Raw genomic sequence first — 241,738 nt, forward strand, 5'->3', positions numbered from 1 at the left:
TGTCTGTTCTGCTTTTCTGCCCTTACTGTAAACCATCTCATTGCCTGAGCAAAGCTTTGAGAGACCTCCAAGTCTTGCTTTAACAAAGTACAGTAAATTCACGAATACAAGCCGCACTGAGTATAAGCCGCATCTCTGGGTGTTGGCAAATATTTCAGTTTTTGTCCATAAATAAGCCACACCTGAATATAAGCCGCTCTGTCGTTCGCAGCGAGGACCCGCATGCAACAAAGTTGCCAAATACTAACAGAACCGCGGCATGGTGGGGGGTTTACTGGCTCAACTAAGGCTGTGCAGGCTCGGCCCGCTAGGGGCTGCTGACGGGGCCAGGTGGCCCAGCCCGGTGCTGCCACTCGGGGCTGGCCGCCGCCTCTGGGTTCGCTCGCCCTGGCTCCGCTCCCGCCGCGGCGCCGGTCGGGCATGGAGAGAGCGCCCCGATCGCGCCACGGTGCTGGCCGGGCACAGAGAGAGTGTCCTGCTCACGCCGTGGCGCTGGCCGGGCATGGAGCACCCCCTGCTCCCGCCACGGTGGCGGAGGGCGGGGGCAGAGCACCCCCCCTCCACCCCGGGCCGCGGCAATGGCGGCGCAGGGCCCCCGTTGGCTCCCCGAGCCACAGCAATGGCAGCGCCCCCCCCCCCCCATCCTCCCCGGGCCGCGACAATGACGGCGCAGGGCCCCCGTCCTCCCGAGGCCACGGCAATGGCGGCGCGGCCCCGCCCCCCTCCGAGCCACGGCAATGGCGGCGCGGGGCCCCCCCATCTCTCCCCTGGGCTGCGGTAGAGGAGGAAAGAGAGCTCTCTCGCCTCTCTCCCCGCCCCCCATGCTGCCTGCAGGGAGCCAGGGCAACACAGTAACACTGTAACAATTGCGAAATGCCGGCTTTTACTGGCAGGTGCTTGGCTCGGCACCCTGGCTGGCACGTCTGGGGTTGTAAATGTCAGAAAATTATTCACATATTAGCCGCCCCCGACTATTAGCCGCACTTCCGGGTTTCCACCAAAATTTTTGTCAAATTGCTGCGGCTTGTATTCGTGAAATTACTGTATTCTCCTAATCAAAAGCTTCTGACCTTTGGTCAGGGTCACCAAGAATGGAAAAAGCCAGGAGACCCCATAGAACAAAGTCAATATCCCAGATGTGAGGAACCAGAGAGACAAGGATCGCTTTGTTCTACAGCCTCCCTGACTCTCTCCGTACCTTCACTGTGTGACAGTCACATGCAGGAGCGCCTGTAGAACCTTCCAGGTTTCATTCAAAAGACATTTCCACCACCATGAACCCCCATATCTCAGGACAGAGAGCTGAGTTTGAAGGTGGTTGATCCAAACCTGCCCCCCTGGCAATACATACCTGGTTGAAGGGGTTTAGGAGAGACAAGGCCTCCCTCAGGCACTCCTCAGACAGGATCTGGCATCCCCAGGAGCAGCTACAATGCACAGTACTACCTCAGCTGGGGCAGCAAGGCCCTGTGCAAACCACATTGGAATGGAGTCCAGTATGGACTGTGTTTCCCCAGGAGCAGGGCTCCTCCAGCCCTGGACACCGTGCACTGACAGCAGTGACAGCAGTGGGAACTGGAAGGTGTTTATCAGAGAGCTCTGGGGCTGCAGGTGACACTCTCAGATGACTCAAGTGACCTGCTCAAATATGTTAAGGTAGCTCCACCCTGAGTCTTTGATGATGTCCTGGCTGAAAGGGTGAAGAGAGAGGGAGAACCAAGACATGGACACAACAGTTCTTGCTGGGAGAACCACACAGCAAAATTGCCCAGTGCAGTCTTCTGCAGGTGGAAGAAATCTGCAACTTCTGCTCAGGAGGCAGAGATGGATCTCAGGATCAGGCTAACCCAGCTGTCAGAAATCAGCTCAGTGTTTGAGTCAGGATAATCAAACCCATTGCTGGCTTGTGTACTTGGGTCCTGTCCTAGGCCTCATTAATAGCCTTGCTTAAAGCAATTGTTAATAGTCCACCATGGCTCCATTTCAAGCAGATGGACTCAGTTAATCTGCTCACTTTGCTCATTTGATTGTTGAACTCCTGGGTGCCTCAGATCTCTTTGATGTCCCTGCACCCACATTTCTCAGTTCAGGGCTCTTTAACAGAAGTGGGATGGCACTCTTTCCCCTTCCAAGGACATTGGTTTTAAGGACAGGTACTAGGGTGACCAGGGGTGTTGAAGATGCCTGTGGGTGCTGTGATAACACCATTACAAATTAGACTCTGTTTGTATTGCCTTTGCTTGCAGTTTGGTGGGGGTACTTGGTGAATGTGAGGGATCTCAGTGCTCTGTGAGGTTGAGCAAGAATCCCACTGCCTGTAGGATATGTGCAGGGGGCTCCAGGTTTTCCAGGCAGGTGCACTGTGATTGCAGGTCAGCTTCCAGAAGGGCTGCCAGCATTGGAAGGTGAAAAGGCAGGACCCAAGGATCCCTATTTTGCATTGTGCCAGGTGCTCCAGTGATGACCCAGAGATGTCCAAATGCTCAGGGAGCAGGGACTGCCCAGCAGCTTGGCCTGATGAGCACTGGTACAAGCACCCTGCAGGCTGTGCAGCCAGCCCTGCTGAGGCAAAAGGACAGGCTATGCTCAGGTCCACACCCTATGCTTTCAAAAGATTGATTTAAAAATTGCAAATGTCCATAGGAAAGCTCAGGTCAATTTTGAAGTACTGGGAAACTAAAACTAGAGCAGCTGAGCACACTGAGCTTGTCAAGTAAAATGTGGAGGTACTTCTGAGAGCAAAGGGCTCTTCAGTTTGGAACACACACACATGTGTGACCCTGGAATCAGCCCAGGCCAACAGAAGTTTGATATCGTTTTGGCTGCAGATTAATTAGCTATCAGGCCAACAGGCCAGAGAGTGTTCAGGACTCTCCAGTGCTCACAGCCTTCACAAAACCCTTCTAACAGCTCTGTGACTGCCCACCTTGCACCCAGATTGAACTCATAACAAGAAGGCAGGAGAACCTGTGTGACAAAGGACTTCAAAGCAGGAGAGCATCATGGGACAGCACCAGCACCAGCATGGGGCCAACAGCCCCATCATCAGCACATCCTGCCCACACTGTGGCCCAGGGCAGGGGAAGGGCTGCAGTGTGTGGGAGAGAACAGAGTCAGACTGACCCCCCAGCTGAGCTGCAGAGGCACACAGGGTCCTCTGACCATACAAAGTGAAATAGAACTTGCAGGGACAGCTGGGACACCAGAACTGTACAAAAAATGTTGCCACAAAAGCCACAGCTATATTCATGTTCACATTCAGGCAGCCTGGGGGACGCTGCAGGAGAAAAGATGAGGCAGAAGAACACTCAGGGAAACACTGAGGGGAAGCCCTCAGCAGACAGATGCATCCCAGAGCATCTCAGAGCTGGATTGCAGGGTGATGGGAAGGACAAGTGCTTTATTTTTGAAATTTATTTATTTATTTATTTATTTTATTTCCAGAATAGATTTAATGACAACACAATCAAGTTATGTTTTTTCAGGATGGAAAATATCAGTCTGGTGGGAATAGTAAAGAGCAATAATGGGACAGTTGGATGTTGGGGTCAATGTGAGTCCCTATGGGCTGGCACCATGGGATCCAGGCTCCCAGCCTGACAGGCCAACACCATCCCAGAACAGCCAAGAGCCCAGGAAATACTGGAGAGCTGAACAGAAATACCCCTGAGTGCACAGGGCCATGTCGCCTGTTTTCATTCATTTTCTAGGCCTGAATCCATAACCAAATTTCCTACTAATGTGTGTTCTGCTAGGGGTCACATGGAGCCGCATTTGGGCTTTACAGACACTGGGCCCAGGTAAGAGCACCTGCACTGCACACCCAGCAGACACAGCTTCCCAGGTTTTGTGCATTTATGGAGCCAAAATCACAGCCTCACTGTGGTCCTTGGTCTTCCTGGCTTTTACTCCAAGAATGTCATCCCAGTTGTGTTTCCTGATAGGAGTAAACACCTTTACTAAAAAAAACTCCAAACATTTCAGTGCTCCTTGATTTGGCTGGAATGTAATTTATGAAATGTCACCTTGAATGGAGACGTAATATTTCATATCAGGTCCAACAAATCCATTCATTTTCCATCAAAATCAAGCCTGCCAGTGCTGGAGAGAACTCAGTGGGTACAGCAGACACAAGGTTGAATATTAAGGCAACAGTGAGGTCTAATTGCGAAAAAGATAAACCCTCAACTGGTGCACTACAGGAGGAGCATGGACCGAAGGCTGAGGGAAGCTACTTTGCAAGTGTTCAAAAAACATGTGGATGTGGCACTGGGGGACATGAGTTAGTGGTGGCTTTGGCAGTGCTGGGGGAATGGTTGGAATTGATGATCTCAGAGGATTTTTCCAACCTTAAAGGTGCTATGGGTCTATGATTCCACCCTCTCCTCAGAAGTCAGATCCTTGGTCCTAAAGGAGTTTGGATAAACCTGAAAAGCTGTGGCTGCCATGGTGGTCAGAGACACAAGTCTTGAGGAGAGGGTTGAAGGAACCAGGCTTGTCTAACGAGGGAAAAAGGTGGATCCATGGAGAAGTAAGAGGAACCTGCAGCTCCTAGAAGTCTTGAAGATCATAGAGCCAAACTTCACAGGCACAACAGCCAATACAACAAGGGGCAATGAGGAAATGGGGCAACACCCACAAGTTACAGCTTGAGAAGTTCAAATTCTACACAAGGAAACAAAATGGGTGCTTGGATGATGGTGCAGCCTGGGAACAGGTCACAAAGAAGTGGAAGTTCTGCATCCTTGGAGCTTTTCCATGCTTGGCTGTTGAAAGGCACAGCTGGCTTGTCCTAGTTCTGGTGACAGTCCTGCCACAGCAGATGTTGGACTGGAGCCTTCCAGAGGTGCCTCACCACCCACCACCTCTCACACTGCACCTGATTCCAGCTCCAGAACAGGACTTCATCTTTGAAGAACCAAATCTGTGTCCTGAGTCAGTTTGATGCACTGAATTTGTCACTTTTTCTTCATGAGGAGTTATTTAGGACAACTCAGGACACAGAAACTGTCGCCAAAGGAATGAATGATGCTATTCTATAAACACCTCTTCTGTTTTTATAATGTAGCCAGGCAGGATTGTGCCAAAACCATCACCAGGGTCTCAAAGCAGGAGCTGGATGTCTTCTAAAGATGAGAACAAAATTTGAATCTGTTCACTAAGGACTGGATTATCAACATTTAAATTGCTGCAAGTCAGAAATTGACCCAATGACCTCCACACTGGGCTTACTGAGGCAAGCAAAAAGCAACCTTGTATTGTATCTTCAGCCCCTGAAAACCAGCACCTACTTCCAGTGTTTCTCCTTTGGCAGAGCAGCTGAAAGATCACCAGCTATTAAAGGTTCCTGGCCAAACAGATTTTGGATTCAAACTTGGCCCAGGAAAAAGAACTTCTTCTGTCCAAGGACACAAAGCAGCTGAATGATTTCAGAGCATTCCTATGCCAAGTCTGACCTGAGTCCAAGTCAGGAGAAACCAACTGAAGACTCCAGGAAACCTCTTTTTAAGGTAGAAATGGGTTTAAGTACTTACTTATGTTCCTATTTTAAAGGTCTCAGACCTGTGGCTCCACATCTGACCTGGGCAGTTCAGCTAAGATGCCTCAACTTTTAACAGGTATTGGGCACACCAGGACAGAAGGCACCCAACAGTTTGCCAGCTCTCCTGGAGCTCTCTCCTACTCCTCTATTAAGCTGCATTTTGGCATGAAACATAATTTCTAATGGTTGCTCACTATCCACGTTTCTTTGAAGCTGGCATAAAATGTCTCTAGCCCTCCTCTTGGACCTCACAGTCTTAACTGACCCTTACACATCTCTTAGCATGTTTTCAATATCACTTCAGGGATACCAGCCCAGGTGCCTTCCAAACAAGTTTTATCATGGACTGAGGAACCCAATCAAACACATAATATATAAATAAAATTATGCTGTACCAATACCCTGAACTGCAATCCAAGGAGCTGCTGCTCTGCTCATTCAGGTGAGATCAGCCCATGTTTCCTGTGAGCCTGCAGACCCCTGATCTCTGTGTGACTGACACATACGAGGCCGCAGCCTGCCAGCCTTCACCTTAACAGCACCCACCACCAGTGCCTGCACCAGGCTGAAACACAGCCAAAAAATGATGTGGGAAAAGAGAATAGTGCCATAGGAGTTAATTACCCTGGCAGGAAATCCATTCCCAAATGACAAGTGACAAGAGGTGAGGTTATCAAAACAAAAGGGAAGGAAGGGAATGCAGTTCAGAGAGGAGCCCACGGTGCAGTTCGGATTTTGCCTGCTTCCTTCCCAAATTTCCCCCCCTTCACGGGAAAGCTCAAACAGAGTTTCCCCCGCTGCACCCAGGGACACCTTGGGGGTGTCCTACAGCAGTTGCATCTCCCCAGATCTCTATCGCTTGTTTGCAGGGCAAAACATCTTCCTTTAAGAGCAAACAATTCTGATGCAGAGGAAAAGGAGAAGAAAGAAAACCATTGAGGCTGCTTTGGGAGCTCTTCAGGGTTTAAGAATGAAGTGAATGGGAGTGAGGACACGTGAGTGTGGAGCATGGAGAGTGGCAGCACAATCACTCTGGAACTGAAACAGTACTCCCAGCACATGCCAGGCTGGCGAGGAGCAGAAAGGGCACAGGGAAAAAAGCTCCAGAAATACCTTCAAAGCTGGAGATGACAAAGGGAATTGTGGCCCGGCGGGACCGTGACAGCAAATAACAGATGACATAGATGAGGCTGAAGCATTGAGCACATCCTTCAACGCTCAGAATAAAGAAATAATTGCAGCAAGCTGTGTAAAGGCAACGTTCTACAAAGAGATGAGACAGGCCAGGTGTGAGAAAGGATGAGTTAGAGATGGCTAAACCAGAACAACGTACTCCGATCCCAGCACCTGTAGACACCCCCAGAGTACTCACGGATTTAGTGAAGTTGCTTCTGAACTGTTCGCATCACTTTGAGGGAGCTGTAGGGATATAGGAGGGTGAGAAGGGGCTGAGGCAGGAGTATGATATCTGTTTTTCAGAAGAGGAAGGAAGGGGGGGTGGAAATTACAGTAATCTCCAAATTATAGCTTAAACCCAGAGTACGGAGGTTTTTCAGGAAAATAATATTAAGCAATTAGGTTACGGCCACCAGAGGTAAGGTAAAAAAAATGCCAGATGTGGATTTCTGAGGAAGAAATCATCTCAGGCTCATTCCTTTGCTGTGGCAGCTGACATCCTGAAAGGGGAGAAGTACTAAATGTGACATCTACTTTGGAAAGGATTTGTGATTTTTCTTGTAACGCATTGGGGTTTGATACAGGTGGACAGCTGAGAGCCCAGAACATTCCCACAGCTGAAACCCTGATGGGTACAGAGAATCATGAGTCTTTCCCACTCAAAGTGTCTTTTATTTGGAAATTTTTCACTCCTCTCCCAGGAATGGCTCTAGGTCTGCCAGCTCAGCCCTTGCCTCTCAGTTGAGAGCAACGTGATAATTCAGTCTTCACCTCACATTCACTCACTCCCCCAAAGTGGATTTTCAGCTCTGGATTTATCCCAAGTTCTCTCTTTCCCTTTGTGTACTCTATTTAAAAACATATCATTCACACATTACATTTTTAGGCCATCTCAGATGTCCTTGCTGCTGTTTCATGGTCAGCTGCTCCTACTCCCTGAGCTAATGGGGAGCAATTAAAAGCCAGGATGACTCTTGCTGAGGGAACAGGAGCTGCTGACTCACCCCTTCTTTGCAAACACCCCCCTGCTTGCAGGGCCAGGGTGAAGCCCTGCTCAAGCCTTCCCTGCTGGCTGCTCAAGCTCCCTGAGATCCAGCCCTGAAGGGGATCAGAAAACTTTCCCTTCCCCAGTTTTCCTTGGTTTGCTTTCCTTTGGTACAATATGTTGCTCAGAAATTTCTTAGAGGCAGATTGTTTTATCTTTAATTTTACTCTATTTTACAAACCAGGTAAAGATTTGCTGTGGACAAAAGGCTGGATTTCCCTGTGCTGGGCATGCAGAATGAAGCAGCCTGGATGCAGCCTCATGTCCCACAGCAGGAGGGGCAGGTGGGTGACAAACAGGACGTAAGGGCTCTCTCTGTCTCCATCACACCTCTTACAGCCTCTCCTGGCACATACAGGGGTAAAACCTGAAAGCTGCTGATCCTTCAGGAGGCCTGAAGCTGGACCTGCCCAGGAAGAAGCAATTCAGCAGAGCTGTGTTTGTCCCTCGCCCTGAGCTCTGGCTCAAATTCACTGGCTTTGATCCACTTTGAGCCAAGAGGCTCTTCTGAGATTGTGACAGGGGTTCTTCCCTCCCCAGTCACCTTCTCTTTTCAGAGCTGTAGTTTCTGACCCTTGTGTTGAGGTTTAACCCCAGCCAGCTACCAAGACCCAGGAAGCCATCAGTAACACGTGGCAGAAAACTGGAAGGGTAAAAGTTGGAAAACTCACAGCTTCAAGTAAAAACATTTTAATAGGGAAAGCAAAAGCCACGCAAGAAATACAAAGTAAGACAAGGAATTCATTCCCTGCTTCCCACAGGTAGGCAGGTGCTCAGGCACCTCTGGGAAAGGAGGATTTCATCACGTGCAATGGTTCCTTAGAAAGACAAATGTTCTGCATGTCCCTACCTTCCTGCTTTTTCCTCATACTCTAATACTGAGCATGGTGGCACATGGTCTGGAATATCCCTGTGGTCAGTTGGGGTCACCTACCCTTGTGACCCTTCTCAACTTCCCACAGGTGTAGCCCTCCTCAAGCTTTCCTTGCTGTCTGCCCTTCCCCAGTGTGGCTGTAGGAAAAGCAGAAAAGGCCTCAGCTCTGGGTACACTCAGTAATAACAAAAACATCTCTATATGACCAACCCTGTGTTCAGCACAAACCCAAAACACAATCCCATTCCAGCCACTGGGAAGAAAATCAGCTGTACCACTGCCCAAACCAGAACACCGATTTCAGGAGGAAAACAAGATGCTGTGAGAGTAACTGTCCTGCTCTGCTCTGCAGTAGCAGAAGAACATGAAGCCGTTAGAAAGTGTCCAAAGGAGGGACATGAGAATGGCCAAGGGCTTTGAGAGGAACCATATGAGGAGCAGCTGAGTGCACCTGGACCGTCTGGCTGAGGTCAGACCTCACCAGAGGCTGCAACTTCCTTGTGTAGGGAAGGGGAAGAGCAGCTCTGAGCTCTGCTCCCTGGGACAGGGACAGGACCAGGGAACAGCTGGAGCTGGGCCAGGGCAGGCTCAGGCTGGAGCTCAGGGAAAGGTTCTTCCCTCCCCCAGAGGGTGCTGGCACTGCCCAGGCTCAGGCTGGAGCTCAGGGAAAGGTTCTTCCCTCCCCCAGAGGGTGCTGGCACTGCCCAGGCTCAGGCTGGAGCTCAGGGGAAGGTTCTTCCCTCCCCCAGAGGGTGCTGGCACTGCCCAGGCTCAGGCTGGAGCTCAGGGAAAGGTTCTTCCCTCCCCCAGAAGGTGCTGCCACTGCCCAGGCTCCCCAGGGAATGGGCACGGCCCCGAGGCTGCCAGAGCTCCAGGAGCGTTTGGACAGCGCTGCCAGGGATGGGCAGGGTGGGATTGTTGGGGGGTCTGGGCAGGGCAAAGCTGGGCTGGATCCAGGACCCCTGGGGGTCCCTCCAGCTCAGTACCTACTGTGATTCTGTAACACTGGCCTTCAAGCAGGTCCTGCCTTGGAGGTAGAAGCCTCTTCCAGGATAAGCTTATCCTGGGTCAGAGCAGTCCTTCAACATCAAGCACCTGGTGAGTCCTTCCCTCATCACTGGAGCCAGCTAAAGGATGAGTCTATCCACTGAGGCTACCTGAATTTTAAGGTTTCATCCTAAAAGAGAATTTTAGGTTGAAAGAGACTCTTCCTTGTAACTGGCAAAACCCAAAGAGGGCTGGCCAGTGTAAGCAACCCTCTGATTGCCTCAGCAACCCTGAGAGCTGAGAAGAAGCACTCTGAGGTGGCACAGAGCCCCAAAATGATGTGTTGCAGTCCTCAGCATTTCCAACACTTCAGGCTCCTGGGAAATTTAGTTCCTGAGCCAGTCTGACAATTTTTGGAAAATTTGCCCTCTTTATGTGTATTATAGGTTGCATTTAATCATGCTGAGCTGGTGAGTAATAGCTATAAAATACTCTAGCAATTTCATACAATTTTTTTGAACTGTTCAAAGGAAAAAGGGAAAAGGGATACTAGAGAGGATGAGTCAGGCCCTGAGAAACAGGTTCCATGGACTCATTCTTTGGTTTGCAAATTGTCTGTGAGCAGATTCTGATTTCTTTATCTGGGTCATTTCCTAAAAGGGTTTCTGACTGGTTTTCATGAGTCATTCAGAAGAGTTCAGCTGGTTGCCCACTGCACTTCACAATGGGATTCAGAATGTACATGTTATCATTTAACTTACAGAGTTTTGTTCCTTCATCCCTCCCAAAGGACTCAGTGATGGCTGGAAGGAAAAACAGGGATGAACAGAGAGATGAACACAGAAATGAACACAGGGATGAACACAGGGTGACTTTAGTTTAGATGCTGAGAGTGGGTCATTTTAGCATGTCTGCTCAGCAGGCTCTCTTCTTCAGAGGGAGAAGGAATCTGATGCAGGAGCTGAGCAAACTTAGCCAGCAAAGCATTTTGGGGGGCTGACTGAGGTGCCCGGTCAGATTATGAATTACGACCCAGACCTTGTGCTGAGGCTCACCCTCACTGGGAGGGAGGGATATGGGTGAGCTGGGGCATGGCCTCCCAACCTGCAGGTCCTGAGATCACTTTCCACCTTGGGAAGTGCTTTCAGTCCTGCTCTTCTTCCAATAAACAATTCCTGCAGGGCAAAATATTTCCCTGAGTGACACACACTTGTGTCATTTTTCCCTCTGCACTTGCCCCAGGACTAGAGATGAGATACTCAAACACAGGAGTTTCAAACCACCACTCAGCCCAAGCTTCCAGACAATTAACTCCCAGGAGATAATTACTTTTAGAATGAGCTCCAAGCTGTAAAGTTGAGTTCTCTTGCTGCTCAAACTATGATGTCTCTTGCAGCCACCTCTCCGTGATTTTTGTTTAATCCACGCCTGAAACGTAATCTGTCCTTCATTCCCCCTTGCTCTTGGTGAAGAGCAGGGACTTTAAATCCTTCACAGAGCAGAGCAGAGGGGTGACCCAACACAAAGAGTTTGTGTCTCATTTCCTGCTTTCTGAGACTGCAACCCTAGTGCACACAGCTCTGGTGTTTACATAGCCTGCTGCACACTGGGAGATGCCAACACTTGTTCATTAGCAGCCAAACCTTCACAAAATGTCAGGCTGTGCCAGCCCAGGGGCAGGAACTCCTGGTGAGGTGAGTGGGCAGGAGATATGGGGTGTGTGGAGAGGGGCTGTGCTTCACACTCAGAAATTGCCACACCAGATTTTCCTCTTCTCCGAAGATGCAGGACAGAGCTGAGGGAGCTGCACAGACCATGAGTCTCAGGGAAGGAACAGGATTTGTCTGACAGGATTAAATGCCAGGCTGTGGTGGAATGACATCAATAGAAGGCAAGGATGCAGTCTGGCTTTGAAGCAGAGCTTTGTGCTGAGACCACAATGAGAGAGGATGGGAGGCTCTCTGAGCGTCATCCACTGCACCATCTCCAGACAGTCAGGCAGGGCAGTACTGCATTCACAACCACTAATTAGGCAGAGAGAGGCTCAATTTCCCCTGGATAAACCTGAGCTGATGGGATGCTTTGGCAGGATGGAAGCACCACAGCTTTAGAGTTGTTCAATGCCAAGGGAGTTTTGAATTAAAGAGGAACATGGGTTACAGTCAGTGCTTTGTGTTGGAAATGCAGTGTCAGCCTGTTCAGCCTCCACCTGTGTGACACTCGTGAGCTGTGGGATCAGACCTTGTGCTGCAGAGGACAGGGCTTTGCTGGAAGAGTAGATGGGACTCTCAGGATTGGGGCCAGGAAGTGTTTCATGTTCATAGATAAATTTTGCTGCGTATTTTTTATTACATCCATGCCAGAAGTCAGAGTCAGAGGAGCTGTAGGAGATGGCTACACTTGGGGTAAGGGTGACTCAGAGCAGAAAATCCCTTCTGTCTGTAAGCTCCCAGCTCTGCTTCCTTGTCAGTCCAGTTGCCACACTGGAACACTGGCACATCTGAGAAATGGAGGCCACAGGAACCATGTCTCCAAGACAAATCCAGAGACTCACATGGCACAAGCACTCCCTGGAGGCAGTGCTCCCACAAATCTGCTGGATTACCAGGTTTGCCAGGGCTTTATTTGCTCTCTGGGATATGCTCTGTGTCTATGTCTGCTCTCATTCTTGAGAGCACTGAGCACCCCAGGACTGCATCATCCCTGGCCACAGGTAAAGGCACCCTCCCTTTGATACATTAATGTGCCAGGCACAGCCCGGGGTGGAGTGAAGAAACTAGGCTTCTCCTCACCACACCCCTGTTGTCTCATCTTGACACCTTTCTCCCAAGGATCCTGTTCCCCAACAGTGATTGCCATCACCTCCTGACAGGGAACCAGGACAGGGAACCCCACAGTGGATCCATGGACATGAGTGCCACTTGCTATTGACTACCAGCCTCACAGGGAGTGAATTGAAAGCTCTGTGCTCATCCCCTTACTTTTAATCCAATATGGAGCAGAAACATAAGTGAGAGGCTTCTTTAGCAGATATGCAACTTTTTTGCATGAGCAATTGCTGTTTTGGGTCCATGGCTTGCAGAATCCAGGAATTTTCTAATTGCCTAGGATCACAGAGATGCACAAGGACCATGGGGCCAGCACACACACAAGAGGTTAAGTCTGCTCCAACCATGCGTGGGCAGTAGCAAACTTCGGATTGCAGTGATTGTAACCTCTGGCAGGACAGGGGCTGCTCGTGTTTCTGCTGGAGTCAAACCCTTGGCTGATGTCACCCAGGGCAGAGGAGCCCCTTCCCCAGGAGCAGCAGCACCCCAAGGCAGCCATCCCGTGCCTAGTATGCCGGCTGTATTTCCTGGATTCTCTGGGAGATGAGCTGCCTGTCACCATAAAACAGAGCCTGAGTACTGACAGTGACCAGAGCTGGCTTTAATTCACTCCCCACCAGCTCCAGCTGTCTCCCACGCTTGCACTTGGTTTAACCAAGTGAACTCTGGTGGAATTTACAATCTCCCTGTTTCTTTGATTTATTAGTTGCAGCCTCTGGGTCTGATGATTAGATGGCCTGAGCCCAGCTCTATCCCTTTTTTGGAGTATACTGCAGGTTATTTGTTTATTACAAAGACTGATGATAAAAAATACTCTGCCACACTTATTCCCAATTGCATCACCATGGCAACAATGATCAAAGTTCTCGAGTTTTTCCTCAAAAGAGTTTGCTGGGTTAGGTTGTTTATAGAGATCTCCATGTGTGCCAGGTAGGAGGTTTCTAGTGATTTATCTGGCACATGCTTTGTCAGTTATCTATGTTTGTTTGTGCAGCTCAGCTGCTCTCTTCAGCATCTCTGCCCATTTCTCTTGACCACTGTCTTTCTCAGCTCTCTGTGTGGCTCCCTGGACAGGTCACTTCTTCTCCTGTGTCCCCCCAGCCCCTGATGTCAGGTCGGCACTTCCCTTCCTGCCCCTCTGCCAGGGTACAGGGGCAGCCACCTTTATCAGAGCCAGCTGCAGTGGCAGCACAGGCCTGTCCCCAGTGTCACAGAGAGCTCTGGGATGTGTCTGCGGCTGCACAAACCCAGCGTGGGGCTGGGCACTGCAGGCACTGCAGGGTGCTGGAGAGGGCAGGGTGGGTCAGGGTGGGGTGCAACAGAGGCTGATTTGGGGTTTGACCCATCTGAGGTGCTGCCAGTGTCTGCAAAGGGTAAGATCCCTGTGTCCTGGCTGCCTGTGTCCTGGCTGCCCTCCCTGCAGTGCTGGGGTGACAGCGAGGATGCTGCACTGCCAGGGCAGCCCTGGGTGAGATGGGCCTGACCCTGAGGCCCCACAGGCAGCAGGAGGTTCTCAGATCACACCAAGGGTTTCCAGCCAAAGGAGTTCTAAAAACCAGGCATCACAGAGGGACCTGTGAGATGACTTTCCTTGAAATTTGATGCTCTTTCAGTAACAGCTTCCTCCTGCTGTCTCACACTTCACCCTTGGAAGGAAACAGCCACAAGGGAGGGCCTGGCCCCACCTGGAGATGTTCCCATCCCAGAGGCTGGTGACCCTGGACCACTCCAGTCAGTTTTACACCTGCTGGCTTCAGACCCTCAGCATCCTAGTCTTTGCATGATTCTGCCCAAATGTATCCAAGCCTGATTCCCAGCCCACTCATTGGCTGACAGACATGGTTTCCCAGACATGGAACACTTCACAGAGTGCACAGAGAACTTCTCCTTGCTTATCCCTTCCCAAAAGTTCCCTGTTCACCAGTGCCTTGCTGCCCTGTGGTGCCCAGGACCGGTGCCCAGGACCAGTCCCAGGCTCTAGAGAAGGTGCAGGAAGGTGCCTCAGGTGTAGGTGGGCTCCAGAAGCAAGTTCCAAGAGGGCCTGACCTGTCCCAGGCCAGGCAGAGGGATTGCACTCCTCCTCCTAGTGTCCCTGCAACTGAATGCCAGTAGCAGAGGGGTACCAGCAATGTCTCTGCCCTTTCCCACCTATTATGGGAGCTGCTCATGCTGCTGAAAAGCTCTGCAGAGCCTTTTCCTTGCTCTCTCCCCCTCAGATTCATCCTGCACTGCACCAGCAGGAGTGTCTTCCCAAGCTGAAATCCCCTCTCTTATACCCCACCCCATTACCACCTCATGCCCTTGATCTCTCCAGTATGATCCCAATCCTGCCAGCTAAATGCAGTTGAGGTTCACTCTTCTGCACATCTAAGAGGGATTAGATTGAGCCAAGCAGCCATCCTGAGGCCCAGCTGTGTCCAGGGGTATTGGCCATTGCCTTCAGTAAGATCCACAGACCACAGCAACTCTTCAGGCACAGTTTAGGCAGTAAGATTTTGGGAGTCTCAACCTTGATTTGTTTAATTTCCTCTTTATTATCATCATTCACTTTACACTGGTGCTTTATCTTATGAATATTGATTCTTTTGCCTCACTGGTTAGTGATTGTTTATTCCACACTAACGTTTTCTGTTCCTACATTTCTGCACACCCAGGTGATTTATAAAGGTAGTAAAACAAAGAGCGCTTGTTGCAGTGAACTCAAAAAGTTTTGCTATGCTAAAGGGATCTGGAAATAATAAATCAAATCTAACCTTGAGTCAGAGTGTCATCTCTACTGCAGTCACCCTCAGACGGAGTCATCCAGCACCACATCCAGAGCCACACCATCTACCAGACAGCTCTGCCTGCCCAAAGCTGGTGCAGGGAGATTCCCCTCTCCATGTGTGCCATTCATCTCTGGGCACTGCCCAGGCTCCCCAGGGAATGGGCACGGCCCCGAGGCTGCCAGAGCTCCAGGAGTGTTTGGACAGCGCTGCCAGGGATGGGCAGGGTGGGATTGTTGGGGGGTCTGGGCAGGGACAGGGGCTGGATCCATGATCCTGTGGGTCCTTTCCAGCTCAGGATATTCTGTGATTCTCTGATTCTATGAAAGCAGGGTGTGGCTAGACTCCTGGAGAGTGGCCTCAGAAACTCCCCTCTCCACCTTCACCCCATGTGAAAAGGTCCTGCCAGGTCTAACAGACATGTCCTTGCAGCACACTTGTCACCCAGGGCCTGGTGACCAAAGGCTGCTGGAATAGCTGTGCACCTCCGGGTGAAATCCTGTCCTGCTCAGAGCTGGAGCTGCTGTCCATGCACCCACAGCGGGCTCCCGAGGCTCTCTGCTCCCTAGGCAGCCCCACAAGCTGCTTTGGAGTGTGTGCAGATAGCTCCATTCACACACATTCCCCAGCCAGGAACCCTGCTGTGACTGCTGAGGAACAGGAAAATAAATGCAGTTGCTGAAGACACAACCCCGACTGCCTGTCACTGCCACACTGTGTCCTTAAGATCACCAGACCTTTGCTTGCTGGCTCTGAGCTCCTCCATGCTCAGAAACCTTAATCCCTCTGTCTTTTGCAGGTCAGTGGAGCTCTTTACCTCTGTCAATCCATCAGCTCTGGCAATCTCTGTCAGCACAGAAGGGAGCTGTTCTCTTCATCTGAAGGCTGTGTACTAATGTGGGGATCCCCAAGCAGGGCTCTGGTCAAAGGGCAGGGACACATCCCTGTCCATTTCCAGGGCAGCTGGGTTAAATGAGTTTCCAGGGGCTGACCCTCTCTGGACCAGTGGTGCAAAGAGAGCCTGCAGGAAGGTGCCTCCCTCCTGGGTCCAACTGGAACAAGCCACTGCTACCCTGTGGTGCTGCTGGGCCCCTCCCCACAAAGGCTGCAGGAGGAGTGTTACAGTACCTGGTGGCCATGGGGTACAGGAGGTCACACAGCCACACCAGGAGTGTTCCTAAAGCCAAAGGACAGCGAAAGGGAGGAGGGGGAGCTGAAGCGCTTCCTCCAGCTGATGCAGAACAAAGCAAACCCCAGCAGCACAGTCACCTCCCAAGGAGATGACAGACGGGGTGAAAACAGGCTTTCCACATTCCTGCTGGGCCAGCAGGAAGATAAATCCCTCTATTTCCTTCATCTTTGAGAGTGCTGACCTGAAGGACCAACCAGCCAGCCTTTAGCCCTCAGGTCCCCATGTCTGGGTGCCAATGGTGGAGGATTTAACACAGTGATCAAGAGTAGAAAAGAGCAAACCTGCCTGGAGATCAGTGCAGCTGTGCTGGACAGCACAGTATGGCTCTCGTCCCAAATCTGCACTCACCCAGTCACACACGTGTAAAGCAGTGCTGACTCTGTCAGTGAGGGCTGGCTGTCAAAGCTGCCATCCCAGCTGGGACCAGCTGGTGTCTCTGATAAATTAAAGGTAATTCAGGCTGTGCTATCAAAACTTTTTCTCAGTGAAACAAACTTAGATTTTTGCAAGAAAAATAACTAGAAGAAAGAAACCTACAGTTTCCTTGAAATGCTGTCACTGCAAAGAGAAAACTCAAGAAAATAGCAAGTTGAGTGGTTTCTGAAAGTTTTTGGGTGATTTTTTATCTCACGGTCAGAGAATTAGGGAACTCCTACTGTGGACAAAATTTGTAATTTCAAAAATTCATCTCATTGTCCCACTGATCACAGAGGAAGCAGAGGATATTTGTCCCACTGGGCTCTCTCAAGGGTTAGGTGCCAAGGCAGCAATGTTGCTTTTAAAGAGGGATATCGCTCCCAATTTTCACAGCTGGGAATGACCCCTCTCTAGTTTTTTGGAGGACCATCCAGGAGACTCATCCTCATTTCTCCTCTCTTTGTTGAGCAGGGCGAGCTCTGTCTCCAGAGTCTGACATGGAAAGTGTCCCAGTGCCCGCAGTTGCTGAGCACATCCACTGCCAGGCTGCAAAGTTCTTCCTCATTTCCTTTCACGGCAGAAACAGAAACAAAATGAAGGAGTAATGCCAGAGAGGACAAAAATTGGGGTTATAAATAAAGCTCATAAAGCTTTGGCATTTCGCTGGCCATATTGAACCACACCAGCACCTGAAGCAGTGTCTTTCCACAGCAGCCCCAGGTTCCCCTCCTCATGCAAACACAGCCCAGGGGTTCTGTTTCTATTTGATGCAAACCAATTTCCCAGTCTTTGGAGCTGCCATTAAACAAAGTCATAGATTTCTTTGCTAAGAAACCCACCAGAAGAGAGAGAAGGAGGTTGCCCAGCCCTGCCTGTTCATGCCCCTCACTGCAGAGCCCAAAGGGCCTGCAGTACCACAGCAGGTGGAGGTGATGCTACCCTAGGACTGAGCAGCACCCTCTGCACCCACTGATCCCACACTGCCCCTGCACAGCCCATCTCCGGCTCCAGGTGAACAAGCCAGATTGGCTCTGGTGTGTCCGTGGTGGGCACACACTGGCACCCCTGAAACAGGGGGTCTCAGTTACTGTCACATCATCTCCCTGTGACAGTCATTCTCAGCACATCCCCTGTCCTGCTAAATGCCCCATAGTCTCCTTGCCTATCTGAGCTCCCAGATTGTAGCTCCTGGCAGCCTTGCAAAGGAGGCAAGCCCTGGAGGAAACAGGATGAATATTCATGGCCACTGTGTCTGGAAGGAGAGAGGAGGCTCTCAGCCTGCACATCTGCAGGTGAGCAAGACGTTCGTCAGAAAATTCACATTCAGGGTATTACTCCTCTTATAGCATTAAATATTTAACAACAGAAACTTTCAAGTGTCTTCACAATGTAGTTACAGTGCTAGGAGGATCAGCTCCAATTGCTAAGTCCAGCTCACTGCTGAGATCAGCACTGCCAGCCAGTCCCACCTGGGCTTCCTAAGCACCTACAAAGACAAGTGCCAAAGCGAAAAAAGAAACCAAGGGTGTGAATGCTGTAATATGGAGAGAGGCTGCAGGGGCAGCACAGATGTCCAGGAAGATGAAAATGGAAGAAAAAATCCCTATTGGACTAATATAACAAAATCCGTGGTGATAGGAAGATGGGGAATCTGTAAAGAGGAAATGTACCATTTCTCAAGGGCAGCTGTTTGGGGAGGGATGCAGGTAGGGAAGTGGTGAAGGAGCTGGACCCAGAGAAGTGCAGGCAGTCCCACCCTTCCAGCTGGGCACACTCCTGCCTTGAGGGCAAGATGAGGAGAGAGGCAGCTTCTTATGGCTTAGAACACCATCCACAGCTGAACACAAACACACACATAGTGTGTGTCTCTAACATTCCTTGAGGAAAGCTGAGATCCATCATTCAAGGGAGATACATTTCCAGAAACATTGGTTAACACCCCAGCAAGAACATGAGAGCAGTTACATTCTTGGATACTGACAAAAAGCAGGGAAATGGGTCAAATTCAATATGTCACGGGGTAACTGAAGAAAAATATGGGGTTTCTTAGTGTAAATTAATGTGTCAAGGCTGAATTTGCAGGGTAACATTCTCCAGCGATATCAGTCTTTGGCAGAGAAGCAGCAAAGCTGATTCAGAATTGAATTAATAAAGAATTAAAGGATAGGAATATTATCAAGGCCAGTCAGAATGATGTTATGGCACTCAGCCCCTGCCCAGCAAATCCATTCTCATTTGCAGGGGTGAGCACCCATGTGGCTGATAGGATGGAGAGCCCAGGTACAATCAGGCTTTACAGATTTGGATTAAAACCAGGTCCAGCCAATGCTGGTAAAGCCCACTTGTAAATATGCCGAGTGCTGGACAGAAATAGCAGATCACCAAACAGGCAGGGAATTCTCATTAAATAAGAGAGTGATGGAGGGAATTTTGTGAAGAACAGCTCTAAACGCTGGAACTGTGGCAAGGAAGATGATGAGAGAGAGCTAGAGATGGACACGGACATGAGATGGAGATGGAGAGGATGGAGGTGATGGAGATGGACGTTGGTTGGAGGAGAGTAGTTTGCCTGTTAGACAAAATTTGCAAGGTGCCAAGTAAGGCCAAGTGTGAAGCAGTAAGAGAAGAGGTCCAACTCTGAGCCAGCTGGGTCGGTGTGAAAAACCCATACTTTGATGTAGTCAGGGCGTAAGACCCAGGATGAGGACAATGAGCAGCAATTGCAGCAAATTCCCAGTGGTGCAGCCTCCCAGCCCAGTTGCAGCAATCCATCCTCTGCCTAGCAGCCTGCAGAAAACCCTGGACAGGCAGGAGCTTTTCTGCCTGGGTTTCCCAATAGTTTGCTGCTCATGGTCTTCATGTTTCTCTCTCAGGGCTCAGCAGGTGAGGTGGAGCTATTGATTGTGTGAGCACATGGCCTGGCTTTGCTCTTTGTTAACCATCCTGCTGAAATCCATGAAAAAAAGGCTGCTGAAAGAGAAAATCCTTCTCTCTCACCCAGACTCACCTCCTGGCAGCAGCTGCCTTGTTTTGCTCTAGTCTCACCCTTTGACAGCCCTGGTTGCATATTATTGCTTAATTATCGTCTCATTACACAGCCCTGGCACATTTTGCATGGCCTGTGCTCTGCCCACATCACTAGAGGAGCAGAAAACAAATGGCTCTGCATGTCTCACTAATCAGACTAAACCCAGGATCACCATTCTGGTAAGAACCCTGCAGATGAATAGGCATGAACTGCAGCTCCTGGGGATCCCAGATGTTTTTCTCTCCCCCTCCTGGTGCTCTGGGCACAGCTAGGCTGTTTCAGGAGGACAACAAGGCATACTTGACATGGAGCAGCCTCTGGGGCACTCAGCAGAATTCACTCTTGACAGGCCATCCATGCGTGGGGAAACCTGGGCCATCCTTGGAGGAGGGCCATGAGCAGACACAGAGAATCTGGATGTCTGTCTTGTATCAAGTCCACAGAACATGCACCAGAACAATTTTAGGGCACATAAAATGCAAGCAACCAATACTGAAAATAGTAACAATGGTCGAGAAGGAGAGGAAGAAGAAGAAGTTCAACAGAAGCAGTCCCTCACTTCCCACTTTTTCACCCTTTCTCCTACCCCATTGTTGCTCTCCTCTTCCTGACTGAGGAGCTTTGCAGTGTGGGAGTTGATTCCAGCCACATGCTTGCCCCTGCAGAATCATGCCAAGTTCATCCTCCTCACAGTAGTTTATGACTTCACCACACTGAAGTGGATAGACTACAGGAATAAAGCTTTACAAATGCTTTTACTGAGAAAGTGATCCACATAAAAAAACCATCTAACTATTGATAGTTCTACAGGAAAAAGCAAGGCTTCTATTGAAAAATGTAAGTGATGTGATTTCTAAGACCAGGCAATGTAAGCAGAAAATGAAATTTTGCATAAATGTATATAAAACTTGTATTCATTGATGTGATTGATATTAAACAATAGCAATGTGTTTGACAGAGAGATGTCATGATAAAATACCATGCATATGACAGCTCACAGCAGAATTTTATGTTGCAGTTCAATTTTAAACCCCCATCTGTCTCTGCAGAAAAGACTTCCACATTGCCTCAGGGTCTCTGAAAACTGGCCAAGAGCATCCTTGCCAGGGATCAGTTTTCTCAGCCCTGGCATGAAGCAGAGGCACAGGAAACATGAGCCTGTCCATGTCCATAAAACACACAACAGGGTCTATGACATGAGGCTGAAGGATCTGAGCTCCCCTGCTGCATGTGCCACTCCACACAGCTCTTCAGCCTGTGCTTAATCCCAGAGAAGTGCTCAGATCTCATTGACACAAAACACCAGGGATGACAGGGAGCTCTGGGAATGGAATGTTATCTTGGGATGCCCATGGAAGTGTTGATGTGGCTGCTCATGATTACTGCTGCTCCTCTGGTTTTTGCACAGCAGTGAAAGCAGATTATTTTTCTAATTCAATTTTCATCCCACAGTTCATCATGCAGGGTCAGCTTCCGTATAAATGTAGTTGTCTGTCTCCACACAGGCAGCAACTTGGTGCTGGAGATGTTAATTCTACAGCTGAGTTTGCTCATATGCTGTGAAATTGCAGTCAAATGAATGGTCATGGGATCCAAGTGACAAAGAGCAGCCTGTGGGAGTAACACCAACTCCACTAGGCATTAGTGCAGATCCTGTTATACAGAGGAGCCAAGGAGACAAGTCTTCACCTGGCTCTACTGGAGTGGACTTGGACTCTGAGAACCCTGTTGGTCCCTTCCAGCTCAGGTTATTCTTTGATGAAGGATCTCAAGGTGAAGCCATAGGAGGAACAGCTGAAGAGTGCTTGGTTTGCCCAGCTGGAGAAGAGGGGATTGAGGTCAGACCACACAGGCATCTGTAGCTTGTCCTGAGGGACAGCTCCGATCTCAGCTCCCTGGGACAGGGACAGGACCAGGGAACAGCTGGAGCTGGGCCAGGGCAGGCTCAGGCTGGAGCTCAGGGAAAGGTTCTTCCCTCCCCCAGAGGGTGCTGGCACTGCCCAGGCTCAGGCTGGAGCTCAGGGAAAGGTTCTTCCCTCCCCCAGAGGGTGCTGGCACTGCCCAGGCTCAGGCTGGAGCTCAGGGAAAGGTTCTTCCCTCCCCCAGAGGATGCTGGCACTGCCCAGGCTCCCCAGGGAATGGGCACGGCCTCGAGGCTGCCAGAGCTCCAGGAGCGTTTGGACAGCGCTGCCAGGGATGGGCAGGGTGGGATTGTTGGGGGGTCTGGGCAGGGACAGGGGCTGGATCCAGGATCCCTGTGGGTCCCTTCCAGCTCAGGACATTCTGTGATTCCACCACTCTAAAGGGCTAAAACCCCTCTCTCACCCACACAGAGCTGAGTAGGGGATGCTCTGGAGTGGCAGTTCCAGCCTCTTCAGCTCTACAACTTGATTTGATCCACCTTGTCCCTCAATACCTTCTGCCACTCGCTGTGTAGGGCCCCATACGTCAGCTTTCCATGTTCAATGTATCCCTGCAATAAGGCACTGAAGAGAACACATTGCTTTTCATTTTCAGGGAGCTGATTATATGAGTGGGGCCTCCTCAGCACGTCACCTTCTCCTCCTCCTCTTCTGATGACAGTCTGAAATTTTTACCTTAGGGTCAGTTTGTGATGATTCCCAAGATCCCAGGGCAATTGGGGTTTCCTATCTGAGCCCGCTGTGTGATCAGACCAAACCACTTACTCCAGGTAACATCAGTGGCATTGATGTACGGCAGAGACTTTCTCTTTGAACACCCAGCCCAACACTGATAGTTGGGGTGCCAGAAGGAGCTGTGCTTCCATGCTAATCACTTCTAAGTGTCCTCAATGTTATCATGTCATCAACCAATATCCCACAGTGCACCAACAGGGTGCTCCTGACCCCTTCCCTGCTCTCAAAAGGAGCACTGTGATGGGCACAGAGAGCATATATGAAAATACAGATAGGGTGAAGTAACACGCCCACATCAACAGACCAAGCAACATTGTGGCCAGTTGCTCTGTACCTAATACAACATATGCTTAGATCAAATTTTGTTTCCTACTCATTCTGGCCAGATCTGTTGTTATCTCAAGCCCCCCAGTGTCCCACACTGGCCACCAAAGAGGGCTGCTGTGGTTTAGGACTGGTATTCTCCAATTCACAGTTCCCACTGAAACACTCTAAACCACACACTGATTGTTCACTGCCCCCTCCCATTTCCCTCCCCCTTCCCTCTGCAGGGGAATGGAGATGAAAATTGGAGGCACAAAAGGCAAAGATCACAGGCTAAGATAACAATTTACTGGAAACAGCAATGAGATAAGAAAACAAACAGTAACAGCAACAATATTGACAAAAAAGAGTGTACAAAAGAAACAGTGAATCACGTGCCAAAATTCTCACCGAGGACCCTGAGACAATGAACAAGGGCCAAAGGCTTCCTCCTGTCAGCCTGAGCGGGGGTCATGATGGTTCATTGGATCCCAGAGGTGCAAAAGACAAACGAGAAGAGACTAAAGTTATATTCAGCAACAAGCAGTAATGCAGTTTATTAAGTGCCAACAACTCAGTTTTCGATAGAGGGGAGAGAGAGAGAGATAAAGGAAACAAAGAAAAGGGTGGGGGGAGAGAGAGAGAGAGAATAGGGGGAATAGCTACCAACAGATGGGACGTCGTCCTGGGGAGAAAGAGAGCTCAAAAAGACTCTTCAGAAAGTAATAATTTTATAGTCCGTTTCCAAGGTGAGTGGCCTCTGGCAAAAGGTGGGGAGATTTATGGACTATTGTGTTCAAGAGCCCGTGGCTTCAATAATCAGGTGCAAGACAGAACACTACAACCAGCACTCTGCTTGAGAGCAGTGTACCGTGGAGGCAGCACTGACAAGCACACCTGTACAGTCCCTTGGCAAGCATCCACCGTGGCCAGGGCAGAAAAACTCCTGTCCAAAGCAGGACGTGGGGTCCTAGGGTCTCAAGGGTCTCAGGGTCTCTGATGATGTTCGTGAGGCAGATCAGGGAATCTTTGGACCGACCCTTACATCGCCCTCTCAGTTTTTTGACTGAAAGCCACTTTCTTCTTCTCAGAAGCCCAAAAGAGCCCTTTGCTCCACCCTGGCAATGACCTGAGGTGGTATCAAACAATAGGAGGGTCCTGACTAAAACTAGGACAGTTTTCAATAAATTTCAGCCCTACCCCAGCTAAAGATTCAGAGATAGAGAGATAGGCAAAAACTGGAAGCAGAAGTCACTACTGAATGACTCCTGCAGTGTCACTTACAGAGTCATGTCCATCCCTCTGTGGTGAGTCTTGGTCTGAGTGCTCAGCAGGAGCTCTGCTCTGCTCCACAGAAAATCCCTGAGGATCCCTGAGTCCCTCTGAGCTCCCAAAGATCCCAATGACCTTGTCCCCTCTCCCTGCCTGGAAGGTGGTTGAAAGTAGTTAATTTCAGTCCATCTCTGTGACTGACAAGCAAGCAAGGAGAACAGTTCCCCCATTAGCATTCTGCCAGATGCCTTCAGGACAGCTTAATTTACATCTGTATTATTTTTATGATTTAGGAGATTCGCAAGGAACTGCCTAAGATTCAGATGTGTCTGGAATGGGAGCTCCAAACCCTGGTTTATTTGAAGATCTCTTTGTCAAATCATAAAATACTTTGGGTTGGAAGGGACATTTAAAGGACAGTTGGGCCACCCCCCTTGCAATGAGAAAGGATATCTTCAGCTATACCGGGTTACTCAGAGCCCATCTGACCTGGTCTTGGAGGTTTCCAGGGAAGCTTTTGAAAGCTACAAACATGGAAAGTAACAATCTAAGGGGAAAAAATGGTTATGGCCAACTCACACAGCATAGTCTTCTCAGAGGTTTCTGGACACCCTCCTGCCTTCTGGACAGGGGGTTGCTGTCTGGAAAGTTTAAACATGATTTTATGAGCAATTTGCACCCTATGGACTGCTGCAGACTGTTCTCAGTTCTCCTTGAATGCTTACATGGGGAGGACAAGTCCAGCACTCCTTTTTCCTCCTCTCTATCTTGACCTCAGGAGGAAGTGTAGAATATATGTAGGTGTCATGGAATCATAGAATGGTTTGGCTTGGAAGGGACGTTCCAGCTCCCTGCCATGGGCAGGGATGACTGCCCTTGAAGTAACCAGCCCCATCCCAGCTGGCCTTGAACACTTTCAGGGCTGGGGCAGCCATGGCTTCTCTTGGCAACCTCTGCCAGAGCTCAACCACTCTCCTAGTGAAAAATTTCCTCCTAATACCAAAAGTAAATCTCCCCTCTGTCAGTGTGAAGCCATTCCCCCTTGTACTATATGTATGTAGATATGGAGACATATGTATGTAGAAACTGTGGAATATTCTACAATAAATAGAAATGTATGAAGTTTATGGGACTTCAGGGCTTTCTTCTCGAACATCCTTTAGTCTCATGGCCCTGTGAATTGTTGCAGTTCTGGCCTGGAGTGTCCTGTATTATTTGTATGTGAGAGTGGAATCCTTTAGGCAGTTGTGTCTCACCTTCTTACTGTACCAGAGCACTGGCTCTCTCCCAGCAACCAGAGATGAAGGAGAAAATTCTTATCCCAGCCTGGTCAGGCAAGCCTGCAAGTGCCATCTCCTGCCATGGGAAGCATCAAAACCTAGACACACAGGGGATGAGCCAGAATGGATTTGATCCAGGATGGATTGGATCCAGAATGTGGAGGCTTCCCGAAGAGTGCAGAATTTCAATGACAGCAGGATTTCATTGGTCTTCCTCACCACCACAGCAAGGATCAGCATCTGGTCCCTCCTGTGGTTCCTATTAGAAAACCCAGGTAAAAATATTTTGGGGATTTTTTCACAGGTGTCAATGTGCAGGTGCATCTTATCCAGGGGTACCAGGGCAGATCATGAGCCCTTTGTTCAGGCAGTTCCCTGGGAGCAGAGGCAGGAGTGTGGATGCACATCTCCTTCTCTGTGATGTGTCACACAGCTGGGCTGCTCTCTCCTCCTGCGATTCCCTGCCCTGCACAAAGCTAGTGTGCTCCTGCTCTGGAAGAAGGAAAGAAAAAGAGAGAATGGAGCTCTTCATTCATTTGTGATGGCTGCAAGGAGAACAAAAACCTTGGCTCAAACTTAGAAAGTTCTCAATTCCAAGAGGAGCTGATCTCTGGCATGGCAGAGGCTTTGGAGCCAGCCATAGCTGGAGAAAGGGAGTCAGAATAATGCCTTGGATGAAGGGGAGGAAGGGGCCACCTGGTAGCACATGGGTCGAGCTGAAGAACTGCCAGCTGCTTTTCCCTGGCCCTGCAGGGACTGTGTGATCGATGGCATTTGGCGTCTTTCAGCTGCAGCCACTCAATGCTGATTCCAGCCAGGCTCAGCAGAGCTCCCCTCTGCCAGCCCAGCAGATATATCTGCTAAGAGAAGTGACTCACTAGGGTCTGCTAAAGAAAATCCATTTTACACTGAAGCCCAGAGAGCCTGCAAGGAGGCTGTCTTTGGCAGATGAGCTCAGGGAAGAGTTAAAGCATAGCACCAAGCTTTCAGCAAAGACAAAAAGTTGTTCTCCTGCCTTTCTTTTCACTTTTTTCCCTCGCTCTTAAAAAAAAATGCCTCGTTTTCACTTCAGTGAAGCTGGAGAGACAGGAAATAATACAAAGGCTCTTTACAAAGCCCGGCTTCTTTCTTCTATGGCATCTGTGCTGAAGTATCTGTGATGGTAACAGCCTCTGCTTTCTCTTCACAGGACTCAGCTTCATCAAATATTCCCTCTCTTGAGGCTGTGCGATGGTGGGATTCCCTCTGCCAGCTCCATTGCTTTTCCAGTCACACTCTAAGCTGCTTACAGAGCTCAGGCAGAGAAAAAGGAAAACATATTCTGTTTGCTGCTCCCAGTGAGAAGAAGGGGCTGTGGCCCCCCCCAGCCTTCCCAGCCCCAAGGAGGCTCCCCCATGAGCCAGCCAGAGGCAGGGGGCTTGGTGACAGCACTGTCACCCCCCCAGATACACTTGTCAAATCACCATTTTCCGGGCATATTTTAATCTCCTTGGGATTGCTCTAATCTAAATAATTAATCAGCGCTGAGTCCTTCTCTCTTCACTTGACAGGAGTGGTGGGAGCTGGTTGTGCTCCCTGTGCAGCACCTGCCCCCGCCAGCCCTAACACAGACACAGCATCGCTGCCACAGCCCCTGTTCCCTGTGTTCCCTCTGCTCCCTCAGGGCCCCCCAGGCCCAACTGGTCGCAGGATGCCAGCAGATCACTGTGCCTCATTTTGTGGGTTCATCCCAGCAAGCATGGGCTGGCAGAGGTGAGGGCTCCCCACTTTTCCCCATCATTCTCAGGACTCCCCACTCCTCAGCTGGTCATCAGCTCTGCTGCAGCTCAGTGACATCTGCTTGTATGGCAGGTGACAGTGACCTATTGGGCAGCTCAGAGAGGAGCCACCCCACTGTCCCCAGCCTCTCCAGGCAGCCATGGACCCTGAGGGCATTGCAATTCGTCAGCACAGCTCATGCCACTGTCTCTGTTGTTACCCATCCCCCAAGGAGAGCCTGAGGACAGCCAGCCTGCTGGACACATGTGGGCACAGGGCCATTCTGCTCCTGTCCTGCAGCTCCTGCCCCTCTGCAGGACCTGGAGCTCATCCCTCTGGCCAGTGTGCCTTGAGCACCTCTATCAGGGCCCAGACAGGGCCTGGGGATGAGAGGGGATGGTGTCTGTCCCAAAGCGACCATGTCTCTAACAGAGTGGATGCAGCACAAGAGTGGGAGCTGTCACATCCCGGGCACAGGGGACCAGGGAGCATGCACCCTGGTCAGAGTGGGGAGGCAGCCCCAGGGTACCCCCAAGTCCTGCAGGCAGCAGAGGCCACAGCAGCAAGGGCATGAGGTGACCTCAACAGCATCTGCAGGACCTACAGCAGAGCAGGCAGTGCCACTATGTCCTCTAACTGCCTGCAACATGTGTGAACACAGCACACCTGTAGGAGAATGGTTTGTAAGGACAGTGCAGAAGGCAATTTTCCTCAATGAATTACAGATTTACTGATTACCGAGGTGTAGAAACAGCCTTGCCTGGCCAATGAGGATGGGTGTTATAAAAGAGTGGGTTAGCTGGCCATCAGCTAGTTGGAGATGGAGTCCACTGGCTGTGCTGGGAGGAAGTAAGGGACATGCAGTCATGCAAGGGACAGACAGGGCTAGGCAGCTGGGTAAGGAACAGCTCAGGGTTAGCTGATCATGCAGAAGGAAGAAGGAGACTTAAGGAGGGAAGGAGTCAGTGCTGCATGGAGCTGCTTGAGAGAAGTCTCCTGAGAGAAGGCACAAGAGGTTTCTAGTAAAAGACTGGTGATGGTGCCACTCGTGTCCATCTGAACAGCTGCAACATGCACCCTGTAAGACACTGGCTCTGCTTGGGAGTGCAGGAGCTCCCTGACCACTGATCTGGGAGCTGCCAAGTCCCAGCATGGGCTCTGGGTGCACCCTGTGTGGCTCCTACCCCAGGGGGATGCTCTCACTCAGGTGTGGCCCAGCTCAGCCCTGGAGGTTGGGCAGTGTTCACAGTACAATGCTGGTGTTGCTGGGCAGGCTGATGCTGCTGGGGGTCTCTTAATCCCTCCTTTCCCCTCTGGCCCATCACTACTCTGGGAAGTCTCTCAGCACTCTCACATTGACCCCAAACACTCCAGGATATTTCACTCCTGCTGTTTTTCTTCCAGAAGCACTGTTTCCATAAATGAAAGCGTTACTGTTTTCACTTCTCCCTGGTGCAGACACACTTTGTTCTCCTTCATGTTATAATTCTGAAGTTCCTTTCCAGTATTTCCACTCTAAAAATTGACTCAGAACAGCACACTTCACCTCCTCCCACGGGTCCACACAAGGCCAGTTTCCCTGTCCAGGTGGTGGAGAAGGAGATCCCATGAATCACTGGCCAGGCTTCCCACTGCTTTCCAGCAGACCTGGAGCATTGCTCCTGTTCCCAGGCAAGGAGAAGACAAGACTGGAGCATCCTGCCCCAAGGGACCCTGCATCTGTGTCTGGAGACCAACTGCTCCACGCAGGGAGAACTAGGGATGGATCAGTGAAGTGATGGATGGCTCAGGAGCCACGTGAATGGGGTCCTCCCTTGGGTGTTGGCAGAAGGGACTCATTGGGGGTCAGTACGTCCAGTCCTGTCTGTAGCTCCTCCCTGACCCTCAGCAGCTGCAGGTGCTGCATTACCCCATGAAAGTACCAGCTGGAGCCACAGAAAACACGCATGATGTCCAGGCTCAGCATTCAACACCTGCATTCCTGCCTGTGACCACTTGGGCTTGGAGGGCCAAAGTAGCTCTGGCACAGCATGAGCAGGGAGGCTTTCAGGGTCAGACTCAGGTGGGAAAAAATGGTGGAAACTGGAGCTTTTGAATCTGCTCCACCTGCTTCCTCACTTACCATTCTGCCTGATTTTGAAGTGGATAAAGATTAGAAAACAATTAGGAAAACAAATAAGCGAGAAGCTAAACCAAAATAATTTTTTCCTAAGGAAAAATATCTTAATTTTTGCTGATGTGAAAATATTTGGATTTGTGCTCACAGCTTTCCTTTGGACTGAGTGGGTCTCCTCTCAATGAGGGCAATTGGCCCCAAGGCCAGGCTGACTGGGGAAGGAGCAAGAACTGTTTCTTCAGAGGATTTCATCTCACAAAAACAGCAGGGACGGACCCAGTGACTCCCAGCCCATGAGGAATCCCTGGGAAGATTCCCACACGAGGCAGCACAGCTCTACCGTCTAGGTGGCACAGAAAGATCCCCAGCTGGGTGGGAAAAGTGGCTGCAAAGGGTGCAGCACCTGAGAAGGTGTTTCAGGTGTCCTCCAAGGATGGGAGCCCGCACACTGGGGAACAAATGTGAGAATTAGGCAGCCCTAGCCATGTGTCCAAAAAGACACAAAATCTCAGAGTACTCCACTCTTGGTTCATCTGTACCACAAACCGTGTCCTCCTGCAATTCTCCAATGCAGCAAAAGCACAAGTTATTTACATATTTATGGAGTATTTACCCCAAACCTTATAATACTACAAAAAACTTGATCATACAGCTGGTAATTTAAATGAAAAATTGTTATTCATACGTTTTCATTGTAATGTCACATGTCACAAAATATTACAGGTTCATGAGGCAGCCAGGGCTCTGCTAATAATTAGAATACATTACCACTTTGATGAGGCATATACACAAAACTGCAGAACCATTTTAGAGCTGCTAAGATGTTCCCAGCACCTCAATTTAAAAAAATGTCAGGGGCTTTTATCTACTGTACTGATTGTGCAGCATAAATCCCACCTTTTGCCTCATTTCAGACACTTGGCACACAGCAGGACATAGGTGTTGTCACCCACTGGTGCCCCTCAGGAGCCTTGGGCTGCAGGTGCTTTGGGCTCAGAACAACCAGTGCCCCTGTGGCACCAGGTGTGAACAAGTCTCGGTGCTTGGAGGGGCTGTGGGGACAAGAGCCATGGCAGAACCTGTGAGGGACCTTTCTTTGGGAGGTGCAGCAGGTCTGGGTGGATCCAGGGTGGGAGCTCTGCAGGGCAGAGATGCCGCAGGGGATGGATGGCAGTGGGCACAATGTCTGTGGAGGGCAGTACCCTCAGGGTTAGTCAGGGCCACACCTACCCTCTCACCTCAGTCCCTCCTGCACAGCCCTCCTGCCCCTTCCATCCCATTTCTCAGCCCCCACCCTCTGCTCCAAGTGCTCAACTTCCTCCTAGCTCACCTTCGACGGCCCAGCCCATCCTGCTGGTCCCTTCACATAAACATTTCACCATCTATTCCACCTTCTGATCCACAGTCAGTCCCTCAGCCTCATTCCAGGTGAATGTCCCCCAACCCTTGGTCACTCCTGCTCATCGGGCCCCAGGGCCCCACCAGCAGAGAGCTGAGGCTGCTCTGCTCCCAGATACCAGCAAGGGCATCAGGGACAGCCTCATCCTGCTCCCAGCTGCTGCAGTGCCCTCTGAGCCTTGTCTGAGCGCCTGTGTGCAAAGTGGAGATCCAGGAAGGAGGATCCAGTCCTGCCTGAGCCCCTCAGTGATGGCAGGGAATGCAGTGGGACTTTCCCTGGGGAGCTGAGGGTGACCCATGACACCTCAGCTCTCTGCTGACCAGGCACAGCTACCCCACCACAGCAAAGGTGTAGTACCGCCTTCTCTGCCAGCAAACAGGCCTGGCACATCTGTAACATCTGGAGGTTTTGCTAGAAGAGGAAATACACCTTCCAGTCACCTGCTCACTCATCCCAAGGGCTGAGGGAAGCTATCTCTGCACAGGCTGAGGCTGAACCCAGCTTTTGGGTCAGCTCAGTCACCCACATTCTGCACCCCAACCCCCAAGCAGCCACCCCAGATTTTCCCAAAAAGGCAGGTGGCCACCCAGCAGTGGCACCACACAGGGAACTGAGAACCTTAAGGGAGAAATAGATGGAAGTGTTGTCACATCTGGAAGGAGCAATTATCTTGGCAGGCATGGCAGCACTGACCTGTGAAGTTATGACAAATGCCCCACAGCACTCTCCAACAAACAACCAGAAGTTGAGAACACAGCAGGCAAGTCCCAGATAAGCAGGAAAACCCACCCTTGTCTCTGGAATCTTTCATGCCATTGGGTTCATTAGGGTGTTGGCTTTTCCAGATCCCATGGGAAGCCAAGGCGGGGCCCTTGGGGGCAGCACACACCTTGTGCCAGGCTCACTCTCACAAACACTTGGAGGCCTGGGCAGAACAGAGCTGGGGTGCACACAGAAAGGGATGAACTGCAGGTAATTAAAGCAGGTGGAAATAACCAACCAGGGCAGGACAGAGTTCAAGGGCCACAGAATTGTGGAATCCCAGAATGGTTTGGGTGGAAAAGGACTTAAAGCCCATCCAGTCCCATCCCCTGCCATGGACAGGGACACCTTCCACCATCCCAGGCTGCTCCAAGCCCCAGTGTCCAACCTGGTCTTGGACACTGCCAGGTATCCAGGGGCAACCACAGCTTCTCTGGGCACCCTCTCCCCACCCTCACAGGGAACAATTCCAATATCCCACCTAGCCCTGCCCTCTGGCAGGGTGAAGCCATTCCCCTTGCCCTGTCAAGGATGTCCAAGGCTGAAAGTCCAAGAGCTAGTCTCAGCTCAGCTGGTGGTTTCACATTGCTGTTAGTGACATCTGATGTGTTGCTGCTTGCTGGCAGCAGGAACAGTCTGCCAGGAGTGGTGGGAAGAAGAGGATTCTTCAGCTTCTGTGGAAATGGGCTGAGAGTCTAAAACTCACCTGTGGCAGCTCGGACGGTCAGTGGTGAGCAGCACACCCTGTGCAGCTGCACTTGAAGGGAAGGGGTGGTGCTGGAGGGGACTAGGGGGACAGATGAGGACACAGAAAAGCACAGTTTTGGGGGGCTCTGGCAGCAGGAGTGGGGCCCTCCCCACCCACCAGTGCCAGCATGTGGAATAGTCCTTGACCCCTGCCCTGCACAGCTGTCTTTGGCCCAGACCTCAAGCCTGGCAGGGTTTGGGGACAGTGCTAAAGGTCCAGCACCCCTTTGTTCCTCCCATGTCAGGAGCGGGGTGATGCAGCAGCTCTTGGAGGGCTCTCTGTCCTCCCCCTGTACCCAGCCAGGGCTCAGCTCTGCTCCTGTCCCTCCTCCTGGCTGACGCTCTTCATCCTTTGCCCTTTGTGCCATGGTCTGAAAGCAGACCATGGAGCATTGTCACTTAGAGTTGTGCCCTCTGCAGAATTTGTTACCCGTCTTTAATTGCACACTGTGGAAGTACACACAGGGCTAATCATATCACAAGGAATTTTGGGTCAGAAAGAAACAATTACACAATTTGCCTCTTAAAAGCAAGATGCCTCTCAAACACCTGAGTAGCACTATAGCAAGAGAAAAAGCTTTCCCAATCATTCAGGTGTAGAAAAGCCCATCTATAGGAAGAGAGAAGTGCTTTATTTGAATTAAAAAGGATGACCCCAGGGATCCTTACCAGAAGCTGTAAAATACATCATAAAAGTGAAATAACTTTTACCCAGCTTCACAAAATAAAAAAAAAAAAAAAAGAAAAAAAAAAAAGAAAAAGCCTTCCATTCAAGAATATTCTGTGCAGCTTAGAAATTACTCTTATTAAAATGAATCAATTTCATAAGCATGCTAACATCTTTAGTCCTCAAATGTTAAGTAGAACATTTAAAACTGGAGAATGTATTTCTGAACACCTTCCTTACATCTAAATTCATGTTTCTGCATAAAGGTCAAACCTTTTCTGGGTATTTTTTCCTTGATGAGCTCCTTCAGAGGTGTTTATTTACAAATGATCTGCTTCCACATGTAAGCCTCATAAAAACTCCTGTTGCTTTTGTTCTGATGTGGGAGATGGAGGTGTACAAGTGTAGCAAGGCCATTTGATGTCATAATTGCATCTCAAAGCAGGCACTGTCTGAGTAGAGAAGGGAGCAGAACTGGGCCCAGCCTGATCAAAGCAGAGCTGTGGATGCCTCACCTGGCACACAGACCTGTGGTACCTGGGCTGCCTCCTTTGTGTAGCAAAAGCCCCTCAGCCACCTGTGACCTTCCCCTGCTGGTCACAGGTTCTCTCAGGAGGGACAGTGATGCTGCCCAGTACAAACACACCAGGAGAGAACTCACTCCCAAGGAGTTACATCAAAAAGACAATCATAGAATAAATTGGGCTGGAAAAGACCTTTGAGATTGAGTCCAACCTGTGACCAACACCACCATGTCAACCAGACCATGGCACTGAGTGCCACATCCAGTTTCCTGAAACATCCCCAGGAATGGTGACTCCACCACCTCCCAGAGGAGCCCCTTCCAATGCCTGCCCAGCCTTTCTGTGAAGAACTGCTTCCTAACATCCAAATGATGTCTGCAATGAGTGAAGATCATTCTGTTACAAAACTCTCTCTAAAATTTCAGTTTCTCAAAAACAGTAGTCGTGCTGAAGAGTCATAGAAGTGAGATTTGTCCATGGGTAAAGCAAAGTGTCAACTACTTTAAATTCCTGATGATCTCAAGGGACATTTGAGAGAGTGGACCAAAGCAGGGAGGCGAACACTGCAGACGCTCTGAGACTCTCCCAGCACAGCAGCAGAAGCTATCAGGGTGATGTTGCACATGCAGGAAGGGTCCATGGCCATGAGCAGGCCAAAGAATCCAGCCAGGGAAAGGATGATGGAAATCACAGTTTCCTTTGAGCTCACACAGTTAAATTTTTTTGGGTAAGCAGTAGCTAGAGAGCTAAAGCAGGGAGTGGAGAACATGGAGAGGAGTCATGACACCCCCGGGTTTTAATGGCACACAGCACATTTATTTCCTCAGTGCTGAGAGCAATAGGAGGCTGTCAGAGTTCTGGCAAGGAATCAGAGTTAATGTATTCTCATAATGAATTTAATGGGATAATGAAATGCTGTTGTAATTGAAGGTATTAACATCTTCTCCTGTTAAATACCAACTTGCTTAGACCATGTGTTCCTTGAGAAAAGACATGTGCTAATCTTGGTAAACACAGAGAAATAGTGGGATTTAATTCAGGTTTAGGTCTCTCTGTAACCAGACATTTGGTGGGTTTCAATTCTACTCCTTTGAGTGACTTCTTTTAAATTACTTATTTAAATGCTTTCTCTGGTTGCATTGGATTTAACTGAGATTAATCAGCTTTTCTTATGCAGATACTATTTAGATTATGTGAGATATGTAAAGAGGATTCTCCAGCCTCTGAATTTGGCTATCGTGCCTATCTCCAAGCTCCTTTAATTGTCTAAAGTGGGTAAGGGGGAGCTCACCAGCAACTCAAGAAAGGATGTGCTTTGTCCCTGGCTGGCAGAGGACAGAGACCCTCCAGGCACACATGCTCTTGTCCCACACATCTCAATTATCAGCTTTCAGCAGAGCTAATGGCTGCAGCCACTGTTTACCATTCCTGTTCTGTCTCCTTTCCTCAATAGTTAAAAAGTCATGTTTACTAACTGTGATTCCTGTATCTGCCTCAGCTGTGGTGAATAACAGACCAACTCAATGTCTTGGGATCAGCAGGCAGTGAGGAACACTCAGGTGCCCCTTGGCTAAATTTTGGCCTTTTATTTAAAGGGAATTATTGCCAGCCAGTGAGGAGATCTCCACGAGAGCTCGAGAGCTTGGCTAAGGGCAATCACCCCAAGAACATCTCCCCATGGGATGGAGGGGAAGCCTTCAGAGTCTGACTTCATTCATCACATCTACAGCCACACAGACCTTTGGAGTGTGGGAGTGACGCTGTGGGAAGATTTCCACCAGTTCTGGGTAGTGCCTTCCTGTGTGTTTCACCTGCACCCCTCAGAGCTGCCGAGGAGGTCCATGGACTGCAGGTACTACCCAGACCTCAGCAGCAGCATGAGGAGAACAGGAGATACAGGAGTCCCTCCAGCAGCAGATTCAGTTTGAATATTGGCTTTGATGCCTGGGTCAGAAGGGACAGTTATTGATGCACCTGGAAAATGACAATAAAAATGCATTTTTGTAAAAGAATATAAAAATCCAGACCTGTATTTGTCCAGATCTCACAAGGACATGCTGGCTCCTCATGGGGAGTTTCCAGCAGAGAGAGATCACAGCAGAATCCCAGGCCAGCATCTCCTCCATTCCTCCACCTGAGAGGAGAGAGGAGGGTTCCTCATGCCAGCATGGATATTGTTCCCTCGGTCTCCCTTGGCCCCGTCCTGCTCAACCATTCACCTGGCAGCCAGGAGCTGCTGGAGGAGCCCAGGGATAAAGGAGATGCCCACACCTCATTTACAGCTCTGTAATTTTTTTTTTGGGTAGCAGGAGTACAGTACATTCTCTAGAGCCTGGGATTGGCCTGCTCCCCACTCTTCAGTTCAACACCATGTTCTGCCAAATTGCAATATTTCTGTAGGTCTCTGTTTAAATAAATTGTAAAAAATAGTTGGAGGAATAGAGAGGTGCAGGGAAAAAGCTGCAAAGTTGATTTAAAGGCCAGGAAGAACACTTCCCATGCAGAGATTGAAACGCTCCAAGCTGGTTAGCTTTTAAAGAAGAAGACTGAGAGGTGACTTCATCATCACATCTAAACTCCTTCAGGAGGAGAAAATATCTTGCAATAAAGACTCTGTGACTGCAATGCAAAAGGCAAAACAAGAGCTGGGAGCTGAAGCCAGCAACATTTGAATTATAAATTAGACACTTTTTTGGAAGGAAAACATTTATTCACCACTGAAAGTAGCCTGAAGAGATCCTCCTGAAAGATGTGTTTCAGTCAAACCCAAGTCACTGGATGCACTGTATGATGAACGTGGTGAAATGTAATGGCCTGTGATTTACAGGAAATCAAGTGTGATGATCTAATGCATCTCTCTGGCTTTAGTCTCTGTGAATCTATTAAATAAAACCATCACACAAGCTGCAAGCCGGCAACAAATTCCTTGTCCTTGCCACACACCTGAAGATGAGGAGATGGCTGGAGCTCCACCAGAGGCGCATCCCACTCTGGAGAGAGACAGACAGATCCCTGAAAGACAGAGGGGAGGCTGGGGGAAAAAACTCTTTTCTACCTTGTGTCAGCTTAATACAGTTTGAGATGGATGAATAAATGGCTGAGATCGAAGACCCAGAGCAGCTGTGGCTGCCCCTGGATCTTTGGAAGTGTCCAAGGCCAGGCTGGATGGGACTTGGAGCAACCTGGGATAGTGGAAGGTGCCCCTGCTCATGGCAGGGGGTGGGACTGGATGAGCTTTAAGGTCCCTTCCAGCCACACCAGTCTGGGATTCTGTGATCCTCAGGTTTTGGAAGATTCATACCCCTGGTGCAGGGGAAGGCACTGATGAGCTGGGGATGGGCAGCAGCTCAGCAGTGCTGCAACCCCACTTGGGAGCCTTCCTGTGGGCAGAGACAACACAGGGACTGTGATAAGGCACTCAGTAATGCTCTCAGCTCAGGGCTGATCCCTTTCAGGGGTGGAAACTCCGGGGATGGCGGAGCACAAGTGGGGGTGCACAGCCCCAGCTCCCAAACGGAGGAAACCCCAGGGTCACTGCACTGCCACAAACACGACCCACAGCAGTGGCACAGTCTCCTGCTAACTCCAGGGCAGGTCCAGAGCCTGGCAAAGACTGAATCCTCCCTCCTCTCTACACCCCATTAGGAGCACTGAAGAAGACAAGCTAAGCCATCAAGCCCTTGCCTGGCTGGGTGGCAGAGGATGTCCCTGTTATCCCATCCACTGGAAACCACAGCTGTGCTTAGTATTCACAGCATAGCCCAGTTATTTATAACAGTTATTTTTCATTTTGAGTTTCAAGGTATAATAAGGTGGTTATAAAACTGATTTAGGGATAGAAAAGTTTGATTATAAAGGGAAATTATTCGAAGGTTTCAATGGTAGGAATAAGTTGTATGAAATAATGGTGCTCTTGGAGGGGAGAGATGCACAGAATCCAAATCCTTTTAACTGTTCCTTTGCCCCAAGCATGGCCATCCCATCAGCCCTCATGTTCCAAGAGGAGGGCTCAGGTTTCCCATGGAAGAAACTCACATTCCCACTGTCTCTGAGCCTATCACAGAGCATGGAGGGCCGGAGGAAATACTCCCAGCAAGGATCTGCACTGCAGGTTAGCAGGTGGGACAACTGTAGGAACCTTGTGATACAACACTTCACCTCAGAAACTGATATAAAAATGATGGAGTGGAAGCAGACTGAGGAGCAGACAGAGGGCTCAGTGTCCCAACACACACGATGGGAAGGAAGGGACTGAAAAGGGTTGAAAGACAGAAAACCCCTGATTTTTCACTGTGATGGGACTGTTTTTTCACACCTTAGTAGCAGCACCTCCTGAAGAGTAGAGGGAGCTATTCCCACTCCCCCTCAAACTGAGGGCCCTCTGCTCATACAAAGCTCGGAGCACTGGGTGATATGGACTGTCCTAGTCCAGTCCAGGGGATCACTGCTCTTCCCTGCCCAGCTCCCAGCCTACGGTCCCCCAGAGCTCATTCCAGCTGCACCAGTGCTGCTGCAAAGTACTTGGAACGGGACAGACCAGGTTTGGTTTACTTTGTAAATCAAAGCTTAAATATTTGTCATTAAATAAACTTCCATTTTAACAAAAAAAAATTGTTGTTTGCTGGCACTGTGGGAGGAATTAACATGTTGTTTTGCAGTGGTTTCATCCTTCCTGACATGGACAAATTCTTGCAGAGAGGACACCTCTGCCCTGCTACTGGGAGAAGCTCTGCAGTACCCAAAGCCTTCATCTGTAGCACATTCATAAAATCATGGAATCATGAAATGGTTCGGGTTGAAAAGCACCTTAAAGCTCATCTCATTCCACCCCAGGCACAGGCAGGGACGTGTTCCACCAGAGCAGGCTGTCCATGTCCATCAGACATTCATCCTGCAAGGCTACAGTGGGAATGTGCAGTTGTATTCCTGCCTTCTCAGCCTGTGGAGAGACAGATGCTGTGTGAATGCAGCCAACAATGCCAAGGTGCTCTGCGAGGTTGGGCACAGAGCTGGAGCTGGGGACAAACATGGGGATGCAGCACTACTCAGGATCCCCAGGGCCCAGCAACTTCTCCTTAGCCAGGGCATTTGCCAGGGACAAAAGCAGCTTGGTTCAGCTCTGCTCCTGACAAGTCCACTTGATCCTGCCCCTCTACTCCTTGGTCTGTGCAGGGCACCCAGGGTGAGATGTGGCCCTCAGGCCGAGATTGGCTCAGCAGTCTGGGCTGCAGCTTCCGCAGGCACAACAACCTTCCCAAGTGCCAGAGTGACACTGAGCAGTGACAAGAGCTGGGGGATGGGAGGCCACAGTAGTGCAGGAAGAGATGGGGAGCTTGAAGCTGGGGCAGGGCAGACTCAGGCTGGAACTCAGGGAAAGGTTCTTCCCTCCCCCAGAGGGTGCTGGCACTGCCCAGGCTCAGGCTGGAGCTCAGGGAAAGGTTCTTCCCTCCCCCAGAGGGTGCTGGCACTGCCCAGGCTCAGGCTGGAGCTCAGGGAAAGGTTCTTCCCTCCCCCAGAGGGTGCTGGCACTGCCCAGGCTCCCCAGGGAATGGGCACGGCCCCGAGGCTGCCAGAGCTCCAGGAGCGTTTGGACAGCGTTGCCAGGGATGGACAGGGTGGGATTGTTGGGGGGTCTGGGCAGGGCAAAGCTGGGCTGGATCCAGGATCCCTGTGGGTCCCTTCCAACCCAGGATATGCCATAATTTTATGAGCAAGACAGTGAGCAGGACTGCAAAGTTCCAGCCCATCTACAGCCACCTGTACTCTCAAAACACTCCAGGAGCAAGCTCCAGAGAGTGGGGCAGGAACAGGCACAGGGCTTGAATACAGACTGGGAAGCACCACTACCAGCACTGCTCCAGCTCTCTGGGATGCAGATAATCACAGCCAGCAACTTCCTACTGGGAAAGGAGACAGAGGATTCATCAAAGAATACAAGTCAGCAGGACTGTTATTAGACAGAGATGATAAAATTGCTAATAATGAGGCAGGGAAGACAGGACTAGAAATATTTATGTGCTGTGTGGAGGGGAGCCTGAGGATGTGCTGGGGAGAGATGGGCAGAGTTTCCCTCGCTGTGGCGGAGGGTTAAGTGCAGCCTCTCACTGGGAAGCACTTCCAAACTAATCACAGCATACAAGGTTCCCCAGCACCCTGTGAGCTATCAAGGAGATATCTGGCCTTTATTAATTTTGACTCCATCAGAGACAACAGGGAGATGGGGAGAACACTGATGTTTTACTTTGCTGTGCCCCATGAATAAAGTAGGTCTCTCATCTGAAATCAATCACAGAAAATAACAGGAAAAGCGACACAAGTTTCAGCTGACAAATAATAGAATGAACACCAACCAGTGTAATTGCAGGCAGGCAACTTGTTCCTGGTGGGCTGCACGGGAAAGGACCAGACCTGTGCCATTGCTTTGAGACAAAATTGAGGAGCAGCACCAGGTGCCAGCACAAGGACTCTGCTTTTAGGAAAACAGTGGGGTGAGCCTTGGCTCAGTGAGATCTGACCTGTCCTGCACTAGCAGCTCTGGGGGTGCTTCACACAAACCCTGGAGCAGCTCCTCACCTTGCCCATGCTGGAGTCGTCCAAGTGAGAGTGCTGGCTAGGACTGGACAGACAAACATTAAAAATGCCTCTTCATAGTAGAGGGAAATTAAGGATAAATCCACTTTTTAAAACAATCAGATCTCCTATTTCCACTATTAGACTGGATGGGGGAAACAAGGACACGGAATAATGTGACAGAGCAACCATTTTGGGGAAATGAAAACATTTATTTCAACTGTGCTGACAGACAAAATTCACTTTAAATTACATAACATGGCAATATGTCTTCACCATCCATTACCTGGGAGTGTGTAAGTGAAAAACTGTCACCAGAGAGGCAGCCTACACTTGTCTTAAGGTTCAGGGAATCTGGCTGGTTGGTGCTGCAGACAGGAACGTGCTTTGGGAGGCTGCCCAGTGTCACAGCACAGTGCTGCTCCAGGCAAAGCTCCAGGCAAAGCCCCCACAGAAGGTGGGCAGCCCTCTGCTCTCCTCCTGCCCCACCATCTCTGCTGAGCCATCTCCCACACCCACTGCATCCAGGGCATCCTTATTTGAGCTTTGCAAGAGCTACAGCTCTGGTGGAGCCAGCCAGCCACTGTCCCAATCTTGAAAAGCTCAGGTGAGCCCCTATGACCAGGAGCTGGTGACATCAGGCACTTCTCCAAATAGTCACTCTATTGAGAAATTAAATTCAGAAGGGTTTTCTTCCACTGTGTGAGTCCCGTCTGACAGTATCTAGACTTTCTTTTTTTCATCCAATGACCAAATTCTCTCACCATAGAGACCTTCTTAACTTGGAAATTGTGACTGTTTTGCCAAGAGTTACAGCTGGGTCTTCCCCCACATAATTTCTCACTGCTTGTCTCTGTATTTCCTCTGTCTCAGATCTCAGTCGCAGCCCTGTCTTTTATCAGAGACTCAGCAAGCCCCCAAAATTGCAAGATTGACTCTTCTCTCTAGATCAATCACCAGTAATCCTATGATTTTGCTTTCTTTGTGTGCCCTCTGCTCAAAAGCCTCTCGCTCGTGGCGTTTATTTTCTACATGGGCTGTGCACCTCCCAATTTTCTGTGCCACAGCTGGGTGCACTTAGCTTCTTCTGCTTGACTTGTCTAAAAAATGTGAAACTCTTCAGGAGCTTCAGAGCAAGCAATTGTCAAGAAAAACTGCCTTCAAACTTTTTTTTTTTTCCTGGTAGCTGTTTCTTGAGGCAGAACGAGCAGGGAAAATGTTTAAGCATGCTCTGGTTTGAATTTGTTCATAGGTTCAGCATTTGGGATGCTCTTAATGTACGTAATTTCTGCATTGGCTTGAAATGAAAGATGATGAGCGCAAAAAAAAAAGAAGTTCAAAAAAGGCTTGAGCCTGAAGTCTAGCAAAGGTTAAAAGTTGTTTGGTGTTGGAAAAACTTTCTTATAATCTGCAGAGCACAGCACAGGTGGTCAGAGAAATCCTCCTAACCAGAGGTTTGTTAATGGTCTGTTAGGTGAGCATTCATTGATGTGATGCACTTTGGAAGGGAGATGGACAGATGGGCTCATTTATTCTTTATCCTGGCTTTCAGTATTCTATTTCATCTGGCAACAGAAGTTTATAGGATCCCTGCCAGATATGTGTACTCGAAGGAGGGGGAGACAGGGAGATGCTTCAGCTTCACATCAATTTTCACTGAACAAGTTGAAGAACCAAGAGTACTAAAGCAAGTCCAAGATCCATGTTCCATGTCATGTCCTGTGGCTCGTTCATTTGTGTGATGGGGATGGAGGGTGGTGACATCACTCACTGTGTCAGAACTGGGCCTGGGGGTATTCACAGATCCATGGAATGGTTTGAGTTGGAAGGGATGTCACAGATCATCTCATTCCATCTCCCTGCCATGAACTGGGACACCTGCCACTGTCCCAGGCTGCTCCAAGCCCCAGTATCCAACCTGGCCTTGGGCACTGCCAGGGATCCAGGGACAGCCACAGCTTCTCTGGGCACCCTGTGCCAGGGCCTGCCCACCCTCCCAGGGAACAATTCCTTCCCAATATCCCATCCATCCCTGCCCTCTGGCAGTGGAAGCCATTCCCTGTGTCCTGTCCCTCCATCCCTTGTCCCCAGTCCCTCTGCAGCTCTCCTGGAACCTCTTTAGGCCCTGGCAGGGGCTCTGAGCTCTCCCTGGAGCCTTCTCTTCTCCAGGTGAACACCTCTTCCAGCCTGGCTCCAGAGTGGAGGGGCTCCAGCCTTTTTGAACATCTCCGTGGCCTCCTCTGGGCTCCTCCAGCAGTGAATGAACACAGTGGCTGCTTCCCACTGTGGGAGCTGCCTGAGCAGTCCAGTACTCACAGGTTGTATCCCGGGCCCAAACAGCATCTCCCCCTGTACCTGAAATTTGCAGACATCATTTTGCTCCCACACTTTATTTCAGATATGAAGTAATTAGCGAATTCATCCTCAGAATGTTCCATAATCTAAACTTTCATTGCAAATAAAAGTTTATAGCATTGATGTTGCTGGAGAAACCTGCAGATGTGAATCAGAGGCAGCAATCTCTTCCCCACACCTGAAGGCAGCCTGAAATAACAGTTTCAAAAAAGCTCTCAACTGCCTATTAAAGGGACAAGGCAATAATTTTGAAATCAAATAACATTAATCATTTCCCAGCTGATTTATTGATCATAAATATTCAGACTGTGCTATCTCAGAACACACAGAGACAAACACAGACCATGAAAACATCAAGGGCTTCCTTGTTGCCTTGTGCTCCCAAAAGAAAATTCTGTGATGCTTCCTGCAAAGGACCAAAAAACCCCTTTTCACTAAGTTGCCTTCCTGCTTCTTTTAATGTATTGCAGCAAATATTTCCCAAGTCTATGCCTTTAACAGCCCTCATTCCCAGAGTCTATAAACGATATTATCTTTGCTCTCTCAGAGACTTTGAGAATTTTCCTTCTTGCATAACTTTTTAATTGCAATAACTTCATTTGCACACATAAAACTAGTATTTCCACCATTCTGAGATGATTCTAATTGGACAAGCAGACATTTTACCTTAACTTTAAAGATTCAGCTTCACCACAGCCCCACTAGAGAACTAATAAAAAATTATTCTGAAGTTCAGTACACCCAACTTCCAATGGCTGGGGACTTAGAGACATCCTGATGTGTTTGAAATTAAATGCAGACACCTATTGGAGCGTAATGCTTTCAGGTGCCAGCAATAAATACTCTTTCATCATGCTGGTTGTGAAGCCATACCTGCAAGAAATGCAGAATCAAAAAATAAATAGAAAGAAAGTGGCTCATTGCCTGCATCAGATTAACCAGTGACCTACCTGAGGAAAACCAGGCCAAAAGGGATGTACTGATTTACTAAAATGCATTGACAGAGCTTTTACAAAATCACTCTGGTTCCCCCTGGACCACGATTCAAGATCTGAGCTTGGCTCCTTCCCTCTCCAGGCTGGATTTGTTTACTGAACACTTGGGGGGTACCAGCTTTAATGAGAAAGGCCTGATCTCTGATTTCCAGCACTTCAGGCTCAGCACCATGTGTCAATGTCCCTGTCCATGCTCTCACAAAACCCAGGGACCTGGGGGTGCCTTTAAAGTGCCTTTTGATGCCACCTCTCTGAAGTCCAAATGCTGCTTTATCTTGACACTCTTCCTCTTCCAGATCCCACCAGCCAGGACAGAGACAAAACTGCATCACATTATTTGGGCTCCCAGGGATGCTCAGTCTTTACTAAATTCCTACTAAATTCCAAGTAACAAGGTCACAGAATCACAGGATCATAAAATGGCTTGGTTTGAAAGGGACCTTATAGATCATCCAGTGCCACCCCTGCCATGGCAGGGACTCCTGCCACTGTCCCAGGCTGCTCCAAGCCCTGTCCAGACTGGCCCTGGACACTTCCAGGGATCCAGGGGCAGCCACAGCTTCTCTGGGCACCCTGTGCCGGGGCATCACCACCTCCACAGAGAAGAATTTATTCCTAATCTCTAATCTCTAATATAAATATAATCTCTAATTTCTTCTAATCTCTAATATGAATCTAATCTCTAATTTCTAATCTAATTTTTTTTCAGTTGGAAGCTATTGCCTCTTGTTCTTTCATGGCATAACCCAGCACTGCCAAGGCCATGCCACTATGTGGCTTTGCCTGGAACCAGAGCCCTTGTACTGGTCCATAATGGTTGTGTCCTCACCAGCCTTGGACAGGCAGCTACCCTTCCCTAGACATTGACTACTGCCTCTGATGGCTCTTTTCTGCCTCCTCTCGTGGCAGCCCCACCAGTTCTGTACTCCCAGAGATACATTTTAGTCCCCCCCACTGAGATCCTTTGGAATGCTGTGTTTTTCAGACACTGAGTCCTTCTTCCCTGTTCCATGGTTTGGGGGTCCCAGGTGCTTGTCCCCCGCATCTGAAAAGACAGAGAGGAAGATTGTTTGGAAATATCCAGGTCCAATCTGCCTGGTTGCTTTTGGCCAAGACAGGCTGAGAAATTGTGCTGAGCTGAAAAAAATGCTAGGAGTGTTTTTCCTGAGATATTTCAGTCTCTCAGCACCCTCAGCTTTGTTTGCAGCAGCCAAGAATATAAAATCACCTGTTAGAATCATCATGGTTGAAAGGTCCAGCCCTTAACCCAGCACCATTGTGTTCATCACAGTTCCAATGCCTTACCATTCTTTCTGGGAAGAAATTTTTCCCAATAATTAATCTAAACCTCCCATCTATATTTTTAGCTTGAGATCTCCTTCCCCTCTTCAGATCAGCCTGAGTGTGGACAAATGTCCCTGGTCACCATATCCCTTTGTCTTAGGCTCTCCTAAGCCCCCTCCCATGGCACATGAACAAGATACCAAGGGCTGCTCTCAGACAGTTCCCATAGAACCCAAATTCACGAGCTTTTGGAGATATTGTCTCTACCCAGCTGGACTTTTGGGCATCAGCTGCATCCCTGAATCTACCTACCAAACATGGATGGTCCTTGGCTGCCTCTTAGGAGCCCATCCAAAACCAGCCCTGCAGCTTGGCAGGGATTTACCTGGTACCTGATGCCCCACCTTGAGCGGTCATGCAGCACAAATAAACTCTGAAGTGGAGCCAAGGAAGGAACAGAAATATAGGGCTGGTTTAGCAGGAGAGTGGAGGCTATGCAGGGATGCAGGAAGGAAAATGTTCCCTGGAAGAGGCAGGAGCAATGCTATGGGCTGGCAGGAACAGGGTGAAAAGAGACAGAGGGAATCCCTGGGGAAAACTGCCTATGAAATGCATTGCTGATGAATGACAGGCAGCAGAATAAAGAACTTTTAAAAATGTAATATATGTATCACTGTCAGATCTGCTGTGGGGATTATCCAGCTCAGTCCTTGAGTCATGTTTTGCCCTTTATTGTATTCATTGGGTGGATGCAAGTGGGCCAGCAAATGAATGAATTTACACATGTGGGAGGCCACAAGCGTGTGTTTGACATGAAGGGGAACAACTCTGAAGGAGCAGAAATGCTTTGCCATGAGCTCTGTGATCCCATCAGAGCTGGGAATAAAGGAATTGGCTGCATCTGGCAGACTTTGTTCCATGTGCAGCCACCTCCTTCCTGTCCTGGGTTTCATTATGATAATGGGATATTAACATGATAGTAATGCCTGTATCCATTTGGAGCCTTGGGTCTGTCTGGTGCTTTGTCCCCAAAGGGGACGGTGCCTGAGCAGTGCAACATGACAAGGAGACGTTGGTGTTGGTGGCTCTCCTGCTCGCAGGAGTGTGGCAGTGCCCAGAGTCATGCAGGGGCAGGAACAAAGGCAGTCCCTTTGAGAAAGACCCATGAAACCCACAAAGGACTGGGATGGAGTGCTCCAAGAACACCCCATGGCACAATGGTGCCGTGCAGCAAATTTCGCCACGGCAGGGGCAGGTGTGACAGGCACCGAGGAGGACAGGGGCAGCAAAGAGCCCCAGCCAAAGTGACAGAGAAGTGGGGTCACTTGTAATAGGAGGTCTGCTTCCCACTTCACCAGGCACTTTGGAATGCAGCAAAACCATACAGTAACTTAAGCTGCTCAAGGTCTATAGGACCACCCCAACAATTTATCCCACAACTCAGGTGCATGAAGCAAAGCCAAAGTTCTTCTTGGGAAAGCTAAAGAGGCACAGTACCCATTGCAATCACTCATCAGAGAGAAAACAGGCTCAACTCCTTACTGCTACTCTAATCCTTCACGAGATAGCAATAAATCCCAGGATTTGGCTTGTCATGTTAGTTTGCGGCATTTTTTCCCTCCTTTTTTTTTTTTTTTTTGTCTTAGTGAGCATCAATGCCAGACATTTGGGATAAACAGCCTTGCCAGTTTCCCAGTTCTAGAATGTCCATTTTGTCCCATGTCCCATTCCAAGTGTAGCCTGGACCACTAAAAACTCAGACATAGAAAGGTTCTCAGACAGAGGAAGTTTGTTGGAGACACTGCAGGTGCTGCATGAGCTGCATTTCTGTCCCCTGTTATGGGCACCACAGTTTTGGACACATCCACACCCCACCATCTCTGTTGGCTGGTGCTGCTGGGGTTCAGAGCAGACCTGGCCCCCTCCCTGGCTCAAGTCCCTGAGGCTCAGGCAAGACCAGATGAAATCTCCCACGTGAGCTCCTTTTAGCAAAGGAAGCAGACCCAGAGAGCAGCCCAGAGCCCCTGGGCACAGCCCAGAGGTGCTGTGGTAAATGCACCTGGAGCTGCCTGGGCACATCTGCACCACCAGCAGGTGAGTGTGGCTGCTAGAGGCTTTCTCCAGAATCATCTGAAGAAATAGCAGCAGGTGCTGAAGATCAGGAGGGATCAAACAGTGGCACAAGGGACCAGCACAATCCCCCTCATGAGCAGAGACTTTGTCCCTATCACTTTTTGTGGTGTATCAGATCAGGAAGGATTTTGTTGCCCTGTGTTTGAAGGTCACTCAAACATCACTAGCAGAAACCAACACAAACTCTTACAAAATGCAGCAATCCTGAGCCAAAAAGCTGGGGTTTTTTCTGAAAAAGGGCACTCAGACACCAAGGGTGACCCTGCACTGAGCACACTGCAACAATGGAAGGACTCGAGGAAAAGCCCTTAAAGCAGTAAGGGAAACAGGTACTCTGCTCTGCAAACCCCAAAATATTCAGCATTGCAGACTTCACTGAAGGCAAGCCACAGCTGCCTCTGTAACTCTGCTTTAGTTACTTTTAACCGCACCTGTCCCCTCATTTCAACCCACACTCTCTGCCTTGGGGTATATGTATTTTTTAGAGTAACAGAACCATGTTTTAAGCCGCCTAGGAGACGAGATTAGGAATAATTTAGCTGCTGTCTTTCAGATCTCTTTGAACAATGGTAATGTCAGATGCCCCAAGTATGAACCTGAAATTTAATACAGTGGTAGATCATCTGTAAGGGAAAGGAAGTTTTCCTTCAGTTGTTTTATTTTTTTCCCTTATTTAGTGTCTCAGTCAACATCTAAAGGAATTTCCCATAAATCAAAACCTTAAAAGAAATAGGAGGCCATATAAAATGAGTGAGATGTGAAAAACCAGCCATGTCTGTGGCTAGAGGGTATTTCATAACTCAGAAGCTCCAATGACGGTGAATTCTTGTTACCCGTGCAGTCCTAATTCCAATATCCCCGGACTTTGGAGGGCTTGACTCTTCAGTCAGGACCAGCACTTGTAGCTCAAATTCTGAACAGAGGACTTCACCACGGAACATCAACTCTCCACAGAGCATCAACCCTCCACAGGAAGAAGCAGGAGGGCTGAGCAATTGGCTTTGCACCTCAATCCTCTGGAAGCCAAGGGGTCTGGCTTACAGGGCCCATGAAATGTACCTGATTTATTTCAAATTCATTTATAGTTCACATAAAGCTTTAAGATGGGATCAAGTTTAATATTTTGGTTTTATTCCATTTTATCATGTCTGTTCACTGTAAATGTAAATGTTTGGCCTGAGCTCAGCAGGTAAAAATCATGGGAGCCCCTTGGAAGCGAGTGGTGCTCCATTGACTTCCACCCACCAAGGATTTAGCCAGTTCTCTCCTAATATATGTTCTGAAGGGCACATTTTTATTTGTGGTTGTATTAACAGAGGTCTGCCAGGCTGCCAAATAAAGAACTGCTATCCAGGGGACAGCAAAACGCTGCTCTTGGCAAGGTTGTTGCCTATCCTCAAAACGACCTCGCTGGCTATAAGCAAACTAGAGCATGGACTGGGAGAGGAAGGATGGGAAGGGAGGGTGAAAGAGGGAAATAATAGGGGAAAGATAGAGGGATGTGGCAGAGCCCAAGACAACAGTGTGAAGGAGAAGCCAGGCAGGGCTCAGGTTCACCATGCCCATCTCCTCCTGCCCAGCACAGAGGGTCCAAAGCACTGGGTCTGGGGTAAGGCTGAAGAGAACAGGGGCACTGTGAAAGACAATGGAGTGTGGGGGCTGCAAAGAGGGGTGGGAGGGCTTCGGACTTAAAAACAAGTCAGAAACATCAAGAAGTGCTTTAAAAGGGGGTCCCATTACACCAATCAGACCTTGTCCTCCCTGGGCCACAGACACCCCTTTTCCAACCCTCTCTGCTGAACTTGGGTGCCTCAGCCAGGAAAGGTCCCTGCCAGGCTCCAGGGAGGGAGCCGGCCCAGGGCAGCAAGGACAGTTTTTTCCTGAGAGAGCTTCAAAGTAGCAAAGGGCAGGTTGAGATGACACATTAGGAAGTAATTGTTCTCTGGGAGGGTGGGCAGGCCCTGGTACAGGGTGCCCAGAGAAGCTGTGCCTGCCCCTGGATCCCTGGAAGTGTCCAAGGCCAGGTTGGACATTGGGCCTTGGAGCTATCTGGAATAGTGGCAGGTGTCCCTGCTCATGGCAGGGGTGGCACTGGATGAGCTTTAAGGTCTCTTCCCTCTCAAACCATTCTGAGATTAAATGATCAGGTCTTCCTGAAATGAGTCACCAAACTAAAATCTTCTTTGCTTTGCTTGGCTCTCTAGTGACTCAAAGGCTAGTGGAGCACCTGGAAGGTGTCCCCCACAGCCCTGTATAACCATTCCCTAGATGCAGGGATATGCATATTTATAGATTAATATATATGCAGGTATAAAGATACAGGCAGATTTTTAAACTTTTATGTACATATATTGTGGATATTGGTGAAAGCCAGGGAAGATGCTGCTTGGATTTTCTCAAGCTGTTCAAAGAAAACATAAGAGAAAGAATTTTAATAACAAATGATAAGCACCTGCAGGGTGCATGAGAGACATGACAAAGGGTGTTACCTTCCTTGCACCAATGAAATCAAGTCTATCCTCAGTTCCACAATCTAGTCTATAAAAGTGTGGTTTTATCATTTAATAAAGGCTTTTGCTTCTCTTCTGCCTCAGAAGAAAGTTGTGTTGCTACATTCTTTTCACCACTTCTTAGCCCGGTAGCAAAAATATATAAACCTTATGTCCTTTGCAACCAGGGACACATGTAAGGTGTGGCCTACCCAGCAGAGCTCCAGAGCAGAGAGAAAGGTGAGCCCTGTCAGGGAAAGGACAGTGAGGCACACCATGAGCAGTGGCTCAGTCCATGTGTCTTGGCAGGGTCCCACATGTAAGCACTGAGAGCCTGCAAAGAGACACAGAGGCCGAGAAGTGAGATTTGTTCACCTCCCAGATCTTGGGTGGGATGTGGATGCCTCAGATTCCCTATTGTCTGTAGGACTTGGTTCTCTGACCAGGCTCTCAAACAGCTGCAGATGTTTCTGCCATACTGAGCCTTTTGAGCATTCAGGTCTTGGAGGCCACAGGAAAATCCAGCCCACCTGATGCACTGGAAAATTTCATCAGTAAACATCTCCTATTCACTTGTTCAGGGAAAGCTGTGGACCTTGACTTGGCTGAAATTTGGTATGACTTGAAAGACTGATGCAGAAGGAAAAGGTCTCACATGGGCAGCAGATCCAGCAGAATCCCCACAGATGGGGTTTTTGGACATGACTGTGCTGCTGATAAATTCTGTAGGCAGCAGCAGAACATGACCAGAACACCAAATGCAGCGAGGTGAGCTGGTGTCACAGCACTGCCTGTGCCAGGACAGAGGTTTCTCTTCTTAGCTCTGACACTGCACCATATCCAAGTATTTGGCTGAATAGAAGCTGCTGTCCTTCAATCAAAAGCTAAAGCAGAAACCCTGGCTCCTCGTGGACATCAAAGCAATCAGTATGGTAATGTCTAATCTCAACCTCCTCTCTTTCAGTTTGAAGCCATTCAGCCTTGTTTTATAACTCCAGATCCTTGTAATCAGTGTCTCTCCACCTTTCTTGAAGGCTTCCTTGTGGTCCTGGATGACCAGCAGTAGGTAACCCCAAGCTGGGGAAAGAAGGAACTCGATAAAACCACTGACTTGCTCAGGTGTGACCTGAAGCTGTACATCCCATGATCCAGGAATATTCCAACCCAACAAGCTCAGCAGCACATCCCTTGCTGTGGCTGATGGACGCTTCTGCTGGGCTGGGCTTTGCAGAGGAGCTCAAAGGACCCAGGGCCATAAAACTCACTGCAGCATCAAGCAAACAAACCCAAACGTGGACTCATGCCTGTCAATTCCTGCACCTGTTTTCTAAGATTCCTCTCTAACTGAGATCAATCCTCAAACATATTTCCTTTTCTATATGTTGATTTTCTGATCTCTACATACTGTTATTCCCAAACTACAAACATTCTCCTGCCATTTTCCTTTCTCAGCCTGGATAGCAGGAGGCTCAATTGTACCGTCAGAAAGATAAGGCAAATATGAAGGGTAGGAATATTGGCATGGAACCTGTAGTGCAATCCTGAATGTAGAGCGGCATGACTCTTCCTGAGCAATGCTCTGAGGCGCACTGAGGTTCCTCGCTGGTATGCTGCTCTCACCTTGTACTTCTGAAGGAGTCTCAGCAAGTCCCAAGGATGCAGGATCGTGGTGCCACAATGCTCAAACTCCATTTTGCCTGTGCCAAGGCCCTGTGTGACAGGTTGGTGCTCACTTTTCATGCTGCCAGGCTCGCAGGGGGGTTGGAAAATTTGCCAGTACCTCCCTTCAGCAGGAAATATTCTCCTGTAAAATAGTGGTTGCAAGAGGCAGCACATCCTAGCTGGCTGAGATAAAGCCCTCCTGCTCAATAAACTAGGCACGCTGCACACCCCAGTGCTGTGCTGGGAGATTCTCAGGCAGCTGAATCCACTGCAGCCTCTCACCCCACCAGTGTGGTCAGGAGATGTTGGACCAACACCTCACAGAGCACAAGGTGCTGCAGGGCTGGTGTGGGCAGCCCTGGCTCGGGGGTGATGGATACCCATGTGCAGATGTTTGCAGGTGTGTGCAGGTGTTTGCAGGTGTGTGCAGGAGGGGACAGAGACAGAACGTGTGTAAATCCCCCATCTGGGTGTGTTTGCAGGTTCCAGGCAGAGTAGAGAACAAGCTGAGCATTATAAATGCTAGAAGGAGTTCACACAATTAATGTTTTTCATGAGATGTAATTTATAGACCTCTCCCTTGATGTTTTAGGAGTGTGTAAATATAGGAAAGCAACCTATAACTTAAAGGCAAGAATGTGCTAATTAAGTGTGCCAAAGGAATGCTAATTAGGAGACATGGTCTAATCCCAGGAAGCCTCCCTGAGTCCCTCCATCCTGCCTTGGGGATGTGGTTGCTGTCTGGGGCAAATAATCCACCAGGGCTCCAAGGCCACTCTACTGTAGGGCTGCTCTCATCCTGCTGGGGGGCAGTCGGGAGGGGATGGAGTGCAAGGCACTGCCATAAGCCTGGTCAGTCAGGTCAGCACAGAGAACACTTCTCCCCAGGATTAATAACAGACAACCCAAAGATTCCCTCACCAGACAAGCTCAAAGCTAAATCCGTCACTAGTTCGGCTATTTCCATAGCAGCCCCATTTCTTAAACACATCACCACATCCAGGTTTTGGATAACCCAAAGCTTTAGGGAAAGGGAGCAAGGAAGATCTGAGCTGTGTGCAGCATTTGGAAAGAGCTCAGGTTTGTTGGGGTTGTGCTTATCCATAACTGTCCTGAGAAATGAGTTGTTCTTCTAAAGCCTCATAAGGATGTGCCAGCTTTCTCCTGACCAGCTGCAGATGGACCTCAGCAGGGATCTCTGGGAGCTTTGAGGAAGAGGAATTTCCAACCTGAAATACTGAGGAATCTCCACTCTAGAGTAAGACTTTCTGCTGCAAGACACCTGCCCTTGCATCATCACAGAATCATGGAATGGTTTGGGTCGAAAGGGACCCTAAATCTCATACCATTCCAGTGCCCTGCCATGAGAAGGACACCTTCCACTAGACCAGGCATCTCAGACCCACACCCAGCCTGGCCTTGAACACCTCCAGAGGTGGGCATGCTGTCACCCCTGTCACCCAGCTGGCTCATGAGGAATACAGAAGGCTTCAGGTCCCCCTGTTGCCACCCCAGGTACCAGACCCCTCTCCAACCACAGCAAAGTCCTCACTAAACATGGTCACAGCAGCAGAGGAGGTGACATCAGCTGCATTCTGTACTTGGTACTGGGGCTTTTCCTTCGCTGTCTGCTGAGAGTTTGTCCCTCTGGAAGGGAATTGCTGGCTGCTCATCCCCAGAGCAGCACAAGAAGGAGGTGACACAGCCCTGGCCGGGGGAGAGCTGTGAGACCAGAGCAGGTACTGCTCCAGCCCATTGACTGCTGGAATCGATGGAACCGCTGAGCTGCGGGAGCACCTGGCCGGGCAGACAGCACTGGCTCCTGGCTGCTGACTAATTACTAAATGAGGCTGCTGACTGATTACCAAAATGAGGCTACTGACTAATTATCAAATGAGGCTGCTGACTAATTACCAAATAAGTCTGGTGATGGCAAGGCGTCACACGCAGAGCTGCCAGAGCTGGTTGCAGCCCGACTCCGTGAACACAAAGGAAATCAATGACAAAGGGAGCTGCAATTTCCCAGGATTTCAGAAGTGCTATTTTTCCTTCTATTACAACATATGAACAATGGTCAAGTGTGTTACTTCTCCATCCACAGGCCTCCCAAAAAAAAGGGATTACAACTGTATCATTAATATCACAGTGACCTGGCAGCAAGTCGACAGATTTAATCTGGTGACAAGATGAGTGGCACTGGAATTCTCGCATCTCCCCAGAAAATGAAAAATGGGTTCTGCCTGCTACTAGTAAATATTGCTGCTAAGTGAATAAAAATTCAAAAGGGAAAAAGCAATTTTCCTTCTGTTCATATTGTGCTTAGTTCTCAATACACTTCATGCAAGAGGCTCCCCTGGCTGATGGATTCCTCCTAGATTGTATCATGCCTTTGAATTTATATGCCCCAGCTCTTTAAAAGACTGTTTGCCAAGGCCTTTGCATTCTGTGTTAGTCTGGTTACTGCTGACATTTGAAAGATGCTGTTGAAGAAAAATCCAAAAGGTTTTTTAAGTAAGAAAAGGAGATAGACATAGCACATAGAGGGAGATTAAAGATTTAGTCAACAGCTGAAATCAAAGTTTTCATGAAGTGGTAATGTCAGAAAAAGTTTACAAGGCCTAATAGAGGGCTTGTGTGTCATGAAAGCCCAAATTAAGCTTGGGGCTTTTTCCGTCTAGCACTCCACATGAATTTTTCAAGGCTCTGGCTTCTTTGAAACAGCAGAGTAGCAACCCAAACACAGCCCGGTGAGAGCTGGCAGAGGCAGAGGCTCTTCTGGGAGCTGGTGGTGAGGAAGACTGAGTTCCAACCCACAGCCCTCCAAGGAACAAACAGAAGTCCCAATGTGGCCACTGGATTTGTATTAAGTATCTGCCAGAAAGGCTGTTGTCTGCCACCAAACTCCAGAAAAATGCAGCAAGTTGTCAGGGCTTCTCCTGCTCTGAGTGACCATTTGTAGCCCAAAGCATCGCTTCAATCCCACAAAGCATGGCTGGTGTGGGCTCCAGTGCTGATATCACGTTATGCTTCACCTGGTTTTATGCTGAGTGATGGAGGTAGCAGAGCAGAGCTCTACGCCACCTCCACCAGTGACACCTTTTTCAGACTCTCTGACTGCACATCGCCCTCCCTCCACACTGCTGAAACCTCAGCACTCCTGAATTCCTCCTTTTCAACCCTGGTGGGGCTGGGGTCGGTTTCCACCATGTGCTCCTGTTCTACCTGGAATGAGGGGTCCCCTGGGCTTGGCAAGTGCTTGGCCAAGGGATCCTTCCTGCAGAATGCTAAGGGCAGGGGGAGCTGCCTTGTTTTCCGCACTTCTGACACTGCGACATTGCCTTGGATGTCCCACCTGTTTTCTGCTTAGGGCTCTGCTTCTGTCCCTCTCCCAGGCATACCCTGCACCTTTTCCCAGCAGTAGAGGCCAATCTCTTCTGTAGGACCAGTTATCTCTGATGTTAACACATGAGCAGTTGCCACCCCATTCTTTCACAGTTTTTGTCTCACATGGGACCAGGCCTCCAAGCACCATCCTCGGTTGTTCAACCCTGCCATGGTCCTGACACTGGGGCAAAACTGCTGTGAGTATGTCAGCAAGAGCAATCACTCCTGGCTTGGATTTGCTTCAAGAGCTGGATCTGTTCAAGTGTCTCCCAGACCAGGGACTGGGCTGGCTCACTCTCACTCATCCCAGCAGTGGGGATATTTATCTGGAGATCAAAGACAGGGGTTCCTCTGCATCTGGAGTTCCCCAAGGTGCTTAGGTAAGAGGCCGCTGGAGCCCTTTGCTGGCATCACCACATCTGCCATATCAGCATTGCCACTGATTGAAATAACACACACTGAGAGTAAGAAAATGATATCTAGAAACCAAGGATTCAAGGGGCTGGGAGGCTGGTGATAAATAAACATCCATGGCTTGAAGTGAGTCACTGCATTTCCTTGAACATCCCTGAGCACAGGGGCACTAATGCCAGGAGTCAAGGAAGGTGAGGAGAGGAAACTACTCATGCTAAAGCCTCACCAAAACTTCCCTGTCCTTCAGATAATTGAGGAAGACAAGTGTTGAGTAGGCAGAAGCCCTCAATGGGCATAATTCAAGCCTGGAAGTGTTTCTAGTGTCAACTCTTTGAACATAATAGGGAATTACATGGATAGGCTGGCTGAGTTCTTAAAGTAATAGCTTTGTTAAAGGCAGTTAGGATCAGGCACTGCTCGTCAGTGCCGTGGCTGCCTCGTGCCCATGGCACTCACGGCTTTGCTGTCCTGCTCTGGCCAAGTAACACAATCTTTTCCCTTCTGAAGTAAATAGCAATAAATGAATACAGATATCAAGAGCAATTCCCAGCACCTGTTGTGTAGGAGCACTCTGAGTGTCTAAAGCCTTCCTGCAGAGCATGGGCAACACTGATGTCCCACTCTGGCAATGAACTGTTCTCATGATCTTCTGTACTTTAATAAAGACCCAGGGTGGTGATAACTGCTCTGGGTGTGAATTCGTTATCCCAAGGTGCTGGAAGGTGGGAGGGAATCTGTGACTGCACTGAGGAGACAGGCATCAGGGGCTGCACACTGTGGTGCAGTGCCTCTGTTGTCCCCCCGCCCCAGGGGAGAGCTCAGCACACATCAGAGGCAATACCACATCCACCATGGGCATGTGTTCCCCCTGGAGAAGGGAATGCCCAGTGGGATGTGTAGGATTCATGCCTGGAGGTCAAATGGGACCTGATTTTGCAAGGATCAGACCCTCTTGGCTGGGCAGTCAGACCCAGTAGTAGGTAAACACCTCTTTAGGATATTCTCTCCCTCCAGTTTTCCCCATGACAGTGTAGTACCCCAGGTCATAGAACACAATGCAACATCAGTGTCACATCCTCTCACCTTAAGTGCTAAAGAGGTTTCCATGGAGATCCTATTTTTAGCATTTCACCCAGCTGCAGAGTTCCAAGTACTCATAAGCGTGTTCTGGAAGCTAATAAGACGTTTCTTGCAAAGTTTGACTAAAGTTGGCCAACTTGTCATAAGATCCAGGTTAGGAGACATTACTAAGAATTGAACTTGCTCTTTGAATAGTGGTTTTTGAAGCAGATCCATTTATCTTAAGTAGAAAAGCTTTTCACATCTTCCACGGGACAGCCCAGGCCAAGGCAGGAGACCAACAATAGTTAAGCACAGCTGCTAATGAGTTAGAAGTGCACCTTTTGGTGGCAATTTTAAGTGTAGAGGTTACAGATGTGAAAATCTGATTTGCTTTTGATATATTTTTGTTGAAAAATTGGGAGGTGCAGACACAGAGCTGAGTTCCTCTCCCATGGCAGACCCAAGACACAGCACAGCCTGGTGTTGATCAGGGACTCTCACCCCTCTGTGTTCCCTCTTGCTGTGTGGACAGAAAGAGGGATGGGGTGGGGGAGGGATAGACCAGGAAGGGAAGGAGGTGTTGGAAAAGGAAGAGATTCGCTGCAGAAGTGAGGAATGGGCCCAAGTTTGGGTCTCTTGGCCATGGTTGGTTAGATTGGTGAAAACCATGGTCTATGGGTTAAGGAGATGGGTGAAATGCTGGTGTTTCCAAGGAAAGGGGACACGTGGGGAGATGGTGTGTGCAGGAGATGAGGCAGAGCTCTCTCTTGGTGCTGGTGGTGGGGCTGATCCATGGCAGGGGGATGTAGGAGGGTGTAGGAGGGTCAATGTAGGCTGGACATCACCCACTCTTGGGAACAGGCACTGCAGGACATCACCCATCCTGCAGCTGAATGTCCAGGGGGACACCTCAGTGCCAGTGTCACTGCCTCCCCTGAGGGCAGTGCCCAGCTCCCCTGGGCAGCCCTGGGGATGGTGGCTATCCCTTCCTGTCCTCACCAGCTGGGCCACCCCCTTGGCCCACCCAGACCTGTGTGTGCTCTGACCCAGCAGTTCTACCTTGTCTTTGGTCTGTGCCATTGTCCCAATTGCAAGGTCATGCCGGCTGTGCCTGGGGGATGTCCTCCACCCCTTGGTGACAGGGCCAGCATGTCTTCTCTGCTCTCCACCTTCTCAGCCCCACGGCATGGTGCAGGCTGGGGCTGGTGGCAGTGGTGGAGGTGGTGCAGAGCCCTGCTCTGCTGCCTCCATCCTTCAACATAAAACCACTTGAGGTGAAGCATAACATGATGTCAGCACTGGAGCCCACATCAGCCTTAGCCACCACAAAAGGTGGTTTGTGGGACTGAAGTAATGCCTTGGGCTACAAATGATCACTCAGAGCAGGAGAAGCCCTGACAATTTGCAGGGGTGAAAAGGAGGAATTCAGGAGTGCTGAGGTTCAGCAGTGTGGAGGGAGGATGATGTGCAGCCAGAGGGTCTCCTGCTGCTGCCCACAGTCCCTGAACCTCTTCACTGTCCCCAGGAATGAACCATGCTGTTCCTGTCACCCCAAGACTGTTGTGCAGCTGAGTGTGACCAAGGCTGTGTTGGGCAAACTACTGGCAAGAGATTTCTGGTGCTGGCTGATCATTTCTCTGACAGTGACCCCAACCCTCCTCCTTCCTGGTCCTTTTGGGCTGGAGAATTGGAGTTGTCCCACTGCCATTTCTTTCCTTCTGCAGCTGGGTAATTGCCAGCGACACCTTTTAAATCACTTTGGGGAGGTTTGATGAAACAAACTAGATGGAAATCAAATTTCAAGTAACTGGTAGGAAATTGAAAAGAAAAATGTTTATGGAGCAATTTTCTTTGCTTCCTCAAATGGTGGAAATTGTTACTGTCACTCATAAATTATTAATTTCAATTTGCCCTGTTCTCTTTTCAGGTTGCAGCTTTACAGAGCTTGGGCTGTCACTGAAGGTGCCCCAGAAGTGCTCAGGTGATGGAGGTAGGCAGCCCCTCCCCCATACAGCAGGACAGGGTGTCCCTGCCTTTTGGAGGGTGTCAGTCCCTTCAAATCAGTCCCAAGGGGGCTTTTGTTTGGTCACCCTGATAGAACCAGTCCTGTGAGAAGCAGGCAAAAACATGCACAAAGCTGGGAACAGGTTGGGGTTTGGACCTGTAGTGAATGGAAATCCACCTCTGGAGTGGTTAACTTGGCTGGGAGGTGTTGAGCTGGAAGGTGGGAGGGAAAGTAATTACCAGAGTGAAAGTGGCTCAAGGACTCCTGTAATTATTGTATTTGTACAATTACTGGAATGGGAGCCAGGAGGGACTCTGGAGAAGCAGATAGAGTCACATCCACTTGGAGTGCCTTGGCAGACAGAGGGACCCACCACCAGAAGTGACTCACCTGGTGTGACAGGAGAACATCCCCAGTAGGCAGGTGATTTGAGAGCAAAACTAATTGGAAAGGACACAACATTGACAGAAAAATAGCAGTGGAAACAGGTAATTTTTCTTCGAGGGCAAGAGCCATAATTCCATAATCAAGTAAGAGGATGTCTTTGGCCAGATGCCCATCCTCCTTAGTGATGAAGCAGAGGCAGACGGTAGAAATCAAGAAAAAAAAAAACAGTATATAGCAAAATGGAGTGTAGGGGGGAAATAAATAACCATTGATTTTGAATTGGAAGTTATGAAGTTCAGAAAATTGCTATGAGAAGCTACATTCATCAGTTAAAAATGCATGACTTAGGGAACGAATGGCAGAAGGAAGCAACTGAAATACTCTGTGAACAACAACCAAAAAAAGTAGTGCCAATGCTTTGTTTATAGAGATGGCCAAACTCTTGATAGGGCAGAAATGCAATTGGTGTTTCTGGGCTGCCTTAGCATCTGTATCACAAGAGGATGCTGAAAAACTCACCAGCATTTTTTAGATCTAGGCAGGTGTTAAACAGCACCGAGTGGGATGAGTGACACAACAGTTGGACCTGGAGAGGGCTGTGTAGGAGCATCCCCACTATATCTCAGACCACTGGGGAAGCTGGAGCATCCCAAAGGAAATGCCAGGGTGGGTGAGGCTCCTTCTGAGCACCAGGCAGAGGCAAAGACAAAGGAAAGGGATCCAGGAGGCAGCTGAAAGGAAGTTGCAAGATCTGTGCCAATACATTTTTTTTATGGAAAAGAGGTCTTGACAGCCTTCATTTCACTCACACAGGAGATTCCCTTTGTGGCTGCTGGAAGTGGCTGAACAGATGTGATGTACTCCAGCCTTTGGAATATGCCTGACTCAGAGCTACAAGGCTGATTGGGAATGAGCACTCAGCTGCATCTGGGAGACACACGTGAGACAGGGAATTGGTAAGGAGACCAGGCAGAAGCCCCTGATGGGGAGCTGTCATTAAATCTCTGTTTCTCATAGTGTTTTGGAGCAGGAGGCTCAGACTAGTCAATATTTTCATCAGTGATTCAAACAGACATATTAAAAACTCATTCATAGAAAATCTGTGGCTGACACAAAGCATGGAGAGATTGATAAATCCCATGGAGCTCTCAGCAGGGCTGTGGACAGGCTGGGATCTCCCAGGAGACTGAACCCTCTCCCACGCATTGTGTCACAGCCCAGTGCTTCATCAAGGAGTCCTGAAGGGCTGGGCATGGGCTCTGTGGTTCATTGGGAGCGCATGGACTGGGATGGAGGGAGGAGGGCAGTAATGTCACCTTTGTAGGTGCTGAGCTCAGCCTGGCTGTGCAGAGCCACGGCATTCAGGGGTGAGAGGGATGGGAAATGAGGGACTCAAAAGAGCTCCACCTGTCTGTCTTGATAAGTAGAAGGTCTGCAGGCTCGTTCAGTCATGCCACACAAACACCTTCCTGTGGAGGAGACGCTTCGTGCTGGAAGGAGCTTTAACTATCGGGGAAATGTCTCAGTGAGTGGGAAAGGGAAGCAGGAGCTTCCTCAAGTCTCCACCTCTCCTGGGGAGAGACGCTGTCCTGGGGATGCTTGAACTGAAAACAAGTGACACAACTCTGTAGGAGGCCTAAGTGGGTGAAATGCAATAGGCTGTGACTTGCTGGAGAACCAGGAAGCCACAAGATCCTCACTTTAACTTATGTATCACTTGTTTTTACTCCCCTGCTGGGAGCACTTTGCTTAAAAGGATTCTTGCCCAGAAAAGCCTCACCACTTGTCCAGGGCAAACTCCTTGGGGAAACCCACACATCCCTTAATGAAATGACTGTTCAACACAGCTTAGAGGCCAAAGTCCCATTCATAATTGCATTTTTCTCCAGGAAAATAAGGCATCTTGTGCAGATGCACTCAGGCAAGCCTACCAGCAAGCAGATGGGCAGTCTCCTCAGGTACTTGCTGAGGACAGTGGCAGCTAAGCAGAAGCCTTGTCACCCCAAACTCTCCCCAGGGATGGGCTGCCCCTGCACTCAGAGCATCTACAGGTGGGGCCAGGTCTCCAGAGCCTACTGCACCCCAGCTGTCAGCAGAAACCTCAACCAATTGAATTAATTTGTCATAGGACAGCAAAGCTTAATGTTGCCATCTCTGGATTTGGCATGAATGAGAAACTCCCTCTGGAGCCAGGCTGCATCCCAGAGTGAGAGCCTGGGTCAAGGATCCACTAGGTCAAAAGCAGAGGGAGAGGTCTGGAGAGCCTGAGAGCAGCAGGACTTCTGGGACCAGTCCAACTCTCTGTCCTGCAGGCCATCACATGAGACACCAGCTGGACTAACAGGAGAGAAGGAGAAGCAGCCTGAGAAAGGTGAGGGGCAGCAGGATGTGTAGCTCTGGGAGCAGCTCTCCTCACAGCCAGGATGATGCTGAAGAAGAGCTATTTGAGCAAATATTAAGCAAGGGCTAGAATAGATCTAAGGGGTCTCATAATGGCACACAATGGCACACAAACCCCTGTCCACATGCTCTGCATGTCTGGCCCTACCCTGGACTCCCTTCTGGACCAGCCTGGCTTTACATCACAGCAAAGGGACAGTAATAGATATCCCTGTCACCAGAAAGACCACTAGAATAGTCCATCAGGAACTGCTGCATGCCAGCTCCTGGCCAGGAGGGTACAACAAGCTTCCCTTTCTTGTGATTGGAACTTACCATCTGCTGGGTCAGCTCCAGGCTGGGTCAAGACCAAAATAGATGTGAGCTGAGGCCATGAGATTGAGATTGAAACAGCTCCAGATGGAACCAGAATTCCCTTGACAACCTGGAAAACAATCTCTCCATTACAGACAGAGCACACTGGTGGTCTCTGTTCACAGGGAGTCAAATGCACTCATCAAATATTTGCAGAAAGCTCAGCTATCAGAGCACTTTCTGTGTTTTTAGCTCCCTGTAGCCTTATCTCCCACAGCACACAGTGAGCATTCAGCAAAATCCCTCTGCTGCGGCCTCCTTCAGGGAGCAGTGCTGATGCGCCTTAGGTGTCCCTGCTCTCCAAGGGCCCGGCTTTCTCAGCAAGGGTGGCAGGCTGCTCCCCACCTCCCTGTGGAGCAGCACCTCCAGCAACATCCACAGTGGAGCTTTGCCTGTAGTCAAGTCTTGGTTTTGCTCAGCAAATCTCTTGCTCCTCCCAGCAGCATCACCCCATGACAAACCTGGTGCTGCCCATAAGCAGCAGCCTCTCCAGGTGTCCTGGCCTGGCCAAGGAGCTCGAGCTTCCCTGAGGATGTTCCAGCCATGCGAACTGAGCATGATGGTGCACTGATGGGGTGGAAGGGGTGCATGGCCCCGAGACAGCCCTACCCAGAAAACAGGAGTCCAAGGGCACTTGCCATGAAGGAATTTGCATGTGATGCCCCTCCATGGTCTGAGAGTAAATGCAGATGGTTGAAATCTCAGTTTGTGCTGATGATGTGGCTAAACCAGGAAAATGAGCTACTGGAAGAAAATGGCCACTGGAGCCGCTGGAGAATGTCAGGCAGAGCCTGGGGCCTGGAGCAGCTCATCTGTGAAGAGAGGTCAGACAGCCTGTGAGTGTTTTTTGGAGAAGGCACAGGCCAGAGGGGCCCAATGATGTGATAAATGATCTAGAAAAGAGCAAGTCACAGCATCTGTTCCTCTCCCTCAAAATCCAAGGACACCCAGTGAATCTAGAAAGCAGCAGCTCCCATGGGGAGAGGCAACATCTCACAGAAGGTGCCTATGGGCCTCCCAGTACCTGAAGACGCTAGTCTCAGAATTTAGCAAGACAAAAGCACATCTTGTACGCTTACACTGGTAACAAGATTATTCACATGCTGCTGAGCCCAGCAGTGGGTCTGGCAGAGACTCTGCCTGGTACCTTGGGAGGAAGCCAGTCTCCAGCTCTCAGAACCCAGAATTATGCCTCATATGAAAGCCCTGGTGCTACACCTTCTCCTGCAGCATCTGGCCATGTCCCCTTCATCCTGGAGGGAAGGGGGTCCAGCAGGACCATGCTCTGAGGGGTGCAGTGACCAGTATCCAACAGATTGACCCTTCATGTACAGCACCTACAGAGTCACTGGGGCAAGAAGGGTTCTGAGTGCCATGGACACACCCAACCTGCTGCTTGGGCCAGGCTGACGCTGGATTTTGGGTCACAGGCTCCATCCAGCTGGAGGTTTGGAGAGCAGAGACTTGAAGCAAATTAGGACAAAGCCTTGTGGCACAAGGGATGAGCCCTTGGCAGATTCTTCTGCATTACTTCTGACAGCCAAGCCCAGCAGCTCCAGCAGAACTACAGAGCGTTATGGGCTGGAAGGGACCTTTAAAGAGCTAGTCTGATTGCCCTGCCATGGGCAGGGACACCTTCCACTATCCCAGGTTGCTCCAAGCCCCATCCAACCTGGCCTGGGACACCTCCAGGAATGGGGCAGCCACAGCTGTGGGCAAATTGTGCCAGGGCCTCCTCACCCTCCCAGCAAACCTACAGCAGGAGATCCCTTCAGCCCTGCAGCAGGAGCACGTCTCCCACCTTGATGGAGTGTCCCTTTCTGCTCTTTGATGGGAGATGTCCATCCCCACAACAGGACTGCTCCTGTCCTGGGAAGGTCCATTTTGTGAAGCACTCCCTAGCTGAATGCTGCTCACTGCTCCCTCCATCACTCAGAAAACACTGCTGAGATACAAAACTGCTTTTAGACATCAGAGCTCTGCCTGCAAGTGTCACTTATTAATTAGTGACCACTTGGCTGCCTTCCTCACATGCCTGCAGAGGACATTGTCAGCCAGCTCCTCCCAGAGACACAGACTGGCAGTGAGGGTGGTGTGGGTGGCAGTCCCCAGTCTCCTCACAGGCTCTGGAGCTCTGAAGTTTGCCCCAGGCTGGCCAGGAGGAGCAGGTCAGCAGCACCTCCCGAGCTCTGGATCCTGATCACCGCAGGGATTCATCCCGGACTATGACAAACAAATCAATAAATCCAAATTAAATGAAAAAGCCATGACATACAGCAGGGTCAGGCAGGGCCAGCGTCTCCTCCCACAGGCACGGGGCAGGTTAATGGAGGCTCCCATTCCTGTACCCTGCGGCAAGGAAACTGCCTCCAACTGGCAACGCCCTTCAAAAGGGAGGGAAGAGCCAAATCCAGTGCAGAGAGACTGGGGGCATTTGTAGGAGGGGGGTGCTCAACTCACAGAGCTGGAGAGTGATCGCCTTCTTTCCCATTCCATCTCATTCACAGGAACCATGCAGATTCTTAAAAAACTTCTTCAATGAGAAAATGACACTTCATTGCTTCATCTACTCTATCTTTACCATAAGGATTTGATTTTCTTGTCACTTCTATCCAAAAATGTTAGTTCTCAGGCATGATTGAACCCCCAGCAGCACTGGCCAGATAGATAATGATGATGTCTAACTTCCCATTCTGCTCTGTGCCCAAGGTTATATTTGCTGCTGCTGATTTCCAGTTTGAGGAGATCCTGAGCCTTTCAGGACCACTGGGAAGCAGCTGACCTTGTCTGCACAATTCCAGCTCAAGGACAGTTTCCCAGCCAGGCAGAACCATGATCATCCAGAAGCCTCTAGCCCTGTGGGTGACCCCTTTGTGGGGCAGTCTGGACCACTGTTGTGCCCAATCCCATGAAAAGAGAAGTGTCCATTTGAAAAATCTGCTGCCTGTGGCTATAGGTCCCAGGGCCAGGTTTACTGAACAAAAACCTTGGGCCTTCCACCTCCCCTACATATTCCCCCCACTCCTTCCTTGCCTCCCGCCCAGCTTCGCGTCAACCTCCAGCATCCCTGTCAACTGTCAGTCCCATTTGTGTCCTCCTGCACTGTCCCTGCTCCAGTCTCTCATGCAGTTCTGGAATTGCCTTTAGACAATTCCATGTCCACAATTATCCTGGCCAGGCAGGTCAAAGATGCACCACCAGCAGTATCACGACCTGTGGAGACTATGGCACACCCATTTGCTCTCATACAACCTGCTGTCCCAGGTGGTTGCTCAGCCACTCGAGCTGGGGGCAGGGTTTTTCCTAAAGCACATTATCCATTCTCCCCCGGGTGTAACCTCCCTGCTGACTGCAGTCATTTGTGTGTGCACACACAGGCATCTCACAGCCTGAACTTGCCCCTGCCAGCCCAGCATTTCACTTGCTTCTCCCTGTTTCAAGAACAAGGACAGGAATTTGTTTCTAGACCCGGGCACAGTGCAGGCTACACCCCACCTGAAACTGCAAAGCCCAAGCTGTGGCTGCATCACCCCTTTGTACCGCAGGCCTCCTGCACCTCCTCGGCACCCTGTGAATAATTCATCACATGCCCCAGCCCTCCTCTCTTTCTGTTCTCAAATTAGCCATAAGCAGATTGTGGCTTTCTTGAAAGAGTTTGTTACTTGGAGTCGTTCCTGTGAACATTTCCAAGGTTGTGGCTCATTTGCAAGCAGTAAATAGCTACAACACGGGTGTTCTTCAGCGGCCCACCGGGCTCCAGCACTGTGGAGGGACTTCTTACCTTCCCACCCATAGGATGCTGTCACAGGAAGCTGCTCCTGCTCCTGCCCCTTGGGCTCAGGGCTGTGTGGGGACTCACCAACACTGGGCTTTCGACTGGAGGAGCATGAGCAGCACACCACCACTGATGAGCCTCTGAACACCACACCAGCTCCATGAGCTTCTCAGCTAATTCCAGGCAGGCACATTGAAGGAAAGAGTGCATGGGCAAGTAACAAGGTGCCAGTGGATCCTTGAGGATACAGAGCTGTGGGAGACAGTGTCCAGAGTTGCTGAAGTCTTGCCTGGGATGTGCCTAAACCCAGCAGATGTTTGAAGAGATCTTGAGTGGCTGGGGATGCGGGGCTTTGCTTTTCCTTCTCTATGTATCAGCTGCATCCTTTGCAAAAATTTGGAGGAAGGGAATATCCACTGGTTCATGTTGCTCATGTGTGAGAGTGGAATGGAGCTGGGGGAAGGGCTGGAGCCCCAGGAGAAGCTGAGGGAGCTGGAAAGGGGCTCAGCCTGGAGAAAAGGAGGCTCAGGGGGGACCTTGTGGCTCTGCACCACTCCCTGACAGGAGGGGACAGCCGGGGGGGTCAGGCTTTGCTCCCAGGGAACAGGGACAGGAGGAGAGGGAATGGCCTCAGGCTGGGCCAGGGATTAGATTGTGTTGAACTGGATATTCGGAAAATCTCACCGCTAAAAGTGTGGTCAGGCACTGGCACAGCTGCTCAGGGCAGTGGTGGAGTGCCCATCCTAGGAGGAATCACAAGACATGCAGATGTGTCACATGTACACAGTGGTGCTAGATTAATGGTTAGACTCAATGGTTGATCTTAAAGGGCTTTTCTAATCCTAAGGATTGTATAATTCCATGACTCCACATCTCTTCTCAAGCCTTGCTGCCCACCTTTGGGGCCCTTGCAGTGGTATTCACCAGGCCTGCAGGGGAGCTCTTGGAGGCTCCCAGTTGTGCAGGCTGGGTCAGGACTCCCTGAGTGGTTACAGCCCTTCTGCTCCACCACTGAGAGATAAAATTAATCTTCTCTTAATACAACATGTTTTCATGACAACTCACTAAAGGGACAAAAACTGCTGTCATAATAAATGTACTAACCTCTATATTTGCTTCCGATATCTGACCTATACGGGAACTGCTGAATTACTTCTCTAATTAGTTTTCCCATTTGTGAGGGATATGACCTTCCCCTCAGAGAGAAAAGTATAAATGAGAAGTCATTTCTTGAAGGTAATACCATGAAAGCAGCAGTCATATCAAGGATAAACAAGGATGCAAAAATCTGCTATTATAGCACATTTTCCTTCAAGACTTAACAATTTTTCTCCATTTCCAAAATGGGGGGAAAAATAAAAAGGAATATGAATATAGTCTGCTCTCACTCCCAGTCTGGGCTGTGTGGGCTGTGTATCAGTTTTAAGAGGGAGTATCTGACTCCAATTTCTTTTATGAATGTGGTCATTAACTCCAAAGAAATTCCCCAATCAAAGTCCCACTACTGCTTGCCTTTGGGGTCAGAAGTGTCACAGATACCTGCTGGCACCAGCATTTGTTCCCAGCACTCCAGCTGCTCCTGGCCTTGCCACTGGTCCTGTTGCTGTGAGTAACCTCCAGGGATGACCAGGAAAGCCTCCCCAGCTCAGACTCACCAAGGGTGCTTTTCCCTTCCTCAGCAGCTGAGAATCCCCACCTCATGTCACCAGAGCTTCCACACCGCAAACAGGCTGAAGCACCTCTTGTGCATGAGGGACCCCTGGATGGGATTATTCTCTGGGCCCTGCACTGGCAGAGGTCACTGCCAGTAATCAGAGTCACTGCAGGTGACATGGGAGCAGTTCTTTCCCTCCTTCTCTTGAGCCATTCTCATAGGAGACATCATTCTGTGCAGGATGGCAAAGCACTGTGGTGGGAAAGGCCATCCAGGAGGATGGAGACCAGGGCACCACACCTGCACCCTGGGAATATTTAAATATTTGCTACCTTTGGCACAGGTTTATCAAGGAGATTCTGAACAAGATCATCCTTGCCCATGCTGTTCTGTGGCACGGAGCACCCTTGACCCTGGGGCAGGGAGGAATTGCCCAGCTGCTCTCTGGGTCCTGCTCACAACCCCAGGAGCTCAGGGACTAGATGGTTGTAGATGTGCAAAAAGCCTCTGCTCCCACCTGAGGACATGGGGAAGGCTGAGCTGGCACCAGCATAGGCTGCTGGGAATGAAGAGTGTCCACTCCCTTCTTCACACTGGAAATGATCCCTTTTCTGAGAAGAGAAAATCACTCTCGCAACAGATTGTCCCCTCACTGCTCCCAGCAAAGCCACCTGCATCACCCATGGCCACCAGCAGCAAAAGGCAACCGCTGCCAGCTCAAGGCACAGCCAGCACCAGGGTGGGAGTGGATTTATGTTCTATGGGGGGTTGGACACCACAGAAAAAACATCTCTAGGGTAGAGGCAGGAAAAGACTCTTACCAGCAAGAGCAACCTCATTACCAAGGCCAAAGGGAGCCAGAGGGAGGGCACTCAGTGGCTGGGGGCTTTAGTCTCCTGCCCCAGACTGAGGGTTTCATCCTTGAATGGCAGAGGGGGTTCTCAGTGCTGTGCCTCTTCCAGGAAAGTCTCCATGGGACCACAGTGGGTGCTGACACCTGTGTCTGTCCATTTGGCTTTGAACCATTTCTGCCAGCCAGGGAATTTCTTAGAAAGTGAACAGTGTCTTGCTTGACCTTGCAAAGAACCAAAAAGCAAATTTTCCCTGGTGCTTCTCTGGATTAAACTGGAACCAGCAGCAATGACAGTACAGCAAGAGAAGCCAGCCCCTCTCTCTACTGTCAGCTGCGTCCCAACTGCCCCATTGGCTCCCAGCTGACACCCTCTGACTGCTCCAGCAGATGTGAGTCACCAGCAAATCCACAGCTTCAGCACAGCCCCAGAGCAGGGCAGGCTGAATGGGCTGAAAGGACATGGTCACCTGCCTTTGCCTCTCTTGTGCCTGCCCAGTCCCATCCCGTGTGGCATTTTGTTCACAATGTTTAGATTCCCCTTTCCAAGGGTCTGCAGGGATGAGAAGGGCCACTTGGGTGGAAGGATGTTCCCCAGAGAGAGCTCTGCACTCAGCGTAGTTGAAGAAATTTGTGCCTGCTCTCATGTCCTGTCCACCCACATGCCCACATGTCTGGTGCATGTCATGTCATGTCATGTCATGTCATGTCATGTCATGTCATCCATTTGTCTCCCACATCAGGAGCAAAGGCACTGAGTATTTGTCCCTGGGGCAGTCTACAGGTGTGTCAGGAGATAAGAACCATCTCCTACCTGGAGCCATCAGATCAATGATCCCAAGGCCCCCCTGAGCTTCCCAGACTCTCCTACTCCCCCTGGCAGCCCAGGACCACCCAGCTCAGCACGTCTCTTCACCCCTTCCCAGTGAACTCTGGAACCAGGACAGGACTCTGCTGAAGGAATAGGACCCCACACATGAGACCAAGACTCAGAGAGTTGCTGTGTTCCCACTGCTCCTCCTGCCCAGAAACCTGAGAACCTCAAGGGCAGGGCCGGAACAGGAGCATGGAGGGATTCTCCACCCAACTCTCCAGAGACCAAAACACTGGCTGTGGGCTGAGTGTAGAGGGCATAGCCCAGGAATCTGAAGCTTAACTGGGAGCAGCAGGATGAGCAGATTAGCAGCAGCAAGGTGGGAGTGGCTGTGCAACAGAAGAGCAGAGGGGATGGTCCAGCCCAGCTTGTACAGATCATGGAGCTCTCATCACTCCTGGAGAGCTTTTTATTAAGATGGAAATAAAACCATCCCTGCAGCCTGGAGACGCAGCCATTTGAATGGCATCTTTGGACCTTTCTCAGTGACATGGCCTGGCAGCCCCTGCTCCTATTGAGAAGGTACCGTACAGACTGGAACATGTTCCAAGCACTGTAATTGCCCAATAAAACCATGTTTCTTCACTATACAGTTGAATTAGTGCCTGCAATATGTTTGAAAGCTTTATAGCCCAGTTAATTGTGAGGCAGTAACAGGAAGGGGCATAATGGCTTCAGGAACACAAGTTGCATCTGTATTTAATGATAGTAAACCGTAAGAAGCCTCCATTTGAATAAAGCTATGGCTGCTGTAGTGCCTATAAAAGCAAAGATGGCCATGTTCAGCAGAGATGCAGCACGAGCAGGGACACAGTGCCTGGGGCAAGGACAATGCCCAGCTCCTGTGACCATCCCTGGGGCAAGAACATTACCTAGCTCCTCCAACCATTCTGGTCCACAGGGCCAAGAGCAGCCACCCCCGCACTCCAGGACCTCTCCATGTGCCTGCTCTGCACACAGTCTGTTATCCCACAGTTCCCCAGCCAACAGTGTTCCCTGTGCCTTTGAAGGGAAAGGCCACCACCCCCATTCTGGCCACTGGACATCTCACACCTCCCCTGAAGGCTCCCACCATCACCCTGCCCATCCAGAAAACTGGGGCTGGGGACCTGCCCATGCTTCTTCTCACAGCTGGTGTGGATGGACAAGCTTCTGTGGGAGTGGGAACCAGAGCATGAGTGTTCCTAAGTGAGACACACTCTTTGTTTTCATTAGGAGAACATGGATTTGGGGCTGGGGAGGGTCCAGGGCAGCAGAGCACTGAAAAGAGCCCATGGTGATGCTCATGGTCTCAGCAAGGTTCTTGCTTGGCACCTGCAAATGGTTCTTCTTTAGAACCTCTCCTTTCTCCAATCACAGGAACATCTGGAGTAGCCTGTGGATGGATTAAGGATGAAGAAGCTGTTGGTGATTGTTCTTCAGCCCATCTTCTGGATCCAGCAGTAGGATGGTATTGAGGGGCGGGGACTGCACAGCATCTCTCACACCTCAAAGGCTTTTAGGAGAAATATATTGGCTCATTCTTGTGCTGGTAGGAGGGAATTTCAGTTGTGTCATGGATCGTCCCATATCTTACCTCAGAGAGTCCAGTTCACCAGGCAGGGCCACTGATCCAGCACAGCTCCTGGTGACAAGGACAACCCTAGTCCTCATCTGCCCTGGTCAGGAGCAGATAGCATAGAAGGACCAAGAGGGGCAGCAGTGATTGTGACTGATGGCAGAGGAGCTGGAGTCATTTCACTGGGTCTTCACAGCCCATCCCACCCTTCTGTGCAGCCTGGGGTGTGCGCCCCCCTGTACAGGTGCTGTGCACTCCGGTGTTTGGACACATGGGAGTACCACCAGGGCAGCAGGGCCTGAAAGAGTTCAAGTCTGGCCATGGCCAGAGAGAAACAGCCCCATTGTACAGCCCAGGTAAAGCACAGAAGAGAAATCCAGGGACGCAAAGAAGATCCTGGCCAGCGGCACTTCTTACTTCCTTTAGGGGCTCAGCCATCCCTGGAGCAATTATGGGGCTGTGTGCACCATCTCTGAGACACCCTCACTTACTGAGGGGGACTGTTTGTGATCAACCTGGCATGTCTGGCATGACTCACAAGCCTCAACAGGATCTCAGCGAGCAGAGGACCAAGAGCCAAGAGGCAAGGTCAGGCCAAGAGTCCTGACTGGATGGAAACCCCCAAGAGCATCCTTCCCTTCAGAGCAAAAGCCTTGGCCCTATTCTTTGGGTGCAAAGGGTGGGCATTCAGCACCTGCAGGAGTGGGTGACAGGCAGGTGACAAGCCTGTGATTCCTTCCATATTGTGTTTTCAACTGTATCAAGTGTTGACATTAATTCAACTTGCATCAGGGAAGTGAGTTGCCAGTGAGTTCATTTAGAATTAGATATGCAATCAAAAGAAAATTAATACAATTAAGTTTCAAATTGTCATTTAATAAAACACCTTCCTGCAAGTGGAATATTAAGTGGGACATAAACACTGTGATGCTGCTGGAATGTGCTACTCCCAGCAAGGGAGTTTTGCCCAGGAATTGTGCACACACACTCCTCTCCACACTATAACTCTAGTTAGACAGACTATTAGACAGACTCTAATTATATATTTACAGTTTACAGAAGTTTCAGCTAATTGCAGAATGCCTCTCAGAAGCTGCTTCAAGATCCTGCTGCTGTTGTGGGGTGTTGGTTGTTACTGACATAACCCATAGCTGAGAGTGCTCAGCAGATTTGCTGAGGAGCACAAGCCTCAAATCTCCCTGTCTGACACATTAACTGCATGCAGGGACATTTCCATTGATAGTTCAGCCAGAAAAGGAATAGAAAATATCCCAACTGTTGGTTTCTCTCATGGATTTGGAGAGAGATTGCCCCGATTTTCCAAAGTGATGTGAACAGGCCAAACCAGGAGCCCATCTGTGGGAGGACAGTGATGGGTCACCACAGGCCGCTCCCTAAACTGCTACAAGACCATTCCCAGAGAGTTTTCTAGGTGTGAACACCGGTTTTTTGGGTGAGCAGGCACCACAAGGAATGTGGAGGAGGAACTGGAGGTGCACAGGGGAGTGTGATTTCAAGGGAATGAGGACATGGGCCGAGCCAAAGGAAGGAGATATGGAGGAAGGATCACAGCCCCAGCGGCCCTCACACACCTCAAACCTGCAGGATTTAGTTCCCACCATCCCTCAGGCCCACTCTCCACTTACCTCAAAGCACAGTGGGGCAGACTCCCAAGGGCACCCTGACAGCTCCCTGGGAGGAGATCATCAGCAACACCAAATCTGATAGATCCTTAATCAAGCTGTTCATGCACATCTTTTATTTCTGCTCTGGCTCATCCTAGTGACTGTTTGTACCACGGGGTCTTCTCTGTGTGCTGCCCTCACCCAAGTTCCTGTCTGTCCCCAGCACCAATCTCCCAAACAAGGGCTCCTGCTCTGCAGGCAGCTCACTGGGGCACCCACCCCTCACTGCTCAGGCCAAGGCAGCTTTTCCAGCCACTCTGCCTCTCCTGCTGCTCTCTTCTCTTCATCTCCCACTTCATCAACACCCCTGACAGAGTGGGGATGCCGTCCTCAGCCAGAGGATCCAGTCACTCATTTAGAGCTGGGAATGGCACCACAGGGGCTTGACACAAAACTGGACAGCTGCAGTGAGCAAGGGAAGGTAATTAACAGCAATTGCTTGTTTGAAGGATGCACTATTGAATTTCACTTGCACAGCCTGTGCAGGAGCCTGAGCTAGCAGGGAGCTCCTCAGAGTGTGTGAGTGTGAGAATAAACCCATGCAGGTCCTGCTGAACAGAGATCAGCACCGTAATGCATTCAGCATTTCTGGGAGCAGGAACTCAGAGCCCTCTCAGACCCTGTCTGTGATCACACAGCCCAGCCTGGTGTGTGCTGGGGGACCACACAGCATCAGGACCCCACCCTCAGCCTCCTGCAGAACAGCAATAAAAATACAAACTGAGACTCAGAGAAGCTTCACTGCTGTGGGTTTATTACATGAATCCCAGAAAGAGTTGCAGCTAAACATGTTATTAGGTTAAATAAGAATAAGATGCACTCTAGAAAATGTTTTGAAATTCATCATGTAATTAAGCTATTAATTAAATGGTCTTTCTTACCTGGATTGGAAATTTACACGGGTCCTCAGCTCACTCCCATTATTGAAAAGTGCGCTCACCATGCACAGTCATGACGCATTTTCAGAAACATGTGTTGAACAATAACTGTGAGAAACATAAAGTATTGGTTTTGTCCTTCGACTGAAATGGCCATATGGAGACGAGCTGTGTCTTCAAGTCAGCAGTTGTAGCACATCCTCATTAATAACAGCACTTTCTATTTTTACTGTTTACAGTACAAATGCAGCCCTTTAACAGGGGGAATAAGGGTTTAATCTGTAAGACCTTTGCAGTGATTTGTAAGAGAGCTGCCATGCCCACATTCCTCTGTGATTCAGGGTGAGCTATAATTACTCAGTATTCTGGACAGCTCTCCTACAAGATGTGAATTTATGTGTAAGCAGAGCAAGGTGGTGGCTGGGGACAACTCAGGTCTCTCCCCTGCATGCACACACACACACACACACATAGTTTCCTTAGCTTTGCAAAGAAAATATTTTCCCAGGTGATGGAGTGAGGTCCTGCCCTGGAAGCAGGGCTGCTGAATGAGCACATCGACTTTATAGTGGCCAAGGTCTCCTTGCCACACATCACTGGCTTCCACAGGCACCTCGTTCTACTTGTGCTCACCAGGCTGGGGATTGAATATTCCCTTGACTTCCCCACACTTCTGGCTCTGCTCCTGGCTCTGTGGCTGACAGGGAAAGGGTCAAGGTGCTGCACTCAGAAGAGGAGGCTTGGCCCAGGTGGGTGATAACCACCATATGCAAGGTTTGTGCACACACAGAGCGCTCTGGCACAGCTGCCAGCAGCAGGGAAGGTGGCTGGCTCTGGTCTCTGCTGCCAACAGGCTCAGCTCAGGTTTGCACCAGGTTGAGCAGACCCCACAGACATATCCAGCACCAGAGGCTGGATGAGATTGCTCCAGCTCCTCCACTCTCTGCTGCAGCTCCCACTGCCACAGGAGGTCCCAGCTGTGCCCAAAGACAGGACTCAGGACACTAGTGCTGCCTACAACACCTCCCCTTGGGCTGAATTTTACCACAAGTCTGGAGCGCAGGGCCAGGAGCCTTCCCCAGTGAGTTCCTGTGGCAGCAGTGCCTCCACCCGCTATATGCAGAAATGCTTGTCATCTGAAAAGAGACACCTCAGACCACGGCCATCCCCCAAAAGTGATTTTCCTCATATTCCAGAGCATCCCAGACCTGAGGCAGAGCAATTCTGTCCAGAGATCCAGCATTTATGCACCAAGGACATCCCTGGACCAAATTCTTCCATTCAATTTCAGGTCTGAGGAGAGACACAGTTTGCACCAGAACTGCTCCACAAGTCAGAGGAGGCAGGAGAGTAAGCAAAATCACAGCAAAATGTGCCAGTTACTGTTACCCCTCCCAAAACAACACTGCAATCTCCTGCCCAAAGGAGTCTCTGGAGCACAAAACCACACACCAGGAGTGCCACACTGCAGCAGGAGAGCCTGGAAAATCTGGGGATGAATGTCCCAGGGCTCAGATGCATCTGTCTCATCGTGCAAAGCATTAATGAAGTTTCTCCCAGGGCAGGACACAGATTCAGACACAACAATTCCCCTTCAGCACTGAGTCCCCGGCCAATGTCGGCCCCACGTGGATTTATGGCTCCCTGTGCTCGTAAATGTCAGCATGGCAATGATGGATGCAGGAGCTGGGAAGCAGTCCCCTAACTGCAGGAGGTTTCTTTATTTTTTTTCTGATCTTTTACAACAACCATAAACCAGCTGCTGATTAGTGACAGGTCTTAAAACTTTAGGCAAAAGCTGTTGAAATCAGCTTTAAGTGCTAAGCTTCTCCCAAAGCAGAGCAGCTTAGCGTTTTCCTTTTGAGGTCACATATGGGACATGTGGCCACTGCTGTTCCCAGGGCAGGACTGGGCAGCCCTCGCAGGCCACTGGGTCGGGGACCAGCCCTGCCCTCCTGGTGGCACAAGCCAGACAGGTCCATACTTGGAGCCCTGGGTCCCACATTGTCAAGTCTGTGCCAGACAAAAGGCAGAGCCTGCTCTTCTCTCGGACTTCAGCAGAGATGTGAGGGGCAGGACAGGACAGCTCACAATGACGTGCATCGCCACCTCTGCCAGCAAGGCAGAGTCCCCTCTAGTGTCCCTCTGGGATAGCACAGTCCCCATGGGGGCTGGCCGTTGCTTCCCTGTCCTGATCCAGTGGTCACAGATGATCGGTAGAACCAACAAGGACACAGAGTGAAAAAGGCTGAAGAGCGTTCCCAGCAGAACAGTCCCCACTGCCCCAAGGACGCGGCAGGCCTGATGATGACTTTGTAGCCAATGGGCTACTGCAATTATGGTTCCTAATGTTTTCATTATGTATAGATTGCAGAGGCCACAAACTTACAAAAAATTTTGGACAAAATAACACAGAACGTTTTCCCATTTTGAGATGGGAAATTGTCTTCTGATTGTTCTGATCTGGCTTTCTTCCATTTCCCAGCCCATGGCTGAGTCCTTGTTCCCAGCCTCCTGCTGTCCTTCCCCTGGTTGCTGCATGGGGGTGCAGCTGTGGCCTCTCCAGGCTCCCATAGCCTCTGCAGATGTGCTTTGGACTGTGGATTCCTGCCTCCTTGGCTCCAAGCGTTTTGCAGGATACACAGTCCCTTTTCCCACTTCCCACCATTACAAGCAGCAGATTGTAGTGGGTTGGCTCTAGTTGGACACCAGGTACCCACCAAAGCCTCTCCATCACTGTCCTTCTCAGCTGCACAGAGGACAGGAAATAAAACAAAAGGCTTCTGGATTAAGATGAGGGCAAGGAAAGATCACCCACCCATTATCACCATAGGCAAAAACAGACTTGATTGGGGAAAATGTGATTTATTGAAAATCAAATCAGGGTAGGGCAATAAGAAATAAACCTTAAACCTTAAATAAATCTTAAACCTTCTACTTACCCCTCCTTTCTTCCTGGGCTCAACCTCACTCCTGATTTCTACACCTGTTTTCCCCCAGCATTGCAGGGGGACAGGGTTGTGGTCCCCATCACACATTGCCTGTCCCTCTGCTTCCTCCCCAGAGGGAGGACTCCCCACTCCTCCCCTGCTCCAGCGTGGGTCCCTCCACCAGGTCAGGATCTGGCTGCTCCCATGTGGGTCACCCACAGGGTCACAGGTCCTGCTACCACTGTCACCACTGGGCTCAGCCTTGGCCAATGGTGGATCTATTCTAGAGTCAGTTGGAATTGGCTCTGCTGGACATGGGGATGCTTCTAGTAGCTGCTTACAGCAGCCACCCCTGGAGTCTCCCTGCTGCCAAAATCTGGCCATGCGAATCCAGTTCAAGGATGGAGGATGGATGGATGGATGGATGGATGGATGGATGGATGGATGGATGGATGATGGATAGATGGATGGATGATGGATGGATGGACAGATGATGGATGATGGATGGATGGATGGATGGATGGATGGATGGATGGATGATGGATGGATGGATGGATGGATGGATGATGGATGGATGGATGGATGGATGGATGATGGATGGATGGATGGATGGATGGATGGATGGATGGATGGATGGATGGATGGATGATGGATGGATGATGGATGGATGGATGGATGGATGGATGGATGATGGATGGATGGATGGATGGATGATGGATGGATGGATGGATGGATGGATGGATGGATGGATGGATGGATGATGGATGGACAGATGATGGATGGATGGATGGATGGATGGATGGATGGATGGATGGATGGATGGATGGATGATGGATGGATGATGGATGGATGATGGATGGATGATAGATGGATGAAGGGATGAAGGGATGAAGGGATGACGGGATGAAGGGATGAGTGGACAGACTGACTCTGGCAAGAGAATAAGTGTGGCATTTTGGGTAAATTTTCTGTGGTGATAACCACTCTTTAACCCACCCCTCCTGCCCTTCCACTCTCCCTTCCCATTCCACATTCAGACTCAGCTCCAGCAGGTCCCCATCACTCCCTCCAGCGAGAAGGGGCTCCACTTCCCTGTGGAATCACTGTTTGGACCATCCCTCCCACTTCAGGCTGGGCACATTCCCTGCTTGCTGCTCTTCTCTCAGGAAGAGAAGTTAGTGAAAATTTATCATAGCTTTAAACCTCAAATTGAGCACATTTGGAAGAAGAACAATTTATTCATCAAAAATATAGCTTCATTTTATCTGCAATTATTCTCAAGTTAAGGCTCCATTCAGCAAGTATTTGGCTGAATAAACAGCAATTTTTTATGTCTAAACCATCCCATTTTGACATTTCATCACACAAACAAATGCAGGAGGACACAGCCCAAAGATTATTTGGGAAGTTCTCTAGATACTTTTTTTATTCCAGAGGGCTGTTCTGGGGCGGTAGGGTGGGAGCAGCTCTTCCAGCCTCTGACTAGTATGGAAGGACCAGTCGGGATCTGTGGGGCAGAGCCAACACCAACAGTGATTCATCAGTTTTGAAATCAAAAGAGAGAATCAAAAAAAAACCACGTGGCTGCATAAACATGAACAGAACAAACTTGAGGGGATGTTTTTCCACAGGCAACATCCCTTAGGAGGGCATTCCAAGGAAAAAAATCAGAAATACTGGACTGGTGGAAGTTACTGAAAGAGAGTATATGAGGTGCATAGCAGCTCAACTTCCTGCTACAGAGAAACCACTGGACAACACTAAAAGGCCAATATTGCTGCATCAGGAACATTTTAGTGTCCTGAAAATCAAAAAGGAATCCTATAAAAATGGGAATGAGGGTATAAGAATGAGTGTAAAGGGGAAGCTCAAGCACATGGGGGCAGAACAAGAAAGGGTAAAGAGCAGAGTTACAGCCGGTGGGGGGCATAAAAGGCAAGGAAATAAGTTCCAGAAATATCTGGAAGTGCAATGAAAAGAAAAATGAGAAATGAGTCAGCATTTGTGTCTTGTGATGGAAGGAACCAAAGGGATGACACTGAGACACAAACTGTGGCTGCACAGTGCAAGCCTGTAACCAGTGCCCAGAGCCATCACCAGTAGCAAGAGAAGCTCAGTGCATTGAGTAGACAGGGGTCAAGAGAAATCATCCTGGAAAATGTAAGCAACCTCTGAACAATTAGCAGCAGATTGCGACAAATTTTGAAGGATTAGGGAATCCTGGGGAAGTGCAAAAAAAAGGACTTTTTCTCTGTGTGTGTGGGAAGGGGGGGCAGGGGGGAAGGAAATTAAGAGTTTGGGGAGCTACAGATCAGCCAAGCTGGCTTAAGTTCCTTGAAAAATTTTGGAACAAATTATTGAACAATTTGTAAGTACCAATACTGTGATAAAAATAAAGGATAAAAACCAACCAACACAATTCTCAATACTGTGATAAAAATAAAGGATAAAAACCAACCAGCACAATTCTACCAGGAAAAAATTCTGTCAGTGATACAACACCCTGGCCTCACCCCGCACCTCAAATACTCTGCAGAGCTGGCCTGGGGTGCATATCATGTAGAACAGATGAGATATCAGAGGCTCTTTATCTCAGGGATGGTTTAATTCTTAGGCTTCCATGAGGGCAGAGCGGGAGAGAAGGAGAGCAAGAGAAAAAGAGGAAGAGATAAGAAGTTCGGGGAATTTTGAAAGGTCAGGAAAGGGGGAGGGGATATTGGCTTCTTGCCAATCCTGTCGCACGGGTCAGTCCATCGGTCTTGCAGGGGTTACAGGGTTAAAGGGACATACCATTCTTAAAGAAGCAGGGTATAGGGCTACAACATGGTCCCAGTTCAAACCAACACAGACCATCAGGAATCACCCCCACCCCAGAGAGCAGAGGGGTGAGCTCCAGCTCTGGCTCCTCATCAGAGCAGACAACTCCAGAAGAGCACTCCTCTCTGGGCAGCCGCAAACAAGAAAAAGTGTTCAAACCCACCCTATGACCTTTTATTTCCTCCTTTTTTTTCTACCAAGACCAGAGAAAATACCCCATTTTGAGAACAAAACAGAAAACCAAAATGACACAATCTTGGAGTTCAGTGTCATGCGCAGCCCCTCATCCTGTAGAGGTTTGACAGTTTGTACTGGGAAGAAGGTGTGATCCTGCAATGTTTCTTCAGAGAGGAAAAAAAAAAGAAAAAAGGATGGCTTTTATTTTTAGAAGTTTTAGCAGCCAAATTGTTGTCAGGCCGTCTGTGCTCTGCTGAGCAACACACAGTGTTGGGCACAGCCAAGAAGAGCTTTCTCACAGAGCAAAATGTCATGATAAAACCAGGTTTCATCAGAATCCCAACACCCTTCATGGAAAAAATTGCCAAATTTTGGACAAACTGTATATTGTTTATCATATTTTTTGTTGCCAGCATCTGCTTATGGGTGGAGAAATATGAGACTGGGCCTGAATTGCTGCTTTATTTGGGAACATGCCACATTTCCCTTTGGTGTCCTTGGGTGATGCTGGGCAGCTAAAGGAGGTCCAGGACTTTAGTTCTCTTCTGCCTTCCACTGCCATCCAGCTTCTCCCCTCACTGCTGTCCATCCTCTGCAACTACAGATGCTTCCAAAAGAAAACAAAACTGGATTCTTATTTCTCTTTCTTCTCCGGCCTTGGACATTTGCCCCATTGTTCCAGGGCTCAACATTCTCACGACACTCTTGACTCACAGCTCTATGAGGTTGGGGAACTTCTGGAGACAGTCCAGCACCATCCCTGCTCAGTCAGGGTCATCTAAAGCTGGATTCTCTGGGCTATAGCCACAGGCTTTGGGATATCTCCAAGGATAGAAAGCACTCTTTCTCTCATGAGTGGTTTAACCATCCTCGCAGCTCTTCCCTGGACTTGATCCAGTAACCAGCATCTTTCTTGTACTGGGATGCACAGCAGGGTGAAACACTCCAGATGCCACCATGCCTGTCTGTAAAGCCAAACTTCTACCCCAGTAATTCCTGGCACCAGAGACCCAGGCTGTGGGAGCTGTGTCTATTCTGGTGAGACACTCAACCATGATTGCACCCACTCCTGTCCAGCTGTGACGTGGGCCAGGCTGGCAGATGGGCACATTGCAGTGCGGCCAAGGGGACTCTGGAGTCCCTTTCCCAGGAAACGACAGCCCTTGGGCCAGCCCAAGAGGAGTCCTGTGAGTGCCAGGAGGAAGGAGGCACAGGCATGGGTTGCAGGAATTTTGCTGAGCCTATCTTTGACACCGACACCCACGCACATCCCAGGGAAAATTTGTTGCTTCTGGTTCTTCATAAATGCCAAGTCAGTATGTGATGGATGGGGTGGGAACTCCTCCCAGGATCTCTCCACAGCAGCTCTCAGGAGCAGCAATAAAACTCCATTGCCAGCTGGGCCAGGATGAGGTGTATGGGGGACAACCTGAAAAGAAGCCTTTCTGGGGGCCAGGCACCCCTAGGGCAGAGCAGAGACAGGACTGATGGACCCACTTTGGTCTTGCTGGGCGCTGCTCGACATACACACCCCTTCCTCCTCCCACCCTCTGGACTTGTGTGGACCCCAATAAACACCCTTCTCTGCCCAAAACCCCCTCATTTGCACCTCCAGAGAAACACGCACACTCTCTCTGCACAGCCCTGTGTGTGCTCAGCCCTGCTCCCCAGCACCTCCCACCATCCCACACGAGCACTGCCACTGCTGGGGCAGGATGACAACACACAGAGGAGAAAAGCTTGCCCAGACAGCTGCCATGTCCCATAGCACATGTACAGCGGACAGCCCAGGTATGCCCAGCCCACCTGGCCCTCCTAGCACCCTGCAGGACCCCTGGTGCAGGCAGGCAGTGAGGGAATTGGTGCAGCCATCCAAGGGTAGCCTCAGTGCCACCCACCTGGGACACCCACCTTGCAGCTCCAGTCCCTGACACCTCACAAATGCCACCCACATCATGGGTGAGTTGAACATCTGTAGCAATATTGGACAAGTTTGTGCCTTGGACATGTCTGAACAAGTCCAGGCCACGGTTCAGATTTTGTGCACCAGCCAAATCATATTTAGTTATTGTTGTTCATATTTTGGTGTTTAGATGCTTTTCTCTGTATTTTGCTGTACTTTCCCATGTTTGGCTGTTATTGTTTTTTTTTTTAGTTTAGTACCTTATTTATAACAGGTGCAAAGGGGAGACAACTTTGAGGATTTTTCTGTAACTTGTTTTGAGACCCTTCAAGGCTACTGAAACATAAACTGTGCTAAAACAAGAAAGAAGGGAATGAAAAACAGGATGCCGAGATTAGAAGACCCAAGATAAAGGTGGGCAGCGAAGACCCAGACAAGTGACCAATCAGCATATCTGGAGGACCTCGAGCAAGATGCCTGGACAAGGGAATTTTCCAATCAACTAATGTGTGACCACGTGGGGAGTAGTTCTACAGTGTATAATTAGGACTAAATGTAAACAATAAATCGGCGTCTGCATAATCATATTGATTTGGTGTTCAGAAGTCCGTTACTCTCCCGCAAACACCCCTGTTCACCCTGCTGCCCGAAGAGCCCGGGCTCAGGCTGGAGGATAGATGCCAAAACACCTCAGCTAGACAACAGCTGGGTAACTGGATAGTTTTCATGAGAACTGGAGGGCCTCCAGAGCCCTGCTGAGGGAGGGGTGAGGGGGGAGTGGGACAGACTCTGGAGGAGCCTGTGCGGCTGAGGCAGAAAAATGCACGGGAGCGGCCGCTTCCAGAGCGGGCCAGACGCTGGGCTGGGGCCGGAGATAGCCCAGGGTAAGGGGCAGGGCCGGCAGGACGGAGCCGCGGTTCCCGATGGCAGCCGGAGCTCGCGGGGGCCCCGCGGCGTCCCGGGCCCGGGCAGCGGGCCCGCAGCACCACCCAGCGGCCCAGAGCTGACACTGCCCCGGGCCCCCCGCGCTCCCCGCTCCCCTCACGGAACCGGGAATGCTCCAGGGACCCGCAGAGCCCGTCCAGTGCCACCCCTGCCATGGCAAGGACACCTGCCACTGTCCCAGGCTGCTCCAAGCCCAGTGTCCAGCCTGGCCTTGGACACTGCCAGGGATCCAGGGATAGCTGCATCTTCTCTGGGCACCCTGTGCCAGGGCCTCCCCACCTTCCCAGGGAACAATTCCTTCCCAATGTCCCTGCCCTCTGACAGTGGAAAGCCATTCCCTGTGTCCTGTCCCTCCATCCCTTGTCCCCAGTCCCTCTCCAGCTCTCCTGGAGCCCCTTTAGGCCCTGGAAGGGGCTCTGAGCTCTCCCTGGATCCATCTCCAGGTGAACATCCCCAGCTCTCCCAGCCTGGCCCCAAGGCAGAGGGGCTCCAGCCCTGGGAGCATCTCCATGAATTCTCAGAGCCTGAATTCTCCCTGAATTCTCTCCAACAGCTCCACCAGCACACCCAACCCGCAGACAGCCTCAGCTCACCCTCCTGGCTGTCCCCTCAGCACAGGACACAGCCAGGAACCACTGCCACCACCCTGCGCTCCACCCAAAATCACGCTCAAGCAGCATTGCTGTCTCCAGTGGGTGATGTGATCCATGGAGGACCAGGAGCATCTGCTAAGGATCACATCTGCATGATGGTGCTTTAACACCTCTGCTCTGGGACAAAAGCACATCCACCTCCATAGGGATGAGTAGCCCCTTCCTGACCATGCACAGGCCCTGGTGTGTCCTGGGCCTCTCATCATTCTCTTGATGAAGGAACACAGTCAGCAAAGCAGGGAACAAGAGATCTGCACAGGCAGGTTGTTGGATCTTTATTTCTGTTTCTGGGTAAGAAACACAAATCCATTCTCTCCAAAAACTGCAGGAAAGGAGATGCCACAGTGCTCCCTGGTGGGAAGGAGAGGACAACAACTCCACATCAAATTTGGTGATGACTTCTCCAAACTTACATCAGAGCAGGTTCATCTCTCATCTTCAAATTGCCTTTTTTTTTTTTTTACTTTTCTCCTTTGCTGCAAAAAAGTACCCAGAGCATAAAGACATCTTTTTAGTAACATAAAGATGGTTTAAATCCTTGGAATTACTCACATCTAACCTTGTTTCTGCACAGGTGAATTTTGAGGCCTTTGGCCTCAGTACTTGGGGACTTTCTCAGTGACTCATGGGGTCCCCAAGGAGTGCTGTGGGGTCCTTCCCAGTGCAGAGGAGCCCAGGACTAAGCACAGCCCATGAAGGTCCTTCTGCAGAGCTCCTCAAACCTCGCAGGGATGGGCTGGCATCCTCTGGCAAGGCCTGAGTGGAAGAATTCATGGGAGGGAGATGGAGTCACAGCAGCCTCCTAGCTGTCCTTTGTTCAAAGTGCACTCATGCGCATCCCAGAACCAGCCAGCAATGCACAGATACAGAGTAGCTCTTCGCTTTTGGTTTCTAGTAACCAGAGTTGGCAACAAAATCCCAGTTCCTCATTTCCATCTGGCGATTTTTCAGGGCTGTGTCAGGGTTGTTCTGGTGCTACCATAGATGTGCAGTGTCTGCTGTGGGCAAGCAGCCAGAGGACCAAAGCTTCTTGTCCGCCTCTGGGAGTGGGGTGGGCTAATGGGACAATGGGACAGCCATCCCCACAGGATGTAAGACCACTGCAGTATCTGCTTCTGAAACAGCCATAGCTCCAGAGACAAAAACAAAAAAAAACAAAAAACAAAAAACAAAACAAACAAAAAAAAAACCTTTTAGGAAAAAGCAGAGAAAGTCACATGTTCTGGTGTTAACATCATCTTTTACACTGGCAGAGCCTGATCTGGCTGGAGCAGGGCAGCAGAGAAGCTCTCCAAAGCACAGAGCAAAAACTTCACTACAAGGAACAAACTGGGTCTCTCTGCCAAGTCCCACCTGTATTCTGTCCAACTTTGCCCTTTAGGCCTGAAATTTTCCATTCTGTAGTATTTTTCTTTCCAAGTTCCAGTGCAAAGAGCCACAACCAGAGGGATGAGAAGATGGGGCAGACAAACACCCCGAGATCTGCCAGGGGGATGCTGCCCTTCACTGGCAAAGGAGGCTTTGGAGAGAGAGAGAGCTCACTTTTTCCAGCTGTATCAGCAGTTCTAATGAGAGGAAAATTAATTTGGCTTGCATTACAAAAAAAAAAAAAATCTGTCATTCCAGTGGAAAATTGTCATATTGCCAGCTTGAGGAACAGGGACTTGGTAGTGTTGCCTTCTCCTGTTCCCAGCAAAATCTGCAGAAATTTGGTGGTGATGTTGAAAAATTGTTTGAATTCTCACAGAATCAAGGTGCAAGTTCCAGTGTCATCCACCAACACTGCTGTCCCAGACCCAGTGTCCCCTGGCTGTGCTGGTGGAGCATTCTCCAGAGCTCTGGAGGGGTTCTGTCCTGTGTTCTCCCCTGTTCTGGGATGGCTGTCACAGCTGTGGGATAACAGGAATGGGGCTTAGCAAGGTGAGCCTCCTCTGTGGATGCCATGGCTTGAATCCCTCTGAGGAGGGGTGCTCCCTTTAGTACTTCCTTGAGCAAAGAATTAAAAAATTACCCATACAACTTCAATTGGAAGAAACTTTGAATGAGAAAAATGAAGCCACACAACCACCAGAGTGAAAGATTCAGCCTTGAAATAAATAAAACATGAAGGGTGAAAAAAAGCCTATGAGTAGGTCAGCAAGGATCAGCAGCCCACACAGTGAGCAAGGATCTGTGGGTTTGGATGTAGAGTTCAAGGCTCTCTGAGCATCCCCAGACTCTATGGTGTCCATCCCAGGTCTGGGACAGGATCTGGCTGTGATCACAGGACAGAGCCCATAGGGGACATGGGGGAGGAGGAAGGCACAGCAGACATGGAGCCTGGAAAGGAACAGAAGGAGATGGAGAGCGGTGTCCAGTTGATCTGTCAAGTGACAGATGGCCTTCAGGCTGGCCAGGGAGGGAGGCAAGGCCCGTGCTGGCAGCCAGCAACCGCAATCACTCCTCCCTTTTTCTCCTTAATTTGTCTCAGAATGCCTCTGTATTCCCTTCACTACTCCATGTTCAGCTGCACAGAGGTTGTGGTGCTTGTGGGACGGTGGGGGACCATAGGGCTCTGAAATACCCCCTCTCCATCTCCAGAACACGACAAGACACTCCTGACACAAGAACCCAAACTCAGAGAGTTGAAACAATCCCAGAAAATAAACCTTTTTAATTCTATTTTCTAATTTTTTTCTTTTTTTAAACCTTTTTGGGATCTTGCACACCTTCTCTAGGACAAGAGAATAAGGGAAAAGCTTGAAGGTTCCCGCAAAGTATTTGTCAATGTAAAGGAAGAAGGTGGGAAAACGACACAAAAGAAATTAAGAAACCAGAACAGCTTTTTCCATTCAATGCAGACAGTTCAGGAGCACTAGGGAAAAATTAACATTTTTCCTCCCACTTTGTTCCACTGGAGGAAAAGTCCAAGTGCCCCTCAGTGCCACTTGCTTGCAATTACATACACAGAAAGTTAAGAAGCAAAACCAAGGGACACTTGGAAAAAACAAATATCCATCAACTGTGAGCTGAGAACTGACCTGAACCAGCCTGAAACCTCCTCTGGCCAGGAGCTGTCTCCGGCAGGGGCCATCCAGGCTCTGTGGCCACCAGGCCCTCACTGGAGCTGCAGCTGCCCTTGAGTCAATCAGGTTTTGCTGTGAGACAACTCTGTTTCCAGAGGCTCAGTAATTAAGAGCCCATTTTTAGAGAAATGAGCCACCACATTAACCAATAAGGAGCAGCCAGCTCCTCAAGGGTAAGGGGGGTTGGAGTTGCCCTGCTCCAGCCTCAGGAGCTTGTCCCCAGCCCCATGAGGTGTGATTGCCCCCAGGTGCTGCATGTCCTCACCTAGCTAGGGTCCCACAGGGCACCTGGCACCTTTGGTTCCATTGGCCTTCCCAGGGCATGCTCCTGGCAGGCAAAGGCTGCAAAAAATAGAGGGGCTCCTTAGGAACATCATCTGGAGGGGTTTGGGAGGATGCCTCTGGCCAGCTGGACTAGGAGCAGCTGGTTCAGGTCCCAGCAGCAGCTCGTGGGGGACAGGAGGGGCACAGCCATCCCCACCACACACTCCTTCTGTCCCTGTCAGGGCTGGTTCCTTCTGCCTTCCACCTCTCCTGCACCCCTGGCACGCCCAGAAAGAAGAGCCAAGCAGCCCCTTTCCTGGGAATGTTCCCCCAGCATGAGGTGTTTAAATCATTTACAAAGGGCTAAAATAGAGCTGGCTCCCTTCCAGGCACTCTGGCATTCAGGCTCTGTAAACAATTTACCTGCCAAAGGAGTCAGCTGGGATAAAAGGCTTTTCATGTCCATTCCCCAGGCTCCACTTCCACAGAAACCTTCCAGCATGATCCCTTCTCAGCTGTAAGAACAGCAAAATCATTTCAGGTCTTCACTGATGTGCCTTTTCCTCCAAGCACACTTGTGGACATCTCACGACTCCCTTCTGCCAGTGGATGGGAAAAGAGAAGGACTCTCTGGGAAAAAAAACCACTGATGTGGTAAGTCTGATGTGTCTTTCCCTGCCTTGGATATTTCCTAGGTTTCCTTTCAGAGGCAATTTTTTTGTAATAGCATCGACCTTTATGGTGACAGGAATTCACTTGGGTATTTTCTCGTGGCTGCTGAGCCCCACCCAGAAATTCACAGGAAGAATCAAGAGGACATTCATTTCTTAGACTATAAGCGATTCACCAGAAATCATTGGGATGCAAGTGGAAAATGCCACGGATCAGAACACAGTCCAGCTTTCAAAATCCCGGCCATGCTGGGAGAGCAAGGTCTGGGCTGGCCAGGAGATCAGCTGCAAGAGGAGCCACTCAGCCAGCATCTCTTTCCTCTGTGGCAGCTCTCAGCTGTGCTCTCCAGGGCCCACAACCCACAGGAACACTCCAGAAGCTGGAGCTCCCACCCTGTGACTCCCCAGATGACTAGCAACTTCCCAAGACTCCTGCTCTGGTCTCATGGAGGCAGGACACTAAGTGCTGCAGCCTCACCTGCCTGTGCCACACCTGGATGAGGATCACCCCTCATCCTGCTGGAGCAACTGAACCTCCTGGGGCCTCTGCAGCACCAATTGCAAGGGGAAGGATGCAGTTCCCTGGCTCCTCAGCTGTGAGAGGGAAGGCTGGTTCCTCCATCCTTTGCCAGAGCGTGGTCCATACTGTGGCACAAGTCAGCCACCCCCAGGAGAGTGACACTGAGGTGTCACCTGAGAGGGTGCTTGGAAGGGATCAGAGAGTACCAACTCATTATCCAAACACACTCCCATTCTAAGGCTGGGAGCTCCTGTGCACCCCACAAGGGTTTATCCCCTCAGAGTGGCCAGTAGTAGATCTGGAGTTCTTCCTGAAGAGTTGCACAGAGGGAGATAAAGCCTCCTGTGAAAAAAAATAACCCCCTACAAGATGAGAACACACATGTGGCTGCAATTCAGGAACCACTATCCTCAGGCCCATCTTCTCCTGGGTTTTGCCAGTGGATCCACATCAGTCTCTGACCCACCCAGCTCCTGCCACCCCAGCACCTGCTGCTCCAAGGGACACCTATGGCAGAACCAGATGCTAGCTGAACAATCCCCCCTGCTTCCAGAGGGTGCAGGGTTCCCTCCTGTATGCCAGCCTGTGGTGGGAATAAATCGGTAGCACAGGTGCTGGGCACCAGTCAGGCATATGATCAGTGAGAAACACCTGACAGAGGAGGACCTGAGTCAGCCTTCTCCAAGGAAACCTCAGAGGAGCAATGTTGGAAGCACAAAGTGCTGGGGCAGCAGGGCTGGAGGGCTCACAGAGCTGTGAGACAGTGAGAACAGAGCCCCAAGGATGGGACAGGCTTGCCCCTAGCCTGGCACAAGGATGGAGGAAGAGGAGGGTGAGGAAGGCTGGTCCCACAGTCAGGAAGCAGAGCCAGCAGCTTCCAGATCCTGTGCCCTTGCTCACTTCTACCATGAGGCAGAAGGAGTGATCATCCCACAGGTTCTCCTTCCCAGATGCTGGGAGCAGCTGCTGTTACTCCTTGCCATCTGTGATGTTTGTGGTGTCAAAGAAGCCTCTGTGAGGGCTGGCCCATGAAATATGCATGGCGTGGCCTCTCCTTCTAAACTGCATCTTCTCCTGTGCCAATTCCCTCCTCGCCTATTTGTCTCACACTCAAATGTTTTTTTTCACATTTTACAGCTCCTCAAGCCATCCATAATAGCTACTCCTAGGCTTATTCCCATCACTGCAGGTGAAGGTGAGAGTGCTCAAGGAAGGACTTGGGTGTGTGTTGTCCAGCCTCAGCCATGTTGCCCATGTGGAATATCACAGCATGGTTGTGTCTGGGATGTGTGTTCCAGCCATGGGCTGGACTGAGCTTCCCATATCAGCTGCAGCCACTGTGAACAGGGCCCTAACAGGTGCCAGCAGCACCTACCTGGGCATGGTGGGTACAGGGACAGTGGCCTCGAGGGCATAATGTCACAGCCAAGGGGAATTGGGAGCTGGGGTGTCAGTGCTCTGCAAGGCTACGGTGACCCATGAGGGTTTGGTACAGTCCCCAGAGCAGCCTCGAGCACCCCTTGTTGGTCTCCCTGCCACTGGCAGGGCTGCCAGCTCAGGGATTTCCTCTGCTTCAGGTACCACCATCCTCAGAGAAATCTCATCAGGTTTCATTTCCATCAAAAAGTGGATTTTAACATTTAATCTCTGAGTTTGGCTATGAGACTAAAGTTTCTTCAGAAACTCAGACCTGGCTTTGCACCTAGCTGGATGCAGCAGGGCTACAGCTCTGCTGGCACAGCAGGCAGCTCTTGGAAGCTTTCCCTGATAAGACCAGGCGTTTCCCAGGAGTGACCAGTGCCATTAAAGCCTTTGAAGGGAATTTTCTGTGGCAGTTGGCTGAGAAACAAGGTTTGAACTGCATCCCAAAAATTCATATATGCAGTCTCATCATGGTGAAGAACTTTGGGTGAATTATTATTATCATTAAATGGCACAAAAGAGTCAACACTGGAAATGTTTTGAAGGAAGATGATGCTTTTCCAGAGTTTTGTACCCAGCTGTCAGAGGCAATGTCACTGCGGCTGTCTCCGTGGAAGGACAAGATGTTCCCAAAGCAAACCTTACAAATGAGCTCAGGGAATCCCCGAGGTTTCACTGCCGGTTACAGCAATGTCAGTGCTTGGGAGGGCAGGAAAGAACAATTGCAGGAACTAATTTTCCCATCTCCTGCCTGCGCTGAGCTTTCCCAGCACAAGATGTCACTGAGGAGCTGAATTTGGACAACTCTGCATCAGCCCGGAGTCTTCCTCCGAGAACCACAGGAAACAGGGCTGGAGAGGTGGGCGTGAAGAAGGAACATGATCACTGAGAGAGGACGTAGGCACAGAGAAGGGATGAGGGCACAGAGAAGAGACATGGGCACAGAGAAAGCATGCAGCTGTGATGCTACTGTGAAACAATCCTGAGAAAAGGAAGGGAGGTACCTGATCTCCCAGGCCAAGACTCGAGAGCGTTTCTAGCCGTGGGCTGTCAGGGAGGTGCTCGGTAATCTCCGGAGCTCAGCACTGGGTGCGCCGGGGAGGAACAGCTCAGGAAACGCCTGCCAGGAGCAGGACAGGCACTCGCCCTGCCCGGGAAGATCCTGAGGTCTTACCAGCCCTCTCCGGAGCTCCGTGGAGCCGGCAAAGCCCAACAGCCCCAGCCCATGACGAAGTCTGCCGCCTCAAGCAACTCAAGCACCCATGGACCCCGACTAAACAGGAATTCAGCTGAAACCCCCAAACTGTTCATGCACACATCAGGAGGAGCAAGTACAGGGGCTTAAAACATCTCTCCCGTGACAGGTCCCGCAGGTCTGAGATCCCTTCTCCAAGTGTTTCTAGCTTCACAGGCTGGACATACCACAGTCTGCTCCAGTCATGGCTACGAGGGAACAAGCACCCTTTGAGACATCTTTTGGCCCTCCCTGGGCTGCCCCGAGCAGCAGTAGCCCCTTGGCCCTGCAGGGTTGGCCCCGGTGCTCCCCGCAGGTCGCCTTCAGGGACCACTTCAAGGCTCCCTTGGAACCTTCATAATTTCCCCAAGGGCTACTCCAAAGGCATGAGGCCCTCTTTGCCCCGCTCCCGGCACTGCGCCAAGGAAGAGAGTTCCCTTCAGACCCCATCCAGGGCTCCCTCGAGCCGCACCTGCCCCTCCAGGCCCTTCCTGGGGCTTCCGGGAGAGAGGTGCCCCCGGGACCTGTTGCTTCAAGTGGATGGGAATGGGGAAGGCACCAGGCAGCTGGCTGCGGGAATGGAGTGCGCTGGGCAGGGTGGCTCCAGACCTGGTGCTGGCCCCTTGACCTTGCCAGTCCTGGCTGCTATCCCCGACTCGGTACTTATCCCGGTCGGTCTTGGTCTCAGTCCTGGTCCTGATCACAGTTCCGGTCCCAGTGCCAATCTCGGTGCCATTGTTGGTCCCGGTCCCTGTCCAAGTCCGAGTCCTGGTGCCGGTCTCGAGGCCATTCCCGCAGCTGGTCCCTGACCTCGTGTCGGTGCCAGTCCCAGAATCAGTCCTCTCCCAGTGCCGGTCTCGGTGCCGGTCCTGTTCCCAGTCCCGTGGTGGTGCTGGTGCGTGTCTCCGTGCCAGCGCCAGTCGCATTCCCAGTCCCGCTGCCGGGCCCGGTGCCGATCCCAGAATCAAGTCTCATTCCCGGTGCCGGGGCAGTGCCGAGGCGCCGGGCCAGTTCCAATGGCAGCAGAGCGCGGCCAAAGGCGGGGCGGAGCGGGGCCGTGGAGCCGGGAGCCCGGGGGCGGTCCCGCGCGGGCCGTACTTAAGGCGGCGGCGGGCGACGGCCCTGCCGTGCTCATGGCTCTCCCGAGCGCTGCGCGGGCCCTCCGCGCCGCCGTTCGCCGATGCGCTCACCCGAGCCGCCCGCGCTCCACGCCCTCCGCCGCTCCCCGTGGGTTCTCCCCGGCGGCGGCGGGCACGGGACCCCGGCCGGGGCCGCCCCCTCCCCCGCAGGGCGCGGAGCGGGATCTGCCGCCCGCCGTGGATTTCGGGGACCCGCGCGAGGCGTTCCGCAGCAAGAGCAACGCGGAGCTGCTGCGCGGGCTGGTGGTGCTGGGGCTGTGCGCCGTGGAGCCGCTGGTGCAGCACAACCGGGAGGTGGGTGGAGGAAGGGGTCCGCCTTGGTGGGGCTGCTCCGCGGCGGAGCTTGTCCCCGTTCTGGGGGTTACCGGCTCTGGACCGGCGGAGCTCTCTCTCAGGGGCCGCCAGCTCCGGGAGGTCCCCTTCTGGAGGGGGTTCTTGCTCCGGGGAGTTCCATTTTGGAACTGCGAGTCCCAGGATGGGAGTGCCCCTTCCGGCCGTGTCGGTGCGGAATGGGGGTTCTGTCGCTCCAGGGGTGACTGCTCCAAATGGGGAGATATTTCGTTTCGGGAGAATGCCTGTTTTGCAGGATGTTGGTGTGTGCCAGGGGTACTCTCACTCGGAGGGGTTGCCCGTCCTGGGCTGGCGGGGCTCTCACCCTAGCGATGCCCATTCCGGGACGTGTCATTCCCCTTCCGAGGGGACTCTCAGTCAGAGGGTGCGCGTGTTGGGGTGTTCTTGGACCCGGGCCGGGGTGTACTCGTTTTGGGGAATGCCAGTCGTGGGTCGTGGGGACTTTTCCTCCGGGAGTGCCGGTGCGGGACGGATGCTTAGCCGCCGTTGTCTCGCAGCTGCTGCAGTTGTGCCAGCGGGTGCTGGGGCAGACGCTGTTCGACCGGCTGATGAAGATGACGTTCTACGGGCAGTTCGTGGCCGGGGAGGACCAGGAGGCCATCAAGCCGCTGCTCCGGCGGAACCAGGCCTTCGGCGTGGGCGCCGTGCTGGATTACAGCGTGGAGGAGGATCTGGGCGACGGGCGGTGAGTGCGGGGCTGGGGCGGGGAGGGGGCAGCCCCTGGCCGCGCTGCCATTGGCTGCGTCCGCCCAGCCCCCCGCTCCCATTGGCTGCAGGGCCTTACGTCACTGCCCCACCCCTCCGCCCCCCCGCCACCGCCCATGGTCCGCACCCGAGGATGGCAGTGCCCAGAACACGGGGGTGGCAGTGGGACGGCAGTGCCCAGAACACGGGGGTGGCAGTGGGATGGCAGTGCCCAGAACACGGGGGTGGCAGTGGGACGGCAGTGCCCAGAACACGAGGTTGGCAGTGCCCAGAACACGGGAGTGGCAGTGCCCAGAACACGGGGGTGGCAGTGGGACGGCAGTGCCCAGAACACGAGGTTGGCAGTGCCCAGAACACGGGGGTGGCAGTGGGGTGGCAGTGCCCAGAACACGAAGTTGGCAGTGCCCCGAACAACGGGGATGGCAGTGGGACGGCAGTGCCCCGAATAACGGGGATGGCAGTGGGACGGCAGTGCCCCGAACACGGGGGTAGCAGTGGGGTGGCAGTGCTCTGCACACGGGGATGACAGTGCCCAGAACACGGAGATGGCAGTGCTCCACCTATGCGGCTGGCAGTGCTCCGCGCACAGCGGGATCTGTGACCCGCACACGGCGGTGGCCGTGTCCTGCACACGGGTGTGGGGCTCGCACTGTGCTGTATCGCTCACCCCGCCCCTCTGCACATACCGGCTGCTACCCCCTGTCTGCTGCACCCCCTCTGTCCCCATCTATTCCCTTGCACACACCAGAGCGTAACCCGTCCCCGGCGGTGCTGTACACCCCGAACCGTTCTGCACACCCTGAGGGGGTTTCCACCTCTGTTCTCCCTCTCCTATGGGACGCTGACCCCACCCATTCCATCTTCCCTCTGAGTTGTGCCAGCCACGTCCCATTTTCCCTAACCCCCTGGGGCGCTGTGTCCCCCCCATGACCCTCTGCACAGACAGACAGCGTTGCTGTCCTGCCTGAAGTCCCCCTTCCCCCCTCCCACTGGGATGCTGCCCCCCATTCCTGCCCCCTCTATCCCCCACCATACAAACACTAGCATGCCGCCTCACACATTTTGGTGGACTCAATGATCTTGGAACTCTTTTCCAATCTTAACAATTCCATGAGTTCCACCCTCCACCATTTCCATCTCTCTCAAGCTGGGGCCGTGCCCCGCTTCCCGCACTGCCCCCCAGTCCCGGGCAGCCTTCACTGTCTCTCGCACTCTGCCAAGAGCTGGCACTAACCCAAAGCTGCCGGTAACTTTCCATTATTCAGCCTGCAGTTCCGGTCCGCTGCGCTCTACAGATCGATGGGCTGCTGGCCGGCACGCCACGATCACGGGGGTGGGCGGTGTCCCCCCTCCCTGCGACAAGGGTGGCCCTTCCGGAGGACACTGCGCCGTCCCCCGGGCAAAGCGGCACAGGGCAGTCCCTGTTGGCAGCTGGGGACCCCGTCCGACTGTCATACGCTTGTCACATGGTGTTAAAAACACAGCGGGAACGGCTTTTTAGGGTGGTTTGCGAGCAGGATATGAGACAGGGTGGTAATGCAGGTGCTGCTGACAGGAGCCTTATCTCTGGTCCACACCCGGGCACTGCTTATCGGGGACCCCCATGTGCCATGGCAGGGGCCACTGCCCCTCGCTGCTGCTGCTGCTGCCACACTTCCCTGGGAGTGAAGGGTCTGTGTGGCTGTGATGGGAGCAGGCACTGGTGAGAGCAGCATGGGCACGGGAGCTGGGCGGGGGGAGGCAGGGCTGCACCATCCCAGAATGGGCCACAAACTTTGAGGGTTTTCTAGAAAAGCTTCAAAACACCCTGCTGCTTCCTGGCAGGAGGGTAGCTGGTTTGAAGGTGTGTGACCACGTGTTTCTCCCCTGGACATGCAGCCATGCTCCGGGTAGAGTTCAGCATTCCTGTGGGGCTGAGTCAGCAGGACAGGTGCTGCCAGGCTGGCACTGCTGCCCTCCACGCCTGGCTATGCCTGGACCTATGGCTGTGGGTGACCATAGAAGACTTTCAGACAGGCTCTGCCTGCACCTGTATGCCCCCTGCTGATGGGTGGCAGTGGTTTGTGTGTTGGCTGGACTGTACTGCTCCTCCCCTGCTGCAGATTTGGGGTTTGCACATGTGGTGCCTGGCTAGGTGAGTTTTGCCTGTGCCATGTGGGCCATTCACATCCAAGAGAGTTCTCAATGCATCTCTGCCCAAGCCCCAGTGGGATTTGCCTGGATATCAGGAAAGGGGTCTTCACCTAGAGGATGGTGGGGCACTTAAAAAGCTCTCCAGGAGGTGGTCATGGTCCCAAGACTGCCAGAGCAAAAGGATTGTTTGGACAATCAGCATAGGGTAGGATTGTTGTCCTCTGCAGGGCTAGGAGTGGAACTTGATGTCCTCATTTGTCCCTTCCACCTCAGGATGTCCTGTAATTCTATGGACAGGTACCAAGTCCAGGGTGGCATTGGAAGGGTTATATTGAATGGTGTCCCTTGCCAACCATCACTCTGGGTTCTCCCTGGCTCTGTTTGGGTTACAATCCCAAATTCTCAGTTCTTCTGCCAGGGCTGGTGCTGAGTTGGGCTGTGTGTGATTGAGAGAGGTAGGCAGACCTGAGTTCATGACTGCTGGACTCCGGTGCTGTGTCCTCCCTTTGGTGAATGCTTTGGGATTGTGCTGCTGCCAGCCAGGAAGCAGAGTTACAAACCACAGCAGCCAGTGGGTATTTTGGCCTCTTGATGCTGTCTTCTGTTGTTCTTCTGGAGCAAGCCCGACATAATGACAGGGAAATGCCCTTTCCACTCCAGCAATGGGCTATGGCACCTCTCCCACAGCCTTTCCGGCTGGGAACAACAATGCAAAGTGGGCAAGAAACAGCTTATCCTGCCTGCTGCAGGCCCCTGCCTGCCCTGCTCAGTCTGGAATCCAGGGCTCTGCCAGCTTGTCCTAGGAGGCCTCAGCCACGTGCTGAAGACTGCTGCCAGGTCATGGTGACACAGCTGGAAAATAAGTGTCCTGCAGGCAGCAAAGGGGGTTCAACGGGGGTTCAGCGTGGCTGCAGTTCTGGGTGGGGGGTGGAGAGGCTGCACTGGGTAGGGGTTTCTGGTACCTGTGGAGTGAAACAGCGAGCCCCCCCATAGTGGAAGTGGTTGTAGCCTCCTGGCAGCCTTGGGGCCATTGCTGGCCCACAGGTATCCCAAGACTGCAGATGGGTTAGGGTTGTGCTGACACAGGGGAGGGACCATCCTGCCCCTAGCACTGTAAGATGCTCTTCAGGCTCTGCTGTGTGGAGCATGTACTTGGCTTCCTCTAGAAATTGCTTGTGTGCATATCTAACACCTGTCCCAGTGTGGGATCACTGTCTCCAGCCTGGCCAATGCTGCTCCCAGAGCTGCCACCTCCCCTTGTTCTGTTCCAGGTGCTGCTGCCACCTGTGCTCTGTTAGCATGTGCCTGCGATCATGGGGTAGCTTCTGTTTAGCTTGAAGCTCTCCAAGGCCGTCCTGTGGTGGTCCTGGGCTGGTGTGCACTGACAACGCCCACATGGAGCAGGTTGAAGGTCTATTCTGCCAAGAGCTTTGTTTTATTCCTACCTGTGGAATTTTAAGTACCACCCATACCTCCAAAATGGACTTCATGTAACCACGAGTCTTTTCCTTGGATGTAATAATTCAAGGACAGCTTCTCCCTGATCCCTCATATCCTTTGCCAGACCCACTTGCTGCTGAGCGAAGCAAACATGCTGTGCTGCTGGCACCCTCCGGGTAACCTCCAGGGCCAAAGAAATTATTTCTGACAGTGGGACCTTTGTGCTGCTCCTGAACTGGTTTACTTATTCTGATCCAAAACTTCCCAAAAGCCCCATCTGCTGTGTCAGCTGGATTATCCTTCTCAGCCATCCAGCAAGTCCTCATAACCTACTTTAGGCAAATGTGAGCTCCCAGGCCCTAAGCTCAGCCTTGAGGTTGTTCCTGTCTGGATATAGCCTGCCAGCAGCGTCTGGACAGCACCTGGAGATGGGACCTGCTCTGGGAGACTTGTGGTTTGCAGAAGGGATGGTCAGGTATAATCCGAGTTCAGTGGCACTTGGTGGGTGAGGGAATGGCTTTACTGGCCAAGATCAATATTGCGAAGCGAGCAGCTGATGTCCAGGATGAAGGTATTTTTTCAGCTGGAAGGAGGTTTCTTTGTTTTACTTGATGCATAAGAACAAAGTGAGCACCATGGCACTGCTTTGAATGCCCCCCTAGAGTATGAAGGAACAGCTGGTGCAGTCATGCAGCAGAAATGCTGCTGGGAAGGGTGTGTTTGTCTTCAGGAATGTAAAACACTCTAATACTCTAACTCCAAGGGTGCTGTTTGCTATTTGAGCTGTATACCTTCACTCCAGCCACTAATCCCTGGTACCTTGGATGATGTGCCTTGGGCTCAGAGCTGTCCCTTGCAAAAAGGACCCATGTCTCTGTGTGCCTTCATGTCACAGCAGTATTCAGCTGAAGCTGTCCCCTATGCCATGCCAACTGTTTCAAAGGGAGCTTCCACCTAGCAAGGGCTTTGCTGATAAATCCCATTTCTGAGAGTATGATCTCTCCTCCTCCCTTTCTTCCACCCTCTTTCTGTACTTAGGGATGGAAAGCTGCTTTCCCAGTCCTCAGGTGAGTAAAGTCAGGGAGCAGACCTGATATGGTGCTTGCTGCTTCCCATGAGCTCCAGCTGCTCCTCCCCTGGCTCACACCAGGCTTCATGGCACTTGGAGTGATGTGGGACTGTTCCTGGTTCCAGGGGGCCAGAGAGAATGCCTCGTTTCCAGTTGTTCATGCTTCCAGCAGCCCCTAATTCCTGTCACAGGGTTTCTATATGGGAGAACATGTCCTGGGACCATGCCATGTGCCTCTCTGCTGTCTTCTCCAGGCCTGCTGGCTCCAGATGGATGGTTTTGCTGCTTCCCTCGCAGTGTGCTTCTTCCCCATTGGGCACAGCCAGTTTGGGGATGGGGATGCCAAGACAGAAACCTCCTGGAGGAGATGGCTCTGCTGCCACCCAGGCTGCTCTCCAGGGGCTGGCCCTGGGTCTGCAGCTGGCTTTAGGGTGTCAGTAAGAAGGCTTAGCTACTCAAGCTCAGGAAAGATCTTGTTACTTGGCCAGCACCCCCAGGCTGTCAGAGCCCTGTTATCTCCTTGGCAGAGAGTTTGGGCTGAAAATGACACCGGAGATCAGCTGGAGTTGAAAACAAGACATTGTTTGTGAGTTGTTGGCTGAAGCCACGCCACAGAGGAGTGTGGGGCAGCAGGGCACCCTTGGCTTGATGTGCTCAGGGTCTGGAGGAGCTCTGTGCTTTGCGGTCTGGCTGCTGGTGCCATTAAGGTTAGGAGGCAGTGGGTTGAGGCTTGATGTCACCACAGCAAGGATCATGAGCAGGATGGAGATGGAGCATGCCAGCCCCATCAGACTGACTTTGTCCTTGCCATGGAGTGGGCTTTTGGAGAGCAACTCTGAACCCTGGGATGAAGCATTCTCACTGTGCTGCCTCAGGGTTCCCAGGTCTACCTTGGATGGATGGTGAAGCCCTGTTCCCTTCCACAGGTGGGTTTCAGGCATCTGAACTGCCAGCTAGATCCCATCAGCAATGGGATGGCAAGGGAACAGCAGGGAATAGCACCAGGATGGCATCACAGGAGCCTCAGAGCTGCCCTGTCCATCAGCATAGGGTTGCAGGGGGTTGCTGACCTGGCCCTTATCTTTCCTGTTTTTCTTCTTAGCTCCCACACCTCTGCAGCCGAGAAGGAGATGGGAGGTGAGTGACAGGAGATAGCCTGGAGGTCCAGGCACTGCAGGCCTGGTGTTGTGGGGGAAGGACGCAGGTACCACAGCCTCAAAAAATGAGCTGGATGAAGAACAACATGGTTCCTGGCCAAGTCTTGCCCCTCAGCAAAGAGTCAGCCTCTGCTTGGGCACAAAGCAAGCAGAGCCCATGTCAGTGCTGGGGGCTCTTCTGAGGTCCAAGCCAGAGCCTCTCTCCCCTTCACCCACACTGGAAGCTCCTGGGGAGGCAGTAGGAGCTTGCTGGGGCATGACTCATCTCCATCCTCTTCTACCCCAGGAGCAGAAAAAAGGGAGAAGCGATACCGAGCCCATCAGGGTTTTGGGGATCACCATGGTGGAGTCGCTGGTGCCCACACCTATTTCTACGCTGATGAGGCCAAGTGTGACCAACACATGGAGACTTTTCTCCACTGTATTGATGCCTTAAGTGAGTGCTCCATGTGTTCTGGACAGCTCCACTGTTCTGGGGATTGCAGGATCTCTCAGTCCCACCACCACTGTCTCTCCTGCCCAAGGGCTGATGGTTAGGTTGACTCTGTCCTTGTGGCTCCATCCAGGTGGCAGTTCAGATGACGGCTTCGCTGCCATCAAGCTGACAGCACTGGCCAGACCCCAGTTCCTGGTGAGTGCCAGAGCTGTGACACAGTGTGGTGGGTCAGATGATGCTTCTGCTGGGGCAGGTGCCAGGTGGCATCTCTAGTAATGGCAGTGAGAAGTGTGCACCAACAGCCTGTCCCCTGTGAGCCCAAGACCCCTGGAGACCCTACCTCAACTTTTAGGAAGACACAAAGAGCTTAGAAGTTTAAAGGTCCCAGCATGAAGGGGGACGTGTGGGGTCTGTACTGCTTGGCTTGGCCGAGGTACCCTGCTCTGGGGTCAGCATCTACCTTGGGCTGGGTGTGATCTTGCAAAGCCTGGAAGGACAGGAGGCTCCAGCCTGGGTGTCCCACCTGGAGCCCTGTCTCCACAGGTGCAGTTCTCAGAGGTGCTGGTGAAGTGGCAAAGGCTCTTCCACCAAATGGCTGCAGAGCAGGACCAGGCCGGGCGGGCAGTGCTGGACATAAAGCTGGAGCTGGAGAAGCTGCAGGTGAGGCAGGTGATGCCTGTGGGAAGAGGCTGTGCTGCAGGGATGCACTGCTGGAGGTAGCCATGGACACAGAAGTGCCAGAGCAGCCCTGAGCTGTGACACCTCAAGCAGACAGACCCCTGTGGCCCAACACTTCTTTTGGTGGCAGGAGGCACTGGCCAGCTTCGGTATCGCGAGCAAGGCAGAGAGCCAGCAGTGGTTCATAGGCAATAAACTGGGCACAATCAGGTAAGTTGTCTGGGAGCTGGGAGTGCTGCAGGGCAGGGACACTGGAGGACTTTGTCCATGTCCCTGGGACAGCAGCAAGGCAAGGTCTCCAAAGGCCAGCTCTGGGTCAGCACAGAAATGGAACATAGGGGAAGTTTGGGTGGAGGTGACAGGACAGGGTGGCACATGTCATGTGTCCTTCCTGCTGGTGGGGTTTGGGAGCTGATAGAGAGCCCCCTGCCTTTGCAAGACACCAGCAAGGACCTGGCTCTCTGCTCCCAGCACTGTGGATCTGCTGGACTGGAACAGCCTGTTCGACAGCCGCACCAAGCTCTCCAGGCCTTTGCTCATCCCCAACAGGAAGGTGGGTACCCACCTTTGCTACCCTCAGAGTGGTCCCACAGAGTGTTTGTGGGAGCAGGGCAAGGGTCTCATGCTCTTTCCAGTGGGTGCTGGTGGCTGCAAAGCTCAGCCATGCTGTGACCACAGTGTGCAACTACCAGGGCTGGCAGGGTGGGCACCCTGCCACACCGTGCTGGCTGGTGGGGGCTGGGGGACTGGGATGGAGCAGCAGTCCTGGGGATGGGTTCCCTCCAGAGGTGTTTGTGTCCCCCATGGGCAGAGCTGGCTGCAGGCAGAGTGCCACAAAGCTGTTCTTGTTTCAGACTGGGCAGCTGGAGCCTCTGCTGTCACGCTTCAGCAAGGAGGAGGAGCTGCAGATGAAGAGGGTGCTGCAACGCATGGATGTCCTTGCAAAAGTGAGGGGACCTTGGGGCAGGGGAAGCCACAGAGGGGGACACATGGAGCAGGCAGCTCCCATGAAAACAACCTGAGTGTCATTCACCCCTCAGAGAGCCATGGAGAAGGGCGTGAGGCTGATGGTAGATGCGGAGCAGAGCTACTTCCAGCCAGCCATCAGCCACCTCACTGTGGAGATGCAGCGCCGCTTCAACAAGAGCCGGCCCATCATCTACAGCACTTACCAGTGCTACCTGAAGGTGAGGCCGACATGTCCCACTGCACTGGTGGGGATGGATAGAGACCTCATCTCCTGAAGCCATGGCAGTGCTATGGCACAGATGCTGAGGCAGTCAGGGGCGGCACTGGAGCAATGACCTTGTGCCATCTCTTCCACTTGGTCACAGGAAGCTTACAACAATGTGACACGGGACATGGAGCTGTCGCGCCGGGAGGGCTGGCTCTTTGGCACCAAGCTGGTGCGTGGCGCCTACATGGAGCAGGAGAGGGAGAGGGCAGCTCAGATGGGCTATGAGGATCCCATCAACCCCACCTATGAGAAGACCAACGAGATGTACCACAGGTAGGGGACAGTCTCAGCCACACTGCTGCCTGTTGCCCCAGTGGAAAGAGGCCTCACCAGAGACCCATCTTGGCTTACAGGTGCCTGGACTATGTCCTGGAGGAGATCAAGCATAGCCGGAAAGCCTGCGTGATGGTGGCATCTCACAATGAGGAAACGGTGAAGTTTACCCTGCGCAGGTGGGTGCTGGGCAAGCAGCGTGATGAGGCAAGAACAAGGGACTTGAGCAATGTGGGGGCCCAGCACAGATGCAGGGAGATGTTCTGTGGTTTGTCAGGTTCTCCCTGAGCTCACCTGGGGGAATCCTGGCTCCCACCTGGTGCTCAGGGCTTTAGATGGGGCTTGGAGCTGAGGTACAACATGATGGCCCCATTGGCTGCAGAACCGGTCCCATCACCAACCCAGAGGCTGTTGTAAAAACAAATCCCTCAAGCTCTACATCTCAGCATCCATCTGGGATGTGGTCAGTGCCATGCTGTCCTATTTGGGGATGATCCTCAATCCTCTGGTGGGGCACACTGCTCTGGTGAGCTCTGCTGTGTCCGCTCTCCCCCTGTGCTGAGGCTTGTTTTGCAGGATGATGGAGTTGGGGATCCATCCCTCAGACAAGAAAGTGTGCTTCGGGCAGCTGCTGGGCATGTGTGATCAGATCACCTTCCCCCTGGGTGAGTGATGGGAGTGGAAGGAAGGAAGGAAGGACGGAAGGATGAGGATATAAGTGAAAAGTCACATCCCTCTCCTGGAGTTTCATGAGTCTGTGGTGGCTGGGCAGGGACATTTCCACTTTGGAGCCTGAACAGAGATTGGGGTATCCCAGGGTGGGGCAGAGACTGGTCCCAGCAGATAGAAGCCCTCTCCTGTACCTCCTCAGCCAAGGGGTGTCCCTGGGCTCCATGGGAGGTGAATGTCGAGTCCTGGGCTCTCTGCTGACAGGATGGCACCAACCTCTTGTGTGACCTTGGCCACAAGCCCGGGCAGCGGAGCAGCACTGCTAGGAGCCTGGACAGAAGGACACACAAGGGTCCAGGTACCCTGCCTAGGTCAGGGACTGATCCCCCTGCCCACACCAGTGTCCAAAACAGAGTCCCAAGGCCAGCAGAGCAGCAGGAGGCAGACTGGGCAGTTGTCCAGTGCAGACGCTGCTCTGTCCTGAGTTCTCTTGGAAGCAGGGCTTGGCTGCCCATCTGCAGCCTCCTCCGGTCATGCTGGAAATATGTGTTAACTTGATGTTTCTGGTTGAACACTCCTTGAGCTGGCCCAGCCCCGGCTGCCGACATTCCCAGGGCTCCTGGTGACCTCAGCATGCTCCCTCTAGCGCTTTCCCAAGCTCCCGGTGCTGAGCCAGGAGAGGATGCACTGCTGCTCCTCTCACCAGGCTCTGCCGCTGCCGGGATCCCCCTCCCAGTGCCCAGCCACAGGGAAGGGCAGGTGGCTTTTTTTTCTTCCCACTTCTTTTTCAATTTTCACCCTTGTTTTTTTTTCCCCCTGTTTTTTTTTTTGTTACCTCTTTTATCGTTACCCCTTCTTCTTTGCCCTTTTTGCCCCTTTCTTCTCCCCCTTCCTGTCCCTTCCTCCTCCTTCCTGTCCCTTCCTCCTCCTTCCCCTCTCTTTTCCCCTTTGCCCCCTTTTTCCTCTTTTCATGTATCTTCCTCCTATTTTCCCTTTACATGTTTTTTCACTTTTTTCCTCCTTTTTAACTTTCTTTTTCCTTTTCGCACATTTTTTTTTCACTCTTGGCACCTTCCTGACCTGCAGCCTCTCTCCCTGCAGGCCAGGCTGGCTTCTCCGTGTACAAGTATGTGCCCTATGGGCCGGTGAACGAGGTACTGCCTTACCTGTCCCGCCGGGCCCAGGAGAACAGGGGCTTCATGCAGCGGGCGAACCGCGAGCGGGACCTGCTCTGGAAAGAGGTCAAGAGGCGTCTCCTCACAGGAAACCTCTTCAGCCACTGAACCTAGCCCCAGCCCAGGGGCTCCTGTACCTTCACCCTGAACCACTGTCACCATTCCCCATCCCAGTTCTGCTGCAGCTCCCCCAGCCCTCTTTGCCCAGGGAGAGAAGTGTCCTTACTGCTGTTGAACCACTCACACCTTCCGGTAGCCTCTGGGATTGCCCCAGCTGACATTACCCAGGGATGTCCCTCTGCCATTCCATGGCCTCTCGAGCTGCCTCCTGCCAGCCCACTCTGTGCCTTGATGAACACTGTCCCGGCATTTTTTTCCCTGGCAGGATTGCACAGAGTGATTTATCCACTTGCCTTGTGCCCATGGGCTCGGGTTCAGGTAGGCTGAATGACTTGGGAACAAGCTGGCCTCAACCAGAAGCTTCTCCAGCCTCTGCCAGGGCTGGAGCTTTGCCTCCATCAGACTTTTGAAGGGGCAGGATCAGCCCCCGTTGCCTGTCCCAGACAGCTACCTGCCCACTCACTGGCTTTGTACTGACCAGAGCTGGGCAGGTCCAGGCTCTCCCCCATCCCACTGGGATTAGGTGCCTGGGGTTGTCCATCCTCAGGCACACGTCCTATGGAGCAGGAGGGGTGAGGGGAGTGGGCTGGCCCCATCCCTGTACCATTCCTCCCCACTGTCCTTCGTTCTAATGATGGACCAGGGGCAGTGGGAGCACCAGGAGCTGGACAACAGCTCCTTTCTGCTATACACTGGATTTGTAGAGAATGGAAATGATTAAATCACAACTGTTCCTGCTGTCATCTCTCTCTCTGTTATTGGGCAGCCACACGTCCCCAGGCACTGCCATGGTCTCAAAGGGGGGTTAGTGCTGCACGCTTTGGCCTGAGCCAGAGCTTGGGGAAACGAGTGAGGCCAAATTTCCTGGGACAGGGACTGGAGCTGTGGAGCTTCCTGTGATGGGTTTGGGGGGAGCTGGGAGCCCTGGGGCATCCCCCTACCTGCAGAGGAGGAGGTGGCAACATGGAAGAGCCTCTCCCCATCCTCTGACATGCTTTTGGGGGACATGCACCCTTCAGGCCTTCATGCCTCAAATTAAGGGCACTTTTTCCTAGGCTTTGCAAGACCACGGGCATCTCTGGAATTCCCTTCCTGGAGCTGTGGCAGTGTCTCCTTTTTTCCTGGGTCAGACCCTCTACTTGGCGAGCCCCTCATACCAAAGGGCTGATGTTTTGGTTTTCCAGAGCTGTTCATCTCCTGCCTTTTCTCTAGCTGAGACTTTTCTGCCTTAAAAATAAAACAATCCTGGAGGGGAGCAGGGAGCCTTGCCTGGAGCATGGGACTAGAACAACACTGGTGCAGGCAGCAGCTAGGCTCCTGGAATTTAAGGGAAGATAGGAGACGTTCTAGGCCCTGGGCTGCCTTCCACCCCCTGCAGGATGCTGTGATAGTGGCACAGAGTACCCTGGTGCATGACGGGCTGAGATCTGCTGCTGCAGCTGCACTCAGGGCTGGCTGACGCAGGAGCAGCTGTTACCCACTATGAGCATCCGCAAAGACATTTAGGCATCTGTGTAGTAAGGCAGAAGAAGCCCCTCTTGGCTCTCTAAAAAGAGCAGATCATCCCCAGCCCTCTTCCTAGGACAGGACGGCTTTGCAGCCTACGTCAGTGGTGTTGTGTGCGCGTGTTTGCGGGGGCTGTGTAGGGCTGCAGGTGCTGCCTTCTGAACACCCAAGGCACAGGATGTCCTTGAAACCTCAAATCCCTGGTTCACCACAACCTTTCATAGAATGTCCTCAGCTGGAAAGGACCCACAGGATCAACCAGCCCAGCTTTGCCCTGCCCAGACACCCCAACAATCCCACCCTGTCCATCCCTGGCAATGCTGTCCAAACGCTCCTGGAGCTCTGGCAGCCTCGGGGCCGTGCCCATTCCCTGGGGAGCCTGGGCAGTGCCAGCACCCTCTGGGGGAGGGAAGAACCTTTCCCTGAGCTCCAGCCTGAGCCTGGGCAGTGCCAGCACCCTCTGGGGGAGGGAAGAACCTTTCCCTGATATCCTACCTAACTGTCCCCTGGCACAGCTGTATCCATGCTCAGCCACAAAACAGCAACTGCCACTTTTATTTCTGCTTGCACTGACCCAATCAACCCTCCCATAGCTCAGGCATTCCACACCCTGCTCAGTTTTAGCTTTTGCTGCTGTTTTCTGCTTGTACTGAAGGAAGAGGAGGCATGGAAAGGCAGCGTGTGTGTAGAACCCTGTGCTGGGGGGAGCTGGAATGGGAAAGAGCCATATCCTTGCAGCAACCAGCCTGAAAGCCTGGGCACAGTGAATATGATGACAAGTAACTCACACTGTAGGTTCCCCCTGTGCTCCACTGTGCAGTCTTGCCCACCAAAGCAGCCATGGGGATTTTTGGAACCATTGACAAAATGGCATCTTTTTACTTGGTTTTGTGTTCAGAAATACTATTGGGGTTTCTTTCTTCTGTGGTGTTTTCCAAAGCACAGAAAGACAGGAGACAGGCACCTGGCAGGGTCTGAAATGGGAACTGTAAATAATGGTGTGATGGAAAGCATGGGCTCTGAATGGACAACAGCCTGGCTGGCACCAGTGGGAGAGCAGGGAGGGGTGAGTGCTACCTGTGGGCTGTGCAGCACAAGCCAGCCCAGAGCACTGTGAAATCTCCCTTCGCTTCTACTCCACAGCATCCTCAGCTTCTCCAGCCTCTTATGCCAGCTGGCAGCATCTTCTGAGGGAGCAGCTTATCTCCCTGGCTACAGCCTAGTCCCTGCCCTGTTGTGGGTTACACGGGTAGAAACGGAGCAGTCGAGATGTATCACCTGCTCACCAAGAGAAAGAGAAGTTAAGTTTATGGAAGCCAAAAAAACATACGAAAGCTGACATCCTCACACAAAGCACCAGCACAGTGAAGGTGAGGCAGTGTGATCCTGCCCTGGCTCATTGTGGCTGGGACAGTAGAGTACAAGGGCTGCTCAGCACAATGCATGGGGATGAAGAGAGCAGGATAGGAAAGGAATCCTAGTTGTGGAAACAGTCTGAGTGAGTCTAAAGCTCGAGGTGGGCACAGCTGCCAGAGGAGGGAATACCACCGAACCCAAATTTCTGCCTAACTTTGGAGCTGACCCTCCCCATCCCACTTTCTCCAGTAGGATGCCGAACTCAGCCTGAGGCTGAGTAATCCCAAAGAAGCAATTTGTGCCTCTATGGCCTTCACATTCCTGTGCCTGTGAGCAGCATGGGGCAGGGGGAACAGGGATGTGGAGGCAGGGGGAGATGGGCAAGGGATGCTACTTCCCACTGCTACTGCCAAACACGTGGAATGTGCCAGGGAAAAAAGGAGGGGAGAGAGGGATTACTACCCAGTGGTCACATTCCAGCTGGTAAGACCACCAGAGACTTTCTACTGGGAGTCACCTGTCTAAGCAGGAGAGAAGCCTTCATGCACATCAGCCGCTGCCAACACTGAAGATGGAGAGAACCCACCAAATGTCTTTACTCTCTGGTGCAAGGATCCCAAGGTGCTCAGAACACCCTGATCCTCTCCAGAAGGCTGCTGCCCAACTCATTCCTACAGGGGCTCCACATCCACAGATCTCCAGAGGCGCTCCAAGGCAGCTCTTTGGGAGATGCACTGTCTGTTCACCTTCCCCAGCTCCGTGCAAGCCATCAGCATTCCTCAGGAGACACGTGCAGCTGTGCAACTGCATTTGCACCACCTTAAGGGAGATGGCCAGGGTGTCCCCATCCACACTTCCCTCACACTGTTATCAGATGTCCTGGGAGCTCAGAGAAGTTTGACACATCTCTTGCATTGACCATTAAGCTGAAACTCCAGCTGGTACAGAAGGGTGCCCAAGGAAGCCCTGGCCCATTCAGTGCTGCTGCACTGTCAGGCTGAGGAGGTTTATTGACAGGGCTGCTAGAGGTGGGACTCATGCAAGTGGCCAGGGTCTCCCCCTGTGGGTTCACCAGTGGCTGCTCTGAAGCCTTTCTGGGCCTGTACAGGGTCCTTGGCTCTGCTGCTGCAGGCACCACTTGGCTCCCACGGGTCCTGCATGGCTCCCAACAGACTGGTCCAGGCTGCCAGACACATGGAGATCACTGACATCTGGCACCTCCTGGACCTGCAGGACAGCTGGACACTGGAGCTGTCACTTACCTGAGGCCACCAGACCTTTGGGGAAGCTGGATCCTGGGGCTGTCAGTCATCTGGAGCTGCTGGTTCCCTGGGTCAGGTGGACACTGGGGCTTTCAGGCTCCTGCTTGCTGCCAGACTGCCAGGACAGACTCGGGTCTTTGGGCACCCAGGACTGTGGGACCTCTGCAGCTACTGGACTCACAAGCCAGACAGAGCCCAGGGCTGTTGTGCATCTGGGGCTGCCGGATGCCAGACACGGCCAGAGCCTGGGACTGCCAGACCCCCGGGACAGTCAAAACCCACAGCTCTTGGACACCCACGGCTGTCGAACCTGTGGAGCTGCTGGATCCAGGGACAGCCAGACCCCGGGGGCTATCAGACTGCTGGGGACTGTCGGGGCTCTGGAGCTTCCAAACCGCCGTGACAGCCTACCCCCGGTGCTACCGGCTCGCGGGCCATCCACACCCCGAGCCACTGGACTCCCAGGACTCCCGGGAGCTGCTGGACCCCCGGGCTGCGCTGGAAGCCAGGACTCCGCATCCTCTCATTCCCCCTCGGAGACCCTCCCCGATTTCGGCGGCGCTGCCCAGCCGGCAGAGCCTCTCGGGGTCGTCGGGGCGGCGCTGCCCGGGGCCGGGGCGGCGGCGGCAGCGGCCCCCGGAGCCTGGCCCGCCGTCAGGGGAACCAATGCGGAATTTCCTGGCTGGCGGCGGAGCCCCTCCCGCCGCTACAGAGAGGGGCGCGGAGGAGGCGGCGGAGAAGCGATTGCAGCGCGGCTTCCGCCCGCCGAGCGGCAGCGGGGACCGGCCGGGACCGGGGCGGGCGGGGACCGGGAGCGGCGGAGCCGGGGCGGGGGAGCAGCGCCCGGCCCTGGATGGGCTGTGCCGGGTCCGGTTGGGCCCCGCCGCTCCGCCGCTGATGGCGGCCCATGGGCTGCGACTGCCCCGCCTCGCCCGGGCCGGGGCCGCGCTGCTGCCGCTGCTGCTGCTGCTGCCGGTGCTGAGCCGCGGAGCCGCCCAGGAGCTGAGCCCCCGTGGCAGGAACGTCTGCAGGGCCGGCGGGTAGGAGCGGTGGCGGGCAGGTGTGCGGGGCGGGACCGGACCCCCAGCGCCGGGCCGGGGCCGGGACCACGGGACGGGACGGGACGGGACGGGACGGGCTTGCCGGTCCATCCCCCATCCCAGGCAGCCGCGGCGCTGGGTGCCTTCCAAGACAAAGTTCGTCATGTGCGCGGCTGAGGCGGGGGGAGCCGACGGCGGGGAGAGCGTGAGGAGCTGTGCCCGAGCGGGGCCAGGGACGTGGGGGCTGGTCCTGATCCCCGGGCGGCTGCGGGGAACCGGTCCTGGATGACTCCGGAGCCAGTCCTGGATGCCCGGGGACGGTCCTGCTGGAGGGATCTGCGTTTGGGTGTCTCTGGCGATGCAGTCGGGAGAGGGACGGAAAAGAATCCTGCATCCCTGGGGCAGGATCTGCGCTGGGGAGCCGGGAATTGGGTTGGACTCCTGACCCTGGGCTATTGGGATACAGGATGCTTTGGGTATCATGGTGAAGCTGCCCCAGGCTTCTGGGGATTGTGGAGTTGGCAGCCCCTCGTGTTTGGCTTCAGAAAGTGGGTGCTGGCACTGTCTAGCTGTCCCGGGGGTCATATCCTGCCTGCCTGGCTGGGGGCAGGGTCTCAGGAGATGGCACTGACTTGTCCCTGTTCCCAGTGCTCTCGGTGTCCCACAGGTCCCTTTGCAGAGCATCACCTCAGCCGAGCTTCTCTGCAGCGCTCAGGTTCGGTCTGCCCAGGCTCCTGAGCCAGGCTGGCCCCAGCAAAAGGGAAGAGATCCCACAGTCGATGCCTCCCGCCTGGGAGAGCTGGATCCCCTGCGCTTGATGGGGGGCCCAGGCCATAAATGCACCTTTACATCTCGCCTGTGAGGTCAGACGAGTCCACAAGGAAAACATGTGCTTCGAGCGAGAGGGGCCGCATAATGGCTCCATTCAGCAGGGCCACAGGGCGCTGGTGCCCCCTCCTCAAATTACAGCCAGAGTTTCCTAAGGAGGCATTTCACGAGCCAGAGCGGCTGCAGCTCCCACCGGTGCTGTTCCTTGACAGGGAGACGTCTCTCCTCGGCAGCCCATGACCTGCACAGCATCTTGGGGTGGCAGAGGGAACTCGAGTAGTGTCCCCGCCCTGTTCTTGTACCCTGTTCCATGTACCTGAGCTCTACCCCGTGCAGAAAGAGCCCCTCATCCCCACTGGATGAAGGTGGGGGAGGTGCTGCACCAGCACCACAGGGCTCCGTCTCGCTCGCTGTGCCACCCGCGGTGCTGTGGTGGGGTATCAAGAGACACTGGCTGTTGAGTGGGACAGATTGGTTGTATCCATCCTCCTGCAGGACTGGGGCCTGAAGGCAGCCCAGGGGCTGAGGATAGTGGGGCAGGGACAGTCCCTAGGAAGCTCAGATGATGTTTGCATCATTTTCTATCCCTCACCCTTCTGCAAACTCTTCTTCCCTCTCCACCCACTCACTTGGCACCCACCCTCATCATTGCTGTGCACAGTGGGTGTGGAGGACCCCTCATATGTTACCATGCAAACCCACCCCAGTGGCCCCAAGGCCCTGGTGCTGCAGGCCCAGGGGCCAGGGGCAGTGGGACTGGAGGTGGCTTTGGGAGGAGGTCCCAGTGTCCTCCACCCAAGGCTGTTGGAGCTTGTCGGACCCTTGGCTCTGCAAAGCCCATCCAGACATCCTGTGAAGATACCACCACAGGTTTCAGAAGGCTCAGGATTGTGCAACTTTTTGGGACCTGGCTCCCAAGTAGAAATTCAAGGAATAATTTAGGGCAGATTAAAAGGGCATATTTGAGTCTCTTGGGGGTTTTGTGTTCTAAATTCAACTTGTCCTTAAATTTGAAGTTCTTTTATAACTGGTTTCCCATTAGTATGACCAAAGGTGCCATGGTGACCGCCTGGGCACTGCTTTGTTCCTGTCCTGCTCTCTTGCTAACACTCTTTTCCAATCTTTGGTCTTTAATTTTCTTTCTCTGCCTTAAGGGTTTCTATTTATGTCCATGATCCTATTCCTGCCTACTCTGGGGATGTCTGTCTGTCTGTCTGCACCCTGAGGCTGGGGTCCAGGAGCTGCAGCTGGGGACTGCCAGTGCCTGAGACCCAGTGGTCCCAAGAGCACTTTGTACCAGCTGGGTGGCACCAAGTGGTGGGTGATACAGAGAAAGATTAGCACTGGGGTGATGCTTTGAAGGAGCAGCAGAGCAGGGATGGGGAGGGTGCCAATGGTTTTCTGAGCACCAGGGATATGCTGGGTGTCCGCAGGGCTCCTCTGCAGCTCCAACCACTACGTTGACCTGGGTGGTCTCACATGGGACCACAGGCAGCAGCTCCCAGCTGAGCCCCATAGTCTTGTTCCTGCTTCCAGGGATGTGAGCCTGCTCTTCATTGTTCAGTGAAGGCTGTGCTGGTCTGACTGAGAAACCACCCCTCCTGCTTCAGAGTTGTTTCTATAGCCATTGGTAAAGTGATTTTTGGGAGCAGTGTATCATACTCATTCACAAGAAAAATATTCTACCTCTGTGAAAAGCCTGGGATCGTTAGCTGAGATCCTAGTGGTCCTCAGCATGAGCAGGACATTGGTATGGGCCAGGGGCAAGGCTGGCATGGAGGACTCATCCTGTAGGTTACAGCTCCAGCTCTGCCCATATCCCACTCCTTTTCCTCCATATCAGCGGAGGTCTCAAGCCCTGGCCACAGCTCAGAGGCATCTTTTCATTGTTTTTTTTTTTTTTCCCAGAATTTGTAGTGCTTTGAAGGAAATAAGGTATTTGCACAGTGGATGTCTGCAGTGTGGTTCAGGAGCGAGCTTTTAAACACAACTTCCAGTTATCGTTTCCAGTGGTCAGGAGGCAAGCCCTTTGTCAAGAAGCTGAGACCATGAAGTACCCTTTAGTTGCACACCCTGGTGAGCACTGGTGACCTGCAGCCAGCACTGAACCTCTGTGGGATGACTGTGCTCTGGGACCCATCCATGTACCCCACGGGAAGCAATGGTTTCCCAGTGCTGCATCCTGACTACCTCTCCTTGCCACAGTACCAAGTTTATTTGCTGTCAAAGCTTCTGATAAATGAGGTGGGGGCTGAGCAGGGCATGGGAGGCCATCAGCAGGCACGGGGAAGGAGAGATTAGCTATTAGGGAACAGATAAGTCAAATCCTGTGAGGCAGTGGGCTGGGTCCCAGCTGCAGGCGGTCGTGGTGCCACTCACCTCCTCCAGCTCATGGCAAAAGTTTTTCCCTCCTGCGGCCATGTTGCAGTAACTCCCAGCTCCCACCATCAACCATCATAAAGGATACTTTTTACCATGTTTCCCGTGATGCCAGTTTCCGGAGCCAGCTGGGCTGTTAGAGGCAGGTTTCCCGGGTGAAAGGCTTTCCTGTTGCAAACCTGTGATGGTTTCATTCTAAAAGCCACCAAACTGAATTTCTAAAGGGTGAAAGCAACCCCAGGTGCAACAGTGAGGGCATGCATGGGAGGGCAAGAGCACCATGGACCCTTCTCCACCTCTGCTTGAGTATCACACCACAGCCGGCAAAGCTTTTTGGGGCACACAGCCTGAAGCCTCTTGCAGAGAAGGACCTTGATTCCAGCCTTCCAAGTCCTTGGGGAGGTGATTTGGTGGTTGGCTCCCCTTTGCCATTAACCCGTGCATCCCCTCACGTGCTCAGCAGCAGCTGAGCCCCCCACTGAGCCCTGGGGTCCCCGTGGGGGGTGTTTGTGCTGCTGCCATCTCAGCATCTTGCAGCTGCTTCCACAGGCTGCATAGATGGAGCTATTTTGGGCTCCAGCTGCAAGGCATTTTTTCCAGGCCTCGAATCATTTTTGTGGTTCTTTTCTGCCTCCTTTCCAACTTTTTGCTGTCCGCCACAAAAAGGGGGACATGGTGCTCTTGGCTGGGTCATGCAGATGCTGCCCACCAAGGGGCTGGGGTGGGAGCTGCAGCCCCTGGACCCCACTTTGGCCAAGGGCTGCTGGCAGCTCCCTTCCCAACTCCAGGATGAGGTGGTCTGGCAGCCAGACGTGGTCCTGTGACTGCACTGGGTTTTGAGCGAATACTTCCTTACTGTCTCCTCCTCTTTTGCATTTGTTACATATAAAGAGGAAAAGAGAGGAAAGAAAAAAAAAGAAAAAGCCAAATGCATTCCAGGCTGTGCCACCGGACCAGCCTGGCTGAAGTTTTCCATGACTGCAGCATCCATCTGGGCTGTTTGTCCAGCGCTGCTTCCTCGTCTGTGGGACCAGGCAGTGTGGGTTACCCCGAGGATGAGTGGGTGGCTCCAGGGATGAGCAGGGGTCCACAAACAGGGATTTTTGTGGGGTGATGGGGAGTGTACTCCCCACACCCACCTGCAGCATCAGGATCGCCCAAACATTTGTTTGGGGAGGTTCTTTGACAAAGTGCAGGTGAGGTGTCCCCATGTCCCTTCCCAGCAGAGAGCTGAGCATGCCTGTCTGAGCCTCTAAGTGGGACTAAGCCCCTATCCTGCTCAAGCTTGTGCCAAAAACATCCTGCCTGATGCTCCCGTGCCTGGTACTCCATGGAAGTGGTGGCACTCCAGGACTCTCAAGAGCTCAGGGACACATTCCAACTGCCTGCAGTTGGCACCCCTCTGTTTGTACGTAGGAACATTACCTGGGAGCTGTTTATGTTACAACTATTCCAGCTAGGTGGTTCCAACCTGCCTTTGGGGTTCCATCCTCAGGCCACAAAGCATCAAGCCTGAGATTCAAGTCATGTTTTCCCCTGGGACATTTAGAACCTTCCCTTTTTTCCCAGTCTTTTTTTTTTTTTTTTTTTTTTTTTTTTTTTTTTATTCTAGCGGTTGCAAACATGACTTTTGCTTTTTCATCACTCCTTATAAATGAGAAAAATTGGTCCTGTTCTTACTCCTGGCATCACCTTAATGGCTGGTGGGGCATCCATGGGATCTCACAGCAGATCCATTAACTCACTGTGTGCTGGAGGAGGAGCCAAGAGGTCTCCTTCCCCTTCGGAAGTGTAGAGGCCTCCAGCAGGACTTCTCACCATCATGGTGCTCCTTGTGGGTTTTTGGGAAGGACTAGGACTTTCTGAGGGTTGTAACTATTTGTGATGCTTTTTTTATCCCTACAGCTCCTCGGTTCTCGTGTGCTGCCTGGGATGGAGGCAACAAGGAAGCGAGTGTTTAATAGGTAAACACCAGGATTTTGCTTCACTGGGCTCTGCCCATCCTTCACTGAGCTCTCCTGGCCTCACCAACACTGTCAGGGGTCACCTTAATGCATCCTGTGGCTGGGACCCCATGTCCTGGGGACCTGCAGCCAGAGTCCTGCCTCTCTGCAGTGCACTAAGCCAGCACCATGTGAATGGAATGGATGCTCAGCCCCAGTGTCCAGGGTCACAGAGCTGTGACCCAGCCAGCTCTGGGTCTAAAGACTCGGGGATGCTGCCTGGAATCTTAAGGGACAGTGAAGTGTCCCCCAGGGTGAAGGTGCAGCTGCAGGGATAGGACTGAGATTCCTTACAGATGCTGCAGCAGTGTGGGGACCTGAGCCAGAGCCATCAGTGAAACTGAAGCTGCCCAGACCAGGCACATGGTCTCAGTGGGGAGAGGCTGCTAGCACTGCCAAAGATCACTGAGCTTGGACTTGGGCCGTGCAAGGTGTCACAGCTCTTTACTGGGGGCCACAGTGAGCCTAGCATGGATGCTCAGCATGAAACCCTAGGAGCATCATTCCCTGCATTGCCACCACAATGAAGACAGTTACTTTGGGGTTCCCCCACAGGGAGCTGGCCACAGGCTGGCCACAGGGCTCACCATACCCTCGGAGAGCTGGAGATGGCACTTTGCAGCTGGAACCAAAGCCCACATAACCAACTAACCCACTGTGCATGAGCCTTGTAACTGCTCGCTGCATGTGTTGGGAACAGAGTGTGGCCGGTTTGGAAGGGAGAAAGACAGGATCTGCCAGGACAATGGGGGGAGGATGGTCCCGCAGAGAGTTATTCCCATCTCCTTCCCCCCCAACCTGCTCTAACCTTTAGACTCACTGCTCCTAACCTGTGTAATCTGTCTGTTTTAGGGGTTTCTATAATATCCATCACCGTAGGTCTAACAACTCCCAGGTAAGGTGGCTGGGATGGGTGGTTGTCTCTCCCCCTCCCAGTGCCTAAGGAAGTTTGTCCAGGGTGGTGTGGGATCTGCAGGTGCTGCCCACCCCACGTGCTATGCTTGCCTGGCTCCAGGCATCGGCCTCAGCATGAGGTCCCCTCAGCAGGAGAGGGGCTGGTGGCCTTTGGGGGCAGGTAGCCATGTGGGAGAGGCAGTGTTAGGATGGCAGTGCCCACAATGACTCCACTCCATGATCCCTTCTCCCCTCTAGCAATGCAGAGCTGAGCAAGGGACAGCACCATTGGGTGCAGCCTCTGGCAGGGACATGGCAGGAGACTGGTGGCCAGGATGACTGGCACCCTGTCTGGGTGGCAGAGATGGAGCTGAGTTGGGTGATAGGAGGCTGATGGAATTTTTCTGCAAAGGGTTCCATCCAGCCCAGGCAGTTGCTTACCAGGATGGTCACAGTGCCACAGCTCAGCAGCACTCAGAGGGTCACTGCACAGTCCTTTTTCTGCTCTGGAGGGGTCTGGGGAGCTTTAGGGAGCAAGCACTGGTACTCATGCCTGCTGTCTGTCTATCTGTCCAGCCGTGTGTGAGGGGAACTTCACCTGCAAGGAGAACGAGGTATGCGTCAGGCCCGGCGAGTGCCGCTGCCGCCATGGCTACTTTGGTGCCAACTGCGACACCAGTGAGTACTGGCGGGTGCCTTTGTGTCCTCAGGGGGTTCACCAGGGTGGACCTGGCTCATGCTGGGGTGACTTTCCAGAGCAGATCATCAGGGATGGAGCTGTGAATGCTCTTGCTCTGCCTTCACCTGACCTGGCTCTGTTTCCCAGGGTATTGTCCTCTTGCTGGAGTCTCCTCTTAGATCCAGTGCACTGGGGGGAAGGAGAGGGAGGACTGTAGTCAAGAGGTGCTGTTGGGACTTCAGGTCTCGACTGGTGCCTGCCTTGGGGATGTCCCTGTGGGCAGTGCTGAGGCTGATGGCTCTCTCCACAGAGTGTCCCCGACAGTTCTGGGGTCCCGACTGCAAGGAAATGTGCACCTGCCATCCCAACGGGCAGTGCGAGGACGTGACGGGCCAGTGCACCTGCAACCTCAACCGCTGGGGCCCCAAGTGCGAGAACATCTGCCTCTGCAAGCATGGCAAGTGTGACCAGAAGACAGGCAAATGCACCTGCGAGCCCAACTGGTGGGGCCCGCAGTGCTCCAGCTCCTGCTATTGCAGCCACAACTCCCAGTGTGACCAGCAGACAGGCAACTGCCTGTGCCAGCCTGGCTGGTGGGGCCGTGGCTGCAACAACCAGTGCTCCTGCAACAACTCGCCCTGCGAGCAGTTCACGGGGCGCTGCCAGTGCCGGGAGAGGACCTTCGGGCCTCGCTGCGACCGCTACTGCCAGTGCTACAAGGGCAAGTGCAACCAGGTGGACGGGACCTGCACCTGCGAGCCGGGCTACCGGGGCAAGTACTGCCGCGAGCCGTGCCCAGCCGGCTTCTACGGCCAAGGCTGCAGGAGGCGGTGAGTGGCCAGCCCTGCTGGGTCTGATCCAGAGCCAGTGGGAGGTGGCAGCAGGAGGATTTGAGGTGTGATGGGTTCATTCCTCTCATTGCAGGTGTGGGCAGTGCAAGAGCCTGCAGCCGTGCACTGTGGCTGATGGGCGCTGCCTGACGTGTGAGGCGGGCTGGAACGGCACCAAGTGCGACCAACCCTGCTCACCTGGCTTCTACGGAGAGGGCTGCGAGAAGCTCTGTCCCCCCTGTAAGGATGGCCACACCTGCAATCACATCAATGGCAAATGCTCCCACTGCAACCCAGGCTGGATCGGAGACCGGTGAGTGCAGCTGGGTGCAGCATTGGGTTCTGGGAGAGCAGTGTCCCTGATTCTCCCAGGGAACAGGATCATTGAAGGGTTATGCAGCCCTGAATCCAATCCTGGGCACTAGAGTTTAAGGGAGAGTATTCCAGCTTGAGAGCTGAGCCCCACTGCAAGCACCCGGGGTCCAAGGGGCATAGGGCAGGTGTCTCACAGGCAGTTCCATGGCCCTGTCTGTGGGCTCCGTCCATCCCTGTACCCTGCTCCTGCCTTCAGAAACCACAAGCCACCATGGTGATATACAGCCCATCTGTGCATGTGGAGGGATACTGGAGGTCCCCAAGTGCCATGGATGCTCCAGCCACTTGCCCTCATCTCTCCCAGGTGTGAAACCAAGTGCCGGAACGGGACATACGGGGAGAACTGCGCCTTCGTCTGCAGCGATTGCGTCAATGGCCAGTGCCACTTTGAGACTGGGCAGTGCCTCTGCCACCCTGGCTCCCATGGCACGTAGTAAGTGAGGCCCTGGGGGCACCCTGGGGTACAGGTGGTGCTGAAATACCCTTGTGTCCTATGCTGTTACCAGCTGAGACATTTCCTGCACTGGAAGTGCTCAAGGGCAATAGTTTGGGTGATTTGGTGAGCAGAGGGGGAAGGGCAAGCTCACAGAGCAGCAAGGGGTGTTGTGCTTTAGAAAAGGCCTGCTTGGCAAAACCAAATCAACAAAGTGGTGGTTTGTTGAGGTTTTTAAGTCCAGAGGGGAATTTCTATCCAAAAACAGAGAGAAAGCCACATCCCAGAATAGCAAACAGCCTCACAGACGTGGCCTCCATGAGAGACTCCTGCTTAAGGCTCTGCCTCTAGCTGGGGTCTTCCCCAGGCCTCCTCCTTCCCCCACTCCAGGAATACAAGTGCCATCAAGGGTCTCCTTACATCCCCGGGTAATTTTTCCCAGCATGGGACTGAAATGTTGCTTGAAAAGATGAGGAAAGCATTTTCCATCCAGCTGAGACATGCAGGTAGATCCTCCAGGTCCTGCCGGGTGGTACTCAGGTTTTCCCAGCAATTAACTGAGGGTGACAGCGAGGACAGGGATTTGGAGCTGGCATCTTGCCCATCGTAGCATTTCACTCAGGGCAAGAAAACAGGGAGCAATTGCATTTTGGGGGTGTTGTGGCAATTTGCCAACTGCTTGTGGTGCTGGAACAGTTGCTGGTCACTGGCACCAGTTCAGGATGCCTGGCTGGGCATCATGGCCACCTTTGGTAGCACAGGCAGAGGTGAGAGAGTCTGAATGTTCCTCGGGGTGGTGTGGTGATGCTGTCAGCACAGTGCCAGAGTGTGGATTAACCTGTTCTGAGACCCTGGCACAGCACTGGGAAGGTGGGGATGGCGGATGCTCAGGATGCAGCCTTGGTGCTGGAACCTTGGTCTGAGCTGTGCCAGGCAATGCAGTCAGGCAGGCTCAGGAACGTTCCAGGTGCTCAGGCAGATCCTTCTCACTATATCTAAACCAGTGTGTTTGTCAGCAGGGTACGATTTTGCTAAAAAGGAGATTTCTGCAATGAAGGCAGAAGCAATGTCCTTGCCATACAGTGTGCCCTCTCATCTCTGTGTCAGAAGGAGGCTAAAGGAGCAGCTGCTAAAATATTTATGTGTGCACAAAGTGCTTTATCTTCCCTGTATTTCCTGGAAGTGTCAGGACTATTATGGAAAAAATCACCCTCCTCTGCTCTCCCAAAATCTCAGCCTGGGGCAGAAATGTGGGGCCAAGTAGTAAGGTGAGAGGTTTGCCTTCTGGGGAACTATCCCTTGCTCCTGTTCTGCTGCATTAGCTGCCCAGTGCAGCAGAGCAGATGCAGAAGCTCCGCACCCATCCTGGCAGGCACGTGATGGGCACACGACTGGCACATGACAGGAACACAGCAGGAACAAGGCTTTGCCAAGGTGGCACTGTGCAAGTTGTTGGAGTGTGAAATGGGCTGAGCATCTTGGGGCACAGCACTGAGGGCTGGAGGCAGCTGTGTCCCCAGGGGAGTGGGTTTGGGTTGCAGCCCACCGGCTTCTTCCAGCTACAGCCACTCCAGCTGGGATGCAGCTGGAGGAGGGTTTGGTGCCCAGTAGTGCTGCCAACATCTTCCAGTTCCAGCTGGGTCCTGCTCTGTGGTGCCTATCCCACGGCTGGGGTGGCAGGTTGGGTTGGTCTCAAGCCCTTGAGACTTGTAGATTGGTGTCCACTTATGTGTGTCCCCATCATCTCCATGACACCATCTCCATGAAGTCATTCTAACAGCAGTGGAGTTTTTGCGCCAGGCATTACCAAACTTAGACAGTCTTAGGGCTGCTCTGTTGTTTTTCCTTCTTGGAGGCAAAAAAAAAGGTCAATCTGGGCACCTTCACAGCTTATGGCCGCTGTGGCTCTGCCTGGCTTGATGGGGGTCTGGGCTTGGGGTGCTGTGGCCACATCACCACTGAGCTGACCTAGAATCCCTGTGTGTCAGAGTATCTTTAGATGTGACTGCTGGCTTAATGACCTTTCCTAATTACTGTATCTAATGATGAAGTCCCATGCAGAGAGCAGTAAGAGTGTCTGAGATCCAGCTGGGCTGAATGCCCTGAGCAATGGGCAAAGCCACTGCATGGGTGATGGGCTCCTGATCCCTGTGGATTATGGGTTCCCCCAGGGTGTGGAGTAGCTGTGTCAGAGCAAGCTGGAGGAGTGCTCCCTGGAACATGGAGGGGTTGGGAGAAGGTGGCAGCCAAGTGGTCCCCGCTGCTGTGCCTGGGGTAGGGGGTGCACCATTCTCATCCAGCCCTTCCCTCCAGCTGTAACCTGACATGCCCTCCTGGACGCTACGGAGCCAACTGTGCTGATGTCTGCAGCTGCCACGACGGTGCCTGTGACCCCCTGACAGGCGCCTGCCACATGGGTGAGTGCCAGGGGCCAAGGGCTGGGCTCTGCCGCAGGGCTGGCCCTGGGCTGAGCTGCGGGTCTGCCTTGCAGAGGCCAACCAGAGGATGGGAGTGATCGGGGCAGGGGCCCTCCTGGCACTGCTGCTCATCCTCCTGCTCTCCCTGCTCTGCTGCTGCTGTGTCTACCGCAAGGACGAAGCCAGCGGGTGAGTGCCGGGGCCGTGAGGGATCTCATCAGGTTGGGAATGCAGAAGGAAGATCAGTGGGTTCTGGGGTTGACAGGGGGATGCAGAGGCCATGCTGGGACAGTGGTTCTGCAGGGAAACTGAGGCAGAGCTGTGCTGCCCACATGACACTGTGTGGGTACCTGGGTCTGAGCGGTCCTGCTGCATCATCAGGGCTGATGGAGGTACTCAGGGTGAGCCATTCCAGGGAAACCCCTTCCTGCTCTCCCTGACTCTTTTTCTCTCTTGTGGTCCATTATATCATGGAGACCTGCCAAGTGTCACCCCCAGTCTCTAGGGTCTGGACCTGATCTGCAGAGGAGGGGCTGAATCACAGCAAGGGCATCACTACACGGACAAAACCCTCAGAACAAACCCCTGGGCAAAGGGATGAGGCCTGTGGGACAGGGGACTGTCCCACATGGGGGTGGATGATCAGTGCTGGGAGGGTGGGTTCTTCCAGCAAGATCAGGGTGCTGACAGCGTTTTAGCAGCATAAGTAACATCCTACCATGAAAGTAGGAGTTGGGACAGACCCAAGGCAGGGGGAAAGGTTTGTGCTAGTCAGCAAAGGATGAGAGGGCTGTTGGAGCTCCTCCAGACGTAGAGAAAACCCACTTGTGCCACCAGCCACTGCACAGGAATTTCCCAGAAGCCTCCCCTTGCAGCCCTGTGAGCTCACTCCCAGCCAGGTACAGCTGGCTTGGAGAGCCTGTGGCTGCAGGTAATTATCCTGCAGGTGAAGCACAAACCATCAGGTGATGAACAGCACAGGGAGAGGGGAAATGGCTACAGTTTCCTCTCTCCCAGGGTGCCCAGACCACAGTGTCCCCAGATTGCAGTGTCACCTGTGGTGCTGTCCCAGCACAGCCCCTTGCAGGGGGTGGTGAGCATGGCACAGGTTCCCTTGAGTCAACTCACAAAGCCAATCACTCCTGCAGCTGTGGAGAATTGCTTGAAAACCTGGCCCCAGGAGGCTTCAAAACCAGAGAGCGAATAAAGAGAAGTCACATGTTTGGCTTTGGGTTGGATGATTTTATTTTTTTTTAAGATTTGGGGTCTTGACCAGGCATTGTGAGTATTGTGAGGCTGCCCTGCCAATGGCCATGGTTGGATTCAGCATTCCCACCATTCTCTGGCACTGCTCTACATCCTGGTGTGGTGCAAACTGGTGTCTGGGGCTGGCAACAGATACTGTGGGCCCTTAACTCCTTCAGCCTGGGCACACCCCTGCTTTTCATCTACCCCATTATCGCTCCAAAATTCCTTGCACCACTTGCAGCATCCCTGAGCTGCTGCCTCTCCCTGTTGCCCATGAAAGCTGTCTCCACCACAGGAGGAGAACAGTGCCTCTGATAGTGCCATTACCTTCTCTGCAGCTCCAGCCAGGACCCAACAGCAGCCAAGAAGCCTCCAAGACGTTTGTGTGGGCGGTTCAGTCGGATCGGGATGAAGCTCCCACGCATCCCCCTACGCCGCCAGAAGCTGCCCAAGGTCATGGGTACGGCACTGGGGTTTGGGGAGGGTGCAGAGAGACAGGTTTTACTCCTGTCAAGGCAATGTGTGTGGCTCGCAGCACCCTTTGCAGCCCCAAAGCAGGGTGGTGAACATGGCAAGGCAGTGCCAGGAATTCACAGATCCCTGGGAGCATTTCTGTGGTTGGTATGAGCTGCCTTGCTCTCAGGAGCTCAGCCCTTTCTGTCTGCAGCTTCTGGATCTCCAAGCATATTTGCTTTGTGAGGATGCAAATGTTGTACCTGGTTCTGGAGCTCTGCTCTCCCCTGGAGAGCAATGGTCCCTGTCACTCAGCAAGATACCTTGTTAGTGCTTTTGATCCTGAAGTAAGCGCAGGAGCCAGAGAATCTGGGCAGATGCCCACCCTCCTGCCATGTGCAGCAGAGTGGCAGATGGAGGGGCAAAGGTTTGGGTTGAGCTTCCCACTCTGCCCAGGCACAGAATTGGCAAATAGGGGGCTGCTGACACCTGGTAAAGTCCTTGATCTGGCACTGTCAGGGCTGTTGGGGACACTCTGCATCCCAGCAGCTGGGGAATGCTCTCCCCTGCACTCTGAACTTTCCTTGCCCCTCTTCCCAGATGGAACTGCTGCAGCCCCGTTGACTAAACTTTGTGTGGAGGCAGCAATCCCCACCCTGTGCTGGGATGCATTTTATCCCCAGTCCTCTTCCTGAGCCCAGCTCCTCCCTGGGCATGCCATGCTGGTGGAACCCCCAGAGCAGCCACATCCTGGCACACAGTGGCTCAGCATGAGGCTAAATCCCTCATCTCAAGCAGGACACAGAGATGACCCCTTGCACACCATGCACAGCGTCGGGGCACAGCAAAGCCCTGCCCAGAGCAGGGTATGCCAGGGCCCGAGAAGCATTCCTGCTGCAAGGATAACAGAGGATCAGAGAGGCTGTGTTTGTGGAAGGGGCCAGGGAAGGGCTTGGGGAAGACAGAGGGTGCCTGTGTGCAGTGAGGGCAGGGGGGCTGCCTGCAGGCAGCTGGCACCAGTCCAGCCACACTGTGTACAGAGGGCAGCAGCAGCCCCGGGAAAGGCTGAGGGGGTGCTCAGGATGGGGTCGGGTCCCAGCAGGGCTGAGGCTGTCCCTGGCATCTGATCAGGGCTTGCCTTGTGTTATCTGGCAGAGTAGAGTCCATGTGGGTTCCAGCAGCTCCCAGTCCCACTGAGACATGGTCTGGCAGTACCTCCAGTTCCCATGGGGCCTGGGGACCCCAGGGTGACAGGGACCTGTTGCATTGCCTGTAGTAGCTGCATCCCTGATGCCCAGTGATCAGAGTGCCACGTCATGACCACACCTGCTGCTGTGGAAGCCACAGTAGCCAATATCCATTGGCAGAGGCCCTTTGTTCCCTGCGTTGGTCCTGCCCCAGCAGGGGTGTCCCAGGGTTGCTGAAGTGCCCCATCCCAAGGGTCAGGTCAGTGCTGGAGGTGCTCAGGACTTGTGGGGATGTCCCAGTGAAACTGGTGCTGGCTGATGCCTGGGCAGTGGTCAGTCTGGATCTGCCCACAGTGGCCATGTGTTTGCTGACACCAGGTGGGTTTTCTCCCCTGGGCTCAAACACTGGTGAGCGCAAGCCTACTCATGGTAGAACATTCCCAGGTGGGACTGCAGGTCTTGAAGCCCCACTGAAGCTCATCAGGTGCCTGGAGCCTCAGGTTCCTCCCTCAAAAGCTGCTCCCCACCCTTAGCACCAGCTTTGGATACACAGCATCTCCCCGGGGATCACACGTGAGCTGACAGCCTGCAGGGCCACACCCTGGGCTCACACCAGCAGCCATAGGGCCAGCGTTTGGGTACTCCTATGTGGGATTTGCTCGTCAGGTGTCAGTGGTATCAGTGTGGGTCTTGGTTATGTCATCCTGAAGATGCCAGGGCTAACCTGAGCCCTGCACCCCACCATGTGTCCTCTCCAAGCAGCAAAGCTCAACCAGCCCCAAGGGTGATGCTGATCACAGGGAGCTTGGGATGAATGGGTGGGGGTGGCCAGGAGGTGACCATCCCTCTCTCATGGTTCCTCTGCTGCTCTTCTCTGCCTCATCTTGGTCTTGAGACCAACTGGCCACTCTACAGGCAGGACTGGGGTTGTCATCCTGATGCTGTGGCTCCAGGAGATTTTGGGGAACAATGACAGGTAGGGATATGTGGGAAGCATCCACACTTGTCTCAGCCCAAACAGCCAGGGAAGAAAAATCCCTGGCAACCATGATGGAGCCTCCAAGCTTCCCAAAGCTTCCAGGTGCAGTACGTATTCTCATTTTATAATCTGGCTGTGTCCTGGGTCTCACTGGAGTCCCGGAGTTGCCTCGTGGCCATGAGTACCAGCTGCTCATCACGCCTCCTCTCAGGAAGCATCTCCCTTCATCCGCTTCCAGACAGCTGCTTTTAATTTTCTCTTTTTGGTTTTTGTTACAAGGAAAGCCATGTTGGAACTGCTGCTTCCCCCTCTCTGGGCCATTTGCTCTTTAAATATATCTGCTTGGGTTTTTTTTCCTTGCTCCATGAAGCCAAAGTATTCAGGGGGAAGTGTGCAGCACTGCTGTCATTTTAACAGCCCTACATGTCTGAAGCCAAATTCCCTAATAATGGATAAACATTCCAGTAGGCATCCCAATAACACTACAAGTTATTTTATTGTAAATCAGTGATGTGCTGTGTGGATCAAACAGTCCAGGCAAGCAATTGCAGTATGACTGGGATGCAGTTGGGGTTGGGATGTTCATTCAAAGGTTAAAAGTACCTGGAAATACCCTCTCTGTGCATGGGGTTTTCATAGAATCAAAGAATATCCTGAGCTAAGAGGGACCCACAGGGATCATCAGTTCAACTCCTGGCCCTTCACAGACACCCCAACAGTCCCACTCTGTGCCTGGGAGCATTGTCCAAATGTTCCTGGAGCTCTGGCAGTCTTGGGGCCATACCCATTCCCTGGGGAGCCTGGGCACTGCACAGCATCCTTTGGCACCACCCTTTTGCAGCCCTTCATCCAAAGCAAGACTGCCTTGCTTTGGAGGCAGCTTGTCATTGTTCCAGGGAACAAAAGCCAGTGGAAGGGGATGGGGACAAGTGCATCTGCTGCTGCATGGCTCTGTGGGAGGGTTGGTCACTCCTCCCAGCTGGTTGCTGCCTCGGTTCTGTGGGTACCCAAGGAGGATGATGAAGCTATGGGCACCTGGGGAAGCCCCTCAGGATGTGTTGGGCTTATCCAGAGAAAAGCCTTAAAATATCAAGCTGGGAAAAAAAAGTCACTCCAGCTCAGACAACTCTTAACTGCTCATCTTGTCTATTTGGTTTTACTAACACCCTTTTTCCTCTGATGGTTTCTCTCTTCCTCTTGGCTTCTCAGTGGGTGGCCCCTTGGCAGAGGGGCAGTGCCAGGGCCTGAAGGGAGGGATACTCTTACTCAGCTTCAGGAGGGAGGAAGCCAGCAAAGGGATTGAAAAGTGGCAGAATTGGGAAAATGTACATCCCCTTGCTGCAGGCTTCCTTTGATCATCCTTCTGCATTCATGTGCAAAAGCATATGGAAAAGGAAAATGCAGTCAGTGATGCTGAAGTGGGAATTAGTGGAACTGAAGCCAGCAGCTAATTTTCTCCCTGGGAAGGGGACAGTCACAGTGCCAGGACCCTCTCTGCAGAGTGGCTGTGCCAGGTTGTGCAGCTCATGGGTGACCACTCGGACACTCACCACGTCTCATGGGACCCAGGGTTTGGGTGATTTGTCCTTCCATCATGTGCATCCTCAATCTGTGCCACTGGAGATGGGGATAGATGGAACTGTGAGGCTTGAACAGACTTTGCTGCCCACAGCCCAAAGCATGGGGGATACTGGTCACCACCACTGCTGGTTGATGGCTTCTTTGGCCACTTGCCTGAGGGATCTGGTGGGACTGTGCAGTGAGAGGTGTCCCCATGCATTGGATGCTGTCTCTGTCCCTGACATCCAGCAGGAAACTGGGCAGAGGGAGCTGTGCAGCATCCTGGCTGGCAGCAGGGACTGGGGGGTTCAGCAGAACAGGCACTGACAACAGTTCTTTGTCCTCACAGTGGCCCACCATGACCTGGAAAACACCCTGAACTGCAGCTTCATCGAGCCACCCTCTGTGGTGGAGCAGCCTTCCCCATCCTGGTCATCCCGTGGCTCCTTCTCCTCCTTTGACACCACAGACGAGGGGCCCGTGTACTGTGTCCCCCATGAAGGTGAGCAGGGAACAAGGTGCATCTCCAGGGGACTTCGGGGACAATACCAGGGGCCTGCTCAGTGGACAGGTGTCACTCTTGCGTGGTGAGGACCGTGACACCCTGGTTCCTTGTGCCCCAGGAAGGAGTGTGGGTTCCAGTCATGCCTCCCACACAGTTTCAGAGCTCCCTCCTCTAACATCTGCTGCTCCAGGGTTAAAAGCCAGGAGATCTCTGACTGGGAGTCTAACTGGGAGGACACTGTCCTGCAGGAGAGACTCCGTCATTTCCCCTCCTCAAGTACATCCCACCCGACACCATTGTGCTTTCTTCCCGCAGAGAGCATGGGTGACAACAGGGACAGAGGGACACCTGCCAGCCCCGGGGACAAGCTGGTGGCCCCGATCAGCGGGGAGGAAGCGGGCGAATACACATTCCTGAAGGAGACGGGCTCTGTCAGAGCCTTCCCGACCGACAGCAGTGAGACCCCCCTGCTCAAGTCCTCGGACAGCGAACGCTCCTCCTGCGGTTCGGGGTCGGCCGGCGCCGCGCTCTACGCCAGGGTCGCCCGTCTCTCCAAGCAGTCCAAGGAGGAGGAGGATGCCACTGCGGAGCCCCGCAGCCCCGAGAAACCGCCATCCCCGGAAAGGACCAAGCCCCGTCCTCCAGACCCGGCCACGAAGCCCAAAGTCTCTTGGATCCACGGCAGGTACAACTCTGGCCAGACCAATTCCCTGCCGGCTCCCAGCCAGTCCCCAGAGCAAGTGGCCGCCCGGTCCGGCAGCCCCGAGCAAGACCAGAGCTTGGCCAGGAGGAAGAGGAGCCCGAGCGAGACGTCGGCCAATGTGCAGGGCAGAGCGGAGGAGAAGGGCGGCGCCCGGGGCAAGGAGAAAGCGCAGAAGCAGCCGAAGGAACCCGGCATCCCCGAGGGCAAATCCAGCCTCTGCGGGGAGCCCCAGTCACCCTCCAAGCCCAAGCAGAGGAGCAAAGCCGGTTCGGAGCCGATGGAGACCATCAACGGGGCGGTGCAGAACGCCTTCCGAAAGATGGGCGCCTTCCAGCCGGAGAGGCGGGCCGGGGACACCAGGGATGCTCCTTGTAGCCCCGGCACCAGCAAACCCCGCTCCGAGCCGCTGCATCCTCAGCTGGCCTCCGAGCTGGCCGCCCAACTGAAGGAAAAGACTCAGAGCCTCAACAAGGGGGACGGAGGCATCCGGGCGAACGGGGTCGGTGCCCAGCGGGAGAAGCCCACCCCTCCACAGAAAGCCAAGCGCTCGGCGGCCGCCGGCGGCCAGAAGACCAGCAAACCCTTGCTGCCCACCTCTCCCCATCTGCAAAAACTGATCCCTGCGGCGGCCGAGACGGCAGCCGGGGAGCCCAAGTGGGTGGAGAAGCCAGGTGCCGGCAGCGGCCAGGATCAGGCTCTCCCTACTGACCAGACAGCCAAGAAAACCCCCATTAAGAAACCTCCCAGGAAGAAGAGCCGGGAAGCGAGCCTGGAGCCGCCCAGGGCAGCTGCTGTGCCTGCCCAGGCAGTGCAGTGACCAGGAACCGGTCATCGGCCCCGCACCGGCCGCACACCGGGAAGGACTTTTGCCAGCACAGCCAGCGAACGTGGGAGCCTGAAGTGGGCTGGGGGCACTGGAAGAGCCTTGATCCTCCCTTTATCCCCCTCCACCTCACTCATGGCCCTTTATGCCTTAGTCTTCCCTGCCCTAGGACCCGGTCCCTTCAGCTGTGCCCTGCTCCTGCTCTCTGCCCGGGTCTCAGCTCTCCCTCCCTCTCCGCGCAGGGCGGGACCGCAAGGAGCGGGCCCGGCCGCCACCCTGAGGGGCTCCGTGTGTGGCGTATCCCCCCCACCCACTTTTTTTGTAGCAGTATTATCGACCACATAAGCAGCGCTTGTACTAGACATGCCCACGGTATATTCTGCAGTAACCGAGCCGCTCGCTTCCCACGCTCCGCTCCGGTCTGTCGGAGTCGCGGAGCACGGGAGAGGGAGAGAGCTGCTGCTCAGTGTCCAGGGCAGTGCCAGAGATGTGCCCCACATCTATCGCTGGCAGCAGCTCCCCTGCCCCGGCGCCCTCCAGGCACAGCTCTCCACTGCCGGTGGATGCCGGAGTGGGGTCGAGCTGGTTTCGACCGATGCCACCCTCCCTCCCCTCCGCCGCGGCGCTGCTCCTGGCCAGGAGGAAGCACTATTTACGGATGGAGCTGGACGCCCTTCGGGCTTCTGCATCCCATCCAGTGGAGCTGGAGGGATTACTTTGGTATGAGAGAGCCTGGCACCTCTGCAGAGCGCTTTCCTAATAAAAATGTATTTCTTCCATAGCTGGGTGCCATCTATCCCTGCCCTCGCCTTCCCGTGGGCAGGCAACATGCCCAGCCTTGCTTGAGTGCTACCTGGTCCTGAGTGGGATGCAGTGGGGAGATGAATGACCTTGCAGCAGTACAGGCAGATGGTAACAAGCTGTGGACAGGGTGGGACACAGGTCCCCACTGGAGCTGCTGTTACATGTGCTCATCAGGCATCAGACATGAGCCCTGAGGAGATGAGGAGTTTCTCCTACCCCGGGATCCAGCACTGTCCCAATGGCTGACCGGTCCCATGGTCAGATGCTCCTCAGTGTTGCCTGGGTCAGACCCTGAGGTTCAAGAGATCTCTGGCCGCTGAGCAAAGAGAGCCCACCCCTGGGTCCTCAGGGTGCTGGGACACAAATGTAGGGGACATGGGGGTGCAGAGCTCTGAGCTCAGCTTTTTAACTCCCTGCCCAGGGGCTGCCAACCCTGTCAGCATTTAGGGTCTTCACATAGCCTCAGGCATGATGCTGCCAGAGGACAAGGCTGGAACAAGCCCACGGGCAGCCCAGAAGCTGAGGCTTCTCCCACACAGCTTCTGCCCACGATTCCTAAGCAGGACTCTCCCTGACATTGGAACTGGGGCTGTCTGCTTCCAAGGGAGCCAGGAGCATTGGTGCCAACCACTGAGCCATCCTGAGCTGTTCCCACCGTGGAAGATGATGTCCCAGAAGACTACTAGACCAAAAGGTCAACCACAGCAATCTTAGAGGTGATGGAGGCAGCTGGTGAGCACCAGAATGGGATGAGACCACACAGAACCAGGACTGTAACCAGCCCAGCACAGCACTCAGGAGGGGATGGGGCTCTGACCCACACCAGGGGCATGGCTCAGCATTGTGTAGCTGGAGCCAGCACAGTACCTGACACTGGCTGGAGAAGCATTATCACATAACACAAAGCTGAAGAATGACATCACAGCATTGTTTCACAGGCTCTGGTCATCTTTCAGAGTTCCTACACTCTCCCTCTGCTTCCTTCAGGTTTTATTGGGAAGATACAGCTGAAACTAGTCCTGGAACATCAGACAGTGCAGAAAAATGAGTGGATGAATAAGCTCAATGTAACCAGATACAAAACAGAGAAAATCAATAGAAAGATGGGGATACTATGGGAAAAATGGGCATCTATGAGACCTGGCATAGCATCCAAGCTCCTCTCTCCACCATGGAGGCTGTCATTGGACGAACTGAAGAGGCTTCCAAGGCACTCAGATTAATAACTACTCATAGTTTAGTAAAAGAGAAGCAAAGAAGTTGAATCCAGGCAGTAAAAGTGCAAAACTAAATACAATTTAAGAGGCAAGGTTTGCCACAGACACCACATGGTCCTTACACACATCTCTTCAAGTCAGGGCACTCAGGGGAGCCACCTGTGATGCTCATGATGGTGGCTCAGCAAGGTGAATTTGGGAATTGCCCCAGCCTCCTCTCAGGTCACTTTCTCACTCATGCAGGCAGCAAAGCTGGGGCTGGTGCCTCTGGAAAGTTGGGCACTCTCCCTGGTCCCCAGGCTGTCCTGGGACAGCAGAGGATCACCCAGGCCTAAGCCCATCCTTGGGCTCTGATCACAGTGCCAGCCAGCCAGCAGAGAGCCTGCAAGTGAGCAGCCTATGGATAAATGCAAAAATCCCATGTCACATACAGCAGGCAGGTCACCAGAGGATCCAGCCCAACCATCATATCAGGTGAACTCTTGGGATTCTCCAAAGGTGGAGATGCCCAGGCTCCCTTTGACTGTTCCAGGGTCACTCCTGGGGAGGAATTTTATTCAGGATTCAACCTGAATCTTCTAAGCTTCAGCTAGTGACTGTTTTACCAAATCACATCATCCAGCACCATCAAGAAGGGTTTAACTTCATCATGAAGCCATGTTAGGGGAGATTTAAGCTGATTAACAGGGAAGGGTTCTTCCCCCAAAGGGTGCTGGCACTGCCCAGGCTCAGGCTGGAGCTCAGGGAAAGGTTCTTCCCTCCCCCAGAGGGTGCTGGCACTGCCCAGGCTCAGGCTGGAGCTCAGGGAAACGTTCTTCCCTCCCCCAGAGGGTGCTGGCACTGCCCAGGCTCCCCAGGGAATGGGCACGGCCCCCAGGCTGCCAGAGCTCCAGGAGCGTTTGGACAGCGCTGCCAGGGATGGGCAGGGTGGGATTGCTGGGGGGTCTGGGCAGGGACAGGGGCTGGATCCAGGATCCCTGGGGGTCGCTCCAGCTCAGGACATTCTGTGATTCTGTGACCTTAGTCACTGGCTGTTCTCAGAATCCTTCTCCCAGCCCAGCCCTCCCCCCTCCTCCTGGTGCAATGTGTGTCAGCTCCATGACTGTGTTGGTATCCCTTGTCCAGGCCTCTCTGGTTTCTTCACATCCCTCTTGAACTAGGAGACCCCATGTGGACACTTCCTTCAGATGTCTGCCCATGCCCTTCACAGCAGCTCCCACTATGGGCTTTGCCTTACTCTGAGGAAAAACAAGAAGCTGATGTTCACCTTGAGGTTCTCTGTTGCTTCCAGAGTCTTTTCAATAGGCTCCTTCCAGCTCAGACAGCTCAAAATCTTCCAGTAATGTCCTATTATGGCATGGGCTGTGAAGGACACGGATGAAGCATTGCCACACTTCAGTATAATGACGGGCTGATGAATCTCCTTTCCAGGCATCCTGCAGGCTTTCTCCCCACCACTGCATGTTGGATATCTCTGACTGACAGCTCCCCGTGATAAGACACCAGTGAGGAGGTCTTGTTCAGGGGTCATAAATCAACAAAGGCTGAAAACCATCTCACAATTTCCTTGCAGCTGTGAGTTCCACCGGGAAATGATACACACTTGCTGTTTTGAGCTGCTTTCCGGGCTGTTTTGGGCAAGCAGAAAATTTTGACCTCAAGGAAAACCAGCTGAACCCAGTCAATGTGGAAAAATCAGGTGTTCTGCTCCCCTGAGACAGAGCAGGATCCACCTTCCCTGATAGATAGGAAGGGCTTTTCGTGACAATGCGGTGGCCATTGGTGAGGAGAAGTTGTGGGAGTGGCTGTGACGGAGCCCCCAGCCCCTCTGTTCCATCAGCACAGCATGCATGGGAGGGGCACGGTGGCACTTTTGGCTTGTTCACTCCTCCACCAACACTGCAACACTGATCTTCCTCCCATTTTCTCCTGATTTCCCAAAGCAAAGAAGGAGCTCTTGAGCTGGATAACAGCACAGATTTTTGGCTTGGCCAGCAAGCAGCAATAAAAGCCAGCATGCTGCCAACAATTCATTTCCTGTTTCAGGCTCTACCAAAAATAAACTCAGAAGGGAAACTCCAATGAGAATGAAACACACAGGAGACAACTCAGAGCTCTCAAAACTGTATAGGAAATTTCTCTCAGTGTTCACTAGGCAGTGTCAGAGGGAATTTCATGGTGGATGGGGGGATTGTGAAGGGGTTTAGGCAGCTCTGTCAGCATTATAGGGATATAAATATATATGCAGCTGACACTTCCTGTGGCTGCATTACACGTGGGGAAATGGCCATTTCTTTCTTTGTCTCACAAAGTGGATGCAATGCAGGGTCCTGACTGCCTGCCCCAGGACACTTAACTCCAGGGATGCCAGGCTGGAGATGCTGCAATGTCCCCAGGCCATATGGGTGATGTCCTTGTGGAGCCACCATCCAGCTGGCACTGACCTTTCTGCTGCCAGGCTGCATGGATCACCCCAGCTGGGACCCAGAAAGAGACGCAGTCACTGCACCACCACCAGAATCATCTCCCATTCCTCACCACAGCCACAGGTGACCTCATCAACATCTCTTGGGAATAGTTGGTGTTTGAAGAAGGCTCTGGTGGTGTTTCAGTGGCAAGAAATAGAAGCCTTTTGCAGGCCATCAGCTGCTGCTTGTGTGCTCTCCTGGTGCCCATCAGCTCCAATCCATGCAGGTAGCACCAAACCTGCAGAGCCAGGAAGGAGAAAGCTGTGCGCCAGGGGTCCCTGTGAACATGGATGGTGGCTCTGGGACCCTGCACCACCAGCCCTGGCATGGCACGGACCTCAATCCAGCACACACAGCTTTGCCTTGGGATGGTAGAGCCCCTGGGGTGGGTATTTGCAGGTTGATTTTTCCTCATGAGGAAGTGGGGCAGGGATGTGGGGAGTAGTTTGCCTCTGCACCCTGTGCCCGAGATGCCACAAGATACAGGACTTTGATAAAAGTATATACTCCAGGAGTTTATGCACCCACACAAAAATATGTGTGTGTCTATATTATATACATATTTTTTATAAGTCAGTATACATTATATATATAACATTTATTCCTGGAATGTATAGGAGTGTGTATTATATATAATTTTTATATATTTAATATAACATAATACAAAAATGTATTTCTATGCACTCCTATACACTCCAGGAATAAAGGTTTTTCTATTTCTATATTTATTTTTGCATATAGACACCTACACTCTCCTATATACTCCCGCAGTACATAGTACATATACTTCCAAATATATAACATGAATTTATACACTTCTATAGTTCTATGTATACAGTTATATATACATATATATATATAAAAACACTTATGTACTTACCTGTTTTTCTGAGCTCTGGGACTTGAAGGTGAGGACATCTAGGTCAGGCTGAGCCTGCCCACAGCTTCCAGGTGCCAGTCCCATCCCCACTGGCCTCATGGCAGTGCCACCCAGGCACCTCTCAACACTGTGCCCACAGACCGGGTTTTCTGATGCCAAATCCAAGAAGTGCTTGTGCTGGGTACTTCCCTGAGGATCTGGGCTTCAGAAGGCTCCAGCACAGACTTGCAGGGAAGCAGGGCAGCAGGATGTCTGGCAGGGACTTCACCTCCCAGCAGCAGCTCCAGGCTCTGCAAGCAGGACCTGGCACCACTCTAAAGCCGTTTTGTCCCCACTGATGGGCACTCAGGGCTGGGCAAAGCCACGGTCACCTCCTCTGCCCTGTCCTGTGCTGCAATGCATTGCGTGGGCTTCAAAGTGGGGATGTACCTTCTGCTCATTGAGACCTCCAGGAGCGCCTCTGCAGCCCCCACCCCGTGCAGCCTGAGGGATGGGGTTCCCGGGGATGTGCCTTTAGCTGGGCACAGGCAGCATCCGGGAGCTGCAGCCGGACCCACGCTTGCAGGCATCGTGGGCATGCCGCGTCTCCCCGGCTGCACACCCAGCAAACGCACCTTGGCTCTATTTTAAGACTCTCCCTCACCCCATGGAATAGTGGAAGTGTTTCCACGAGATCCAGGACGCCAGTTAATCACTGGCCGCAATGAGCTGCACAGAGCAAAGGGATTTCTAACACACTGAGCCATGGCTGGGCAAATCCAAGAGCCTGAGCCTTTATTTCAGCCTCTGCAAGCATCATTTGGGGAAAATCCATATTTCTGCAGGGAAAGTACACTCTGTCCAAGTGTTTTGAGCAGAAGAGAAGGAATAATCCGGCGGAAGTCAGGCAGAGGCTCTGGGTACCTGATTCATCCCCAGCCTGTGCTCCCGGCCGCATCGAGCCTGCCCGTGTTTAGTCTGTATGGGAGCACAAATCACTGCAATGTCATCGCTCTGCCCGGATCTGGATTTCATTAGGAGCCACATGATCGGCCCAGGCTGCTGCCGGGGGCTGGCCGCGCTCCCCCCGAGGAGCTGCACAGGATGCGGGGCGGGGGTCGGGCTGCGGGGCTCAATGGGCCCCTTGTCTGCAGGAGAGGAGCCGCAGCCTCCTCCTTGGGACGGGTGTTTTGTCCCCCTGAGGGACTCGGAGACCCCGAAAATATCGTGAGGGGAAGGTATTGCAGCCTGCAGCTGTCCCCTGCTCAGATGGTGACTGATACTGAGTTATTTCCCCGGGATTTCGGGGCTCTCTTTTCTGCTGGAAATGGCTCTGCGGGATTAGGGTGTGTCCTGTCCCCCTGCTGAGCGTTTTTGTGTGATTTTTTAGGTCTTGTCTCCAGTCGCGCCGGATCGGGAGCGGGGAGGGACGTTCCCCGCACTGCACCGCTCCCCCCGCCGCTTGTAGCTGTGTTGGCTGCATCTCGGGGATTTCTGTCATAGGAATGATCTGTTTTCCGCTTGCGCTTGTGTTTTGCATTTGCTTGCAATAACTCCGTACACTACTCTGCAAGCAGAAGAGTTTTGCAGCTGCTGGATTTCCGAGGGTGTCTGCGTTGTACAGTCTGAGATTCAAAGTGGCTCAGAAAAACGGATTAAACAGATTTTTTGGGTCCTCATTTGGGAATTGTTCCTGGACCCATTTTGTTCCCCAGACCCATGAGCTGCGGTCCCTGCCCCTGCCCAAAGTCGGGCTGCTGACACAGAGGGACATGCATGTCAACAGAGCAGTCCCAGCCAAGGGATAGGTGTTGGCTCCAGGCTGCTTCAACCCCTGCATACAGTCATATCCTTTACATCTCTTGCATCCCTTGGATCTTTTACATCTCATTGTGACCTTTACATCCCGTTACACTCTCTGAATCCCTTGCAGCCTCCTTGTGTGCCTTGTATTCTTAATAGCCTGCTGCAGCTCTTTCAGCATCCTTTACATCCCTTACACCCATTGCATCCTTCTCAGTTTACCGAATCCCTTATGTCCTGCTGCATCTTTTGTGTCTCCTGTAGCCTGCTGTATCACTTGCATCCCGTACATCCTTTGCACTCACTCCTTGCTGCCTGTGGCGCCTGTACACAGCTCCCAGCCAAGCCACACACTTGAGTCTCATCTGAGGTCATTCTTGGTTATGAAGCCCTGTGCAGTGACCGGGGAGTACCTGCACCAGCCTCTCCAGCAGGTCCAGGGAAAGCAGCTCCTGGCCCTTGCCCAGGCCCCCCAGGCAGGGTGTTGTCCATGGAATGATACAGACTTGTCACCTCACCTCAAACAGACGTGACACCCTTCTCTCCACAGGTGGCAAAGACATGAGAGGCTCCTGGGCTGCCATACGAATTTGCCCTAGCTGAGCATCCATGTCCCATTCCAGGAATGATGAGCACTCAGAACACATGACTGCAGCATCTGCTCTGAGTCCCCATGGAACTTGGCCCTGACAACCAAAGCCTGGGCATATTTTCCAGCATGTTTCAAATGATGCATGTTGCCCTTCCAGCCCAGTAGCTCCTGGTCTCCCAGCTACACAGCAGCCAGCCAGCAAGACAGTGTGCAGGCTTCACCAAGCACCACTGAGAGTCAGTGACCACCTCGATCCAGGTCTTATTTTAGCTGCAGCTCAGGGGTGAAATTTCCATTCAGATATTCAGCTCCAGAGGCCAGAGCAGGGGAAACACTTTTACTCTGCAGTGTTTAAATTGGAATAAATCTGGTGAGCCTGAGGCTGAGGCTCTGGCAGTCCCAGCTATGCCTTCCCCTTGCCTGGGGATGAGGTGAGGGCCCACAAAAGGTTAAAGTGGCCTGAAAAAGCAGGGGGCAAGGCCACTGCCCCCGTGGTGGGTGACCACGCAGCCAGTGCAGGGTGGAGTCAGACAGCTGTTGCTGGCACCCCTACCTCAGAGGGCTGATGCAGCTCTTGGAGGGTCTAAAGAGAAGTTGGAGGAGACTTGGGGAAGCCATCCAAGCCAAGCTGGCTGAGAAGAGACAGATCCAGCCTTGAGGAGAGGAGCCCCCCAGTCCTGACTCTGCAGGGGGGTTGGTGCTTCAGGAAAACCCTGCCTCCAACCCTGGCTCAGGCCTCAGCCAGGGACTAACTGCAGGCACCGTGGCTTGAGCTGAGCTGCTGTCCAGTCACCAGCACTGGCCATCTCGGTCCATTCCGATGCCATGAACAGCACAGCCACTGCTGGGATGCTTGCCAGCTCTCAGTCCAAGGACCAGATCATGCTGACCTGTACCTGACTCCATAGTAAAGGCAGTAAAGCCATGTTTGGTGCAGAATTGGCAGTGCATTGGCCCCTTTCAGTGACAGCTGGCTGCCTGGTGACACCACACTCACCAAAGGTTGGGGGGGGCACTCCTGGCTCTGGAGAGGTGACTCAGAGCTATGCTGATGTGGCAGCTCTCCCAGGGACTCCAGACTTGGACAGACATCTCCTACAGGAGGATGTGTGCTCATGGTTCTCAAGGATTATTCCCTATGGCAATATGCCCCCATGCACCATGCTCCACAGACACTCCACTCCTGTTGTATTTCTTGTCCCCCTGCTTCCACCCAGCCTCCTCTGCACCAGCAGCACAAGGAAAGCCCTGCAGCTGGTTTGGGGGCTCAAGAAGCAGCAGCAGGACAAGATCAACCACCGATTCCTCTATGCTAAGGGAAGGAACATCCCACTCTCCCAATGCAGAGGTCCCATAGCCATGAGCACCCAAATGTGGACTCATCCTGCCCAGCAGGAAGAGTCCCACTGGGGTCTTCCCAGCCACTCTTTCACTCCATGGTGGGGGTGACAGGGTGAGGAAGGACAGAGGAGCTTTCTCAGGTCTGTCTGTCCCTTCATAGTTCAATCCAGGCTTAGTTAAGGCTCTTCCTGGGCTTCACAACTGCAGGGTTGTTTCTGCTCTCCAGCTGTTGCGTCCAGCTGCTGTGGTTTCATCCTTGGTGCTGGCATGCTCTAGGGAGCCCAAGAAGGACCTGTGCTTCCTCCACCTGTGCTGTGTCACTTGAGCTGCTTGTGGCATCACTGAAAACATTGCTAGCTGGTCAGGGACTACCTCACCTCAGCCTGAATGCATGCCCCAGGAGCCTCCTGCACATCCCAACATATCCTGATGTACTCCCTGCCTGGACATACAGAGCATGGGATACCCCAGGTCACATGTCCCCATGTGTGCCACTCACTCACCACCCCTACATTCCCAGACCCAGCCTAGGGCTACAGATTGTCCCCAACGGCTGACCCAGCTGCAGTCCAGCTCACTGAGCTCCTTCCTCCAACCAAACCTCATGTCCCTCTGTCCCCATGGTGCTTTTGCAGGTCCCAGCAGAGGACACTGTCCCAGCTCCATCCCCACACAGAGCTTGCCCTGCATCCCCACCAGCATCCTGGCCCCGCAATGATCCCAGTGCAAAGCATGGCTTTGTACCTCATGGAGCACACACCAGCTCAGATCCTTGCCTCAAGAGCCCCAAAATCCCAGCATTTGTGTCCCCAGCCCCACAGGCTGCAGAGACAGCACCCAGAGCTTCCAGGCTAATGAGAAACGCATGGGACCCACATCTGGTAGCGATTGAGCCGGGAGCAGTGCTGGGAAGGGAGGAAACACAGATTTCCTGCAGCACAAAGGAAGGGAGAGGAATGTCCGTGGCAGAGCAGAGGCCCTGGCTGCCCCCTCCCTCCATCTTCACAGGGATGCACGAGCATCAGATCATACTTACTCCCTTGCTGGCACTGCTGGAGAGTGTTCCTGGGCATGTGCCTTCCTCTTCCCTGGGCTGAGCTGCTCAGCTGCTCGGCCACCCCCCTTTCCGCCCACCGGGATGCACAGGCACCCCATGGCCACTATCCTCCACAACCATGGCCATGCACTGCCAGAGCCTCCTGCGGGACCTTCTCCCTCCAGCCTGCTGCTGCTCAAGGTCCCCATAGACAGACACCCCCAGGCTTGAAAGCCCCTCAAAACAGCCTAGGGCAGGGAGCAGAAGCCCAGTGAAGCCATTAGAGCAGCAAAGTCAAGGCAGAGTCTGCACTGTATCATGCCCATGAGGCTGTGACACTTGGAGGGGACAAGGCAGGTGGCATTTATGTCCTCACCAGTGCAGGCAGCTGTGTTAGGGGAGGCAGCTGGTCTGGTTGTTTCAGGTGAAGCCTTCGTCACCATACCTGAGCATCACTGGCTATCATTGGGATTTTGGGTTGTGCTGCTGGGGATATTCCCTGGGGCAGCAAAACTCTGTGACAGCAGATGACACACAGAAGGGGATATTTAGCAAAAGCTCCCATCAAATCTTCATGGAGGAGTATGGCAAAGTGTTGGGGATGCTTTCATCCTGATCCAGGCTATTGCCCCAGTTGAAGCTGAGCAGCACAACTCATAGCTCTGTTTTAAAGGACCCTTTTTTCCCCATTACCCAACAGCTCAGCAGAGGCTGCACCACTCAGCCTCTGGCTGCTCTTGCATAGCACATCGTGGTGGTTCCTGAGGAAATTACTCCATGGAGGTGTTGCTACAAGGCTGGGGGAAGGATGAGCGGGGGACAGGCTGGACAGACAGACATGGCAAGGTTAACTCCATAACGTCTAAGCAGCTCAGGCATAGAGAGACCTGCAGTCAGTCCACCCAAAGCCTCTCCAGCACCTGGGATTTGGCTTTCCTTGAACAGAAACTTGAGGCATTGAACTGGGGGGAAAAAAGTAATTTCCATTCAGATATGTTTTCAGGATAGCCCATTTTGCTGAAGATGCTGTGTTCTCTCTGCCACTTACAGTCCCCTTGAGCAGCAGTGCAGCTTCTGTAGGCTTTGAAGTCCTATTAAATCCAGTACTTTAAGGCATTTTAAACCAATTTCAATGAATCTTTCCTCTTATTAATTCAAGAAAGGAACTTTTTCCTGTGCTCTGCTGCCATGAATGCACAGCTCATCCTGCTCCAGTTCTCATCTCCCACACCCCAGCATGCACAGGAAAGACCCATCACCATTCCAGCAAACAATACTCCGTGTGTTTTCAGGGACAGGAAGGGATCTGGGCACCTGTGCAGCCTCATCCTTCCCAGGGCATGCACAAACATTGTCATTGTCCAGCCTGGCCCTGGCGCAGTGCCCATAGGGGATGTTCTCCACTTCACAAGCTGGAATTACTTCACAGAGTGCAATCCCACCACTGCTGAGGATGCACCATATTTTTGGGCGTGGTTGAAGTCACCCTGTCACCCACTTTTGACTCATCCATTCCAAAGCGGACAAACTAAGTCTGAAACGCTCCTGATAAGTAATTTAAAACATCTGAAGCTGCTTCCAAGCTGGAGCAGGAGGACACGCCGAGATTCCTCCCCGTGCACCCCATGGGATGGGCTGGGGTGGAACCGTCTGGAAATCTCCGGCCGGGGCCCGGGTGGGCGGACGTGGAGGTCCCGGGACTGCCGGGAGTGGCAAGGACCGGGATGCGCTGGAGCCGAGAGAGGGAGCGCCGGCACGCTGCGGGGGAGGCGGGGAGGTGGGCGTGGCCACAGGAGGGGGAGGGGCCGGAATTGGCAGTCCCTCGGAGCAGGGCTGTGATTGACAGTCCCTCGGGGCGGGGCCGGATTGGCAGGCCCTCGGGGCGGGGCTGTGATTGACAGTCCCTCGGAGCAGGGCTGTGATTGACAGTCCCTCGGAGCAGGGCTGTGATTGGCAGACCCTCGGGGCGGGACTGTGATTGGCAGGCCCTCGGGGCGGGGCTGTGATTGGCAGTCCCTCGGAACAGGGCTGTGATTGGCAGTTCCTCGGGGCGGGGCTGTGATTGGCAGTCCCTGGGGGCGGGACTGTGATTGGCAGTCCCTGGGGGCGGGACTGTGATTGACAGGCCCTCGGGGCGGTACTGTGAGTGGCAGTCCCTCGGGGCGGGACTGTGATTGACAGGCCCTCGGGGCGGGACTGTGATTGGCAGTCCCTCGGGGCGGGACTGTGATTGACAGGCCCTCGGGGCGGTGCCGTGACGGCTGGAGGGGCGAGGCTTGAGCGGCTCGGGGGCGGGACGAGCCGATGGAGGCCCGTGAGGACGTGGGCAGGACTCGCGCATGCGCAAATTGCGGCAGGGGGAGCTGTCGCGAGGCCCTGCGCAGGCGCAGATCGCAAGAGGACGGTGAGGGAGCGGGGCAGTAGCAATGGCGCGGCCTGGCGGGTTTGAGGTGGCCGAGCAGCAGCAGCAGCAGCAGGTGCTGTCCCGGCAGCAGGAGCGGCATTACCGGCTTCTGGCCGAGTTGCAGGCCCTTGTCAAGGCGCTTCCCAGGTGAGCGGAGCCCAAGGGGGTGCAAGGGCTGCTGCCGGTGCCGGTGTTGACCCGGTTTGTGCCCGCAGCACCTGCCAGCAGCGCCTCTCGTACACGACGTTGTCTGAGCTGGCGCTGGCGCTGCTGGACGGAACCGTGTTCGAGATCGTGCAGGGGCTGCTGGAGATCCAGCACCTCACCGAGAAGAACCTGTACAGCCAACGGCGGCAGCTGCACAGCGAGCACCGCGGTACCGAGGGGACCGGAGAGGGGAGCACTGGGGCGAGGGCCAAAAGGGTGGCCGTCCTGGAGCACTGGAGAGGATGGAGGGGGTGGACTGCTCAGGAGAAATGGGGGTAGCACTCCAGGGAAGTGATGGGCACCCTGCGGGGGGAGATGGACCTGCGGCATCTCTAGGGTGGGAGGGAGGCTCGGGGGGTGCTGGGGGTGGGACTTTGTGGAGGCGGTGGGGGGACGCCGGAGGGACAGGTTGGGGGGAGGCAGTGGGGGCTTGGGGGTGGCACTGGAGGGGTGGTGAGTTATGTGGGGAATGCGGGGGACAGTGGAGGACGCTGAGGGTGACAGTAGAGGGCACTGGGGGACTGTGGCTGTGATGGGGACACTGGGGGGTTGGGGATGACGCTGAGGGAGAGGTTGGGGGAGCTTGGGGGTGGCACTGGAAAGGCAGGTTTAGGGAGCCCTGGAGGTGGGTTGTGAGGGCGTAAGGGAGCTATAGGGAGTGACACCGCAGGTTGTGGGGAAGGCACTGGGAGGGAGGGAAGGGTGGCACTGATGGCACTCGGGGCTCCTGGCAGCAGCATGCCCTCCTGAGCTCCCGTTCCCCATGGCAGGGCTGAAGCAGGAGCTCTTCCATCGGCACAAGGAGGCCCAGCAGTGCTGCAGGCCCCACAACCTGCCACTGCTCCGTGCAGCCCAGCAGCGTGAGATGGAGGTGAGGGGGTAGGGCTGGAGACGAAGGTGAGGGTGGGGGCGTGCAGAGCTGTGTCCGCTGCCAGGCTCTCACAGCCCCGTTGCTGTAGGAGCACTGCAGCATCTCCAGAGGGTTTGGCTATTCCTGCCCTGTAGCCTTGGGAGACACCAGCTGCCCTGGCTGGTCTTGCTAGCACAGACCTAGGTTCCCCACTCCAATCTAGAGGCCTCTTGCTTTACCTTTTGTCCCCTCAAGGTAAGGGTGCAGGCTCTTGCCATCCCAGGTGTGATTTGAGAATTGTGGAAGTTCACGAGCCTGCTCCAAGGGCAGTGCTCTCCACAGGACTTTAATGGTCCATCATTATCTGATGGGCTGAAGCCTGTATAGGCTAGGAAGCAAGAGATAGAAAACATGCAGAAGGCATCTAAGATCTGCCATGCTATTATTGAGTATTGTCTTCAAAAGACGACAATACTCAAAACAATCACATTTTAGTGAGTACCACTGATAAGAAGGAAACACCTTGAGTTTCATAATTGCAGTAATAGTTCCTGAGAGCATTCTAAGGTATTTAAAAAAGATTCAGTCCCAGAGGAATTTTCTGTCACCCCTTGGTGATAGATAGAGGCAGTTTTGTAATGTAAGAAAATGGCAAGTAGCTGGTTATGTTAATCAGTGGAGTTGAAATGTGGGGGGAAGCTACTTTGGTCCACATTTGGTGAACAAGAACTGTTTCCTGCCTTGGCCCATGGCAAGCACCATGTCAGTACTTGCTGTTGGATTCTTCGATGTTTCCACATTCCTCATTTCCTGTCAAGGTGACTAAAGCCAGGCTAGACCTCTGGTACCTGTCCTTGTTACTTCTGTCTCTGAGTAACTTAGACTTGCAGCAGTAATCTCTACTGCCTGTTCTAAACTCTTCCAGTATTTCATTAAGTTGCCCAAATATGTCTGGCTTCTCCTTATCTTACATGCTGTCCGACTTCTTCCTACCAGCCCTCTGCCTTTCTTCTGTTTTCCTCTCCCAGGTGTTAACTGAATCACTTTTTCCTGTCTTTATCCTCTCACAGTTTGGCTGTAGAGCATTTTGGGAGGAGATTGATCATCTCTATTATATCTGATATGTGTCTAATTGGAGCTGCCCTCTGTGTTTAAAAGTTTCCATGACCAGCTCCCATGAGATAGCTTGGGATTGAGCTCCCAGGACAGGTAATACAAGGTGTATGTTTTAGATGTGTGGTTTCTCAGTGGAACCCTTGGCATTTAGAAAAGCTTAGCTCATTATGCAGGGTCCATGGCCACCAGGGCTGAAGCAAAACTTTTGTGCCTCAGATTTGTCCAAGGTACAGAATTTTTCTCTAACCCAGAATTAGATGCTTCACTAAACAATGTGAGACACTTAAATTGGGGTTTTTTTTCCAAGCCTAAACAAAGTCAGTCGTCCAGCATAGTAAGTGGAGACAATAGCACACTGAGGTGGGTGGGAGGAAGGAAAATCTGGGGAATGAGGGATTTTCTGAGGGATAATCTGTTGTATCTCCCGCAAGGGGAGTGAACCTCTGGACTGAAGAAAGTGTGGGGACAGAGCTTGCTTAGGTTCATTCCTCAGCATCCTTTGGTGAAGGAGCAGTCAACGCTCTGCTTTGCATTCTCTTGGGGCTGGAAGTTTCTTCCCATTTATTGCCATGAGATCCTGCCCCAATGTTTTCTCTGGAGCAGCTTTTGTGTGGTCACCTTCTAGTGGATCCAAGTTCTGCATCTTCCTTAATTGCAGGTGGTTCTTTGAAGGTTTCTCACTGTTATGTGCTAATTGTGGGCTCTACGTCCTGGAGAGGTTCCAAGAGGTAGCTCCTGCCCCATGTGAGTGATAATTGCTCTTTGTTAGGTCACACTTTTTGCAGAGAGACATGGATACCCTTGCTGCAGGCACACCTCAGCCCTTCCCCATACTGTTCATGGCCCGGGGTTCTGTCACACAAATTCTGAATTTTCACCAGGAATTGTGGCAGAGTGGAGGCACTCAGCTTCTCTCCAAGGCCTTTTTAGCTGCCAGCCACTGGTGTAGGAAATCCTGGGATTTGTGACTTCTGCCTTTCTGTGCAGTGGGGATAGTTTAACCACATGGATGTTTCTAGCTGAACATGTGCTTGTGTTCTCTGCTACAAAGGGACAGCATTGCATGAATGAAATGTTGAAACTTGTGTCTTTTCACAGAATCACAGAATAAGCTGAGTTGGAAGAAACCTACAAGGGCCATCCAGTCCAGCCCCTGTCCCTGCCCAGACCCCCCAACAATCCCACCCTGCCCATCCCTGGCAGCGCTGTCCAAACGCTCCTGGAGCTCTGGCAGCCTCGGGGCCGTGCCCATTCCCTGGGGAGCCTGGGCAGTGCCAGCACCTTCTGGGGGAGGGAAGAACCTTTCCCTGAGCTCCAGCCTGAGCCTGGGCAGTGCCAGCACCCTCTGGGGGAGGGAAGAACCTTTCCCTGAGCTCCAGCCTGAGCCTGGGCGGTGCCAGCACCCTCTGGGGAGGGAAGTACCTTTCCCTGAGCTCCAGCCTGAGCCTGGGCAGTGCCAGCACCCTCTGGGGAGGGAAGAACCTTTCCCTGAGCTCCAGCCTGAGCCTGGGCAGTGCCAGCACCCTCTGGGGGAGGGAAGAACCTTTCCCTGAGCTCCAGCCTAACCCTCTCTGACACAACTTCAAATCATTCCCACAGGTCCTGTCACTGATCACCACAGAGAACAGATGTGTCTGCCCCTCCTCTTCCCCTTTCAAGGAAGTTGTAATTTCAGTGCGTTTCCCCTCAGTCTCCTCCAGCTGAGCAGACCAGGTGTCCTCAGCTGCTCCTCATATGGTTTCTCCTCAAAGCCATGTTTGTTGCCTTCCTTTGGATGCTCTGTAATGGTTTATTTATTTCATACTTCTTGCAGGAGAAGCACAGAATCATGGAATGGTTTGGTTTGGAAGGCACCTTCAAGTTCATCCAGTCCTACACCCTGCCGTGGGTGGGGACACCTGGCACTATCCCAGGTTGCTCCAAGCCCCTTCCAACTTTGCTTTGGGCACTTTCAGAGATGGGGCAGGCACAGCTTCTCTGGGCAAGCTTTGTCAGTGTATCACTATCCTCACAGGGGAGAATTCCCTCTTAACATCTAATCCTGCCCACTCCATTTGAAGCAATTCCTCTTTGTTGTGTCACTCTATTTCTTGTTCCAAGTCCCTCTCCAGCTCTCTTGGAGCCCCTTTAGGCACTGGAAGGCCCTCTAAGGTCATACAGGGGCTTCAGCCCTTGGAGCATCTCCTTGGCCTCCTCTGGGCTTGCTCTTGTAGCTCCATGTCCTTCCTGTGCTGGGCCCCAGGACTGGAGGCAGCTTTGCAGGTGGGATCTCATCTGAGCAGAGCAGATGGGCAGAATCTTTCTCCTCCTCACTCTGCTGTCCACCCTACAAAAATGAGCATTGCTTTTAATGGGATTTGATGATTCATGGTGCTCCCTGTGGTTTGCAAAGGCAGTCTCCTTGGTGCAGCCTGGTGAGGTTGTATCACCTCTGCACATATGGGGCTTCTTACTTGATCTGTGCTCTGCTTGTCCCCTGCAATCCTGCTCTTTGCTTCCACTCCTGATTTCCAGCATGTCTTTGTCATCCACATGTTTGCTGGGCTCCATTTCTTCTCTGGAGGCAGCACAGAGATTCTTTGCTGAAGTTAGGGCAGATATTGGTGAGGCAGGAGTGGCCATGTCCTTGTTGGAGCTATTCTGCTAAAGTCCTTTCATAATGTTCTCAGTCTGTCAAAAATAGAACCCAGCATTCAAATCCTTTCACAGATAAATAGGATCTGTATGGGGCTTACAGATCCATTCCATATTAGTGTTAAGGGAGCCATCTTGATGAGCTTCAGTGGCCTAAGTTATTCCTCCAAGGCTTCCTTCAGCCTCACCTGAGAGGGGCACATAGTTCTTGGGCTGAGCTCAGCCATAGCTCAGGTGGTGACTCATCAGGGAAAGTGGTTCTGACACTGATGGGTTCCTTGTGGTCTTTCCTGGCCTCCAAACACTTGCCTGAGAGAGCAGGCTGTTCCCATGACTTCCCTGCATTTTCTTGAGTGGTGGAGGTGTTAAGACCTGGGGCTGTGCTGGTTACCCACTGCTATCCATGGCCTCATCAGGAGAGATTCAGGGCCTGGTTGCTCTTGGGTTCCAGTAAAAGTCTGAGATGAGAAAAAAGCTGGGAAGAAGGTAGATATTTCACTTTCCCATTGACTTTTATGTTTTCCAGGCTATGGAGCAACAGATCCGAGAGGAACAGCGAATGATGGATGAGAAAATAGTCTTGGAATTGGACCAAAAAGTAATTGACCAGCAGAGCACCCTGGAGAAGGCTGGGGTGTCTGGCTTCTACATCACCACCAACCCTCAGGTTGGTGTTTGGGCACAGCAGGCCAGGCATTTTGACAGAGCCTGGAGTGATAGAACACTGCCAGAGGACAGGGTTAGCTGGGATATTGGGGAGAAATTCTTCTCCCCGTGCTAAGGCATGGTTGCCCAAAGCAGCTGTGGCTGACCCATCCCTGGAGTAGTCTCCAAAGCCAGGTTGGACAGAGCTTGGAGCAACCTGGGATAGTGGAAGAGTTTTCCCTGCCCATGGTAGGGGGTGGGAATGGATGACCTGTACAAATCCCTTCCATCCCAGACCATTCCATGATTGTTAGACAGTGCTCTTGGGTTAATATCTTTAATTTCAAAAAAAGATCTTGCTGTGGGTGAATCAGGGGTGGGTGTGTCAAACAGAACAATCAGTGCTTTGCCTCCCAGCTGGTGAGTGGTATGCGCTGGAGAGACCATGTACTCAGTTCATAACAAAAGAGCAGAAACCCAGGTACCACTTGGCAGCATTCCCAACTTCCTGCAGTATTTTTTTCCATTGTGGAGGGAAAAATCACTGTGCCAACAGCCTGTAGTCCTGTGACTCTCAAATGGGTCTGAAAAGCACTAAAATAATTAATTTACTGCATTTATAGTCAGCTTAGTTATAAAAACTGACTTCAAGGCTGTTTATTAGGCACCTTGTGCATTCTTGCATGAGACTTTCTGGAGCTGATTATTTCAGGCTTTGATTAAAGAATTGTTCCCAGTTTCCCCAGGGCATTTACTCTCAAAATATCTGAGGAGTCACCTGGTTTGTGCACATTGTCCTTATGCCACCGCAGGAACAAAAAACCTCAAAATTGCCAAGTCCTGTTGTAGAGCCATACAAGTTTACAGGGAACACAGAGACAGGCTGTTCTTAACTCTGTTTTTTCAGCTGATTAAATGTCACTTTGATAAAGACCTACTGCTGAGAAAAGATGGCTTAAATGAAGCTGAACACCCATTTTCTAGCACCTACCCACATGATTCCCAGTTGTGGAGCCTTGAACCCTCTCATTTTTTCGGTGTTGCTGTTCCCCTGCTGTATAATGCAGAGAGCCCATTCTCTCCCTCCTGCCCTGCCCTTTATGTTGTTTTTGTAAGTAATAACCCTTACTAGGGTTCCTCTTTGCTGGGTTTGTGTATGTTTGCCTTTAGGATAGGTGCCAAGCCCAACCCGGATCTTGGCTTGTGCCTGTGAGTGCCACCAAGAAATCCCTGCTGGAATCTGTTCATGCAGTTCCCATCAGCTGATGTGTTTCCCCCTCAGTCTGTATGAAATGCCTCCTTGTGCAGGGGATACATTTTTATAAAAATAGATTTTTATTTCCATAACTCTGTGTCTGCAGGGCTGAGTCACAGACCTACTACACTCACGAATTATTGGCTCCAGCATGTTGTCTTTGAGCTAGATGTAATTAAAGAGTGAGCAGGTGGTGAAGGAACCATGAGCTAATATTGATTTTTCCACTTGACTGTGGTCCTGGAAAAGGGAGTTCTCCATGAATGAAATGCCTGGAGGGAATTCAGTGCACCAGCACAGCCATGTGTTGCACATGCATTAGATCCCACTTAGAGAGTTCCCAAAGCAATCCCTCGTCTTCCTGCCCTTCTATGCTGGGAAGGCATCAGGGAGTTGGAGATGCAGTGGGGGATGTGGGGAGGGGCCTCGAGAACTTCTTCTGGGGCTGCTACCCCTCCTCAGCTTGCAGAACAGGCCAGCCCAAATAGCTCCTAGCATATTTATCGTAGCCAAGAAGAAAAAGCCTCTCTGGATCCTTAAAGAATCCTCAAGCTCTGGGATTCCTAAGACAGCCACAGTTTGCAGCAGGTCTGGCAAGATGTCACTGCTCCATGTGTTAGAGAAATGCCTGAACAATATGAAGCATTTGGTTGTTAGCTTCCTGGTTGATTTTTTTTTTTAAGTTCTCTAAGAACAAGAAGCTTTTGAGGAGGTGGTACAGGCCAGTCCTTCCTGCTTCCTGCAGCAGGGAGTGGGATCATCCACTTGAAAAACATCTTTCTCATTTTGCAGGAGCTGACTCTACAGATGAATTTGCTGGAGCTGATTCGGAAGCTGCAGCAGAAGGAAGCTGAGACTGAGAAGACTTTTTCCTGAAAGAGCAAATCTGCTGTTCACTTCCCAGAGTTTTTCCTCTGACTTCTCTCTAAACAAGAGACCGTCCATGCATTTGCTTTGTATTGTGTCAGGAAGAGGCTACAGGAGTAGAAGAAATTGCTGAGGCACTTATATTAAAGCTGGGGCAGGCAGAACCCAGTGCAGGGGGTGGTTGGAGCCTGGGGATGGTTTTCTGATCCTCAGAGCAGTGCCAGCTGCATCTGGCTCAGCCGGGAGCTGATGGAATGTGGTCACTTACCAGGAATATCCTGCAGTGATGCTGAGGCCATCACTTAGCCAAGGCTGGGCTGAGCACTGAGGCAGCACGTGGAGCTGCACTGTGTGAGGGTGACCCTGTGTTTAGATGATATAACAGGGGCGGGGGAACAATTCCAAGGGTGCTTCTGTGTGTTGTTGAGGCAGAAACAACCTCTTAGGCAGACCATTCCCAGAGTCTCCTCCAGGCTGGTACTAGCAATATTTGTATTAGTTTATCTGTATGCTGGCCAGCATTATCTGTATTAAAGGAGAATTTCAGACCTCAGCCCAGAGTTACTGAACTGGTGTTTGCAGTGTTTCCACTGACTCAGAAAGCAGAGCTTTTGCTTTGTTCTTTTAAACCAGTTTCCAAATTAAGAGAAATAAAACACTCTCCTTCTGAGGCTGCAGCTTTCTGAATGCCAGTAGTTGTGTTTGTCCTGTCCTCACTTGACGAGTGTGGGGCTTGTGCTACCTTAGATGGAAGCTGGGGAGGAACCCACAGTGTTTCTGAGATCTTTCAGGGTGTTGGAAGAGCTTGTGGGGGGCCTTATGGTGGGGAGAGCTAGTGCTGGAGGCAACAAACACGAGATCAGAGCTACAAGGAACAAGGAGGCTTTTGGAAATTCAGGGCTGAGGCCCCCTCCCATTTCCATCATGCATGTGTTCCCTCCCCGTGGGGATAATGCTGCTGTGGTTCAGCAGCTGGAGACAAGACCTACTGCTTGTGTGGCATCTTCACCTCCTGGATGAAAGTCCCCATCTGGAAAGTAGGCTGGTATGGGACCTGCACCACTGCAGGGTCCCCACAGAGCTCCTGGAATCGTCAGGTGGGAGCTCTGTGCTACACTGCTGAGCAATGGTAAGGGGCAAGGTGGGAAGCATTCCCCTCTGGAGACACCTTCATCCTCCTGGGAGGATGCAGGGTAGCCACTGGTGCAGACTGGATGAAGTCAGCATCTGTGGTCAGGTTTGTGACCAGAGCTATTGACAAGGAAATTGCTTCCTAAGGTAAGAATAGGGAAGTCAGGGGTGAACAATGGGTTCCATGGCAGGAAAGGATGCCCAAGTGCTGGGGTTTACACTGCTCCCAGAAGCTTCTCTTTCCTCTACACAAGCTCTCTGGAATGGCTGGAGGAGCTGGGATCGAGGTTACTGCCTGTGGCTCCAGCTCCACTGCACTGCCCTGTGGGGTGAGGAATGGAGCCCATCTTGGTCCAAAGCCCCCATGATCCAGGATCGCTGCTGTCTCTCCAGAGCTGTGCCAGGGATCACGGGCTGTTCTGGCACTGCCATGACAACAGCAGCTCTTAGGCTTCCTGCATCTGCCATCTGTTTGCAGACGGCTCTGCCTGGCAGCTGATCAGATCCAAGCTGAAATTTTCCATGCCTGTGATCAGGCTGGGTTTCAGAAAGGCCAAGGTAGCTGCAGGGGGTTAGATGTCGGTAGCTGGTGGGAAAGGTTATCCTAAGGGAGCAAAACCCCTGGGATGGCTTGTGATCAGATCAGCAGGATTGCAGCAGAGGAATACTTGCTCAGCCCCTCAAGCTGGACTGTACAACGTGGAGGATACAGATATTTTTCCAAGCAAGTGTCATTGTGTCACCAGAGGGTGACACCATCCCACAGCATTGCTGTGCCCTAGCCACTGCAGCTGTGGTAGTGCTGGTAATGCAGGGCAGACCTGGTGAAAGCAACCCAAGGGGGCTGAAAATTCTGCTGGGCTTTGGCTGTCTCAGCTCCTTGATTCAGTGACCTGTGCAGCTCCTGAACTCTTAAGCGGTGTCCCAGGAACACGTGTTTGGCTTCAGCCATCCACAGACCTGGACCAAAAGTGCCTGCCCATAGCTCCATGTATGCAGAAGTGATATGGAGAGGGGATACAACCCGAGGATTAAGTTCCCTGTTCAAGTGCAAGGTGACTAACATGAGAGCTATGACTCCATGTCAGTGCCATGTTCACCTGGGAGCTGGTGGAAGGTGAGTGAGGGGTGGCAGGAAGGGACAAGTCCTGTTTATTCCTTCTTTTGCCTATAGTTTGGGCTGTTGAGGAGAAGAGCAAGGTCTCCTCCACATAAGGAGATCGATCCAGTGTGGATAAAGGTGAATGCATTCAGGTGGGAGCCCTCGAGGGTTGCACTGGGCTCTGAGTTGTGGATGCAACTTGAGGGTGACAGTTGGGGTGATGACTGGTGAGCCCATGAAAATGTCAGCTTAAGTGCCCAGGAGCCATCAGAAAAGTAGATGAGACATGAGAAGGGGATCAGAGAAGAAAATGAGAAACATGTTGCTGCTGCGAACCACTTAAATGCATATCTCTTCACCCTGACAAAGGCATGGTAGGGAAGGAACAAGCTATGCAAAGGCCCTGGGGACACCAGGGATCTGGAACACCTTCCAGCTGAGCTGGAGCCCTTTATCTTTTTGTCAAAGAGCACAAGAGGGGGCAGGGTGGAGATAAAAATGTGACTGACATGGTGAGGGACTTCACTCTAGAAATACAGGAGCACCAACATTGCAGGACACCTGTAACAGGCAGGTTTCGATAGGATGGGTGACTGCTTGGGAAACTCCTGCCCCAGGGGGCTGGAGAAGCAGGTTTGTGGTGGTTCAAGAGGAGGTGAAACACTTCTGGAAAACAAACCTTTTGTCTTAGAGATGGATAGAGGTGATTCCCCTTCACTGCCCTTCAGAGCTAGGTGGAAGCACCACAGGCTTTTGCTCAGGCTTTGTGCTCCTAGCTAGGCAGAAGGACTGTGATCTAGAGGGGCCTGTTCAGGAGCTCCCCCTTCCGCAGCTTTCCCCACACCTCAGTTTCTCTATGACAAACACCTGAGCATAGAGGATGTGCCTGCCCTTCAGGCAGCAGCTCCAGAACAGAGTGAGTAGAGGCAAAGGTGCAGGATCTCAGCCCTTTGCTCCATCCAAAACTGCACCCAGTGGATGGGATTTGGGATAACTACTCCATCACAGAATCACAGAGTAGTTTGGGTTAGAAGAGACCTTGGGTTACAAGCTCATGAGCAGGAACACTCATCCTAGGTGGCTCCAAGCCCTGTCCAACCTGGCCTTGGACACCTCCAGGGATCCAGGGGCAGCCACAGCTTCTTTGGACAACCTGTGCCATGGCCTCACCACCCTCATAGCTGAGAATTCCTTCCCAACATCCCACTTAACCCTGCCCTGCGTCAGTGGGAAGCCATTGTCCCTTGTTGCTCCAGGTCCTTGTCCCAAGTGCCTCTGCAGGTCTCTTAGAACCCCTTTAAGCATGGGAAGGGACTCTAAGGCCTTCCTGGAGCCTTCTCTTCTCCAGGCTGAACACCCTCAGCTCTCCCAGCCTGTCTCCAGAGCAGCCCAGGGTTCCAGTCTTTGGAATATCTCCATGACCACGCCGTATCCCGTTTCCATGCAACTCCAGCCGCGCGCACGCTCCCGGGGGGATGCCCACCCGGGGATCGTGGGGACCCCGCGCGTCTGCCCCTCCCAGAGGCTGGAGGTGCAACCCCGGCACTCCCCAACCTCTGCTCGCCGCTCCGGGGAGACACCCCTGGGGATGGGGCCCGGCCCCCGCCCGGCCCCCGCCCGGCCCCCGCCCGGCCCCCGCCCGGCCCCCGCCCGGCCCCCGCCCGGCCCCCGCCCGGCCCCCGCCCGGCCCCCGCCCTTCCGCCTGAGCCCGGGAGGCGGAGCCGGGCGGCGGCGGCGGCGCGGAGCAGGTGAGGCCGGGGCCGGTGCGGGGCCCCCGGCCACCCTCGCAGGTGAGCGACAACCCCTAGGCCGGGAGCCGGGCTGAGACCGGCACTGTTGGGAGCGTCCCGGGGGAGCGCGGCCGGGATTGGGGCCGGGGTTCGGCGCCGCCCGGAACCGGCATCGTGACGGGACTGAGCAGGGGCGAAACTATCCCCTCTCCCTGCCCAGGATGAATCCGGAATCCCCACACACCCTCCTCGGTCAGGGGGTCCCCACCTTCGGCCTCTCTCCGAACTCCGGGGATGCTCCGTGTCCGGTGGGCACCGAGCTCCGCATCCTCCCAGCTGCGCCTGTTGCGTTCCTGGGGTTTGAGGACCCCGGTACTGCCAACGCCTCCAGGCGCGGAGACTTGGATGTGCAGGGATGGGAGTCTCAGCCAGCACGGGTTGTGCACGTTGTCCTCATGGGCCGTTATCAGCCCTGTCATTCCGTCATCTCCCAGTGGGCTTTCCAGGACCTTTTGGCCTCTGCGAGGGGGACCCTGGAGCAGGGCTGGGTCCCAGCAAGACATGTTGTTCCATGTAGGTGTGGGGCTTCTGGCACAGGAAGGAGGGTAACTGAGAGGGGACAGTGTCCCCAAAGTCACCAGTCACCCCATGGAGCAGCTGGGAAACAGCACCTGAAGGTCCCTAGAGCTCTGTCCTCCCAGTCATGGTGGCAGCTGCTGTTTCATGGTGTGCTGGGTGTTTCTTGGTCTGTCTGAGGACTCCCATGGGAGCTGCTCTGGACTTCGCTGCAGCCTCTGCATCATGCCTGAGCTTTCCCAGGGGAAGCAGAAGGGTCCTGGGAGCTGCACGCCCCTGTGGTGGGGTCCTGGCACAGCAGGGTGAAGTTCAGGTAGATTTTGGATAAGCTGGAGAGGAGGCAGCAAGGAAACCTTCATCAGGGCCAGAGCAGACTAGTTTGGGCTTTAACGGGGAGATGCTGCCCAGGGAGTGCTGTGGTTTGCCTGCCACCTGGCACACTGCACATGTCCCTGTCCTGTGCCACCCCTGGAGGAGGACACACAGTGTTGAGCACTATGCTGGCTGATGCTGGCTGAGGAGCCAGGGACACCTGGAATGTGTCCTGGTGGCATTTCCACCCTGTCCCCAGCACCTGATACCTCACTGCCAAGGGAATATTTACCCTTTCCTGCCCCTCTACCAGGTCTCCAGGCAGGATCTCACTGCTGAGGACCCCTCACTCTGCTGAGGGCTGGGCCCACTGCCTCCAGGATGGCGAGATGGCTGCCCCGCTCCACCGACCTGACCCGCTTCTGCCAGAAGCTCAACCGGGTGAAGACTCTGGAGGATGACATGATGGAGACATCTTTTAACAGATGTCTTTCCACCATCGATTTGACGCTACTAGGCATCGGGGGCATGGTAGGCTCTGGGCTGTATGTCCTCACAGGCACTGTGGCCAAGGAGATCGCTGGCCCTGCCGTCATCGTCTCCTTCATCATCGCTGGCTTTGCCTCTCTCCTGGCTGCTCTCTGCTATGCTGAGTTTGGAGCCCGTGTGCCCAAGACAGGCTCTGCCTACATGTTCACCTATGTGTCTGTGGGTGAAATCTGGGCTTTCCTCATTGGCTGGAATGTGCTGCTGGAGTACATGATCGGGGGGGCTGCGGTGGCTAGGGCCTGGAGTGGCTATTTGGACTCCATCTTTAACCACAAGGTCAAGAACTTCACCGAGACCCATGTGGGTACCTGGCAGGTGCCATTCCTGGCCCGCTATCCAGACTTCCTGGCAGCTGCCATCCTGCTGGTAGCCACCGCCTTCATCTCCTTTGGGGCCAAAGTGTCCTCCTGGCTCAACCATGTCTTCTCAGCCATCAGCATGGGCGTCATCCTCTTCATCCTCATTATGGGCTTTGTCCTTGCACAGCCCAAGAACTGGAGCACCCAGGAGGGTGGCTTTGCCCCATATGGGCTGTCAGGCATCATGGCTGGCACAGCTACCTGCTTCTATGCCTTTGTGGGCTTTGACGTCATCGCAGCCTCCAGCGAAGAGGCCAGGAACCCGCAGAGGGCTGTCCCCCGGGCTATTGCTTTCTCCTTGGGGCTGGCCACTGGCGCCTACATCCTGGTATCAGTTGTGCTGACGCTGATGGTGCCCTGGCACACACTGGACCCTGACTCTGCCCTGGCTGATGCATTCTACAGGAGGGGCTACGCCTGGGCAGGGTTTCTGGTGGCTGCTGGCTCCATCTGTGGTGAGTACAGGCAGAGGCGGGAGGGAGCTGCCCACCCCCCTTGCTTTGGGGGCTGGGAACAATCCCCAGTTTGGGTTTGGGTCTGATAGAGTCTTCCTTCTTCTATCTGTCCCTCAGCAATGAACACAGTTCTGTTGAGCAATCTCTTCTCTCTGCCACGCATTGTCTATGCCATGGCCGAGGATGGGCTCTTCTTTCAGGTCTTCTCCAGAGTCCACCCGCGCACACAGGTGCCCGTCATCGGCATCGTGGTATTCGGGCTGCTTATGGCCCTGCTGGCCCTTGTCTTTGACTTGGAGGCCCTGGTGCAGTTCCTGTCCATCGGCACACTGCTGGCCTACACCTTTGTGGCCGCCAGCATCATAGTTCTGCGCTTCCAGCAGCAGAAGGGAGATGTCCCTGCACCAGCAGCCAGCGGCCAGCATAACCCAGAGCCCCATGAGGGCCCATCCAGGGGTGAGCTGAAGGAGTATGAGTCCTTCTCCGACAAGCTGCAGCTGGTGGACAGGGACAAGAGCAAAGAGCAGCGGGAGCCAGGGCAGCTGAAGGCAGCATTTGAGCCCTACCTGGAGTTCCTCAGTGACTTCTACCCAGGTGAGGTGGTCACGGTGGCCGTGGTGACCCTGATGGTGTCTGCCATCTGCCTCTGCTCCATCTTGGTGTTTGGCAACACTCACCTCCACCTGCCCACCTGGAGCTACTCTCTGCTGTTGGTCCTCTTCAGTCTGGGCTTCCTGCTCAGCCTCCTCCTCATCTGGGCACATGAGCAGCAGCACAGCACCCAGACCTTCCAGGTATGCCCAGGGCCCAGGTAGGGAATCCCTCTGCCGGGGAGAGGGGAGGTGGGAGAAGCTCTGATGGACCCGCAGGGCTTCCAGGCACAGCACTTTGCTGAAAGTCCCATGTCTGCTGAAGGAGGAGGAGGGAGGGGAGGAGGAAGAGGGTGTTTGTGGACACTGGGTGTGGGGCGTGTTGGTGCCTCTACTGTTACTCTGTGTGGCCACTGGTCCCCAGGAAGGGACATCCCTAGCAGTTCTGTGTCCATCTGACCCAGGGATTGTTCATGTCCAGCTTGGGCTCCCTTCTCTGCATCCCCACAATTCTTCTGCTCCTCTCCTGCCTCAGCTCCTTACTTTGGCTGCCCTTCAGCTATTTGATGGAGCTCATTTTCAGCCTCCAAACCACTTCTATGCCTCTTGTGCTCCTCCTCTCCTGTTTTCAGCCCACCTGAGCCCTGATGTAGTCAGTATGGCTTTATAACACCAGTGGAGATACCACTTCCCTGCCATGCCCCTGCCCTGGCTCCTCTGGCAAGGACCACATTGGCTCAAGATCATGCCAGGAGGTTTTTTGGTCCTTGTGATGATGCCTGGCTCCCAGATCAAGGCTCCATTGCTCCTTTTCCTTAAAAAAAGTTCCACTTCTAGAAATCCTAAGGTGACAGTCCCTTTGTCCCACACATTTGCCATTGCTGTCTTTTGTCCCTATGATTTTAAAGATGGAGAATGTGGTCCTGCAGGTCTCACCCTCGCCAGCTCCTTTTCTCCTGCAGATCCCCTTGGTACCTCTATCCCCTGCGCTGAGCATCATCCTCAACATCTACCTGATGCTGAAACTCAGTTACATGACATGGCTCCGCTTTGCCATCTGGCTCCTCTTAGGTGAGTGCTCCCATGGCTGCTCTGGGAAGGGGGAACAGGGTTTGTCTTGGCGCTCTCCAGCTGCCTTGGCAGCTCCTCTCCCCTGCTTATGGATCTGTAAAGCCTATCATGCCCCTTTTTGCCTCCAGTTCCCCTTAGGAGATGCAAGCCGAGGTCTCCCAGCATGTCCTGAGCCTCTCTGTTTCCCAGAGTGTTACAACTTGTTCCTGTTAAAGTTCAGATCCTCCTCAAAGCCCTGGGCCAGAATCACCCCTTGCTCCTGAGGCAGCTCTCTGGGGCTCAGGAAGTCCTTCCCTTTCCCAGCGGCTGAGGGTACTCCCCTTGCTCTTAAAATGCTGCAGGACCCTCTTCCTCCTGCAAGCAGCTCAGTTAAGCCCCCATGGTGGTTTAGCTTTTTGCTCCATTGGGTTGCTGGCCACATCCGTGCCACATTCCACTGTGATGCCAGCCATGATGGTGCTAGCAGCCAGGCTGTGCTGGAGCCTCTGCTGTCCCTGTCCCTGCTGCAGGTCTGCTCGTCTACTTTGGCTATGGCATTTGGCACAGCAAGGAGAACCTGCGGGAACCACGGCCCCAGCGTGTCAGCGCCCGCTACGTGGTGTTCCCAGGTGGCAGCCTGGAGGAGAGGGTGCAGGCAGTCCAGCCCAGCTCCCAGCCTGCCACCGGGCTGCCAGACACTGACACCGATGACTGCAAGAGATGACACCACTGGCAACGGGGGCACCTGGAGATGGGAGCGTCGGAATCTCCTCCTGCAGTGAGGCTAGAGACCCACCCCCCTCCTCCTGGTCCCTCTGACAGCAGACCCACTGGGGCTGTTCTGGGTGTGGGGCTCCACCTAGAGAGGATGAGGATGCTCACCCTTCCCCGCGTGCTTCTCACAGAGTGTGGAGGAGCTTGCTGCCTCCCCCTCCATTCCCTGCACTTGGGAGCTGGGTCTCAGCCCAGTGCCTGCCCTGCTCATGAGGAGCCTTGTCCTTGTCACCTCTCCCTGAGCACACCCTGGCACTGTGCAGCACATCTCCTGTCTGCCAGCACATCCGTGCAGCTGGGAATGCAGAAGTTCCCCAGGCACCAGGACACGCAGCCGAGTCCTGCCCATCCTGACTCTCATCCTGAGTGCAGCCCCCTGCCTCCTGCAGAGTCCCCTTCAGAAGGAGGCAGGGGCAAATCGTGCATCCCCACAGGCACCCCTGCCATCCCTATCCCCAGGGCTGCTCTCCTTAAAGGCTGGGGCTGAGGGAGCTGAGGGGTAGCTGGAGACATGACATGAAGAAGGAAAATGGCCAGAGTGGGTGGCTGGGCAGGCACCCCAAGAAAGCTAGTGGAGGCTGGCACAGCAAAAGCCTAGCTGCATCTTCCCAGCCACTGGAATTGGCTGAGGGGTGGTCTGGAGGCCAACTTGACAGGCCTTGCAGCATAGACACCCCATTCCATCCTCATCCTCTGCATGCTGCGAGGAGCTGGGGACTGTGGGAAGCTGTTCCATTACTTGTTGCTGGCCCGTCCCTGAGGGCCCTAGAAGGCTGTGGGGACCCTCAGTAGCATACGCTGGTTCCAGTGAACCCCTCTGTCTGCCAGTACCGCTCCGTGTCCCTCCTCGTCCCCGCGCTGCCGCCACTGGAGCTGTGGCCCCGGTTGGCACCTCTGTGTCATGGCTTGTGAGCAATGGGCTGATTTGGTCATTCTCATAAACACTCTTTCTTGCAATGGCTCTGGCTGGTTGTGATCTCTGTGTCCCCAAGACTCAAGATGGAAAACTCCCCAGTCAATGCTCAGGAAAGCACCCCCAGAAAGTGGGGAGAGGGTCGTGCCACCCACTGCCACCCTGCTGCCACCAGGGTTCCAGTCACAAGGACAAGGTTCAGCTAGACCCACAGAAACCAGGACCCCACAGGGCTAGGGTAGGCTGGACTTGAGCCTTGCAGTACACAAATACCCTGATACTGACCCAGACAGGACTGAACCCCACTGTGAGTAGCGAGGACAGTGCTGAGCCAGCACCAGGGCAGGGTCTAAAACTGCCCAAGGTTATGAGCCAAAGGATGTGAGAACTTGTGCAATTAATGGGACTTATAATTATAACCCACAGTTATCCCCATTCCCACACTGCTGTTCTCTAGGGAAATGTTCTTCCTGAGATAAGAGTCCTTCCTCATTAAAAAGCAAGTGTTAAACAAGTACCCAGGGAGGCACAGGCTGAGCCCTCCTTAGTGACTCAGCTTTAATCTCAGTAATAAATCCATTGTCAGCAAGACAAAGGTGAGTAAAAAGATCCACAGGGACACAGGAGGAGAAGGGAGCTCAGCACAGGGCTGGGGAAGGGCCGGAAAGTCCTCACAGAGTGATGGGCTGAGGGTGACTTTTATGTTCCTCTGTAGAGGAAAGTCAATGGCAGTCACATCTCTCAGCTCTCCTAGCAGGGGTCTCAGTCAGCCTTTTAAGCTGCAAAAGACCAAAGAGTTACTGAATGAGCCTTATAACCATTGATATTTACTCTATTTAAAAACATTCATTTCTAAAAATGCACAGAAATTCCTGTTAGGCTGTGGCACACAAAGCACAGAGTCCTCCCCAGCAGAGCTGGGGTGCTGGGGATGCACCCAGCAGGGTATTAAAGGATTGGAGTGTAATTCTCCGGCACCTGTGAGGCCAGTGGGGCCTCTCAAGCACACTTGCGGGGTTTTTTTAAACAGGATTACAAAATTGGTCATTTCATGTGTCATATGCTATCCTACAGCAGTAACACACTCTGCACAGAACATGTATTAATTAATTTTTAATTGACTACTCATTAATGCACATAGAAAAAAAGGGGATGGCAGTAGCCACTGGCACCCAGATAGCCCTTCCACAGGAATTTGTTCCTGAATATTATAATAGCAGAGGAAAAAAAACAAAAAAAACAAAACAAACTAGACAGCTTCAGCAGGGCTTTAAGATGGCAGCTTGTAATTGTGAAAGAAAACACTGGCTGCTCCTTGATTCCAAACAGATGAAATGTAAAATGAAATCATTGCTATGTGCAGCTCCCAGAACTGTTTCATGGAGCTTCAGGAGCAGTTGCTTGCTGCTTCCCTGTGGCTGACTATACACCTGTTTTCCAGACCAGTATCCTTCTCCAAATTAGCTTAAAAATGTAAATAAAGTCCTCTATTTCCTGGGAGCTGTGGCATTGCTGTAATCAGGTTGCAGGAAATCAATCTGCTTCTAGAGCTGTAGGCAGGTAAGTGGGTCAGTGCTGGGGCTCTGGGAACTGGGAAGGGCTTTATGAGCTGTGGGGCAGGAGCAGGTCTGGCCCACGTGCTCCAGGCTGGGCTAAGAGGGTTAATGTGAGTCCTGGATGATAATCCCCACAGACAGCATGGGAGTGGACAGGCAGCAGCCAGGTCTGGCTGAGGCTCTCCAGTGATGCTGGACTGGGAGGACTGGGAGAATAGCTGGCAGGGCAGTGCTGGTTTGTTGTGCCCTGGGAAGACAGTTCTCATAAGGCAGGTGCAGCAGGACAAGGAGAAGTGAAAATCCAGAGGGGAATAACATGGGAGAAAATCAGTGTTGGGGCTGCCACCTACCCCTTTTGAATGGCAGTGAGTAACCGAGAGCCTGTGGACCTTAGCCCCATGTGCAGCTCAGGGATGCTCCTAGGATGGGACCAGTGGGAGCTGCAGAGATCTCTGGGCTGCAGGAGCTCTTACTGGGATAACTGGGCTATGGAACCCACAGGGATTGCTGGGGTCTTGCTTGGGAAAGCACAGGGGTGCAGGAGTGCACAGTTTAATAATTAGAATAAGCAGTGCTTGCATAGCTGAGCCCTGTCCATGCTGGAGGGAGGAAAAAGGGAGCCCCAAGCACTGGAAGGAGGTGGTGGGTTGCATCCAGGAGAGAGCAGCCACGTCCTAATTAAATCACTTCTCATGTTCCTAAATTATCCCTCCCCACTCCCCCTGCCACAGCTCTGAAAGCAGCATAGATGAGCTGCAGGGCTCGGGGAGGCTGGCTGTAAGTAATCCTTTCATTATCCTGCCATGCTCCCCTCCTCCTCCTGCAGACAGCCCAAGGATGAGGTAAGCATCACGCAGCATTCCAGGCTGCCAGCAGTGGTGTATCTGCTCCTAGCACCAGCTGGGGAACGGCAGGGCATTAAAAGATGGCACAAAGCAAGGTGGTCTTGTTGTCCCCCGTCCCTGCTCGATGTGCTGGCGGTCAGGCAGACAGGTCCCCAGGTCATTCCAGGAGTGTTTGTGCTGTGTCTCAGCAGTCCCTGCAGCCACAGCTCTTCCCTGTCTCAGCATTTTCCAAGGAGCTGTGTAAGTGAGGGCACAACAGCAGGGCCCCATCCCAGTGGCAGAGGTTCCATTCCAACACCAGATGCATCCACTGCATCTACTTTGGGTGCAAGGAAGGAAATGGCCATCTCCCCACAAGTAACACACCACACAGACACACAACTGCAGCTACTGGCCTTGATGATCTTAGCGTTTTTTTCCAACCTTACAGAGTCTATAAAAGGAGAATAAATCTTCCCCACATGCACAGGAAACATGGAATGAACCAGTGGACTGAAACTGCCGTGAGGGAGATTTAGGCAAGAGACCAGAAACACTTCCTGAGGCAATGACAGCTTGGCCTGAGGTTGTGAAATGTCTGTCAGATGCTGGCAGGAAGGAGCTGCAGCAAGCAGCTCCTCGGGAACCAGGATGGCTGATTTCTCTTTATGCCATACCTCTCTTGCTAGGCTGGAAGCATTCTAGGGCAGCACTGGGGGCTCCAGTCTTTGCTGGGACAAGAGCCAACACACCTCTGGGCACGGCAGCACACTCGATATCCTAAAGAAGATGAAAGTGCTCAAGAAAAATACCTGGAAAACACAAAACCCCTTTTCTGTGTGGGGGGAGCAGCTGGAGGCTCCACTGCCCAGCCCTGCCTCCAAAGTTAGTAGCTGCTACAGCTAGAACTTTGGGATAACCTGTGCAACTCACACCAGAGAAGTTCCATATGGAATCAGGCAGTGAGCTTCCCTGGAGCAGTAATGCTCATTTTCCAGAACAAGGCAGCTGGAGCAGTCCCAGAGTGCTGCGGCAAAACAAGCTGGCAGATCCTTCCAAAAGGTCATAGGGACAAGGACAGTTGAGGCTTCAAAAGGCCACTGAGAAAGTGAGAGCTATTCAGGAATTCTGAAGAAATACCATTAATGGTAATCAATGTGGATTTGTGTAACCTCTGTGCTCTGACTGGGACAGGACTTGAAAAGAGGCAGCAGTGCTGGTACATCCAACTGCTATCTGGCACTTTTGCAAAGGAACAATATGGAATTGACACTTGGATACACACAAAAAAGGCTTAGTACTAGAACTACTGAATCCCTTGTCAACAGGAATTCAGCAAGTCTTTTGGAGAGTTATTCCAAGATTGGTTTCCAACATAGATGGTTTCCAACATCTCACAACCGAGATTAAGGAAAGAGGAGCAGTGATTCCAGCTGGGGAGATCAGCAGGTAAATCGGGAATAACTGGCATTTCAGTATAACAGAACTACAGTCCTCAGAGTAACACCTTACCATGTTAATTCCTCACAACCTTTGGCAGCAGCTGCCAAAGCACAGTAAATCCCTCCAACTTCCCACACAAAGCTCCAGGCCAGCTCCAGCTGCCTGCTCCCTTTTCTCCCGACAGCCTTCCAAGAAGGCAAATCCCACCTGGGCACAGGGCAGGTTTCTGCTCCGTGTCCCTCAGCCACCTCATCAAACCCACAGGACAACGGGATGCTCAAGGTCCCTATCCCAGTGATGCTGCTCGGTATAACACTGCTGGCTCACCTGCTGTGTTTAGGTTCCCAAATGGCTGATAGGCTTATTGAGCCTAAAACCACACAGCTGACTCCAGTGACAAACAAATCCATGTGTTTCAAAACACGGGCAAGTGAATCTTTTCCAGCTGGTAAATAAGGACAGATTTGGAGTGTATTGTTTCATAGGATTTTAGTTTGCATCTCTTCTTTGGAAAACACAAGAAGGGCTAGGGGCAAAGGACATAACAGAAGCAATAAATGGTGAAAAAATATTTTAAAATATAAGTACTTACACTGATTTAAACCAAGCCTCCTAAAGCTTCTGTGTTCAATACACAAAGTTTTCATCTGGAGACTGAGGGGGTTTCTGCATGGTTCTGATGTTTTTAGAGACAGCCCAGCTTTAAAGACTGCAGCCCATATTTACAACATACAAACGCTTTGGACAGACAGTCCTGAGACCAAAGCACAGGTTTGATTTATTAGACATGTAACTGTAAAATGTTTTGCACGTTTATAGGACAGACTCCACTAGGTAAATCACAGAATTATTTTCAAATAAAGAAGATAAACTTTGTAGAATCACAGAATCATTTAGGTTGGAAAAAACCTCTAGGAACATTAACCCAGCACTGCCAACTCACCACTAACCACCACCATGTCGTCCCTTTCAGTCTCAGAGGCTGGAAGAACTAGTTTTGTTTTGGTGAGTAAAATTTTTGCAGAATATAAATAATATATAGACTAGAAAAAAAATCTGTGTTGATTTATGAATCAGAAATTAAATAATTCAAAACATTCATTATAGTAATTTTGAGTCTAAAAAGGGGAAAATTAGAAACAGAGAAATGAAAACATAATATGTTCATAGATACTGGATGATTTTTCTCTCTTAATTCCAAGGTCTGTGTGATCCCAGGTCATAGATGACTCTTGGACAGGCGCGGGTACAAAGCCAGCAGCACATCAGCTTCATGTGAGCTCTCACAGTTTAAGAACAGGAGTGAAAACAATTCTCTGCTCAAAGCCTTTGGCCAAGGCAGCTGCCCTTGGCTATGGAAATGGTTCCAGCAAATTCTAAGTTTAATCCAATGTTTACTGCTATAGTAATTCCAAAAATCTCCCCTGAGAAAAAATATGTGAAACCAAACAGTTGAAGATTTGAAAGAAATCTTGAGTTAGTTCATGTACTTCTCTGCAACTGTCTGAATTACCTCTAGATGATTAAAACTACGTCTTTCACTACCTCATTTACCACAAGCCCAAAGCAGAAAAGCTGCAGAAGCTGCCAGACAGTGAAGCATCTATGTTCTTTGACCTCAGGTTGCCAAGACAGCAAAGAGGGACTGAAAATCCAATCACCATGACAAAGCCAGGGGCTGGTGCTCACACTGCAGCTGTGACTGCCCTGCTCGTTCTCCTGCTGGTGGAGCCTGAAAGCCGAAACTGAGCAGCCAGGGAGCTCCCACAGCCTCCTGGTCCTGGAACCCCTCCGAGGGTCGCTGGAAATCAGAACAAGTTTGTTCATCAAGTGTTCTGTGAGTTTCCAATGGGGCAGGAAAAAAATGAGGGTGTCAACCAGGGCAAAGGAAAAGGAAACCGTGTCCATACCTGAAGACAAGACGGCTGGGGAGAACTGTTGGACTGTAAAAGGAACAGGAGGTGAGGAGGACAGGGGTGGTGACAAGCAGCCACTGCAGCCTTCAAAGGTAAACACAAGGAAGTTGGAGTAAACGAAGTGTATAGCTGGGCTGTTCCTGGTGGCCAGAAGTGACGAGGATTAAGGTTGTTTTCTCTCCTGTGAGCCAAAGAAGCCCACTAAAGACATGAAGGATGTTCAAGGAGGAGGCTATAGCAGGTGGGATGTGTGAGGACTGAGGATTGTAAAGCAGTGGATGGAGTTGGTGTTGAATTTTGCATGAAAAACACCACCCAGGGAGAACGTAGATCTGGCACACAGCATGGGATGTGGCATAGCAGAGAAAAAAAATCACACTCCTTTCTGAGTATGTACCCATCAAAGCAGTGCTGAAAGCAGAGGGATTTGAAGCACAGCTGCAGGGTGAGAACAGGAGTAGGGAGATCTGTGAATCTTCGTCTTGGAGATACGCACAGCTGAGGATGCCCAAAGACAGCTGTGGACAGAGAAAGTGAAACCTGTGGCAGGAAGGTTCAAAAAGGAATCTAAAGGTTGGAAGGCTAGGGATGAATGATGATGTCACAAGAAAGAGCAAAGGACAGGGGCTTGAGCCCAGCACAAGCGAGCCTGGTAACACCAGTGCAGATAAAGGCCCAGGGAGCAGTAATTGGGTGGCATCACATAAGTGCTGTGAATGCAGGGATGTGCTGCTTAAAGTCAGGAACCGAAAGAAAAGAGCAGTAAGAAGGCTGAGACCAATAAGAAAAGAAATATCCAAAGTCACCTGCTGTGACAGCTCCAGCTCGTCTGTAGCTGCATAGGTAATTTGGACCAGCCTAGCTGTTAGATAATAGAAGTAAACAAGTCCCAGGTATGAAAGTGATTGGCTGAATTCAAGCTCAAACAAGGGGACCCCAGCCAATCCCTTTGAACCACGAATCATTGAACCGTATCATTGGCCAGTGAGCCGGGCAGAGCTAAGACCTTTAGCCAATCACGATCGTACGGGAAATTCGAAGCCACTGTACAAGGGGTGAACATAGATAAATCTTGGCTGCTGCTGCATGGTCTCAGTTCACGTTCTTGTTGCTTTCCTGTCTTCAACATCAGCAACAACCATCAAAGGGAGTCCCCAAACATAGGCTGACATAGGTGTATATGAGATTCCCCTAAAATAATTTCAAGCTTTGCCAAGAAAGTAAACACTGGATACAGTTGAAGATATTTCATTATGTTTTTAAAAGATTAATTTATCTTTCCATTAAAATGATGAAAAATACTACTGCTGTCACTCTTCACAATGCAGAGCAAAAGGTTGTGGCCCACTGTGCCTGACAAAGTACCTCCCTGGGCATCACTCCTGCCTGTAGCTCATGTGACTGCACCTGGTGGGAGTGCCCCTTTAGTTTACTCAAAGGTGCTCTGAATTCAGGGTTTAATCCAACATTTAAGCCTGTATTGCCCCAAGTATCTTCCTCTCTGTCAGTATCAATTCTAATTTCAAAAATATTTACAGCTAAACGGATGCATGGCTATGGCCTTGTGATTATACAAAAGATACTACATAATCAAATTCTTTTCTCCATCCATGGATATCAGAGACAGGAAAATTAACTGGAAGGGACCTCAGAGAACTATTCCAGACAAAATAAGCTTAATAAAAAGGTTTATCATCAATAATGAGTAGGAAAGACTGTAGTCTTTTATGGTCAAAACTGCAGATTACTAAAATGCTGTGCCTGCTGCAAGCAGCTACAGGTGGGACTATCTGACATGAATGTACAAAAGGTTTATAATTTCTTCCTAAAAATATTAATTTAAAAATGTGGAGTACTCCAGGGGAGATGACACAAAGGAAAGCTTCTCTGCCCAAGAGGTAAGAGGTGTACTGACCCACCTGCATCTAGGGAAGGAGATGATTCTGGTTACTGAGCACTTCAAAGCAGTCTGCTGGCAAATCCCCTCTGCTGGCCAACATCACATCTCATGTGGTGAACCCTGGGCTGTGGTAGATCCCCGAATTTCCAGCAGAGCAGGCAAGAAAGGGCCCTTAACATGTCCTTGATGTGAAACTTGGATTGCTCCAACATCCAGAGGAATGACATAATTTTCATTAGCGGGAAAGACAAATTGCATGTCCCTTGGTCAAAGAGGGGGGCAGTTCTGTGGTGGTTTAGGGCACGCTGGGAGAGCTGGGGGGGGCTCACCTGGAGAAGAGAAGGATCCAGGGAGAGCTCAGAGCCCCTGACAGGGCCTAAAGGGGCTCCAGGAGAGCTGGAGAGGGACTGGGGACAAGGGATGGAGGGACAGGACACAGGGAATGGCTTCCCACTGCCAGAGGGCAGGGCTGGATGGGATATTGGGAAGGAATTGTTCCCTGTGAGGGTGGGCAGGCCCTGGCACAGGGTGCCCAGAGAAGCTGTGGCTGTCCCTGGATCCCTGGCAGTGCCCAAGGCCAGGTTGGACATTGGGGCTTGGAGCAGCCTGGGACAGTGGAAGGTGTCCCTGCCCTGGCAGGGGTGAAGCAGGATGGGCTTTAAGGTCTCTTCCAGCCCAAGCCATTCAGCGATTCTCGTTGTGCGTTGTGGGCAAGGCCTGCGGCGGCAGAGGCCCACTCGGCCGCCCCGCACGCGCGGCGCCCCTCACTCGCCGCGGTGGCGGGGCTGCGGCCTGAGGGCCCCGCGGGCCCCGCCCCCCCGCCCCGCGGGCCCCGCCCCCCCGCCCCGCGGGCCCCGCCCCCCCGCCCCGCGGGCCCCGCCGCCGTGCCCTGCGCCGCCGCGGCTGCAGGGAGGGCGGGGCTGAGTGCGGGGCGGGGCCGGGCTCTGGCGGGCGGTGCGGGCAGTGCCCCGTGCCCGCCTTTCCCTCCCAGTGTCGCTGTCCCCGCCGTGTCCCCCTTTCCATTCCCTGACCGCCTTTCGCAGCGTGCCCGCCGTTCCCTACTGGGGCCGCTATCGCCACCGTGGCCGCCGTTCTCTCCCCTGGCCCCCTTTCCCACCGTGTTCGCCTTTCCCTCCTGGTGCCGCTATCCTCCCCTGCCCCCCTTTGCCATTTCTGCCGCTTTCTCCGCCGTGCCCGCTTTTCCCCCCGGTGCTGCCATGGCGTGCCCACCCTGCGGGTCCCTGCTCGACTACAAGACCGCCAAGTTCTCGGTGACGCGGAACCGGCGGGTGGGGCTGCTGCACCGGCTGCTGCAGCTGAGCACGCTTGGCTACCTGCTGGGGTAGGGACCTCTCCCCAGCCCTCGGGGCGGCCGGTCCCTGCTGGGGTAGGGACCTCCCCCCAGCCCTCGGGCCCGGCCGCGGGTTCCTCAGAGCCCCCCTGCCCTCCGCAGGTGGGTGCTGCTGCTGCAGAAGGGGTACCAGGAGCGCGACGCGGCCCCGCATGTCGCCGTGGTCACCAAGGTGAAGGGGGCGGCGGCCGCCGAGGCCGCGGGCCGGCGGCTCTGGGACGCTGCGGATCTCACCTGGCCCCCGCAGGTAAGGGCCAGGCCCGGGCGGGGTCAGGGAGGTCACACATACAGTCAGTCACCTTGGCAAGGGGATGCCGCGGGTACCACTGGCCTCCCAAAGCCCTGGCAAGGCCGTTAGTACCTGTTCCACCCATGGTGTCACAGGGCGTCCCCTTGGATCCACCGTTGATGGCGCCTTCTTGCTTCCCAGGGAGAAAATGTGCTTTTCCTGGTGACCCATTTCACTGCCACAATCCAGCAAGCCCAAGGCACCTGCCCCGAGGTGAGTGAATGGACCTGGCCCAGCTTGGCTTCACAGGGGTGGGAGGGACCCAGTGGTCCTGCTGCTCTGTGGAATCCAGTGGAAGACCAGATAAAAGGGAAAAATAGGTTTATATATCCCATGAAACCTGATTCCCCTCATTCTCACTGCTTCGTAGCGCTCCCCAGCGTATCTGCACTTGCTCTGTCATACCTTGATGAGCCAAGATGTGTATCCACATGCTCTACCACAACTGTTTGTGGTGGCCAGGACAGGGGACATGGGGCCTCTCCAGCTCTGAACTCTTTGTGTGGTGGCACTGTATGACCATTCCAGGTTTTCTGCTGCCTTTGAACAAGGGGATGCCTAGACACAGACTCCATGGATATCTGTGTCATGTTTCCCTACGGCAGGAGTAATGTCCATCTTAGTGTTCTATTTTTAGGAGGAATGGAACACAAGGTCTAGATGGTTTTCCAGCCAGCGAGCTGGATACTTAATGGTATAAGTTTTCTGGGCAAAATTTTACCCTTTAAGGCTGCAGTCAGGCCAGCTCCTCTGCTGCACTCTCCCAGGCTGGACCCCGCTCAGCAGATGGGAGCAATTGTCCTTTACGCTGAACCATTGGTGGCACTTTGTACCTAAGCCTAGCACCAGTTGTCCTAAAGGTCCCTTCAGCTCCTGCTGTGGCCAAATGCTGCAGGGGAGGAGAAATGCCAGATTTGGATCAGGGAAAATGGCATCAATGATCCATCTTTAAAATGCTGAGAGATTCTGAAGTCCCAACAGGGGGGAGGACAAGTGCTATAGGGCATTTTGGGGTTCTCACAGGCTGCCACGGGTACATCTAGATGCTAGGTTTGCAGTGTGCAAGCCAAGACACACAGAGCTGAGGATTTCATTCTGTTCCAGGGCTGGGGTGTGTGTGGGTGCCTGTCCCAGCCTACACCCTGTGCTGGTCTCCAAGAGTTCCTCAGTTCCTGGCACTGGGGCTGTAGATAACATTCATATTTGGAAAGCTTTGAATATTTAACAGTGGCAGCTTTTGGCTTTGCAAGGAGTTTGAGCTGTCTTAATGTTCTTGATGACCAGAGTATTTGGTGCTGGCAGATGAGTGTGTCTGTGGCCAGAGGCAGCACCAAATGCAAGCTAAGCTGTTTTAGCAGCTGTACTTGCACTTAAAAGTCTTTGCATCCTTTTATCCCTTTATATTCCAGTGTTTTTGTTCCTTTTTAGAATACCAAGTTCCCTCCTTCCCATGCCTTCTCTTCCTCCCCTAAATAACCCATTCCCTAAACACCTTGTGCAATCCCGAGGTGTTCTCCTGCATCCCATAGTGACTCCAGACCCCTAGGCAGGCTCCACCCAGCCCAAAGATGCTGCTTCTCAGATGCCGTTAGTGGGTTTTACTCCTGAATGAGAGGCTGAGGCTATCCTGGGGCAGCCCAGGGGAAGGCCTCAACAGACCCTCACTTCTGACTCTGTAACTGAGGATTGCCCTCCTGCATTTGGGCCTCTGTGCCCCCCAGAGCTTGGGGAGGTGGGTTTCTGGTGAGCTGAGCTGGTGACTCCTGTCATGGCCTGGAGTAGCTAGGGGAAGTGTTAGTGGTATTTCCCCAACTACCATCATCTCTCTGTGTTTGAATAAGAAGCTTTTACTGCTCCAAGTAGGTCCAGAGTAAGGGTGAAGCTTTCCCTGTCTCTTGTAAAAGTTGTGTTATGATGAATTTAGGATCTACTAAGATCTCTGCCAGGGAATTCTTTATGGTACTTTACAAGATGATTAATGGGCTCAGTCATTAGGGCCCTCCTGAATCCGTCTGTGCTGGTTCCCAGTTTCATATGAAAGATCTGAGGTAGCTCCTGAGGCTTCCTTCACCCACTGAGCAGCAGGACACGAGTGCTCTGGAGAGGAAGGATTGCCCCTTGGACATGCCTTTCTTTTGACTGGCTAGAGGCTGGTGAATGTTCACCTCTAACTGTTTGGGAAGCATTTGGAGAAGCAGGAGCAGCAGTGCAGCAAAGGGGGGGAGTGACAGCATGGCCTCAGGTAGCAGTGACAGCACTTCTCTCTGTCCCTCCCAGAGCCCCTCTGTCCTCGACGGGATGTGCACAGAAGATGCAGATTGTCCCATGGGAAACCCTGTGGTTCATGGCAACGGTACTGGGTGTTTTGCTAAAAAAACAAAATTCTAGAATGGTTTGGGTTAAAAAGGAATTTAAAGCTTATCCTGTTCCACCCCCTGCCATGGGCAGGGAAACCTTCCACTATCCCAGGTTGCTCCAAGTCTTGTCCAGCCTGGCCTTGGACACTTCCAGGATCATGGGGCAGCCACAGCTGGTCTCAGCACCCTGTGCCAGGGCCTCCCCACTCTCATAACCAAGAATGCCTTCCAAGTATCCCACCTAAACCTGCCTCTGGCAGTGGGAAGCCATACCCCCTTGTCCTATCCCTCCAGACCCTTGTACCAAGTCCTTCTCCAGCTCTCTTGGAGCCCCTTTAGGCAGTGGAAGGGTCTCTAAGGTCTCTTTAAAGTCTTCTCCAGGTGATCAACTCTCTCAGCCTGTCTTATATTGTCTTGTTTCTAGGGATAAAAACTGGGAAATGTTTGATGTTCAATGCCACACATTCCACCTGTGAAATCTATGGCTGGTGCCCTGTGGAGAATGACACCCTGGCCAGGTAATCATACACGAGGAGACAGCAGATATTGGGAGCTTTGGCTCCCTCCCTCCATGTTACCAGAAGTCTGACCACACTTGCCCAAGGGGCAGCCAGGCTTAGGGAGACCTCTGGTCAATTAAACTCAGAGGACTTAATCCAAGAGCATTTCTTGCACTGTCCCTTGTAGCCAAAATCCTGGCGTTGCAGGAGAGACTGCAGAGCTTGGGAGATGGGGCCATGGCCACTGTGCAAGACTTGACTTTGTTGGTGGTTGTTTTCTAGGAAACCTCTTCTGGCCGAGGCAGAGCATTTCACTATTTTTATAAAAAATACTGTCCACTTCACCAAATTTAACTTCTCCAGGTAAGTATCATACTTCCTAGCTGGGCTGAGCATGCAGCCTGGTCCAACCTTGGCGCTGAGCCTGTCATGGGGCTGAGAAGCGAAAGCACTCGTGGAGCCAGTGGCACCCAGGGCAGGTGGTGCTGGGGCAGTTAGGGCAGGACAGGTGATGAGGTGAATACTGGTCACTTCAGCTGTGCTGGGTGTGCAGCTCTAAGAGCGGTGGGATGGGGACACCTCAGAGAGGGGGACTGGTGTCCATCTGCCCATGTAGAGCACTGCAGAGAGCTAGACAAGGCCAGCAATTCCCAAGCTCTCATTTGGAAGTGAAACTACTATTTTTGTCTTTTAGGCCTTTCAAAGTGGTTTCACAGAAGGCTACTAGAGAGTGCACTGGCCCCACAGCTCAAGGCACACTGACTGTGCTGCCTTACCATGGCAGGAGACGTGGCATGAACTGTCCCTGCTGTTACTGTCCCTGCAGTGATTAGAGCTGGATACTGGGAAGAAACCAGTGAGCACAAAGAGGTGGAAGGGAAGGTCATTGCACATGCTATAGAGAATAACTCCATGTGAGGTTCCTCTGGGCTAATTTTTCTCCACCCTCTCTCCATCTGAGGCTTTAGGCAAGGCATTGACTAAAGGAGCACTGGTGGGCCGAATGAGAGGGTCCCCTTTGTAGTCCCACAGCTGGGCACTATGATCTCCCACACCCTTGTCCCACCTCTTTCCTGTCTCAGGTGCAACACTTTACAAACCACTGACCCCAGCTATTTCAAGAGCTGCACATATGATCCAGTCTTCAACCCCTCCTGCCCTGTGTTCCGTGTCCGTGACATGGTGGAAGCAGCAGGAAAGAGTTTTGGAGACCTCGCACTCCTGGTACTTTTTTTTTTAATACAACTGTGGAAGGTGACTCAAAATTCCCACAGGATGTGAGGAAAAAGCAGAGGACTGACCTGAAATGCTAAGAGTACAGTAATTTCATGATTGCAAGCCGCACCTGATTATAAGCCGCATCTCTGGGTGTCTGTCGTTTGCAGTGAGGAACAAAGTTGCCAGTTAATAACAGAATCGCAGGATGGCGGGGTTTACTGGCTCGGCTCGGGACCGCCGACGGGGCCAGGTGGCCCAGCTCGGCGCTGCCGCTCAGCGGGGCTACTCAGGGCCAGCCGCTGCTGCCGCCGGGCTCACTCGCCCCAGCCCAGTGCTGCCCCATGGTGGCAGGCAAGCACGGAGCCCCCGGCTCCTGCAGCACCGGTGGGAGGCGGGCATGGAGCCCCCCGCTCCTGCAGCGCCAGTGGGAGGCGGGCACGGAGCCACCCCGTCTCCCTGCCGTGCCACGGGGCCGGCAGGAGGGAGCCCCCTGCCTCCCCCCTGCCCTGCTGGCACAGAGCCCGCCTCCACCCACCGCCCAACAGAGTAACCAATTTGTAACAATCCTGCAATCCCGGGTTTTACTGGCAGGTGCTGGCTCAGCACCTCGGCTTGCACTTCTGGGTTTTGAAATTTCAGAAACTTTTTCACATATTAGCCGCTCCTGAGTGTAAACCGCATTTCTGGGGTGGGATCAAAATTTTAGTCAAAATGGTGCGGCTTATAATCGTGAAATTACTGTATATGTGATCTGAGAATGTCTGACCAGAACTCAGCCAAGCTATTCCCATGCTTCTCCTGGAATAAAATGTGTTTTGCAGGGGGGAAGCATCAGAATTCTTATCGAGTGGAACTGCGACCTGGACCACCCTGCTACCCAGTGCCAGCCACAGTATTCCTTCAGGCTGCAGGACACAATGTACAATTTCAGGTGAAGATGCTGGGACAGCATCCCACACAGGCCTGTGGGATCAGCACATAGCAGTTGTTTGAGAATTCAGTTCTGATGGATGCTCTGAGAGGAGCAGCAGGGACGGGAAGTTTGCCTCTGTCGCTTCACAGATAACCCTGAGCTGGGTGGGAGTGGGGATCAGCTGGAGGACAGGAAGCCCTGCAGAAGGATCTGGACAGACTGGATCCATGGGCCAAGGCCAATGGTGTGAGGTTCAACAAGGTCAAGTGCCAGGCCCTGTCTTGGGGTCAGAACAACACCATGGAATGCTCCAGTCTGGGGACAGAGGGTCTGGAAAGCTGCAGGCAGAAAAGGACCTGAAGGTGAACATGAACCTAGGTGTGCTCAGGTGAGCAAGAAGGCCAAGGGCACCTGATCTGTGCCAGCCCTGATGTGGCAGCACAGGGGACAGTGCCTGTTCCCTGTATGCAAACACTGCTGGGGCACCTCCAGTCCTGGCAGATCTGGTCCCCTCCTGACAAGAGAGACCTGGAGGGGCTGGAGCATGTCCAGGGAAGGGAACAGAGCTGGGAAGGGGCTGGAGCCCCAGGAGCAGCTGAGGGAGCTGGGAAGGGGGCTCAGCCTGGAGAAAAGGAGGCTCAGGGGGGACCTTGTGGCTCTGCACAACTCCTTGACAAGAGGGGACAGCTGGAGGGGTTGGGCTCTGCTCCCAGGTGACAAGGAGCCTTACTGGAGGGAATAGGTTGAAGTTACACTAAGGCAGTGTTTAGATTGGATGTTAGAAAAAATCTTTTCACCGAAAGGTTTGTCCAGCCCTGGTACAGCTGCCCAGGGCATTGGTGGAGCCCCCATGCCTGGAGGGATTTAAAAACTCTGTAGATGTGGCACCTGGGGACATGGGTTAGTGCTGGGTTAATTGGTTGGACTTAATGATCTTAGAGGCCTTTTCCAGTGATTCAGTGATTCCAAGGCAAGGGGGAATGGTAATTCAGGACAAGGCCTGTCAGTACTGGGATGCTGTGGCAGTTCCCATACTTAGTAGTTCTATTGTGTTTGGAGCTGAGCAAGGCGTTTCCTGCTTGAGGGCAAGGACCTGTGACTGTCCCCACCTGAAGTGGGCACACTGAGAGCTGCATGCTCCCAGTGGCCCAGACTGGATGCTGAGGGGATGCTGATGCCTGCTGTTGGTGCCAGTGAGTCATCGCTGTATGTGTATGCCCAGTTCCCAACCTGGAGGACACCCAAGAACTCACAGCAATCCTTTGGCATTGGCATCCCCTTCCCTCCCTGCCTTGCATGGAGCTGCCTTTCTGAGCCATGCCCAATGTCTCCCACAGAACTGCCTCCTACTATTGGGGCTCGCAGCGGCAGCTCTACCGGAACCTGCTGAAGCTCTATGGGATCCACTTTGACATCTCTGTGCACGGCCAGGTACTATGAGCTCCTCAGCCCCAGGGCTGACTCCTCACACCACTGCTCCCACTCTGCCCCTGTGGTTTCTGCTACCATCCCTTCCCCTCACCTGGGTGAGCTCTTTACCTCTTTCCAGAGTTTTCTAAGCAGAGCAGGAGAAAATGGTCTCTCCCATTTGAAGAAAAACCTTTTGGTAATGCCCTGAGGAGGTAGATTTCCCTCTCTGAAGGCTGGGGCTGTGAAGTGTTCAGTAAGCAAGGTGAGCTGGTCTGGGCTTGTGGGTGTCTCTTTCTGCCGATCTTAATGGTGGGAGCGCCCTAACAAAGAGCAATCTGAACTCTACTGACCCTGGGCAATTACAGTAATTTCACGATTACAAGCCGTACCTGACTATAAGCCGCATCTCCGGGTGTCAGCAACATTTCGTTCTTTGTCCATGCACAAGCCACACCTGATTATAAGCCGCTCTGTCATTTGCAGCAAGGACCTGTGTGCAACAAAGTTGCCAAATAGTAACAGAATCGTGGGATGGTGGGGTTTACTGACTCGGCTCGGAGCCACCGACGGGGCCAGGTGGCCCAGCTCGGCACTGCCGCTCGGGGTCAGCCGCCGCTGCTGCCAGGCTCGGTCGCCCCGGCCCAGCGTTGCCCCGCGGCAGCAGGCAGGGATGGAGCCCCCCGTCCACTCCTGCAGTGGCAGGCAGGCACGGAGCCCCTCCGCCCACTCCCGCTCCTGCGGCGCAGGTGGGAGGCGGGCACGGAGCCACCCCGCCTCCCCCAGGCTGCAGGGCCGGCAGGAGGGAGCCCCCGCCTTCCCCCCCGTGCTGCTGGCACAGAGCCCGCCTCCACCCACCATGCAACAGAGTAACCAATTTGTAACAGTCGTGCAATCCTGGGTTTTACTGGCAGGTGCTCGGCTCGGCACCTCGGCTTGCACTTCCAGAGTTAGAAATTTCTGAACTTCTTTCACATATTAGCCGCTCATGAGTGTAAGCTGCATTTCCGGGTTGGGATCAAAATTTTAGTGAAAATGATGCGGCTTATAATCGTGAAATTACTGTAATCCCTTCTTGATTAAAAGTATCCTAAGTGGGAAAAGGTGTGGCATGATCAAGGCTGAACATGCCCCAGCCATTTGCACTGAGAGCTCAAAAACCCCCTATGTCCTTGACTCACCCCCAGCAGTGTGAGTAGGAGGTTAAGGGAGAGTCTGCTCCTCTTCCCTAATCACGTGCAGTGCTGCCTCCAGCTCTGGTGTCCCCAACACCAGAAAGATTTGGAGTCGCCAGAGTAAGCCCTGAGGAGGCCATGGAGATGCTCCAAGGGCTGGAGCCCCTCTGCTCTGGAGCCAGGCTGGGAGAGCTGGGGGTGTTCACCTGGAGAAGAGAAGGATCCAGGGAGAGCTCAGAGCCCCTTCCAGGGCCTAAAGGGGCTCCAGGAGAGCTGGAGAGGGACTGAGGACAAGGGATGGAGGGACAGGACACAAGGAATGGCTTCCCACTGCCAGAGGCAGGGTTATATGGGATATAGTGAAGAAATCCTTCTCTGTGAGGGTGGGGATGCCCTGGCACAGGGGGCCGAGAGCAGCTGTGGCTGTCCCAGGATCCCTGGAAGTATCCAAGGTTAGGTAGGACAGGGCTTGGAGTGGCCTGGGATAGTGGAAGTTTTCCCTGCCCATGGCAGGGGGTGGGATGAGATGAGCTTTAAGGTCTCTTCCAACCCAAATTTTTCCATGTTTCCATGATTGTTGATGCTACTCTGTGTAGCATCACTCACAAACTAAGTGCTTAGCTTTAACAAAGAGGGAGCCTGTGCTGAGAGCCCTTCCCACATGGAGAGATGTCCACAGCTGGTCTTTCATGCTCAGCAGTGCCTTTTGCACCTGAAGAAGGTGAAGCACACAGTGCAGGACACAGTGTACTACTACTAGGCTGAGAGACCAGGTCCAGAAGCTGTGGAGTAGGAGAGAACAACCAGAAGAGAAACCACTAGACTCATTTGTGAAGGAAAGGACACATCAGGGTTGTGTTTGCTGGGATGTGGTTCCATGGGTGGCAGCTGCAGCAAGAGGGTGGTTCCTGCTGTGCCTGTAGGAGCAGGTGGGTCACAGTAACCTCTGCTACTTCCACATCATCAGGCTCCTCAGTCCCTTTTTTAACACCCAAAGGGGGTTGGAGTCAGCACAACAGCAGTTCCTACAAATATACAAAATATCCCTGGATCCTTCCAGCACCTCCTGACTTCGAGAATGCTGCTCCACAAGGCTCAGTCCACAACCTTCTCACCCCTCTGACCACTCTCCACCCTCTCTCTTACCCCTCCACTGCTTCCAGGCTGGGAAGTTCAGCATTGTTCCTACTGCTGTGAGCTTCGGCACCAGCATCGCCTTCTTTGGTGCTGTGAGTACTCCAGATACACTCTTTTCCTTTGATCCATGGTTTGGGATTTGCCACTTCTCAGTTGTTTCCCTGCCTGTCTGGGCACAAGGCTTCCTTAGTGCCAGCTAGCACAGAGGGGAGATGGTCTGGCAGGGTGTTAGCTCAGGTCTCCCTGGACCATTAGTAATGACACTACTGGATTGGGTATGATTGACCCTGAGTGCTGCCAGGGTCACATCTCACAGAGGTCACGTTTTTGTGTGGATCCTGGGACAGAGCATCACTGGGATACTGCTGGCAGGAGAAAGCAGCTCCTCTCTGCTTCTCCTCTGACTCTGAAGGGACCCAGTGTCCTGTCACTGTGGTGGGGCAATCCCTTTCAGAGCCCTTCTGTGGCTCTTCCCTTCCAGCAGAGTAACAGGGAGGTCCCCCACCTGCCCCCCTTTCCTCCCTGACATGCTCATCCCCATCTATATGTGACTGTGAGGGTGCTGGAACAGACCATCCACTGGGGATCCCCAGTCTGGGGATCTTTGACTTGTGCAGCTCCTAGGACTGGTTTGGGTCAGAGAGGAGCCAGTGGAGCTGGCTGGAGGCAGGGCTAGCTCACTGCCTCAACAAATGCCCACAGCTGGCTGCAGGGCTCAGTGGGAGCCAGGATGGAAGACCAGGCATTCCTGTGGGAAGTTTCCCATCTTCAATGTTTGTCTGTCTCCAGGCTACGATGGTCTGTGACCTGGTTCTGCTCTACCTGGATGCAAAGGCTGACCTTTATTGGAAGGAGAAGTTTGAGGAGGTAAGAATAGGGCCACATGGGAGAGAGAAGTTTTGAAGTGAATCATTCTGGATTTAATGATTTTCTGCCCTTTGGTTAAAACTCAGTTCCCAAGATCAGGGAAAAGCCTGGTGGAACAGCTCTTAGTGTCCAACTTTTGGGCTTGGTTGGGGGCTGGGCTTGGTTGCCAGTCTGAACTGGGAGAGGGATCCAGCAGGCAAAGTTGCACCAAGACCTCAGCTACCTCAACATCCATCAAGGGGTCACCATGGGGATTTTACCTGGAAAACTGACCTGGCTCTATGCTTTTTCACCCTCTTCCAAATGGAATCTGTTGGGACTCCGTGTGGGAGAGGCCAGCTCTTCAGCACACATCCTGTTCTGCAGTTCACTGACAAGTTTATGAGACAAGCATGATTCCATTGTGGGAATTCACTGCCCTGATGAATTGGGGAGTCACAGGGAGGCCCCTACAGACCAGGAGAGCTGGCAGCCCTGCCTCAGGTCATCTCCAGCTTTGTCTGACCAAGTCTTTGGAACCTCTGAGGGCTGAGCTCCCCCATCTCCAGGTGAACTGTCCCAAAGCTGCACCATCCTGCGGATGGGTGAGTGGGGCAGAAACTTCCCTAATGCCTGATCTCAAATCCAGAGTGGAGTGGGGGTCCTGGACAGTGAATCTGGTTGCATGGAACCAAGTATAGATGCCGAGGGCCACCTGGGCTGCTTCCATACCTGTTGTATAATGATGTCCCTGTTAATTTTGCAGGCAAGACCCCCTAAAGGTAAGCCTGAGGCCACAACTTAGGGACATCAGGAATGCTCCACCACAACGACCCTTCCCTCCAGAGCCACCTTCAGGAGGATATGATGGAGACATAGCTGCAGCCTCGGTGGAGGTGGGCCAGTCCTGGCCCATGTGGGCACTGCTGTGGTTAGGATCTGCCTTTCCTAGAGAAGCACTGGCAGCAGTTCTTGGCTCTTGGAGCGCAAAGCCATACTAGGGGCAGCTCCCAGTACTGACAGCCAGTGCCAGAGCAGAGCTGCCTGCACAGCTGCCCCAGATCCAGAGTGTGCTGGGGAACTGCTGGTCCTGCTTGGAACAAGAGGCTTAAAACATTTTGCATTTCTCCACGTTCCAATGGTCATGGGGTCTTGATTTCCCTTGAAAAACAGGGATGCAATGGAATAAAGCTGTTCTGGAAGTGGGAGGAGACTCTGCTCTGTCTCTAGCTCTGGAGGGACTGTAGGATTGTGGAATGCTGGTCTTGCACCCCATGGCACCTTGCATGCTTCCAGCTGGGATGGCTTCATGAGGGCCACCTGGATTCTCAGAAGCTCCCTGGAAGCTCAGAGAGGGTTTAGGAGTTGAGCTTAAGGTTCCAGCCCTGGACTGGTATTTCCTAGGGGTGTGCAATGGCTCCTGCACCCTGGTTCCTGCCTCCTGCCAGGGCTGATGCTCAGCAAGGATAGGCGCAGCCCTGGGGTGAGCTGGAATGTTTCAGAGGTGCTGACCCCTCACTCCCACTGTTCCCAGCCTGTGTTGGCTGGTGCAAGGCAGGGATTATTAGCTGGGCTTCTGCTGGGTTCTGCCTGGGTTCTGCTCTGGGGGTTCCACAAAGCTCAGAAACAGTGTCTGGGTTCAAGCACTGTTTAATGCCAGGACCAACTGTGTGAGGTGGAGGGGTCCTGCAGCATCATCCCATCTCAGCTGCCTGTCACCCTGTGCCCCCCAGCTCCAGCTGGCCCCTCCCACCCTCCTGCAGCTGCCGCAGGTGGAACTGTGCTGCCAGCTGCTTGGTCATGGTCCTCAGTGCCAGGAAGGCAGCCACGATCTCAAGGAGGAGGAAGGCCAGGAACAAGCTGTGCATGGGCACCTCCAGTGGCAGGTGGATGACCTGGCTGTCCATCAGCAGGAAGAGCAGGAGAGGCAGCTGGATCAGGAAGGAGAGGAGCAGGAACCCAGCCAGCTCGGGCACCTGCAGGATCAGAACCTGCTGAGACAGGGCAAGGAAGCAGTGGTGGGCTGGGGGGGGGAACTTCTGTGGCCCTGGAGGTTTCTGCATCATACTCTGCAGGCCTTGGCACCAGGCATGTCCCTGCCTTATGGAGGTGTGGTCAGGTGCTGTCAAACTCTCACCAGTGCTGAAGGGGAGAAATACAGCAGGAGGGCAAGTGGGTCCCCCTCATTCCCCCTGTCCAAGTCAGGCCTGCACCCACGATTCTCTGCTGGGACAGCTCCAGGTAGAACTCCAGAGGAAGGACAGTGATGGGCACTTGGGTCCTAAGTGAGGGGACATCCAGCTTCCCCAGCTGGACTGGACCTCACTGAGCACAGGGGGGCTTTGTGGCCAGGGCAGAGGGTATTACCTTCTCCTGGAGGTTTCCCAGGTAGCCTAGGTAGAGGCGGGAGCCCTCAGCGAGTGAGAGGATGAGGAAGGCTGTGACCAGCAGGAACTGGTAGTGCCAAGGCAGCAGGTGGTACTGTAATGGGGGCACAGCCTTGTCCCAGTCTAGCTGTCCATGCCTAATTTCCATTTCCCCGTGCACCATTCCCTGCTCTTGATGCCCAGCTCCCTGTACCCTCCTCCCCATACCCAGCTCACCATGCTGGTGCCCAGCTCTGCCTACTCTTGCCCCCCATTTTAACCATTCCTGCCCGGAAAGTTCATGATTTCCATCTCTAGCAGACAGAGATGAGTAATCTTTTCTCATGGGGGGTCAGGGCATTTTGGGAATCCATTAATTCTGAAGAGGCTTCTCTGTTCCCTGCCCACTTTGTCCCACACCCAAGCCAGGGAGACTTGGTAGGAGCAGCTCTCCCCATCCCTGTGTGCCCCATGGGAGGGTACCTTCAGGTGCAGCATAATCCCCTCAGCCAGGCACCAGACTGGGAAGTAGTAAACGTTGAAGTAGAGCATCACCTGGAGAGGCAGGCTAGACAGCATCTCGTGAGCTAGGCAGGAGAGGCAGGGATGGGAAGGCTGCTCACCAGCTCTGGGCTCCCCCTGCCCAGAGGGACCCCCCCCTCAGCTTGCAGAAGGGAGCAACTGACCCTGGGTCCCACAAGCAGCTGATTGCAGAAAATGTTCTTATTTTTGCTCCCCTCCTTGGTGGGTGGGTTCAGGGACCCTTAGGGTGCTGCTGCATCAGAGGCACCTGGGTGCTTTGGTGCTGTGCTGAGCAGAGTCACAGTGAAGCTCCTGTTCCCAAGCCCCTCCGCAGAGCCCTTCTGCCCATACCTGGCTGGTAGGAGTGGGCAGTGCCGCTATCCCACGTCTTGTTGTTGATGAAGAGGGAGCTGCTGAAGGCCACCAAGCCCCGGCGCAGGCTGGGAGGCAGCGGGGTGAGCGCAGCCATGGACAGCAGCTGAGCCCTGCTCACCCCAGCCCCGTTCCACCAGGATTAGCCAGGAAGGAATCAACGAGATTACAGGCCAGGGTAATGCGCAGGGCCACACAGCCATTGGCTCCCTGGGGACAGGGTTGCTGAGCTGGAAGGGGAAGAATTCCCACCTGGGAACACCAAGCCCACGCAGGAATCACAAGGTGGAGTTGCAAGGAAATCACAAGTAACAGAGCATCTCCCCTCAGCAGCATCTTTTAGGGGGTGATGGCAGGTTGTACCTGTGGCCATGACTTGCAGCAGCTGCACCCTCTCCCAGCACAAATATTACTCAAACACCCCTGAAAGATGACGATGCCTCATGAGACGATGGTGCTCTTCATCTGAAATGCTTCTTCAAGGCCTCAAGGTTCATGGAGCATTTACCCATCACTGTGAGTTCCCCAAGCTCCACCCAGGCTCAGGGGTGCTGGGGAGGGCAGTGGGGGATGATGTGCCAGGGGGTAGTTGAGCCAGAGGTGAATGGCAGGGAAAGGTTCTTCAGGAACTTCAAGTTTAAAATCCCAGAATTATTGAGGTGGGAAAAGCCCTCTAAGATCATCAGGTTAAATCATTAACCCAGCACTGCTAGGACCACCAGTGTCCCCGAGTGCTACGTCAATATCTTTTTTAACACTTCCAGGGATGGGGACTCCAGTACTGCCCTGGGCAGCTTGTGTAAGAGCTGGACAAACCTCTCCAGGAAGAAATATTCCCTAATATCCAACCTGAGCCTCCCCTGGCCCAGCCTGAGGCCGTTCCCTCTCCTCCTGTCCCTGTTCCCTGGGAGCAGAGCCCGACCCCTCCGGCTGTCCCCTCCTGGCAGGGAGTTGTGCAGAGCCACAAGGTCCCCCCTGAGCCTCCTTTTCTCCAGGCTGAGCCCCTTTCCAGCTCCCTCAGCCTCTCCTGGGGCTTCAGCTCCTTCCTCAGAACTGTTGCCTTCTCTGGACACACTCTGCAAGTCTCAGTCAATTTTACCCAACAGATCTGGTCTCACCTCATGATCTTCAGCCTCCAACTCACCCCATAGGTGATGCACCATAAGGTGCATCAGAGAAGCTGCCTCAAATACTGGGAGCAAGTGCTATAAATGGGGTCTTTAAGGGCCAGAAACTTTCAAGGAACACAAGAAACCAAAGAAAGATAATTCTTTTCCTGGATAAAGCTAAAGAAATTCCAGAGCTCACTGCCATATACTGACAAAAAAACAAATCATCTGGGGCTGAAAGCATAGTTAGTCCAACTGGCTGAAGTTGTAGGATCACAGAATCATTTGGGTTGGAAGAGACCTCAAAGTTAATCTCATCCTACCCCCTGCAATGGGCACAAACACCTTCCACTAGACCAGGTTGCTCCAAGCCCTGTCCAGTCTGGCCTTGGACACTTCCAGGGATCCAGGGACAGCCACAGCTTCTCTGGGCACCCTGTGCCAGGCCCTCCCTACCCTCACAGGGAAGAATTTATTCACTATAGCCCATCTTCTCAATATCCCAACCTGCCCCTGTCCTGTCCCTCCATCCCTTGTCCCCAGTCCCTCTCCAGCTCTCCTGGAGCCCCTTTAGGCCCTGGCAGGGGCTCTGAGCTCTCCCTGGATCCTTCTCTTTTCCAGGTGAGTCCCCCCTAGCTCTCCCAGCCTGGCTCCAGGGCAGAGGGGCTCCAGTCCTCAGAGCATCTTTGTGGCCTCCTCTGGGCTCTCTCCAGCAGCTCCAGGTCCTTCTTGTGCTGGGTCCCAGGGCTGGATGCAGTTCTTCAAGCGGGGTCTCACCTGCATGGGGCAGAGGCAAAGCCTCAGCTGTCCCCCAAGCCCTGCCAGCACAGAGCTGATACATGGGAAGGGTGACAGGCATAGCCCAGAATCTGAGGAGCTGGTGGAGACCTCGGGATCTGGGGGCATCGAGTCTGCGTGGCCAGGCAAGGTAAAGCAACCAAGATGATACCTGGGCAGTCTGGTGAAGATAACTGAGATGGGGCAGTGCAGTTGGGGGTCACTGCATGTGTCCCAGCTGGACTGTCATTCCTCATGGCAACAGGCAGTTTCTTAAGGGATGGAAACTTCCTGTACTGGCATGAGAGGTTGCAAGATGTGCCTGGAAAGGTGGCAGAGAACACAACCCAGCCTTGTCCAGGTCTAGGACAGACATGCCCCTGGGAAGCATTCACCAAGGCACTGGATAAGGGGTCCCAAGTTCAACACCACCCCCCACCTGGGCAGAAGAGCAATATCCATCTGAGCCAGCAGCCCTGCACATGACCTGGCACACATCCCAAGGACAGCTACAGTGGTGACTGGGATTTCTTATGTCACAGGTGATATTGTCAGCCCTGGCTGAAACAACTCCTCTGTAAAAAGCAGGGGATGGGACTTGTTACCCCCACTGCAGCTATAGACTGGGGCAGAAGGTCCTTCCTCAGCCCCTGAATGGACTTCAGCACTGTGAACATGGGGGTGATGCCCATTTTATGCAGCTCGTGCCCACTGCCGGATGAGGCCCCATCAGAGGCAAAGGAGGTCAAAAAGAATCTTCCTGAAAAACAAAGCACTCTGCCAGTAAGTCCCCAATGTAGCAAAGTTGTGCTGGGGGAGCTGCCAGTCTCACCCAGCATGGAGAATATGACAGAGAGCTTGGGGAAAACACACAGTTCCAGGGAATGCCACCCTGTGGTATCCCAGAGTCCCCTGGCACTCCAGCTGGGTCCCCTGGGGAGCTGCCAAAGCTAAGTCCAACTATCCCACCAGCAGGACACTGGACACAAAGCCAGATCTTTGTGGGTAGTGGGCCAAGGTGAGGCAGCACCTGGGCAGCTGCCTCCACCTGGGCAGTGCCCACAGCCCTAGGCCACTCTAGAAGAGCCCTGCCTGGGGCACCAGGATCTGAGCAGCCCCAGCCACTCCTGCCCTCAGAGGAGGACCTGGGGACAGGAACATTGACATTTGTCTTTTGGAACCAAAGATGAGATTGGCAAGTTCCCATCGCTTTGTGGATCCAGCAGACCCGCAATGGTCCCTGTTCATCACAGTGCGCTGGAGTGCGCACATCCTGCTACCATCCCTCCTGGTCATTCCATCTGGGAAAAACTTTGCAGTGAAAGCAGGAGAGACCAACCAGAGATGTGATAGACACTGTGCATTTCTACCCAGCTGAGATTTGAAAGACTGGAAATCTGGGTGAGCTGGACAGAGGTGGGAAGTCTCCAGAGAAGAGATATCTGAACAACTCGGCCAACATGCAGAGGTGACCCAAGGTCTTGGAAGGAATCAGAAATGACCCAGACCCCAAGAATAGTATTGCTTTAATTCAGAGGGGGTGAATCAAATTAAAAATATAAATCCTCTTGTTTGGAACTCAGGGTAAAACACTGATTGCTGGAGAAGGACTCACCCCCAGAAAAAAGCACTGGAGTCTCTCCAAGGGGGACCCTCAACCCCCACTCTGCTGGGCTGATGGACACCGGGCTGTGGCTGGCCAGGTCCACTCCTGAGCTGGAGACATGGCTCATCTTCAGCATGGGGCAGGAAACAGGACAGCAGAGCACTGGCATGGTGGGTTGGGAAATGCAGCCTTGTCACTATGCTGGACAAGTGCCAGAGAATGGACAGTCAGAAATGCTCCCCCACCTACTTTTCCTTGAATAACACCCTAGCAACAGCACTGATCCCATGATAGCATTAAGGAGAGATATCCCAAGTCTGGCTGGAAGGGTGGCCACCCAACCCAGGGCTGCAGCTGAGCCATCACAGCTCTAAGGTACCTTTACTAAGCACTCCAGGAACAGGCCAAAAGCTACCAGTGCCCTAGCCAAAACTGAGCCCTGGGAAACAGGGAACACACCCCAGCCCCTGGACTGCTCCAGGACAGGAGATGCTGGGATGGGGATTGATGAGCTCCAGAGCTCTCAGCATGGACAGGGACCCACCTCTGCTGGTAGGGCTGCACAGGACCAGCCTGCACAACACAAGCACCAGCTGCACAGAGATCACCCAGTGTAACCCCATCTCCTGGCCCACCCAGATGCCCTCTGGGGTGGGTGGGCACAGAGAGAGCTGTGGCAAATGCTGCAGCCATGCAGGAAGGGAGCAGATGTCAGGCTCCACAGGGATGCACATTGGAGCTCTGCAGGAAGCGAAGAGAATTTGGAAAGGAGCATCATGCATGAAAGCACAAGAGCAACCAAAGGCACTCGTGCTGCTTATGGGGGTGAGGGACATGCATGGGGCAGACCCACCCGGGGACCCTCAGCCCAATGGCAGCATCTGGAGCCATACGGCACCCATGCCCACTGCCAGTGCCAAACCCCACACTCTCTGTGGGCTGCATTTCCAGCATTCCATAGCAATTGCAACAGCAGAGCCCCAGCCCAGCAGGCACAGGGGCAGAGGAGCTGTGGGAGATCCTCCTGGGAAGGTCAGTGCACAATGCCAGGTTCATCCAGGTCTCAAGGCTGCTGTCCCATCTCCCCATGGCAAGTGCAGCATCAGGAAGGCTCAGCCATCCGCAGTGTTAGGAGCCTTTCCCTGTCAGCCAGGACATGTCTCCAGTTCTAAAAGAGAGAAAAGCCAGAGGGGTTTCTCCATGTGCACAGGCAAATGCTTTTGGTGTGCCTCAGTGCTAGCCCAGTACTTGGTGTCCATCCCAGCACCCTGCTCCCTCACCTGTCACCAAACTGTCCAAAAAAGTCACCTGCAGATCCTCAATTCTGTGTAAAACTGAGCTCAAACAATTATTTATTTATACTTAAAAGTAGCTCTTCATCTGAAAATCCATGGAAAGCCACCAAAAACCCAGCCAAGCAAGGTCCCAGTCAACAGGATTTGTGCCTGGTGTGACTCCTGACAGCTCCAGCCCTACCACCCAGCATTGCCCCCCACATGAGGGGGATGCAAAACAAGGACATCCCCCATGTAACCAGTGTCCCCACATGGGAATTAAGGACATGGCCCAGTCAGGGGGCCAGCTGCCTCTCCTGCCAGCCCCTTACACCCAGCACACTCAGGACCCCAAACCAAACGTACTTGCCATGATGGACAAACAGCCTTAAATTGTGAAAGCAGCAGGAGACAAAGAGAGAAAAGATATTCAGATTTAATCTGGCTTCCTCCAGCCCCTGAGCCCCACTACAGGGTCAGCAGCTCCTCTGCACCCCTGTGATGCCCACAAGATACCACCTCCCTCCCAGCCACGAAGTGGGACACCAGCAACCATTTCCTGATATACTGGAGTGATGGCACAAGAAATTCTTCCCTTTGAGGGTGGTGAGACCCTGGCACAGGCTGCCCAGACAATCTCTGGCTGAGCCATCCCTGGAAGTGTCCAAGACCAGGCTGGATGGGGCTTGGACCAACCTGGGATAGTGGAGGGGAAGGGTGCAGGGGGTGCAACTGGATGGGCTTTAAGGTCCCTTCCAACCAAAACTATTCTGTCATTTTACAAAGCCTGTCTTAGCTGGGGATTGAGGGGGAGGGGTGCAACATGCTCCCCATCCCCGGGGTGCACAGGGAGTCTCAGCTGGCTCAGAGCTGCCTGGGGGTTGGGAGTGCTCCTCTCCCTGAGCTTGTGAAAAGATCTGGTTTTATTCCAGATTTGGAAACACCCCTAGGACAGGGACCCACATTCCCTTAGCAGCTCTGACTCCCACTCTAAAGGCTTCTTCCCAGCTGTTATCACCTCTCTGGCATTTGCCTTCCAGCACATGCCCTCAGCACAAAGCTATGCTCTTTCCTTTGCATGGTCTTAAAAACAAAGTAAAGGGAGAAAAATGCCCTATGCCTATGGGCTCCACTCCAAGGAACCATGGGCCAGCATCTTGGCACCACCAGTTCTCTGGACAGGTTTGTACATATGGGGTTATGCACAGGCTACACACCCAGTCCTTCTCTGCAGTTCTCCTTGACTGACTGGGTACCCAGGTGCACTCCAGCATAGGGCATTGCTTCCTTGATTGCTTGCAAGCGCCCGAAGGCAGGGAGTATCCCCATCCCCTCCTGTCTGCGCAAGGATTTGGGTGCTGGTGTTTAAGATAAACCCCGTGTGTGGGAGATGCCAGACCTGGAGGCAGCACAGAGGGAATGAAGTAAGCAGAACAGGAAGGGAGATGCATGAAGGGTATGGAGAGATATCAGTGGGAAAGGCTCAGCTCTGCCCAGCACCCCACGGCTGTGCTTAGCCGCTGCCCTGGCACTGCCACTTCCCACTGCCTGTCTACTTACTCCACATCGCGCTTCCGGATGGTCCTGCCAGCAGCCAGGACCTCAGCCACCTTGGAGACAATTGGGTCGTAGTTCATGCTGGCCACAGCCACCACCTCGTCACTCCTAGGGCCAGGCAGAGCAGAGCAGTTAGGGCAGCCTGGACAGTCACAGCTCCACCACCCAAAACTCACCATGATGGAGAGAAGAGGGAGGCAAAGAGGAGCACCCACTCCAGAGCCAAGCCTGAATCAAGGTATGAGCACCACAGGGATTGTGCTAGTGGCTGGAACAAGAATCAGGAGAGGGTACAGAGAAGTACGGAGTGGCACAACAGGCCCCACTGGTCCCACAGATGTTCACAATGATGTGGTGAGCATCACTAGGGTGCCCGGGTGAGGGAGACAGCTCTGGCATCAGGGCATCTGTGGGAAAACACCACCAAAGGTAGATCTGATGGTGGATAAAACCCTGGACACGATGAAGGATGCCCAGCTGTGACCCCTGCACTGCTGCCCTGTGCTGAGGGAGTGGAGAGGCCAGTGGTCAGGATTTCCCTGTGGAAAACTCAGTTGGGATGCTCTATGTCCCTTTCCTGATCCCCACCTCCAAACAGGCAGAGTGTCCCCTCTGAGCAGTTCCACAGGCACTGGGACAGCTGGGGTGTCCAATGCCTGGGTTCCACAACCCCAGCAAAGAAGGCCCCATGCATATGGGATGTCCAGGTTGGCTGACTGTTCCCCTAGCAGGATCCCAATGCAGCCTCAAAGGTTGAGTGGAAAACAAATAAAGAGGAAGGAAGAGGATGTAAAACTGCTGGAGGAACTTTGGCTAAGGTCACAGGCAAACAAGAAGGGTGCTTCTCACTTGAGGTTTGCCGAGGTCAATCCAAGTGTAAACCTTCAAAGCCTGACTCATGAAGAGATACCTGAATGCACAGTGTGAGATCAGAGAAGATATGTGGGTAATATTTTAAACTCTGGTGATATTGTTGAATAAACTGAAAAGTAGAAGCACCCACTAAACCAAGATCTGCTCTTAAATCTACTGCTGAAGAGCTCCGGGAGCAAAGAGCAGCTGGGGTGGGGAGGGATGTGTGCTTAATTCACAGGACAAGGAGAGCAAAAGTCATGTTTCAGAGGACACTTCAGCCTTGTGCAGCCATGGGAGTTAAAGCTATCTCTCCTATTTGTCTGCAAAGCCATGGGGCAGCCCCATCATAGACTTTTTCAAAAAACTCCCATTGCTAAATAAGCTCATGGCAAATAAAGGAAAGCAGTTTCCTGAGCAGACACAGCTCCCAGTTGGGAAATAAAGTGGTTGGATAGATCTATCCATCAAAACCAGGGGGAGATGTGCTTTTCCAAGCAATGAGTAACCAAGGTGTGCAAGGGAACCAGAAAATGTACTCCCACCAACTGCCCACTGGCTCAGCCTCAAATCCAGACAGTGCCCAAAGGGACCAGCCAGGAAGGCGGATGCAGCCCAAATATTTCTGTCAGCATGACATGGGGTGGCTGCTCCTTTTGCAAAATAACTCATGGGGTGCTGGTGAGCTGGAGCATCCTGCATCAGCAGCGGCTTTTGAATACTTTGTCAGGCAGATGGGGAAGCCAGGAGGAATCTCTCTTTTTCAAAAGGTCTTCAAAGGCAACAAGAATTCCCACCCTGAACTTGCAATTTGGAGCAATCAGAAGTCTTTGGTAAAGACTGAGGGAAGAGAGAAGCACAGTGGAGGTGTCTACATGTTCTTCCCTTCCTTTGCAGGGTTCAACATAACAGAGGTGGGGAACTGTGAAGAAGACAGCCACAGCAGCTCCCTGGTCTTCAAGATCTCAGGGGCAGGAGGACATCAGTCTGTTGTGAGGGCAGTGTCCCACAGGGACATCTGCAGAGTGCTGTCCCCTACACCTCTCAGCACAGGGCCTTTTATTGACCTCTACACATCTCTGACAAAACAGCTTTCTTCTTCAAACCCTGGCACAAAACAAGCCTTATTGTGAAAGCCAATGCTGAGGACCAGGCTGTAGAGTGGGAACCACCAGTGGTTCCTGCAACAACTAAGGAGGACCAGGAAGAGAAGAGTCCAAACCACAGGGTGGGCACAGCAGAAGGAAGCAGCAGGAAATGGTTAGCTTGGCACTGTCCTCAGTCCAAAAGCACTAGCACTAACTAGAAGAACCACCACCAAAAAAAGAAAAAGAAATGCTCCAGTGGCCTCTCACAGACAGGGAGCCAAGCAGCAGGGGACACACTGGCTGATCCCCTTCCCAGTACCTCCAGCTCTCAGCATGGAATGTCATCCTGGTACCCACAAGCCACCTCTGGGAGACCCTCCTGAGTGGCAGAACAACACAGTGCTCAGCAGGGACCCCCAGTGCTGCCCGCCAAGCCCAGGTCCCCTGGCAGCCCCTGTCCCTTGCAGCCACCATAGCACAGGGATCATGGGACCCTGGCATGGAGCAGGGATTTTGCACTTTGCTCAGAGTATTCCCTTTGAATGGCCTCCTCAGATGTTTAATTAAAGCAACCTGACATTTCCTTTCTAACTAGGGTTGGGATAAAGAGATAAAAGGCTTTCCTATGGAAAGGCTGCAGGAGAGGAATATCTCCATAGCAGCTCTCCCCAGCACAGGTGGTGTCTTGGCACAAACCCACCCCTTTAGGCAATTCTGACCAAGGTTCTGGAACACTGTGAGATGTATCCAGTGTGCAAAGGTTCCTGGGTGCCAGTCGGAGCACGATCCCTGCAGCAAGTGTTTAGCCAAGGTGTGCAGATACCAGGGGGAGGAAGGTGAGCACTGGGAATTCCCAGGGTGATGCAGGGAGCCCCATACCTCTTCAAGCCCAATGTATGTATCTAATCACCAGGCTCCATTCTGGAGCAACACGGGCAAGTGGGCCACCCTCAGGGAGGGAGAAGGCATGGGGTACATTGGAGACGGGACAGAGGGGCAGTGAGATGATGTCTGCAGAGCCAGAGCTGCCTCCTGTCTTGAGCTCCCTCCTTATCCCTGCCTGATGCTGCTGCCAAGTGGTTTGATGGCTGAACTGGGCAGGCCTTTGCTTCCCTTGTTTCCCTCTCCTTATCCTTAATATCAGAAAGCACTTGGAGAAACCCCTCTGGTTCCAGCATGAGCATGTTCTGTGGCCACAGGTTTCAGACTGGGATGTGCAAAGGTAACATATGAATAAACAGCAGCAAGTATTTTCGGAATAAATTCATGGTGCACCGACTTTCAAGTCTGAACAGCCAGCATGGCTCCAGAATAGCTGAGGCAGCACATCCCAGCTGCCAACACTTCTCAAGAATGCATTCCCAGGTAAGCTCCCAACATGGGGAAGAGCTGGTTTTCACTACAGACGTAACAAAGTTCCTGAGTTCCTTCAAACCTTCACAGCTTGTGATAGACATAAGAGTTTTTTGAGCTCAATTTGTCAAACCAGAAGCAGAAACAGTTACGCTTGAGCAGTCTGTCCAGCACTGGTCACAAATCAGTAACATGGTGATGAGATAGGAAGGAAATACTTGATAGGAATTGCCAGTAGAAGCCATCATCTTCTTACAAAGACTATGAGGACAAAGGGCAGAGACACCAGGTCCAAAGACCAGTTTAACGTGTACAATCAGAACATCATTTCTCCAGGGCCTTGTATACAATGTCCCACAAGCTCAGTGTGCAGGTGAACAAAAACAACGGACAGAACTATTTTCCAGCCTATCAGAGTAATCTCAGATGGATGCCTTTGAAGGAACATGGACAAGAGAAACACTTACTTGGTGTAAAATGCCACAAACTTCAGTTCATCTAAATCTCCCTGAATGACAACATCATCAAATCCTTCCCCATGGCCTGGAAAGCAAAGAAGAAGTGTATTCAGCAGCAATTCCTCCAGATGCAGCTCTAAGACAGGGTATTTCATTCCAGCAATACATGGAAAACGTCCTACATTGGCCAAAAAACCACCACCAGGAGATGCAGGTCCAAAAACCACAGAATCACAGGAGAGTTTTGCGTTGGAAGAGGCATTGAAGAACATATTGTTACCACCCTTTACCACAGAGACAGAGACACCTTCCACTACCCCAGGTTGCTTCAAGCTCTGTCCAGCCTGGTCTTAAACACTTCCAGGGATGGAGCAGCCACAGCTTCTCTGGGCAACTTGTGCCAGGGTCTCATCATTGTCATGGGGAAGAATTTCTTCCCAGTATCTAATTTAAGTCAATCCTCCATCCTGTTTAGAGAAGTGCACTTCATGGCAGATGGGTTTCAGAGGAGGCACTGAACCCCCTAGGAAGCCAGGCAGGTTAGCAGCCCTGTGGCAGAGTTTGGTAGGGAGGGCTCACAGTGAAGGAGGTGACCTTGGCTTCTCTGTCCCAGGACAACTCCAGCAGCCCAAACTCAGCAGCCCCAGGGAGCCCCTCACCTGCATATCGGATGCTCTTCCCGAACATGGCTGTCCACAGGTAGGGGACAGTGCTGATCTCGGTGCCGTGGGCCAACATGTTCAGTGCGGCGATGCGGCCTGCAAGAGACCACAGGGATGGGGAATTGCCACTCCAGGGCAAGATTCATACTCTGCCCCCAGGTCACAGCATCAACACCAGCAGTCACAGAGTATAGGGAAATCAAGAACTGCTGCTGAGAAAACTCACACAGCCACAAAGTTAAAGCAGGAAGCACTCAAGGATGGGTGAGACTCCTTCCCAAGGTGCAGCTCTTACTCATCACCTCCACTGCCATGAGCCATGTACCCATGAGACTCCTTCCCCTCAACAGTCAACTGTGCAACAGTGACAGGGTTGAGAGCGTGCTAAACTCCTACCCAGATGGGGATGGACAAACCCTTTGAGGGCATGGAGACTGTTGGGGTACAGTCCCTGCTGCAGAAGTTTATCTGGATGTGAAGGAGGTCTCCAAAGGCTGAATTTGGAGCTGTGGCTCCAAAACCTCTCACCCAGGGCACAGGAAACCTCCCTGTGGGACTGGGGCCATAAGGGCAGCCCATCACACCAGGGCTTCCAGGCTGACAAGAGGCAAGAAGGGTCAGAGCTCTGTTGAGCACTCCTGGGCAAGCCTAGCAGGGTGGGAAACCCAGCTGGGAACCTGAGCCCAGGCTGGCATTAGGATGTGAGCTCCTAAGTGTCCCAGAGCAAGGAATTAGAGCAGGCTCCCTCAGCAGTGCCAGGGACTAAGGGGAATATGGGAAAGCTTGTCCCTGGGCTCCTCTGTGCTGCTGATGAGGCATTGTTAGGCAAAGCTTGGCAAGAATGCTGACAGATGAAAGCACAACAGGCATAAGACACGCTTCAAAATGTTCAATACAGCCACCCAGTCTCTCTGTTGGCAGTTGTCTGGAGGGTTTGGAAATTTCCTGAGAATTTGAAAATTACTCTTTTCTGCAAAGTACCTACCATGCATATGAGCCATCTGCCAGTGGGGGACATTCACCTTCTTGTTATTCCTCAAGGCTAATGGAAATGTGACAGCATCTCCAGCAGCAAAGACCCCTGGGATGTTGGTCTGCATCATCTGCAGGAAGGAACAGAGGTGGGCATTAGTGAGGTTTGCACCCTACATTAACAGAAACTCCAGAGCTGTAGTGGTCCAGAGCTTCCACAGTCCCTCAGAACACAGGGGAAACCTCTGCTTGGCTGTGGGACCCCCAGGGAAGATTTCATTCAGCCTTCTTCACTTTCAAATGAGAACACACATACAGGGACCTACAGTATCCCTTGGCCAGTGGGTTATCCAGTAAAAAGACATGGACTGGTGTCCTGGAGCCCCTCTCAGAAGTCTGGGGTTTGTTGGTGTTTGCAGATAGAACCCAGCTTATTGCAGAGATGAGCATTGCATGGCACTGAGCCCCAGCCCCCCAACACACTCCTTTGCCCAAGGCACCAACACCCACCCACTCCAACACTGCTCCCATTGCAGCCACTGGTGGTGGGGAGAAAGGATGAGCTCCTTTAGGATCTTTGAAAATATATATCTATCTCATTTTTATCCCTCTAAATATCCATACCACTCCAGAACAGCTCAGAGCCAGCATCCAGGTCTGGGGTTTGCACACCCTCACTTGCCCAGGAGGGTCCCAGGCACTCCTGGTAATGCTCCCAGAATCTCAGCATCTCACAGAATATCGTAAGATGAAAGGCAACCACAAGGGTATCGAGTTAAATTCCTGGCCCTGCACAGGCCAACCCAAAGAATTTAAAAATTCTGCCAATCTTGGGAGATAAAAGGCCATAAAAAGCCCCTGTGGCAGTAGTTTGGAGCCCCAGCGAAGCTCAGCCACCAGCAGAGCTGACCCAGCCCCTCCTGCTCTCCCTCCCAACAGGGGCTTTCCCTGGGCTCACCTTGTTGACCACGATGAAGCCCTTGGAGTCTATGTTGATGCCACTCTGCTTGAGGAAGCCTGTTGCTGGGACTGCACCTAGGGGGAAAGCCAAAAATTGCAGCTGCGGTGCCCAGTGTTCCACGGCCCTGGGAGCTGATCCTGAGGCCTTTCCTCCTGCCAGGACAGTGGGGCTGCCCCCAGGGACAGGCAGCAGCTGCTCTGGGAGTGTGGAGCAGGGTCAGGTACCCTACAGAGCCCTACTGGATCACTCTCTGGCCCCTCAGAATCCCTGTCCTGCCAAGCCATAAGTTTAACCAGTCCACTGCCCTTTTCTAGTGCTTGGAGATAATTTTCAATTTAATACTCTCATAAATATTTTGAAAAAAATATATTTATAAGGGAACATTTGAGTTTCCAGCCAGGGCTCCTCAGCCTTCCCCCAGTCTGTACATTTCCTTCACCTTCCTTCTCCTTTTTTCATCTTTTTCTTACCTCCAGCCTTTTCACAAATCAGAGTAGTCAATAAAAACAACAAAATCAGAATCAAATTAATTCTGTGATTCTTCAAGTCCACAGCATTTTGAAGATGGAAGGAAAGGAAATTTTTCCTCTTGAATGTAAAGGAGGAAACTATCATATTCTATGGGGTATTTTCTTTTATTTTATAGCATGGGATACATTTTTGATTGCTGTCAGCAGAAATTAAAAAGAAAATAAACACTAAAAATTTTGGTTTAGGGAAGCTTTAATAAAAAGCAACTTGAGAGGATGAAACTGCTTGAAATGTTGGGGGTTTTTTCTGGAAAAAATAAACTATCACTTTTGAAATATGTTTTCAGTTGCATTTTGTGCTGGTGGCTCTAGAAACACCTTTTTTAGATATGCAGACTCACGTGTGGCAGTCCAGCAGGGCTGGCAGATCAATGCCAGTACCCCTGGCCACCCAGTCCCAGGGACCTCCTGCGGCCACATCCCCTCCAACTTCTTCTCTGCCCTCCCTCCCTGGCTCTGCATCCACACAACCCTTACCAATACCCACGACACAGACATCAGCACGCAGGACCTTCCCACTCTTCAGTACAACCTCCTTCAGCTGCAGGAGACACATCAGAGTTATTTTAGAGACAAAACTCTTCTGTAGCAGCAGGAAGCCAAGCTGGCAGCTCACCTCCTTTGTAAAATGCAAATTGACCATAACTCCTTAGAAAAGCAGCAGGAGGTGAGCAGGAGCAATGAAGCCACCCCACACTGGCATACATTTGTTCCTAGGGGCCAAATCCAGGAGCATGAATTTCAGGGCACAGGAAAGAGGAGAGACCAAAACCCCACTAGCAAAGGGAATGGTAGCTCTGGGTGATGCCACAGGGAGCCCCAGCCCATCACTAACCTTCCCCTCCTGCTCCCGCAGCTCCGACACCTCTGTCTGCATGTAGAACTTCACCCTGTTATTCTCGAACATCTAGAGGGGGGACAAGGGACAGAACAGGGGACATTAGGACCCTGAACCACCCTGGTCCTGATGTCCTGCTGCCCCCAGCACTGTCTTGCCCACCCTGCAGGCTTGTCTTGACCTGCATTGCTAAGGGGGTCAGCACCCCCACATCCCCAACACAGCTCTAGAAGGTGCTCCATAGCACATGGACCATAACAGGAAAAACAGCCTATTCTCACTAACTGCTGCCATCACAGCTTTGTCAGTAAATATGAAGTAAATTAATTAGTGCTGTGGAAGGATGGTTTGCAAGGGCAGTGCTGAAGGCAATTCTCCCTGATGAATTACATCTGTACTGATTACCAAGGAGTGGAAACAGCCTTGCCAATGAGGATGGGTGTTATAGAAGAGTGGGTTAGCTGAGTTGGAGTCTGCCGGTCATGCAGTGAGAAGGAAGGGTAAGGGACAGACAGGGTTAGATGGCTGTGTAAGGGACAGGATTGAGTTAGCCAGTCATGCAGAAGGAGGGATGGAATCAGTGCTGTGTGGAGCTACCTGCAGGAAACTCACAGAGAGAAGGCATGAGGAGTTTTTAAGATAGTAAGGGACTGACACTGGTGTCAGTTATGCCTCCACTGTCATAGTACAATAAGTGAAACAAACAAAAGCTGCTCTGTTACCAACCCCCCCAGATGGGAAAGCAAGGTTACCTTCATGACAGCACGGCCAACCCTCTCCCCAAAGAACTTCTTGAAGGGAACGTGCTCCAGCTCCACCAGGGACACCGAGTGGGCCCTCTCTGCAAGGTAGGCAGCCACCTCCATCCCTGGGGAAAAGAGGCAGGTCGAAGCAGCCACATTAACCCACCCAGCACTGCCCTGTGTCCCTGGCTGCAGATGAGGAGCAGCCACACCCACTCTGACCGGGGAGGCTGGAGCTGCACTCCTGGGAGAGCTGGGGAGCCACCACACCAGACTCCAGGGATCACACCATTTCAGGTGTTCTTAGATGTAGGCTTTAAAGACCAAAGGGAGGAACTGGATGTGAAATCCCAATGTGCCCTGAGAAAAACATGGAACAAGGGACCTCATCCAAGGGAAACCTTCCTTCTATGGCTGGGACAATCTCAGTTGAAGTCTGAAAACAGTTCTTAGGAGTAGCTGTTTCTCCCATCAGAATGATAGAATTTTGGTGCTGGAAATTGCATGGGAATCTCTACCAAGGCATTTCTGTCTGTGGAGGTATTTAGAAAGGAATCTTTTTGATGACCTGCAGTTTGCAATTGACCCCCCACACCACATCCTTTCTGTAGACCATATTGATTCAACCATTAAAACAAGTTTATCTTTTACAAAAGAAGAAAAACAAATAATGAACATTTTATGTAAATTCCCTGACTAATAACCATTTATGTTTAAGGCTTGCAAGACCTATTCTTATTTTGTTAGGGCCCACAATAATTTTGTTGGAACCATATCAAGCAAAAAAAGAAGAGCCATCAAAGAAACTACAAGATTTTTCCTGTGTATTTAAAAAATTCACCACACTGCTAAAATATAAAAGAGAATAAGCTCACAGGTTCCCACCCACCAACATAACTCTCCTGACTGAAGCCAACTCTAGACACATCAGATTTGGACCCACATGAGCACCAGTACTTGTCTTGCCATGTACTTTTCAGACTGGGAGAGCAATACCTGTGCCCATGCCAGCCCAGCCCCTTGGAAAAAATCAATTTCTTTGGCATTGAAATGTCCTTACACACACGTGGGACTGGAGGTTGGACTACCCCTGGTCCAATTTTGTGGGGGTATTACCTCTAACTGGGCAGTCACAAACTGGCAAGGGCCTTTACCCATTTGCAGGCAGAGGTGGAGAGCTGGGACAGGGACACAGGCCAGGCAGGCACTCACCCAGGAAGGAGGCTCCCACAATCACCACATTCTTGCTCGTGGCCAGCTTCACCACACGATTGGCATCTTCAGGCGTCCGGATGTTGAAAACGTTTTCCATCTCCTTGCCTTTGCAGCTGAGAGTTTTGGGCCTGAAAAACACTGAGGGTGATACAGCTGCTTTTCTCAGCTCTGTGTGGTTCAGTGCCCAGTCAGGGCTGCAGACATCCCTTCCGGGGCTCCAAGAACATTCTCAACTTTCCTTTTTTTACCTTTCTCTAGCCTGGAGACATAACACGGAAAAACCTAGATGCTGGTGGCCAGTGGTGGAGTAGGGGGTGCTGAGCAGCCACCCCAGACCCCATCATGGACTGGTGTACTCACAGGTACAGGGGAGCTCCTTGCTGGAGGTCCCTGCCAGCACAGGACAGGCATTGCTTTACAAGGCCAGGTTAGATGGAGCTTGGAGAAACTTGGTCTAGTGGAAAGTGTTCCCTGGACACAGCAGTGGTGGGTGTATATTCATCACATACAGGATGAATTTTAAGTTCCCTTTCAACAGAAACCATTCTGTGATTCTATAATATATGATATATATATATATATGAAATAGATAGATGATGATATATAGATGTAGATATATACAGACATTCCCAATATCTTTTGTGTTCCTTGACTTTTCCATACTCAAACAAATTCAGTGTTCAAATTCACCTGCCACATTTCATCCCTTATCCCCAGGGACAAGCTCCTCACATTCTCAGATAAAACAGTTTCTCTTGATCTTTAAGATGTTTGTCTGAAGCTTACGTGTTTCCCGTTGCTATCAGCAGCTTGTTGTATTCCATCTTAAACCCATCTTTGAACACAGCTATCTTGCTCTTGACATCCACAGCCGCCACCTATAAAATCATTCCTAAATAATGTTAAGGCAAGAAATCCCAGATATTCACTGAGACCCCAGCCCAATCAACTTGTCTGTCAGGTTTTAGTCCTCCATGTTAGTCTTAGTTAGTTAGACAGTTGCTTTTAGTTATTCTGCTAGTTTTAGTCCACCCTGTCCACAGCTTGGCTAACCCACACCTTAAATATCCCTAGTTGCCTTTTCACAAATTCTTGAAGATGTCCCAATATAAATAAAATAATGGGGAGAAATATTTAAGCCATCATTATCTGGACTGTTTGAAGGCAAATTATCCTTATCAGATGGTGCCTGGTTCCCCAGATCCACATCAGGAATGGCAGGTAACACATGATGGTCACCACAGATGGCCACACCGTGGTCATGCCCAGGGTGCCCTTCATGTTTTGTACAACCACAGGCAACTTGCAATCTGGGGCAAAAGGAGGGGGGCTGGGAGAGACCCAACATTCACACAGTGAGCCAAAAACAGACAGCAGCCACATTCCCTAAATGCAGCCTTTGCATACCAGCACTTTCCTTCAGGCACACACAGGACTCCCCTTACCTGCATTTCAGTCAGAACTTCAATGTCATAGGTGCAGAAGAAGTCCTTGGGGCGCAGGGTGATCTGCTCAGGGTGGGAATCCATTGACTGCAAAAAAAAGCCATTTTTCTGTCAGCTGCTGTGGGTTGAACAGGTGAGGGGAGAAACAGCTGCTACCAGCACAAGTTCTGCTTGTGTGCAAGTCCTGCTACCAGCACTTGTTGCATGGGTTAAGAGAATGGTTCAAGAGGGCTGGAATGAAAGCCTGTTCAAGTAGGAGTCATTACAAGAGGCTGGTCTGGGCTCTGGGGCGGGTGTGGAGTGGCTCAAGCAGGACCACAGCAAGTGTTTTGGAGTGTCAGCAAAGCTGACAAAACTGCAGCCCCTCCCAGCACGCACAGGTTCGCAAGAGCAAGAGAAAAGCCTCATTTTACACAACGGGTGGCGAAGCCCTGGAAGAGGTTGCCCAGGGAAGCAAGCCTCACCTCTGAAAGTGCTGGACTGGAGCAAAACCCAGTCTAGTAAAAGGAGTCCCTGCTCACAGCAGGGGGGTGGCACAGGGTGACCTGTAGAAGTCCCTTCCAACTCAAACCATCCTATGATTATTTGGAAAATAGCCAGTTACCAGGGCAAATGGATGCTGGAAGAATAGGAAGAACAAACAGCATTAAGCACCCCAGTTATGCTGCACAAGTTCCATCCAATGCTGAAGCAAGGGGGTGGGGCCCATATCTTCACATCTTCAGCTACAAGATCAAAAGGTTCTTGCTTTTCCCAGCCTTCCCTAATCACTGGGGTGAGATGTATATCTTCTTTACACAAAGTGTTGAGCCCAAGCTCATCTGTCCTCCCAACTCTGCCAACACAAGCTCAGACTCAGGCTGAGGACAAGCTAAGCATCAAGTGACCTGTTGGGTGTGCAGGCTGCTCCCTGCTTGTGTACTGCCTGCAGCATAGCAGCATAGCATGGCGCAGATGCCATGGTCAAGACCTGCTATAGATCAGCACACTGCTCAGCAGCATCTACTCATGCCATACAGGGATGATGTTTGGGCTTGACCCAGGGGCGGCAAGGAATGCAGGAGTCAAGGACTTTCCTATTCACCCATGGAGATGGATGTGCAAGATCCTTCTCCTGGAGATGGCCTGGTAAGGGGCTGGAATGAGCCCAACAAGGCACTCCCCTACTCTGACTTTGGAGTAAGAATGCTCTGCTCAGGAGAGACTTCTGTCACAGGACTCAAGGCAGGAGCAGGGTCAAACAGGTTTTATTGAAATTCTTTGAATACTCCACATTTACAGAGAGGAACACCTGACCCCCTGTGAGAGTGTGCAGGAAGGGCAAAGCAGAAGAGTGCATAAGCATCATGGCTTTTGCTGTTGCTTGCCTGGGGACAGTAACACAGATGTGGCAACACAGAGGATCGGTCATGGTCCAAAGGGGACAAAGGGAAACAGTCCGGCAGGAGCTGGGGACAGAATGGTAAAAGGTGTTTGGCAGGGCAGAGGAAGGGCAGTGCTGCAGTTTCAGGGAGCAAGAGTTCTGCTGCTTACAGAGTTAGCACTCCTTCCCCAGTGGCTTGTACAGGTTTAGTCCCACTCACAACAGGATTAAGAAAAATTCCATTTTTTCCTACGCTCTTCCCAAAAATTCTGCCTTGTCTTCCATGGGCTTTGTGCACCTTCTAAATGCAACTACAGCCAGAAGTGTTTAGTGGACGATTTAACAAACCATGTACAACATCTCTGGCATGTGAAATGTTACTAGTATTTAACAGAGAGAAGAAGAACCAGTCTAACATGGGAATAAGTGTTTGGAAGAGTTGGCTGGCTGGGACAGGGACTCTAAGATTCTCTGAGCTCCCCATCACAACTCCTGTGATGCTTGGATGCAGGTACCAGGCAGCTGCTTCTCACCCCAGGCAGGACTTGCAGAAGCACAGAAATGGCCTGAATTCTCCCAAACAGCCATATGGATGTCTGCCTGTCTTTGAAAATCCTTTTTTTGGGTGCTGGAAGCAGAGTTAGACGCTGTGCTTGTAGTAGTCTCCATGGGTAAGCATTTCCGACATGAGGATGAACACATAATTCACCTTATGGTATCTCCAAGCTCCAAGGTCAAATGCTACTGTCCAACTTGAGCTGCTGTCTGACAATCAAAGAAGGCTCAGGAATCAGCAGCAAGAAAATCTGATTAAAGACCATCCTGTGTCTATAAACTGGAATGCAAAATGGGATGTGTGCCAGAAAAAGTGACCTTGGCACTTCTATCAAGTTATCAACTTGTGATGACGGCTGAGAATCATCATAATTAAGGCACAGAGCATCCCTGGGCAGCAAGAAACAGGCGCTCACAAAAACCCCTGACACCATTTTTTCACATGGTCCATTTCATTGCCTTAAAGACTTTGATACAGAAACACTTTAAGAAGACCCATCCAGGTACGAGCTGGCCAAGACAGCTGCCATTAGATCTGTGAAGAATCATCATATGAATTGTGGAATTGTTTAGTTTGCAAGGCTCATCTCGTTTCAATTTGCAGGGATACCTTCCACTAGACCAGGTTGCTCCAAACCCGGTCCAGCCTGGCCTTGGACATTTCCACAGATCCAGGGGCCACCACAGCTTCTCTGGGCAACCTGTGTCAGGGCCTCACCACCCACATAAGGCAGAATACCCTTGTTTTTCTGCTGGAGTACTCTTAATTCAGTTTGAACAACTCCTTGTTTTTGTGTTTCCTATTTCAGTCACAATGAGGAAAGGAAATTCAAGGGAAACAGAGGCAGGATGACTAAGGAAACAGAATCTTGATGCTGCAATGAATAATAGTGGGGAAAGGTCCTAGAGCAAATTTTAAAACTGGGGAGGAATGTGGCATAACCAGAGTGATACAAACCTTACTGAGCTTTGGTCTGTCATAGGGCAAGTGTCTGTCCATGGTGCACATCACAATCCGGTCAGAGAAACCCTCCTGGCGCAAGGTCTCTGCACAGACCAGCCCAGCTGCCCCTAAGGGAGAAGGACACCAGTGATAGCCATGGGTATGTGGCCTTGGGGGGTCTGTGCTCTTTACTGCAAAGCTCGCTGGGGCTGACTCCAAAACCACCATCTCCACCAACCCTGGCCTCACTTCACAGCCTTTCCTAACTCGAACAGCTCACATGGGAAGCCGGTTGCACATGCACAAGGCACAAGAATGTACACTCTGTCTATGGACCGTGACATAAATCCTCTTGTCTGTCCCTAAACTGTTACAAACCCACAAAGAGCACACCTGAGGAGTGCTGCTAATGCCTGCACACCTCTCACAAACTCCAGGGCACAAGCAGCCGCTCAGACTCTTGGACTTCTTTAGTCAAGGAAGGGTCTGCACAACCTGTTCCTGGTGAATTTACAGCCAAGCACGGAGAGTGGGGAGTCCTCCCTTCCCCATGGCCAAGGTGTTGGTTGTGTGACTCACTGCAGAGCATTTTCCATGCTATTTTTGTAACGTGTTTTTGTTCACTTATTTCAATGAACAAAAAAAAAAAAAAAGGTTAAATCAAACAAAAAGCTGCCTTGGGACATGCCCACTGCAGCCAGGCAGCCTGGCTGGCACATCCCTTTTTCCCTGACTGAAGTGGTAAGATTAGAGAGCTCAGGTGAGAAGTCTGGAGCTTATTCTCAGCCAAGGAAACCTCAGTCCTTGATAAGTGTTTTTAGGGCCACAAATTCTGTAACATCACTGAGAGGAGATGGACCTGGACCATATCATGGTTTGGTCCATCAATAGATACTCCCACTGATGGAGCTGGGGGACAGTGGAAGAAGAGACAGGCAGGTTGACATCCTGTGCATGCTGCCAAGAGCATCCTGAGCCAGAGCTGATGCTGTGCTGATGACAGGATGGCCCTCACATGAGCAAGGGACAGCAGTCAATTACTCTCAGCTCTGCTGGGCATGGCTGGTTCTCAGTCCCTGACATAGGGCTGGATAGGCAGTCTTTCCACAACACTTCTTCCTCACAAATCCAGCTTTGAAATCGCCTTTCGTGTCTACTAGAATAGACTCTGGTCTTTAACAGATCTGTAAATTTATCTGGTAAAGCCTGAGGAAGTTTCATCAGCAGTGGCTAATATCGTCTGTGGAGTGGCCTTGCTGAGGATTGTAATGACTGCCCAGACCCACCGCATACCAGGACATTTCCTGATCTCAGGAAACAGTATGTCCCACCCTGGCATTCAGTCAACAAACAGCAAGGGCACAAGGAAGGGAAAAATGTCACCCAGCAGCATGGGAAAAGCCAGTCAATCTGGTTTTCCCCTCTGCTCAGGCTGTGAGATGCAACTTAGATGATCTCAATTTCCACAACTTTGATCTGGTGACCGTGAGACTCAAGTAAAAACAACCCATGTGCCAGGAGCAGATGTTTCCTACCAGTCTCAGGAACAGAAGTTCCTGTCCTCTTCCTACCCTCCATTTCACCCCAATATGGCCCAGCCCTGGCATCTAACCATTCCAGAAACTCAGTAGATGGGCTTCACCCCATCAGGTTTTCCACAAAAATGGCAATACACAAACAGAGCTGTGAAAAGAGGAGGGGAGGGGAGGGGAGGGGAGGGGAGGGGAGGGGAGGGGAGAGGAGGGGAGGGGAGGGGAGGGGGGGGGGGAGGGGAGGGGAGGGGAGGGGAGGGGAGGGGAGGGGAGGGGAGGGGAGGGAGGGGAGGGGAGGGGAGGGGAGTCCTGAAAAGACTTTACACTCATCATCTGTGGAAATCAGGGGTTGCTGATCTAACTGGGAAGGGAGTAGCAGGGAGAGTATTCAGGGCTCACTCCAAAACATGGCAACAGGGAACTACAAAGCTCCACAGATTGGAACACAGGGCATCTTCGGATCATTAGCACATAGGACAAAAAGGTTCTCTGGTGTGACCCTTTGCTCAGGGAGGACCCTTTGCACAGGGAGGAATACAGGAAGGGTGACAGAGGGTACAGGGCACACAGACACCCCCTCCCTGCATCCCTGCCTCGGAGGGGACACACACAGTGATCCCACCATGTGCCACCCTTACCTGCACCAATGATCAGTACATTGGTGCTGCTCAGGTTGTAGTTGCTCAAGGAGATGCACTTTGCCATCACCTTTGTCCTCCTCTGTGTCTGAAGAGCCTGTGTCACCACAAAAAAGAAAAAGTAAAGCAAGTATCTTTACTCAGCATTACCCTGGGCAGCCAGGCAGGGATGGGGACAGCTTCAACAGTTGGGAACAACCACACCCTTGTACTGAACAAGGACTCCAAACCCCTGCTCATCCAAATACCATTCCAATGTCCAATGCACTACCCCTTACAAGGTACAAAAGAAAAATAAATCCATCATCTTCTGCAAAGCCATGCAGCTACTCAGAGCTGGGGTGGTGGTGGGGCAAGAGAAAAAGCACGTGTGTCCTTGTGTAATTCTGCACCAAAGGTGAGACAAGAATGAAGAAGCTCTGCCAGGAATTTTATCCTGAACCTGAGCAGAGCTTGTGCACCTAATATCCAAAGCTGATGGACTTGTCCAATCCACCAAAGTACAGGCATGGACCTGTGCCAGTGTGGTAGAGGCCAAAATCTGTTCCTAGTAGAGCAAATAGACTCAGTTTCCCCTCATCACTTCCCCAAATCAGCTGGAGTTGAAGTTCTGCCATTCAGATGACATCTCTGGATCTAACCCAAGTGTTCTAAGGGCCCACTGGACTGGATTTGCACATGTGTACATACAACCATGCATCAAAAGAAGGCTTTTCATGGAAAGAAAGATGACAGTGGCCTCAGTGGGCTTCATTCTGTGTCCTATCGGGGCAGGAGAGCCCTTTCTACCCCTGCATCAGGTTCCTGTCCAGCAGGAGCTGAGGTGTGAAGAGGGAGCACAAGCAGCCTCTGTCATCACCATGCCATGTTCAGACGAGGCCAAAAGGCTGGTAGAAGAGGCCTCTTTCCATGGGCCAGCTAGACTAAAAGTTGCTCTGAGCTTAAGGAAACATAGGACAAATGCAGGACGAATGTCTGTAAGACCTAAAAAAATGGACAGCCCAGGCCAGGTGTCCTGCAGCTGCAGGCAGGCTGGATGGGAAGGCGACCAACAGCTCTGCCCTGCTCCATTCATACCTCCATATAAACTGGATACTCACACATCCCTCTGCCCAGACCCGAGGATCAAAGATAAACATTTTCCTCCACCCCCACGCACATGCAGCAAAAACTGAGAGCATTGGCCTTGATTTTGGATGTCAGAGGCCCCTCACCTGCTTGCTTGCTCGGATGTATACCTTCTCCTTCTCAATCTTCACCTGGGGGTGACAGAACAGTGCTGGTTTGCAGAGCAGCAAGGGCTCCCTCTGGGCAACAGCTAAGGAATGAGGGGTGGTGGCACTGGGTAACCTGTAGGAGCAGCTCAGGCCATGGCAAGGCTACTCCCCGCTTGAGGCTCTGAGATCTCCTGTCTCGTATCAACCACGCACCAATACTCAGTGTACAACCTGATTCCTACCCCAAGTTTACATATATTTTCTCATTCCCACCCCACTCCTACTCCAGATACCTCCCAGACTGGGCACTCCCAGCTTCCCAGGAGGTGTCTGATGCCTGTGGGTGGGTACAAGGGAGCTGCAGGGAGGAAGGAGCTGGATGAAGAGCTGCTCTCTGCTGGCTACACCAGCGCATCTTTGGAAAGTATTTGCTCCATGTCATACAGATTGTTGCCTATCCCAATAAAAAGAGTCATTTTATGGGTGACACCAAACTGAGTGGTGTGGTTGATGTTCTAGAGGGAAGGGATCCATACAGAGGAATGTAGCCAGGTTGGAGAAGTGGCCAAATGGGAATCTCATGAGGTTCAGTAAGGGAAAATGCAAGCTGCTGCACCTGGATGTGAGCAATTTGCTTTATCAGTCCAGGCTGGGGGATGAAGGAATGGAGAGCTGCCCTGAGGAGGCCTGGGATTGTTCAGCCAGGAGAAGAGAAGGCTCCAAGAAGACCTCAGAGCAATTTCCAGTGCCCTAAGGGGCTCCAAGAGAACAGGAGAAAGACTTGGGCCTGCAGTGACAGGACAAGGGGGAATGGCTTCTCACTGCCAGAGGGCAGGGTTAGGTGGGATATTGGGAAGGAATTATTCCCTGTGAGGTTGGGGAAGCCCTGACACAGGTGGCCCAGAGAAGCTGTGGCTACTCCTGGACCTCTGGAAGTGTTCCAGGCCAGGCTGGAGTGGGCTTGGAGCAACCTGGGATGGTGGAAGGTGCCCCTGGCCATGGCAGAGGGTGGAATGAGGTGGGCTATAAGGTCCCTTCCAAGCCAAATCATCCCACGATTCTGTGGTTTCCTCCACTGCAGGGACAAGAATCTCACCTGGAACCTGGGTAAACTATCCAAGCCGGGAAAGTCCTCAATGTCACCTGTGCCGATATTGAAGCAAGCTCCATGCCAGGGACAGCGGACTCTTCCTTTGGACAGAACCCCTGCAGGGAACATGGCAGAGCAGGGTTGGTGCTGCCCTGCAGCTGCTTCCCATCCTGTGAGATGGCGCCTCTCCTAGAGGACACATGGCAGCTGAGGTGCACCTGGACAGGCAATGGTGGAGTTTTCTCAACATGCACACTGGGCTTATTTGGGACCAGCTGGCATCCTATATGAGCAATTCCTTCTAAACTGCCCTGGATGGCAGGGTCCTCCAGTACCTCTGGCCACAGTTCCAAAGCTATCTGCTCTGGGATATAACCTTGCTGTCCAGCCAGGATGGGGCTGCCACCCCCAGAGGCTCATGGTCATCTTCACAAGCCCCACTATTACCCAAAAAAAGTGGTGCCTCAAGCAGAGCATCATTGATTTAGAGTACATGTGTTCCAGAGCAGACTCTGGCACAGCAAGGCACCTGCACACACCTGGGAGGCACAGGCATGTGCCCAAAGCCCAAATGTGTTCATCTCTCCAGGTGCTGGCTCAGAGGCTACTACCTTGGACTTCAGCTTTCCCTGCTACAATGCCGGGGCAGAGCACAGGCCACTGTGTGGCCATGGACTGGTCTTGAGCTTGTGTCTCTGCTTGCTGAGGCACAGCAGTGCAACATCTCATCACCACCCAGTGTGGGGCACAGGGGTAGATCCCCCTGCACCTATGACTGCAGCAAAGTCCCTAGACAGATCCCTAAGTGACAGCCAGTCTGAGGAACCACAGGTCTCTGAAAGGGCAGTGAGTTCTCACCTCCAGGGCAGTGTGGGGTTCCTCTGCTCTGCTCAGCAAGCTGCTCACTCCAGGGGAGGGGCTGAGAGCACGGCTGCTATACCCAGCACGACTGCTGGGCCAGCAATGCCCAGAAGACACTCAGAAAGATGGGCTCCTGTCTTCCCCAGGATCCCACCTCCAGCAAAGTACCCTCCCAACCCCAGTCTTGGTGATGCTCATCAGTACACAGCCTGCTGCCATTGCTTAGGCTCGGGTCAGAGACCTGTCCTGAGAAGGTGCCAGGATGCATAATTTTAGGTGCCAAGATGGGAAACCAATCCACCTCATCCCACTTCAGTCAATAACATGAGCAACATTCTTTCTGCTACTGAAAGGATCCCATCAGCCCAAAGAGAGCCCTTTTCCCCACCAACAAGAAGCAGCCCCAGCCTTGTGATCTCCAGTGGCAGCTGCAGACCAGAGCTGGTAGAGTGCTCTGGGGAGTTTTGTGCAAGGCTTGCTGCCTTCCTCAGCCAGAAGATGCCCAGGTGATGCTGAGTGTGCAGTGCAGCACTGCTGCATGCTTGGCAGCACTGTCAGGGGGCTGTCCTTTGCCCTGTGATGCCCTCAGCTGCTCTCCAGAACATGATGCAGACTGACCTTTGACCAGCGGAGCCCCATAGTGTGGACACTTGTGTCCCACGGCGTGGAACTCGCCACTCTCCTTGATGAGCAGAGCCTTCCCACAGCCCAGGTCCACTTCCCGCATCCTAGGGAGGAGGAATATCGAAACAGATGGCAGAGCATCCACCTCACAGCAGATGCCACCATTCCACCCTACAATTCAACCTTAGTCCCATCAGGCTCCACTCCTCCTTCAACTTGCTCACTGCTGGCTTCAGGTGGCTACAGATGTGGGTCATTCCTTGCCACCAAGCCAGCTTTGGAGGTGGCTCTGCTGTCCCAGCCTAGGCCACATCCAAGCTGGGCTATTGAGTGGTAGCATCTAATTTATCCATCACTGTGCCAAGAGGCAGCTCAAAGCACCTTCCCAGCTGCTGGGGGAGCTGCTAATGGGAGCAAGAAACCAAACTGGTTTTACTGTGACATTAGTTCCCCTCCTGGTCCCAGCAGCTCAGCAGGCCCCTGCCAGGCTTGTGTTCAGTTTTTCAAACCAAACACAACATCTCCCAGAGCTGAAAATCAAGAGAGGTGATTCTGAACCTTGGGGTCTGCCTCCCACACCTCAGTGGTTTTTGCTCTGATCCTGGCCATGTGCCAGGGTCACTTTTCCTGATAAATCCCTCATGACAGCAGACATCTGTGACCTTCTTGATGTTTTCCTCAGCTGTTTTTGCAGAGTGGAGTTCACACAGTGACCTCCCGCCGACATCAGGTTCCTGGCCCAGCTCAGATGGGTTCAGCTCTGCTCTGCTAGAGGAGGAGCCAGCAAACTTCAAGCCATTCCTATGGAGGGGCTCGGGTTCTCTTTGAAATCTCCCAGTTGCTCACACAACAAGGAGGAACGGTCTTAAACTAAAAGAGGATCAGTTCAGATTACATATAAAAAAGAAGTTTTTTCAATGAGAGTGGCATTTTAGCAGGATGCTCTGTCTGGAATGGGGTAAGACAACTTGAACAATACCCAGTATTGCAAAGCTGTCAGTGGTGAACTGGGACGGGGCGTTACACTGCTTCTGGTTATGAGTTATGCTAAATCCAGTCTGACTCATCAACCCCAAAGTTAAACATTCTGATAGCAAGAGGAAGACAGGGCAAATATGGTAAATTATCCTTATCTAAAAATGCTAAGCTGGCACAGCTGGCCTGCAGATACCTGACTGACAATCACTCCTTACTCTAGAAGTCCTGTCCCTTACAAATAGCAGGTTCTTCTAACATATCCCTTCTTGGAGCATGTGTGGAGATTCCACCCTGTGGTGGGAACACCCTTCAAGGTCACTCAAGACAGAGCGAAGGAGATTTGCCCACACTCACTGGTCTGGATGAGTGATGTCAATCTCTATTTCACAATCACAGGGCTTTTCCAGCTTTAATACAATTACTTCTTTACTAAACTCTACTCTACTCTACTATTAGTTTTAGCTTTTATCCTGTATAGTAAATAGTTCTGAGTAAGATCTTTTTGTCTAATCTTTTTTGATAATAAATCATTCATTATTATACAAATATATCCGGTTTGCCATCCTTATCCCTGCAAGACAAAGTTGTACAAAGGTTCAATCACACATTTGTAGTTCCTTAGATTTAAACGGTTGGCAGGGCTAGGATTGGATCCAGTTACACCTGGTGTCTCTTGGAAAAGGAGTTTAAAAAGCCAGGGGGTTCTTTCTCCACCTCCTGACTCAACAGCTTCTCTCACAAAGTTTGTCTGAAACTCCCACTCCAGCTGAGACAAATTGACATAGTCAGTAGGATGGCAAATAATTGTGAGAAAGAGACAAAAGGCTTAACAGAATATTTACAGCAGCACAGGACACATATTAACACTTATAATCTTTGGTCAGTGAACAATTATATGAGTAGGAAAGGATACTAGGGAAATTAAATAAAAAGAGGGATCACTGGAAGATTAAAAAAAGAAGAGGTATTGTATCATGTACTGGGATTACACTTAAAGACTGCATGGCAATGGAGAGAACAAATTATAAAAGAAACTAATACAGTAATTTCATGATTATAAGCCGCACGGACTATAAACCGCATCTCCGGGTGTTGGCAAACATTTTGTTCTTTGTCCATACACAAGCCGCACCCAATTATAAGCTGCTCTGTGGTTCGCAGCGAGGACCCGCGTGCAACAAAGTTGCCAAATAGTAACAGAACCGCGGGATGGCGGGGTTTACTGGCTTGGCTCGGGCCGTGAGGGCTCGGCCTGTTCGGAGCTGCCAACAGGGCCGGGTGGCCCAGCTCGGCGCTGCCACTCAGCGGGGCCTCTCAGGGCCGGCCACCGCCACCGCTGGGCTCTCTTGCCCCGACCCGTGCGCTACGCCACGGTGGCAGGGGGGACAACGGAGCCCACCAGCACCCGCGCCGGTGGTGGGAGGAGGGGATGGAGCCCGCTGGCACCCATGGTGGTGGCGGCAGGAGGGGACGGGAGCCCCCCACCTCCCCCGAGCCGCGGGGCCAGCAGGAGGGAGCCCCCCACCTCTCCCGGGCTGCGCTGCCTGAAGGAGGGAGCTGCCCCACCTTCCCCCACCCGCACTGCCGGCACTGAGCCGGCTCCACCCACGGCGCAACAGAGTAACAATTTGTAACAATCACATAAAGCGGGTTTTACTGGCAGGTGTTCAGCACCTCGGTTTCCACTTCCAGGGTTGGAAATGTCAGAAAATTATTCACATATTAGCCCTCCTGAGTGTAAGCCGCATTTCCACGGTGGGAGGCAAAATTTTAGTCAAAACGGTGTGGCTTGTAATCGTGAAATTACTGTAATCTGAGAGAGGAAATAAAAGACAGAAAAGAAGTCTTTAACAGACAGAAAGCAACTGTCTTTATAGTTTCAAAATGACTGATCAACGAAACAGTTAAAAGAATCCAAGGAAAAGACAAAAGCTTGGAAGAAAAATTAGAACTGACATTATAAAAAGCCCTCAGTTTTGAAAAATTGTGAAAATTAATAGTATCACCTGAGGATTGGGATGGTGATTTTTGGGAAAGCCCTGATGAAAATGCTGATGAGGGGGAATGGAACTCCAATGAAACAATTGAACCTCCACCTCCTACAGAGGAAGAGGTTCCAGACTTAAAAATGAGACAGGTAATTAAGACCGAAGTGTCCAAACCACCCCAAGGAAGTCAGTGGAGGAATACGGACAGAACTATGGTCTGGGACCCCCTGCAACTGGCAAACCTACAGGAAGAAAATCAGGGCAGTCAGAAACTGAGTATTTGTGAAGAGTGAGTCTCTCTGGGGAATCTAGAGGACTGTTGAATGGAACTCAAGCTAAGGGATACTGGGGGCCAGGAGTTTTATTAAATCTTACACCTGAGTCTCCCAATCAACCCCATTCACTAACTAGTGAGGCTGCATATTGGGCAGGAAGAATAAATGCTATGGGAAGATGAGATCCAGCTTCCATAGCCATATGGTGACCTAATGAAATCTCTGCTACCGTTACAAAAGCAGAAATGTTTCCATGTGAAAATGGAAACATCCCAATCTCAGTGGAGGTGGGTCCCAACTAAGACTTCTATTGAGAGGATCCCTGCAATGATAAAAATTTATTTAGTTGGGATGATTGAGATGAAATTAGAAGAGATATAATGTATAAAGAAGCTTTACAAGATCCCCAGGTGATTATCCCCACATGGGCAAAATTCTAGCATGGTTTGGGAACTGGACAAGGAAATATGAACTAGACAAGGAAAATTCTGGAGAGCAAATTCAGGCTGTTGAGAGGAAAAACCTTGAATTGAAAATTTGAATGCAGATACCTCCAAAATGCTGGGTGAAGACTTTTAAACATACCCTAGTTGAGATAAATGGAAGATCAAAACTCTGCTTACTTCTGGGAAGAGCAAAAGGAGCTATGGAGGATGGCAGTGACCTTAGGGACTCCCCTGTGATGCCCTCGGCAGACAGTCCAATGTAGGGATAGCAGACTTAGTCAAGTGGGCAGGATGGGGGAACAGAAGTAATGGAAAGTCTCTACTAGAAAATCCCCCCCAACCCTTTTGAGTTAACAGAAACACAAAAGAAAAAAAATACTAAGCTCTGAGTGAACTTTGGGTCTTCTCACCCAGTACATTATGGCCTATCAATGGTCTGATAAGGATGGGCCCCATATTTACTTACCAGTAGGACCTAGAAAACATTTGAATTTTCTAATTGTTACAGGAGCCCAAATATCTCTGATGACCCCCACAGATGCTGAAAAAAATAAACGTAAGTTTTAAACGAAAGAGAATTCATTTAATAGGATTCAAAGGACAGCGTATTATATATTCTACTGTCAAAGTCTGTTTATGGTTACCTGGGGAAAAATCAATGATCTCACACACATTTGCAATCACAGATAATGAAGAAAACATTTTAGGATATGATATCCTTAAAAGAAGTTTGGCAATTGCACAACAGGAATGTTTGGTCATCCAGACCCACAAAAATTCCATATAATAAATTTTTTGAAAAAAACAGAAAATTAACCTATTAAAAATTTAGAACAAAGGGGTATTATATTTAGAGCACATACCCCATATAATTCTCCTGTTTGGCTGGTCAGGAAGCCAGACATGAGCAGGTGCTTAATGATTGATAATCAGTGGCTGAATACCAACACGGGAAGATTCATCCCAAACACTACCAGTCTCACTGCTACCCTTCAAGCAGCTGCAGACAAACAGATGGCAGTTCTAGATGTAAAAGACATGTTCTTTGTGGCTCTGTTTTAGGATACTAGAGAAATCCTATTCCTGGATTTTCTATAGAGCAAGACCATTGCATGCATTAATGAGCAAAAGCCAGACTTAGGGTCGCAAAAGGTTTTACAAAGGCTAATAGAGTTTAAAATACATTCATCACTTGGGGCAGTTCATTCCAATAATTCTACAAGAGCTGAATGGGGTTTTGCTGTACATAGGACTTATTGTAACATGTTCCAGAAAGGCCCACACAGACTAAACAACCATTAGGGTTCCGTTCTGCAGCATTAAAAGATCCTAAGAAGAGATACTCTGACTAGGAAAAGAGATTACTATCTCTGATCTGAGCTCTTAAACAAGAAGAAAAAATTCAACAGCACCAATCTGTGCAAATCCAAAGACCCTTGAATCTACTAGCCAGTATTAAGAAGGGCTGTGCTCCGGAGGGTGGAATTACACAAACACCAACAGTGCACAAATGGTGTGTACATATCTCAGGAGTCACAGGTCCAATGGATATAACTGAAGGGACAACAAAACCTGCAAAATTACAGACAGTCATGATCCCAGATATGCTAGCTTTGCAACAGCTACATAAGCCTGGTGCTATACTTGGTATTCCTGTAGTTATGTCAATCTCTGAAGTTAAAGGCATCTGGTTCACTGATACCACTGATAGCCAAACATATTGATGGTAAGGGGAAGTACAGAGTAGTTACCAAGGGAACACCATGAAGCTGTGCCAGGAGAGGGTCAGGCGGGAGCTCAGGGAAAGGTTCTTCCCTCCCCCAGAGGGTGCTGGCACTGCCCAGGCTCCCCAGGGAATGGGCACGGCCCCGAGGCTGCCAGAGCTCCAGGAGCGTTTGGACAGCGCTGCCAGGGATGGGCAGGGTGGGATTGTTGGGGTGTCCGTGCAGTTGTGCACAGGGTGAATGCTGCGGGCTGGGCTGGATGATTCTTGCGAGTCCCTTCCATCTCAGGATATTCTGTGATTCTACAGACGGATTCTACAGAGTGCTCTGAGCACTCTTGTCTAGTGGAAGGTGCCCCTGCCCATGGCAGAGGGTTGGACCAGATGGCCTTTAATAATCCCTTTCAACCCAAACCATCCTGATTCAATGATTCCATGGTGTGGTACCCTGGATCAAAGAGTTACTAGCACAGCTGAAATTGTTTACAACACTGAGTTTGGTAATTTTTAGGCTCACTGGACCACATATCCCTCCTTGACCAGCTAAGCCAGGCTGAGACTCAGCCCCATCCTGGCCAAAAGCATCTCTTTGTTGATCATGCACCTTGCACCTAGAAAGAGCTACTGAGCACACTCAACCAGTGAAAGAGTGATTGACGATGCCACTAGCACTGAAAAGCAGCGTTTTAGAAAATCCTTTCTACCACCCTTGGGTTGTTCAAAGAGGTGCTCCATAGCCTTCTGTCCCAGCAGGGATAAACTAAGCAATACACACCTCTATACCAGCTGCATGCAGGTGAATTTGTCCACAGCATCTCCCAGGGATGTAGTAGGGATGCTGTGCCTCCTCCATGGTGCCCAGCGACTTTGGCTCTGTCTCCTGCAGGCTGGCTGGACACAGATTCTGCATTGCAGCTTCAACACGTGCTTATATTTGCCAGAGTTGCCATACCCTGCAGACTGCGCACAGACTGGGTTTCTGTTAGTAGCCATGTTACACTGGTTAGTGGCACTATCTACTGGACCACCAGTCCTTCAACCATCCATCATTGCCAGGCGGCTGCTCATTGATCCTCTCTGCGGGCTGGAGACTGGGGTGCAGAGGGCTCCAGCACTGAGGCCTCCACTCCTCCACTTGCCCAGACCTTGGCCACAGCTTTGCAGATCAGTACTCAAGCGTTACTGAGTGACACTGATGTTGTTCTGCACTGAGCAGACATTAACTCTCTGCCCTCTCACTGTGCCTCCACCAGGTCCACCAGATCTTCCTTTCAGCACATCCTGTCTCTTCTCACCTCTCAGATGCTCCCTTTCCACCCAATAGTCCCGATACATTCTGTGCAATCTGTGGTCTGCCTGAGGCACTGAGCCTCTTTCCAATGCAATTATCAGGAGCTGCTTCCTCAGAGGAGAGTCTTCCAGCTAACCATGGAGGAAAGTAAGAGTTGAGAAGACAGCTCTTGTTTTGTACAGAGCTGGACAGGGAACACAGAGGTGCTGTTCCCTGGAGACTTCCCCTCTTCCAGCCAGAAAGCCTATCCCTACACAGCTTGATGCTTATCTGGAAATCCTGGTTGCTCCCACTGCATGGAGAGGACCATCTCTACAGCTATCCCAGCACATTGCCTTTGAGGTGCCAAACACATCACAGCGGCCATAGCAAACCCCACTTGCTCAAAGAAGTCACTGACCTTGTGTGATTCCAGAATGCTATTCATGCATACCAGGTTCCAGCATCTCAGAAGAATGGGACAGACTTTGCATGCTCATCCTTCTCAGATAACATCCCAACTCAATCCCATTACTTGCCCTCAGGCTACATAGACACTTGCCCTGCTCTGCTTTGAAGTCATGGAGATGAGAACAGGGCTCAGCCCACCAACAGTTCTGTTCGACCCTCAAACCTATCTCAAGTCAGACTTTAGGCAACCTGCACCAACTGTTCAGTGACAAATGCCTAAATTCCCAATTTCCTTGCCACCTTGGGTGAAAACCAGTAGAGTTCACACGCCTGCCTTTTGCCCCATTAATTCAGCAACCATGTTCCTCAGAGATGCAGCTCTGCTCCCTCCCCAAGCAGGACACTCAGCACTTGGAGCTCTTCCCTCTGCACAAGGGGAACGGAGCAGTACAAGTCCTTCTGCATTCCTCAGCTGATAAAACCTGCTCAATGGCAACCATAACTCCCTGGGAAGATAAGATAAGATAAGTTAAAGAATTTACAGCATACCCAAGAAGATGTGTGAGCTCAGAGAGTCAAAAACAAGACCTCGTCTCTTCAAGCCAGCACAGAGCCACCTGCAAGGCTCCCATCCTGCATTCACTCCAGAGTAATCCAGAGAATGATTTACACTGTCTGCACCCTGCTGAGCTGTTTATTCAGTTGGGAATTTGTCCTGTTGTCCTACCCTACTCCCCACTTGGGAAGCACAGCTAAATCTCAGCTCTGGGCTGTAAAGGACCTTTGCTCGAGAGCTGTGAGAGCATTGGGGGGCTGTTTTCTGTCGTTCTATTTAGGCTGTATCTTTCTGCATCTCAGTTCTGCTGAGGCTGTGTTAGTAGCAGAAAAACATAAAGGTTGGGCAGAAAGCATACTTTGTGCTTGCAGGCTCCACTAATGCAAGGCAGCAGTGCCCAAAGCCTCATGCCAGCACTCTGCGCTGATGCCATGCCCATGCACACCACTGCCCAGCACACTCCTTGGGAGAATCATCCCTGAAAATCCCTCTCGTTGCCAGCACGAGGGGACTCCTTTGGCTTGGCCTATTGTTCACATGAGTTGTGGGACCCTCTCACAGCACTCCTACCTTGACCTGGACTCAGCCTGCTAGAAAACAGCTATTTTCAACCTAAATTATCTGGTGTTGGCATGTCTGCTGTCACATTCGTAGCACATTGCAGCAGCTGATGAACATGGGACCAGCTCCCAGACTAACACCAGTTCCTAGCCCTGGCTTCAGCTGAGGAGCTCCCTGCTATGGCCACCTGCAGCCAAGTATGTTCTCACAGGCTGCAGCCAGCTCTTCCTCACCTTCCCCGCAGCCAGAAGAGCTCTCCAAATCTTTTCTTCTATCATACTCCCTGCTCCCCAGTTAATCTAGCTATTCACAGAATAACAGGGTGGTTTGTGTGGGAAAGGACCTTAATGACCGTCTCATTCTATCCCCTGCCATGGGCAGGGACACCTTCAGATGCAGCAGGCGAGGCTGCATCTTGACCATGCAATAGAACCCTCCCTGTGCAACCAGTATTTCCCCAAGGCAGACTCCCCCTTTTCCTTCATTCCACCATCAAGGCAATTCTGGCTGCTGCCTGTGCTCTGCCCTGCTCCTCTCCAGCCCTGCTGCCATTGCTCACCTCCACAGGTGGCAGTAGGTCACCCACACCTCCACATGTCAAATCTCCTTGAGGGATATCCTGCATCAGCCACCAAAGGCACCCACATCCTTGAGCAAAAACAATCCCACAGATGGGTTTGTCTTTGCTTGAGGTAGAATGGATCCAAACTTACTTTCTTAACACATTCTTCATATGCACCACAGGGACTTTATTTCCTTCTATACTACATAGAGGTTTTGATTGGGCAGGGCCAGCCCGATTGGTGGACCCTCTGGTGTTGACTGACAATGTGACCTTCACTAAACATAGATTCCAGTGTTTGAAGCTTCCACCACCCATTTACAGTAATTTCACAAATACAAGCCGCAGCAATTTGACAAAAATTTTGGTGGAAACCCAGAAGTGCGGCTAATAGTCGGGGGAGGCTAATATGTGAATAATTTTCTGACATTTACAACCCCAGACGTGCCAGCCAGGGTGCCGAGCCAAGCACCTGCCAGTAAAAGCCGGCATTTCCGCGATTGTTACAGTGTTACTGTGTTGCCCTGGCTCCCTGCAGGCAGCACGGGGGGCGGGGAGAGAGGCGGGAGAGCTCTCTTCTTCCCTCCTCTGCCGCAGCCCGGGGGGGGGGGGGGGGGGGGGGGGGGGGGGGGGGGCGCCGCCATTGCCGCGGCCCGGGGAGGTGGTGGGGGAAGTGTGCGCCACCATTGCCATGGCTCGGGAGCCAACAGGAGCCCGCACAGCCATTGCCACGGCTCGGGGAGGAGGTGGGGTGCTTTGTCCGCGCCCGCCGCCGGCGCCACGGGTGCGGGAAAGCTCCGTCCCCGCCCGCCGCCGCTGCCGTAGGAGCGGGGGAAGCTTCGTCCCTGCCTGCCACCGCGGGGCAGCGCCGACCCGGGGTGGCCGAGCCCAGTGGCAGCGGCGGCCGGCCCCGAGCGGCTGCGCCGGGCTGGGCCACCTGGCCCCGTCAGCAGCCCCTAGCGGGCCGAGCCTGCACAGCCCAAGCCAAGCCAGTAAACTCCGCCCCCGTGGTTCTGTTACTAATTGCACGCGGGCCCTCGCTGCGAACGACAGAGCGGCTTATATTCGGGTGCGGCTTATTTATGGACAAAAACCGAAATATTTGCCAACACCCAGAGATGCGGCTTATACTCAGTGCGGCTTGTATTCGTGAATTTACTGTATTTCAATGTCGTTTTTAACAGTGCATTGCACCATTCCACTTTCCCAGGGGCTGGTGCATGACAGGGAATATGGTACACGCACTCAATACCTTGTCCAGTGTTTGTAAGCCCAGTTCCTCCGAACCTTTAACAGAGCCCAGGTGTTTATAAGGATACTTTTTAAATTAGTCCCATTGTCTGACTCAATTCTTTCAGTGCCGCCGTGTTGCCACAGGATTTGTTTTACAAGGGTCAAAACGGTATTCCAGACAGTGGTGTAAAACATGAGCTGTGTCTCCAGCTATTCAGTCATGCCTTCTACCATTGTCAGCACCTAATGCTTGCCTTGGCAGCAGGTTTGCGGCAGTGTGACACAATCCATCTGCCAGGCCTCTTCATAATTACATTCACCACCACCCCCCGGACCACGGGAGCTTTACCCACTTGGCCTCCTTGATCACAGCGCACTTTTCCCAACCACGGATTATCCAGGATATAGCGTCCATAGTTAAGTTCACCCCTTAATCACAAGGCCACGTTGCATCTCTTCCTTGATGGCCTGAGGTATTTTGGGCCCACTGAGCCAGAAATAATTCGCCTTTATCATGCTAGCCCAGACCTACCTCAGATACTTTAATCTTGACAGCTCAATCCACCTGCCCATTGTTGCGACACTCTTCAGTGCCTGACTGTCTTGGGTTGCAATACAGGATGGGACCGAAAGTGTGTATTCCATCACCATCTGTTGAGACCAGGTGGGGCAGTAATCCTTATCTCCACAGGAGATATTATCTGCTAATGGGCCATCCCTTAAAACCAGGTGGGGCAGTCATCTTTATCTTTTCACAACCCATCCTTCCTCCAGGGAGGTATCTTCTGTTAATGGCCCATTGAGTCCCACTGTATGACTGATAAAATGCCATCATCCCATTGGCAAATGCTCCAGCCAGGGGGAGGAGCCAAGCCTTTCCTACCAAGGTAAAAACTGAGATTTGGAACACCAGGTAGTCCTTTTTTCCACTGGATTCCAGAGGAAAGCTGGACCATCCATATCACCACATATGGAACTTCGGAGGAAAACTGTACCCTTCTACAGGATCACTGCTTCAACTGAACCACATCTGTCACTCCAAGAGGACTGCAGCCACCATTTAACAGGACTGCTACCAACTCCCTGACTGATGGAGTGTCAGGTTGTATTCTGACTGTCAGTGTTTTGGGGTTGTTCTCTGTAATACAGTATTTCTATTTAAATTATCCTAGTAAAGAACTGTAATTCCTATTTCTCATAGCTTTCCTTGAGAGTCCCTTAATTTCAAAATTATAGTAATTTGGAGGGAGGAGGTTTACATTCTTAATTTCAAACAGAGGCTCCTGCCTTTCTTAGCAGACACATGTACTCCAAACCAGGACACTGACTCTTATAGACATGTGCATCCACATGACAGACTTTGACAGCCAACTCTGTCCAGGCAGCAATGTCTTGCCACAATTCAGCAGCCCAGATGGGTGTCTCTCTGTGCTGCTAGGTCTTTTTCCATTGTTCCAGCCACCCCCACAGAGCATTTTCTACCGTCCATGAGTCATTGTAGAGCATTGGCCATTTCTCTCTCTCAGCAATATCTAAAGCCAGCTGGAAGGCTTTCAACTCTGCAACCTGATTTGATCCACCTTGCCCATCAATACGTTCTGCCACTCACTGTGTAGGGCCCCGTACATCAGCCTTCCATGTTCAATGCATCCCTGTGATAAGGCAGGAGCTGTCAGTGAAGAGAACACATTGCTTTTCATTTTCAGGGAGCTGATTATATGAGTGGGGCGTCCTCGGCACGTCACCTTCTCCTCCTCCTCCTCTTCTGATGACAGTCTGAAATTTTCACCTTAGGGCCAGTTTGTTGTGACAGCTCCAGTTGGTCTGTAGCTGCACAGGCAATTTGGCCTAACAGACACTGACTGGACCAGCCTAGCTGTTAGAGAATAGAAGTAAACAAGTCCCAGGTATGAAAGTGATTGGCTGAATTCAAGCTCAAACAAGGGGACCCCAGCCAATCCCTTTGAACCATGAATCATTGACCCGTATCATTGGCCAGTGAGCCGGGCAGAGCTAAGACCTTTAGCCAATCATGGTCGTATGGGAAATTCAAAGCCCCTATACAAGGGATGGACATCAATAAATCTTGGCTGCTGCTGCATGGTCTCGGTTCATGGTCTTGCCACTTTCCTGTCTCCAAAACTGCGGCAGTTTGTGATGATTCCCAAGATCCCAGGGTGATTGGGATTTCCTATCTGAGCCTGCTGTGTGATCAGACCAAACCACTTACTCCAGGTAACATCAGTGGCATTGATGTACGGCAGAGACTTTCTCTTTGAACACCCAGCCCAACACTGATAGTTGGGGCGCCAGAAGGAACTGTTCTTCCATGCTAATCACTTCTGAAGCAGATCAAACTTCTTAACAAATTGCCAGTCTCTGTTTTTCATTTAGCGTAACAGGCCTCAGATCCTCTGTATATCTGACTCCAGAACCCCAGAGGCTCCAGAAGGACCATTCTTCCTGGCTGTGGTGTAGAGCACATCTTTCTCAGCCTGTCCTGTCCTGACTAGTCCAAGGACTACTGCATCAACAATCACCTGTTTAAATTGTTTCAAAAGTTCTTATTCTTCAAGACCCCACTTTAAATCATTCTTCTCCTGTGTCACATGATAGAGAGGGCTGACAATCTGACTGTACTCTGGAATATGCATCCTCCATAGCTCCTAGGAAAGCCCATGTCTCCTTCCTGATGGCTGATGGGGACAAAACTGGCAGTTTTTTGGACATATCCATTGGAATCTGATATCTTTGCGAGAACACCTTTCCTTCATGCTTGAGAGGAGCCACCTCCAGAGATGAGAGTTTCTGTCCTCTTCCGAATTCCCTTGGGTCTTGTTTTGAAAGACAGGTGTCTGCTAAGGAAGGCAGGACCCTCCATTGAAATGGAATATATGACCCCCTTCCCTCCACATTATTAAGTGGCCTTCAGGCAAAAATATAAGGAAAGGAATAGCAGTTCTTTACTAGTGAGTATAACGAGGCAAACAAACAACAGCCATGGCATTCCCAACAAACAGACCCCCAGACCCAGTCCCAGCCTTCTCTCGCCACAGGCACTTTCGCCTTGGTGCAGTTCCGGGTACGGCCGGCAGGGGCGCTGCTGGCTCCCAGCCAGGCAGGGCGGGTGCAATGATTCCCCCGCGGCTGCAGGGGGCGCTGTGGGGCGGGCTCAGAGAGCATGCGGTGATGGCGGCTGTGCCAGGATGGGAGGGGATGGAGAAAGGGGCGGCTGCTCCCGGTGCCCCAGCAGGACCATGGGGAGCAGCAAGCTGAACGGTAGGAATGAGCAAAAACATCCCCGGGTGGTAGACCAGATGTATCGAACTCCGCAGCCGTAGCTGTAACCATGGGGGTCCCAGCAGGCAGGGCCTGCAGGGCTGCAGAGCAGGGAAAACTCTGAGCAGTGGCAAAAGAATGGCAAAGGCTTGACAGCTCCCAAGCAGATGGTGACAGCCCTTTTTTTCAGTGGGGCAGGGTGTTAATAAGGTCCCAGTTCAGTGGCTGCTATCCCAAGCAAAAGGCTAATCCCACAGTAGAAGGAGCAGGACTGGGTTGGGCTCCGGCAGCAACAGCGAATTCCCTCACCCGAGGGAGAGAGAGCCAGCAGCTGCCCCAGCCCAGTCTTTTACCAGCCCAACTCTCTGCCCCTCCCAGAGATATCTCAGATAAGAGAAGTGCAGCCAGATGCCCTCCTCCCCTGAGCTTGGCAGCTTCTTTTGTCTCTCTTAAGTACCCAGTCGTTCCTGTTCCCAGCAACTTATGGGACAAAAACCCCCAAGACCTTGTCAGTGCTCACACTCCAGGACAGGGATCCCAGTTCTTTGGTTTCACTACCACCTAGTTCCATACTGTAAGCCTCGATAATCCAGCACTGGAGCAGCCAGGTCACCAGGGTCTCTCCCAGCTGGCAGCTGGTGTCTTTTCAGATATCCCACAACTCACACGTAGGGATTGGGTGATTGTCTCTGGCTCTGCTTCTTCCTCCTGTTCTGAGGGTCCTGGTTCCTCTTCATCCCTCACTAAACGAACAGATTTTGCCTTGGGTGTCTTCTTCCATAAAGGGGCAAGTGCTCCTGGTGTGGGCTGTTGCTCTGGTTCAGCTGCAGTTGGAGTACCCATGGTGCCTGTTGCTTCACCTTCCTCCTCCTCTCCCTGAAAGCGCTGTCTAGGATGGAGCACTGTCTGATAAATAGTAACCAGGGCCCAACACACTGCATAACTTTTCACCTCAGTGGAACTGCCACAGCATTTTTCTTTCAAATATTCTCCCATTTTATCAGGATCCGGTAGTTGTTCAGGGGTGAACTTCCAAACCACTGGAGCAGAACAGTCCTGTTTCTGCCACATCACATGCCACTCATGACTATCCACCCCTGCGGCAGATCTCTAAATGATCTTCATAAAAATCTCTTTTGTAACTCTAAACATGGTGTGGACTGCACTGAGGAGATCTGGAAGACTTAGCAACAAGAACACGCTTTCCTTAACATCCAAGGGAAATTCAAAACCCTCAAAAGCTGTTGTCACAGGCTTGAAGGAGGAAAAGATGGTGAAACCTGCAAGAAACCTTCTTCCCCATTCTTCCCACAGATTGGGTATGATTATTAATGGACTCTCAGAGGCAGCACCCAAGGACAAGGCAGGAGATCAACACTGAATACACAACCCAAACGGCCCTCATTGTCCTCAGTGTTATCGTGTCATCAACCAATATCCCACAGTGCACCAACAGGGTGCTCCTGACCCCTTCCCTGCTCTCAAAAGGAGCACTGTGATGGGCACAGAGAGCATATATGAAAATACAGATAGGGTGAAGTAACACGCCCACATCAACAGACCAAGCAACATTGTGGCCAGTTGCTCTGTACCTAATACAACAAATGCTTAGATCAAATTTTGTTTCCAGCCCTCTCTGGGCAGATATGTTGATAACTCAACCCTTCCCACCCCATGTTGGGTGTTAAATAAGGCTGCTGTGGTTTAGGAATGGAATTCGCCAATTTAGTGCTCCCATTAAAACCATGCTGCTTCTCACTTTCCCTCCCCATTTGTGGCTGGCTGGAGGAGAATTGGAGTCAAAAAAGGCAAAGATCATAGGCTGAGATAACAATATACTGCAAATAGCAATGAGAGAAGAAAACCAACAGTAACAGCAGGAATATTAATAACACAAGGGTACAAAAGAGAGAGTGACTCGCATGCCAAAATGGTCACCCAGAGCTCAGAGCTCACTGCCCTACTCCCTGAGGCTTGGAACCAGCATTACCCCACTAAACCTGTGCACCACGCTCTGTCCTCCACAGTTACTCAACCAGAAGGAACCACTTGTCCCTGCAAAAAACTCCCTTCCCTGCCTTGGCAATGAGATGAGGTTGTATAGAATAATGTCCAGGTTCTGGTCATGCACCTCCTGGCTACTGCAAAAATTAACCTTTTCCTGGTTGGAACCAGGATACAAGCCAAGCAACTTGCTCCACATCATGTGAAGATTTAATTCAACAGAGTCCAGTCTTTTGTAGAATGGTATAATACGTAAATTCCCATTGCAATAAATAAAATAAAATAAAATAAAATAAAATAAAATAAAATAAAAAATTTAAAACAAACAAACAATCAAAAAACCACAACAACAACAACAAAAAAGTTTATTCCTGGATGAACTTGCATAAGAAAATTAATTTATGGCCCATGAAGCCCCTTAAGTTTAGCACAAAGTAGTCCACAGCACATGGATTGTTCTTGGATACTATCACAGGCAATACTTCAATTTAAAGCAAAGAGCTGCCAGACTTGTGCTGTGTCCCACACAGCTTTTGTTGCTGTTCCAAACTATTTTCTTTTACATACAGGTGGAGCCCTCTGAGATATCAATGGAACCTGTACTTCTATCCCAGGAAAGAGGCACCTGTAAAGCACAGTGATTGGGACAGGTACTCTTTAGACTTCAGAAAATTAAATCAGGGCACTGAATGTGCCAGCTGAAATGTGCTCTCATTTGCAAAAGATCTGAAAAGCTGCATCCTTAGTGAAAGAGCAAATTGATGAGCTCAGCTGGAAGAGCCAAGCACTGCAGACAGAATGGAGCACATGACCCGCCCCATCAGCTCCACCCATATGCTACTCCTGTTGTTTTGTAAAATCACTAAAGCTATACATTTTTTAAAAAAATATCTAGGTTGGTTAACACAAGTTGAGCAAAGCCTTCTGAGAAATTCTGCTACAGAACATCACCTCTTTGTGAGACAAGTCCCAGTCCAGATCATGCAGGGAATAGCAGACCTTCCGGTAAAAACAGCTGTCACTTGTCCATGATGTATTTTTTAAAGATATAAAAAAGCTTACAAAGTTAAATTATCATCTGCAACAACTCTAAAGAACAAGAGAGGTTAGGTTAGAAGGTCTCTCAAGTTTTGTCTGCAAAAACTTTGGGTACTTACTGTCCATTCTCCAGGTCCTTCACATGGCACACGGATGCTTCTACTACATCCTTTAGGTTGTGGTAGGGGTTGCTGGCAATTGGATGGTCCTCGAGGTGGTAGTGACGGGCAGTCCCATTGACTTTGTAGATCAGAGGGCTGGCTTTCCCATTGGGTGACATCTCTTCCTTGCTTCTCTCCTTCTCAGGTATCACAACTTCAATTTTCACTTCAACTGCAGGAATAACCCAAAACCATTGTTAAAATGAAGCAAGAGGTTTTGCTGCTGTTCACTGTTCTATCAATCCTTCCTTCCCTGAACTTGGAATTAGTTTTTGTTGGCTTGATTTGGAAGATAAAACATTTAACATCAAGCTTGACTTGATTACCTGAGCCCATTATTCCTCTGTTTCTGCATTGGGCACTTCGCATTCATGAAGCACATATTCTTGAAAGCAGACATGAGTCATTGGTGCAAAACAACCTCTCAGGTACAGTTCTTGTCCTGTTTAGAGGAAAACAGCTTCAGGCAGCTCCATATGAGGCATGCCAAGGTCTCTGGAGCTCAGACAGACTTCAAAAACCCCTTTAATTGTTTGTAGGTAATGTTAACTGAAAGAGAAAGCCAACACTGCATGGTGCATAAAGTTGCTTCAATAGATGGAGACCAATTAATATGGAACTAGAAATATCCAAAATAGTTTCCACATGAGGTTTTGAGTGTAGAGCGACTCTTCAACAATAGGTGAGAGAAACAAGGATGGTCTGTTTTTCTCATGTGCACACCAGTGAACAGGTCTGACAATAAATCATCCCTGCCCTGGGGACCAGAGGATCCAGGGACACATGGGAGCAGGTACAGTGGGGAGCAAAGGCTCTCTCCTCAGCCACCCAGGTGAGGACATGCAGAAGTTACTGTGAGGGTGGTGAGGGCCTGGCACAGGTTTGCTCAGAGAAGCTGTGGCTGTCCTATCCCTGGAAGTGTCCACGACCAGGTTAGATGAGGCTTGGAACAACCTGGGATAATGGAAGGTGTCCCTGGCCATGGGCAGGGGGTGGAACTGGGTGAGCTTTAAGACCTCCTCCAGCCCAAAACATTCTGTCATTCTGTGTTGATATGAGCTCCCTAAAGGGCAGCGCTCACCCACCCTCCTCACAGGCCCACCCAGCTACACCCCCATGACCCACCCCATGCCCAGGCTGGCCAAGCTGGTCACAGCAGCATCAGAAGCCACTGATGAGCTCTCACATTACAAAGTGGAAAACATCACTTTATCTCCTAGGGGCTTCATCAAGCTAAAGCCATTAATATACAGTAATTTCACGATTACAAGCCGCACCTGATTATAAGCCGCACCTCTGGGTGTCTTTGTCCATACATAAGCCGCACCTGATTATAAGCCGCACTTTCGTTCACAGCGAGGATCCGCGTGCAACTTTCACAAAGTTGCCAATTAGTAACAGAATCGCAGGATCACGGGGTTTACTGGCTCGGCCCGGACCCCGCTCGAGGCGGCTGCCAGGGAGCAGCCCCGGCCGCGCTCACCGCTGCCGCCGGGGAGTAACGCCCCTGGTCACTGCCGCCGGGGAGTAACGCCCCTGGTCACTGCCACCGGGAAGCAGGAGAGCGCCCCTGGCCACTGCCCCACTGCCCGGGGCCAGGGAGCACTGCCACTGCCCCGCTGCTGGGGCCAGGCGGGCTCCGGCTCACTCAGCTCGGGGCTGCTGCAGGCTCACATTTCCGGGTTGGCAAATTTCTGAAATTTCCATATATTGGCTGCTCAGGATTACTAGACACACTTCCGGGTTGGGACCAAAACTTTAGTCAAAATGCTGCGCCTTATAATCATGAAATTACTGTAATAATAAACACCAGGGAGTTTTATAGCAAGCCAGGGGAAAGTGCCAGAGACTGATCAGGTGTCTCAAGTACATGGGAAATCATTGAGCTTTCCCCATCTTATAAATGTCATGAACAGGAAAATCTGTGTAGAAGATAAAGTTCACAAACTAAACAGGTTAAGGAAAGGCAGAGGAAGGGTAAAAAAATCCCTTCTACAAGGTTTGCCGGATGCTGGGTCTTCCCGGCTTCATCTGTTGTCCCAAACCTTTTATTGCAAGAATACTGAGAGAACGGTGGAAGAACAAGCCAGGGAGAAGAATTTTGAAAGGGAGAAAAGCAAGTGACCCTGGCTATGCTGGCCCTGGAGGCAGGCGGCTATCTCAGGAGTCCTGCACATTTCTGCTGTTTGTGCATGCACAGCAAGGCAAGGGATGCATGGCTTTTTGCCAAAGTGCCAAATCCCCGTGCTCGCCCAGGATTCACCGGGGTAGTGATAGACAGATCCAGGAAAGTGATTTTCTGTGTATGAACAATGAACAAACAGAAAACATCACCTTCGGCTATGGTCTTGCAGCTGCAGGAGTTAATGCAAATGAATAGGGCCAGCACCATGCATTAAAAAACTCGCATTGCTATGAGCAAATCTGTTCCTGGAGCTCTAGAGAAGCAGCCCAGCTGCTGCAGGCACACAGTGAAGAGGCTGCTCTCCATAAGCACTGCTTCCCTAGGGCACTAGGAAAAGCAGATATGGATTTTCCAGGACAGAGTTTGGAAGTATAATGAATACCCATTTATGCCAGTCCCAGTGAAATACTTTTGGCTCAAGAAACAGGAGGCTGATGTCATATGATTTCACAATCTGCTGAAAATGTGGCTGTGCATCCTTGCAGCCAGACTGCAGAGCTAGACCATGTCGCAGGATGAGAAAAAGGTTGGAGAAAGCTGGTGGCTCTGAGCCCTAATGGTGAGGGGGACATGGATATCAGTGAATTCATCCTGCAGGCAACAACTCCCATCTCACACTTAGGTGATGCCCAGGACTTCATTTTCCAGAGCAGTTTGGGTCAGGTGAGCACATGGAGTGCCCACTGATTCACAGGCAAATGAACCTGCAGAGATGAAGATGGAAATGCAGCTCTGAGCTTTTCCCTTCTTCCTCAGTTAGAAAAACATATGCAGGAAGCAGCACGTCTCTGGCACTCAGCCATCCCACTTGGCACCTACCTACACTGATGGACAAATGTCCAGAGCAAAAGAAAAAAAGTTATAAAATCTTCCCTCTCCTATTTTGGGCCCCACACTTCACCGCTTGCCTCTGTGGGGGGCATATCCCACTTGCCTCTCAGCAACCCTTTGTTACCCCCATGTCCTCCTCCTTCTCATGCCTCTCAGCCCCTCACGGGGTATCCCTCTGGCCTGAAACCTGCATTCCCGAGGGATGATCCCTCCAGGAATCCAGGACTAAGCAGCACCTGAGCTGACCCAGCAAACTGGTTCAGTTGCCATCAGGGAAAATGACATTTAAATGAAATATTTATAAACTCAAGTTTAATTCTGAAATCCGATTGGTACAATGGGGCTGGGGTTAATGTGTTCCAGCTCTTTGACAGTCATATCCTATAGATGCTAGAAGAGTGTCTGGACCTTAAAGCAAACTGTTTGGAAAGTTTTAGGCATGTGACCACACTTCTAGACAGTAGTCAACTCCTCAAGAATATAGGTAGAGATATGGATATAAATATGGATATTCCTACACAGCTATGGCCATAAAGGTACAGACATAGATGATACAGATTAAAATATGTATAAAGATTTATGTATGTATAGGTATAGATATAGATGAGAGAAAGAGACAGAGATGTGCCTGCTTGCCCTGTGCCACCATCACTTATAATGTGCGTGTATGTGTTTGTTTAAGTTCATGCACATTTTTAAGATACCTCTATAGATATATGCTTACATAGATGAAGAACCAGAAGGCCAGGGCTGGAAAGACTTTATAAGAATATAGAAAAAACAGAAGAACCAGCTCAGCATTAGCAATTGCTCATATCACATATCCACATACACCTCAGGCCTGCAAACTCTCACTACCCAAAAATCCTGAGTCAGCTCCTCAAACTCACAGAATCATTTAAAATACAGACTCTTGACAAGACTATAAATTTTGACTCAATTTTTTTTCTCCCAGGTTTTCAGCCTTTAGGTCAAGCACTGCTGGGATCCTTCACATACAATCAGGAACTATGTCCCAACACCATTTATCACAGTTGGTTCAGGTGTTGTTTTTCTCTTGTGGCCACAATGTTCTTGTGCTTTGCCTTGATGTCATTCACACAAGCAGTCAGTCCTGAATATCCCATTACATGTCCTGTGAATTTATACCTTCTCCATCACTATTCACAGCCTTGTGGGACAAGTCAAAGCCTCTGCTTGCTCTTGGAGAGATACTTCAGATGTGAGGCTGGAACCATTGACATCGATCCCAAAGCAGAGTACTAGCAGGTGGCTGGGCAGCAGTGCAGAATCACAGGCATTCTTTTTTAAAAAAATAGGACAATTAGATGCCCCAATACTTCTCTGTCACAGGACTGGATTCCCAGTATGGCTGAGAGCCCTTCTGGGTGCTAAATTTAAATTAAGAATATTGGGCCATTGACAGGTTGTACCTCCAGTACCTGATATTTAAAATACTAGAAACGAGGAAAATACTGAGTTAATATGGGAAGCAAGAATTGACACGAGCCAAGAGCTGACTTGAGCCAAGGGCAGTCTGCATAAGATGAAGATGCCTGGCAATAGGGGATGGAGGAGCTGAGCTGCCAAGGGGAGAGCAGTGTGTCTGCCTTCCCCAGCCTCAAAACCTTGTGATGCCTCAGGGTGTACCACTTCAGGGCTGAAAGCACAGGCCAGAGGACCCCTGAGGGCAGGGAACAATCTGGTGCTGGTTGTATGGTGCCAACAGCTTTGGGAGCAGTGGAAACCAGAAATGCATCAAGAGGTGATGCCGGAGGGACCAGTAGGCACAGTCAGACATCTCAGTTTACCCCAGAAGGGTTTATTTTCCCAAAGCCAGTACAGAATAAATCCACCAACATAGGACATGTTTGGGGCTTACTGTGCCTTACCAGTGCTGCACTCTCCAGGCATTCCCTGGGCTCACCCACCCCACCTCAACTACAAGCCCCAATGACAGGGACTTCAGATGGTCTCAAAGAGACTCCAAACCATTTTTATGGACCACTTCCCTCCTTCCAAGGCCGGGAAGGACAGGGCTTGGAGCAACCTGGTCTAGCAGAAGGTGTCCCTGCTCACAGCAGGGGGTTGAAACTATTGGTCTTTACAGACCCTTTCCAGCCCAAACCATTCTGTGATTCTATCATTCTATTAAAATTTACAGAGCCAATGACAAAACCACCATGTCAAATGTGCCTGGCTCTGCTCTCCCTCTCCAGAAGCTCTGTCAGCAAGTGCATTAGTCCAAAACCAGGAGGTAGGACTTATCAGCCAAGGCTGGGGACAAGCTCAGAGCCAAGCTCAGGTCACACAGCCAACGGCACCGCTTCAGCAGTGATGGGTGAGAAGGGAGCACATTCCCTGCTAAATGCATCCTCCAAGCAAGGGCAAAGCCTACCCCCAGACACCCCATGTGCTGAGAAGCAACTGCTCTGCTCTGCTCTCTCAAACACTGAGCCCAGCAGAAGAAGAATCACAATTTATAGGTTTTGAAGCCACTGTACCATACCCAGCACAGAGACCAAGCTGCCACAAGTCACACAGAGCTGGCAGATGATGGTTCCTGCCACCCATTATCCTGAACTGGCTGTGCTGCGGAAGCAGGTGTTAGAATACCATGCAGTTGGGTAACTCATCCCCAATGCATCATACACCTGAGACAAACCCAAGGAGAAAATAATGCAGAAATTGAGAACTGGGCCTTCAGAAGAGGATCTGGCATCGCGGGACTGCAGTAATTAGCAGATTGCTTCACTGTTTGAACATAAACTCTTAATAAACAAATATCCAGCCAGGGATGGGTGCTGCAGCAGCAGCCAAACCTCATGGCTGGCCAGCAGTACAGTCAGCACAGCCATCTAGGGATCCAGGACTCCACTCCCCAGAGCTCTTGTATCACTCATCTATTCATCAAAAGGTGATATGCGCACAGTGCCAAGATTATCTTGAAGGTGCTCAGGGCAACTGAGGATCTCTCTTGTAATGAAGGAGATGGAGCATATAAGGACCTCATGTACACGTTGAAAAAGTGCCTGAATCAGTTCTGTTCACCTCAGGCTGCATCCAAAATATTCCCTTCATGTGGAAACAGCACTGGTGGAGCAAATAGCTCTATTCTGTCCCTGCTTCTTATTCAGACAAGGAAGAGGTGAATTCCCACAAATAGTAAAGTCCTGCACTAATACTGTGCAATTCCCACATGAATGACAGTACAGCTCCAACACTGTACAATTCCCATATGAAACTTCAGTGAAACTCTTTGCTATAACAATCAGTATCCTCAAATGCCTCTGTTTACCTCCTTGCATTTGGAGGTTGTATAAGCCTGGGATGAAGCCCCGCAGTCAGTGCTGAGCTACCCAAGGGCTGTGGAAGGCTTGTCCGAAGCCTTTGAAGATGCTAATCCAAACCAGAGCTGAGGGATGGAGGTGTGTTGCAGCATGGCATTTTCAGACATTTGTCCCTGCTATGCAAATACAGCTATACACAAAAATCTGGAAGAGGAAAGAGGCCCGCAGAGCATTGGTGTTCCAACAGTGATCCAAGATTACACAGTTTTGCTGATATGATACAAAATTAAGTGGAGCTCATAACAGAGTTTGTCAGAAGTTTAGTCAACAAAGGCATTTACTCCTAGATGTGTTTTTACTCCTCAAACATTTTAAGGAAACATACAAACAAGGCTTTCACAGAGAAAACTTACAGGTCAGAGTGTCCAGTGCCGTATTACCTTGGTGGTGATCCATAACATAATCACAGCAGAGGGCAAAAAACCACCTTTATTTTCTCATTGTGCCTTGCATAAATGCAGGGACCTCACTCCATGGATGCTCAGTGAGTCACAACTTCTGTCGCCCTTCTGACCCATTTAGTCCTTGAACCTGAAATCCCTCCTGACTCAGGCAGTGAAGACAAATTGCCAAGAAAAGGTCCCCAAAAGATATCTTTCTACCCACAAAGGCTACACAGGGATGCTGAGTGCTCTGACAGATCACCACCATTCTCTGATGCCCCTTGCCCTGGGGCACAAGCAAGTAACAAGGAAAAGATTACCCTAAGCTCCCTCTGAGGTGGACAAAAAAAGCTACAGAATGGGAGCTGGGACCACTCCTCCATGGCAGCTTCGGGAACAATGCCAGGACCAGCCATTGCTCCCTGGAGTCCTGTGCCAGGGCCATGCAGGCACTGCCAGGTGTGATGAGTACGGGTGATCATGCAGTGCCTGCCCATCCCCAGCCTGCTCAGGGCAAGGCTGAGCATTGACACTTCCACACAAGGTCCCCCTCAACCAGCCAGTTTGCCTGGGCAGGTGGCATCACCCCTGCCCCTCACACATACACCCAATCTTTCCCAAACTGAACAGAGCAGGGAGCCCACCCAGCCCAACCATGGAAAGATTGTGCCACGCAGGGGAGAATCCTTGATGTCCAGGTGTCAACAGCTGCTTTCCCCAAAAGCAGCTTTTACTGTTTACCAAAAGCAGTACAGATGGACAAGCTTCACCAAGAAAATAAAATCTCAACAGCAGAGCAGCTCCAGGACCTGGCCTGCTCCTTCCCAGGTCATTCCCTTCCTGCACAGAACAAAACAAGGGTCGGCCAGTGAATGACAAAACTGTGGCAGAAGGGAGGTGCTGGAGCCCCGAGTGTCTATGCTGGGACAGCTGACACCTAAACCTACACTGGAGCATGAGGGCGGCAACTCTGCTCCAGATCCAGCACAAAGTTAAAAGCAGTGAAGAACACGGAGATGTGACCAGGCAGAGATGCCTCCCTTGTGGTACAGGGTGAGCTCCCTTCCCACCCACCTACCAGCCCCCCTGGCACTGCTGCAACCCCCCACAGATCCCTGCCTGGGAGTGAGTGCACTGAGGAATTTGGGGGGATTAAGAGCCCAGTAATCCTCCCTGCAGGAGCCGAGCATTAACATTCCCCTGGCCAGCGTCCACCGCTGACCTATTTCTCCTGCGGGCGCAGTGGGATGGGGGCTCGGCATCGGAGAGCAATCACCTGGTTTGGGCTTGGAGAAGCATCCTCCCATGGTGCCGGGCGGGACAGGCAGCGGGGGCCGGGCCGGGCAGCTCAGCGAGGGCGCGGGCACATCCTGGCATGGTACAGGGCCAGCTCCGTGTCCCAGCTCCCGCGGCGATCCCCACCTGCGCTGAGCAGAAAAGCTCCGTGAGAGCTGGTACGGCCGGAAGGTGGCTGCGGCAAGGAGGGGAAGCAAACCCGTGATAGCTGCCGGCAGCACTGCGGGCACACGCTGTGGGCACACCGGTGACCTGAGCGACATGGGGACAACGAGCTGCTGGGGTCCCCAGTGCTGGGACACACCGCTAAATTCAGTTATAAAGTTTATCAATTCAGTCATCAAAACCCCTCATGTCATCTATGGCCAGAGTTTAATAACTTCCCAAAAGCCCTACCCTTGGGAATTAAAGCTCTAAGCACACAGGTCACAGCCCAAATACAATGACTGAACCATAAATACATTTCAGTTGGGGGTTTTGTGTTCTTATTAGGAGACTGAAAAAAAAGAAGTTTGCTCTATTGCACGGTCCTACAAGTTCCCCTATGCCAGTTATGCTCATTCCTGCAGAAATGACATTGGCTTAGGAACAATTAATTATTTAGAGAAAGAGTTTTTTGTATCAGACCATTTTGCATCAACCTCCTGTTTTTACTCTCTTGAGTTTTGGGGGTTTTTTGGGTGTTTTTGTTTGTTTGTTTGTTTGTTTGTTTGTTTTTAATTTTTAAGGTCAAATTGTGTTTCTCTTATTACCTTTGTCTTGTGGTGCTCTCAGATTTGGTACAGACTAAGAATTTAGATAAACCTTTCCAATTCCATTCCATGCCCGAAAACAGCAAAGAGTCATCAAACACACTGGCAATAAAATAGGATATTTCATTCATTTTACTCATTCCTACCTGAACTGAGCTGATTGACTATGTTTTTGTCATATATTTTTCAAAAAGATATCAAGCACCTTCTCTTCTTAGCTTAAACATCAACTCAAATATAGTAGGACATATCCCTCTGTTTTCAGCTATATCCCTCCAAAACACACCTTCAAACTCCCCTTCTGTGCATAGCATCACCTCTGCCAAGCCCCAGCTGTGTTGCAGAAGCAGCTTCAGAGCCTGGATCACATTGAATAAGCAATCTAAGCTATAGAGGAACAGAAGCCCAGTGCCTCGTCCATGGTGCAAAGCAGGCCTGTGCTATTTGATATTTTACAAAGAGGGATTATTAAATGCAGAGGGAAGAGCTCTTCTCCCAAGAGTATCCCAGGAAAGCAGCACGACAATGTTTATGCAAGAGCAAATGCAAAAAAAAAGATACCATGTAAGAAGGTGCATAAACGCAGAGGAAGATTTGGGAGCAGTGGGGAAAAACAGAGTGGGAACGTCGCATGCAGTAACTGCTGTAGGGCCCTTTGCCAGAACCAGCAGAAAGACAGGGAAAATGGCTTTGTGCCAGGCAGACCAAGTCTTGAGTCACTGGTGTATCAGTGTTACAGGACAACAATTCAGTGCATATAATAAAATACTGCCACTGGTGCCTCGGGAACAAACCAAGTCCCCGATAACCCAGCTCAGCTCTTTGCAGCTGATTTTCTGCAGCAGAAGTGGACACTGCAGTGGCAAGACAGGATTATGGCCCAAGGCCTCACCAGAGAATTCCTCCAACTTCAACAATCCCAGTGAGGCTCAAGTGGGACTAGTGGGTTTCTAGATGTTTCTAGATGCTCTGGCTGATTTTAACGAGGACTTGGGGAGATGTCAGAGTTCCTGAATGTTGGAATGTCAGCCATTCATCTGAGATGCCTCTGCTTTGGACCTTAAATCACATCTCCTGATTTCTCTACTGATGATCCCTCTGGCCTTTCCAAAGCACGGAGACATCTGCATCTCCCAAAGTGGGTCAGAGGGAAGTGTCTGCTATCAGAGGTGTCCCTTCTCCACTCCTAGGCAAAATCAAAATGGTTCTTGGTAGGATTTCAGCTGATGTCATCAGAGGAGAAGCCATCTGGCTGCTCCCAGCCTCTTTCCCAGCAAGCACATGGAGATGCTTCAGAGTCACCTAAGACTGGTTGAAGGAAGGCACCAGCCTCCCCTGTCAGACCAACTCGAGGGGCACAACAGGGCCATGTCACCGCTAGTGGCATCCAGAGGTATCGATCCAGAGTTCGATCCTGCAGGATTCATGGCCAAAGCCATAAGCTCTGTTAGAAGGAAATAAGCCCATATACAACATAATGTAGCTAAACCCAGGATCACCTGTAAAACCTTGCTAGGTCATGAAGGGTGCCAGCCTGATCTAAACAAGGTGTCCATGCTCGGTAAACCAGTTCATCATCTGTTTCCTGAACAAAACAACACTCTGTGGCACATAGCTGAACAGGAACACCTTCAGCATCTGCTCAGAGAGGGCAAGAACAAGTGGGCTACCAAAATATGAAGCAACTGAGGAATATACTAGTCCCATGCCTAAAAACTCTACTGTGAATGAGGAACCAGCCCTACACCAGGCTGTCTGCAGAACTGCATCATCCACAGAGAGCACTGCTCAAGCATACAACCAGGGACACCAGCCTGCTCCCAAACAGGAGAAGTTGGTAAAATGTTCCAACCGGAGAAACATGGAAAACAGTCTACTGCTACTGACCATGAGCACTTCCCCTGCATGGCAGTGAAATAGGTAAAATACAGCAACATCAAGCCTCAGTGCAGGTCAGGGATATCAGACCAGACAGCCCATGTGGCTCAGCCCAGTGTCCACGGCCTGAACATGGCCAACAGCACCCATCTGCAATGAGCAGGCAGGAACAGGGCAGGAAGGAGGGACACTCCAGCCCACACTTCACACTGGGCTCAGAGCAGGATCCAGAGCCTGCACCACTTCTGAGCAGTGCAGTGCTGGCAGAGCTATTATTAGCACTGTGCTTCTGATCTCTGCAGTGCCCCAGGCTCCTGTTTTAATCAAGTGCTCTGCTGTGACTCCAAAATCCTTTCCAAAAGCTAATGTGGCAACTATATAACTATGTAAGTCTATTAGTACACCTTAGGTATAAATAATGTTTTTCCCCTGAGCATAAATTTGTGTTTATTGCCTCAGTATCATTTCCTCACCAGGCACCCAGGTTTCTCCCATCCAGCTGCAGCACCTGTCAGCATCTGTCCTGCTGCTGTAAATTATCCTGCACTGCCTGCCTTGAAATCTGGCACAGATATGAGCACCAAGCCATGCCCCATGCTCATCTTCCAGAGATGACTCCCAGCTAGCTCCAGCTAGAGAGTTTACAGTCCCAGCTAGCTCCAGCTGGAGACCTCTGTGGAGCACTGAGCAAAGACATGCTAGTGCCACTGTTGATGGAGTCCCCTCAGCCATGATTCATCTGCTGTGTGAGGGGGACCTGGTGCACATGGACATCAGCTGCCCTGTGGCCTCTCCAGGCTCCTCCAGACCCCCTCACTGAGCTTCTGGCTGTGCACTCACCTTTTTGTGGACATCACTCTGACCCCCATTGCCCTGGCCACACCAGCCCTGGGTGCCACCAGAGGAAGAAGAGGTAAGAGGGCTGCTTCTCATTCCCTTCCCACTTTTCCAGCACAAGTCCCCTCACCTGGTCCCTTGGACAGATACAGGGGGTTTCTCCACCTCTCAAGGCAGCTCTGTACCCTCCCCATCCCATTGAACCCCTCCTCCCAAGGCCAGGTCCCAAATTTCCTCTTCTCACTGATATGGGAGCTCTCAGTGTCATCAAGAAGATGACTGATATGATCTCCTGGCACCAGAGGCCAGCAGGTGTGAGGCCAGAGAAGGCAGGGGCTTGGTGACAGCTCAACACATGCTCTCAGAGTAGGGACCCTGCCTGGGGCCAAAGCATAGAGGAGACAAAGATGCTAGAGTGGCTGCCAGCTCTTGAGGATCCTGGATGTGGCCACCAGAGTAAGAAACATCTCTGTCCCTGGGTCTTACAATCCCAGATCCTCCAGACTTTGCATTGGTCTTCCCACAGCTACATCTCCTTCTCTGCCCTGTCCTCCTCTTGGGACAGACCCAAGCCAGCCCTTGGTCTGCTGGGGGCACAGTACAGGTTCCCAAGGCTCAGGAACATGCCCATCATTCCAAGGAAACCAGACAATGGATGCTCCCTTTCTGCCATCATCAGCATCCAACTTCCATTCCCCCAGGGAGCTCAGGATCATGTGTTCAGCCAACCTTTCTCCTCTCTTGATTTCCAGGCACTACTGCTTGGACTGGCTCCCACCCACAGCTGGAAACGCCTGAATGATCTCTGCCATGGGTCCAGCAAATGAGACTCCAAGGACTTTTGTCTTCTCCACACAGGTGAGCTCTCTGCTTCCTTTGCAGTGCTCTGCAGCAGGATCTGGAGGAAAGCTGGGGGACAACCTGGCAAAGCACCTAGAAGACGTTTGAGGAGGTTTCTGAAGAACCACTGGAAAGAGAACAAGTAGGACATCTGGGACCTGCTCTGTTCCCAAGGAGATGACTTCTGTCTCTTCATTGACATCACCAGTCTGAAGGAGAAGGGCTACAGGTCCATGGAAAGCCGAAGTCCCCACATGTGAGGATGTGGAAGGCTTCTTCTCAGAAACACACCAGGATCTCAAAGCAGAGGTCAACAAGAGATATCTCCCAAAGACATTCTGTCAGGATGAGGAAAACTTCCCCAAGGTCAAGGGAGAACTTCTCAGTACTGCAGAACTAATGAAAACCACAAAAGAGAGGCAGGCAATGTGAGCCCTTGGGTGGCTGTTTCCCAATGAGAGTGGGATCAAAGGGTCAGTCAAAGAGACTTGACACCTCTCAGCAGCTTTTAATGCTGAGCATTAACATGGCAGCCCCAGGGCAGTTGTAGTCATGCCTATGCTGGTATTCATCTCCCATTAGGATGGCACCTCTTGCTCTGCACCTTCTGCCCATGATCATGGAAGAATCTAGGCTGGAAGAAGTATCTTGTGGTCATCTAACCCAATTCCAACTGTGAGCAGGGTGACATACCAACCTGAATCAAACTGTAATTCTACTTTAATCTTTGGAGAACGGATCCACTAACATCTGGGAGACCTCAAGGGTACCAGACCTTTTTAGATGAGTATCAGTGGGAAAAATTCAGTGGTCTACAAAAAACAAGAAGATCCATTCCTGGCACCTAGAGACTACCAGAGACCTCCCCATCCAAACATTTGCCAGATGCAGCACTCATTAAAAATGGGAACAGAAGCTGTTGAAAGATTTCACTTCCTCAACACTTTGGAGCACTGATGGTCTCCTGGTGGGACTGAAAATTAATTTTTGCTCCAGGATACTCCACTTCTGGAGTATTTTGTGGTGTTGAGCCTCCCTGAGGTACCTGCAATAGAGGAAGGAAGGAAGGGGGTTAGGCAGCTGTGCTGTGCCCTGGAGCTATGACAGCTGCAGGAGTCGGGCACAGGAGTTGCTCACATGTTCAGGGAACAGCTCATTGCCACTTTGGGGTCAGGAAGGGTCTTACTTGGAGATTGGCATAAGTGCCAGGGGGCTTTTGCCTCCCTCTACAGGTCTGAGCATCCCTCCTTGCCAGGCTCCTTGGGGCTGTTTCTGGCCAGGGACTCCCTATTGTGGCAAGGCCAGGAGTCCAGCTGTGTGTGGGATCTCTCCCCCTCTCTTCCTCATGGCAGCTTTGTTTTTCTAGCTTTCAGTCACTTGTAGCATAGGTCTTCTAAGGCAATGTCCAACAGTTCCGCACTGAACAGGAGCTGCCCATTTTTAACTGCCTGTGCATACAATAAAGTTTTCTTTTTATTGAATCTGGGTTCTGTTGTCTGCAAACATTTGCCTATTTCTGCGCTGAGAACTTTGTCCTTCAGGAGCTTTATCAGTTTCTGCAGATAATTTTTGGACTCAGAACGATGTTACAGCTATTTGAAGAGCTCAGCACTTTTTTATTGAGACATCCTTCATGGACGTCTCTAAAGGGTCCAGGTCAAGTCATTTCTTTTCTGCTCTGTTTAAGGACTGAGCTCAACATCTGGGAAACTTGCTTGTCTGCTCTGCAGAGTGAAGGGTACCATGTGCCTGTTCCAGCCATTCACATTCAGCTCTGCAAGCTAGTTCCCACATCCCCCAAGCAGGAACACCAAGAGGAGGGGGCAGCTGGAGCCTCAGAGCATCTGGTGTCACCATCCATGCTTGCAGAGAAGAGCTGGCTCTGACTCTGGTCTCCGCTGAGGAAAAAAACAAGCCCTTATCTCAAACCATACCCTATCCACTACAGCGCTGCCAATTCTCCACACATGCAAAATATTGTCTTTAACACAACGCCAGCAGGAGCCATGGAGCAGTCGCAGCAGCAGACTTGTTTTGGTCACACCCTACAAGCAGAGTGCAGCACAGATCCCACCACAGCCTCTCCAGTCCATCCCAGTCTGTCCAATGTGGCGGCCCAGGTTCTGGTCTCTGAACACAAGGATTCTGATCCACCTGGTCCTAAACATCACAAGGGCCCAGAGCCTTCTTTCCCACCTACCTCCACACCACACACAATGGCACCCAGTAGTGGACCCCATCCCTCAGCCCCACCACCATCCTTTGTGGCCCCATCCCAGACAGATACATACACACCCTGACCCACCACACACCCCTGACACATCATCAGCCCCCAAGCACCAGACTCCCAGTCATGCACTGGTGTGCTCTTACAAGGGCTGTCCATTTGTCTCACTTTTCTGGGGATTTGCTCTAGTTTGACTCCCACAGTGTTTAGTCAGAGCTGAGCAGTGGGCCACCACCCTCACCAGATTCCTACACACCTGTGCCAGTATTAGAAAGACTTTGGAGTAGTGACCCCATATCCCCCTGTCCTTGATGAGTACACCCAGACTGTCCTTCTCCATCTCCTGAAGGTCCACTCTTGTCTCACAATAGTGCCACCGTCTCATGCTCACTTCTCCTCCACACCTGCTCAGTGGTGCAACTCCAGCCACCAGTGATGATTCCCACTTCCAGCTCCTCAGCCAGTTTCAGCTGCTTTGTGGGCAGAGGGCATTAATAAAAATATATAAGGTGGATCCCAAGAGTCCTGCAGTTCACTAAGCAGTACACCTGCCTCTGCTGCAGTATCCTCCTGACCCTAGTGATCCTGCCAGGGACCAGGCTTCAGCCCAGAGGTGCACCAGCACCCTTCCACTGCTCACCTTCCCTCCCTAAAATCAGCCAGTCTCCACTGGTGTGGCAGAGTCTCAGTCCGTCTCCATAAAGCCTGTCAGAGCAGAAGCCAGCACACACCCGACAGCGGACACACCACACTCCTCACGGTGCAGAGTGGTGGTGAAACAGTATTTGGGCTCCAGCTGTTGTCCAAGCACAGCCACACTACCAGTGTCCCATAGCCCAGATACCTTCCTGCCATCCTCACCACCCTGCAGAGATCAATTCCCCCAAAAACCACTGCAGCCACTGGCACAAAGTCCTACTGACAACCTAAGTTGCCTGCAGCTCCCCTCTGTGCTCACCCTGGGGTCCATCCTCCACATGCCGCAACCCCCCGGGTGCCACAGCCCATGATCTCAATGAGGAATCCCCATGCTTCCCAGCAAGGTCTGGCTCAGCAAAATCAAACTGCCCTGTCTCCAGGGCGAGCCAGATTCTACTGCCAAAAAAAGCAGCTCTCTCCACTGGACACAGGACTCTGAACACAGCCCAGGCATGGTTGGAGCACTGGGGAGCCCAAGGCTCTACCCCCACCCCGTGGACCATGCTGTGCACTCTGTGTTATCAACATCACCCACAGCAGCACTTCTCTGACCCCAGGGAGGGGCACAGGGCTTGCCTGCCAAGAGAAAAGGAGACAGTGGGAAGAGAATCAAGTCACATAGAAGAGAGCATGATAGGGCATGATGTTTTCAGGGCAGGGAGAGCTTGTGTTTTTAAAATAACATGAGGATGAAAACAGATGGTCCCCATCCTGAAGTTAACATTTTTGTCAGGAATCACACTACAACAGATGAAAAGAGAGTTCCACAACCCCTAGCTGTTGTTCCCAGACCAGTAGATCAGCCTTTCAGAATGGGGTGCCCGACTGGAGGACCACCCCTGTGTTCATGTCACCGCTTCTTGTCCCTCCACCTCGAAGATGCTACACGCAGCACATGGTAACACTGCTTGTGCAGACACGCAATGCAGTGCTGCCCACCCTCTGCCCATGGAGCAGATGAGCCAAAATCAAGGGGGCTAGCACACAGGAATCCTATTTTCTTGTCTCCCTGGCATCTCAACCTCCTCTTTACCTCTCTAGCTTTTCACCCTATTCTTCCCCTTTAATAGCTCTCTAGCTAGCTTCCCTTTCCCTCTGCCCAACCCTTCCATTTCTATTTTCCTACCATTTCAATACCCATCCCAAACCTGCTGCCTGGCTCCTGCTTTAAGGTCCCCCACCTGCTGACACACAGTGAGTCTGACACCCTCGGAGCAGCACTGGACCCCTCCTTTGCCTCCTGTTCTGTCCTCCACCTTGCTTGCCTAGCCCTCTCAGTATAGCCCTTCCTGCCAAAGCTTTACCTCTCCAGCCACTTCCTGATGGAGTCCAAGATTTGCTTTGCACTCACCTGGAGAAAGCAAGGGGTTTGGCTTTGCTGGGTGATTTCCTTTCAAATGGTCCCAAGAAGCAGAAGCAAAAGTCACGCTACAAAACGGCGAGAGCAGCTCACGGCCCCAGCCATGGGCTGCACGGCCCCGTCTCAGCGCAGGCAGGGAGGGATGCGGGCAGGGAATGACGTGCCATGGTGCACTTCACCTTGTCACCACGAGTTTGTGTCAGCGGCAGCACAGACAGCTACAAAGCTGCCGGTTGGTTAATGCACTCCGCTGACTCCCGAAGAAGTGCAGCGGGAACGCCGTGTCAGAGAACAATCAGACAGGATGGTTTTCCTGTCTGCTGCTTCAGCAGTTTACCGGCTCCAGGTTAAAGGCTCATTCGGCAGCAGTGTCACTGCCATCTCTCCACACATCTCTGTGAGCTGGACTGGAAATCATTAATCATGGTGTTCGGTTCAGATTGTAAAGATTCGCCAATAAAAATCATAAATGTTGGGAATTCTCCCTGGAGGAAGAGTGCTCGATGCAAAAATCAAATCATTGCACAACACAAGAGACCTTTAATTCTCATTTGCTCCACCACAAGCAGCCAAGCTCCTGCTGTGCTGTCACTGCCAGGTCCCCATTGCATAAAAGCAATCTGCGTTCCCCACAGGAGCAGGAGCAGGGCAGAAGGAATTTATCCCAGCAATGTTTTCCACCACTAACAGCTACCGTATACCACCACAGTCCAGCTCCATCCACCACACTCTGCTGTTCCCTCTCAAGGGAGACCATGCAGTTCATAGAACCATAGAATGTCCTGAGCTGGAAGAATCACACAAGGATCATGGAATGGCTTGGGTTAGAAAGGACCTTAAAGCTCATCTCTTTCTATACTCCTTGCCATGGGCAGGGACACCTTCCACTATCCCAGGTTGCTCCAAACCCTGTCCAGTCTGGACTTGGACGCTTCCAGGGAAGAAGTATCCACAGCTTCTCTAAGCAGCCTCTGCCATTGCCTCACCACCCACACAGTGGAGAACTTCTTCCTAGTATTTAATCTTACCTACCTTTCTTCAGCTTAAAGACATTCATCCCTGTCCAGGCGAGATCATGGTCACCCCAAACAGCGACAAACAAACCTGGAGACCACGCTGGCGGGAGGAATGACACAGGGACGTAAACCCCATTCAGGACAAACGCGGCTTTTCTCCGCGACCCATTTTTACGCCGCTTTGATTTCCTGGGCATTTGCTGCATCTCAGGAGAGATGCGGAGATATGCGGCGTTCTCGCACAGCCTGCCCGCGGCTCCGATCCCGGCCGAAGGCAGAGGAGCCCCCGGGCCCGCCGCGCGCCCCGGTAATCCCGATACCCACGGTGCTCCCGCTCCCGGGGGCAGCGGCGGCCCCCACCGACCGCTCACGCCCGGCCGAAGGTGCGGTGCGGTCCTGGATAGCGGCCTTGCACTGAGAGCTCCCCTCGCTTCATATGTTTCCCGGCACGGGTCCCCGCCGCCCCCGCGCTTACCTGGGCACAGCGGCGGTGCCGGCGCGGCGGGCGGAGCGCGGCCGGAGCTGGGGCGGGGCGGGACACGGGACACGGGACACGGGACACGGGACACGGGACACGGGATACGGGACACGCCCCCGCCGCGGGAGCGGAGCGGGAGGTCCCCGCCGGCCCTGCTCGCTCTCCGTCCACGCCTGGCGGGGGTTCCCGCTTGCCTCAGGCGCACCGGGGAAATCGGTTCTGCTTGGTCTCACGGGGCTGCCACTGCCGGGGCTATTCCTGCCCACCTGAAATACCCTGGCCCGGCCCTTCCAAGGTCTCTTGCTTTACGTTTTCGTTCTGGATTCACGTCTCTGCTACCCCCTCGAAGACAAAGATCTGCACCACCCTCCGCTTCCTCCTGCCTGGAACCTTTCTTCTCCCCAGAAAACAATTTCTTTCCCCATCATGCTATCTGGAAGTATCAGCATCTCTCTGTGCATTTTTCTATTACATGCCCCAAATCTGTTCTTTATTTTCAGTGGGTGACTTTTGAGAGCACCCTGAGTACAGAGGAAGGTTCCCCCCCACTCCCCCAGATAATTCGCCTCAAGTCACTGCTCTCTTACACCCCAAATATACAGCCTCCGAGGCTTTTGAGGCAGATCACTGGTCCTTAATATCCAGCTTCAGTTCCCTGTTCCAAGTGGGATGAGATGCTTATCTGGGCTGTTCATCTGCAGTGCTCACTGCTGTTAAAAAAAAATACCCAAGGATGAAGCATCCCAGTGTAGAAGTCCCAGGGACCCACGTGCTTCCAGAGCCTTGGGAGATGCAGAGTAGGTCCTCATGGAGTTGTCTCAATTCTAAGGCAGGAGAAATTGTCCCATGACCAGTGTCTGCAGGCAGCTGAGAAGGAGCATCTGCATGTGGTGTTGCGCCTCCCTGGTGCAGAGCTCCATGGAATGTGATGCTGCTGGCAGTAGGGGCCCCTAGCAGACCCATCACCTCCATTACCCTACCTGCCGTGCAGGATTTTTGGTCAGTGGTGTGAAAAACTGCTCCTATGCAACTGGCATAGGAATTAGGTTATTGCAGTATGTGAAGGACTTGTTCCTGTTGGGGGAACCAGAAGAGGTGGTAGGGAAAGCCACTGTGAAATTGCTTACCTTTCTGTCTGAAGGAGGGGGGCTTGCAGTGTCTGAAGGGAGGTGATGGAGTGGAAGGCTGAATGTTTGGGACATATTCTGGCTGAAGGCTTGCAGTGTCTTGTCCCAGAGGGAGTCAAGGGAATCTTGGAGGTGCCATTCACCAGGACTGAAGGGGAGCTGTGACAATTTTTAAGATTAATAGGGTATTGCAGGACCTGGATAAAGGACTTTTTATTCTGTGATTTTTTTAACTCAAATAGCCCAAATGTTGTGGTATAGACAGCAGAAAGAGCAAAACTTTAGCCAGACTCTGAAAAGGAATTTGTATTGCATGTGCACATTAAACAGGGCTCTGCCAAAGAAATTTAGTGCTAAAACATTTGACCCATTGGTGAGGGCCCCACTATTTGCTCTGAGGGTAACTGAGGCTCTGTTGTCAGCAGAATTGTGCAGCCACAGCTTTGATGGTAACTGATGGCAGGATTGTTAAAGTCTGCCATCAAGTTCTAAACAGATAACCAGCACTAGATTGTTACAGTATGAAACCTGTCTAAAGGAACAGGAGGATTTAGAATTGAGAAGTGGGTTAAGGGTTTAACCCAGCCTCCTGTTCAACTGGTTCCAAGGAAGGAAACCTAAAGGAAACTCATGGCTGTATCCAGGTAACAGACCTCCAGATCACAGCTAGGGAAGATTTACAGGATACCCCTTGGCCAAATGGGGAAAGGTGTTTATTGATGGATCTTCAAGAGTAATAGGAGGATAATGAGTTTCTGGATATGGTATAGTAAAAGCAAGGGAATTGCAAGAAGAGGGGAAACTACCATGCACATGATCAGCAGAGACCAGAGAATTGTATGCCTTAATAAAAGTCTGCAAAGTGTATCAAGGAAAGGTAGTGAATATTTACAGATTCAAAGTACACACGTGGAGTGGTACCTGGGAAGAGAGAGGTTTGTTAATTCGCAGGGGAAAAAAAAAGTCCACTCATGAGAGTTCAATTACTTGCCTATTGGAGGTGGTGAATTTACTAAAAGAGGTAGAAATCATACATGTTAGGGGACATCAGGCAGGATACTCAGAAGAGACAACAGGTAATCAGCTGGCCAATGGAGAGGTTCAGAAGGCAGCACTTCTTTGAGAGGTCTCCTGGATCCTCCCTTTGCTCCCTGTGGCTCAGCCATTGCCAAGGAGAGGGGGAAGTAGTGGTGGTGCTGCTGCTGTCTTTCCCACCAGAGGAGGTGGAGATAATTAAAGGTGGTGGGCCAAAAGAAAGAGGGGAAATTTGATTTACAGAGGACAGTTTATGATGGATGCCAGGAACTTTGACCCTGCAAATGTTGAAACAACTCCATGACGGGAGTCATTTGGGCTCTCTAGGATTGGCAGAGACCTTCCTCAAGATGTTCTGCTTTGGGTCTTCTTTGTTTTAGCAAAAAGAGCTATTGAGGGCTGCCTGGATAAAGTTAATAGCCAGACTACAAAGGAGATTGCAAGGCAGGGGAGTGACCCTGGGCTGTAAGTCCTTCCAGAGGTATCTATTTGAGATGCCCTGGGCAAGAGGGCTTAAATATCCTCTGGTAGCGGTATGCTGGCTGGCAGGGCAGCCAGAGGCATTTCTAGCCACTTCAGCAACTTAATTGATCAGTTAACAAATGATTTCTGAATATGGGATTGTGAAGGCAGTGGACTCGGACAGGGGAACTCATTTTATAGAGGGATCCTTGAAAAGGATTATGGCTGCTTTGAGAATTCAGTGGGACCTCCACATCCCCTGGCACCCTCAGAATTCAGGTCAAATAGAAAGGATGAACATGTCACCAAAACTGCAGCAAAACCAAAAAACTCTCCAACAACCATTTTTAGTGTTAGAGAATCAAGGTATTACTTTATTCTGGCCAGAATATGCAACAGAAATAATTTCACCCACACATTTCCCAGATGTGCAGAGCAAATTATTCCATGACACATAAATTTTACTAAATTTTCCCCGTATTTTATACAGGCAAACCTCATAAAAATTCATTGGTTCAATGTGCATTGGTCCCTAGGTACGCAGTTTTTAGTATTTGGTTTCCTATTGTTTACGGATTTCTTCGCCTCTGAGGCTAATTTGGTCCTCATTCCCTGGTTCTCATCAATCTTTTCCAGACCAGGTGTCTCCGACCAGGGGGCAGTGTCTGGGGTGATGGTTGATGTCGTGAATGCTCGTTGAAGGTTGCCTATCTGCTGGTATCTATGTCTGCTGGCTATTCCCAATCTATGTCGGTTTTGAAGCCATCAGTTTTCACCCAGTGAAAGAGTCATTTGAAAAGAAACCTCAAATCCCTTTTCCCTGAACAAAGGCGAACTAACTTGACTTAAGTTACAGTAATTTCACGACTATAAGGCGCACCCTTTTGACTAAAATTTTCTCCTGAACCCGGAAGTGCGCCTTATAGTCCGGTGCGCCTTATCTGATGTGCAAAGTTCGGAAATTTGCAAACCCGGAAGTGAGAGCTGCAAGCCGCGGGGCGAGCCGGCAGGGCCGCGGCTGCTGGGTGGAGGCAGGGCCACGGGGCTGCAGCTGCCGGGTGGAGGCGGGGCCGAAGGGCCGGGACTGCCGGGTGCCTGCGGGGCTGGGGCTGTTGACTGGAGGCGGGGCCGCGGGACCGGGGCCGCTGGGTGGAGGCGAGGCTGGGGCTGCTGGGTGCCTTCGGGACCGGGGCTTCCGGGTGCCTGCGGGGCCGCGGGACTGGGGCTGCTGGGTGTCCGTGGGAGCGGGGCTTCCGGGTGCCTGCAGGATTGAGGCTACTGGGTGCCTGCCTGACCGGGGCTGCTGGGTGCCCGCGGGGCCATGGGACCGGGGCTGCTGGGTGCCCGCGGGGCCGCACACCGGGGCTGCTGGGTGCCCGCGGGGCTGTGGGACCGGGGCTGCTGGGTGCCCGCGGGGCCGTGGGACCGGGGCTGCTGGGTGCCTGCCCGACTGGGGTTGCTGGGAGCCTGCGGGACCGGGGCTACTGGGTGCCCACGGGGCCCCGGCTTCCAGGTGCCTGGAGGACCGGGGCTGCTGGGTGCCCGCGGGGCCATGGGACCGGGGCTGCTGGCTGCCCGCGGGGCCGCACACCGGGGCTTCCAGGTGCTGCGCGGGGACCGTGCTGGGGCCTGGGACCGGAGCTGCGGGTGCCCGCGGGGCTGGGACAGGGGCTTCCAGGTGCCTGCGGGGCCATGGGACCGGGGCTGCTGGGTGCCCGCGGGGCTGCGAGGCCGGGGCTCCTGGCTGGAGGCG

At 52.0% G+C, this 241,738-nt stretch overlaps 8 protein-coding genes and 1 long non-coding RNA gene across 24 annotated transcripts; 5 read left to right on the plus strand and 4 right to left on the minus strand.

Annotated features, from left to right (window-relative positions):
* Positions 1-81,772: 81,772 nt before the first annotated feature.
* LOC117004836 lies at positions 81,773-89,770 on the minus strand. 3 transcript variants are annotated; one of them, XR_004419696.1, is made up of 2 exons: positions 88,479-89,770; positions 81,773-85,491 (listed from the first exon to the last, which is right to left on the minus strand). It is a non-coding gene; the product is annotated as an uncharacterized LOC117004836 (long non-coding RNA). The 3 variants fall into 3 exon arrangements; XR_004419697.1 differs by having other exon boundaries at positions 81,773-85,376; positions 87,428-89,770; XR_004419695.1 differs by having other exon boundaries at positions 87,428-89,770.
* Positions 89,771-89,971: 201 nt separating this feature from the next.
* Positions 89,972-102,033, plus strand: LOC117004743 (proline dehydrogenase 1, mitochondrial-like). Of its 2 annotated transcripts, XM_033075803.1 has the most exons (14): positions 89,972-90,141; positions 90,696-90,883; positions 96,648-96,682; positions 96,989-97,138; positions 97,269-97,333; positions 97,682-97,798; positions 97,947-98,026; positions 98,288-98,369; positions 98,671-98,763; positions 98,857-99,003; positions 99,151-99,326; positions 99,407-99,505; positions 99,903-99,991; positions 101,097-102,033. In XM_033075803.1, exons 2-14 carry the CDS (start codon positions 90,747-90,749, stop codon positions 101,276-101,278), a joined length of 1,452 nt encoding a protein of 483 aa, XP_032931694.1. In that variant the 5' UTR covers positions 89,972-90,141; positions 90,696-90,746; the 3' UTR covers positions 101,279-102,033. The 2 variants fall into 2 exon arrangements, with proteins under 2 accessions (XP_032931694.1, XP_032931693.1); XM_033075802.2 differs by lacking the exons at positions 89,972-90,141; positions 90,696-90,883 and having other exon boundaries at positions 91,012-96,682.
* A 4,388-nt stretch (positions 102,034-106,421) lies between these two features.
* Positions 106,422-125,531, plus strand: SCARF2 (scavenger receptor class F member 2). 3 transcript variants are annotated; one of them, XM_033075867.1, is made up of 12 exons: positions 106,422-106,454; positions 111,567-111,625; positions 112,517-112,559; positions 113,135-113,236; positions 113,548-114,067; positions 114,162-114,380; positions 114,747-114,875; positions 117,189-117,292; positions 117,367-117,481; positions 118,879-119,000; positions 123,069-123,221; positions 123,540-125,531. In XM_033075867.1, the coding sequence occupies exons 5-12, from the start codon at positions 113,586-113,588 to the stop codon at positions 124,742-124,744; spliced, it is 2,529 nt and encodes an 842-aa protein (XP_032931758.1). In that variant the 5' UTR covers positions 106,422-106,454; positions 111,567-111,625; positions 112,517-112,559; positions 113,135-113,236; positions 113,548-113,585; the 3' UTR covers positions 124,745-125,531. The 3 variants fall into 3 exon arrangements, with proteins under 3 accessions (XP_032931758.1, XP_032931759.1, XP_032931760.1); XM_033075868.1 differs by lacking the exon at positions 106,422-106,454 and adding an exon at positions 106,615-109,358; XM_033075869.2 differs by lacking the exons at positions 106,422-106,454; positions 111,567-111,625 and having other exon boundaries at positions 111,648-112,559.
* Positions 125,532-137,185: 11,654 nt separating this feature from the next.
* Positions 137,186-145,525, plus strand: LOC117004618 (protein DGCR6). Its single transcript, XM_033075529.2, has 5 exons — positions 137,186-137,421; positions 137,490-137,650; positions 138,252-138,352; positions 142,608-142,748; positions 144,774-145,525. Exons 1-5 carry the CDS (start codon positions 137,297-137,299, stop codon positions 144,855-144,857), a joined length of 612 nt encoding a protein of 203 aa, XP_032931420.1. The 5' UTR covers positions 137,186-137,296; the 3' UTR covers positions 144,858-145,525.
* A 3,280-nt stretch (positions 145,526-148,805) lies between these two features.
* On the plus strand, positions 148,806-154,437 carry SLC7A4 (solute carrier family 7 member 4). Its single transcript, XM_033075526.2, has 5 exons — positions 148,806-148,871; positions 150,013-151,062; positions 151,180-151,856; positions 152,615-152,723; positions 153,233-154,437. The coding sequence occupies exons 2-5, from the start codon at positions 150,081-150,083 to the stop codon at positions 153,424-153,426; spliced, it is 1,962 nt and encodes a 653-aa protein (XP_032931417.1). The 5' UTR covers positions 148,806-148,871; positions 150,013-150,080; the 3' UTR covers positions 153,427-154,437.
* Positions 154,438-154,531: 94 nt separating this feature from the next.
* Positions 154,532-162,404, minus strand: LOC117004617. Its single transcript, XM_033075528.2, has 2 exons — positions 160,526-162,404; positions 154,532-160,212 (listed from the first exon to the last, which is right to left on the minus strand). The coding sequence occupies exons 1-2, from the start codon at positions 161,091-161,093 to the stop codon at positions 159,728-159,730; spliced, it is 1,053 nt and encodes a 350-aa protein (XP_032931419.1). The 5' UTR covers positions 161,094-162,404; the 3' UTR covers positions 154,532-159,727.
* A 565-nt stretch (positions 162,405-162,969) lies between these two features.
* P2RX6 (purinergic receptor P2X 6) lies at positions 162,970-180,723 on the plus strand. 7 transcript variants are annotated; one of them, XR_006163087.1, is made up of 12 exons: positions 162,970-163,370; positions 163,482-163,626; positions 163,810-163,881; positions 165,946-166,021; positions 166,450-166,543; positions 166,808-166,888; positions 167,608-167,749; positions 168,565-168,674; positions 169,994-170,087; positions 172,402-172,467; positions 173,165-173,826; positions 173,988-174,427. XR_006163087.1 is itself a non-coding variant. In XM_033075527.2 (12 exons), the coding sequence occupies exons 1-12, from the start codon at positions 163,246-163,248 to the stop codon at positions 174,024-174,026; spliced, it is 1,122 nt and encodes a 373-aa protein (XP_032931418.1). In that variant the 5' UTR covers positions 162,970-163,245; the 3' UTR covers positions 174,027-174,427. The 7 variants fall into 7 exon arrangements, 4 of the variants coding, with proteins under 4 accessions (XP_032931418.1, XP_042635755.1, XP_042635754.1 ...); XM_033075527.2 differs by having other exon boundaries at positions 173,165-173,242; XR_006163089.1 differs by lacking the exons at positions 172,402-172,467; positions 173,165-173,826 and adding an exon at positions 170,206-170,328.
* LOC117004619 (transmembrane protein 17A-like) lies at positions 174,882-177,390 on the minus strand. 2 transcript variants are annotated; one of them, XM_033075531.1, is made up of 3 exons: positions 176,071-177,390; positions 175,589-175,702; positions 174,882-175,197 (listed from the first exon to the last, which is right to left on the minus strand). In XM_033075531.1, exons 1-3 carry the CDS (start codon positions 176,164-176,166, stop codon positions 174,937-174,939), a joined length of 471 nt encoding a protein of 156 aa, XP_032931422.1. In that variant the 5' UTR covers positions 176,167-177,390; the 3' UTR covers positions 174,882-174,936. The 2 variants fall into 2 exon arrangements, with proteins under 2 accessions (XP_032931422.1, XP_032931421.1); XM_033075530.1 differs by having other exon boundaries at positions 175,589-177,390.
* On the minus strand, positions 179,877-237,396 carry AIFM3 (apoptosis inducing factor mitochondria associated 3). Of its 4 annotated transcripts, XM_033075524.1 has the most exons (21): positions 237,359-237,396; positions 227,255-227,400; positions 219,188-219,401; positions 202,739-202,848; positions 201,266-201,375; positions 200,167-200,211; positions 198,953-199,049; positions 196,798-196,910; positions 193,922-194,008; positions 193,263-193,354; positions 192,474-192,604; positions 191,271-191,386; positions 190,516-190,587; positions 190,158-190,221; positions 189,148-189,224; positions 188,203-188,320; positions 187,215-187,313; positions 186,565-186,640; positions 182,808-182,912; positions 181,614-181,634; positions 179,877-181,141 (listed from the first exon to the last, which is right to left on the minus strand). In XM_033075524.1, exons 2-21 carry the CDS (start codon positions 227,283-227,285, stop codon positions 181,102-181,104), a joined length of 1,818 nt encoding a protein of 605 aa, XP_032931415.1. In that variant the 5' UTR covers positions 227,286-227,400; positions 237,359-237,396; the 3' UTR covers positions 179,877-181,101. The 4 variants fall into 4 exon arrangements, with proteins under 4 accessions (XP_032931415.1, XP_032931416.1, XP_032931414.1 ...); XM_033075525.1 differs by lacking the exon at positions 181,614-181,634; XM_033075523.2 differs by lacking the exons at positions 181,614-181,634; positions 227,255-227,400; positions 237,359-237,396 and adding an exon at positions 236,900-237,309.
* Positions 237,397-241,738: the final 4,342 nt, after the last annotated feature.

Source organism: Catharus ustulatus, chromosome 18 (genome assembly GCF_009819885.2).
Source record: "Catharus ustulatus isolate bCatUst1 chromosome 18, bCatUst1.pri.v2, whole genome shotgun sequence".
Lineage (NCBI taxonomy): Eukaryota > Metazoa > Chordata > Aves > Passeriformes > Turdidae > Catharus > Catharus ustulatus.

Excerpts from the sequence above, each read along its gene's own strand:
- P2RX6 (XM_033075527.2), top strand. The coding sequence starts at position 163,246 with ATGGCGTGCCCACCCTGCGGGTCCCTGCTCGACTACAAGACCGCCAAG. Across the intron at positions 163,371-163,481 it reads ACGCTTGGCTACCTGCTGGG|GTGGGTGCTGCTGCTGCAGA; the intron begins GTAGGGACCTCT and ends TGCCCTCCGCAG. Across the intron at positions 170,088-172,401 it reads ACATCTCTGTGCACGGCCAG|GCTGGGAAGTTCAGCATTGT; the intron begins GTACTATGAGCT and ends CACTGCTTCCAG.
- SCARF2 (XM_033075867.1), top strand. The coding sequence starts at position 113,586 with ATGTGCACCTGCCATCCCAACGGGCAGTGCGAGGACGTGACGGGCCAG. Across the intron at positions 114,381-114,746 it reads CCAGGCTGGATCGGAGACCG|GTGTGAAACCAAGTGCCGGA; the intron begins GTGAGTGCAGCT and ends CATCTCTCCCAG. Across the intron at positions 117,482-118,878 it reads CGCAAGGACGAAGCCAGCGG|CTCCAGCCAGGACCCAACAG; the intron begins GTGAGTGCCGGG and ends CCTTCTCTGCAG.
- AIFM3 (XM_033075521.2), bottom strand. The coding sequence starts at position 237,089 with ATGCAGCAAATGCCCAGGAAATCAAAGCGGCGTAAAAATGGGTCGCGG. Across the intron at positions 194,009-196,797 it reads ACAGACCAAAGCTCAGTAAG|TCAATGGATTCCCACCCTGA; the intron begins GTTTGTATCACT and ends TTTTTTTTGCAG. Across the intron at positions 193,355-193,921 it reads AAGTTCTGACTGAAATGCAG|GTGGCGGCTGTGGATGTCAA; the intron begins GTAAGGGGAGTC and ends ATGATTTTATAG.
- LOC117004618 (XM_033075529.2), top strand. The coding sequence starts at position 137,297 with ATGGCGCGGCCTGGCGGGTTTGAGGTGGCCGAGCAGCAGCAGCAGCAG. Across the intron at positions 137,651-138,251 it reads GCTGCACAGCGAGCACCGCG|GGCTGAAGCAGGAGCTCTTC; the intron begins GTACCGAGGGGA and ends TCCCCATGGCAG. Across the intron at positions 142,749-144,773 it reads ACATCACCACCAACCCTCAG|GAGCTGACTCTACAGATGAA; the intron begins GTTGGTGTTTGG and ends CTCATTTTGCAG.
- LOC117004619 (XM_033075530.1), bottom strand. The coding sequence starts at position 175,933 with ATGAGAAAAGATTACTCATCTCTGTCTGCTAGAGATGGAAATCATGAA. Across the intron at positions 175,198-175,588 it reads TGGGAAACCTCCAGGAGAAG|GTGCCCGAGCTGGCTGGGTT; the intron begins GTAATACCCTCT and ends CTGATCCTGCAG.
- LOC117004743 (XM_033075802.2), top strand. The coding sequence starts at position 96,445 with ATGGTGAAGCCCTGTTCCCTTCCACAGGTGGGTTTCAGGCATCTGAAC. Across the intron at positions 98,370-98,670 it reads TGCTCATCCCCAACAGGAAG|ACTGGGCAGCTGGAGCCTCT; the intron begins GTGGGTACCCAC and ends TTCTTGTTTCAG. Across the intron at positions 98,764-98,856 it reads GCATGGATGTCCTTGCAAAA|AGAGCCATGGAGAAGGGCGT; the intron begins GTGAGGGGACCT and ends TTCACCCCTCAG.
- SLC7A4 (XM_033075526.2), top strand. The coding sequence starts at position 150,081 with ATGGCGAGATGGCTGCCCCGCTCCACCGACCTGACCCGCTTCTGCCAG. Across the intron at positions 151,857-152,614 it reads ACAGCACCCAGACCTTCCAG|ATCCCCTTGGTACCTCTATC; the intron begins GTATGCCCAGGG and ends TTTCTCCTGCAG. Across the intron at positions 152,724-153,232 it reads TGCCATCTGGCTCCTCTTAG|GTCTGCTCGTCTACTTTGGC; the intron begins GTGAGTGCTCCC and ends TCCCTGCTGCAG.
- LOC117004617 (XM_033075528.2), bottom strand. The coding sequence starts at position 161,093 with ATGATTCGTGGTTCAAAGGGATTGGCTGGGGTCCCCTTGTTTGAGCTT. Across the intron at positions 160,213-160,525 it reads TTTCAGCACTGCTTTGATGG|GCTGCAGTGGCTGCTTGTCA; the intron begins GTACATACTCAG and ends TTACCTTTGAAG.